Consider the following 215,439-nt stretch of genomic DNA (forward strand, 5'->3'; position numbering starts at 1 on the left):
TCTCTCTGGGGTGACTGGATAGCACTGAACACATGAGACACGATGACCATTTACACTTTTATATGTCCAGAAGAATGACCTGGAGGAAAGTTGTCTTCCCCATTGTAGTAGTTGTTTTTTGTATGTGTTTTATTGTTGTTGTTGTTATTGTTTGAAATGTCTATTCTCTCTGCTCTGATTAACTCATTCTTTAAAGTCCAACCCAAATGTCACCTGAGAAAATCTCTCTAATTCCAGCCTCCTTCCTTTGGCTTCTAGCACATTGTTCACAGTTATATTATTATCATGTATTGCATTCAAGGTAATTTTTTATAGATCTCCCCCAGGTTGTGAATTCCTTGAGAACTAGGAGCTTTGCATTTTAACTATGTATTCCAGCGATGGTGCCTGAAATTCAGGGGTTCATTCAGTAAACTTAATTGAACAACTTTTACACTAATCCTTATTAATCTCACTCTTCCTCAAGTTATTTCTACACTTGTCAGAGATCTACAATTTAGTATGAATTTATTCTGTGTTATTCCCTAATGTTAACTTTCTGTCTCAAAGTTTTTAAACTCCTGAGACTATGTTCAGTAAATGTTTATTGATAACCCATTCTGTTAAATATTAATCCATCTGACAATGTTAGACACTTAGTTGGCCTTCAAGAAATGATTGTTGATTGTATTTTTTTTAAAGATTTATTTATTTATTTATACAAGCACTTGGTACAGTCAGAAGTGCAGGAGGGTGAGAGAATTCACCAGAGCCAGAGCGGGGAGCAGAACAGGCAGACCAACGAAATACACTGCTGAGGGGAGCAGTGGGCACAGCAGGAGAGGTCTGTCTCGCCATGTGGGACCCTTGCAGCCCAGTGCTCAACTGCTGCGCCACCAAGGGAGGCCCGATTGTTGATTGTATTAGCAAATTACTGAAAGCCTGCTTTTTCTTGTTTCTCTAAGCACAAAAGCCACCAAAAATGAAAATTAGCAGAAAAATTAGCAAAATGTTAAAACTCTTCATTAGCTCTTCAGCTAATTTGAAAGACCCTCTTTATATCAGACGTTAAATAATTCCTGAGGCTAGGTCATCCTCTTGTCACACATTTTGTCATGAAATAAAAAAAAAAAAATGATGGCTATAAAAGCAGTGTAAGATGCTGCCAAAGCAGCGCTGTCAGAAACCATTCATCTTTAGCTATCTGCATAGACCAGAGTAAAGAAAACACTGGACAAGAAAGAATTGTGCTAGGACAGTCACTTAATCTACCTCACAAGGACAAACTGCATTACAAGGGAGATCAAAAATTATTCAGCAGTCTGTTCACAGAAGAAAATAGAATGTGTTGCCATTCATCTTTCTTTCATGTTGCTTTTGTTTTGAATATCTCCTTTCAACAAATGTATGTTGACTGCCAACCTACATAAAGCACTACCTGTTACCTTAAGGGTGGGAATGATATCCTTTCAACTCCATATTCCTGTAGCACATGATAAATACTCAGAAAATGTCTACTGAATGAAATTATCCAGAGCGCAAACATTGGCAGGAGCTACCTTCTCTAGGAAGCCTTCTGCAATATGCCTCCATAATATTGAAAAGTTTCTCCTTTGTGTATCTTTTGACCTTGTGTGAAAGAAAGATAAAAAGTAAAGTGGGTGCAATAAGTGCTATGAGAGAGGAGTATAAAAAAAACCAATGGGGATATAAATGAGGGGACAATTTATTCTGCCCTGGTGGGGGGATGGATCAGAGAAACCTACAGAGAAAAGACCTTTCAGCTGGGCTTTGTAGGGTGAAATGGGGAGATGGATCTTCCAAGCAGAGCAAACAAATCAAAGCACAAGATAATGAGTGAGAGTGACTTTTTTTTTTTAAGATTTTTATTTATTCATACAAGAACCCAGGTACAGGTTAGAGGCAAGGCACAGGAGGGTGAGAGAATTCACCAGAGACAGAGCGGAGAGCAGAACATGCAGACGGACTGAAGACACTGCTGAGGGGAGCAGTGGGTGAGACAGGAGAGGTCTGCCACGCCATGTGGGTATCTCCCTGGCCGGCCTGGGATCGAATCCGCTCTGCAGAGGCTGCGGACAGCTTCACAGGGCGGCGCTCAACCCTCTGCACCACTGGGGAGGCCCAAGAGTGACTTTTAATAAAGGGATCCACCATATGGCAATGCACTGAGTATTTGAGAATTGATTATTGTAAAGATAATTTTAGAAATCACATAATTAATGTAGAATCATTATAAAAGGACTGAATTTAATATGTAATAGCTGAGGTTCGGTAAGTTAGAGGGGAAACATTTCATTTGCCTCACTTACTGAGATCAAGATCCTGAAAGGGTCTAGCATGTAGTACATGGTCATATTTTTAAAACAAATTTGCATTTAACTGTACTTGGTAAAGTCTGTTCTTCCTCCACACTAACACCAGTTTGTCATATTTCCACTTATGTCAGTGTAGCCCCAGCAAAGCATGTATCAGTTTTTCTATGATCCGGGCAGTCAGGTAAAGGAGGCGTCCTGGAGCCCTCAGTGGCTTTTTCAGGTTTTAATCATCTTTCTACACAATTTGAAGTGAGGTATCCAGATGCAGGGCAGGCAGGAAGGCCTGAGGGGCCAGGAAATCTTTACTCTTTCTGGGCTCTCTGGTGTTCTCTCCTGGTCTCTCCAATGATCTCTACTACACGCTGCCTCCGGGCCTCTGCTGCCACCTGACCTCTGCTGCCCCCTGACCTCTGCTGCCCTTACATGCTCAGTCTCTGGGCTCAGGTGTGCCCACTTACGCACCCCCAAGCCATACTCCAGGCACACATGTAAGATCACAGGTGTCGATCATTGATGCTAATGGCAGGAGAGGGGAAAAAACCTGATCACTTCCATTTACCCTACAGGCAGGTAGCACCGCAGGGATGTGAGCACTTTGGGGATCTGCCCTAAGGAGCTGACCCACATGACACAGACCCGCTGCTCACCTCAGCAGTGTATTTCAGTCAATCTGCCTGTTCTGCTCCCTGCTCTGACTCTGGTGAATCCTCTCACCCTGCCCGCCCCCCCCCCCACATCTGGCCTATATCCCAGTTCTTGTATGCATAAACAAATCTTTTAAAAAAATCATTAAACAAATACAAACTCTTAGATTATGAAAACAAAATGGTAGTTACCAGAGGGGCAGAGGGCTGCAGGGTGGGCAAAAGAGTAAAGGGTGTCAATTGCATGGCGATGGATGGAAATGAAATTTTTGGTGGAGATGATAATGTAGCCACAGGGATGTCAAACAATAATGCTGTACATCTGAACCCTATATAATTGTATAAACCAATGTTATGAAGGAAAAAGAATTATCAAACCTTAGAAGTAAGCCAGGAAGATGACTGCTTGTCCTTTCAATGTCGTTATTTTAAAAATCTCTTCCAACAATTATAGTTGGCACACCTGTGTTTGACTTTAATTTTTGCTATTTGATTAGAGCCCAGACATTGAAGTTCAATGTTTACATGAAGATTTCTGTCCCAAGAAAAGATAATCACAAAGGCTATTTCCAGGACCGGGTAGCGTATAACCAGTCTTGCATCCTTTACCAAATTCATTTCAACATCCTTTGCCTGTGTAGGGGCAGTACAGGCCACAGTGCAGGTTTTCTAAAATCCAGCAGACCAGGAAAAGGAGGAGTCAGAGTCCTCAGTGGGTTTTTGCAGATCTTTTATTGGGGTTCACCAGGCATTTGGCAGACAGGGGTGCTGGGGGGCCGGGAGGCTGGCAGTCCTCCCAGCCCCCAGCAAATCCTCACTCTATCTGGGCTCTCCAGCCTTCTCTCTGCTTCTCTGCTCTTCCGTTTGTTCTGCTGCTTCTCAGCTTCTCTTTCAGTTTCTTCTGCTCTTCTCAGCTTCTTCTGGCGCCCCCGTGACGCTGCCCTTAAAAGCCCAGTCTCAGCCCAGGTGAATCCCATCTACCTATGCCCACACCCTACTCCAAGTGCCCGCCATCAGGCATGCATTCAGGACCGCAAGGATCCATCATCTATCCTGATGGCAGGAGGGCAGAAAAGCCTAACATTTTTCCTTACCCTACAGCCTGTGTGTCCCCCTTTTTCAAATTCCCCTTTGAATTGGCCTTACCATACTACTGGTTCCTTTGCTAACAACTTGAATAAAGTTTAAATAGATGTTCATTCTGTATTTATATGGACCATACTTCTAACTTTTTAAAAAGTATAAGCTTTAACAAAGATTGTGGCAAGTTTGCAATGGATTATCTAATCCTGAAGCACCAGAATTGAATTAAAAACCCAGCCACTGGGACTCCCTGGTGGCTCAAAGGGTTAAGCACCACGTTATGAAGCAGCCCACAGCCTCTGCAGCAGGAGTTTGATCCCCGGCCAACCAGAGAGAAACCCACATGGCGCAGCAGACCTCTCCTGTCTCGCCCGCTGCTCCCCTCAGCAGTGTGTTTCAGTCAGCCTGCCTGTTCTGTTCCCCACTCTGTCTCTGGTGAATCCTCTCACCATTCCCCCATCTCTGGCCTATACTCCAGCTCTTTTATGCATAAATAAATAAATCTTTAAAATAAAATAAAATAAAATAAAAACCCAGCCACGGGAAGCCCTGAACCACCGTTCATAATTTCCTGTAATGATGGAGGTTAAGAGTAGAAAATTCGGGAAGGAGGCCTCACAAGACCAGAAACTGAGGTGGGGGGTAGAAATGATTAACACAGTCATTAAACAAGCTACAAAAAATAAAGTAGGTGCAGATGGGAGGTGGAGATATGGAGACTGCAGGCCATTGTAAAAAAAAAAAAAAATCACCTGTCCTTTCAAATCTACCTAGTCAAACCAAATATAAAGAAAATCCTTAGGTACCAACCTTAGAAATAATTAATTTAACAGCAGTTAACGATTCCACAAAGGGTTAACCCCCCCCCCCCCCCCCCCCCGCCCCCAAGAGCAGAAGACTCTATCAGTGCAATTTCTGGCTGACAAGGAAGGGGCAGCTCTCCTGCCTGCCCATGACTCTGCAGGTGTGGCTCTTCACCAAACTTCTCCCTTTGCAAAGCAGCAGAGGCAGCTCCCCCCTCCCCCAAGACTGCCCGCCTGGGACTATGCAGGCGTCTCTTTTAACAAACTTGTCCCTTTCAGGGGCAGCTCTTTCCGCCTGCTTGTGTCTGCGCAAGCATCCTTTCCTTCCTTTTTCTTTTTATAATAAACCTGCCCTTTCGGATATAGCTAAACATCTCTGTCTCATGAGGAACTCACCTGGGGAAAACTCGCTGCGTTCCCACTGAAACTTTCCTCAGAGAAAACCCAAGGACCCTGCTCTCTGAACCCAACACCTCTCCAAACCGACATCATGTAAGACCAGGTTCAGGAAAACCATGGTCTCTCTTAACTATACATGCCCTGTGTCAAGCAGTTATTTACTTCTCCATTATGCAGCAGTTATTTACTTCTCCATTATGAACAGGAATAAGAAGTAGGGCGGGAGGGGAAAATGCCTCATTGTAGTAACATTTATTAAAAATATAAACTGAGATGTATTAAAAATGGTAATAATCAGTGTTGTTAGCCAGGGAAACTCATTAAAGACTCGCCAAACTACAAGTCTAAGGGCTCCATGGCAGGGCTAGAGACAAGTATTTTTTTTATACATTTTTTACGTAATTTTTCATTTTTGCACAATGTATGTATTTTCATCTTGGTTATAGTCCCCATACAATTCTCACCCCCCTTGTTTTGATCCTTCTCCCTCCTCCCCCTGTTAGGGGGAAAGGATGTCCTGAGCTAATCCCATACAGGCTTTGTGGACTCCACCCCCACTCCAGACCAAAGCCATCAGGACATTGGGAAAGACAAATCCCATCACCACCAAAGGGAAGGTGGCTGGGACCTGAGGGTGGAGTTAAGCAGCCAGGGTTGGTATAAAACCAGACACATGGGCCTTGGGGGGGGGGGGCCTTTTGGCTCTCCGCCAGCTCGCTGCTCTTGGCCAGCTCTCAGAGTGCCATTGGGTTCCCAGGTCAGCAAATCGAGTAGGACGTATTTAAGACTTTATTTCCCTATTTTCTCCCTGAGTTGTACATTCCCTCATTTCCCCTTCCCTTGTGAATAAACCTTTTATTAATCTTTTGTGTGTGCCTGCAGTGGAGTATTAAGTCCCTTTAAGCGCGCGGGTGGGGACCCACAGCAGGCAACCTGTTTTATATCGGGGCTGCCCTGTAACACCCCCACCTCAGTGTGTCTCTGGTTTATAGTTGTTTATTGATTTTGATTTTTACTCAAGCAATTTGCAGCATCATGGATGGAGCTGGAAGGGATCACGCTCAGCAAAATAAGCCAGAAAGAAAAAGAAAAATACCGATGGTCTCACTCATAGCAGGAATTTAGAAAACCTAAATAAGGGATCAGGAAAAAACCTAATTATAATAATGAGATGAGTCTTTTATAAAGAAGACCTGAAAGGAATACAAGGAAGTCACTTGATTGGCTAGAGCCTTATTAGGAACAGCTTAGTCGACTGAGGTAGCTGTCCTCAGGTATCCATTTCTTACCCTTGAGCTATTTACTAGCTATTTTAGGTTTTGATTTGCTTATATAGGCTGCCAAGGTATTAGAAGCACCTCAGTCTAATGATCTCTTTGCTTAATTAATTTAACAACTTCAATTTTACTGTCTGAAATTTTTGGAATCATGAGAAGCTTTTGTGCTTTCATAGTTTACAGCTCCTTTGGTTAAATAATGTGCATCATTCTCCTGGGGGTCAGGCAGAGAAGGTGCTCTCTGCTCCACTTTGTCCCATACCACCCTCTGTTTTCCTTGTCCTTGAATTTTTTTTTTTTGCATAAAGAACTGGGGTGTAGGCCAGAGGTGTAGGGGGTGACCAGAGACAGAGTGGGCAGAACAGGTGGATGTACTGAAATACACTGCTGAGAGAAGCAGAGGGCAAGACAGGAGAGGTCTGCGGCACTGTATGTGGATTGGCTCCCTGGGCAGGGATCGAACTCAGGCTGCAGTGGTGAGAGCGCTGAGACTTAACCCCTAGGCCACCAGGGAGGCCCATCCTTGGATGTTATTGTTGACTTAGGGTGAACGCCTTACTGTAAGGTACTCCACCAATCTTATCACCAAATCTCAGAGACCCCAGGTCTCTGAGACTCTAGGAGTGCAGGTGAGACTTAGGAACTCCCAAGAAAACAGAATTGTGGTTATCTGAAGGATACCCAAAGCACTTCTGAGATTGATGAGTAGGTAAGACTTCTCTGCACATATGAGCCATATGTTACTTTTTCTTTTTAAACAAACACTGGCATTTTATTCCCTCATGTCCTGGAAACCATCAGTAGACCCTGAGAGTAAGAGGGTGTTCCAAGGAGACAAAGAAAAATGTTGTTTTAGATAATATGTTAAGGGTTGGTCCCCAAGAGCACCCTCAGCTTGGGGTAATTCACTAAGAAGACTCCCAGACTCGGCAGAGTGCTTCTCATGGCTGTGATTTGTGTAGTGTAAGGGTAGGAAGCACAATCAACAAAGGGAAAAGACACAGAGGCAAAGTCCAAGGTAACCAGTCACACAGGGTGTGAATAAAGTCCTCTTATAAGGAGCAGTGACTACTTGCAGGAAGTGTTGTTAGCCAGGGAAACTCATTAAAGACTCCATTTTTTATTAGGGATTGATCATATGGGCACCCCCTACCTTTCATGTACCCAAATTTCAGACTCCCAGGAGGAAAGCCAGTGTTCATCATCAACTATATTGTTTGTACAAACAGATTTAACATAGTGATTACTGTATAATAAAGAACTTGTCTGGTCTTTGTCCCAGGTTCCTGGGAGGTAACCTCTAAATCCTTGGAATTTCCTGAGTGATAGAAATGTTTTTGTTATTCCTGGTCGACCCTGATAATATAAGCTAATGAGGTGACTCATGGTTGGCACTTGGATAGTTTATGCTCAGAGATGATTCATGATGGGGCAGGACACCCAGAAAGATCAACCATGTGATGAGAGATCGGGGCTTTGAGCCACGTGATTACAACTTGACCTCTGGGGAAAAGAGAGGGACTGGGGTTGAGTTCCAGAATATGTCAATGACTGAATCAATCATGCCCACTTAATAAAACCCATGAAGGACTCCAGACAATCAAAGCTTGAGGAAATTTCCCTGGGTAGCAATAGCCATGATGTGCTGGGAGGGTGACACAACCTGAGGACATAGAGGTTTTGCATTTGGGACCCTGCTAGACCTCACCCTGTCTCTTCATTTGGCTGGCCATGGTTTACATTTTTTATATTGAAACTCTAAGTATAGCACCATCCTAAGATCTGTGAGTCACAGTAACAAACTGTCAAGTCTGTAGGGCTAGTGGAACCCCCCAAATTTGACCAGAAGACCAGAAGAGTGGGTGGTTGCACAGCCTGGGAATTCAGGAGCTTACAACTGATGTCTGAGGCCTATCTCTTGGAGGATTTTGCCGTTAACCTGTGAAGTCAGAGTTAAGCCAGGGGCCATCTTTGCCTTTTCCAGGAAGGCAGTCTAAGCCTGCTATGTAAACTCCTTTCACAGGTAGGTTCTTCTAATTGCAGGAGCAGATTTATTATGAGGATTCACATCCCCAAAAAAGTCTTCTAGGAGGCGTGATTCATACAAATAGAGTAGTCCTCTGGAAAGAAGGGAAGGACCCAGGTCTTTTGGAGCCTAGAACATTAGAGGCCTAACCTCTGTGAGTCAGCTTCATTCTGAGTCAGTTATTCTGCATCTGCTCCTTTGGTTATTGTCTGTTTGGGCATCCTATCCTATCCTACATTTAGTCCTTTTTTTTTTTTAATTTCTTCCTTTTCTTACATTGTTAATTTCTGGACAGTCTTGGTTAAATGTTCTTTCTATACAACTGTGGTGGTTATGGGAACAGGGGAAGAGAGGGCTGCAAGGAGAGCAATTTAAACAATGCTGGTAAAGGCCTCCCAGGTGGCCTAGGGGTTAAGACTCAGCTTTATCACTAGGTCTGAGTTCCATCCCTGGCCAGGGAGCTGACCCACATGGCGCAGCAGACCTCTCCTGTTTTGCCTCCTTCTCCCCTCAGCAGTGCATTTCAGTCAATCCACCTGTTCTGCTCCCCCCTCTGTCTCTGGTGAATCCTCTCACCCCCCACACCTCTGGCCTACACCCCAGATCTTCTATGAGAAAAAACCAATTAAAAAAAAAAAAAAGCAGTGCTGGTATGTTAGCTGCCTCATCGCTAGATAAGCAGGTGGACCTAGCAAGGAATGCAATTAAACTTCAAGTAATTGAGTTTGTCCAAGAAATCTTGGCTAAGAACATGTACCCGATTTTACTATCCCCTCCCCACCACCCCGCTTCCAGTCATTAACAAATGGGTCTTCAATTGTTCTTGCTCATGTACCTCTCATATTTAAAAAAACATTTTTCTTTTATTTTTAAAGAATAATTTCCATTTTCATTTCTTCCAGAGGACAGGTTTTCTTCTGTCCTTAAGGTCTAAATTGGAATGGGGGTGTTTGGCCCTTCCAGATTTCCTGAGAATAATTCCTACTGTCTTGCTGTGGATGGCACAAATAAAATGTACGTATTTTCACACACAGCTATGGGAGCACAGAGCCACCCACTTCGGAAATGTCCCTGAAAGCTTTGGCCTCTGCGTGTTTCCAATGACGAACTTCTTAATGGTCCTTGTCTTTGGGCCCAGAGTGAGCACAGATGATGCAATGAACTGGCTGCATTTTCTTTTTCTTTTTCTTTTTTTTATATTTTATTCAATTTTAATACAAGAACTGGGGTAGAGGCCATACGCGTGGGAGGGTGAGCGGATTCGCCAGAGACAGAATGGGGAACAGAATAGGCAGACTGACCGAAGTACACTGCTGGAGGGAGCAGTGGGCGAGACAGGAGAGGTCTACTTCGCGGTGTGGGATTCTCACCAGCCAGCCGGGATCGAACCCACGTTGCAGAGGCTACGGACAGCTTCACAGTGCAGTGCTCAACCTCCTGCGCCACCGGAAGGCCCTGGCTGCATTTCCTAAGAGCACTTTTAGGTTCACAGAAAAATATGCAGAAACTACAGCGTGCCCCTCAAACTCCTGACCACCCCACATAACATTCCCCACTAATATCCCACACCAAGTAGTTTATTTGTTGTAATTGATAAACCTACATTATTAACATATCATGATCTCCCAACGTTCAGGGTTGACCCTTGGAACACTGGACATTCTAGTTTTTGACAAATGTATAATGACGTATATTCATGATTATAGTATCACACAGAATAATTTAACTGACCTAAAAATCTACTCTACTCCACCTATTCACCTGACTCTCCCTCCTAACTCCTGGCAAGGCTGTTCTTTTTATTGTCTCCACAGTTTTACATGCCTCCCCCATCCAGCAATGAATGAGACTTCCTGTTCCATACCCTTCCCAGCATCTGTTAGCATTCTGGATTTTGGTCATTCTAATAAGTATGTAGTAGGATCTCATTTTAATTTGTAATTCTCAAATAAATCTATGATGCTGAACATTTCTTATTTATATGTCTTATTTGCCACCTTATGTATCTTCTTTGGTGAGGTGTGTGTTAATGGGCTATTCATTTTCATGTTAAGTTTTGAGGGGGTTGTATATTTTGGATAACAGTCCTGTATCAGATTTTCTTTTACAAACATTTTCTCCTACCCTGTGGTTTGTATTCTCATTCTCTTGAGCTATCATACACTTTTTAATTGGCATATAATTTTTCACCAAAAATATAAGTGGTTATACTGGATATGGCCCTGCCTTGCTACGTTATGTTTTATAAATATTTACATTGAAAAATATTATTTATATCACTCTCTTAAAGGTAGTCAATGAAATTTAAGACTACAACCAACTGATACCATTACCCATTTCAAAGACACAAAAAAGCTCTAGTTGAAGTGAAAACTATATCATTCCTTTTTTTCTCCTTAATCTAGCATTTTTATTGCACTTCTCTCATAAAATTATACTCTAAGGGCAGGAGCAAGTCTATCACCCTCAAGGGTCGGGGGATACCCAGGGGTAGGTGTGCCAGGAGGCAGGACCTTGGGCCCACCTTAGTGAGCTGACTGCATTGCTCAGTATTGCTCAGAGGGGCCACACAAAGACGCCTTCCTAGAGAGGAAGCCTGAAGACTGATCATGTGCCTTGGTTGTGTGACCTGCTGACTTATCCGGGAGGAAGACTTACATCATAAATACTAAATATTAAATACCAACAGTACCGATACAGAAATTAATAATCAGGAAAGTGAATCTCCTAAAACTATCTGAATGTCTGCAAATTCGGGCCTTCCTCACAAAACCATATGTGTTCTATACTTAGGGATTATTTAAGGGAGTTTTAAAGGGTAATCAGTAGCTGCATTACTATGTTTGGACACATTTGGAAAAATAGACACATTTGGAAAAATTTTCCCACCTCCTAGGCCTTTGTTCGTTGTTACTCCTTCCTCAGAACCTTGTGTGAACCTGGGTAAATCTACATGACTTTCTCCCCACTCGGTCCACTCTTTTTGTTTTACTGCCTCTTGCTAAATGCTTGGTTCTACGTTCTCCATTCAAATTCCTATGAAGATCTGGAAGTCCCAGCTCATCTCGTACATGGGAAGCCATGCGACAAGTCACAACCAGCTGTGGCCAGAGTCAAGGTCACTTGGCATAAGTGATGGCCACAGAGGGTTGCCTGGTCAACAGCACTGTGAGTGGGACAATTTCACTTAGAAGGGCCAATGGGTATGTAAAAACCAAATAGAGAAAAGGCTGATAATGAGTTATTCCCCTGGTATGATTTTCAAAGATTTGATATACAACCTCTAAATATTCCTTATTTCTTACTAACAGTTTAAACAAATCTGGTATCAACAAATTTATGACCCATCTGTTGACTAGACCAATCCCATCTGTAACTCTGGCTATGCTACATACTAGCAGCCATATAAAAAATGTCTCCGGCAAAACATTGTATCAGAATTGATTTCTAATGGGAAGTAAGAAGTTAACTGTTAGAAATTTAGAGAGAAAATAAGATTGAAATAACATTTAAAAGGTAAATTTTAAATAAAAATTTTCATTCAGTTCTGACACTAACTACTCAGAGTTAGCACAGACTGCATAGGTTAAGAATTTGGTCCCTTAATACTGCACCAATCACAAATAGTGCTTCTGTCCTCCTTGGGTGCAAATCTGGGGTTCCCAAGAGATGGTCTTCAAGTTTAATGATTTGCTATCACAGGTCACAGGAGTCAGGGAAACATTACTTGCCATTATAAAGGACATTGTAAAGGATATTATTCTTTATTTTAATGGATGCATATAAAGAACCAATTGAGAGGTACATAGAGCAAGGTCCAGAAAGATCCCAAATTCAGGAACACGTATGCCTATAGAGTTTGGGGTGCACTACCCTATCTGCCTATGGATGTATTCATCAACCTGGAAGCTCGCTGTACACCATTACTTAATGGTTTTGTGGAGGTTCTATTACATTGATTAGGTCACAGGCCATAGAAGTCAGGGGTAAGGCTGAAAATCCCAACCCTGTAATCACAGGGTTTGTGTTCATCTAGCTACCAGCTCCCATCCAGGGTTCCACCTAGTGTTACCTCATTAGCAAAGTGACAGTGTGTCCCTATCTAGGGTTCCACCTAGTGACACCTCATACAAATTGACACTCTATGTCCAGAGATCTTAAGGGCCTTATAAACTCTTGTCTCTGGAACTGGGGACTAACACCAAATATTATACTAAAGGATCCTCCCATCACTCGGAACATTAACAAGGATTTTGGAGGCTCTGGTGCTACGAATTTGGGAGTAAAAACCAAGTGTGTGTGTGCGTGCGTGCGTATTATTATATCACAATTATTTATTGAGTAAACTAATGAATAAATTATTGCTCCTAGTTGTGTGAAGAGTAAGCCAGATTCAATCATCAATGAATGTGAGAAAAGTCCAGAAAGTCAGTTCGTGCCATGTCAGAGAAGGTATAATGGAAGGACCTGTCTCAAAGACGCAGTTTTATGCAAGGGTAGAACAATAATGACAATGTTGGGGTATTACAAATAAAGCTGCTATGACCATGTCCTAGTTTTGGTGTCAAAGGTATTGTGAGAAGAGGAAGGGTGTTTTTTTTTTAGAAATTTACTTAGTACCTACTATATCAATCACTGTGCCTAGTGCTCGGGAAGATTAGTTGAAAGGCATAGACCCTCCTTCCATTTCCTGAAGAAGCAAAATAAGCAATTACAGAAAAAAAACATGTCCACAAAAGCTAGGACATGCTCATAGCAGCTTTATTTGTAATAACTCAAAATTAAAATTCCAAATACCCTTCAATAGATATTTGGATATACAAATCATAATAAATCCCTACAATGGAATACTATTTAGTAATAATGAAAAAGACAACCTGGTTCATACAAGAAAAAAAAAAAAAGAATCTTAAAATTATGGTGAGTCAAAGTGAAGCAAAAAGAGAACAGTTTATGATTCCATTTATTTAAAGTTCAAGAAAATGCAAATTAATGTTTATTGACAGAAAGTGGTTGCCCAGGTATGGAGTTTGAAGGGAAAATGGGTTACAAAATGGCACAAGGGAACTTTTAGTGAGTGATGTGATGTATGATTGTTATCATGACTGTGGCGATGATTTCATGGGTGCTGTGGTCTGAAAGTACCCCCCAAAATTCATGTTACAATCCTCACCTCATTTTCCCTGGAAAGTAAGTTGATACAAACTAATGTAAAGAAAAACAAGATCTACTAGAAAGTAAAAATTACTTCTCTCAGCTTCAGTTCTCCAATAGAAATAGAATGATCATTTACATAATGTCCAATTCTAAAGATTAATAACTCGTTATTTATCACATATCTTTCTTTGCATCGCCATACTATCATCTCTAGTTTACCTCCTATCTCTCTGTTCCTCTTTCCCTTCCTGCTGGTTCACCTTCATCCAAAAGTAGAATTATCCCAAAGTTTGTCTCATCCTTTCCTCCCTTCACAATGCATAAGCCTCTGACGGTAAGATCTCCACCTAAAAACTCCTATACCAAGGTTCCAGGAAAGAGTAAATGATCTAAAGTGCGACCAAGAGAAACCAAATACCATGAAGAATGAAAAAAAGGTTACTGGATTTGGGCAAAAAGGATTGAGTAGGGGAGCAGTGCACTTTTTTAATCTGGCAATACTCTGTGAAGAATTGAGGCCAGAGGATAATAACATCTTAAAGTAGCCTTTGGGGTCATGGATGTAATTCTATAATCCTTGGATTTAAATGTCATTAAGTTCCTAATGCTTCATCTTGGCATACCAGTCACCTCACAATGGCCCAGTTCTCATCCAGTCATTACCCAAAAGCCTATTTCCTGGCTCCTATCAATTCAACTACTGACCCTCTAAACAAGCTTAAGCGTCCCAGCCTAAGTTTTAGGTCCCGCCCGGCATCACCTGTAGATACTTAAATGCCTTTTATAGCCTTCTCTTAACTCTCAAAACACCACGAACCTCTTGTAAGTTAACAGCTTTTGAGCGATGAGACCAATTCTGACTCATTTTTACACCTCCTCTTACATTTCACAGCTCCCAGTCCAATGTTTACCACTCAGAATGCCTCCGCAGAACGGAAGGACTGGAACAGGGAGAAAAGGCAAATACAAATCTCTGAGACATCCTATTAGGCGCCACAGGCACACTCGCTCTTTTCACGCTCACCAAGATGTTGCACCAGCCGGGCAGGATGTTATCCCGCTCTTAGAGCTGAATACATTTAAGCTCCAACAAGCCCTCAGATCGTTCACTACAGCTCCACGGAAAATACAATTATAATGCTATAAATATAAATACAAATACAATTATTGCACCGGAATCACAAGCAGTGAGGTCCTCACCACCACCACCACCCGATCCCGGTAAAGTTAAAAACTGAATTTAGGGGAACTCGGATACTAGCAGTCAGTCACGAACAGCCATGCGAACCCTTTCCTGCGGGGTTTTCGAGCTGAGAAATCCAGCCCCCCAACCCAAATTCTGAAGTACGAGCTGGGCCTGTAACCCCCTCCCCAGGCCCCCAAATTCCCAGTGGAAATCGCCCACGAGCCCAGCCCGGGCTCATGCGGCAGCTTCCGCATCGCGCACAGAAAGCGCGGAAGCAGGAAGAGGAATCGCCAACCCACCTGGGCGCTTCTGATTGGCCACCGGCCGAGCGTGGAACTCTGGGACGTGTGGCGTCACGTCCGCCGGGGCCGCCATCTTGTTCCCAGGGGCAGTTGGCGGAAGAGATCGCGCTCCTTGGCCGCTGGCTCCTCTTCGCCCGGGAGTTCTCGCGTCCCGCGTCTCGGCGCCTGCTCTCCGCCCGGGGCCCATTTGCCGGCGTCCCCGCGGCCCTTCCTCCCCCGGCCGGGGCACAGCGAGGCGGCCCCGCTTTCCGCCGGCGTTCCATGGAGTAGGGTCCCGGACCGTTGTCCCGAAGAGCGAGATCGAGCTGGGCCCCCTCCCCCCTCCCTTTCCCTTCTCCTTCCTTCCGCTGCAACATGGCTAACAACAGCCCCGCGCTGACAGGCAACTCGCAGCCGCAGCACCAGGCGGCCGCCGCTGCGGCCCAGCAGCAGCAGCAGTGCGGCGGCGGCGGCACCACCAAGCCGGCGGTCTCGGGCAAGCAGGGCAACGTGCTGCCGCTGTGGGGCAACGAGAAGACCATGAACCTGAACCCCATGATCTTGACCAATATCCTGTCGTCGCCTTACTTCAAAGTGCAGCTCTACGAGCTCAAGACCTACCACGAGGTGGTAGACGAGATCTACTTTAAGGTATGAAGCGTCTAGGCCTGGGGGATGGGGGCGAGCCTTGGAGGAAGGGGGTCTGCAGGAAACGGGCGCAGAACTCGTAGGTCGGGGGGGGGGCGGGGGGGGGAGGTGTGACGAAGGGGGAGCGGTGGCCGGTAGTCTTTATCTGGGAGGGGTCGAAATGGGGCCGCCCTCGCATTTCCTTTGCCGATTTTGTAGGGCCGCGGGAGAGCCCGCCACTCTTGCTCTCTCTCCTCCTCCAGCCTCCTGCCCACCGCTGGGGGGAGTCGGGCGAGAGGGGTGGAGGAGAGGAGGGAAGAGTCAATGAAGCCTCTCTAGTTTGCAGCTTTAAAATTCTTGCTTTTGACGTGGATCTCCTCGGCGCCAACTTGTTGGTGCGTCTCCCGCTCACCCTGAGACAGGGCGTGTATTGACTTCAGTGTTGGCCTCGTGTTGTTGGTATTCGCTATCCGATCCAGACAGGGAAATGGTTAGTGCGTGTGTCGGGGCGGGATTGGAGGGTTGAGGGTGGAGAGGTGCCAGTGCAAGAGGTGAGAAGTGTAGGCCTGGATGTTTTCCCCCAGCAGGAAGTCAGGAGTAAGTGGTCTCAGCTACCTGTGCATTGGGCTTTATTTAGAATTATCTGGGCCCTGGGCTTCTGCGGCAGGGTCGGTGCTGGCTTGGCTGTGCTGGGGAGCTCACCTGGCGCCTCCTCACTGCACTCTTGTCTCAGTTCTTGTTTCGTTAGCAGGATTGACTCAGTCTTGCAGCGAGGCTCGGAGCAGCCCAGGGTCGCAGGTAGAGGTATGCACTATTAATCATGCTCAATCGCCATAAATGCATTTCCCTGGTTAAATGAATGGCTAATTCGAATTTTTTTTTCTTTTTTTTTTTTTTTTTCCTTTTTTTTGGCCGTCGGTTTTGGTCTTTTCACCAACAAGATAGGCCTTCTCCAGTTCCCTGCAAATGATACAGTTTAAAAAATACCTTCCCGGCCTCCTAAGCTTAAATTGTATTGTAACGACTGAATAGCCTTAAAGATCTTTAAATAGCTTAGCTTAGAGCTTCTAATATGCAATTCATTTTGCTTATTTGCTATTCTTAAAACATCTGACAGACCACGGAAAGTATTTTCTATGGACTGAAAGTACCTGTCAAGGTGTTAACAAAAGGGAATTCTCTTTTATTTAAAGCAATTAGGTTATTTGGTCCTCTCCCCCCCTTTAAGTGATTAGGTTATTGAAGAAGTTTAAGATATTAGTTGCTTTTGATAGAAAATTGTATCTTGAGAATAACATTTCAACTTTGGGTGTATTGAGTACTCTGAAATTTCATTATTCTCTTGAAAGAGTATTGTAAAAAAAAATACAAGCTAGTTTTTTTTAGCTTTTAAAAGGTAAGGCCTTTTTCAAGTATGAATACAGTATGGTGAATAATATTTAATACTTAGTTTTATATAGAAAACTTTAAATAGCTGAAAATTTGAGTTCCTGCTTTTTCTGAGGCAGATTCTGTTTAATTCCTGGCAAATGTTAATGAGGTAGAGGAAAAGTTTGATTTCAAATACTGTGTCTATCAGAAATTTCTTAATAGTTTTTATATTGTATCTTATAACGGGCTTAATCGTCAGGACATCCAAATCAAATAATAATTGAAATATGCAGACTTCCAGTCAGTGGATTTTGTATTGCATCCATTCCTTTGGCCAGCTTTTAAGGAATTGCAACGTCTTTTATATTGCAAGCTGGGGGAAGGAACTGAAACAGTGCAGGGGTCGACTGAGCAAAATAGTTTAGTGCTTAAATTTAAATGCATGCTATTCTGTCAGCAGCCACTGGGAAAACAACTATGGGTGGGTAGAAATGTAGTTTTAGAAAAATACAGTGAAAAAAATCCCAGGATTATTGTTTAAGTTAAAGAAATACGGATCTCTCCAAAAGAAATTCTTGAGTTATATCTGTTGTAGAACTAATTATTCTTTCTTTGGTATTTAAAGTATGTTGTTTTTATAGGGTGCCCACCTCAGCAAAGATGATGCTGATTATAGTTAGTAAATGACTAGTCACGCTGTCTCAGTTTTTGACAGACTTTATATTCTGGGGAAAAAATTGAATTGGTTCAAATAATTAGGGCTGAAAATTACAGAGTGACTAACAAGAATAATATCTGTGTAGGTGTTGCCTTTGTAATTTCATCTTTAATCAGGAATGAACATTATGTCTGATCATGGTAAAAAAAATTATAAAATCCCATAATTTTGCATGAGAAGTAACTTGTTACTCTTTTAGCATACTTTTTTCAAGTCATTTTTCTTTATAATGAGGAATTTTAAATCACCCTAAAGTTGAACTATCAAAGATATTTTTAATAAGATTTTTTGAGATAAATACCTTAGTAATATGTTCAGCAATAATTTGGAGCCTTAAATCTTTTTAAAATGAAAATTTTATTTTTTAAGCAGCTCACAATAAGATTTAAAGTTACGTATTAGCAAATATTTTTACAAACATGAGACTAGAAATTTCCCGATGTTCATGTATTCTATAAAGCTACTTTAGTGGGGTTTCTTTGCTCTGTGAAGCTGTTGAGGTTTTATTAAACCCTAGTAGCTTTATGGGTGCTCTTTAAACACCCAAGCAGTTTTTCAAAGATGGTTTGCATACTTAATGTGACTAAAAAACTACATATGTGTATATATGTGTGTTATATGTATGTGTATATGTGAGTGTATATTATGTATATATACACACAAAATGTTGAAAAGCCCAATTTCCAAATTTTGGAAGATCTGTTATGGACTTGAGTTTACTTTAAACTTAAAGGTTTTTCAAAAAAAATTTTGAAGTATGAATGTTTGTTGTGTTTCTCTTTTCTACTTTCAGGTCACGCATGTTGAACCATGGGAGAAAGGAAGCAGGAAAACAGCAGGCCAAACAGGGATGTGCGGAGGGGTAAGTAGAAGTACGTGAATTTTTCAGTTTTTCTGTGTCTGATCATTAAGCTTATATATAGAAAACTTAAAAGTATTACCTGTCAGTTACATTATCAAATGAGACTTCGTTGGCAGTCTTAAATTTTCTTTAAATTTAAGCCTAGAGAATGGGGTAAGAAAAGTTACTGTTTTATTCTCTACTCTCAGTGCAACATATCATGTAATTAAAACCTAACAGGAAGAATTGATGTTAAATATTTCATTAATTTATTAACTTTTTACCCCTAAAGGTTCGAGGTGTTGGAACAGGAGGAATTGTTTCTACAGCTTTTTGCCTGTTGTACAAATTATTTACTCTGAAGTTAACTCGAAAGCAAGTGATGGGTCTTATAACTCACACAGACTCTCCATATATTCGAGCCCTGGGATTTATGTATATAAGGTGAGCGGGCATTTATCTGTATTTCTAATAAATTTTCATTGTAATTCACAAGTGCCCTAATAAGTGTTTTGTAATTCTAGGTATACACAACCCCCTACAGATCTATGGGACTGGTTTGAATCCTTCCTTGATGATGAAGAGGTATGTCAACAAGGGTAATAATTAGCTTTCTTCTGATTACACTCATGTTTTTAATGTTTCATTTATTGGAGTTTTAATATCTTCTAGGGTTTTCTAATTGAGATTTACTTCAAATACTTTTGAATTTAACGTCCTTTTACTAAGCTTGTTAGGTTTTATATATCTTAGGTTTTTTGTTTGTTTGTTTTGTTTTTAATTGTTTAAATGTGTTTTGGTAACTTAAATTTTTTCTATTCCTAATTATATTCTGGGCATTTCACTAACCTGGAAGAGTTGATTGTGACTTTTTAGTGGGTCATGCTCAAGGTTGAGGTGATAGAAGTCTTGTGCATAGAGCACTAATTATAGCTTTTTTCTTCTGAAATTTTTTACTTTACCATGTAACTTCCTCTAAATATTAGTATTCCTTGAATAGATGTGCGGGGTTGAAGAGCTGGGTGGAACCTAAATAGACTGAGGGTTTAATGACTGAAGGTGACAAAACATTTCAGTTCTAACTTTCTGACTGTTAGTCCTCTATACATCCTGTAAAACTACAAGAAAACATCAGCAGTTTAGTGGTTTTTTTTTTTTTTTTAATTATTTCATTTACCATTCAAGCTTTACAAAATTGAGCTTCTTACATGCATTTTGAAAAGAAGCTTACTTTGGGGGACATTATTATTAATGTCAGAGCAAAGTTATATTAAGTGTATTAATTTGCTTATATTGTGACTAAGATCTTAAAAGGTACTTCACAGCAAGCTATAATGCCCATACAGCCCCCATACTACTTAATATTTTAGGTTTATAAAGTAAACCTTGAGTGCCTGCTTCAGTAGCCTATTTTAAAAGTTCATCTGAAAATTTTATGGAATTAAAGTCTAGTTATACTAGAGATTTTTCGGTCTTGATTTTGATACTATGTGCGTGTGTGCACACCTGAATCACAGACAAGAGGACTTGTTCTCTGTATATTTTTGTCTTGTTTACAGAGATGCTTAATATTTTAGCAGAAGCGAGAAGTGTATTAAGTGATAAATTGCAGTCTTTAAAGTGTTTTTCTTTTTAGATGAGATTTTTCAGGCCGGAGCACTTTTCCTTCTATATTTAAAATGCATGACCCTCTTCATAATTGGTATCGTACTAGGTTTGTTTCTGAATGCTTCTGTTTAATGTTTTTTACTGTGTACAAAACCAAGGATCTCTGTTTGAGCTAACTTATGTTTTCTTCCTTAGATATCTGCAGCGATTATATTTGGAAATACTGTATATCTGAACACTTAAATGTGTGTGAGTGCAAGCAGTTTTACCTTTAGCTCTTGTTTTCCTGTTTAGATAACAAATCTCACTTTCCTTGTGTGCTTGCACTGTAGGTTTGGGACTGACAATAGCTGACTAACATGTCCTGAGCTGTGAGAGGGCATAGCGAGAAGGCCTTCATGCGGTAATGACCCTTTTCAGAGACAATGGTCACCATGGATTATGCGTTGCCAATTATTTGTTCATTTATTTACTTTCTACATAACTCTAAATTAGAAACCTCACTGCTTCATGGCAGTTGGTTTGCTATTGCTTCCAGTTTTATTAGGGCTTCATTTTATATTAGAGCTGTTAAGAAACTAGCCTTTAGTCAGGACTTGTCTGAAGTAGTTCGTATGTAGCCAGGTTACAGTGCCAGGATGTAACCATGTGTGCACCCATGTCCACAGAAATAAATACTTAGTAGGTATGTGGAATATAAGTTTGTCAGTTGCCCCACATAGTTCAGTAGCATAGTTTAGTTTCATATTCTGGTTAAGTGAGTTGAGGTCAGTTACCTTTATGCCCATGATTCTGCAGGATTTCTTCTTACCTTTATGCACACACTAAGCCCACCTATTTCTCTTTATCATTCATTACCAGATTAGAAGGATACACAAATTGAAATCTTCTGTTAGCATTTTTTTGTATTTGAGATTCCAAAGATGGTAATATTTTAATAGTATTCACATACATATTGAAACAATTTTTTTGACGGCTAGGGTATCTTTTGTGTTTCTGTAGGACCTAGATGTGAAGGCTGGTGGAGGCTGTGTAATGACCATTGGAGAAATGCTGCGGTCTTTTCTGACAAAACTGGAGTGGTTTTCTACCTTGTTTCCAAGAATTCCAGTTCCAGTTCAGAAGAATATCGATCAACAGATAAAAACCCGGCCTAGAAAAATCAAGAAAGATGGGAAAGAAGGTGCTGAGGAGATAGAAAGACATGTTGAACGCAGACGTTCAAGGTAATGCAATGCTTGAATTACTTTTGAGAAGCTTTATACAGGGGTCTTGAAAACCGGTAACAGGTTCTTTGGGATCTGTTTATACTAATTTTATTGGTCCTTTTTCTCCCAAGAGGTCGTTTTCTGCCTTGCAGGGCATTTTCAACAGAACTAGGCATCTGGAAATGAGACTAAGCAAATTTTGTGCCTTTTTTTTTTTCTTCTTTTTTTTTTAATATAATAGCGGGGGAGGGGTGGGGGCGGGTGACAGGATTCACCAGAGACAGAGTAGGGAACAGAACAGGCAGACAGACCGAAAGCACTGCTGAGGGGAGCAGCGGGTACAACAGGAGAGGTCTGCCGCGCCATGTGGGAATCTTCCTGGCCGGCAGGGAATTGAAGCCATGCTGCAGAGACTGCGGACAGCTTCATAGTGCTGTGCTCAACCCGCTGCGCCACTGGGGAGGCCCTGCCTTATTATTATTATTGACAAGTTTATGTAAGCTTGGGATCTAGATAAATAACACTGATGAAAGTTAGATTTTTACAATATGTATTCATTGAAAGTTTTTTCTTCCTTTCCCTGTTCTTAAATATTAGGTCTCCAAGGAGATCACTGAGTCCACGGAGATCCCCAAGAAGGTCAAGAAGTAGAAGCCATCATCGTGAGGGTCATGGGTCTTCTAGTTTTGACAGAGAATTAGAAAGAGAGAAAGAACGCCAGCGACTAGAGCGTGAAGCCAAAGAAAGGGAGAAAGAAAGGCGAAGATCCCGAAGTATTGATAGGGGGTTAGAACGCAGGCGTAGCAGAAGTAGAGAAAGGCATAGAAGTCGTAGTCGAAGTCGTGATAGGAAAGGGGATAGAAGGGACAGGGATCGGGAAAGAGAAAAAGAAAATGAGAGAGGCAGAAGACGAGATCGTGACTATGATAAAGACAGAGGGATTGACCGAGAAAAAGAGAGAGATCGATCGAGAGAAAGGTCAAAGGAACGGAGAAGTAGGGGTGAGGTAGAAGAGAAGAAACATAAAGAAGACAAAGATGATAGGCGGCATAGAGACGACAAAAAAGATTCCAAGAAAGAGAAAAAACACAGTAGAAGTCGAAGTAGAGAAAGGAAACATAGGAGTAGGAGTAGAAGTAGAAATGCAGGAAAACGAAGTAGAAGCAGGAGCAAAGAGAAATCAAGTAAACATAAAAATGAAAGTAAAGAAAAATCAAATAAACGAAGTAGAAGTGGCAGTCAAGGAAGAACTGACAGTGCTGAAAAATCAAGAAAACGGGAACATAGTCCCAGCAAAGAAAAACCTAGGAAGCGTAGCAGAAGCAAAGAACGTTCCTACAAAAGAGATCATGGCGATAGTAAGGACCAGTCTGACAAACATGATCGTCAAAGGAGCCAAAGTGTAGAACCGGAGAACCAAGAAAAACAACATAAAAACAAAGATGAGACTGTGTGAAAATTTTTTTGTAAAAGTGGATCACATTGAATCCTATAAATGTTTGATGAAATCTGCTTTCCCCCCCTCCCAAGTTGAGATTGTGCTGTAGTTACGCACTCTTCAAGCTCCCTGTAGGCTGCATTTTCATTTCCTCTTTTGTGTAGGGAAGTGCCTTTGTAATCCCATATATTGCATTGATGTTTTCACCCAGTTGTTGAGTTTGATACATGATGCACAGATTGTTCTTGGATTTTTATTGTTTAATTGTTTTTGAGATGTACAGTCTGTACATATGTCCTGAAAATGTTTTAATTCCTTTGGCATAGTTGCCATGTTGGTTAAATTTGTATAAGGCAATAAACTGCCACTAATTCTATTTTTGTTTTGTAGGTGTGGGATTATGGTTTGTGTACTGAAGTTAGCATGGCTGTGCTTTTCGTAATAGAATGCTAAAGACTTTGAGAATGAATCTTGGATGTCTATTATAGGAGAATTATGTGCATTCAATGTACACGAAGGCAGCAGTTGTAAGATTAACATTCTTGTCCACTGTATATTATCTTGGAAGGCTCTTGTTAATATGTTACACTTAATATTCTCCACAATTACCATTAGAGAGAATTTATGAGAAGTTACTTTCTGATACAGAGGTTTAAATTAGGCTGTGATTTGATCAAAAGTCCTTTTAGCATTCTACCTCAAAGGGACTCTGTTAGTATGCCTAAAATTTATTCACATAATTTTCCTTTTTTATTTGGAAAAAAAAAAAAAACATGACATGTAATCTTTTTTTTTTTTTAATTATTTCTTGGATTTTAAAGTACTATATTAAATGAAAAATTAATGTCTAAAGTCTAGCATTCTTGCAGCAACCCTATACTAACGTGAAATTGGGAGAGGGTGGGGCAGATGAATAGAGAAATAGAGTCAAGCCTCAAGCTTCCAAAGCATTTTTATAAATGGAAAATACGTAAATTATGAAACAGCTTGATAATAGTGTCCTTTTTTTAAAATTCAAAACTTTTTTTATTGATGATGAAGATTGCTGTTTGAGTTTTTAAACTTAATCTAGAACAGAGAAGTATTATGAGTAATGCTATGCTGCATTATCTAAGATTATCAGCAAATTATTTGATAGATTGTTCTTATGACTTGTATTCTGATTACAAAGAACCATCATGAGTGTGGAATAAATACTGGATTAAATCCTTTATCCTGGGTGTTGACTTTTCCCCCATTTGTAACTTTTTTTTTAAGTATATTTATTGTGGAAATTGTGTAGAGTGATACCTCAGTGCCCAGATGACAAGTGAACTTTAACAACAACAACAACAAAAGGTAGTCTATAATTGTAGTCAAGAATCCTTCCTGGAGTTCTTAATGATGGCATTTGTCAATGGGTGTTGCTTGTCACTAGGGTGTTTGGTTACTTTCACACCAAAGGTGCTTTCTGAGGTACTTTGTGCTTGGATTATATTTTGTAAGATAACTTCTTCAGTTCATTTGAAAACAGAAAGAGGCCCAAAGTGATTTGTTGAGTAACGGCCGGGACTATACTGATAGTGTATGCCATATTAATACTTGTTTCATTTTAGTTTATATCAGCCAACCTACAAAAGTGTTGAATGGAGCCAACAGCTACACTTGAAAGAGTCCTTCTACATGGACTTAACATTTGTATCTACCTAACTCTAGAAAAATCTCATTAAATGAAAAAAATTTCTCATAATGGTATGTTTTTTTTTTTTGTTTTTTTAAGAAAAGATGGAATTGTCACATTGAGCATCAAGTGAATGAACACTAGGTATATAGGAATTAGGAAACCATGAAAGCTAGTAGATTAATCTTAACCTTGAAAATATCTTTATCGTAGCTAAATTAATGGTGCTACTCCTTTGGATATAGTTCCACCTGTAATGTTAATTAAATGGTATATTTTAGCTAAAATATGGAAGAATTTATTTCAAATAGAAGTAAAAGTATTGTCATAAGCTGTATTTAATTTTCTGTGGTTTTTAATGTTTGCTTTTGAGGGATATTTTGTTACATTAGGAGTGCATGTAAATATTAGAAAATGCCAAGTATATGCATGATTTAACCTGGGCAGCAACTTCCAAAAGATTAGGAAAACAAGTGGCTATGAAAGACACCCAGGGTTGATTTAATTAGCAGCCTCAATCCAATTATTTTTTCCTGAAGTTGCTGAAATGATTTTACCTCTCTATGTATTAATGTGTTTTCTAGTTAAATTCTATACATGAGCTAGTATGTCAGCATTGAGATTTTAATATAAAGTGTCCATTTTAATTTGGCGTAATAGTTGAGTTTAGTTCCTCCAAGGTGGTGGTTCTTAACCTTTGGGTTATGGGCTACTATTTAGGAATACTGAAAAACCTAAAAGGATACAAGTTTGCATGCAAAAGTATCTTAGGGCTTGGGCTGTTTACTTACTGATTCTTTGAAAGCTGTTATTGGTGTACAGTATTTGGCTATGAAAAGCAAATTCACATAGCAAAGAGTATCCCAAGGGCAGTCACTTTTTTTTAAAGTTGAAATAGGGAGAAATGCTAATGGTGTTCACTTAATTGCCTTTCCCAAGAGTTAACCTTCATGAATGTAAGTTTATTTGAATGGCTACAGATTAAGTTTAGACAGTTTTTTCAACTGATTGCAACGTCCAGCTTTCATTGACACTGGCCACTTGACCAATTCCCACTGGTCATATTGACCAATAAGCTTTTTTTTTTTTTAAAGATTTATTTATTTTTACAAGCACTGGGTACAGTCAGAAGCGCGGGAGGGTGAGAGAATTCACCAGAGCCAGAGCAGGGAGCAGAGTAGGCAGAAGGACAGTACACTGCTGAGGGAAGCAGCGGGCGGCAGGTGAGGTCTGAGCGCCATGTGGGACCCTCCTCTGGTGGCCGGGGAGCAGCCGGGGATCGAACCGGCGCTACAGAGGCTGCGGGCAGCTTCACAACCCAGCGCTCAACCGCTGCACCACTGGGGAGGCCCTTGACCAATAAGCTTTTAAACTGGTTTTGCTAATCTGACCTCTTGTAAATGCTGGATTCAGACTTGAATGACTAACCTAATTATAGGACCTCTTTTTTTTTATTTTTTGAGCTGATAGTCATTCTGAAATTCCTCCATTATTCCATATATAAGATCTCATAGCACCTCGCAAATACCTCTGAAGAGACTCTTCATTTAGGATTACCAACTATCAACATTTATTCTGTAGGAAACATGGCAACATGAATATAATCAAAAGCGTTAGTATCACAGCTGAATTGCAATCTTTTATCCTATTCCTCTGAGCATTGCTAGTGAGAATTTCTGTTACATAATCATGATAATGTATTAGGTAAAACGTATTCAGGTATGGGGGCAGTATTTTTCCAATCTATTGCACAAATGAGATACGCTCATTCAAATTAAATAGTTGACTTCAAAGCATTTTGTATAGCATACAAGCCAGGAGGTTTAAATCCAAGAATCAGAAAAAAAAAAGACTGGCAACAACATCACAAACTCCCCTGATCTGCAAATATCTAAAGTCCACTAATTTAAAGCTAGTTTTCCTTGGTCAGTACTTGTTCTAACAGCTCTAAAACGAAATTTTTTCTTTATTGGGTCAGTGGATTTAGTCATCCCCCTCAAATTCCATTAGCTCTGATTCCCCAACATCCCTAATGAACATATAATCTAAGTGAATACAAAAAGGGTTGCTGAGCAAATGCAAGAGAAGCCTCCCCTCCTTAGGAAGTCACCAGTGTCCTTGATGTTCTACACCAATACAAGCAATTTCTTACATGTTTACATTGACTAAATGCTTGGGTCATCCAGTTCAGGTGATGGTTCAGTGACCAATTCTTCCTGAACAAAGTGTTCTGACTCATTTGGGAAACAGTTGTGCTGGGGCAACTGCAGGGACAACCTGATTTGTGGATGTGCCAGTTAATCGGCTCCCAAATCTATCCTTCATTGCCCTGCTTTGTGATCCTGGACCTGGGCCTTTTGAACGTTTCTCATTTGCTGGCATGTTCATTAAGGATGCAGGAGGTGATGCTGCGGAAGAAAGGAGCTTCTCTTCCTGCTTCTCAGATGTATTTCTTGCTTCTGCATTATGTGGGCCCAGTGGCATAGAAGACACCCAGTGGCGCATCATGGAAAATGTTCCCCGCAAATCCTCTAGTCCACCTGCCAGCTTTCTCAGCAAGTCTTACTGGTGCTCCAGGAGCAATTTCCTAGTAAGTCTTGTGGCACCGACTCAGACGGCTTCCTAACTGGCCTTTTGACACTCCCTCCTCTCCAGCCTGAGACTCAGTACCTGGGCAGCAGTACCTGGCTCACAGCCACACCCTCAGTCTTGTGAGGGGACCTCTTCCAAATGTGTTCTTTCCTTGGGTCCTGTGCCTCAGCCCTTGAGGTGGTGGTGCTTCTATAGCCATTATTTCTGTGTGTTTTAGGGTTCTCTCTACCTTTAGTAATCAATTCCATTAGTGGTTAACAATTCTTCTAATGAGACGTCTCTTTAAATTACATGTTTTCTGTCTCCTGGTGGGCCCAGACTGACAATAGATTAAGACAACTATCATAAGGGTGCCGCTGCTGTGGGTTAACTGATAGCCCCTCATGTAGTCTAATATAAGAGTCTTAGCACAAGTGTTTGAGGATTTGTGGAGAATCTGTTTCTTGAGAATTATGTAAGTAAATCAGATTGGCTCCTCCTAGAATTTTGACTAAGAGTTGTCAAGTCCTTAGAAAAATGGACAAGACTTGTATAATCCTAAGAGGACGCCCAGATGAAGGAGCTGCCACAGTAACTAGCTTCCCTGAAGCTACCCCACATCCTGCTGCCTTTCCAGTTGGCATGTTTTGTTTGTTGGTTTGTTTTTCTAGCCTGGTCAGTGGACATCCTAACAATCTCTGTTTTCCTTAAGATAGTCTGAGTTTGGGCCTCCCTGGTGGCACAAGGGGTTAAGATGCAAACTATGAAGCTATCAGCAGCCTCTGCAGCACGAGTTCCATCCCGGCCAGCCAGGGAGCAACCTACATGGCACAGCAGACCTCTCCTGACTCACCCACTGCTCTCCTCAGCAGTGTATTTCAGTCAGCCTGCCTGCTCTGTTCCCCACTCTGTCTCTGGTGATTCCTCTCACCACCCCCCCACACACACCTCTGGCCTGTACCCCAGTTCTTGTGTGCGTAAATAAATCTTAAAAAAAAAAAAATAGTCTGAGTTTCCCTTCCTTGGAACCCAAGGTTTATTTTATTGTAACCATCAGAGATCCCTGACCAGGGATCTTGCTAACATTTTCCTGACATTTAATTCTTCTCTGTTGATGCGCAGCACTATTGAAAAAGAAAAGTAGTCATCTACTTGATTTAATTTAGCAACAAAGTAAATGAAGTTCTGGTACAATTGCTTTTCCTTGGTAGAAATGATTGGCCCATGGGCAGAAGGAGGTATATGGGAAGCTGGAAGGATAGTGTGTGGATTAGGGCCACTATAAATTTTGTAGTGTTACATCATACTCCATTATTTCTTTGTTATCCCCAAACAGCTCTTTTTATATCCCTGCCATGTCTAGTTCAAAATCTTTATTCATTTCTATTTTTTCCTTTAAGATTTATTCTTATTTATGCATAGAAGAACTGGGGTATGGGCCAGAGGTGAGGGGAGAGTGGTGAGAGGATTCACCAGAGACTGAGTGGGGAGCAGAACAGGCGGCTCCACTGAAATACATTGCTGAGGGGTGCAGCAGACCAGACAGGAGAGATCTGCTGCCCCACATGGGTCAGCTCCCTGCCCGGGGTTCAAACTCAGGCCGCAGCTGAGATAGTGTGATAGCGCTGAGACTTAACCCCTATGCCACCAGGGAGGCCCTTTACTAGTTTCTTAAGCGTTCTACTTCACCTCCATACTCATTCTCACTTGGCAGGCAGGATGGGGCACAACTCAGCTCCTCTTCCTCTCTCCTCTCCTCCTCGCTCTCTTCCTCAGAAATGTCATAGCTTCTGGTAACAGCCTTCGCAGGGCAACTTGGGATGGGCCACAGGAGCGGCTATCTTCCAGGCGATCATGGTGCCAGACCACAGCTTCCACCACATTACACGTCTGTGGCCCCCTCATGGGCAGCGTATGCACAAAGTCAGCACTTTCTTCATCACTCTCTTCCTCTGCCTTGAATGTCAAAGAGCAGGAGTGGCTGGAGGGCTCACAGTCAAAGAAAAAACTGTTCATCATGACCAGAATCCCCAGGCCCCAAGCACTCTTGCCAGCACTCGCTCTCCTGATTGAAGAACTTGAAGCTAAACACACAGTCTGGTAGCTGCTTCCCCTCCCAGTTGTCTTAGCTCCATTCACCTCAGGACCTAAACTCACTTGGCAGCATCTCGTTCCTGATGGTCTTCAGACAGCTGATAAATTTAGTAATTCAAAGTTTTAAAGTGAATTTATATTACAAAAGCAACAGATTCATTTGCACTGATTCCCAATGAAACTGTTTACTAATACCCTCATAGCCTATTTTGAACCAAGATGTCGACATTAGCCAGAAAACAGTTGCTAACATAAAATCGATGTATTGGGTTGTTGGAAAAATCATGACATATTTTTTCTTTTGTGTGTTGACAACAGGAAAGATTTAGTCTTTTAGCAACTTGGAAGTTTATAATACAATACTGCTAACTATAATCACTGTGTTTGTACCTTTCAACATCTCCCCAATTCCTCCCTCCACCCACCTCTCATCTTAGACATACATGCTTTGCAGCAAATTGCTCCTGATAAACAGTGATCATTTTTGTACTGAAGCAAAAATAAGAACAACATATAAAGATGAAATATAATAAATTAACTTGATTAGAATCCCCAAGTTTATAATGAGCATTCCACTGGATCAAAATTGTCTATATAATGTTGTAAAAGTTTTATTAAGAAAAGAATTCCAAACTTTTTCTTCAAAAAGAAAAAAGCAGAGTATTCTATCTATTACCTGGAAACCCAGGTTACAGGAAATTTTTGGCTCACTGGGCATGGCTTTCTTCAACTCTTTTCTTTTTTTCCAGTCTTTGCAATACCTGTTGCTGCCAGTCTCCAAGTGCCCCTTGTCACAGGTCAGCCAAGGGGAGGAGCTACTTCTCCAGGTCTGTCCCCAGCATCACAACCTCACGTCCCATGGAACAAAGGTGGCTTGGGGACCAAAGGGGAATTGAGCCCTGTGTTCTGTGCCATGTGAGTGCTTGGTCTAACAGGATGGCTGGTGCAGCGGAAAAATGTTTGTCTTTGATTGGATTCAGCCTTTTCTATCTTAAAATGGTGAGTTCACCAGTCTGACCTACTGCAACTATTTAGCAGGGATAAAAAAAAAAATCTCATTCTTCCTCTTTCTCTCTCTCTCTCTCTCTCTCTCTCTCTCTAATGTTCTAGTGGGTAGAGAGATAGACATCCAAAGGCTTTTGGGACATACCAAGATTGTATATGTTTTTTTTTGTGCTTGAAATTTAATGTGATTTAGTGGAGAAAGAAAACAAGATTATCATTATGTTTTAAGAACAAAGATTTCTGAAAAATCTGTCAGCAGCTGCTGACTTAGTTCAATGGGCAGATTCAGGAGGAAAAATGAAATAGTAATAGGATCTGCCTCCAGTCTCTAACTTCTATTTAGGATTGCTTTATGGTTGATTTGAGTATTAGAAGATGGTTTGTGCAAACACTTCATATGGATGGAAAGATTGCTAATGCTGTGTTGTGATTAATTTATTACTGTTCGGATTCATGTTTTACATTTCCCCAAATGGTGTTTTTCTTTAGGTGGTTCTCATTTTCTAAACTTTTTTTTTTTTTTCAGGTTACTTCAGCAAAACCAGGTAAGGTTATCTGAAATATAACTTTTTCCTCCTCATTATATATTTTTAATCCCCCCCTTTTTGGGGGCCACCCTAAAATATAAAGGCTATGCCAGAAAAATTCTTCAACATTTTCTGAGTGCAACTAGTCAGACACATACATGAATCAAACTTAAAGATAAGTCCTTGTAAGAAGTCTTGAGTACTGACGTGTAGAGTCACATAGCCATGGATTTTCTCAAACACAGCTAGCCTTGAGTTAAATATCACAATGATCCTAATTTGAAGCAAAGAAACAGATTTTAATCATAAAGACAAAGTGTCTAGTTTATATAACTTCTCTTATTTGTCTTTTGGGGAATTAGGAAAATGAGAAATGATTTTTTTTAATTTCAAGATTCTCTAATAAAATGATTTTATGATTCTAATATTGCATCCTTAAAATGAGAACAATGATAACTATACCACAGAAAAGGGAGACTAAATAAGGCAGTTTTAAAATTGGATTTAATAGTCCCTCCTTATCCACAGATTTGCTTTCTGCAGCTTCAGTTACTCAAGGTCAAATGTGGCCAGGAATTTTTACATACAATAAAATATTTTGAGAGAGACCACATTCATTTAACTCTTATTGCATAATATTGTTCTTTGGTTATTATTGTTCATCTCTTACTGTGCCTAATTCAAAAGGTTCTATACTACCTGTGTTTCAGGGTATCCCCTGGGGGTCTGTGGATAAGGGGGAGCAACAGCAGGTGTATGATTGAGCCATAAAATCTACGCGTATACAATAGGGTTTTGGGGTGGTTCTTTTCTGCTTTATTCTTGTTCGCTTATTCATAGGAAACCTTCAACACTGGCCAGGAAGCAATGAGGAAAACTGACTTTTTTTTAAAAGTGGCCTTTAGTTAGGCAAAATCCAGCTCTGCTGTCCTTTGGAAGGTTCTGGCACATGCAGGAAATGCTGAGCCCTCAGAACAGGCCCTTTTCGATCCCATGGCATCCACGCTATTTGATAGAAAATGAAAGAGGGGAAGCAGACTTAGATGCTGGTATTAATGTTAATTGATTTGTCCTGACTTTTTAATGGATGGGGTGTGTTTAACTGATATTGTATAGGAGGTTTCATATTGTGGGTATGTGTTTTGATTCCCTTTGGACACAACTTAGCTGTCTGGCCTCTGGCGCTGCGTGGGCTGCTTTAGATCTCTCTGAGTTGGTAGAATGCACAGATGCTGAGCATCAAAGGGCTCCACTTTTGGCTGATTGGAGCAGTTGATTGCACATCTAGGGGGTAAAACTTTCTCTTTCATCAGTACAGTAAGTGGGCCAAGCATAGAACTGAGGAAGGGTGAAGAACTGCTGTAAATTCACGATGCCTTATACATCCCACTCAAGCCTCTCATCTCTTAAGCGAAACATAGCACAGAGATATAGCTCCCCTTTCATTGCTGCTACTAGTCAGATTCTTCCCTAGAACCAGATGTGAAACAGGTAGTCTGTCTCTACAGCCTGTGCTTACCCCAGTACCCCCTGAATGTCACCTTCTCTGGCACCTCTCCTACGGCAGTGCCTTGCAATCTGCCTTTTCCAAAGACAAACTTGCCTGTCCTGGTACACACACACACACCCTGCACAACTTTCAAAGTGTCCTAACATACACATATATTTGCAACAATCCAAAGATGTAGGAACTTTACATTTCAAAGTAAATCCTAGAATGTTGATAATTATTAATATTCCACATTCCCAAGGGAGAAAACTGGAGACTAGAAGAATATAAAGGACTTGTACACATTCATACACAAAATCCACTGCTAGAGCCAGGGTTTGAACCCAGAGTTCCTAAATCCAAATCTTTGCCTATTTTACCATTGGCAGCCCTGTTTCATCCTGCTGATATTTGCACCATGTATTATTACTCCTTTGAGCAAATGTGCCTTTCCCACTTGATTCAATGGGGCAAGTTTTGTGGAGTCCTCAGGCCCCTCAGTGGCCTAAGCCTTTGGGGAGCGCACCTGTGCCATGCTAGCTGTGTAGATGCCTTTTAAACCACACCATACACACATTAGCAGGCCTCTTAAGTCCATGACTTGCTGGTTGCCATTCTTCCAGGAAATGAGTCCATTCCAATGAGCAGGCCTGGCTAACATAGGAGATAAACAATGGGGGAAAAGAAATAGGAGTTGAGAGATGCCATAAAGACACAGGAAAGAAGATCTAGAAAAAAGGACACATAATTAGGGGAGCAGAAAAGTGATGTGTTATGGGCAGGATGAAAATGGGAGCAACAGGGAGCAGAGCCTTTGGCCCTTCCTGCAGAATCAGCTTCTACTGGCAAGATGAACAGGCTTGCAACTTCCCCCAGCGTATAAAACCATCATAATTTTCTTTTGATGGCAAGAGAGACAGTCCTGGGTGATGTTCAAGGAATGTCTGGCCAGTGCACAGTGGAGACTTTGTTCATTCTTGCAGCAACGTTCTATCTGAGATGCTGCTGAAGCCAGCTCTCTGAGCTCTTGATGCAGAGAGAGAAGGCTGCCTATATCATGCACATAGAGACCTGTCGGATGGGGATACTGGGGATGGAGTCGATCCTGGAAAGCCACACATTTAGTCTGTGTTTCTCTTTCTCCTCTTTGCCTGATGGTTTTGCTTTGCCCTTTTTGAATTTGGCAGATAGTGAGTTTACCAAGCAAATTCAGTACATTAAACATGAAGGCCAGCTGCCAGTTTCAAACCTGAAATCCAGCTATTTTTGTTTGACCTTTTCTTCCATTTGGCTCTCCTACACCCAAAGCATTTTTGTGTCTGGATTTTTTGCAAAGCAGTGAATCTGATTACCATGCTGTATCTCCTACTTCATATCCAGAGGATAGGAATGCCTTGTGTAAACTCATGGTATAAGCATTCATCTCCCTCTGGCAGACCATGACCAGGCCCATGAGAGGAAGGACTAGAGCACCTCATTTTTACTCTGGGGCTGATGTTTTGATAGAGAAAGGGAGGATAAACCTTTTTTATTTTATCTAGGAGAATCTGAAAAAGGTTTTGCCCTGATAATATGAAAGGAAGTATAATGATTTAATTATAAAATAAAAAACTCAATTCTCATTCTTCCTCTTCCTCTATTAGATTACATGCCACTTGGAAAAAGTGCAAAGCGCAGGCATGGAGGCCTCAGCCACATGGAGGTGGACTGACCTGGAGGTGGTGGGGCAGTCGTGGGCGGGGAGGGGAGATTAGGGATAAAGCAGGGTGGGGAAATTACAAAAGTCAAATTAGAATCCCCTGGAATGCAGCCCCTCAATTCTCTTCCTCTTCTCAGAGGTCTGTTTTGTTTTTTGTTTTTGTTTTCCATGATCTGGACAATAAGGCAAGGATTATGTCTGAAGGACAGCGTGAGGTGACTTAGTGTGAAAAGTAAAATGATGAAAGAAGTCATCCTTGTAGGAATCCCAGTTAATACACAACTTCAAAATCTTTTCAGCTCCTGAAATACCCACTATTGATCAGGCATATTCAAAAATCAGCAACAGCATCACAGTGGAATGGGCTACAGTGCCAGGAGCCACCAGTTACCTCCTCACAGCCGAAGACGGGGACACTGTCATTGAAACCATTGTGGCCAGTTCTCCAGGGACTCTGATGGGACTGAAGGCTGCAACCTTGTACCAAATCACTGTCAGTTCCATAAGTGCCTCTGGGAGAAGCCAGGCATCAGCTCCAAAGCAGGCAAAGACAGGTAGCTGGGTTCTCATGCTCTCTTGAGTAATTGCTTGTGGATCAGCCATGCTGCGAATGCATGACCTAATTTGGTGTTACATGAGGGTTTGTGATTCAGGGCCCAGAAACGAAAGCCACCAAGTGATGTTTTCTGGGAATTCAGACTTCTGTGGGGAAAGGTGATATTTAAATTCCAGATGCTTTGTTTGAGACAATAAACAAAGCATCTTTGTTTATTTCTGGGCATCTTTCAAAGCATCTGTACTTTAAAGTCTGTGAAAAAGAGTTTTCCATTTTTGTCTTCAGTTATCCATAAAGAACATGCTAAATGAAGAACACATAGAAGGGATTTTGCTGCAGTTGGACTGGAATTTGTCATCGGTATTACTTAAATGAATTGATTAAGTTGTACTTAAGGCATATTTCTGAACGGTTGTATGTATATTAAAATAGTAAAAACCATCATTTCCCCCATTGATTTATGTTTATATATATATTATGACTACAGGGATGTTTTATCTAATCTCTTACCAACCTCCATTTGAAAGTAATATCTAAAATTAGAATTTCCCTGTTCCCCATTGCTCTATTGAGTCATTTATGATTAATACACATTTAGAAAGCAATTGTGTGATGGAACTCTACTGTGTCTCTTTTGCAAAGCAAATAATTATTTCCTAATATAGATAATCAACCTCAAATTACTTATTCCTAAGTTTGAATTATCCTCAATTGGACTTTCATAAGGCAGATGCACGTGTTTTTGTCTTTACAGTGTTGGCTGCACCAATTCTAGAAGTTAGTTCTCCAAGCCCAGACTCTATTTTTGTGCAGTGGGAAGCTGTATATATGGCAACTGGATTCTCCGTGTCCATTATGCAAGCTAATGGTTTGGGTAAAATATGGAAAGAGAATACCACCAACACCTCCTTGACATTCACCAGTTTAGATGCTGGGACTCTCTATACTATAAAGGCCTATGCGTGGAATGCCAATGGAACTCCTGGGGATGACTCCACCTGCAATCAGAGAACAAGTAAGGACTTCTCAGCTCAGCCCCAAACAATCCCCTTTTTGCTTAATGAGAGGGGCTGTGTGTTGGAGCTGTCAAGAGCGGTGTTAAGTGATTAGTGCAGAGCAGCTGACAGCAGCTATTTACACTTATTACGAGTTTATTTATAGTGCCTGACTATTCCTCCTCAGTGGTTTAAATGCTTATTGCATGGGTAAAGAAAATTCTGCTGAGAATACACAGGCATGGTACCTCCCCTTTTAAAGCCAACTTAATTTCACCATATTCATTGAATATCACACAGCAGGAGAGGTTCTTGTTAGGCCTACTGCTCACCCCTATTCCTTTCAGGCCAATAGTTTAGACAAAAAGAATTGGGCCAAACAGGAATTCATTTATTCGGTAGACATTTAATGAGTGCATGCCATCTCTGGACTGTTGTTTTCTAGAGATAAAGCAGAAAACAAAACAAAGTCCCTGTTCTTATGGAACTTTATGCTGGATGCAAATTGGTCCTTCAGATATAAGGACTTCACTTAGGCCTGAGGCTGTCGTTGGGCTTCTCATCACCTCTCCTCCAGAATTAGGCTGAAAAACTGGAGCATGATAGGTTTCCTCTCACCATGCCATCTCAATCCTACTGCATCTTAGCCAGAAGCCCCAACTGAGCTGCTGGAATGAGCCAAAAGAATGAGAGGGGGAGAGAGATGTTTTGCTTCTATTGAAGCAGCCAGCCAGCCACGATCAATATCAGATGGCAGGCTCTCATCAGCCAGATTAGCTGTTTATCCCTGGGGGAAGACCAAGGAAAGCATGGAAAGAAACCATAAATGTCCTCTCCAGCACCTTCTAAGTTTGGAAGGGAGTTAAAGCCCCATTGCCTATGGATCCAGGCAGAAATGTAGAAGAGAGAGGTGTCCCTTTTATAATACTTCTCTAGGGAAAAATCATATCAAGGTGATTCATGAAGTGCCTGGTGAGGCAGGATGTCCTTTATAAACCAATCCCCCTGGACCTCTTCATTCATTCATTCATTTATTCATTCGTTCATTCTTCTTTGGGCAAATATTTATGGAGAGCCCACATGGTTTACATATTTTAGCTAATAGGGTTGCAAAATCAAAGCATGATGCTTCCACTCAAAGAATGGGCTGTATCTTAGAAGAGATGGGTGTGTAAGTCAATGGCTGCAGTGCTTTGTGACAAATATTTTGATAGGAGGATGCCCAGCAGGAGATGCCCAGTTCTACAACAGTCTAGGGAACTGGGAGAGTCACCTCTTGGAAGTCACCGCCTAGAGGTGACTAGTTTCTGAAAGCCTCCCTCCTCATTTGTTTCCCTGTGTTTTGAAAAGTTTTAGAGAATTTAGATTTAGCTGCTCTGTTAATATGCCAGAACTGCTGTAACGAAGTACGACAAACTGCATGGCTTAAACAACAGGAATTAATTGTCTCACAGTTCTGGAGGACGGAAGTCTGAGATCAAGGTATGGACATAGACCTCTGATGCCCATGAGAAAGGATCTATATGTTCCAGGACTTTCTCCTTGGCTTCATCTTCCCATAGCCTCTCGCTGTATGTGTATGTCTATGTCCAAATATTCTCCTTTTATAAGGATAATAACCATATTGAATTAGAGTTCACCCTCTAATGACCTCACATTAATTAACTACGTCTGTTATGAACTTATTTCCAAATAAGACCACATCCTGAGGTATTTGGGGTTACAGATTCTGAATTCAACACACAAAGTTTGAAGGGACTCAATTCAATCCATAACTGCCTCCCATTATTCTACTCATTTTTCTGGTGTTCCTTGTGGGAAAAGCAGGCTGTCCTAAAGCACAGCAGGTCACCCCTACCAGCCCCAGGCCCAGTGCTACCCAGAGCAGACCTGTCTCTACAGACAAGCCAACCATGCAGGGACAGGGGCCTGTGGAAATGACCCAGGGGATGAACTGTTTCCAGAACCCAGCCACCTCAGCGGTGGGCGCCAGTCATTCTTTCAACCTGCTGCTCCACCACAAGTCAGTTGTGGCAGTTACTATTCAGAGCTCAGCAACTGCCTTGTAATGGAGCAATCAGGTGCGAGCTATGAGCTGATTGGTGCTAAATGGTCCAATCAGACTTGTGGGTGGGGCACCCTGAAAGAGGATATAAGCCACTTACGGAGGGCTCTGGGGAGAGAAAATGCCAGTCCCCTAAGATGAGAAGACAGTTCCAGCCTCCAAGGGAAGAAGAAATAAGGGAAAGACTCCATCCTGGCCTCCAAAGAAAGAGAAAAAGCAGCATTCAGTAGCTGACTTCTGAGGAAGGAAGAGAGGCCAGAGGAGGCTGTCAGACGGGACCTGTCTCTGCCGTGGCCTGAAAGGAGCACCCAAGGCCCTGGGCCTGGTGTCTCAAAGAGCTGTTTGTTGTTGGTATAACCCAACAACTCACAAAGAGCTATTAGCACTGGGTGTCTCTGACACTGCCTCTGAGGGACCAGTAGTGACCAACACCACTGGCCAGTGCTGTCCAGCACTCCTGGTGACCAGTGGTGACCATCACTGATGCTATCTGGGTGAGGTAGCAGCCACTTGTGGAGACAGTAAGCTCGTTGTTTCCCCTGTTTGTAAAATAAACCCCATGGTGGTTGTTCTTGGAGTCTGAGATGTGTGCAATTGTGCGGTTCCTTGCAATTGTGCATGCAGGTGGGAACCCACAGACAGTGACCGGGCCTCTTATCAGGCACTGTCCTTTGTTAGGTGATAGCCCATAGGCCCCTATTGTGTGGATGTTGTATTGCTATAGACCCTGGTTCTGGTTTTTGGCCTTTTGGGACTTTTTTGGTGGCTCTCTGCTCTCAGAGCCCAGGCAGATAGGTGGCTGTTCCATCCTTCCAGCCAAGCTTCTGCCTTGTTGCCCTTTTGTAGCCTTGTCCACCCCTGTTTCAGAACATGTCAGGTACCTGCCCTGCAGAGAGTGAGTTGGGCCTTTCCTGTTTACTACCACTAGCATCCACAGGGTGCTGGACTCTGCTCAAAGGCTGACCAAGCAGGTCTCTAGGGTCTGCCAGGTGGGCCTTATGATGTCACAGACACTTGGGGCAATTTCTCTACCACTCAGGAGAACACCCATTCCAGCCTTTTCAAGAAGATAGCCCTGAAGAAAGGCAGGTCTCTTTTTTTTTTTAATAAGTTTTATTTTATTGATTTATTTATACAATAGCTGGGGTACAGGCCAGAGTCGTGAGACAGTGAGAGGATTCACCAGAGACAGAACGGGGAGCAGAACAGGCAGATGACTGAAATACACTGCTGAGGGGAGCAGCAGGAGTGACAAGAGAGGTCTGCCGCACCATGTGGGAATCTCCCCAGCTAGCCAGGAATCAAACCTGCACTGCGGAGGCTGTGGACAGCTTCGCAGTGCTGTGCTCAACCTGCTGCACCACCAGGGAGGCCAAAGGCAGGCCTATTTCTAAGAATATAGGGGGAAGTGTTTTAGAGACACTTAACATGGAATCATCACATTCAATATGTCTCTTCCTTCCCTTTGATTTAGAATGGAAAGAAAGTGTGCTTTTCTGGAAACAATTAGAACCTGAAAGCTTTTACAGAAGAAGTCTTAGCAAGTGTCAAAAGTAATAAAGGGCTATTGTGAAAGCTAAACTCTTTAACTTCATCTATCAATAATAGAAATATTTGACCTACCACACAATAATAACATACCCACACATCCCTTTTAGTTCTTCATAGTTACAGTTTAATTTAATTATTTCAACCACTTGTCAAATTGTGTATGCATTCATTACATTCATTCAAAATACGCTGAATGATTACTCTGTGCTAGAGACTGATTGTGGACTTATTAGATCCCATTGTACAGATGAGAAAAAAATTAAACGACAGAAAGATTAAATAACATGACCAAAGTCTTATAGCTAACTGTGAATTTGCATAGTTCATGGCAGATGTGTTACCAGTTCCCAGGTTCCCTAAATCCCAGTTTTCTGATCTGAACACTTGGAATTATCCTATCACTGATGTGACTCAGCCTCCAAACTCTGCAATTTTGTCAGCTCAATCTTAGCTTGGGGCTGAGACTACCATAAAACTGAATTGTTTCTCAAAAATATAGGTCCTATTGCTCCTGCCAACATTCAAGTCTCTTTTGATAGTGGGGCTCTGAAGGCATCTGTTTCGTGGGCACCGACAGAAGGAGCTTTCAACTATACCGTGATGGCCGAGAGTGACTCCTCAGAATTGAGCTGCACTACAACTTCCAGTTCCTGTACCATCTCCTCTCTGCAGTGTGGAACCGAGTACCGGATTTCAGTTTTAGCAAGTAATGATGCTGGATCTAGCAAGTCAACATCAGCAGCGACTCTGAAAACTGGTACGGAAACAAGAGGGACTCTCCTGTGGGGCTGATGAGGCAAAATGACTGCCTCTGAGAAACAAATGGTCACCCGACTGTGTTCCAAATACTTCTGAGAAGGAAAAACAGAAGCCTGCTCTAAATGGAGGCATTGAGTCGGGCATGCTGATGAGTCTGAATAATGTTGACACTGAAACCAAATATTGTGCACTGGCAAAAGCACTTCTTTGAAAACAAGGAGGCTGGTTTCTGTTCCAGATCTTTTACTAATTAGTTTTTTTTTTTCTTTTTCCTTTGTACAGTTGGAAAAATTCTAAGAAGCAATTGAAGTCAGACACAGTTTTAACTGTGCAGTATAGATAGCCCCCAGTACTTTACATCATGTTTTATAGCTCCAGTCTTGGTGGGAGCTATTTTTTAAGATAAAAAGGGGGATGTCTATAATTCTGAGCATATGTTTAGATATTCTCCCGTTTTCATTATCAGAGAGATAAAAATCTACATATGTAGAGGGTTTGCTCCTTCATCTAAAAACATCTATGTGTTTTGAGGATGGGAACTAACATTTAGTGAAGACTTAATGATGTCCCAGATGCTTAAATATATGATTTTACTTAATCCTCAAGGCAACTCAGCAAGGTAGGCTCAATGCTTTCCTTTTCTCAGATGAGAACATTGACGCCCAGGGAAGTAAAATCATTTTTCTGAGGGCATACCAATTTAGGCGGTAGAGCTGGAATTCCAGCCCAAGTTTTGCCTGATTCACTCCCTAAACCAAAGAAAGTGTAGATAAATACAATAATGTCTACTTTATCCAACAGTCAGAATTTGGTATTCTAAGCTTAAAAGACTTCTAAACACACAGGAAAAGAGTCATCACAAGCTGATATGCTGCTATTCCATTTCAAAGGGAAAAGTATAGCCAGCCCTTCAGATCCACAATTTCTTTTTTATTTTTATATTTTTAAAAGATTTATTTATTTATACAAGAACTGGGGTACAGTCAGAGGTGCAGGAGGGTGAGAGAATTCACCAGAGACAGAGTGGGGAGTAGAACAGGCAGACAGACCAAAAGCACTGCTGAGGGGAGCAGTAGGCGCAATAGGAGAGGTCTGCCACGCCATGTGGGTATCTCCCTGGCCGGCCAGGAATCAAACCCACACTGCAGAGTCTGCAGACAGCTTCACAGGGCTGCGCTCAACCCTCTGCACCACTGAGGAGGCCCCAATTTCTTTGTTTTTAAAATTTTTTCACTAGGGCCTCCCCTGGTGGCACAGGTGGTTGAGCGCAGCACTATGAAGCTGTCCTCAGCCTCTGCAGTGCCAGTTCGATCCCCACCAGCCTTGGAGCAACCCACATGGCGAGCAGACGTCTCCTGTCTCACCTGCTGCTCCCCTCAGCAGTGTATTTCATCAGTCTGCCTTTTCTGTTCCCTGCTTTGTCTCTGGTGAATCCTCTCACCCTCTAGCACATCTGGCCTATACCCCAGTTCTTGTGTAAATAAATAAATCTTTTAAAATAAATAAATAAATAAAATTTTTTGCTAGATAATGTTGGTTTGCATCATTGCTTGGATTTGGGAGGTCTAGGCTTAAACAACAAAAGCCCCTTCAGGTGCTAACATAGCACACCCACCATCCAAACACCCACAGTGTACCCCCATATCCATTGTGCTCCCTCCCCCACTTTGTTCTCACCTCTCTCCTCCTCTGGGTGCCTCAGGTCCACAGTCAGTTTTGAAGGGCTAGTTTTGAGTTTGACTTTATCTGACTCGTGGTTCAGTTTCTTTATATTCTGCATTTAAATGGCACCTTCCAGTATCTGTCTTACAGTTATGTTACGTTAAATAATGAACTTGGTGATTTGGCTTCCCTTTTGGCAACTGTAATGTGGACAGTACACCAGAAATAGGAGGGTGGGATAGCTCAGAGTGAGGAAGAGCTAAGAAACTTCGAGGGGAAGGAGTTTAGGGGAGTGAATGACATGGATAAAATGGTGGTAGAAGGAACCTACACTACCTCATGCCTCTGGGCTGTACCCTATTTCGTGTATGCATAAATAAACAAATCTTTAAAAAAAAAAAAGAATGTAGACTATTGGTGGTGATGTTGAACTATAATGAAATAAATATGTTAAAACATAATGCTGTACTCTGAAAACCTACATAAGGTTATAAAAACAATGTTATTTCAGTAAAAATTTATCTAAAAAAAGGAGAAAGAAGAGAAATATACCTTCAAAAGCACAGCAGTCATTTAATGCAGGCAAGTACTAGCCAGTGCTTTTTGATCTTAGATGCACGTTAAGAGCTTTTATAAAATCCTGATGTCCAGGCCCCACCTAAGTTCAATTAAATTGGAGTCTCTGGTAATGGAGTCTGAATTAAATCGTTTGTAGATGTTCCTCAGTTGACTCAGTCTTACACACTTTTCAGTCCAGGGGGGCGCAACTATAGTTTGTGTATAACACGGTGGTGATCATGTTAATGACCTTGACTTGTTAACAAAAGAACTGTCTTTAGAAAGCACTAAAAGTCCCACCCTCTCTGGCCCCCCAATATACAAAAATAGAAAGTCTGAGAATGTGTTCTGTTGTGCAGCACAGTGGGGGCTGCAGTTAGAACTTTCCATCTATGTAGGTTTGTATATAAGCCTTCAGAAAGATCCAGCCCCATCCCTTGCTAGCTGTGCGAACTTGGGAAATCACCTATCCTCTATGAACTTCAGTTTCTTCAATCGTAAAATGATGATAATTGTTAGAAGAATTTGAGAAAATGTAAATAGAAAGCACAAAGAATGGTGACTTTTTTAATCTCTAAAACAGATAACTTCTGGGATCTTCATTATTCCACTCAGGCTAGTCTGATTTCATCTCTGGTCAAGGCCAAGTCAACAAATGCTCTAACAGTGGAAATTCCCATATCTTAAAAAGACAACCAAACTCTGATGGCCCACTACTTTAAGTATATTTCATATAACAGGAGAACTTGGATAGGCTATCAGTTTGCTGTCATGGTCTGGACTTTTTGATTCCATAAGGAAAATCTTCTAATGCTTCTAGTGTGTAGTTTTGTGTGTTAGGCACCAAATTCAATCCATTACAAAGCTCAGAGGCTGTTTGGGTTGTCTTGAGATCCTGGACAACTGCAAAGTTGCAAAGGAAACCTCTGGAAAGACTCTCACAATTGTTTATTGTTTATCATTTTCTAGTTGCTTGTGCACCTGGAAGAGTGACAATTCAAGAAGATCCCCCCGGTCACCTGTCTGTGGCTTGGTCCACTGTAGATCTGGCTGATTACTACGTGGCCTTTGTGAAGAGTGATGACGGCTTGGAAGTACATTGCAATACATCCCTTACCCAGTGCAATTTCTTATCTGAGTGCGGCTTCACGTACTTTATTAGTGTCTTTGCCTATAACAAGGCCGGCCAGAGTCCTTTGGGTGATGTGTTCAATTACACCACAGGCAAGTCAACCTTGACTTTTGTAAAGTGTTCCAAATTCACTAATATCAGCAACAGAATGAACTCCAGATGGCATTCAGGGACTTCCAAGGCCACTTGGGAGTCATTTTCATGTCAGACATGAAAAGTCACTTTTATCTCTCACCTTTCTAGACTAGGAAATTTTGGCTTCATGGACCCAACCACTATAAGTATGCAAGGTTTTGGAGTGAAAAGAAGTTAAAGTTCTTCAATCCTGCTCTGAAAAATCAAACCCTCTACCAGGATCTACTCAGCGTTTGGCCCTGTGCTAAATGCCAAAGGGAACACAGTTCTATTTCTCAGCATTCATTCTCTCCCCTAGACCAGGAGACAAAGATGCAAAGGCAAAGATGCTATGTGGTATGGATGACCTTGGAGTAGGACTTCTGGGCTTAAGTACAAACTTGACCATGAATTCATTTGTAAAATAGAGATAATGATGTTTAACTTGGAGCTTCCTCAGTAGCCTCCAATGCAAAATGGGACAAATAATAATAAGAACATGAGTATGACAAGCTCTTTGTGTGCACTGAAGCCAAATGCAAAATATTTGTATTATCATGATTGTGACTATTGTTCTCCTCCACTAACCTGGATTTTCTAGGGCAGGGATGATGTTTTCTTTATCTCTTCATCCTCAGTGCCTATCATAGAGTAATGAACATATAGGAGAAGCTCAAGTTTTGGAGAATGAATTAAGTGAGTCATTTGAAATTAATTAATTATATTTGTAAGCATACTATCACATAGCATGTGATTAACAGTACTACTCAGATTACAATAAATTTGGCCGGATTAAGGAAATCATAATTTGTGCCTTTGGAATTTGGAGTAAGAAACTATCAATAAAGTGTCCAGAGCACAGGGAACTTTCCAGAGGGAATGGCTTTGAACATTGTCTTCAAGGATGGGTGCAAGAGCATCCCAGAGAAACAAGAAGCTGAGTTAGACATCTGTCAGAATTTGTCGATGAGGGTCTTTTATGTAGACCCTCTTTTAGGGTCTTCTATGTAGAGTCTTTTCTAAGAATTTCTACTACAGTGATTTTGCCCCATTTTTTATCTACTGGTAGGCTCTGGAAGTTAGACTAAGTATGCTTTTGTCAGATAGAAGAAGGGAAAGGCATTCCAGTAGGGAGTCAGACAGAAGAAGGGAAAGTCATTCCAGTAGGGAGTCAGCTGTCTTCAAGGTGTAAAGAAGTGAGAACATTTGTAGGGTGGGGAATCATGGAGTCTGGTGTGATGGGGATGGGTGTAGCTGAACATGTAAACTGGATATACTTTGCAATGACCTTGAATATCATGCATAAAGGCTCTATCCTCACGTAGTGTTAGGCCAAGATCAGAGCTGAGCAGGCCTATAGGAGTTTCTTGTAATAATTTAGGGGGCCAATGACAGGCTCTGGACACTGGGAGGTCAGGCAGGACTTGGTACCCATTCTGGATGACCTCTATTTTCTCTCTGCTCTGCTTTCAGCTCCCTGTTGTCCAAGCGACATTAACCCCATCTTGGTATCCAGTGACAGAGTAGAGATGGTCTGGTCTCCTGTGCGTGGTGCTGAACTGTACCAAACGAGGGCTGTAGATGGGTTCAGCATGTTTGAGTGCAAGGACACAGCTCCTGCCTGCACCCTTTCTGCTCTGGAGTGTGACACCAAGTACAACATCACGGTGTATTCCTTCAGCGAGATCCGGGGCAGCAACACGTCCTGTGCTTCCCAGGCCATAACCACAGGTACATGGCAACCATGATTTCTCTGAGTGATGCCTGATGGTTCACCCCAGTTCTGTCCCTCATGATGGACATTCAACAAGACCTACAAAAAGGTTAATTTCCCTTAGCCACTCTTTGCAGGGAATCATTAGAGCCCCTGCATTAGTAAGGAGAGGCAGAAGAGGAGGTGAAAAGAAAAGGAGAAAAAAATAAATGAGGAGATGATTGGAGAAGAGTAGAAGGTTTTCCCACTGGTTATCTCAGCCATTCATTCCTTCCTACCTTCTGGGGCCTACCATGAAGGCCGTGAAGATTAAGGTCACAATTGTGTGTCTTAAGTATTTTTGCTTTTGGAATTCAATACACTCCTTAACATTTTCCAAGAGTCTGATGCTTCAGGAACAAAATATCACTGGTCACTGGCAACAGGTTTTCACAAAACTTCTATGAACTTGGCCTCCATGCCTGGATCAGTTGAAAGTAATAGTCTCGCTCGGAGTGAGGTTGGGGGAGGGGGTCAGTTTCAGCACAAAAGGCACTTGTGATATTTGTGGCTGTTTCAAATAATCATGCAAAAACTCTGTTAGCTCCTTGCAGTCCTGAAATAAAAAATGTTTCCAAGGATGCCTTCTCCATAATTAACGTGCACTGGCGATCCACTAATGAGGAGGCCACTTATACCGTGACTGCTGAGGGGGAGAAGGGGCTCTTCCAATGCAGCAGCTCAGGGGAGTCCTGCACCATGGGGGACTTGCCCTGTGGCTCCATGTTCTCTGTCACCGCGGTGGCTGAAACTCCAGCAGGTCGGAGTCCGCCCAGCTACAGTGTCCCCCTCGAAACAGGTATGTAGCAGCCACCAGCCTCAATACTGACCTCAGTGGGATCTACCCTGAGTGTGATATAAAATACTTTCAACTCAGAGACTTGTCGAAGAGCCCTAGTCTTAAAAATGTTCAACATTTGGACACGTATTCTGTAAAAACATCAGAGGCCCCCAAAGCCTCATAAACTGGTCTCAAAGGAGGAATACACTGATGCAGCAAAAACATTTATGTGAATTCATGTTCCCCCCATGAGACACACTCTATGAAAACAACTAACAAGTGGCCAAATGGGCTTCTTATTGTTTATTCCTTTGGCTCAACTCTTTGAAATTTTTCTCTAAAACATGTTTCCTGAATTTCAGTTTCCTAATTGGTAAAAGGGGAATAATGTTCTCATCGGGTGGTTTGAATATTAAGTTAATTAATGCTGCAAGGCACTTAACATAGTGCCTGATGCACAGTAAGAGGTTTATAAAAGAAAGCTGTTGTTGCTTTGTAAGCACATGTGAAGGAAATTATTGAAAGTCTTTGGGCATTATTTTTTCTTCTATACACAATGATCGTGGCCTAGACTATAAAAGTTGAAACAAAAAGCAGTAATATAGAGATAATACTAAACGTACTAGAAGATTCTAAATATATTCTGTATAATGAACCCCTGAAAAATTGAGACTTTGTTGTGATATTCTTAGGTGGATAAAAATATTTCAAGTTTTTATATTAAATATGTACTATGAGATGTGTGAAAAAGGCAAAATATATTTAGTTGCCATTACTATGAAACATTATGTTGGTAGAAGCAGTGAATGCAAATATTGCTTTGAAATTTGCAATTTTTTGCAAATTTTGGAATTTTTTAAGTTGGAGGGCAACAAAGGAGTTGTTTATTTTTTTTGGCCTTGAAGAACTTGGGGGTAGGCCAGAGGTGAGGGGGCCGGGTAAGAGGATTCACCAGAGACAAGAGTGGGGAACAGAACAGACAGATTGACTAAAATTCACTGCTAAAGGGTAGCAGCGGGCAAGACGGGAGAGGTCTGCTGCACCATATGTGGGTTAGCTCCCAGATTGGGGATCGAACTCAGATAGTAGTGGTGTGATAGTGATGAGACTTAACCCCTAGGCCACCAGAGAGGCTCCAAAGGATTTCTTTCTTATTCTGGAAAAAAAAAAAAAAATAATGGTGAGCAGAGACTCACATTACCGACAGATAGTTAATGCCCCAAATTCTTGGGGAAAGCACCACTATACACAGTTGAGGTTAAAATGATGTGTCAGAGGGAATGAGATCTTGCTTAACAAGAGGAAATTTTGATTAACACTTGAGGATTTAAGAAACTTAGGGTCTTGAATGATACAGCAACATACCATTGTTGATCTTTTTTCACAAATAACCCTCAGTGAAATAAATCACTAATTCTTTCTCTCTCTCCCCATTGAAGTGCCGTGCTGTCCAGCTGGTCTGACAGTAACACAGGTCACCCAATCAGTAATCAACGTGAGCTGGACCATTGGTACAGGGTCTCAAACCTATGTGACAGACCTGGAGTCACGCACTGGACAGTCCAAGTGTCACACCCGTCAAAACCACTGCCTCCTGGGATGCATCACGTGTGGCATCAATTACACAGTGGCATTAAAAGCAATTAGTGCCACTGGCTTGACTGTGGGCTGCGCCTACCAGAGTTACTCCTCCAGTAGGTGAATTCTAAACTCATGCTCTAAAGTATCATAACTTTGACTCTTACAAATCCAGACATGAGTCCTTCCTTCTCACTTAAAAAAGATGCTGCATTTCCACCTGACTGGTGTTATATATATATTCAGATTGCTTTCTAAAATGTTTACTGTTTCCTCTTAAAACCTCAAAGCTTCAGAGGTCTCTGTTGGTGGTTGGTGAATTAACTCCCCTAGTAGCAAGGTCCTGGTATACTTTTTCTGAAAAGGGGAAAGGTTTTTATAAGATCCTGCTGCCGGCAACACAGAGTAACATAGTCTTGCAGAGTTTTCAGAAAGCACTGAGATTGCCCTAGATTTCTATCTGGATTGCATTATTATCTTTTTGTTGTTTTTATGCTACTCCCTCGGTCTTCTGAACCACTCCAGCTCTTTTTATGGATTTTTCTTTCAACAGGCTAAAAGAGCACTATCTTCTGACCGTATTGTGTGTCTCTTTCACAAAGAACAAACCATTAGGGAATAGCAGGGGAAGATAAAAATGACAAGGCTTAGCAAATAAGGTTACTCTTATAGATCCTAAGCCTCTGAAGTGGCTGCTTGGAGCACTGTTTTAAGAGGAGAAAAAAAAACAACAACAAAATTCCTGAGGATGCCCTCCTAGGCTTCATGGGAAAGAATCCAATGGCCTGCTAGCTAACGTCAGCCTTGGGTCATGGGGTGGGAGTGTTCAGATAGAATTTTTGAATTTTTGCCATCCCAGGGATAGTAGAGAGTCTTGGCTTCCTACGTGAAACAAACTTGAGTATTCCTTTGAATCTTGCTCCAAGCCTGTATTAGGTTCCTTACATTGTCTCCCCACGTAATAAAGGCCATGGCTGGTGGTCAGGTGTATTGAAGTGATTTTGTTTGTGTTTTTCACCTGTTAGGTGCCTGCTGTCCTTTGGGGGTAAAACTATATCGGTTGGGCCCTAATGGCATCAGGATCTACTGGCAAGCTTCCAGGGGCTCTGCCAATTACAGCACTGACCTCTATGGCTCCAAGGGCATTTTCACGTGCTCCCCAAGTGCTGGCCTCAGTTTCTGTGATGTCACTGGGATACCCTGTGGAGATGTATATACCGTGATGGTCTCACCAGTTGCTGAGTCTGGACTGAAGCTTACTTTCTGCCCCAAAAAAATATATTCAGGTAAAAGAAAACATGATTCCTTGTTATTGTTTTTTTAATGAGCTTTTATTTAACACTAGCCCAAACAGTGAATTAAGACTCAGGGCAATCATATTTATTTGCTATGTAGGTGGGTCAAAGAGGGTGTGACATTTCCATGTTCTGGAGGCAAGTTTCTTTGGGATTGTGGTTTTTCTTATTAATTGATTTGGAGAAACTCCTCTCTTCCTGCTTCCTTTGATTCTTCTTCAGAAAAAGGATCACATGTTGGCTGTATAAATAGTAAATTTTAAATGATTTTTTGCTTTGAGATTTTTTAATATAGTCTTAGAGATAATGATAGACACCCTGGAATGTTAGCCATTAAGAGACTTGAACCTTTATTTGCACTGATTCAGGCTTATGACTGAAGAAGAGCTGGAGGATAAGAAAAAAAGTGAATTTAGAAATCATAAGCTATGTTTGGAAATAAGGGTAGATAGACAATCTGGGATCACAAAACATGACTGTCAATAACTGCCATCTCACCAGAACTGACAGAAAAACATTAGGAATTCTCCTGCTCTATATTCCAGCGCCTTCTGTTACCTTGCCCAAGGCATCGTCATATATTTTTCATACATTTCTAAAATTTTTTAAAAAGAGAGAGCCCTGAACTTTGCAAATGAACACAGGAAGAGGAATAAATATTGACTCAGAAACTTTTTCTGATGACCCGAATCCAAAATTTCCAAATAGGTGATGAGAAGTTTCAAGAAGGCTCCTGGTGTGAACCAGGCCAGGTCTTTGTGAGCAGGTGCTCTCTCTGTCCTTGATGGTCATGCTCTCATTCCTTGCTTTTTCATTATCTTGTCCACAGGACAAGCTGGCCAAAGCATGGCCTATCAGAAGGGACAGGACTGGGGTGGGGGTGGGGATGAGCTCTTAGGAAGACAGTTTGATAACAATACTTCATGATAGTTGTATAATGTTTACAATGTGTTAAGTGTTTTCACATTCAATATCTCATTGAATGCTCAAATAACGCTTGATGTAGGTTCAGTGGATTTTATTACTCAGTTAAAAAATGAAAAACCCAAGGCTCAGAAGCTTCCAAATCTTTACAACAGTCTCTTCTTCTAACCTCTAAATCCATGTTCAAATGACACTTCTACCTGCAAGTGCCCCAGGCATTGCAACTCAAGGCCAAAAGGAACTCCTAATGTTCTTCTAATTACTGATCTTCCTCCATCTTTGTTTTCTGTTCAAGAGCTGAAAATCCTAGAGTCAGCTTCCTTCTACCTCCCTGTCCATATCTTAATAGTTCCCAAATCCTCTCCTGTTCACTACATGACAGTTTCTAAATCCAACTCCACATCTTCATCCCTGCAACTGCTCCTCTACCCAGGCTCTCTTCACCTCGCTTGTAAGTTACTGCACATCCTGCCTTCTGCCATCACCAGAGCCTCCTTACCAATTACCAGACTTGCCATTCCAGGAAGCTGACCTGATGGTGTTACTTTTATGCTTCATGAGCCTCAGTTTTCCATGCCCCACAGGATAAAATTCAATCCTCTTGAGCACTGCATTCAAGGTCCTGTTGGGGGATAAGGATGTCCTGAACAAACTCCACAAATAGGTTTTATGGATCCCACCCCCACCCCAGACCTAAGAGATCCTAGACACCAAGGACTACAAATCCCATAATGTCATCACCACTAATTAGAGCATTGCTGGGAACTGAGGGTGGAGTTAAGCAGCCAGGCTTAGTATATAACCAGACATGTGGGCCTTGGGGAGGTGTGGGGCTGTTTTTCTGCCAATTTTCAGTATGCTATTGGGGTCCCAGCTCAGCAGAACTGGTAGGACACATTCACCAATTTATCTCTCTCTCCCTAAGTTACTCATTTCTTCATTTCCCCATTTTTTTGGTTAATAAACCCTTTATTACCCTTTTTGTGTGTGCCTGCAGTTGAGTCTCATTATAAGTCCTTTTTAAGCATGTGGGTGAGGGCTCTTGGTCAAGCCAACCCATTTCACACTGGGGTTGCCCTGTAACAGTCCCTCACAAGGTCTGTCTTTCCACACCTGCACTGTCTAATAGAAATTTAACGCAAACCATGTGTGAAAAGTTTTAATTTTCCTTTGAAAATTAAATGATTGTGGGCCTCCCCTGGTGGCGCAGCGGTTGAGCGCTGGGCTGCAAAGCTGCCAGCAGCCTCTGCAGCACCAGTTTAATCCCCGGCCACCGGCAAGGGGCCCACATGGCACGCAGACCTCTCCTGCCACCCGCTGCTCCCCTCAGCAGTGTATTTCTTCAGTCTGCCGTTCTGTTCCCACTCCAGCTCTGGTGAATTCTCTCACCCTCCTGCACTTCTGACTGTACCCAGTGCTTGTATGAATAAATAAATAAATCTTTAAAAAAAAAAAAAAACTAAAAAAAAAGAAGAAGAAAATTAAATGATTGAAATAATTATTTATCAAAAAATTAAGAATCTGTTGAATATTTATTCCAATGGGTATCATATTGATAAAGGATTTTTGTATTCTTCAGCAAGTCAATGTACAGATATTTTTCACTTGCTTAGATCTTGTTATTCTGAAAATCTTTCCATAACTATTACAAAATAATTATATTTAGTTTTACTATCTCTTCATAGATTGCTTATTTAATTACTATTATCCTGAACTTAAGTCAATGTGTTTTCATTTTTTACAGAAACAAAGTCTTACATTTATAAAATTTAAAGATGAGAATTTTACCATTCCCTTGTTATGGCAACCTGAAAAAAATTTTAATCTCCTGGTAGCCACTTTTTAAAAAGCAAAAGCAAAAGATGAAATTAAACAATATATTTAGTTAAGTCTATAGCTTCAAAATATTATTTCAACATGGATCAATATAAAATTCTTGCATTTTTTTTTTCACACTAAGTCTTTGAAATCTGGTGTGTATTTTATACTTTATAGCACATCTCAGTTCAGGCTTGCCACATTTGGGTGGTTACTGTATTGGACAGTGCAATTCTAGGTGCACCCCACAACACCCCTCCTTCAAGGATTCTATTATGTAGTATAGTCACATGACATCATTCACCACACACACACACCTTCCTTACTGGACCTGGCAGTGTGGACAGGCACCAGGAGAACACAGCTGGGCCCTGCAGTTTGGAAGGGCCCCACTACACACACCAAGCCACATCACACTTCTGAGCTACTGTGGTTCTCTTCTCTTTGCCAGGAATTCACTCCACCTCCAAGGGAAACCCAAAGTTCCAAACTCATAGTTCCCCTCTGTGAAGTCTTCTCTAACCCCCATAGGCTGAGTGAGTCCCTCCCTCCCTTCTGACCCGGCATCACCCTTGTCTTTCCCACACCATATTATAAGAAGCCGGGTGTGTGTCTTTTCTTCTAGTGAATGGTAATATTTCAAGTTCTCAGTACTTAGGCATGACTATTGACTAACATAGTTTAAATTTAAAAAAAATAAATAAATACACGAGTTTATGTGTTTGCCTATGATCACACAGTCAGTAAGTGAGATGTTATTTCTCCTGCCCTATACCCACAATTCAACCCTTGGAGAGGGATTCATCTGGTGGACTGTTACCACCAGAGTCCTTGTCAGTGACCGCTCTAGCTCCCTTGGGTGGGGTACTATCTCATGCCTGCAGCAGTTCATCTTAGTAAGGATTGGGCATGTAGGCTCAGATCAAGAAACCCACCTTTGCTCAGTGTCCTCAGTAAAAACCATGCCCTTGGGGGAATTTTTTTGATGCTTTTTTTCCCCCAATATCAGTGATACCTAACTGGGTTAAGATGACACATTGTTAATGATAATAATAACTAATAGTTTTTTTGTGTGCCAGATATCTATTCTAAGGGCTTTACATGTGTTAACTCAACTGATCCTTCTAACAATCCTATGAAGTTGGCATTCTTATTCTTACAACTTTACAGATGAACTGAGGTGCAGAAAAGTGAAGTGACTTGCCCAAGGTCATACTGGTAGTAGATCTCTCTTTGGATATCACCTAAGCTGGTTATTATGCGTATTGGGTTTACTTTCCTGTTTTTCTTTCTTCAGTTATAGCTTTACCTTAAGTATGTCATTAAACATATATTAATTTTTTTACAGTAACCTGCTCTGGAAGTACACTTGGAATGGGTAAGTCATTTTTCTCATGGGTAACATAGAAGGGAATTTTTGTTGCATTTTATTTTATTATTATATTTTTGTGCAGAAGAACCGGGGTATAGGCAAGAGGTACAGGATTCATCAGGGACAGAGGGGGGAAGCAGAACATGCAGATTTACTGAAACACACTGCTGAGGGGAGCACTAGGGGAGACAGGAGAGGTCTGCTGTGCCATGTGGGTCAGCTCCCTGGCTGGGTTTGAACTCAGGCTGAGACTTAAGCCCTAGGCCACCAGGGAAGCCCTGTTGTTGAATTTTGGGCAACTTAACAAAGTCATGCCAAAGCTGACTCTTCAATTAGTAAGAAAGGCAAATTCTTTCTTTTTGTGATACAGGGGTTCTTGCTCTTTCCTGTAACTTCTCTCCTGTTAGGATGCCTCCGTTGTTGGAATGAACTCCCTTGGACTCTAGAGTCTTTCCACCTTCTAGGGTCCCACAGGAAAAATATGAAGATTCAGAGAGGCAGCTGTTTCATCCTCACTTCCGAGACTGGTTCCCAGTCCTGTTGGACATCAGGTCATCTTGAAAGCTTAAAAGTAACTGATGCCTGGACTCTTTATTCCCAGGAAGTCTGATTTAATTGGTTTCAGGAAAAATCTGGGCATCAGGCTTTTTGACCATTTTTTAGATGATTCTATAGCATAGCCAAGACCGAGAACAGCTGCTTTCCAGTAGTCAGTCCTTCTCAAGCTTTAAGTGCTCACAGCTCACCTTGGACCCTCTTAGCACCAGATTCAATTTGGTGAATTTGGGGCGAGCCTGAGACTTTGCACTTCTGACAGGGTCCAGGTGATTGGTGACATCACTCTGCCATCTGACCACACCTTTAGTGGACGGGCATTAGAGGGAAACTGCTAGCTGCCTGCAGGGAGCTAGGATGTCCTTTTCAGTTTGTATGGGTAGATGTGAAGTAGTAAAGGGACACTGAAAGGGGAAATTGGAGCAAAGATAACCCTCACTGCCTCCTCAGGCTTATCTTGCCTGAGGCTGATCTTGCCTAGGCTGTTCTGGGCGCCCTGTGGGTGGGCTACTGTTGGGGTGGGCTGAAGAGATGACCACACAGCTGTGTGATCAAGAAGCAGCACATGCTGCTATGGGAGGTATGCTCACCATACTTTTAAAAAAAGATTTTTTTTATCCAGGTAGCATTGGTTATATGCTTTAGAGGAACAGGTTCACACCTCTTCAGAGGGATGTTATCACATACCCACCACCAGCATAGCACCCAAAATCCTCCACCCTCAGCCATTGGTCCCATCCTGCTTTGTTCCCTACCCTCCTCCTCTTCTTGTTACCTCAATTCTACAGTCATGATTCTGGGCTTGTTTTGTCTGTTCCTTTGTTTTGTTTCTTTATATTCCATGTATGAGTGAAATCATCCAGTATTTATCTTTCTCCTGCTGACCTATTTCACTTAGCACCATCTCCTCCAGATCTGCCTATATTGTCACAAATTTGCCACACTCTTTTAAGGTTCTGCTTGATTTAGGGCCTTGAGAAAAACCCCAAGGGATATTATCAACCCCAAATTAAACTAGATGGACACACTACACACACACACACACACACACACACACAGTCAGACATGGCTGACCTGTAAACCCCCAGGTCAAGCTGGTCCATCTAACACTTCCTTCTGCTGGCATGGACTGGGTCCAGAGTCTCTCTTGACTGCCTGTTTTGTTCCTCTCCCAGCACATTGCTTCTCTGAGCACAGCAGGACACAGCCTTTCCAATTCTGCCCCACATGCAGGGCTGAAGTAAGCACAGTCCCTATGAATTTTTAATGGTTTTTGTTCCTATTAACTAAGGGAAAATAGGGCTGGCTTATTAACACTGTGAAGAAACGTCTCACTTATATTTAAAAAAAATTACTTAAAAACTCCCAAGTACTAGAGACCATAAGCTCTGGTCTCCAGTGAAATGTGCATGGACCTAAGTCTGCATTCTTAGAACCTATTTCCAGTATCATGATGACTTTTAATCCATGTTCCCCTGAGCCATGGAGGGGTGGTAGGAGAATCTTGGGAGGCCCCAGGAGGAAAGGAGTGGTATATTAATGTTCATTTTCTTTAAGAAAGAGTTTCAATGCGTAAGAAAAAAGTTTGCAAACCATTACTCTTAGACCTGGTTACTGTTAAAAGACAAACTAAGGCATATACAAAATTTAGTTTACTTGAGCAAAAATCTGCTCAAATTAGGCTACATCCCATCTAGCAGGGAGAATGCACTCCAAGAAGCTGTACAAAATAAACACTTTTACAGGCAAGAGGGAGCAGGGATAAGTTAGCTATACCAGGCTAGAAGTGGGTTGTTATTGCAAGGTTACTTTCCTTTAAGGGATGGTAGGGGTCTCTCAGGTAAATTACCTAACTGGTGCTGACCAAGCAATTCCTGATTGATGAGTTTAAGATTCCATTTCTGGGACAGCTGAAACTAATTAAGAGACATGGGGCTTAGCAGAAATGATTCCATTTGGATCTGTTGTCTGGTTTTTGTTTTTGCTTTTGTTTTTTTGTTTTTAAGATTTATTTATTTATAAAAGCACTGGGTACAGTCAGAAGCACAGGAGGGTGAGAGAATTCACCAGAGCCAGAGCGGGGAACAGAACAGGCAGACGAATGAAGTACACTGCTGAGGGGAGCAGTGGGCGGTAGGAGAGGTCTGCGTGCCATGTGGGACCCTCAACCGGCGGCCAGGGATCCAACCGGCACTACAGAGGCTGCGGGCAGCTTCGCAACCCAGCGCTCAACTGCTGAACCATTGGGGAGGCCCCTGTTGTCTGGTTTTTAAACTCTACTCCTCAGTGTCACCAGGAAGCTTGTACAAAGTGCCCACTCTCAGGCCCCACCCTTATTTACTAAATCCCCGGGTGGTTAGTGTGTGTGTGTGTGTGTGTGTGTGTGTGTGTATTCAAGTTTGGGAAACACTGCTTAAATAATAATTCTCAAACTTTGGTGTGTTCACAATCTACAGGAGCGCTAGGGTAGATCATATAGGTGCAGGCATATTGCAGTGCGTCAGGGCCAGGCCTCTCTGGTTCTGCCGGATTCCCAGGACCTGTTGGTCAGTTTCTTCTCACCCATTGAACAGTTCAGATTCCCTTAATTTCCTGCTTCCTTGCTGTGACATGTTGCAAAAATAGCATTTCACATCAAAATGCTAGTGGAAAGCTCAAAGACATTTGAGGGCTTTAAAAAACAAGTCTGCATCTTTAATGTATCCTGTGGTCACTTCCTTGCCCTTTCCAGTGATTTACAGAGGGAAGAGAAATGCTGAATGACACAGTGAGCCGTGGATAAAACCAGAGACTGAACTAGTGAGTAATTGAAACAAAGCAGTATGATTCAAAGGCAAAGTCTTTTGTTTTTATTTTAAAAAATATTCTTCCCATATCTCTTGCAGAGTTGTCTCAATTGTTAGTATGATTAGAGGTGGAAAAGATCTAATAGAATACAAAATGACTGCAGGATAGGACAAGCCAAGCCCTTTCAGCTTTTCAGTGAACAACTCTTGATGACAATGTCAGGTGTGCCCTCACCAGCAAGGACTTCAAGATCTTTGGTGGCAGGGACTCCATGGAGCAAGGGGTCCAGAAAGTCCTTTGGAAGGCTGCCAGAGTGAGCCAGAATACAGAGTCCTAGAAACATCAAAGATCTGCTTAGCAGACCTGAGATTCACATCCAGACACACCAGACTTTAACAAATCCACTTCCTGTGTGTTTCATCAACACCAGCACTTCCTGTGCAACCCTCTAACCATACATGGGCTGGAAACACTCCCTCACAGAGAAGTCTAAATCAAGTCATCCAAAGTATCACCCCAGGGCAGACCTCCACCAGGACTTTGGCAGAGGCTGGACGGTGTCAGCTGCCAGCGCAAATGTGGTGACAAACACCCTCATCTCAAGTCAGGAGGAACTTGAGCTGCTTGCAGGGTTCTCAGAGTCAATACATCAAGTGATGTGACCTCCGAATGAGCATCTTGGAAAAGCAAGCTGCTGGCCTGTTGCTAGAAGGACGGCAGTCATGATTTTGACTTAGCAAGATCATTGGATGCAGGACAGTGGGGCACAGCCTCAAACTGGCAGATTGACATACAGGTATTAATGGGGGATACCCATTCACACTGTAGCTTCTTTTGTCATCTTTGGAAAGGAAAGGCAATGATTTGTAATACAAAACTGTGTACCTAGAAAAGCGTTTGTCTTTTTGAATGTCAGTAATCTTATTGAAAAACAGTAAGTAGGATTTTTTTAACACACACACACACACACACACACACAGAGTGTCTACTCTCCAAAATACAGCTATGGAGCCAAGACTGTCTACAGATAAGAAAAACCATAAAACTCTGCCCAGAGGGAATAGGATATCAGCTTGAGGCAAACTGGGAGGGAGGGCAAACTTCCTCTTCTGTATAAGACAGATCAGAGATACAGAGGTGTCGTTGATGAGAGATGCTCTGGGTGTTGATGAGAGATACTCCCCAGAGCATCTACACTTGAAAAGGCGACAGGACAAAGACAGATTTATAAGCCTGTAATTGGTTGTATCAGCATCACAGACAGAGGAGGCCTGAGTTTAGTTCATTTTTGTTCCTAACCCCCAGTAAGTGAACTTTGGGCTACATGGACTTGGGGCACTCATTATCTATACAGATCCCCAGGCACCATCCCTAGAGATTCCAATTTAGTAAATTTGGGAGCAGGCCTGGGAATCTATATTTTCAACCAACTCACCCAGTGATTCTGACAAATGGCCAAATTTACCCACTCTAAATGGGTTCTGCCACCCACCTTATCAAGACAAAACATACTCTAGTGTATAAAACTTTCAATGGAAAGGAACTTTAATACAGTTAGTATACAATAAAGAGAAGACAAGAGAAAGAATAGATAAGATAGTTTCCACATGAAACACCCATAAGTTCCCCATCCCCTCATGGGTAAATGCCCAGCCAAACAGGGCTGGCCCAAAGCAGGACTGCTGAGGACATAAAGCTTGCCACATATCTAAGACACTTTCTGGTGGGGACCCACAGGAAAGGGGTAGAAGGAGCCAGGTGAGTCTGGAAGGAAAAGACCAAGATCAAAATCAAGATAAAGGCTGCCATTGTCAGCCCCATGATTCTCTCATTCATGTCTGTTTCAAGTGTCTCCTTTCATGTCCCATGAGCCCCTGGTACAAGTCCAAGGCCAAGAAGTAAGTGCAACTTCTTCACATGTCTCTCTGCTCCATGTACCTCCTCCAGTCTCCTTCCTGATCTCCCTTCTTCCTCCTCTCTAGCTTCTCCTCCCTGCTCAGTTCCACCCTTCCTTGGGTGGGGTGGGGAGCCTGGAAACTCTCCTTTGCCCTTTTACAGAGAGACTGGTGAGGAAGTTTGGAAGGTTCAGAGCAGGGATGAACCGAGAACTAATGCTATGCTCTGGGCTGTGGTCCAGAGATCATGTGAGACGGTGTGATGAGCCCGATTGCTGGCAGAGCTGTGTTCATGGTAGACTGGATGGCCAAAGAGTTGAGGTAAAGGCCAAAGAGAAGATTAGGATCCCTGGCCCTACAACACCAGGGAGTTGGGAAGAGTATACCCATGCCCTTCAAATAGAGGGGTACAGAAAATGAACCGACTGTCTATTTAGCTAGGCCTGGACTAGCATGCTTTAGTCAGTTCCACAAAGGACAATGGATGAATATAAAACCAAAATATGCAGATAACATATTAGACACTTCTAGGTGCTTTCCACATACTCTCACCCTACAAGCTAGATATTATATTTTTCCTTTTATACAAATAAAACCAAACCCAGAAAAGTAAAGTAACTCACCTATGATCACGCAGCTAAACAGGTCAAACATAAATTCTCAGAAGGCCAAGTAAATAACACCGATTTGACCTTCTAATCCATGATATCTTTATGGAAGTTTAAGTTATCAACTATTAGTGAGGAAGACCTGGGCATGAGATGGTGAGTAGGTGCGATCAGTCCTAACTCTTGAGCTTTTACATTAGCCCTAGTTAATTTAGGTGGTTTATCTGCACAGCAAATTATGCAACGCAGATTTTCACCTAACCTGTCTTGGTGGATTTCACCTTCCATTCTGCCATTCAAATTCATCTTTCAATTTGCTTAGGCAAACAGATTGGAGACCAGAGTGCTCAGGGAGGTCATACAACACTAAGGAAATGAAGGTAGATAACGTGGTATGAAGGAAAAGAGTGGTGTTGGAGCAACCCTGAGGACTTACATAGTTTGTTTAACTTTCTGGAACCTTAGCTTATGCTCACATTCAACACATAAAATGCAACAAAACTGAAGTGTTTGAGGTATCTGTGTCATTCCCTGGCACCTGGTCATCTCCTGAAGGTTAGGAGATGGAGGTGTACTTCGCTTGTCTCACTCTTGCCTGGTTAAGAACATCCACTTAGAAGGGTGAATTTGCACTGTCTTCATTTCTATGGCTTGGGGCTCCACCCTGTTGACACTAAGCCCTCACTTAGTGTCAGTAGGTTCTCAGAAAATGCAACTGTATGCCAAATGACCTATAAGGAAAGCAGATCCTCCAATAACATTTCATTCAGTGTGTTTTTTTTTCCCTCATCAACTTTTTTTAAAGATTATTTATGCATACAAGAACCGGAGTACAGGCCAGATGTGTGGGAGGGTGAGAGGATTCACCAGAGACAGAGTGGGGAACAGAACAGGCAGATCTACTGAAATACACTGCTGAGGGGAGCAGCAGGCAAGACAGGAGAGGTCTGCCGCGCCATGTAGGTATCTCCCCAGCCGGCATTGAACCTGCACAGCAGAGGCTGCGGACAGCCTCAAAACACTGTGCTCAGCCACCTGCACCACCAGGGAGGCTCTTCCCCTCATCAACTTTATAAGGAAATGACATTATTTGAGGACATGCTGTACTAAGCAGAACCTGATTTAAAATTAAGGGACAGGGAAATCATGTGTCCGTGTGTATAAGATTCTGAGCAGCTGAGTCTTTTTAAGGTAGGTTAAACAAGGTCAGGGCTTCAGCTTCCATTCTCTTATGAGCCTTGAATGGAAAAACCACTAATGCCATAGGTTGGGCTTGAAATCCAATTCATGGCTGTTTTTGTCTTCAGCCTCCTTTTCTCTTCTAAGGAGCAAAAATTGCAGGCTATTCCACAGACTGCTCCATTGCTTTCTGTATAACTCAAGCCTGATCCTTGCTCCCCCCCCCCACCACTAGCTGCACATCCTTGGCAAGTTACTTCACAAAGGATTAGTTTCCACGTCTGTAAGTCTTCTTTAGAGGATCAATGAGATGATCCATTTTGCATGGTGCCTGGCATATAGTATGCAACCAGTAAATATTACCTATTATTATTGCTAGTAGTAACTGTTTCCACTTTCCTAATGTAACCAACAAGAATTAAACCATGGGTTCCTTGCAAATCCTTGTGAAAGTCTTGAGTTATACAAAAAGCAATAGAGCAGTCTGTGGAATAGCCTGCAATTATTCCTCCTTAGGAGAGTAAAGGAGAATGAAGACAAAAAACTGTGACTGGTTATGTCACAGTTGGTACTTTCTGCAACTAAAGTGATATAATTCATTACTACTTTGATTTCAATCCCCAAAGGAACCATTTCAGGAAAGAGATCTCTACATAAACTTTTTAAGTCTGGGCTAAGTCTGTGAATTAGCTTTCAACAAAAATCCCCTTCTGTTGGATCCTAAAGTATTGATAAACCCTTCCCATGAAATTTTGCACATGACTTTATTGAATAAAAATTGTTTTATTGGTTCATTTATGTCTATAGTCCTACTTAATGTATTCAATTTTTAAACAAACTTTTGATTACTTTCAACGTGCCAGGAATTATGCGCTCAATTTAGATTATAAATTCTTCTCAAGTGCATCTCTGAATTCTTGAGTTTCAGGAAAGTCTTGCACGATTCTGGGTACATTGCTGGGAACCTCATAGTCTATACAACTATGTCCTCGAAAAATGAATAAAATAACGTTTGTGGGGAGTAAAGTTTCCATTCCATAGTTAAGCTGGTTATGACTTGCTTCCTAAAGTGCAGAATTCTTCTGGAAAGCGAAAGATTCCTCCCTCCTTCGCGTGTGTAGGCGTGAACGCGGAGCCCCTTCAGTGGGGTTAGCGCATAACCCAACACTACGCCGCTTTCTGACGTCACAGGACTGCGAACGCCTGGTAACACCGTCTCCCGCTAGGGGGCGCGCGACCGCCCGCTGAAATTCCACCCCGCACTGCGCAGCCTCCTTCCGGGGGTGGGCAGCAATCCGCGCGCCGACGCGCGGGATGACGTCATCGGAGGGCGCGGGCCGGGTCTGGGGGCGGGGCCTTCCCAGAGCGAGGGGCGGGGCTCCTGGCGTGCCCGTCTCCCGGCCGAAGTAGGTTGCCTGTGGGAGGCGGTGGCTGCAGCTCCGCGGTGTTGGGAAGATGGCGCCGCCGGTGATGGAACGGGGGCTGAAGAGCGTCGTGTGGCAGAGTGAGTGCGGTGGGGCGGGGGCCGGCCCAGGGAAGGCCGGGAGGTCCCGCGCCGGGCCTTGCTCTCCTGTCCCAGCCCTGCAGTCTCTTGGGGACGCCCTGCGGCCACTTGTTGCTGGGGACCCGCGTCCCTGTTGGGACGTCTTCCTGCTTCCCTCCAGCTCTGCCCTGGCCAGCGCCAGGATGGGCGGGGTGCGGGAGGACCGGTTCTTGCTTTGGGCTCCCGGCCGCCTGCCCGGGGTGAGCCGCCCCGGCCCGGCTCCTCCCGCGGCCCCTCTGCCGAGCTCCCTGCGCTCCTCGGCTGCAGCGCGGGCCTCGCCAGCCGGGGATGTCTCCCCACCCGAGACAGTCTGGGCACTGTGTTCCTCTGTCCTCTGTGTTTCTCTGTCCTGTCCCCACCCCACCCCCGCCTCTCTCCCCACGCTGGAGTTTCTGGAGAGTGTTTATTGTCTCTTATGTTAGGGTTTATGTTAGGATCAGGGAGGGTTTACAGCCATACTTTGCAATAGCTGCCCTAAGAACAAAACACTGTTAAAAAGATCCTTCTTCTCCTATTCCTAGAAGATCCCACTTTCTAAAGAGTTCTTGAGAAGAGACCCGTGGAATGATTAAATCTCTGTGACAGCTATCTGCATAGTTGGGCAAAACTGCACCTCCCTTTACACTCCCAGGGACACTTCTTGCTGTTTGGACGGTAATGCCTATTTGGTGACTGATGTTCTGCTGTTTCATGGACGACTTTCACAAAAACGGCCCCAAGTCGAAGTCTAAAGTTAAGAGAAGGAATGAAAAGACCAAACAGGAAGAACCATCGTTGTTTGGCATTGCTGAGTTCAAAGTAATTATGGTTTATAGTGGAAAGGGAATAACATCTGAGTAGTACTTAAGACTCTGACGTGCTGAGCAAAGAACAGAAATGACTGAGTTAACAAAATTCTGGGAGTTAGAGAGTACCTTTGTAAAATTAAAACTTCAAGTCATTAACTGGTATAGTGCTTAACATACCACACGCTAAAGACAAGTATGTAACTTGGGAGGAAAAAAGTTATGGAAACATCCTCTTAAAAACTGAAGAATTAGTAGATAGGCATTTTGTTTTTCAAGATTTACAAGGGCAACTTGAGATTTGCTAATGTTTTAAAATGACAGTGACATTTAAATATATTCATATAAAAATGGGCAACAAATTGTGTTTGTATACACAATTTCCAAGATATATTTGGTTTTTAATCTCAGCATTTATCATAAAAAATTAATGATAGTTATGTCAGTCTTGAAATCATGGAGACTAGGCAAGAGAGAGTTTAAAGATAAAATTTCTAACTTATGCTGTTAACTTGAGGTGGCATTGGGATGTGTAGATGAGTATAAGATAAAGGTGAGAGACTGAAAGGCATATAGTGAAGAGATAATAAGGGTTAAAAATTGTTCTTCAAACCTTTGTATAAACAGAAACAACAAAAGAAAAGATTCATTGAACATCAAGGAGGTAAGAGAGAAGTGTGGGAGCTTCTGAGTTTTGATGATAGATTCTGAAACAAATGGTGGAATATCATAAAGGGTAGGAGAGTTGTCCTTTTGACTTGGAAAAGGTTTTGCTACATGGAAAGTAACTCAGGTAAATTCTGTGCCAGGCCCTATTTTTTATCTACTTAAAACAATATGAGCAGTAATATCTCTATTCACCGATGTTAAAATTCATACAGCTACTCTCAGAGCTGTGCTGTTCACAATAGCAAAAAAGTCTAAACTACCCCAATGTGCATGGATTGATGAATGGATAAATGGATAAATGACAGTTGGTATGTCCATAGAATGAGATATTGGGCAATAAAAAGAAAGGAAGTTCATGCTATAACATGGATGAACCTTGAAACCATTATGCCAAATAAAAGAAGCCACTCACAAAGAAGTACATATTGTATGACTTCATTTAAATTAAATGTCCAGCACAGGCAAGCTATAGCGTCAGAAAGTACATCAGTGGTTGCCTCCATCTGGGGGTGGATATGGAGATTATGGGGTGAGGTAAGTCAAGGAAGATCTGTGCTGTTATGCTTGTGCTATTCTCCTGCTGATGACATGCAGAGACTGCCAGTTGCCTAAAGATCATTTCACACACTTAGTCTGCATTTGAAAATTTATAACCTGCACCCCAGCTTACCTTATTATCTACTTTTTCCTTGTATAATCTTGATGTTCAGCTTGTTTATACTATTTATTGCTCTTAGTCTCCTGCCTGCACATCTTAATGTCAGTTCCTCTGTCTAGAGTGCTCTCTCTATTCCTGTTCCTCATCTGTCTATATTTTAGCCCGAATGAGCCTACTGCCACCACAGTGGCTTCTTAGTTCAACCCAGCCTCATATAGTTCTGTAGCATTTAGTTTACCTTTCTTGAATGGCACTTCTTACTATTGCCTGATGTGAGTCTCTTGATCAGCTTACTGAAGATAGGTCTGTTGTCTCTTACAAAGTTTTAAATTACAAACAGTGCAATAGATAACAATGCCAAATGTTAAAAGTAAATAGTAGGTCAGTTTTATAATTTTTCCCAATTTTTGCTTTACAAAGTCCCCCATTTTTCTAGTAAATATTACTGAATTCCTATGGAAACGTAGCATAGAAAACAGATAAGTTCCTAGCATTCTCAAAGTTTGTATTCAAGTGGGAATAATAAAAAAGATAAAAACAAAGACTAAACACGCTCATTTCAGTTTGTGTTATTTATGTGGAGAAAGAGGCTGCTTTAGGTAAGTGGATCAGGAGAGGTTTCTCTGAGTAGGTGACATTAGAGCTGAGATCTAAAACATGAGCAGTCAGCCTTTAGGGACTACCTTAACCCTTTGAAAAAGACATCAGTATGTGAGTGCTAAAGGCTACATTCATTTGTACTTCTACAACTAATTCCCATACTTAAAAAAGTTTCTAGTACTTGGTGTTTCTTACTTTTTGCTTACAAGGAAGGAGTAGCAAAAGTATTACTGACAAAAGGTTCTAAATAAGGCTAGCAGAGTGGCACAGTGGAAAAGTGCTGGGCTCATAAAAGGTTTTCAATAAAAATTATATGTTTATTTAAAAAATAAATATACAGCAAAATAGCAATAATTAAATCAATAACAAAGTTCAAACCATGTGTGTCTTCCCCCCTCCCCTTCTTTGGCTACTGAGTATAGCCTATTTCTTTCTTGTCTAAACAGTAGTCTCATCTAATAGCTGTAATTCACGTAGAATATTTTAGAGGAAACATTAGAGAAAATGAACCTAGGGAAATTTCAAATGCTTTAAATAAAAATAATAAGTATGTATTTCTTTGAGCCAGCTTACATATTGTTATAAACTTTTTCCCTTTTCACATTTTCCATCTATTCTTTATATAGATACAGATATTTTTTCCTACCATTTGTTTTTCTGGGACTTCCTTTATTAAACACGCAGTATTCACTTAGCATTCACTTATACCTTTTTCAGTTTGGTCACTTCTTTAGGTTTATTTTGTTGAGCAAAATATTCTTTTAGTTTTTGGATATTTGCGTAGGCATACATTCATTTAAATTAATACTTATTATCTGCCTTGTGCTACAAACTATTCTAGGTTTGTATCCTCAACCACCTAGAATGCACAGTTCAATGAGAGAAGACAGGTACACAGTACTAAGTGCTGAGCTAGCAGTATGAAAAAGTTTCATGGCAGAAGAGAAGAAAAAAGAATTATTTAATCCCTGGAAGAGGATCAAGAAAACTCCAAAGAGGAGGTGATATTGAAAAGTAGTAGGATTTTGCAGAGGGAAATCTGAACCAAGGCCCAAAGGTAACAAAGTATTTGGTAGTTTATGGAAGAGAAGTGTTAAGACAAAGACTAAATGGTGGGTTTTAGCTAAACAGTTAATACATTCTCTAGGCAGTGGGAGCCATTACAGAGAAAAGATTTTCCCCACTCCTTCTCAAATAACAGTCAACAGCATTTTGGAGACACAGTTTAAAATAATGCCAAGAGGAAGTGATTTTCTTGTTCCTATTTGGAAGGAAATAGGCTCTAAGATTTCATTAAGTATAATGGCAGTGTAAAGTGTAAAATGCTAAGTGTTTAGCTGGATGGGTATTTTATCCATCTAAGTACCACCCAGATTAGATAGAGAATGTTTCCAAACACCTCATAACCCTTTCCAGTCCAAGTCCCACCTTCTCCCCCATTGTAACTACTGTTGTGATTTAATGTCACCATCAAATAATTTTAATGATGGTCTTTTAACTTTCACATTCTATATTTGAAAAACCCTCCGGATGCTGTTGTAAAGTATTTTCCTTAAGAATAAATACAGAATTTACTAAACTTCTATCTATGAATAACTCTTTAATGTTTACCTTTGTATATGTTTAGTTGATCTTAACAGTAGTCCTCTGTTTTCATGTTATACTTTCATACTATTTTTGAACAGTGTGTCCTGGCAGCCCTAGTGCACTTTCCCATGTTCAGTTCAAGTTTTGTTTCTATTTAACTGCCTTAATAATGAGTGTGGCTTTTGCTGCTGCCTGAAGCCCATGCGTTTGCCTTTCTGAAGATTCTTATTTGTTCACCAAGTAATTTAGGCCAAAGCTAGGCAGATTCTGTTGCATTCATTTCTGACATTTTACTCTTATGCCATAGTTTTCTTTTATGTTGTTTTGCTTATGTCGGAAGTATTTACTATATTAAGTTTTCATTGCTTAGTGAGATTGATGAAGGTAGTACTTTCTCAGGACTTTTTGCTCTCACATCTGCTTATCATAAGTCTTTATTCCTCTTTTATTTTCTTAGGCATGATCCTAGTCCATCTTTAGCAAATTAAAAATTGATTCAATATGTATTAAAGATCCAAAATGTGAAAAGTGAAATGATGTGGAGAAAATAGGGGATAATGTGAGTTAGACTTCAAGAAAAAATTGGTAACCACATGCCATAAAAGATTTTATTATATAAAAATTGTCAGTTACTATGTGGTGGAAGACACCAGGAACAAAATCAAGAGTTAACTGCAGACTTGAGGGGCCTCCCTGGTGGTGCAGGGGTTAAAGTCTCAGTGCTGTTAAACAATTGCTAGCCACTGAGGAATGAATTCAATCCCCCCAGCCAGGGACCTGACCCACATGGCACAACAGACATCTCCTGTCCTGCCCCGCTGCTCTGTTGGCCTCCCCTGCTGCTCCCCTCCCCTGCTGCTCCCCTGTATTTCAGTGGATCTGCCTCTTCTGCTCCCCACTCTATCTTTGGTGAATCCTTACCTCCCACCACCTCACGTCTGGCCTAGACCTCAGTTCTTATGTGCATAAATAAATAAATCTTTAAAAAAAACAAAACAAAACTGCAGACTTGAAAATAATGATTACAGTCGTAGAGAAGAATTAATATGTAGAGAATACCTATAAATTGATAAGAAAAAATATAAAACTCAATAGAAAAATGAGCAAAAGATATAAATAGGCAGTTGGTATTAAGACTCAGAGGGTTGAATTAGGGCATCTGGATTTAAGGTAGAGCATTTAGGTAGTCATGGAAGCCATGATTTATTTTTTTTTCCCCCAAGATGTTACTGGATTTTTATTTTTTTGCTTTGGTCTTTTCTGAGGCCCACAATGCATTCAGACACACCAAATGCCTTCTCTAAGCCATGGACTTAGATGAGACAGAGCAAATAGATGAGAAAGACGGTATGTTTTCTAGGTCTATATTGATATTATCTTTTACTACTGGTACTCTCTCCCCCCCCCCATTATTATTTCCATATTGCTAGGCCTTTTCTAATGTTGTTTCCTCAAGAACTCTGTTACTTATACATTATTTTCTGTTTTCCAGGCAAATAAGTTTCTATTGCTTTGTTATTATCAGGTTTATTAATATTTTTTCTGTGATTTGAGATGATTGTGCAAGTATACCTTCAGCATTGCTGATGGTGCAGTCTACTTTGTTCTATTCTAATTTTTCCCTTCCAAGTTTTCACTTCCTCTTTGGCATTACAGTTTTAAATACATTTCCTTTCGCGCTTAGAAACAGAATGAACAAAGATAGGTAGTTGTTTTTAATAGGTCATTATTTAGGTAACATTTTGACTGGTGGAAGATCACTTTAGAGATTAGGTAGAGGCGGTTGGTAGAGCATGTTGAATAGTAGAGTCTAGATTTTTTTTCTATAGGAAAGACTTCTGACCATTTGGGGAATTTTTAGGTGGGTCTTGATGTAAACAAGGAATGTGCTTCAGGAAATTAACAGTGGATTTAAAAATGGATTGAAGGGCCTCCCCGGTGGCGCAGCGGTTGAGCGCTGGGTTGCGAAGCTGCCCACAGCCTCTGAGGCGCCGGTTCGATCCCCGGCTGCTCCCCGGCCACCAGAGGAGGGTCCCACATGGCGCGCAGACCTCTCCTGCCGCCCGCTGCTCCCCTCAGCAGTGTACTTCGGTCCTTCTGCCTGCTCTGCTCCCCACTCTGGCTCTGGTGAATTCTCTCACCCTCCCGCGCTTCTGACTGTACCCAGTGCATGTATAAACAAAAACAAACAAACAAACAAATAAATAAATAAACAAACAAACATGCCTCTATAAAAAAAAAAAATGGATTGAAAAGGCAAAGGAGTTGGAGATGGAAAGCAGGAAATTCAGATGGTAGACTGTTACAGAAGTTTAGTGAGAGATGTTGAGAATCAAGGCGGAGTTGGGAAACAGTGGCAATCAACAAAAAGAACAATCAGTACTGCCTAGTGATTGGATATGGGGAAAGGAGGAAATTACCAAAGATTATGACTATAAAATGATAATAAAACTCACAGAAATGGAGAAATCTAGAGCAGTTTTAAGAATCTATAATATCACTTTAAGACATGTACGTGCATAAACCTATAAATGTATAATTGAGTGAAGTCCAAAGAGATGGGATATAAGATTTGTAAAAAATTGAAGGACTACTGGAGGGTTGGGGAAATGGTGGGTCCAGGAGTGTAGATTTCCAGTTAGACAGCGAATAAATTCTGGGGCACTAATGCATAGCATTGTGATTATAAGATGATAATACTGTACTGTTTACACTTTAAAGTTGCTAGGAGAGTAAATCTTAATTGTTCTCATGTCAAAAAAAGAAATAATTATGTGATAAGATGTTAGCTAGCTGGCAGGATTAATAGTGAAGTATCTAAGTGAATCATATCAACATGTTGTATAGCAATGTTAATGTGTTGGTTATAGCTTAGTAAAGTTGGGGAAATTGAAGGACTGATCTGATAGATGAAGCTTTGATGATGAATATGGTCTCTGAGGAAAGTATAGAGTAAGCACAGCAAACGAAAGGAAATTGAATCTCCAGATATATCCATGGTTTAGGGTGGCAGAAGAATGGATATAAGGGCAAATAATGTTCATTAGTATTTAGAGAAAATTCTTTTTTTAGTCCTGTAATATTAGTTGTTGTAATTTCCTTTGATTCATTTCCAAACAACTTACCTGTGACCTTATTTCATATATGCTGATAATCTCCGTCTATTTTTTTAAAAATGCTAATATGACTGTCTTGGTATCTTCAGATTATAAGCTGCACTTTCCAGTAGAAATATAATACACAGGGTCTCCCTGGTGGCGTGGTGGTTGGAGTGCTGGGTTGCGAAGCTGCCCGCAGCCTTTGCAGCACTGGTTCGGTCTCCGGCCGGGTGAGGGTCCCACATGGCGCACAGACCTCTCCTGCCGCCCGCTGCTCCACTCGGCAGTGTACTTCGGTCCTTCTGCCTGTTCTGCTCCCCGCTCTGGCTCTGGTTAATTCTCTCACCCTCCCGCGCTTCTGACTGTACCCAATGCTTGTATAAATAAAATAAATAAATAAATAAATAAATAAAATAATAAAAAAGGAAAAAAAATATAATACATAAATAATTTAAAATTCCTAGTAACTGCATTAAAGAAAGAGAATTAGAGGCAGAGATTAGATTTTTATTTGAAGCTTAACAAATATATATGCTCTTTACATATCTTAATACCTTTTCAACTTATGTAGTTCTCCAGCCATCTTGCATCTTTTAATTATTCCACATCATTTTCTATTAAGATTTCTAAATAATTTTCTTTTCCTTTTTTTTTTTGCAGAGATAAAAACAACAGTGTTTGATGACTGCAAGAAAGAAGGTGAATGGAAGGTAAGATTTGCATATTTTGCCCTCATAATGAGGGCTTTAACATACACCTTTATTGTATCTCTGGAACTGTACTGTTAACATTCATACCCTAGTTTCACCAAAAAATAGCTGGGTTTCTTGGACAAATTGCTTGACCCCTCTGTGCCTTTGTGGGATCATCTCTAAAATGGGAATGGTGCTGCTTGATAGAATACGTGTGTTAAATGAATTAATCTATGTGAAGTGCTTAGGAAAAGTTTCTGAAATAATTATTATTCTACAAATTTAAAATTTTATGAAAAATTGATGTTAAATGTAAGAAACATTTAAAATGAACAACTTGTCTGCTTCAAAATAGAAATATTTCCATTTGCTTACTTATGTATAAAACTATATGTACATTAAGAAAATAGTTCTGTAAGTCATGCAAGTTACAAGATGAATTTGTGAGTTAAGATAATTTTGCCTACTACAAAGGGCTAATAATAGTTTGAGTAGGTTTAATGAATAGAATTGTGTCTTTTGTGATCCTTGGCAATCAGGAGCTTATACTATTTCTTAATTTTTGTTCATTTTAAGATAATGATTTTAGATGAATTTACCACAAAGCTTTTGGCATCATGTTGCAAAATGACAGATCTTCTAACTGAAGGCATAACTGGTAAGTGTTACTAGTACTTACCTTGAAAACTTTTTTTTAAATTGTGATTGGGAAGGTTTGAAGTATTAAGAAATTTTATTTAGTAATTTTGTTTCTAGGAGGGTTATGTTATATATATATTTTTATAACGCTAGTCATAATGTTATAGGACAGGGAGAGGGGCAGCCCAAAACCCCGCAAACCTGCCTATTCTAAATGGGTTCTGCCATCCGCCGCATCAACACAAAACATAGGAGACTTTAATGAAAAGGAACTTTAATAAAACTAGGAAACAATACAGGTAAGGCAAAGAATCTAGTTTCTAAATCAAGCACCCAAAGTTACCCATCCCCTCGTGGGTAAAAGTCCATCCAAATGGGATTGGCCCAGAGCAAGGCCCCAAGGCCTGCCACAAGTCTAAAGCATCTTTCAGTGGGGACCCACAGAAAAGGGTCACAAACAACCGGACAAGCCCGGAAGGAAAAGAGCAAAATCAACATCAAGATAAAAGCTGCCATTGTCACCTCCCCATGGGTCTCACCCACATCTGTGTCACCCAGTCTACGACCAAAAGACAAGCGCAGTTTCTTCACCTGTCTCTAGGCTCCATGTGCCTCCTCCAGGTCTCCTGGCTCCATCCTGCTTCCTACCTCAGTCTCTTCTGCAGCTTCTCTTCTTCCTGCTCAGCTCCACCCTCCCTTGGGTGGGGCAGGGAACCTCCCCCTTTCCTGGGGACCACCCTGTTACAATAATAATAATAATAATGAACTTTCTGTTCAGGTTTGATTTTTTTCTCTCAGCTCAGATGTATAATTAAGTGCCCCTTAACCTAGACTAACCAAGACTAAGTCAATTAATTGCCTTGTTGAGTGTGTTCTTTAAATGTTTTATTCTTACGTGATTGTTATGGTTTTATATATTGATGCACAAGGTTTATGTCTGTTTTGATTAATATCTGTGATTTTCACATATGCTTTTAAACAGATAATAAGATTTATGTTATAAAATCTACTTTTGTGTATATTTATAAATATTTAATACTGACTTTGTAAGTTTCTATTTATTTATTACCTAGAAATGAAGCAATTATTCTAATTACTTAGTATGAATCTACTTTAGTATGGATTATTTAAAAAACTCCTGGGCAGGAGTGTATTAATGAGATTTTTTTTTTCTGTTCCCTTTGGGAGCAATACCGATTTTTCCCTTTGGGGAAAATACCGATGTCTTAAATGTCATAACCAGACATTTCAGATGAACATGGTACATCCTTAGCTCATCATCCTTTCATTCATTATTTAAATTTGATCTTCAACATCGAACATGTTATATCTATTTAAAAGAAATAGATATATATCTATTTAAAAGAAAAACCACAACCCTATATAAAGAGAGATATTAAATACCCCTGTTTATAGTGAGTCAAATATAACTCCTTTATATTTTAGATCCTAATATAGTGTATTTGCCCTCTCTCCTTCTTAACTTGTGAGGTTCTAAAGTACACCAGGTACTTTCCAAAAAGCCTCAGCAATATAAACACTGGGAGGATTACTTGTGAGGCTACAGAACCATTATGTACTGAAAGGAAGTTTTACTGTGTTTTTATAGACCACAGTTTTATACTGTATATTCAATATTGATAGATTTTTTCAAGGAAAGGATTCTGTGGCCAAGTAAGTTTGGGAAATAGCATTAAACAAAGTTTAGGACTTTTCAGAGCCTTTTATGTGTCATATATATTGGATTTCCTGGGTACATGTACAATATTGTTTTCTAAACTTACTTGACTATTAGAAAGCTTTTATTGAAAAGCATTTTAGGAGACTGTAACCATAGAGCACATTTTTTTAATATATCATGAGTATATTTTACAGACTATATAATGGAGCACATTGTTCTCAATATCCTGTAGAGTTACTTCTGTTTGCTCTGGTTTAATCATAGTCTTATCTAGGGACTTGAACTTGTCACACTCCTTCTGAGTTAGGAGTTCTTCTGAAGAAAACTTTATTACATTTAGTATTGGTCAGATTTTCTGTCACTCGGGTTGTTTGTGAAAATACTCAATAATGTCTAAGAACTTTTTTAAAATATGTGAGGGGAGGGGCCTACCCTGGTGGCGCAGGCAGTTGAGCACAGTGCTGTGTGGCTGTCTGCAGCCTCTGCAGTGCGGGCTTGAACCTGGCTGGCCAGGGAGCTACCCACATGGCGCGGCAGACCTCTCCAGCCTTACCTGCTGCTACCAGCAGCAGTGTTTTTGGTCATTCTGCCTGTTCTGTTCCCCACTGTCTTTGGTGAATCCTCTTACCTTCCCGCGCATCTGGCCTGCACCCCAGTTCTTGTATGCATGAATAAATAAATCTTAAAAAAAAATGTGAGGGGAAAAATGCACCTATGATGCAACTTCAGTGGAGAACAAATACAAATAAAAACCTTTAAAAAATAGACTAAGAATTATATTATTCTTTTGTCACTATTACAGAAATAATCATAAGCTCCTTTTTAAAAAAATCATCTAATTTATATACCCACTTTGAATTGAAGGCACTTTTTTTTGCTCTTGATAACCAGATATTTCGCGTGTGTTCTAAATCATATCACAATTTTACACAATTTTTAGCTTGTATATTATTTACTAAACATAATAGTATGCGTAACACAAGATGGCTGTAAGATATTTCATTTTGAATATTAAGCAATAAAAGTAAACAGACTCGGGCCTCCCCTGGTGGCGCAGCGGTTGAGTGCTGGGCTGCAAGGCTGCCCGCAGCCTCTGCAGCACCTGTTCATTCCCCGGCCACCTGCAAGGGTCCCACAAAAAAATAAATAAATAAAAGTAAACAGACTTAATAAGTCTTTGAAAGGTGAAATTACAATTGTTGGGAATGGAGATAAAAATAAAATTCATTTCCTTGGAAATCTTATTTGATACCCTATCTAATAGCAGCTATGATAAAATTGTATATTACTAATATAATTTTAGCAATGAGAAATGAGTAAATATTAAAAAAGAAGTTCAACAGTAACTTCCCTTGCATGTCAGATCAATAGTAATTCTTTCTGGGCCCTTTGCCACCCGAGTCTTAAAAGATGGTCTCTTGATTTGTAGAATGACACTTTAAATTAATTTTTTTTTAAATGTAGCTTTAATAGTTAATTTGATAATTTAGGGTATACTAGTTTTAAATTCACTTTGTTTTATATTAGGTAATTTTGTAGACTTTTTAATTTTAATAATAAAAATATAATTGTGTAAATTATGGTGACATTTCACAGTTAAGGAAATATTATAAATTTTTTTTTTTTAAAGATTATTTATGCATACAAGAGCTGAGGTACAGGCCAGAGGTGGGGGCAGGTGAGAGGATTCATCAGAGACAGAGTGAGGAACATAACAGGCAGACTGAAACCCACTGCTGAGGGGAGCAGCGGGAGAGAGGAGAGGTCTGCTTTGCCATGTGGGTTGCTCCCTGGCCGGCCGGGGATCAAACTCGTGCTGCAGAGGTTGCTTTGCAGATTGCTTCATAATGCAGTACTTAACCCCTTGTGCCACCAGGGAGGCCCCTATAAATGGTTTTAAAAGAATAAGAATTAACTGGTGATCTATTTAAATAATGTTATAGTAGTAAAATACTTGGACTTTGGGGTCCCAGAGATCTAGGTTGGAATCCTGCCTTTCCTACTATCTAGCTGTGTAATTTGGACAAATTACTTAATTGTTCAAACCTCCGTTTCTTCAATTGTAAAATAACATAGAGGGTTATGATTAACTTTAACAGATAATTTATACAGTCATATTTGCTATCATTATAGTGGTATGTTTTTAAAAAGATTTTAGTTTTTAATGCATTTTCTTCATTTCTCAATGGAATATTATAGTATTTATAGTGGTAGACCTAACTATGAAATAACTGCTTTATCTTTTTTTCTCAAGATGAAAAGTCATCTTAACCTAATGTTTAAACTTAGGGAAGATCTATTTTCAAGATTTCAAAATTATCAAATGAAGAGAAAGAAAATGTTAAACCTATGCTATGTAATTTTTTCCCTATTACTATAAGAACAGTAAAGTTTATTTAAAATTTTTTAAATGTATAAATATTTGATTATATAAAATGACTTCTTTGTTGTAGTTGTGGAGAATATTTATAAGAATCGAGAGCCTGTCAGACAAATGAAAGCTCTTTATTTTATCTCTCCAACATCAAAGGTGAGTATTTTGAGTCTTTAAAAAGTGCGTTCTGGCCAAGTGGTTAGTGGTGGATGATGACTGGACATTTGGTGATGGATGTGATGAGATAAATGCAGTTTCTGGGGAGAGAAAATGTACTCCTGGAACCTACCTATACAATGTTGCAAACCAGTATTACTTCAATGAAAATAAAAATACATTCTACAGTATTTTTACCATTGACATGACTTTCTCATAGAAAAGTCAAAGTAATAAAATATCTTTTATTGGAAAGTAGTGATATAAACTAGTTTGCTTAGTAAAAATTTTCTGTTAGAATATTGTTTCACTTGCACTCTTCTCAGTGAGACTATGTAAGTGAATTCCTTTCTCCCACATATATGAAAGCAGAATTTCATTGTGTATGGTAGTTTCTTTCAGTAACTTGTTACTTATTAAATTATAATTGGGAGAAGATGGAAATTTATGTAAAAGAAGGAGCCTTGGGTTAATCCTTTATCTTAATGATTGCCCTATAGCACACATATATGTGTGTGTATGCACATATATGCATGTATGTGTGTATACATATGTAGTAAAATACAGTTTATAATCTGTGATTAATTCATACATAAAGCCAACCTTTTAGAACCAGTAAGATGTATCAGCTTCCTTTATTCTGTAAAATACCTGAAAATACATTTTCCAACACCTCCTTTGGCATATTTCCACCTAGAATAGAATGTTATTTTGACAATACTAGTTACATTTCACTTTTAACTACAGTAGACAATAGGAAAAAAGACAAGTATTCATTATTTAGACTACTGTCCACTGGTGGGTTTTAGTGACATTTTGTATCGTACCTATAATATAATTATATAGCATAAAATTTATGATTAAAAAAATACAAGTTAAATGTATTACTTTTCATTAAGTAAATGACAGAGGTATTTTTTTAAGTGTGTAGGTGTGTGTGTGTGTGTGTATTTCAGCTCACAGAAACCACTATAAACTGCTGGTGGAAAAAAAGATGATACAAAAATAATTTGACATTCTTTATCATAAACCTAAAAAATGTCCTATATCTTGAAATTTATTGTAAAGAAATAATCAAATGGTCAAATTCAATTCCTAACAATAGTACTTACCTTTAACAAATAATGATATGAAAGAGCATGTGGCCATTGAAAATGAGGTTTGTAGGAAATTTTAATGATCTAATTATTAATTTTTCATATTAAGTGAGAAAAACAGTATATAAAATTTCTATTCAATAAAGGAGCAAAAGATTCAGAGAAGTTATTACCTAAATGTGACTCCTTAATCTACCACAACCAACTCCAGTTTTTCTTCCTGCCCTGAATAAACTGCCCGCTGAGTTCTCTAGGCCTCTGTATGCAATTGAAGCCTTATTTTCTGTGGGGAGCACTGATAGAGTGACCTTGTGTGAGATTTCCTTCCTCAGAGTCTGTGCAGACACCTGGAGATCAACCTTAGAGAGTTCCCAGGCAGGGATCATAAAGTGACAGGTTTCAGTGGGGCCTGGTGGCAGAGGGGTTAGTCTCAGCACTATCACCTCAACACTAGGCCTGAGTTCGAGCCTGGGCTAGGGAGCTAACCCACACATGGCGCAGCAGACCTCTTCTATCTTGTCCGCTGCTCCCCTTAGCAGTGTATTTCAGTAAGTCTGCCTGTTCTGCTCCCCACTTTGTCTCTAGTGAGTCCTCTCACACATACACACACATACCCCTGCACTTCTGGCCTACGCCCCAGTTCTTCTGTGCATAAATATGTTATTAAATCTTTTTTTTAAGTGGCAGGTTTCAGCAAGAGTATTTGGCCATAAGAGATCTGTGAACCCTAGGAGAAAAGTCAATTAGGTATCTCAGAAAAAGCCTGGTGGTTTGTTTGTGTTTACACCTATAGCCCTTGGGGGGAGAAACCTTGTTGTTCTCCCACTTTCGATAAATTAATATCTCTCCCTTTTTGTTTAAGTCTGTAGACTGTTTTTTACGTGATTTTGCAAGTAAATCAGAGAACAAATACAAAGCAGCATATCTATACTTCACTGACTGTAAGTACCTTTTTAAAAATTTCATTTTTAAAATTCTATTAATTATGAAATATCTTTTTAATGATATCTTTCCAATACTGTGACTTTCTATTTGTTTGTTTTAATTGGGTCAGACAGAATCTAGATATATAAGATTATATCTCCTGAGTCATGTTAAGGTGATAGAAAATTAAATTATTTCTAACTAAATAGTTTCCAAAGACAATTTCTTTTCACTATTAGTATACAACTGTTGGGAGTAGGTGGGAAGAGCTAACCCTCAAATTCTGTGCTGATGGCAGGAAGAATTCTTTTTTAAATTAAAGTTTGATTTGGGGATTTGATTATATAATAAAAAACAATGCCATTTGGGAGGGCACTGAAGAAACTGCCATCTGTTTGGCAAATATTGCAGGAGAAAAATCTATCAAATTTATCTACTAATTTATATAGTTAGGTAGAAAACAGTTAAACTAAAGAATCACAGGGGAATCCAGAGACATAAATTCTGTTTGATGTTGTAATATATGTTATACTTTGAAATAAAAATGATATTTATCTAAGTCTAGGTCTCTTCTATTAGTATTTCTCAGTTTAAATGATATGTAGTTTTTTTCTGTAACTTATAATTTACCTCACACCTAGTAGTAGTTTGTAGTTTAATATGTCATACCGTAAGTCAAATACCACAACTTGTCAATTAAATAAACTTATCCCACACTCATGTTTACAGAATTGATAAAGCTTATTGAATGTGAAGCCTTTTTAAAGTAATCGAAAAACTAAATAAAGAACATCAAATTCAAAAACTCTAGGAGCCAGTGATATTCCAACCTCATTAATAGAACTATAAGCAGTTAATAGAACTATAAGCACTTACAGTTAATAGAACTATAAGGAAAAAATGGACTCTACGGTCTATAGCTTATTAGCATAGTGTTTTAGAATAGTCTGACTTTAGAGAAGTTTTTGTAATTCAAGGAAAAATCAATTTGTGTGATATGGTTGTAATATCGATCACTTAATGGTAGATTTGGAAAACTTCCTAAAAAGTTTTAAAAGTCCTATAAAAGTTTATTAAGTCATGAGTTTGGACGTGATTATTCCTTCCTAACAATTTTGGTTTGCTTTATTAGCAACTCTTTAATGATATCTACCTTAGGTTATGTGACTGTGAATGAGGAAAATGGTATTCTGTTATAGTCCTCTCGACTAGAATGCTTTTGTTCTGTAAAGTGAACATTATTTACATTTTACCTCTGTCCTCTTAGTGGAGTACTTTTTGAAAGTCAGCAGTTATAGATAAAAAATAACTATTCTTGGATGTTAGAATGATTTATTTGGAAGAGTAAAAATTTATACGAAGTTACATGCTTTGATTTTTTTTTTCCCTCTCAGTTTGCCCTGATAGTCTCTTTAACAAAATTAAGGCTTCTTGCTCCAAGTCAATAAGAAGATGTAAAGAAATAAATATCTCCTTCATTCCACATGAATCTCAGGTACTCTATGTATTTTTAATTTTAATTCATAATGTATTTTAAAATTTTATTTTTATGAGCTTATTTGGTAATAAAGTATATTCTGAAGATATATTTGGTGAATTTTGAACAGTCAACAAATGAACATTTCTGATGATGAAGGAAGAATATGAGCACTAAATTGGAATATAACATTAATAATGAAAAGTGGAGCTTAAATTTCCTATTTTCTACCAAGTCCCAGTATGTCAAATTTTTTAGCACTATTATGAAATCGAAAGGTTTTGAGTACTATCTTTCTCAGATAATGCAAAAGAAATAAATCTCATTTTTTTCTGTTGTGATATTAAAGCAGGTGTTTCTTTAATAAACATTGTATATAACATGTTATTTCAATTTTAAAAATGAAGGCTTTTTGGTGATTTGTTTTTACCTTAAGAGTGAGCCTTCAGTTAATAATAATGATAATAGCAAACACGTAATACACTCTGTGTGTCAGACACTCCTAAATGTTTTACATGAATTCATTCATTTAATTTTCATAAAGTCTTGTAAGCAATGGTAATTCTTTATTTTAAAGATGGGAAAATCTGAAAGGTTGCCCCAAATCATACAGCTAGTACATTGTTCAGCTTTGTTGTCCTCTGTTCTCTGTGTTTGGATTATAGCATTTCATAGAATTTAAATAGTTTATTGCTGCTTGGAACTGTAAGGACAATATTTTAAGAGATAGAAAAATCCTAGATAGGGGCTTTCTATTCAAACTGCAGCTGTTTTTGACAAAGATTATAATCCAGATTGCAAAGTGTTAAGATATTTGCTGAATATTAAACTGTTTTCCACGTTACTTTTATAACTATTCCTTTTAATATGGTTTGTAAGTTTAGTGTAATGTTAAAATGGGCTCCCTAAAATGATATGGAATATATGCAGTAGTGTAATAAACACTACAGACGTTTCCAGAGCATCTTTCCATAGAGGTGATACAGTTTTAATTTAAAAAATTCATTAAAATTCTTACTTGCTGTATTTGAAGGGGAGGTCCGCATAAGTATCTGACCAATTTGATGGCTGATTAGAGTTTAGGGAAATCTCATAATGAGCTTTTTTTTGCCATCTTGCATTATGTTTAATTATTTAAGTTCATATCTGTCTGTTATGTTTTTCCCCTAAGAAGTTTTTTCTTCCAATTTACTTCCTTATAAATATCTTAAGGAGGTTTACTTAAAAAAATTAATTGTTATGGAAAAATTACACTGGAAATATTTTGAATTTTTGTTTACAAGTGAAAATATAAATGAAATATTGCTCAGTACTTTGAGCTATCATCAGAAACCTGTATGAAAACTTAATCAAGGTCACACTCAGTGGGCTTTGTCTGCTAGATGCAAAGCAGCCTGCTATGAAAAGATATAGTCAGATAGATAGATAGACAGACAGACAGATAGATCTATATGCCTTTCCCTCCTCTGAATAGTGTAAAAGAGATATGAAGTATTACACATCTTCAAAACAGTATTAAGTAAGATTATGTTCAACTGTACATAACAGAAAAATCCAAGCTTTCAGTGGTTTAAACAGGATGAAAATTTATTTCTTGGTAATATAAAAGTAGTCAGGAAATGGACCGTAAAGCAGGTTTTACAAAATTTTCAGGCACCTAATCACTTAGACATAGGCCTCATGATCCAAGATGACAGAATTATTACATCCTCTGTTGAGGATGCAGGATGGAGAAAAAGAAAATTTCATTTATAACCATTTAGCTAGAACAGCTGGGCATTAGACTGCTTCCCCTAAAGAATTGGTATGGTTACTAAAAGTAGGGCAGAATGGTTGTTGGGGAGGCAGTTTTCAGGCTGCCACAAGAGAAAGTTTAATTCTGACTTGTTGATTAGGAAAACATTTAAAAGAATGGATAGAATTTCATAAGGTAGTAATGAAGAGTGAAAGAATATTCTAGGAGATGAGATGCAGAGATACAGAAGCAGAAAAGTGCAGGGGGACAGCAAGAATATGGATTATAAAGACTGGTTGTGTGATAGGTAAGGTTTTCTTTATAGGTGTGCTAGTGCTACGTTGTTGGAGATTCCAGATCTCCCCAAAATGATGTTGGGCTGGTGCCGAAAACTGTGGGTCCAGTTCTAAAGTCTTTAAGGAAGTAGAAGTCAGGGATCACTGGGGAGAGATTGGTTAAAGTTGGGTTATTTACAAGGTATTAAATTTTTATTTTATTTTGACTACCTTGGATTCCTTCATCTGTTGCACAGGTAATGAAGACAATACAATATGTATATGAAACTATGTATATGAAACAAGGATTGAAGGAGAGAGGTAGACTAAGCAGGAAAGGAGAGTAAGAAAAGAAATAGAAGATGAGATCAAGATAAAAGAGAAATGATTTGATTAAGGTAAAGACACAGTTGTTTCAGGAAACAGCATGGTTAGTGCAAGGTTTTGTTACATTTTTTAATGTCCCAAATAAATAGCTGCATTTTTCTTGAAGTTTTTTTTTTTTTTTAATCAAATCTCCTAATTGATAATGTGACTTTTTTTTTTTTTTGGCCTAACTTAGGTGTATACTCTTGATGTACCAGATGCATTCTATTACTGTTACAGTCCAGACGCTAGTAACGCAAATGGAAAAGATGCCATTATGGAAGCAATGGCTGAACAGATAGTTACAGTATGTGCTACGCTGGACGAAAACCCTGGAGTTAGATACAAGAGGTAAGACACTCAGTAGTTTTGTGTGTGTATATAGTTCTACTTGCTCTCCAGTGTAAAGGTAAGTAACATCTCTGTGCTTCTGCACTTTAGCTTGCAGAATTTATTTTTCTTGTCAAATTATGTCTACACATAGGGTATTTAAGACTTAAATTTCAAATTAACAATTTCCATTATGGAGTTACAGAGCTTACAATTGGGGTGATTTACAGACATTTTTTTCATGACTTTAAGGAATGCCTAGAGAAAATGTCTTTTTTTGTCATATAGGGAATATAGCCTTAAGTTTTAGTATTACTGAATTTCCACCAAATTTAAGTGGTTATACTCTGAATACCTGGTTACAGTGTCCAAGAGTCCCAATAGATTTTTTTAAGGTGAGTTTGACTTTAATATTGCATGCCTTTGTCTATTTGCCTCTTTTTAAAAAGTTTACCATAAAGTACATAAATTTATATGTATGTCTTGATAAGTCATTTCAAAGTGAACATACCCATCTAATCCCACCAAGGTCAAGAAATAGGACTTTAATAGCATCTCAGAGGCCCCCTTCATGATCCCTTCCAGTCATTACCCTCTCTCTCCTCCCCAAAGGTAACTAACAGTCAACTTCTAACACATATTTTAGATTTGCCTGATATTTTTTAATTTGGTAAAAATGAAGTATTGATATTTTCTGTTTCCGGCTTCAGTGTGGATGAATGCTGAAATTCATCCAGGTTGCTGTGTGTGCCAGGTAGCTTGGATTCTAATCTCTGCTACTTACTAGTTGCATAACCCTTCTGCCTTCAGTCTCCTTGTCTAGGAAACAACAATAATAATAGTACCTGCCTCAAAAGATTATTAGAGTTAAATAGCTAATTACTATAAAGCACTCAGAACAGTGCATGACATTAATAAAATGATAATACCAAATATACCACCACTACTACTAAGATTATTACTCCTTTCCCTTTTAAAAGGTTTTTTAACTTGAACATCGGCATTTTTTAAGCTAGTTAACTAAATTGGTTAATATAAAATTCAAATAGCACTTCATATTTAAGTTGTATTACTCTTAGCCACTTAAATATCTATCAATTAGAAAAAATATGGTAAGTTTCCTAGTATGTTACCAAATAAGCTTATACCTCGGGTATTAGAAACATTGTTTTACTTATAAGAGATCTGCTAATTACATTCTGGACTCACTGGAGCTGAGCTACGTGCTATATATTCTTCTAGAGTTCAGTATCTATTATCCATTCAAGCCTTTGCTCTGAGTGATTGAATGTATTCCAGGAAATGAGTAAACATAACCAATTTATAATTTAATAGCTTACCTTTGGACTTGTTTTCAATTACTGTAATGATTAAATAATAATCGAGGCTTTCAAAAGTCTACCTGCTCTGCCAGAGTATTCCTTTATATAAGCCTTATGGATTTTTAAGGTGTAATTCTAACATGAATTTTTTTAAACTATTTAAAAGTATAAGTTTTTTTTTAAAGATTTATTTATTTATTTATACAAGCACTGGGTACAGTCAGAAGCGCGGGGAGTGTGAGAGAATTCGCCAGAGCAGGGAGCAGAGCAGGCAGACGGACCAAAGTACCAAAGTACACTGCTGAGGGGAGCAGCGGGCGGCAGGAGAGGTCTGCGCACTATGTGGGACCCTTGCCAGTGGCCAGGGAGCAGCTGGGGATCAAACCGACACTGCAGAGGCTGCGGGCAGCTTCGCAACCCAGCGCTCAACCGCTGCGCCACCGGGGAGGCCCATAAGAAGTTATTCTTTATAGTTGCTACTTTATTTCTAAAATATGAAATCTAAAGATTCTTTAATACTTTGAAGCCCTCAGAATGAGACCTTCCATTTTTTAAAGCATGCTAGTTGAAGAGCCTTTTTCAATATTTTTCTTGCAGACTCAAGTTACACTAATGCCATTGGTCATTAAGTTACAATTTAGGTAGATTCTAGCATTTTAGAAGACAATGTAAGATTTTATGCAAAAGTTTTTATTGGAAAGTTAACCAAATATTAGAGAACATGGGGAAATCACACACTGCTAGTAGGAGGGATAATTAACAACAGAATATTATCTCAAAAATTTGGAAATGTACCTAATCCATGACCCAGAAATCATACTTTTATTTTAATTTTTTTTTTTTTTTATTTTTATACAAGAACCGGAGTACAGGCCAGATGTGCAGGAGGGTGAGAGGATTCACTGGAAACAGAGCAGGGAACAGAACAGACTGACGAAATACACTCTGAGGGGAACAGCGGGCAAGACAGGAGAGGTCTGCTTCGCCATGTGGGATTCTCGCCAGCCAGCCGGGATCAAACCCGCGCTGCAGAGGCTGCGGACAGCTACACAGTGCTGCACTCAACCACCTGCTCCACCAGGGAGGCCCCAGAAATCATACTTTTAGATGTAATAGACCTAGAGAAACATACACAAAAATAAATGTACAGAGATACATGTTTTCAGCATAGTTTGTAAGAACATGAAATTTAGAATGACTTAAATGTCTATATTTAGAGGGATGAATACGTAGAATCCAATAAAATTACATGGTGAGATAGTGTATAGGAACTAAAATAAATTTAGATCTCAGGTATGTGTATAAATAAATGTGCGTGTGTGTGTGTGTGAGAGAGAGAGAGAGAATAACAGACATATTAGAAGAATGCACATCAAATTCAAATTCGTGTTAGGGTTGTCTTGGTGGTGGGGGAGGTGTTGGGAGGGGAATAAAGAGAACTGCCATCTTTTTTGTAATATTTTCTTTTTGTTGTTGTTCTTGAATAACATGTTTCAAGTGTATAGTTCCTTAATATTAAAAGAAACTGAAACACATATTTTTTATATTTATAAAATCCATATATATTGTTACAACATTATTTTTGATAAATTTTATCTGAACTTTTCCATTTTATAAAATCTTTAAAATTAATAAATTGCGTGGCTTAGCTTTAGAATTCTACTTTATGATATTGTGATGTATCTTGAAGGAACCAATTTTTCAAACATTTTTCTTTCTAGTAAACCTCTAGATAACGCCAGTAAACTTGCCCAGCTAGTTGATAAAAAGCTTGAAAACTTCTACAAGATTGATGAAAGGAACCTAATAAAGGTAATGTATAAATGGCAAAAAGTGATTATGCATAAAGCTTGCTTATATTTTTATAGACCAAAGAAACTGTTGTTTATTCATTTTCCAGTATTGATTTGGGAATCATTAGCATAGGACCCCAATATTGATTAAGAATTGTTAATATAGATGGTAGTGGAAACAGTAATAGATTGTTTTAGTGGAGAAGATATGGATTTTGAAGTATGCACTGTGTTCAACTCCTGATTCTGCCATTAATTCATAGTTATGTCAGTTTGGGCAAATCATGTAATTTTTCTACGTGTAAGTCTTCTTATCTATAAAATGGGGATAATAAGAGATTACCTATTTCATAAAGTAAGTGAGAGGATAAATTAAGACATGTAAAGTTCTTAGAATAATGTTTGCTATTAAATGAACATTTAATAAATATAATTATTCCTGTTATTCCTAGCACTGTGACCTTGGGCAGATCTATAAAATAGATGAGATCATAAATACCTAGCTTGGTTGGTATGAAGAGTAAGCCAGTCAGTTAACATATGTTTGGCACACACAAGAGTTTAATAAATGGCCCCTCTTGTTATCTTAAGGTAGTATAAGTAGTCATAAGCTAAGTTTGGAACCTGGGGGATACCAGCATTTAGGCTTGGGTTGGAGAATGTAGAGCCTGAGGAGACTGACAAGAAATAAAGTGAGATAAAGTGTCACCTCCTTTTTGAAGCTTTTCTTGTGTCTTCAGGCCAAGTGATACTTCCTCCCACACACTGTCATAATCCCAAGATCTGATAAAATAACTTTTGAAGATTTAAACTTATTGAGGGCTTATATAAGTGCCAAGCACTATACTAAGTATCTATGGTATTATTATATTTAATTTGTCATAATCTTTAAGTTAGAAATTCTGATTATCTTTTTTTTTTTTTTAACAGTTTTTTTTTTTTTTTTTTTTTTTTTTTTTTTTTATAGAGGCATGCTTTATTTATTTGTTTGCTGGTTTGTTTGTTTATACATGCACTGGGTACAGTCAGAAGCGCGGGAGGGTAAGAGAATTCACCAGAGCCAGAGCGGGGAGCAGAGCAGGCAGAAGGACCGAAGTACACTGCTGAGGGGAGCAGCGGGCGGCAGGAGAAGTCTGCACGCCATGTGGGACCCTCCTCCGGTAGCAGCCGGGGATCGAACCGGCGCCGCAGAGGCAGCTTCGCAACCCAGCGCTCAACCGCTGCGCCACCGGGGAGGCCCGTCTGATTATCTTTTGTTTTACAAATGAGAATACTGAGATATTAACAAGTTAAGATATAGCAAAAAAGTCATATGCAAGAAAGTAGTCAAAGCTAAACTCAAACCCAGATCTATTTGATTCTAGAGATTTTCCTCTTAACCACTATACCATGCTTTTTCACAATTTATTTAAATGACTAAGTGGTTACTTTGAAATTTTTTTTTAAATCTAGCCTATGTAATTTACCTCTGTTCTGTATAAATAAATGGAAAATGTTTGTCTCGTGAGTTGTAGTTGTCTCTTACTACTTTGAATAATAATTTAAAATAATTATCCAAAGAATTTGTACTTTAAATAAAGTATGAAATATACTGATATTAACTAATTTTTTTCAGCTCTGTTATCCACTATTTATTCATTAGTACTATTTGTGCATTAATGATAATAAGACTTTCATTGTGATTTATCATCTTAGCTGGCATTAATGTAATTTTTAAAATAGCATAATGGTTGAGAGTATAGGCCAGGATTAAAGCAACTTGGGTTTGAATCTCCATTCTCTCACTATGTGATTTAGACAAGTTACTTACTTTCAAACCATAATGCTCTCATTGTCAAAAGGAGATAAAAATACCTGTCTCAAGGTTGCTGTATTTATGTATAGTTGTTGCTTAGCACAATGTGTAGCGCAAAGATCTCAAGTAGTAGCTGCTGTTCTGATTTATATCAGTTTTAGTGTGGATGGAAGTGAATTCCTAAGATAATAGTGCAAGCTAAATGTTATTTTTTTTAAAGGAATTTTCAGAATATTTTAGGATTGAGTATAGTCTATTAATGTAGTTATGACAGCTTGGAGTTTTGTAGTCATCTTGCTCCACTCACCTCAGATTTTTAACATAGGATTTATCTTCGTATTCTTAAGTTCATTAAACATTTGAGAGACAGAGAGTATGTGTGCACGTGTGTGTATGTTTTGGTTGGAAAAAGGATATAGCTTAGGAAAAGTCTGCTTTTGTTTCTCTAAATATTAAAAACATGTTCACACAAAAGACACTGGAGTTTCTTAAAATAATTTTATCTTGTTTTTATAGGGTAAAACTCATTCTCAGCTCATAATAATTGATCGTGGTTTTGATCCTGTGTCCACTGTCCTGCATGAACTGACCTTTCAGGCAATGGCATATGATCTACTGCCGATTGAGAATGATACCTACAAGCAAGTATAATTTAAAGGGCATATACAAATAATATAGGATATGAGCATTTATTGATTTATGTAGACAACAGAAATCTGAAGACAATGTAGGCCTTTTTTATTAGGATTTCTTCCTTCTCTTACTCCTGTAATCATGATCTATCTCAACCATGTATTTCAGTGGGTAATTGATTGCTCTAAAGTTTTTCTGGTGTATTTGCTTCCTTAACTATGTCTACAACAAAGCTACATGTGAACAAGTGGAATTTGGACTTTTCACTTCTGTTAAGCATATTTTATTGAAGGTCCACTACTATATTTATTGAAGTGGAAACCAGGTTCACATTGGTACTGAATCACAGATACAAAAGTATGCGAGTGTCTTGACAATATAGTGTATTTTAAAAGATTAGAAGACTGGAAAACTAATTAGGATGGCTATTAAGAATAGACAGTGTTTCCATTTTGGCACCTGTTCATTACTTTACCTTAATACAAGCATATTTACTTTAATAGCAATCATATATCTTAAAGTTACACAGTAATGTATGTCAGGTATATCTCAGTAAGACTGGGATGTGGGGAAGTAATGTCAAATAGAAAAATAAATGAAAAATGAAATAGTTTTTCTATAATATTATGGAACAATTATACTGTATCTTTGTGTATGTACATGTGCATAGATATATATTACACCTATATTACATGTTTTTTGATATCTCTAAATCCAAATACGTACTTTCAACTAAGACATACTGCTGAGATATAGTAGTAAAAATGAAGTCAATTTTCTGAAATTTTATGTTTTAATTAATTTACTTAAAAGGTTTCTTCCTTAGTGCAGTCATGTGATAAAGCACAGTCATAGTACCTTTGAGCGTCTGTAATTAAGACCACACAGCTACATGGTTTTATACATGGAACCTGTAGTGTCTTAGGAACTGTGGAAATAATTGTGATCATACAATAGGTATCATTGATTGTCTGCAGTGCAGAGCTGGGAAGTCTCATTGTTGTACTGTTAATTTTGGTTTAGGAAATTGGCAGTCCCAGAGATGATTGAATCTCTCTACCCCCACAAATGGAAGGAGGCTATCTGCATAAAAAGAGTAGGAGAAATTACTTGGAGAAGCAGTCAGGTAGCCGATTTGGAGTAGTTTCAAGAACCTCTTTAATTGCTGTTCATTTGAGTAGAACTCATTAAAGCCATCATAATATTTTGGGGGACTATTTACCTTTTTTCTGATTTCCTTTCCCACTTTTTAAAGATGTGTGCATAGGTTTGGGGAAGAATATAGAAACAGATAATATATGCTAGTTTCATACCAACTCTGAAATACCTTCAATATTTTAATAGCCTTTTTTGGGGGGTTGACATATTTGTTCTTTATGGATGTTTGATAGCTGTGCTGATTGTTATAAGTCTGTCAAACTGTTTTAAGCAATTAGAACAAATTGTCAGTACATTCAATTTTATTCTAAATGTTGACCCCTTTTTTTCATAAAATATCATTTTGTTGCACTTATACTCTGTTATAATGACAACTAAGCCTAATGTTTAAAAGTCAAAATGTTTTGGTAAGTATATCAGTAGGGTTTTTAGTATAAGGATATTAATATTCCTTAGATTTGAGTAAGTATTCATTATCCCCCGAAAATAATGTAATGACTGCATGTACTCTTCAGTTTCTTGAACTGCATCCTAAAATTATTGTTTGTAATTATTATTTCTTTGACTTTTTTGATGAAAAAAATCCAAAACTTTTATACTCGTGTCTACTTATAGATATAAAGCAGATGGAAAAGAAAAGGAAGCAGTCCTTGAAGAAGATGATGACCTCTGGGTCAGAATTCGACATATGCATATTGCAGTTGTGTTAGAGTATGTGAGCCCATTTTAATTTTTACTCCTTATTTTTAAGGCACTAAATATGTTACAGTATATTTTGTAATCTCAAAAATATTTCTGTTATAAAATTACCCTTTAAAATTTAAAGAATACTCTCCCCATTTCACAGGGAAATTCCCAAGCTTATGAAGGAAATTTCATCAACAAAGAAAGCAACAGAAGGAAAGGTAAGAGTCTTACTTAAGTTTCAAAATGATGAATTTTGTTTAAAGTTTGTTTAAAATTTTTATTTTGTTTGACTTTAGATGTTGGAAAATCTCTGACATACACAAAAGTAGAGAAAATGAAATCCACGTACCCATTACCTAGCTAAGCAACATTTGTCTGCTTCATTGATAGTTATTTTTAAAAGGGCCATTTAGGGCCTCCCCGGTGGCACAGCGGTTGATCGCTGGGTTGCGAAGCTGCCCGCAGCCTCTGCAGCGCTGGTTCGATCCCCGGCTGCTCCCCGGCCACCAGAGGAGGCTCCCACCTGGTGAACAGACCTCTCCTGCTACTCGCTGCTCCCCTCAGCAGTGTACTTTGGTCCTTCTGCCTGCTCTGCTCCCTGCTGTGGCTCTGGTGAATTCTCTCACCCTCCCGCGCTTCTGACTGTACCCAGTGCTTGTATAAATAAATAAATCTTTAAAAATATAAAAATAAAAAAATAAAAGGGCCATTTAGCTGCCTCAATACTCTTTTCCATAGGGACTGGACCAGTCTACATTCCCACCAGTAGTGTAGGGGGGATCCTTTTTTCTACACACCTTGCCAGCACTTCTTGTTTCTGGTTTTTTTAAATATGGCCATTCTCCTGGGTATGAGGTGGTACCTCGTAGTGGTTTTGATTTGCATTTCCTTGATGATTGGTGCCTGTTGGCCATTTGGAGAAGTGTCTTCTTTGGAGAAGTGTGTCAGCTCTTCAGTCCATTTTTTAATTGGATTGTTTGCTTTTTGTTGAACTGTTATGTATAAGTTCTTTGTAGATCTTGGATATTAACCTCATGTCAGATGATTGATGTGCAGATATTTTATTTGGTAGGATGCCTTTTCATTTTAATGATGATTTCTTTTACCATGTAGAAGCTTTTTAATTTGACTTCATCAATGCTTTGTTGTTAGGTTTTTTTACATTGAGGTATAATTTACCCAAGTAAAGTATACACATGATATATTTGCTGGGTGACTTTTTGCTTACATATATACCTGTGGAATTACCACCTCAATCAATGTATAGAATATTTTCATCATTCTGGAAGATAATATCTGTAAATAAAGAAAACTCAGTCTGATCCTTTCCAGTCTTTATGCATTTTAAATTACTTTTCTTGAGGTGGGGGTATGAGCAAAGAATGTTAGTGGTCCAGTGGACTGTGGTAGAGGATTATTTGTACTTTGGTGATGAGAGTGGTAAGATAACGTACACTTTAAGAGTTGTGAACCTGAATTCCTATAAATCATATACCGTAGTACAAAAGTTATGTCAGCGGTAAAAATAAAATAAAAATAAATATACTATTCTTCGTAGTTACTTACCTCCTAGCTCTCTTGCTAATGCTTACTCTAGTATATCGTAGAATAGTGATAGAGGATATCCTTGTCTCATTCCCAACCTTTGCTTCCTTTAAAAAATTCACCAAATATTTAGTAAATTAATAAATATGCAGGATTTTCATTGTTATATAGAATAACTGAATCATAAGTTTGCTTTAAAAATGCTTGCTTGGGCCTCCCCTGGTGGCGCAGCAGTTGAGCGCTGGGCTGCGAAGCTGCCCACGGCCTCTGCAGCGCCAGTTTGATCCCCGGCCACCGGCGAGGGTCCCACATGGCACACAGACCTCTCCTGCCACACCCGCTGCTCCCCTCAGCAGTGTATTTCCTCAGTCTGTTTGTTCTGTTCCCTGCTCTGGCTCTGGTGAATTCTCTCACCCTCCTGCACTTCTGACTGTACCCAGTGCTTGTATAAATAAATAAATCTTTAAAAAATAAAAAATAAAATAAATAAAATAAAAATGCTTGCTTTTTCCTAGACATCACTTAGTGCTCTTACCCAACTGATGAAAAAGATGCCCCATTTTCGTAAACAGATAACTAAGGTAAGCAGTATTGTATATGAGATGCCTTGTTATGTCCCTCCAGTTCTGTAGTCAGATTTAGCAATTGGTGTCCTATACATGTGCACATTGTTGGTGTTAATTATCCTCTAAAACATTACTGTAGCTCTGAATTATATGCCAGGTATTTAAGTTTCCCAATAATTTTCTCTGTATATAATCTAGGTTTATCCAAATCCAGCATACACTTTTTATATCTTTGTCTTGAATAGCTAGAGAGAGAAATTTTAGTATTTATCAACCTAGTAAGAATCAGCATTGCACTGATTGTTATTCTCTTCTTGGTTCTTTAAATTGAGTAAAATACTAGATTTAAGTACAGTTAAAACATGTGGGCAAGTAGGGGCCTCCCTGGTGGCGCAGGGGTTAAAGAAAGCACTATCAAACTGTCAGCAGCCACTGCAGCATGAGTTCTATCTCCACCCAGGGAGCAGACCCACATGGCACAGCAGACCTCTCCTGTCTTGCCCTCTGCTCCCTTCAGCAGTGTATTTCAGTGGATCTGCTTGTTCTGCTCCCCACTCTGGTAAATCTTCTAACCCTCTGCACCTGTAGCTTACACCCCAGTTCTTGTATGCATACATAAATAAATCTTTTAAAAAAACAAACATGTAGGCAGGTAAACTATTGTCTTGCTGTTCCAGTTGTTCTTGTGAGTCATTATCAAAATAATCTTCACAGTTTTTTGTTATATTGCACCCTAGTCAAAAGCCAGTAATGTAAATGTAAACTTTTTCTGCTGGTCTTTAAGGATTTAACTATTTTTTCCCTCACTTTATTTTTTATTACCTGCAAACTCATCAAAGTGAGCCCTTCCATTCTAATTTTGCTGTTTGTTGATTTCCCCTGGAGCCATGATAATTCTCATGTTTTTCCTTTTTTTTAAATTTTTTTTTTTTGAGCTGTTTCCCTTTTTTCACATGTTACCTCCTTTAGACTTAAGCCCATTCTTTCCTTCCATCCCATAGTTTGCGGCCCAAAGTTTGATGTTATCAGTTGCACAGAAATTAAAATGCTTTGGGCCTCCCCTGGTGGCGCAGGTGGTTGAGCGCCACACTGTGAAGCTGTCTGCAGCCTCTGCAGCGCCGGTTCCATCCCAGCCAGCCGGCAAGGGTCCCACATGGCACGGCAGACCTCTCCTGTCGTGCCCGCTGCTCCCCTCAGCAGTGTATTTCTGTCATCTGCTTGTTCTGCTCCCTGGTCTGTCTCTGGTGAATCCTCTAGCCCTCCCACAGTACCCCGGTTCTTGTATGAATAAATAAATCTTAAAAAAAAAAAAAAGAAATTGAAATGCTTTAAGAGACTGACTTCTCTTTTTCAGCAAGTTGTCCATCTTAACTTAGCAGAAGACTGCATGAGTAAGTTCAAGTCTAACATAGAAAAGCTCTGCAAAACTGAACAGGTATGTGCAGAATCAGAAATACTTTTGTTCGTGATCTAATAAAACTTTTCAAGGCAGCACCTAACTTTATGCTCAATGCAGTGCTCTGAATCACTGAATCCCTCATAGAGAGGCCTCACTGAGGCAGCATTTAACACGTCACTCCCCACCATCATCAATAAGTAGCTATACAGTGTAATAGTAAACATCTCTCCTAATCTGTGATTATGACTTTTTGGTTGAGCGGGATGATTAAGTGTTCGGAGCATTACTTTCAGGGTCACATCACTGGTAGGACTTTCTCAGTGTTTGCAGCTTTTAATGTAGTATCCTGGAGAGTACTGCACAGGCACATTTAACGTACAAGATTTCTTATATAATGTCAAAACTGTTTAGATCAGTCTGTCTAATAGAAATAAAATAAATTACTATATAATTTATTCTAGTAGTCATGTTAAAAAGAGCAAAAATAAACAAGTGTAGTTAATTTTAATAATATATTTGACTTAAACCAATACATCAGAAACTTCATTTCCACATAAAATCAATATAAACAATTGCTAGTGAAATATTTTACTTTTTTTTTTTTCACATCAAGTATTCATAATCCGGTATTTTAACTATAGCACGTTTTCATTCAGGCAAGTCACATTTCAAGCACTCAGTAACTACCATATTAGATAGTACAGGTTAAGATCAGTGATTCTCAGGGCCTCCCTGGTCGTGCAGGCAATATTGTCAGCCACCGCAGAATGAATTCGATCCCAGGCCAGGGAGCTGACCCACATGGGCTCAACAGACATCTGCTGCCTCACCCTCTGCTCCATCCACCTGGTCTGCTCCCTACTCTGTCTCTGGTGAATACAAACACACCCTGCACCTCTGACCCACACCCCAGCTCTTGTATGCATAAATAATTTTAAAAAATTTTTAAAAAGATCAGTGATTCTCTTCTTTGAATTATTTTTTACATTTTATACAATCAGTAGTTTTCAAGTGATCACATTTTCTTATGAAATGTCATCAGTGTTCCATTAGAATTTGGGAAGATTTAATAATAGATTTTTTAAACTGAAAAATGAATTTGGATTATAGACCACTGACAATATTTTATTTTCACTAAGGACCTGGCACTTGGAACTGATGCAGAAGGACAGAAGGTGAAAGATTCTATGCGAGTACTCCTTCCAGTTCTGCTCAGCAAAAATCATGATAATTATGATAAAATAAGAGCAATCCTACTTTATATCTTCAATATTAATGGTAATGGAGATTTTGTTTTATTTTCAAGCATATATTAAAATATCCAGTTCTAAAATCACTTTATAATTATTGGCTTACTATTAATATAATTGTAGAAAAATAAAATGTAGCTGAGTTGATTATGGCATATAAAAGGAGAAATGTGAAATTGGAAAAAGACTGAAAGGCATATAATTTAAATGTTTGCTTTTTACTTACTTGAAAACCTTTATTCATGGGTACTGTCTAAACCTAGAAATGATTATGGTAGCAATAATATGACTGTGCACTCCTACCTTTACTTCTTAAAGGAACTACTGAAGAAAATTTGGAAAAGTTAATCCAGAATATAAAGATAGAAAATGAGAGTGACATGATACGGAACTGGAGTTACCTTGGTGTCCCCATAGTCCCCCCAGTAAGCAATACTACATTCTGTATGAAGTTACCTATATGCATATGTGGTATGTTTTCTAACATGGGAATTCATTTAGAAATAGTCTTCTTAATTTTATTCTATAGATATAAAAAGTGAGTATGTAATTTGATCAAATACATTCTTCTAGTAAATTAATATCTCATAGCTTCTCTTGTAATTTGACATTTATCCTCTTCACATTCATTTCTTTACAAAGCAGACTTTGGAAGAACTCTATTTAGACTCTCACTCTTTCCCATAAAATTATAGCACTTTTGAGTTAATATATTCTATGATACTATTATACATTTTATCATTAAAGCACAAAATAGTATTCAGCAAAATTACGTGACCACACCCATTCAGATTTTATGAGTGGACATTTTCACTCTTAGTTTTAAGTCAAATACAACATAGTATTTGCTGTAAGTTGTCTTTGTTTGAAAACTTAAGATAATATCTTAAGTAAAATTATTGGTTTTAAATTTTTTTCCCACAATTTTATTAGTCTCAACAAAGCAAACCATTAAGAAAAGATCGGTCTGCAGAAGAAACTTTCCAACTCTCTCGATGGACACCTTTTATCAAAGATATTTTGGAGGTAAAATTCATAAATTCTGTTTACCCCCCTAAATCCCTTTCTGTAGAGTACTCATTATTTACTCTTTATATATTTATCTATCAGTCTGAGTGACTACTGATCTGTTAGTCAGGAATTTTCTATAGTACTGGGAAGGTGCAAGAAAAAAAGGTCGTATCTGGCAAGAGTCAAAGAAGGGGAGGAAACGCTTGAAAATTCTTTCCTTAAAGATCTCAAGCAAACTTACACCACCGACACTGCCTCAAAATAAATAAATACAAATAAGCATATTTTATTCCCATATTCTTTGGGAAAAAACTGCTATTACTTTAAATAACCACGTAGCAGAAACACAAGAAATTTACTTGAATAAAGTTAAACGAAATTGCATTTGTATAAGGTCACTATTCGAAAGTGTTGTACTCCAATATTCTTGAATTGTATCTGTGATTAAAACAGAAACTTTATTAAAGTTTGCTATTAGAGCCAACTATTAGATGCCTTTAGTACTGTTTGCTCTTAGAAAATAATTTTCCATTATAGGAAATTAGAAAATGAGGTAATAAAAATTGTGTTAGGAGCTCAATAAAATAACTGATTCCTCATGAATATGAATCTGCAATATGTTTACTTATAAACTGTAGTATGTACTAATAAAGTATCATCTCTGTATACAGTCTATCTGTACATATGTCTGTCATCAAATGTACCACTAAAGAGAAGGAAAATTTTTTTAATGAAATGAAAAGGAAAACTTCCCTCATCCCAGTAGATTGTCTTGAGTATGCCTAAGTCAGGAGTGCACATTCTATTTTTTTTAGAGCCATGCTATAAAGGGCAAGTGCATGTGCTGTCGTAACCTAACAGGTATGTCAGAACTAGGACAGTATTTAGAAGCTCCTTAATACTCCAGAGATAAAGGTCCTGATAAGGTGCCTGAAATTCTCAAATCCATATGGCAATCCTCCAAAGGAAGAAATGTAGGCATACAATAAATATTGTTTTTATAAGAAAATGACTAAATTAATTTTGAAGCAAATAAGTTTTGTGAGTTTCCAAGAAAGGCCTTATTTTATTAAATGTATATCTTAATTATAAATTAAACTTTGAGTTCTATGAAAAACAAACCCCCAAAAATTATATTAACTCTTTTCTTTCCCAGGATGCTATTGAGAATAGATTAGATTTGAAAGAATGGCCTTATTGTTCCCAGTGTCCAGCAGTGTGGAATGGCTCAGGAGCTGTAAGGTAAAACCTATAAATGAATGAAATTTTCAGAGTGATATTGCAGGCTAGAAATTTAAATGATACACTGGTTCTCTTATATTGGCAACTCTCTTTGAAACATATAGTTACTTAAGAGGCAATTTATATGTAACCTGTTTTGAATGATTCCAAGTAAGCAATGTGAAATGTACCTTATTATAAAAAATACTTTTATGAAACTATAAAAGGATTTTTCCCCAAAAATCTTTTTTCTTCACACAGCAGAAGATATAATCATTTTTGGTTTTTTTTTTTTTTTTTTTTTTTTGTGGTGAAATAAATGAAACATTCAGCAAGCTAGAGAGAATATTTTCATGCAATATCCTTATACCCAGTGTCCAGCTTATCAAAGAAATCATTATAAATAAATCCAAACCTCCTGTATAGTACTCCAGTTTTATTGTTCTCCCTTTCTTCCCTATCATTAATTTGGTATTTGTCATTTACCATTCATGTCTTTATACATTTTCTACATATATTTGTATTCCAAAAAACATGGAATGTATCTTGCAGGATTTTCTCTTGGTCTTTGGCTTTCATTGGTTTACTTTGATGTGCATGAGTGTGATTCTCTTTGTATTTATTTTACTAGGGTCTGCAGAATTTCTTGAATCTACAAGTTAATACTTTCATCAAATTTGGGATTATTTCTTTGCATTTTTTTCCTGCCTCTTTCTCCCTCCCTCCTCTCCTGCTATACCTCCTGTTACATACGTTGGCAAGCTTGACATAGCATGTATCATGGAGGTTTTGTTTGCTTTTCTCTCATCTTTTTTCTCTTTGTTCTTGAGATATCATATCTGTTGATTCATCTTCAGATTTTCTGATTCTTTACTTTGACAGCTTAGATCTGCTGTTGAGCCTTTCTAGTGAAGTTTTCATTTCAATTATTGTGCTTTTCACATTTAGAATTTCCATTTGGTTTTTAGTTTCCATTTTTCTTTTGAGATTCCTTGTTGATTAACAAGGTTGGCATGTTTTTCTTCGATTGTTTTTGTAAAAGATGCTTTGAAGATGACTAAATTCAACATCTGTGTCCACTCAGGATCAGTTTCTATTGACTGTGTGTCATTGTTGGGATTTTTAATATTAATTTTTTAACTTGGCCCTCACTGATTGTGTCAGTGTAGTTTAGAGAGGTTGTGTTTAGATACCTCAATTCTATAAAGCTTTCATCTTCTGCTGATCAAGCTGAGGTTACAAATACATTCCAAAAGAAAGTTCTTGAGTCTCCCTTTTTTTTAACTCCCTAATATTTTCCTTGGGCTTTCTTGGGCTTTCCCTGTTTGTGTTTGGCAGTCATCAAAGGATGTGTGGAGAGCTTGTCCTTGCCTTCTTTGATATTCTAATATTTCCTCATTAAATTTCTGGCTGATTTGCCACCCTCCCCAAACTGGAAACAAGACTTTGGACTACCACAGCTACAGGTCTTCTTGCTCCAAACTAGTTCTGCCACTTTTAACCAGTAAAGCTATTTTGCAGTGCAGGATTTTGCACTCCCTGTAAAGCCCCACCTCAAATCAGTCCCACCCCTGGCAGTAAAGCTGCTGGTTTTCACAATCAGTGTTAAGTCAATAAAGCTATAATTTTTGCTGACTGCACTGAGGGAAGAGTGGGGTTTATATGCAGCCCTAGTTATAAGGTCACACAGTCACCACCACCTTTCTTACCTGATGTGGTAGTATATATTTCAGAGAAAATGCTTCTCAGCTTGTTGTCTGCCTGTAGTTGATTTCCAGTTGGCCAGAAATGCTTTTTCCCCCACAATTTCATACATGTTTATACTCATTTTCTTAGAGGGCATTCTCCTGACTTACCTCATTCCACCATGACAAGTCCTCCCTAGAGTTGTGTTTTCACATTTAATGTGAATGGTATGATATTGCAAATGTATCTTTCTACAACTCGCCTTTTTCCTCCTCAGCATTATGTTTGTGACATTCATACCAGAATGATAAATAAATTTTCACTGCTGGCTGGTTTATTGTTATATGACTATCACAGTTTAATTCATTTATTTTATTTTCCACATGATGGGAATTTTAGGCTGTGTCAAAACTGGAATCATCAGAAACAATAAGCAATAAGCAGTTCTTGTACATTTACCTGTGCTTGAGTGTTTCTCTGTGATGCTTTTCCTGGACTGAAGACTTTTTAGGGTTTTGTTGTTTTTTTTTTTTCTTTTCTACTGGTTGGGAAATTATGTAACCTGTTTGTATTTTTATAGCAGTTATCCTTAGAATTTTAGTATGTTTCTTCAACTCAACAAAGTCTGAGGTTAATTAGTATCTTTTTCCCTCCTCCTGATCAGACCACATACCCTTAAATATTATCTTAATATTTTATTTTTGCTCACCTTATGTCATTCTTATTGCTCAAATTAATAATCAGCATTGTTCTTTTTTGAGTTGCATGTATATGTTAACCAAGTACACTGCTTATCACTCCTTGCATCTCCTTTTGGGGGCTCAGTTGCCTTCTTTTTTGATGTATATCTTTTAAAAGTTCCTTCAGTGTGAGCCGATTGGTGGTGGACTATGAATTTTGTCTGTCTAGAAGTATCTTCATTTTGTTCTTGTTCTCACCTGATAACTATGACTTTCAAAGTTCACAGTTATTTTCGCTCAACACTTGGAGATGTTATTTGCTGTTTCTTCATTTCTGTTTTAGCTCTTGGAAAGGTGTGGATGAGAGAGTGTGTCTTCTCTTGTCAGTTTTACCATACCTACCTTTGTAGGTGATTTGCCTTTTCTCTCTGGTTGCTTTTTGTCATTGGAATTCTATTCATACCCTATGTTATATCTTCCTGAGCATTTATTTTTATTTCTTTCCTTGGGATTCATTGTGCTTTTGAATCTGAGGTTTAATTAAGCTTTATTAATATATACTAGTGCATATATATAATTTATAATAGCTAGATATACATTAATGTTTATTTTGAAACATTTACTTTTCAAATCAAAGCTTAAAATTTTTACCAGTGGTTATAGAAACAAAACAAAAAAAAGTGATTTCAGGCCTCCCCTGGTGGCGCAGCAGTTGAGCACTGGGCTGCAAAGCTGCCCGCAGCCTCTGCAGGCCGGTTCAATCCCCGGCCGCCGGGGAGGGTCCCACATGGCTTGACAGACTTTTCCTGCCGCGCCTGCTGCTCCCCTCAGCAGTGTGTTTCGTCAGTCTACCTGTTATGTTCCCTGCTCTGGCTCTAGTGAATTCTCTCACCCTCCCGTGCTTCTGACTGTACCCAGTGCTTGTATAAATAAATAAACAAATCTTAAAAAAAAAAAAATGTGATTTCTATGATCTTAAGCAGTGCTATATGATAGAACTTTCTTGCAGAGATAGAAATGTCCTGTATTGGCCCTGTCCAGAATGATAGCCACTAGCCACGTGTTATGAGCTCTTGCTAGGTAGATAGTGTGACTAGGAAATGAAATTTTAAATTTAATTTAAATTGATTTAAGTGTAAATAGCCTCATATGGCTAATGACAGCTGTTGAATGGTACATACAGATCTAGAGTTAACTGGGAGAGTAAGTGGTAAAAATAATGCTTTTCTGGCCCAGATTCCATTCCTGGTGCATGTTCTGTATATTATTTTGTTTATTCCTGAAAACACCTCTTGAGGTTTAGAAAGAGGTTCAGTAACTTGCTGAAAGTCATATTGAATTAGCAAAATTAGAAGCAAAATTGAAAACCAGGTTCAACTATTTTCATAAAACACCTTTATTGAAGTGTAGTTTACTTACACTGTGTATATTTAAAGTTTTGTATAAATGTATTGTATATTTAATGTTTTGACACATGCATTGTGAAATGCAGAACCTTCAGTATCTCCTGCCACCATACTTTACTGAGTTCCAGCCAGGGACATTCTAATATCAAATCATTACCTATGTGCCCTCCCCATCCTGCCTCCATGTCTTTATAATCTTGTTGTTTGAGCACCTCACCCCATCTTTTTTTTTTTTTTTAACTTCAAGAAGTTCAAAATTTTATTTCTTCATGTGAAAAAAATGAGTGTTTATAGGTAAAAATGCTGAGCCAATTATGAGTGATTTTTTTCCATACTCTCTATTAAATCAAAACTGAATTGGGATTGTCCCACCTCACTCTTGGTGCTGCAGTCATACCCCAGTTAAATCATTTCCTTAGAATCAGTGTAATTAGTGTCAAATTTGAGTTTGTTTGAGTTACGTTATTTTAAAAGTCCACATGCATTTGGCTATGGAAATGTACTTACTTAGTGTGTTGGTGATTTTTTTATTTTGCAGTGCTCGCCAGAAACCCAGAGCTAATTACTTAGAGGACCGAAAAAATGGATCCAAGCTGATTATTTTTGTAATCGGAGGAATTACATACTCTGAAATGCGTTCTGCTTACGAAGTTTCTCAGGCCCATAAATCCTGTGAAGTTATTATTGGTAAGACTTTTGTTTTCCTTTTTAAAACAAACTCTAAATGGAAAAATATATAAAACTTTATATTGTAGTTTACATTTAGTAGTAAATTTTTGAATGCAGAACACTTTTAATCATGGTGTCTTTTATCTGATATACAGGAGATTTTTCATGGTTAACCTTATTGATAATTTTATTTTTAAATATTCTGATTTTAAAGGGATGAGCTTCAAATTATTATGTTTTCTAAATATTATTGAATATTCTCTATGCTTTTCTTGCTCTCATCATTAATTTTTGAGACAAATATATTTCTACTGCAAAATATTTTTAATTTCTTGTGATTGAGGACCTAACATTGGCACGACATCTGTGGAATTTAGTTTTAAGAATTTTAGCCAAAACCAGTGACAAACTCACCTGATCCATGGGGATGCAGCATTTGTATATCAAGCATTGATGTACAGCACTGCTTCATGCTTCCCTGTGACTCAATGGTGACTTGTTCTGTCATGAAGACAGAGTAACCTCCAGTATTGCTCTCAGTATGTCAATATATATCACAGAGTAGATGAAGCACTAGGAGTGGGCAGTGTTTCTGAAGGGTTAAGGAGTATGAGCCGCAAAGAGGAAGAATTGAGGTACTGTAACACAGGCAGATTTCAGGAAGTTGCCCTATAGAAATTTTACTAAATTACCCCAAGCTTTACATATTTGAAGAGTAGAACAATGTATTAGCCAAAGAAAATCTATTTAACTACTAGCCTCTGAAAATTTCTTTTTCTCCCTTACCAGGTTCTACACATATTTTAACACCCAAAAAGCTGTTGGATGATATAAAGATGCTGAATAAACCCAAGGATAAAGTGTCTTTTATTAAGGATGAATAGTATTTTTTTATTAATACTTTCAACTCAAATAGATCAAGTCAGTGTTGCTATCATGTAATATAAATGATGTAAATATTTTATAGAATGACTTTTTCAAATATACTTCTTAATGGGCTGCTTTATGATTGCATATCATTTCATTTGCCATGTTTAATAATTTAAATATTGCTGCTTTGTAGTTGATAAGAAATGTTAAAATGCTTTATAAAAGAAAATTTTTTCATCTTTGAACAGAATATATTAGAGACATGGGTAATTTTTTATTGTCACCTATGTACATACTAATTACTTGTTAGATACTATCTAACAAAACCTATCCATCTTTTGCTGAAGTATGGTTTTCTTTCTCTGGTGGGGGGGGGAGAGTGACTTTAAATGAAAAGATTATAAAAGTAAAAACTGTAAATGTCTATGTATGATAGAATGATTTCCTATAAGTACAATTTTTTTAACTGAAATTGATTTTGTATAAAATAACTCAGTCATTTATAGAAATAGAATGATTTCACAGTGCTTGATAGAAGTGCCTTACCTAAATACTTCTAAAGAATACAGTTTTATATAGTTTTAAAATCATGTAAGTTTATATTAGAAAACCAAACGTAATTGTGAACATTCTAAGATAAAACATATAGTTAAAAAATTATCTTTATATTTTGGTGAAACAGTGGGATGTTTAAAAGTGCTGAATCAGTGAGTTACAAAGAAGAAAAAAGATGTGCCAGTAATATCATCACATTCTGCCCGATTGACTTTAAAAAATAATATTTGTAGAAGGTTGGCTAAGGATAGGTCTACCTATGTGTCTGTTATACAAAGGGAACATCTTCATTTCTAATTTCTCCTTTTACTTGGCCTCATGGGGTCTGTCATGTGTCAGATAATTTTATATATCACTCATCTTTGGAGCTTTGCTTTTACAAATAATTCTGCATTGTTTGGCTGTATGTCTGCAAACTTAAACAAATATTTCTATAATTTGAATAAACTAATATGCAAATGTTCAGCAGTGACAAAGCTGATCAAAGTTTTTGTGCATTTAAAATACTGGTAGATATTGCCATTTTAAATTTCTATGTAAATAAATCCATTACTTTTCCTTTATTGCTTCTGACTTTCATATTGTACTTAGAAATTCTTTTTTGCACCTAAGTTTATAAATTCAGCCACTCTTTCTTCCCAAACATTTTCATAAGTTCATTTAATTTTTTGCAGGTAATTCTTTCATCCATCTGAAATTGGTTTTAGTATGAAAATATATGCTAGATATGTTTCTTAGTTCTTAGTATTATTTCCTATGCCTTTCTACCCCATACCATAGAAGTTGAAAGACTAAAAGTGAGGTTTTTCAGATTCAAAGGTAAGTAGAATTCTAAACAGTTTGCACTCTGCTAGCGATTTCCATCTAGTCAAGATTTGGAAGGTAGAAAGGAGGCCGTTGTCATCTGTGGTGTCTGTGCTGGTGGACAAGCAGACGTCTGCCCTCAAAAATTACTTGTAACAACCAGACTCCACACTTAGTGTCTGTCACCTGCTTCCTGGGTCTGAGGCAGTGTTGGATGGTGAGCACAGTGATGGGTCACAGATGATGATGATGACCTTCAGTCTAAGAGCACAGTGGCTCCCCAACTCTGCCTTTTCCATGATTTTTAAGGATCTAAATCTCTATATTAAATCCTTTTCTGCTTGAAATTTCTAGAGGATTTAACACTTTATTTTGTAAGATAATATCGCTGCATAACTCAGTTCTGCCATAGGTTTTATACCCTTTGTGAATCCCATCAGGATTCAGACATAGTTCTTTTAAAATCAAAGGCACTAGAGGGCCTCCCTGGTGGCGCAGGGGTTAAGGTCAGTGCTATCAAGCAGCCACATAAGTTTGATCCCCAGCCAGGGAGCTGCCCTCTTTTTTCTTGCCCTCTGCTAGTGTATTTCAGTAGATCCACCTGTTCTGCTCCCCACTCTGTCTCTGGTGAATCCTCTCACACACACCCCACCCCCCGCACCTCTGGCCTACACCCCAGTTCTTGTATGCATAAGTAAAAATAAATCTTGAAGGGGACCTCCCTGGTGGCGGAAGGGGTTAAATCGCAGCACTATGAAGCAGCCACTGCAGCATGGCCAGGAAACTAACCCACATGGCACAGCAGATCTCTCCTGTCTTGCCCTGCTGCTCCCTTCAGCAGGTGTATTTCAGTCAATCCACCTTCTCTGTTTCCCACTCTGTCCCTGGTGAATCCTCTCATCCCCACCGTGTACCCCTGGCCTGTACCCCAGCTCTTATATGCATAAATAAATAAATCTTTAAAAAAAAAAAAAAAACCTTTAGAAAAAAATAGACAAATAAAATCAAAGGAACTAGAAATGTCTTCCTCCCACAGTAAAATTTCTACTACCAGAACATTCTGGATATTAAATGTAAATAAATATGTTTGTGTTTAATATGAGTTAGGTCTATTTTAAATTATTAACAAGATTACCAATAGAAAATGACAAAAATTGAGTTTTATTTGCTATAATCTAATGGCTAACAAAAGTAGATAGCTAGAACTTTCTCTTAAAGAGGTAAAAGTGCTCTCCAAACAGTCCCACCTCATCCTGCTGTTATGCTTCTGGCAACCTCAGGCAGCCAGAGCTTAGCCACTCATTGAAAGTAAATACAAAGAGGCCCCTGTGCTGTGGAAACTGCCCAGGGTTTATTTACAGCACCACTACCCTCAGCGAAAGCAACCCCTTGACTCAGCACTAGGGATACAATTACTTTTACTTAACAAACTTGTTTTTCTGGTTTATTATTGCAGCAGAAATAGAAGAGAAGTATATCAGAATTGACATGAAGTTGCATGAGAGGAGACAGCTAAATACTACAAAATCAGTAGGTAGAAAATTTTCCTTATGAACCAGAGCCTAGTACTTTTCCAGAATTCCTTGAGGACATTACCCTATTTTTTTTTTTTCTTGGATTAGGTATGTTGCAGTGATTCTTCATAATGATCCTCAGTCATCACGGAAATGTAAAATTACATTTAGGAGATGGTTTACTAAAGCAGAGATAGGCCATATTTTTTAATTATAATCGTAAGTCTCTATAAAGGTTAATTTGAACAATCAGAAGCATTCATTTGCAGTAGATGCCTTTAACCTGGATTCCATGGATTTGCTCAGATTTCCATGAAATTTTAAAAGTTGTGTGAAAATCATGTGTGTTTGTATATCCCTTTTCCATGGGAGAGTGGAACATGGGGGAAGGAGTCGCCATTACTTTGATCAGATTTCCAGATGGTTGCACTCAAGAAAGATTAAGAATTAATGGTTCATATATCTTTGTTGAAGAACACGTCAAGTCAGAGAAGTGTGTAATTTTAAACTTGGGGACAGGATAGTGATTCTTGGCATACAAATCAGGTTGTGATTAAATTTAGATATGGGATGACTCTATAGCCTCTTTGCACATACAGTTAAGGCTTTTTTTTTCCCCCTTAACATTACTACCTCAGGGCTTCACTATATTACGTATAGTACCTCAGAATAAAGTAGCCACAGAGTCTAGGATATCTTCAAAGCTGGTCTCTGTTTAATCTCTCCCAAAGTACCCTAAACCTATTTCTGAGACCCAAAGTTAAAAACAGCCCATTCTCCAGTTAGCTAGACAAACAGTAGTATTCATTGTTGTTGTGGACATCAGGAAATTTTCAAAGTTAAAATGGGTTTCCCTCCCTTCTTGACAATTAGCAACGCTGGAGGGTGGGGGAAGGTAGGAGGGAACTATCTCGTCATTTGTTGAAAGGCACTAGGAGACCGCAGTGAGGAGGGCAAGAAGCAGTAACCCACTGCTTTGTCATTAGGAGCTTATAAATCAGTCTTAAGCAACTCAGAATTTTGTTCTGGCATTCTACATGAAATCTACCAATTTATTTAATCCCTGATAGGCAGTTGTAATCAATGTCTTCACTTTTGTCCCAAATTTCATTAATCTGGCACTATATTTCTTTTTTTTTTTAAAGGTTTATTTATTTATGCATAGAAGAACTGGGCGATAGGTGTGGGGGGTGGGAGGATTCACCAGAGACAGAGTGGGGAGCAAAACAGGCAGATTGACTGAGATACACTGCTGAGGGGAGCAGTGGGCGAGATAGGAGAGGTCCGCTGTGCCATGTGTGTAGCTCTCTGGCCCGGGATCAAACTCGTGCTGCAGTGGCTGCAGATAGCTTCATAGGTTGCATCTTAACCCTTGCGCCACCAGGGAGGCCCCTCTAGCACTATATTTCTAACTTCACATTCTTTAAAGAAATAATTTAAAAGAGAAACATATCATAAAGTTTTCATACAGTACAGAGAATAAATGAAAGAGATAATCCTCCCTTCTTCCCCAAACTCCCAGTTCCATTCCTAGAGGTTCACTTAATATTTTAGTTTATCTTTCCAGAAAATACATATACCCTTTGAAAAACACAAATGAGGTTATGTTGTATACAGTTAAGCATCTTGTTTTTAGTCACTGTGTTGCAGATAAACCACCCCATTCTTTTCAGTGGCTGCAGAGTATTGTCTGTTGTTATTTCTGAATCATCACATCGGGCCCTTATATTAGTTCCACTTAGGGGCTCTTCCCATCAGTGCCCCTGTGGTCATCTCCTGCACTGTACTGATTTCCTTAGTGTGTGAGTTAAAAGTAAGTCCCTAGTAGTGGAATTGCTGGTCAGAGGGTCAGTCTTTCTAGAATTTGGAGAACTGGATAGATACCAACAAGGTCGCATCAATTTCTCCTTCCTCTAACAGTACATAAAAGTGCCTGCCCCACCACCATCAACACAGGGCCTTCAGGCTTTAGTTTTTACCACACGAGTTAGTATATTGTTTTGATTTCTTTTATTAAGAGTTGTAAACACCATCGATTTATTTCAAATTAAACACTTAGGTTGATTTTGATTTTAAGAATTAGAGGCCCACTTGTTTTACATTTAAGCAGTTTGTCCCCTATTTCTTACAGTTTTGGTGTTTTCCCTAGGAAGTTGTCTTTCTAAATAGTATAATAAGTAAAATACCTTTGGGGTAAGATTAAGTTGTTTTTCTTTTTTTTATTCTTGGTTGCCTTATGTCAATCTGGTATTTAGTCGATTCCTCCATCTCTTCACTTTGGCAAGATCTTCTGCAATAGTTTTAATCATTTGATCAGTAGTTTCTTTCAAAGTGGTTGCAGTCCTGAGGGCATGATCCAAAGATGTGTTTAAAATCTACAGAGGAAAAGTCCACACATTTTAGCTACATGAATTTACTATTGTTTCTGTTAATTCAGTTTGTTCATTGTCAAACACTGCCAGGTGGAATTTTTGGAGTATTCTGTTTTCCATTCAGTCTATTTCTGTTTGTGAGGGTTGGTTTCCTAGGAGACCAGTCTAGTTGGAATATATTTTTTAGAGAAAGGAACAGAAAAAAAGACAAACACGTGACTGATGAGCATGAATCAGAGGGTGAGGTCAGCAGCTTGCTGGGCCGTTCCCTGTTGCAGAGAGAAAGAGCTGTGAGAAAGAATAGCTCATGAGGGGAATGAGGGGGTGGTTACTGAAGGGAATTGAGAGCCATAGCCATGGAAAGGGCACACAGAGATTTAAAAAAGAAAAAAAAAGATAAAATTTTAAAATAGCCCGGAATTAGAGTAACTGGTTTGAAAATAAACATTGGTAGCTCTAACACCAGTGTCACTGGGTTAGACCAGGGAGCATATGGAAACAGTCTCCAGTGCCTTCAAACCTGGCCCAGGAATCCTGTAACCGAGGCACCACCCACCAAACACTTTCTGCAGGAAATTCCCTTGGAACCAATTTAGAAATAATAAACATGTGCTCAGGCTGTGTGAGCTGACATCAGCTTTCTATGGTCAAGACTAAACATGAGCTACAAGGATTCAAGAGTGTTCTAAGTCCTCACCTCAGATTCCATTTCTTCAGTACTGCTAACGCTGCATAAGGATTTGCCTCCAGAAATCCTGCCAGAATGGAAATGGGGTGAAGATGCAGCAAGATCTGAACTGTAGGCCATGAAAGCCTTAAGATTTTTTCTGGAAGGCAAAAGCACATTGATATTTATGTAAAGCACCATCCTCAGCTCTGTGGTTCAGTAACGGCTGTGGGGAGTGGGGCGGGGGGATTGGGGGAGATGCTTGCACGTTCTGTCTTTTGTATGTTCTGTCTTTTATAGCTCTCATTGTCCTATTGTTGCCATGACCACAGAGGGCGGGCTTTTTCCTCCTTTCCCATTGACACAGAAAGAGATAAGACTCCAAAGAGGTTTTTATTTAGTTTTCACTCTTTTGGGGGCAAACCACCTATTCTGCTTATTTATGAAACAAATACACACAAATCTGCACACTGCAGGCACCTTGAGTTCATGTGAACACCAGCGAGCTTACACAGCAAGGAGGCAGCAACAGAAAAACAAGTGCAGTACCTCTTCAAGCAGAAAGGCCCCCCCTAGACTACCAGACCGTAACTGTCACTCCATCACACTTTACGAAGCTACCATCATCTCACTTGGTTTATGGCTCTAACCTCATATTTGGCATCTGTACTCCAACTTTTGACTCCATTCCCCCTCCCTTACTAGCTAGAGTGATATTTTAAAACACTGAACACTAAAAAAAATTTCAATGCCTTGATTTAAAACTGTTGGCTTCCAAATGTTTCTAAAAGTCTAAACACCTTCCTGCACACCCCAGGAAACTCTCGGACTGGAATGGTCTTCACTCTTAGCCCACATCTCCTTGCTAGAGTGTCTTCATACTTACCCTTTGGAGCTCAGTTTCCCTGAACTCTCAGGTTAGGAAATAGTACTCTATATACCCTCTTCTTGGCACTGACAAGGACTGACTGGCTTCTCTACCAAAACAATGACAACCATGAAGCCCAGAACTGTATTTAACATTGTCACCATGTCCTCAGCACCTAGTATAACACCACGCCTTGACACTCAAATATTTGTTAAATGAAGTGTTAACCAGACTTAAGTTTGAATTTTGGCTCTGCTACTAATCATCTAGGTGATCTTGGGCAAATCATTAAATGCACAAAGCACACTGCAGGCCTCCAGCCAATGGGTAGCCATTTTTGTTAACCACTAATAATAATAATAAAATAATACTTACTTTCCTGGTATGGGATACTCATCTTGAGAGGATTTTGAATTGACTCTCCAGGAACAGATGCACTTTGGTTTTGAATAAGCTGAAAAAGGTTAGCTATGATTAATATTAATAAGAAAATTAGGGGCCTCCCTGGTGGTGCAAGGGGTTAAGCACCGCACTATGAAGCAATTCGGAGTCTCTGCAGCACGAGTTCGATCCCCGGCCTGCCAGAGAGCAACCCACATGGCGCAGCAGACCTCTCATGGCTTGCCTGCTGCTCCTCTCAGCAGTGTACTTCGGTCAATCTGCCTGTTCTGTTCCCCACTCTGTCTCTGGTGAATCCTCTCACCCCCGTATCTCTGCCCTATACCCCAGCTCTTGTGTGTATAAATAAATAAATCTTTTTAAAAAATCAAATAAACCAACTTTTTTTAAAAAATAAGAAAATTAGGCCTCTAATATAGAAAACAACTTCCTGTCAAGTATTCTAAATTCAGGGGGGAAAAATTCAATTTTTTAAAGGAGCTTTATTAGCAGTCAAGAGACCTGGTGCTTGCTGTGTAACCTGGCCTGCTTGTCTTGTCCAGGCTTCGCTACTTCATCTGCAAATGGAAGGGTAATATCTTCCAAGATATTACATGGACCCCAGGTGGATTCCTAAAGTCCTCTCCAGCTGTAGGAGCAAGGATCCTAAGGCGTTAGAAACTAAGTGATGTTAATAAGACAATCCAGAAAATAGAAACTAGACAGAGAAGACCATGTAGCAAAGTCACCATGGAAGACAAAGAGAAAGGCCTGGAAGGGAGGAAACAGAAGTCAGTGGCCAACAAATCCGCCTTCTCTGTGGCTGAGGCTCCCTTCCCCTCTTATCTCCTTTCCCCTCTTTCTCCTGTCTTTTCCTCTGCCTTCCCCTTTGTCTCCTTCCAGGTCTCCTGTCTTATTCACAGGGTTTTAATAGCCAGACTTCACTCCCATTTCATGAGAGGAATGGACGGGCTGTCCCTCAGACATGGAAGAGCAGCCGCCAGATAGTTGGAATTTGGTCCTGCTGAGCACACAGGCCTGAGCTGTGAACAGAGGCGCGGGTGAGTGCTGTCTCAGTCCTTTGCTAGACTCCAAATGCAAGTTTGGATTTAATTTGAACCACAGAAACTCAGAGTTGGAAAGGACTCTTAAGGCCCTTGAGTCTAGTTCTCGCGCAGTCTACACCCTGGCAAAGCAGTCCCTCCCAGCCTGCAGGTGGGGCTCCTGGCCACCCGCCACAGAGCTCTTCCCTTTCTGTCCTAGTTGCTGGTAATTTTTTTTTTAACATTGAGCAAAAGATGCCTCCCTGTCACTTCTACCCTCGTGGCCACTATATGTTTACTAATGAAGTTCAGAATCACATTGCAGATGAACATTGCAGATGACTCAGTCGCATTCCTCATTCATTCATTGGAATAACAGGTGTCACAGCTATCGACCCAAAGACCAAGGAGACAGTAAATAAATCTGCCTGGTTGCTTCTGCATTGTCCTAGCCATTCTTTATTCTTGGATATTGGCAACTGTGAATGAAACATTTCTCCTGGTGCCCTGTCCCCAAAGAGGGAGAGAATGAACTCTGAAGGTATGAATTCTCCCACAGAGAACCAGGTATGACTGTTGTTCAGAGGCAAAAACAATGGACATTTCCTTCCTTCTGCTCACCCCTTAGTACACTCTCACTTTGCTTTCAGCATTTATCACATTTTGCCATAACTGATTTGGGGATGAGTTCCTTTCTCTCAATAGACCGTAAATTCCTTGGGAGGGAGGAGTCATGTCTTATTCATCTTTATAGATGTTTGTGGGATTTATAGCTTTTCCAGACAGCAAAATTTTGCATTGAAGAGACTGCTATGATGATTAAATAGTATAAAAACAGTCTATTTCTTTACATGCCGATATTTAGGAGGGATATAGTTAAAGCCATAATAGTGGCAATTGTTCAACCCATCATTTGTTCAGCAAATAATTATGAATTGTTACCAGATTGCACTATATAGCACTTCATAACCTTCAGGGTGCTTTATTTATTTTTTAAAATCACTTTGGTTGTTTTTAAGATTTTACTTTTATGTAGAAGAATTGGGGTATAGGGCCTCCCCTGGTGGCGCAGGCAGTTGACTGCCACTCTGTGAAGCTGTCCACAGCCTCTGCAGCACGGGTTCGATCCTGGCTGGTCAGCAAGGATTCCACATGGCGCGGCAGACCTCTCCTGTCGCACCCGCTGCTCCCCTCAGCAGTGTATTTCGTCAGTCTGCCTGTTCTGTTCCCCGCTCTGTCTCTGGTGAGTCCTCTCACCCTCGCACACATCTGGCCTGTACCCTGACTCTTGTATAAATAAATAAATAAATCTTAAAAAAAAAAAAAGAATTGAGGTGTAGGCCAGAGGTGCAGGGGTTGAAAGGATTCACCAGAGACATAGTGGGGAGCAGAACAGCAGATCTACTGAAATACACTGCTGAGGGGAGCGGCGGGCGAGACAGGAGAGGTCTGCTGTACCATGTGAGGTCCCTGGCCAGGGTTTGGACTCTAGCTGCTGCAGGCAGAGGGCCTTAACGGTGGTCATGCTGAGGCTTAACCCCTACATCACCAGGGAGGTCCACCTTCAGAGTGCTTCGTTGTTGGGATTTTATATGCACCAGCTCGGCCTCACCTGTCCACATAGAGGTCTGGCTGCAGAAGCATCAGGTGGGTGCTGGGCGCCTGGGGAGCACACTGGATAGGTCGGGGGCTCCCCAAAAGGAAGCAGTGGCCATTGTGTGTGGGTCTCCCACACCTGAAAGACTACATTGTTTACAAAAGTGGAAGCATGCCGGAGAGGTACTTACACCGTGAAGAGTTTTTATTTTCATTTAAAAAGCAGAGCTGGACAAAGGCACATCTTTCACTGTGATTTGAATAATTGTGTTCTGGGGTGTTGTATCTATAAACAAATTCTAACAAGAAAAGAGTAAAATCACAACTCATTGCCTGGGAGCAACAGCTGTCCCCTCTTTCCCAGCTCTCCCAGTGACTCTCACCATGAGATGGTTCTCTGTCGCAGACTTTCCCGGCACAAGGAACCTTCATGCCACAGTCCTCATGTGTGTTGCTCTGCAGTCCAGGGCCAGAAGCAGAATGGCAGCTGTGTCCCATATCAGAACCTGGAAAAGCCCAAGTTATGAAAAAGAAGTATGATCATTATAGTCACGCGATGTAGTGTGAACAAGAGAGCCTGAACTGGACAAGGTTTGCATTAGCCACCTAAATGCTCAGCTTGCCCAGCTGTGCCATCAAGCTGAGTAACAAGGCGGGGTTGCTAGCATACGGGTGACATTTGGGACTTCCTCCTGACAAGTAAGAGATGTGATAAGTAACAGTTCTGATAAAGTCTCAAGAATTTTCTGGCATACCTCTAGCATAGAGGTGCTTAGCACAAGGCTGCTGAATGAATTGATCTGTAAGGATTAGCCCATGAATTATCAGACAAGCTTGCATCTGTAGTTATCTTTTTCCAGGTTTGTTCTGATACATTCATGTTATTTTCTCAGACACTGTTGTGGCCAGGAGCTTGTCTTATGTTGACAAAGCAATTGGAAATTTTTTTTCTCTATATCAAATTCATAAGCCCACTTGAGAATCTGAATATAGCTGTGTCCTCATCAGCCACGAAGAGGCTGACAATTGAGAGCACCCGGGCCTGGTGTGGACCCAGAGCTTGGTAGCAGGCTGTGGGTAGCGGCGCTCTCAGGTAAGGCCAGCGCATGGGGGCCCAGCCTGCTCGGGGAGTGCATCAGGTGTGGGTGTGGGTGTCCAATATTTTGGTTTCAGGTGAGATGAGACTAGGGGACAAAGCTGCTGCCAGTGCTACCGGCTCATAATCACACTCATTTTTAACATTTTTCAAGATGCAAATCACAAATGGAAAAAACTCTAGGAAGGTTTTCCTTCTTTCCCAAACCTCACTGTGTTGATGATCATTGAATGCCTTTTCGATCCTGAATCTGGGCACATTACAGAGGATATCTCCTGGGAAGGTTGTGCTGTACGATGGAAAGGGCATGTTCCATTGTACATGGGATGTGATAATTGGAAGTATATTTACAAATTCTTTGACCTATTCTTCCAAAGGTAAAGTTTAATTCCTCTTTCCCTGAGGAAGAATGGGCTAGATTTGGTGACTTCTAACAAACAATTAAGTGACGGTCGTGGTGTACACCTTCTAAAGCTAGGTTCCAAAGGACATTGAAGCTTCCTTCTTGGATCACTTGCTCTGGGGAAGCTGGCTTATTGGACAGATCCACTTGTCAAGGAACAGAAACTTAACAGTGCTCATGTGAGGGAACCACCTTGGAAGGAGATTGTCCAGTCCAGTCGGGCTTTCACATGATTGATCTTGATTGCAGCCTTACCACCAGAGGCCTCCATTTCCTTAGCTATAAAATAAAGATAATTCCCATCTTACATATATACGCTATTTTAACAGCTCTCAAATTTTTTATTTCAGACCACTTTTACAATCCTAAAATCGGAGGCCCTAAAGAGCTTGTGTTTACAGTTTATACCTACCATATGTTGTAAAATGTGCCATATTATATACCTCAGGTGAAAAACCTCCCCCTGCATTATAGAAGAGCTATGGTTCACCTTCCAGGCAGCTGAAGATGGATTGGCGGGTAGGTACATTTCAAGTTATATTTGCCTGTTTGGAATCATTTGGATTTTCCTAAAACTGAACAAGCAGTCCTGCGACTTGTTTTGTAGAATTTTAAACTGAGGCAATAAAAACAAATAAGTCATTTAAAAACAACAAAAATAAATCCATCTTATATTATTAATACATAGGGTATTTTATATTTTGGCATGCATCTTGAATATCTGGCTAATTTAATTAGGCAGAAGCTGGATTTCATAACTGCTTCTCCATTCATTCAATTGCAGTATTGGCCTTGCAAAGATATATTACTGGAAAACAGGATATCATGACCCCAGGAAAGGGTCTCAGACCCCCTATGGGGCCCTCTTGAGTCTACTTTGCAAACCTTGGATCTGTTACTGCAACAGTAACAGAGGAACACTCACTATGGTAAGTGTTCAATCAATAAGTCTGATTATGATTATTGGGAAAGTGTCATCTATGGAGAAGAAATAGAACTAAATGTGACATAGCATAGCCAGTTGAAGGGAAAGCTCTTGGCTAACCAGCTGGGTGACATGAGCCTTGTTACCTCTCTGGCCCCAGTTTCCCCTGTGTGAACTTAGGCTCAGTCACCCAAGTGGCCCAACCACTGGTGAATTTCATGCTCAGGAGCTGCCTGAGCAGTCAGGCCTCAGCCCCACCTCTTCCTCATCCAGGGCAGTTCTGCCAGGGGATTTTTTTTCTGTTTATCTTCAGACAAAGGCTGCTATAACCAAAAGTCACTGCATTCCATACATGGTGCTCTCTAAGTCTCCTCCCAGCTCTTTCTTTGCTTCTATGAAATGTGTGTAGACAAGTCCATACAACTTACCCGTGGCCGATAAGTTTAGCAGGTGCAGGTTGTGGGTCATGTGGGAAGCTGATGACATAGAAATGAGACCACCCAATGACCCGGCCCATGGAGCCCTGTGATCCAGCCAGAAATATGCCAGCACTTTCCCCCTACTTGACCACATCTTGTTTAAATCTAGTCATTCATTAATTTCTTTATATTTTGCACACACGCAAAAACATAACATGCAACAGCCTAGTCGAGGCAGTGTTGTTGGGAGTGGCAGATGGCAAGCTGGCCTCTGTGAGCAGACCCTGTGGAGAGGGACACAGAAGAGTGGGCACTGAGACCCTCGGGCCCCTCCACTTACTGAGAACGGAAGCCGGGTGCAGTGCCCTCTCTTGCATGGCAATGAGAGACCTTCCACAGTTGCTGCTTCTGTGGCCTTTTTCCTCCATGCTTTGCTGCCTAAAAAGAGGCACATAAGACCCCATAAACTTTTAGTGTGCTTATTCTAACAGAGCTCTTGAAAGTCAGTAAAGCTGAAATTTAATGTCTTTTACAGCCCCTGGAGCAAGGCAGCCGCATATCAGCCTCAACATAGGGATCCTCCACCTGCCTGGCTGAGAGCTTCCCTGAGGGAACTGCACCAGCATCATTTGACCTGGTAAGAATTTTTATACTCTAAGAGTAAATCTGTTTTGTTACCAGGGGTACTATCTAATTATCATGCACACATACATAATATAGACATTTGAAGTATGGAATTATGAAACTTGGGAGTTTTTTCATGTCTCAAAATCAGTTCTTATTACGGAAAGAATCTCTCTCTCTCTCTCTCTCCCCCCTCCCTGTCCCCCTCCCCCACCTGCCAACTGGGTCATATGTGGCTATGGCTCTGTAAGTACAAAGCAAAAGTATCCAAAAAGCCCAGAGTGGATTATGTCCTGTCTTATGTATGTCTTTGGAAGCATGGAGGGTTCATTTTAGCTGTGTAAGGCCACCAGGGGGCATCAGAAAGAAACTACTAGAATTGTCATTTACCAAGATGCTTCCATTTACCAGTCTGTAATTTCAGCCTTACTCCTTTACAGAAATTCTAACGCTGCCAAAGAAATTATAATCAATAACAGTTTTTAGCAAAGCTCTCACACAGACCCTTGGAGGCCATCGCAGCCCTAGGGAAAGTTGCTCATTCTCAGTGTGGAAGGCGCTGTGCCCGTGTCATCCTGGACTGAGTCTGCAGGAACAAAATGATTCCTCCCATGGGGATGAGCCTGAGCGTGTGCCTGGCACATTGCAGGCACATCCCACTGTGCCCAGCCAGCTGCCAGCAGGGTTTGTGGGGTCGGGGTTTGAGAAGTGAGGCGCTTTCCCTCCTCTGGAAAAACACGCTCTCCGCCTGAGTCACATATTTTCCCACACCTCATTTTCCGTCTCCACCCTCCTCCTCCAGGGCATTTGAACATCTGCTCTCCAAAGTGGAAAACTTGGATCTGTCTCAAGTGATTTCAGTCCAACACATAACTTTCTTTTTCTGCCTCTTTTAAACTTCTTGGAGTGCCAAAGTCTTCTTGCCAAACATAATGGCTATCTGCTATATTTTAACAAGACAATGGAGCTAAAGTATATTCTTCAGTCCAAAGTTTTCCATCAGAAATAACACAAAGGGGTAAGTATTTTATATGCGGGATACATATTATCTGCATGTATATAATACTTTGCCAATATCCTGGAACAGTATGTACTTAAGCAAGCTTCATAAAGAACACACCCTGAGAGATACCTAATCTAACAGTAGAGAGTATATAGCCCTCCATTCAATTAGTTCCTTAGGGGTTATGTATTTTACTAAGATTTTAATTTATAACTCGTGGAAAGTTCCTCATCACTCCTCAGTAGTAGATTTACTGTTAGATCTCATTTTATGCTTGGTTCTTCCATCTTCTTCATCATAAAAGAGTATATTTAGACTGAAACATCACAGTCCTCATCTTGGTACTTAAGTGGTTCTATAAGGTCTAGACTAGGAATCTGGAAGAGAACCATTTAAACCTTTAATGTTTAAATCAAAATTTTCTTTGTCAAATTTTTAAATTATACTTAATAAAACCTTAAATATTCAAAATCTAGATTTTTAATTCACCAAGTAAACATACTAGGTCTGGGGCGACTTGGGAAGGAGGCATCATTAGTGTCCCTTATGTTTAAAGGAGCTGATCGACGGGCATGTTGTGTAAAGCCATGTTCCACCCCAGATGACACAGTCATTTTTAGCACAAACACCTGTTTCTTTGTGAAGAGACGGAAATGCAATAGAACACGATGACAAGCGCCCATTCCTGCAGGAAATTTCAGTCTTAAAGGCCGTGTCATCTGCTTCCATTAGCGTTCATTACGTGCATGTAATAGTGGCTGCTAAACAGAAACTCCTTCCTTGACTCTTGACCTTTCAAAAGTAAATTAGCCAAACCTTGGCCCCAATCCACATGCCTCCCGAGCTTGGAGGCGCTTCAAATAAAAGATTCTGAATTCAGGGCTTCCCTGGTGGCTCAGGGGTTAAAGTCTCAGCCCTATCAAGCTATCGCCAGCCACTGTGACATGAGTTTAATTCCCAGCCAGGGAGCTGATCCACATAGTACAGCCGACTTCTCCTCTCACCCACTGCTCCCCTCAGCAGTGTATTTTAGTACATCTGCCTGTTCTGCTCCCCACTCTGTCTCTGGTGAATCCTCTCACCCCCCACACCTCTGGCCTGTACCCCAGAGGTGCAGGGGTATTTATTTATTTATGTATAAATAAATAAAAATAAATCTTTAAAAAAAAGATTCTGAATTCACACGAGCTAACAGTTGATCCAGTGAGAATTTCGAAAATATTAATTTCTCCTTAGGATCTACAACTTTGACATAATTTGCCAATTGTTACTTCAGGAAGATTTATTGGTAGGAATGGGGAGAAATAAACCCTGAGACATGGGATTAGGCCTAATTCAGCGGGACTGCAAAGGAGGATGGGGGGGGGGGCAACCCAATAGGTGATTTTCTCTCTTCCTGCGAGGAAGGTGGCATATAATGGCATATAGTAATTTCCCTTCAAACAAAACCTACAGAAGAAACCACCCTTTGAGTGCTGTCACCTGATTCTTAACTGTCAGGGCTGATCAGAATCACCTGGGAGATTTTAACAGGCCTGGCCCTACCGGGGCGCCACCCCTGGCGGGGCTGAGGCATGTGGTTTATTAAAATACTTCCTCAGTGGAGAGTGACTGCTGGAAGGATTTGTAAGTTGGGAGGGAGGCCAGGCTAGTTGCCCAGCCTGGAGACCTGTGATTCTGTTACAATTTGGTCAGTAACTTCTGATGCCCCCACCCCCATTCACTTAGTGGACGCCCACTCTCACTGCAGTCCTCACCCCAGGCCTGGCTCCCTCCCAACCTGGAACTTGTACAAGACCTCACCATTCAAGTACCCAATGGCAGAAGGCATAGCGAGGACTGGTTGTCTCTGCACGGTCCTGCCTTTGGGGGGCGTTGGGGTCCTCCTGCACCACAAACACAGGCAGATGTGGATGTGACAGGAAGTGACTCACACCAGAGCTGCTCACACACAGCCCAGCCTGCAGCTGAGCTCCCCGCTGCCTGCTGGAGCCTCCTCCTGAGCTCTCTCAGGGCCTGTACTCCTGCAATGGCCTTGGGCTCAGAAAAAGATTCCACACTGGCTTCAGGTCTTTCCTTCTCCAAACAGATCATAAAATCTGGCTTACAGATGAAAGACTACTCCCCACTACAAACTTTTTTCCCCTTTAGTTTCAAATTACTGCAAGCTCCGCCAAAGGAGGGAAAGATTTATGATGATTTTTAGGGCCTCCAAGGTAGTATAGGGGTTAAAGAATGCTGTCAAGCTGTCACCAGCAACTGAAGCACAAGTTAGTTTCCCCAGCCAGCCTGGGAGCTGACCCACATGACACAGCAGACCTTTCCTGTCTGGCCTGCTGCTCCCCTCAGCAGTGTATTTCAGTCAATCTGCCTCTTCTGCACTCCACTCAGTCTCTGGTGAGTCCTCTCACCCTATGCTCCTCTGCCCTACACCCCAGCTCTTGTATGCATAAATAAATTTTTAAAAAAAGATGATTTTTTAAATCTATCAGTCTGATTGGAGGTAGAGCCCTAAGCTTTTCCAAAGAAATGTATTCTACTGCTAATTAAAATAAGGTTGAGGGACTCTCTAGAGACCTGAGTTATTGCATATATGTCCTTCCTTAACACAAAAATCTTTCACTACTGAACAGAGGGCCGATCCCGCCCTCTGTGTATTATTTACTATGGTTTTCCTCTTTATGTCAATAGAAAGTAAACGTGTTTCCCACCATTAAAACACCACGCTGGCATCAGCATCCTTGTACAGATAGTTTTTTCCATAATTTGAATTACTTCCTTAGGAAATGTCTGGGTCCCAAATCGCCAGCATGTTTGTGTGATGACAGGAATGCTAAATTGCTTTTCACAAAAGTTGTATGAATTACACAGCCACCAACAATGTGGGCGGCTGCTTGACCACACCTTCCTCTGCATCAGGAATTACCACCTGAAAATGTTTTCTTAATTTAAGAAGGGGAGTGGGTGGCACCTTGTGTTCATTTGCATTTCCTCTTATTAAAATGTCCCTTTGCTAAAAAAAATGAGCATAAACATTTTCCCATATGCTTATTTATTGGTTGTATTTCCTACTTGTGGTTTTTAAGTTCATAGCCTTTGTCCATGAATATTTTGGAGGGTTTCAGTGTTCACTTATTAGCAAAAGCAGCTATTGGTTTGTTGCTCATTGTGCAGGTGCTTCTTACATACCCTCCTTTATTCCTTCCCTCCACCACGTGCTCCCATTTTAACCATGAAAAATATGAAGTCAGAGAAGGTAAACAACTTGTTGAGGTCGACTCAGAATAGGTGATGGAGCCAGTACCTCAATTTTTACCCTAATAGTTGTGTTTTTAATCACAATTCTCCTTTGTGCAATTGTGTGAGAACTTTGATGAAACCTCACTGCCAAACTTTACTTCTATTATTTTCTCAGTTGTCTGCCTTTTTAAAAAGGCAGTTTTTTAAGTTTTCAGTTTTGCTAACATAAAATGTTGATGTCAAAGAGGCGGTGCAAATGGCCAAGAAACATGCACATGGTTAAATTTCACATATAGGCAAAGTAATATCGATTAAAGCAATGATTAAAAGTAATACAGATTAGGGCCTCCCTGGTGACACAGTGGTTGAGTGCTGGGTTGCGAAGCTGCCCGCAGCCTCTGCAGCGCCGGTTCGATCCCTGGCCACCGGGTGAGGGTCCCACATGGCACGCAGACCTCTCCTGCCCCCCACTGCTCCCCTCAGCAGTGTACTTCGGTCCTTCTGCCTGCTCTGCTCCCCACTCTGGCTCTGGTGAACTCTTTCACCCTCCCGTGCTTCTGACTGTACCCAGTGCTTGTATATATAAATAAATCTTTTTTTTTTAAAGTAATACAGATTAAAACACATCGCTTTAGTAAAGATTGAAAAGGAAAAGAAAAAAAATACCCAGTATGGTTTCATATTGGAGACACTGGCATTTCCACACCCTGCTGTGGGGTATGAACTGGCATTACCTGGCTAAAGGTCCATTTATCCAAATTTTCAATGTGTACCCTTTGAACCCTGAACTGCACTCCTAGGATTTTATTCTAAGTTGATTATTTTGATCAACTATGGTCAAAAGTTTGCTGTAGGGTAAGGAAAAATGTCAGGCTTTTCTGCCCTCCCGTCATCAGGATACATGATGGATCCTTGCGGTCCTGAATACATGCATGCCTAATGGTGAACACCTGGAATAGGGTGTGGGCAGATGTAGATAGGATTCACCTGGGCTAAGACTGGGCTTTTAAGGGCAGCGCCATGGGGACGCCAGAAGAAGCCGAGCAGAAGCCGAGCGAGAAGCAAGAGAAGCAGAAGCCGAGAGAAGGCCAGAGAGCCCACAGAGTGAAGACCTGCTGGGGCCTGGGAGGCCTGCCAGCCTCCCGGCCCCCCAGCATCCCTGCCTGCCATATGCCTGGTGAATCCCAATAAAAGACCTGCAAAAAACCACTGAGGACTCTGACTCCTCCTTTACCCGGTCTGCTGGATCTTAGAAAACCTGCTCAGTGTCCTTCCTGACCTTACATTTGCATGTAAAATGATGTTACTTACAGCGGTGTTTATAATTATAGGGTAAGGTAAAAGGTATCAGGCTTTTCTGCCCTCCCACCATTCGGATTGCATGCCTGATGGTGGGCACCTGGAGTAGGGTGTGGGCATATGTAGATTAGATTCACCTGGGCTCATACTGCACTTTTAAGGGCGGCATCACGGGGACACCAGAGAGAAGCAGAGCCATGGGAAGAGCAGAGAGAACATGAGAGAAGGCCTTAGAGCCTAGGGTGAAGACTTGCTGGGGGCTGGGAGGCCTGCCAGCCTCTTGGCTTCCCAGCACCCCTGCCTGCTGTATACCTGGTAAATCCCAATAAAAGCCTACAAAAGCCACCGAGGGCTCCAGGACTCTGACTCCTCCCTTACCCCGTCTGCTGGGATCATAGAAAACCTGCCCTGTGCCCATTCCTGCCCCTTACAATAATATCAAAGAAATGAAAAAAACACTCTATTCACAAGGAATAGCTTAAATAAATCAGGGTACATCTATATAATGAAATACAGAGCAGTCCTTAAGTATGAAAGAGTAGTTGAGTCTAAATGATGAGATGCCCACAGTATAATGTTAAATGAAAAGAGCAGATCGTAAAACAATACATATAGCAGGATCCCATTTTTACAAAAATGAATGTGAATGCACAGAAAAGTTGGGATGTACACTAAAATATTAGGAATGATTTTATGCCCTGAAATTTCTTTATATTTTTCTGTGCTTGCTGGTTATTTTTGCAATAAGCATAGTTTGCTTTTATAATTAAAAAAATAATGGTTTTTCCCTCCACTTCCTCTTGTGTTTCCTTTTATCACTTCTAGGGCTGCAGGTGACCCTTGTCATGCACTCTGAAGATAGATTTCATTAGCAGAACCTAGGAGATGCCCTCACCTCAGCTGGGAGGCCTGGGGTTCAATGTCTGTCACTTGCCCTTAGCAAATCTCATCTTTCTAAGCTTCCACCTCTTCTGCAAAAAGTTTTGCAAACTGTTAAACTCTGAAGGAACACAATTAACTTTTTTCCTTACGGTTTTGTCACCATTTTAGACGCTCAGGTTTTTTAATCCCAGTATTTCCAAATCATTCGAAATGAAATCGTCTCCATTGTGGTCCCTAGACCAACACTGGCATCACCTGGGGCCTTGTTGGAAACGCAGAGACACAGGCTCACCCAGACCTGCTGGATTAAAGGTCCACAGATGCAGCCGGAGAAGCCCTGGCAGACCAGGTGACCGAGGTAGGTTTCTCCTGTGTGCTGAAAGGGTAGGAAATGTTAGCATCGTTAGCTGCTCTCCCCAGCACCAGTACCCAGGTACCAATGCATGAGGGCCAGGTGAGCACAATCCTGCAAATTTCAGAGTCTCATTCAGCATTGCTGGTTACAGGAGCTGTGAAATGAGCTGAACACAGCGAGGACCAGGCTGCTGGGCTTTTCCCTGGAATTGCCAGACAACCTCATGGCCACTTATCAGGTTGGTCCTGGGCAGTTACATCCCCCTGGTTGTGTGTTGCAGTGTGTTGTTTTGGTTTTTAAAGGAAGTTTGAATTTATAATGATTTTGTTTAGCTTTCTGGGAGTCCCAATTTCAGGGATTATTTTTACTTTAATTACTGGGAATTTAATTCAACACCCGGGGGCAGTGGAAGGAGTAATCTGAAGTAGAATGTGGCGGAGACACCATGTATCACCTCGCCTTTTCTCCTCTTTTCCCGGCCCTCCCTTGTGCAGCAACAGGGCTGAAGAAGTCAGGCTGACCCCCTTCCCCCGGTTTCCCAGGCACCCCAAGGGTGCAGGTTGGGAGAGGAAGGACAGTCTCCCCAGTTATGTAGTCCTCAGTCTGCCCTTGTGCCGCTTAGACCCTTGGGAGGGACTGTGTAAAAGGGGCTGCCCACTTTGTGTGTGTAGGGGGGGGTATCCCTGTCCTTTTTATGCCCACATGAGCCCCGGGACCACCAAGGGCATCTGGTGCTCTTTGGGAGTCTGAGCAGCTGCACTGAGGACTTGCCGTTAGGATTGCTGCCCCTCAGCTTTCAATTCCACATCCCCACCCCAACCTACCATCACTTCCTGCCTGGAGTCCTTTTTTCAAGACTCCGCACCTAGCTGCCTCCTTCTCATCAACTAGGACTCAGTTCAAATTCATCTCTTCTGAAGAACTTACCCTCCCACTGAGTTACTTTTGGTCATAGCCCACTGCTTAGTAGTCACGCTGGCTGACGCCCGAGTAATGTGCTTATTATAAGCCAGGCCCTGTCGTAAGCACTTCCCATATTTAAATGCCTTCAACAATTCTGTGAGGCAGATATTATTATCCCCCATTTTACAGAGGGGAAAATGCAGGCACAGAGAGCTTGTGGAATTTTCCTAGGGCCACAAAGCTGATAAATGACAAAGTTAGTATTTGGACACAGAGGGTCTAACTTCAGTCACAAGGAAGGTATTATTACTTCCTGCACAGCACTTTTAATATTCTGTAATTATGTGCTCATTTTATTTGTTCAATGTATGTGTCTCTCACAGAAATGTAAGCATCTTGAAGGCAGATGATGTCAGTCGTGTTTATGTTGTATCCACATTACCTAAAAAAGTGCCTAGCATTTAGCAAATAGAACATTCAGCAAATCTTTGCTGATAAAAAAAAGATAGTTTCTTTTTTCAGGGCTGTTTACCACAAAGTTATAAATTCTCATCATTTTCCAATAGTTGCAATAAACTCAGGTAGGACCAAGTAAAGAACAAAGCCAGGCCTGAGGGCCAGAAAGCCAGGGTGACTCACAAGTCTCCCTCACAGCACCTTGAAGCTAATTCAGGTTCAGGACCAGAGGTATAATGGGCTGTTAACCTTGGAGGCTGCTTGTGAAGCATCAAAATCATTAAAGTCCAGGTGGGTCCACTCACTCTCATCCTGCATTCAGTCAGATGTTTGGGATACAAAGATGGGTACAAAAGCACCAGGTTTAGTGAGACACAGTGCTGTAGGGACACAGAGGCCTGAGCAAAGGTTTTGGCTGAGGTGGGGGAGCTGGTGGCTAAGCTTACATAGTTGGCTGCACTCTGAAGCTGGGCCTTGAATGAATGAGATTTTGCAAGGTGTTTTTGAGGAGACAAACACTGCTTTTGAAGGTCTAAAGTTTATATAATCATCATCTTGTATTTAGCTCTAACAAAAACTTATCAAGTTTTTAATACCAGCCATAGACAGTGTCTTCAAACACTGTGCAAAACAAGAGTCCCTTTAAGACAATTACCCAGATGATTCAGTTCCCAGAATTGTAATTTAGTCTGAAATGTTCTAATAGTTGAGGCTACAAGAACAAAACGTGTGGAAAGACAGTGGTGATTGATTTAAATTCCTAATCATGACTATGTAGACAACCCAGAAGAGCTTAACTGAGACAAAGAAAATGCAGCAGTGGATTCATGGGGAAGAGTTCTTTCACTGTGTGTGTCATTCTTTATTCAAAAGAAGGAGAACAAAACCAGCAAGAAGAAAAATTATTTCTGCCAGGCAAGAGCCACACAAAAACACTGTTCATCCAGAAGAAATAGTTCTGTATCAGCTCATCAGTTTAACTGCAAGATTTCATCCTAAATTAATACAATATTTCAAAATCCAACACTTGAAATAGTTTCTAATTTTTTTAAGCTGGTTCCATTTGAAATATGACTTACGGAAAAGTTAAGTGTTCGTGAAATACTGAAACAGAACTGGTGATTCAGTGAAATGCATAAAAACCATTTTCCTGGCATGAAGTTGGGTTGTAGGTTGCTGCATTACCTCATTTGAGGGTGGAGAGGATGCCAAGTCATCCGGGTTGTTGGGAGAACTCATGGGAAGGGAGAGAGCTGATGTATATTTGCCTCTCTCCATTTTCTCCTTAACATCTCCAAGTAGCATCTCCAACTTGAAGATTTCACCTTCCACTTGTCTAAGTAAACATAAACAAATAAGCTTCTTATTGGGCATGCAGTCAACATTCTAATTAGTAACCAGAGTTCTTGAGTGTAGCATTGATCTGTATTAATAACGTGACTGTCCTCCGGCAGGAAGGATGGTGTACACCAGTGATGACGGGCACTTCCTGTTTCGAGTCTCACTGCAGGCCTCGACTCTAGTCCTTATTTTGTTATTCATTAGCCTTGTACCCTTGGGTAAATTACTTCATCTTTCTATGCCACCAACGTCTAAGCTATAACATGGGAAAATAGTACTTTGCTCATCTGGATCTCATTATTTTGAAGTCCCTGACAATTCTAAGAGCTATGATTCTGTGGAAATAAGCTGGAAAGGAGAAAGGACCTGAAATAACTAAATAATTTAACTAACAAGCTTTATCTATATGTATATGTATATATGTATATTGTCTTTAAATTCATTACATTTACCTTGTATTAATCCACAAAAAAAAAAAAACTTAAAGAAAAGTCAACAAATTCTAAAATGTTAAAAAGTATACCCTTGCTTTCCCACTAAGATCAGGGAAAAGACTTGCATTTCCTTTTCAACTTTGCACTGAATGTTCTAGTTAATACAGTAAGACACAGGTACAAGAAAGGAAAGGAAAGGTATGCAGATTGGAAGGGAAGAAATCAAAACTGTCTTTGTTCACAGATAAAATGATCATCTGTGTAGAAAATCTGAAAGAATTGACCAAAAAAACCCAAATCCTGGAAATAATAAACAATTGTAGCAAGGCTGTAAGCTACAATGTTATAAAGATAGAAGGTTACAAGGTTTTTGTGTAAAAGTCTACCTCTTTTCTATACAGAACATTACCCAGTACACATGTACATATCAAAATGAACATGTGGAATTTGAAATTAAAAACACCATACCGTTTACATTAGGATCCCAATATGAAATGCTTAGGTACAAATCAAGCAAAATATGTACAAGATCTGAATGAGGAAAACTGCAAAACTGATAAATGACGTAAAAAACAACTAAACAAATGGAGACATTCTACATCCATGATTAGATCACTCAGTATTGTCAAGATGTCAGTTCTTCCCAACTTGATCTTTTGGCACAGTGTAATCCCAGTCAAAATCTCAGCAAATTATTTTGTGAATATTGTAAAATTGTAAAGTTTATATGGAAAGACAAAACACTGAGGGTGGTCAAACAGCATAGGAAGACGACAGTACCCAACATCAATGTTTATCATAGAGTGATGGTAGTCAAGGTAACGTGGGCTTGGTAAAGGCATAAACAAATAGATAGGAATCAATCAAGTATCCAGAACAAGAAGGCAATAAAAGGATAATTTTAAAACCCAGGAATAAGGAGATATTCATAAAAATAAGCAAATGAACTTTGAAAGAATTTGATCAGTAAAATATTTTCCTTGGAAATATCTGTAAAATACAGAACATTCCCCAGTACACATATACACCCATTACATATTTGTTAAATAAACTGGGTAATGGGTAATTTTTTTTAAATATGTAAAATAAACCACTGGGAAGTCTGACTTGAAACAACAAAAATGAGGAAGATATAGGGAAATATGAGGAAGAAAAAACAAAAGTTTAAATCAAATGCGATTGAACAACTTCGTATCGATACAATTTAAAATCTAGATGAAATGGACATGTGTCTAGGGAAAATATAATTATCAAAACCTACTTAAAAGGAGGTAGGAAATCTAATATTGTTAAAATTGTATCCCCATAAGGGCACAGTCCAAGTAGGCATACTGATAAGTTCTGTAAAGACTAACTTTTGAGGAACAGAAAAAGAAAAGGGAAAAATCTCTAAATTTCCCAATTCTATAGTTAAATATTAGAGTATTAATATATTTCACTACATTAATGGGTTAAATTAGATAAATGACATATGAATATATCATTCAATATTGTTATAAAAACTTAGCACATGAAATAAAGCAATAAATCGAAATGTGATAAAAATTGGAGGGAAGAAAAAAATTATACAAATTAGAGAGCCTCCAGGGAGGCCTAGGGTTTAAGTCTCAGTACTACCACTGTGAAGGCCTGAGTTTGAGCCCTAGCCAGGGAGCTAACCCACATGGCTCAGCAGACATCTTCTGTTTCACCGGCTGTTCCTCTCGGCAGTGTATTTCAGTAGATCCACCTATTCTGCTCCCCACTCTGTCTCTGGTAAATCCTCTTACCCCCCGCACCTCTGGCCTGCACCCCAGCTCTTGTATACACAAATAAATAAAATAAATCTTTTTAAAAAGTCAAATGCAATGGCGTTTGGACTCAACCCTCGGAAGGCTCTCGGGGTACCCAGACCTCTAGGAGTCCTGCTTATCACCACCCACTACCCAAGGGAGAATGGGAGGACCAGGCTCCAGATGATTGTCTCTTGTGCTTTACACACAATATGCCCTTCATTGTGGAGAGTCTTTTATATAAGTAAAATTTGTGGCCAACATTTTATGTAACAAACAAATTTATAAATTATCAGAAAAGGACCAAGGATAAAGGAAAATAATATATTTCATATAAAGAGGACAGTTGCAATGAAAATCTATTACTTTCCTCTCAAACTCAGTTTACAAAATAGTCCAAAATGCATCAACAGCTGTAACCTTTTCAAAAGATAGTGATCAAAGACAGTGTAATCCTTTCACATATTGTCCTTAGTTCTTTTTTTAAAGATCTATTTATGCATACAAGAACTGGGGTGCAAGCCAGAGGTGCGGGGGGAGGGGTGGTAAGAGGATTCACCAGAGAAAGTGGGGAGCAGAACAGGCAGATCTACTGAAATACACTGCTGAGGGGAGTAGCAGGCGAGGCAGGAGAGGTCTGCTGTGCCATGTGGGCAGCTCCCTGGTCAGCTGGGGGATTGAACTCATGCTGTAGTGGCTGGCAATAGTTTGATAGCTCTGTCTTTAACATCTTTAACAATATGGGAGGCCCATATCGTTCTTAGTTCTTAACTGGAGTTGAACTTCCTTTCATAGCCTTCTGTATGTGGTGGTAGTTTGGCAAGATTTTCAGGTCAACTTTTGCTTACTCTTAAGGAGTATGAACTGAATTATGGGAGAGACTGAGTCTTTCCCTAACCCTAGTGTTGAAAGTTTCTCCTGTATATGGATATGACTCTTATTTACCCGGGTGACCCACACACGGTGGGTATAAGTAGGCTATAAATAAGGCATTGAATAACTTTGCTCTTAACGTGCACAGAGGCTGTCTTAAAAGAAGTCAAAACAAGTGGGATTCCTTGGAAAAGAAATACACTTACTCATTTTCACAAGCAGTAAAAGCAAGTGAAAATCTTTTTTCCCAGAAAAATATAAGACTTTGGGAAAAAATCAGTATTAAAAGCCCATCCTTGCTGTCTAATTGCTCAGCATTGAAATAACAGAAGTCAGTGGTTTTATTCATTTTTGAAAAAGAAAAATTATGCTTTGGGACTAGTACCTCAATGCACTACTGCCAGAATATAAACCATTGAAATATTTTGGCATCAAAAATGATTCCATGTTAAAATGCTATGAATAGAAAGTTAGAAAAATATCAGGCCTACTAAATGGATCCTTTTAATTCATACCAGGAAATTATATGGAAACAATCCTAGCCTTGAGTCCTGGAATGAGTCATCAAACTATTTAGAGAGAGAGGAACATGGCGCCATGAAAATGGCCAGTTGAAAGTGTGTGTATCCAAGTCTCGTGATGTAGCTTGGGAATCATTTGATTTGAGTTTAAGTTTAAACTTCCCACTTTGTCAGAATGTGTGGGTCTCTCAGCTCAACATTAACCAATTAACCATGATCCTCTCCTGCCTGTTGCCCCTTAAATCTTATCTGTGATGAGAGAGGAAGGGGGAAGAAAAGGGGCCAGAGAAAACCTAGCAGAGTAGGGAGAGGACAGGAGAGAGTGAAGAGGAGCAGGTCCTTTGGGGCTAGCCTTTCTAGGGTTTTCTTGTGCTCTTCTGAGTCTCAGAACCAGTTATAATGACACCCAACAAAATGCAAGATGGTGACCAGTATGTGACCTCCAGGCTTTCATCTGGGTCCTGAAGCACAGGACCTTATACGGAGCATGAATTTCATGCTACTTGCTGTAGAGGGTAACACTAGTTCCTTTGTGAGACAGTTTTTGTTGACCCTCGCCCTGTGGTGCTCCAGCATTAAGCCAGCAGCTACATCTGAATCCCACCCGATGGAGGTCACCTCTGACCCCTGCACTTGACACAGTTTAAGCCCAACCTTTCTGGATCAAAGTCACTGAAAGCTGGGGCGTCATGCTTGTAGACTTGCTGTTGTGAAGTCAGGTGCTTCTCCTTTGTGGCCAGAAACTCCTGTTCCAGAAATTCCAGATGTCCCTGAAGTTTCTCCAGGACCTGCAGCAGTGAAATTGCTGGAATCATTCACACATATGCCTGTAGGTGCAGTAGTTTTTCCCAGGAACACAATTGGGTGCACCTTATAGTAAGGTCAGGAGGAGCTACCACCATTGTTTTGTTCTAGTCTGACAACCACAATACAGACAACACAAGACTCACAACATTCACAACACTCCCAGAGCACAAAGCTGGGAGGCACAGTTATTTCTGACTTCCCCACCAGCTCCCGCTCAGAGGCCTCTGAACTTCCTGGATGGGAACAGTAATAATCCCATATTTTGGGATGCAAATTTATATGGCGCAGTCCTGGCTGTAGATATTTTTATTGCAGTCGGGAAAAGAGACCATGGATTGCAGTCCTTTGCCATGGCTCAGCAGAAGTGAGACTGATGCCAGGAATAAAGAATGCCTAGGAGGGCCAGTACCAGCCAGTATCCACAAAAATGCAGAAGAAACAAAGAATTGGCGAGTGAGTGGCAAAAGCAGGAAGATAACATAGTAGGGTTATAGGATCAGACACACCAGGGTTCAAGTTCAGACTCCATCACCTACTAATTATAAGATTTCAGTTAACTTGAGCTTGAAACTTCAGTATTCTCATCAGAGATAATAACCTCCAACTCATATTTGCAAATAACTGAGATAATGTATAGTGCCAGAAGCACGATCATATTAAATAGATGGAAATTCTTATTTAAAAAAAATAAAATTTCTATACCGGATGGTCTCACTCATAGCAGGAATCTAGAAAACTTAAATAAGGGACCAGGAAAATGAATATAAGAAAGTGAAAATCAAAATCAACAAAAAACTATGAACCAGAGACACTTTTTGGGGGGTGGGGGGCAGGAGGGGAAGGATTGGGGTCAGAATGGGGCGTTTGCAATTGTATGGGGGAATATAAAAATAAAATTTATTTAAAAAATAAAAAAAAAATTAAAAAAATTAAAAAATAAAATTTCTAGATACATATTCGTTAGAGGGTATATAAAAAAGGTAGCTTTGATTTTGTTTTCCTCCCAGACCCATCCTCTGTCTTTGTGCCCCAGGCAGGAGACAGACCTTCAGTGGACTGCACCAACAGACTCCCTTGTCCCCTGGCTTTGGTTGGGTACAGTCAATGGAAGAAAACAGCAGGGGAGAGGAATCAGAGAAGAATGAGGTAGGAATCTTTAATTCCCTGATTCTACTTTTGTTGTCATGGACTGGCTGTGAGTCAAAAGCCAATTTGTCAGCCACTCCTATAGCCATGGCTAATCTCCTTGGCTCCAGGATCTGCTTTCTCTGCCATTCTGACACAGTATCCTTCCATGAGATGCTTGCTGTCCCTTGTTGGTTCCCTTTGACCTTGTCCACCTGTTGTAAAATAATGGCTTTATTGAACTCGCCTTAATTACCCCAGTTGATTAGCTTATCTAGTTCCTGCCAGGACCCTGGTTGATTCTGTAAATCTGGCAAGAAACAATCAGTTTTTGAGGTTGGAAGGTGGGAATATTGTGAAATAGCTGATTAAAATGAGAAAATTGGAAGTTTAAGTGAAAATGTCAAAGGTAGACGAAGTGGCCCGGCAGGTGGAGTCACACAAATACTTGTTATGATCGATGAGTTAGGGCTAGTGATTTAGGAACTAGTAGCATGAACATGGTCATGAGCAGGAATTGTGTGTTCAAGGAGAGGATGAAGAAAGAGAAGGAAGTCAATTATGAGTTATAATTTAGGATCTTGGAATTTAAGTTGGATTCTATCTCAGAAGAGAGAAGTCAGTTTTCTAGCCATAAATGTACCTTAATTTATTCTCATAACAACTTTGAGATGAAAAGTCACACTACATGTCTCAGACTCTATGGCCATTAAGTAGAGCTGGGATGTCTGCCCCAAAATCCAGACGCTTCCTATTATGTTGTGTTGCTCAAGCTGAGATTAGTTTTGGCTTGTATGACCCTCCAGCACACACCGAGTAGATCTGGAAGTCTCAGCCCAAAGCTGGCAATGCCAGGAGCCTAAATGCCCTCTGACATCACGTAGAAACTTCCTGAACCAAGGTCTCATAAGGCTGGTGCCTTGAATCTTTTCTCTCTGCTCTGTCCTGACACAGTCTGTGCTCCCAGTTCCAGAGCACAGAGGTCACCTTCATCTACTTCATCCTTAATCTCCGCACTCTAGCTTCCAAAGATCCACCACTTCATTGCAATCAGGCTTGCAGGAGTCCCTGATAACCTCTCAGTTAGCACATCTTGTGTTCCTTCCTTAATGGAACACTTGCTGGTGTGACCCATTTCCCCCTCTTCAAATCTTGTTTTTTCTTAACTTCTAAAACTCAATCGCTTCCAGGTCTACCTTGACTTTTTGGGTTTTCTTTATGGACTCCTCATTCACCTGCCTCTTGGATGTCTCTTCACTGCTTATTCTGCATGTTTTACCTGGACAATCTCATCCACCTCATAGCTTCAAATACAACCATAGCCAAATCTCCATTTCTGCCCCAAACAACTCCCCTGAGGTGCAGAGTCACTGCTCTTGTCTAGTGGGCCTCTCCAAATGGGTGTCTGTAGGGATCTCAAAATGTCCCGAATTGAACTTGACACCTTGCCTCCTGCCTACCTGCCACACCCAATCTGAACTGGATCTTCCTTGGTTGCCCAAACTAGAAATTTGGAAATCAGCCAAGCTTCCTCCTTTGCTTTACTTCTTTCAATCTACTGGCACTTCCTTAAACCCTTGGGTGTGTCCTTCTCCATCTATTTAGTTGGCCTTGGTTCAGGCCCTTCGTAACTTGTTACATGGACAATGCTTTCCTAGCCAATCTCTGTCTCTATAGTCTGGCCCCTGGCACTCACTGTTTCTCAGCTTGAAATCCTTTCATGTTGCTCTACCGCTCAACATCAGGATGAAATCTAAGTTCCTTACCATTTCATGATATGGTCCTCATCTGCTCCTCTAAACTCCCCCCTTCCACAAGTACCAAGCGCCATCTGGTCAATTACAGTGCCTTACAGTTCATTATACTGTAATGAACTTTGTTGCTGTGGGTAATTGCACCTGCCAATTGCTTTTCCTAGAACACCTTTGGCCCCTACTTCAGCAAGCTCACTTTTATTCTTCCTACAATGCCCAACTTAGAAATCACATCCAGGAAGCCTTCCAGGGTGCCTTACTCTATCTGGCAAGGATGAGCCACTACTAGAATGCCAGAATGAACGAGTTATTTACTTAATGTGAGGAAGGAATGAAATGGTGACCCTGACTCAGCATTTGGGTCTCCCTAGTTTTGGCTATGCTGTCTAGTTTTAGAAGCACAGCCTGCCCTGGAGCTTGTGTCCTTTAGAGCAGGACATCTTACCACCTTCCTGTCACTGACCAGTGGCCTCAACTATGTCTTAAACTTCCCACATTTCTGGGGCTACCATCTCAGCTTTTTTTTTTTTTAAGTTCTGTGTTTATTTATTTTTATTTATTTATTTACACAAGCACTGGGTACAGTCAGAAGCGCAGGAGGGTGAGAGAATTCACCAGAGCCAGAGCGGGGAGCAGAGCAGGCAGAAGGACCGAAGTACACTGCTGAGGGGAGCAGAGGGCGGCAGGAGAGGTCTGCGCGCCATGTGGGACCCTCCTCTGGTGGCCGAGGAGCAGCGGGGGATCAAACCGGCGCCACAGAGGCTGCGGGCAGCTTCTCAACCCAGCGCTCAACCGCTGCGCCACCAGGGAGGCCCTCAGGTTTTTTTTTTTTTAACCCCATCACCAGGCTCTACTCCCACTTCCCACAACCCTGACACTGATGAATAAGGCTGTGAGGGTAGCAACATAAATTGCAATTTGATTAAATGCAACAACTAGAAAGGATAAGAAAGTTAAAAGCATAGCTTCAAGATCATGTTAAAAGAGTTTTCAAAGTTTTATAGGTTGAGTTGCCAGATATGGGTAGGACTGACATGTTCTTCTCTTGAGCCTCCTGTGATCTGAAATTTATCATGGGGAATCTTAATATCCATTAAGCAATAGATCTGAGAAAGAAAAAGGGTTAAATACATAGAGAAATAGAATTCCAAATGCTTTTAATCCCTATCATCCAAAAAATAGTTACATCTCCAGCAGAACATTTCTACCAGATCATTTTCTCTGCCACCAATGTAGAGAAACATGGTGCTATAAGTAATCGGTATTTAACCACATCACATTCCCCAATAAAGATTTTTAAAAATGGGGGGGTCTTCATGGTGGCGCAGGGGTTAAAGTCTCAGTGCTATCAAGCTATCACCAGCCACTACGGTATGAGTTCCATCCCCTGCCAGGGAGGTGACCCACATGGCACAGCAGACCTCTCCTGTCTCGCCTGCTGCTCCCCTCAGCAGTGTGTTTCAGAAGATCTGCCTTTTCTGCTCCCCACTTTGTCTCTAGTGACTCCTCTCACCCCTCCACACCTCTGGCCTATACCCCAATTCTTGTATGCATAAATAAATAAAAATAAATCTTAAAAAAATGTAAAAATTGGATAAAATTTATTACCAGCCTCCTGTCTTGCAAATGATAAGGAGATTCCTGTCCTATGCTTTTGGCAAATTCTTGTACCTGCAGTGAAAAAAATGCAATATTTTCATTAATGGCATGGTGTCTCGTGTTTGAATTGCTTGCTTCTATTGTTGATAAAAGGTTTTCAAAGTATTACTTTATTCTTCAGTTGATCCGTCTGTTCTCTTAACATCTGACACATTTGGTTCCCTCGGGATAGCTTTTGTAAGATGTAAGACGAACTTAGGGAAGGGTTTTTCTGAGAGGTAGAGGACAACTTAAAGACACTTGTTTCCACTTCTATTCCTACATAAGAAAGAAAAAGTTTTAACTGCTGCTCTTCTCAACCTCACTGCAGTTTTATTAACTTCTGAATACAGGAGTCTGGGGTAACCACTGCCATTTGCTTTTTTTTCAAAATGTTGTCAAGGTATATCCACATCAAAGAAGTTTAGAAACACTAGTACCTGCATTATGTTCTTGATGGATGTGTGTCATCGGCCCCATCTGCATAATTAGAGGATAAGAAATCATCACTGTCAATACTGGTGAACAAGGCTGTGAGGGTAGCAATGTCATAAATCAGACAGTGTCAATTCAGACAGCCCGTTGTGTTTTGGTCTCCCAGGGGGTGCCCAGCTTGGTCAGGAGCTGGGGCACTGGTGCTGAGTATGAATTCCACTCTGACACTTACCTGCCAGGTGAGCCATGGCAATTACCTTTATTACTGTAAACCTCAAATCCCTCAGCTGTAAAACAGGGATAGTAACAAAACCTACCTCCCAGAGCTGTTATGAGGACTAAATGGTCATAATAGCTACAGTACCTGGCACGTGGCAGGCTTTCAGTACCTCTTAGCAGTCACTGCTGTCATGTTTGATGCTACTGTGTGGAATGTTCAAATATTTCTCCAAAAACGAGACCATAAGCTCCATGAGGGTTGGCCTTGCTGACATCTCTGCTGCTGGTGCCCTGTCACCAGTACACGGTGGCCACACTGTAGAGAATCAACTTAAATTGTGTGTGCTAACTTCCAAAAGATGTCACAATAGTCCTTGTTTACACAGGACATGCCCATTTCTATTCACTACCCGCTAACTGGACAGGAGCTTAAATTCCAAAGTGATTCCCCTGGAGGGTCTTCCCGTTGTTCCCATTATCAGAGGGGTGAGCCTGGTGTCTGTTCTGTTTTTTTTTTAAGCACAGACATAGAGCTGTGTGCACCTGGGGGAGGTGCTCCTACAAGGAGAATGAGGAACCCTACAACTTCCCAGTGTCACAGAGATGCACAGTTCTCCAAACTTATACGTCCCAGTCAAGGTCGAGTGGGCTGTGATGGGCTGTGGTGGTGCTGGTTGAGGGAGGTCCCAGGGCATTCATTTGGAAGAGGAGAGAGTTGAAGCATGAAGGGGTATATAGACAGGCATAGGAAAGTGCCAATGACCTAAAATGTTTGCTTTGCTCATGAATGTGAGTTGATCTAACTACTGAACCTCAAATAATCTGTGTGATCCTGAGCCTCAGCATGTTGAGAAGTTAGATGGCAAAAGGGGAAATGCATACATTTAAACATCAAAATTCTATACTAAATAGTTGCCAATATGACAAGCTTATTTGTTATATATTATTAAATGTCTTAATTCAGGGGCCTGCCTGCAGCCGATGCAGCAGGAGTTCGTTCCCCGGCCAGGGAACTAACCCACATGGTGCAGCAGACCTCTCCTGTCTCTCCCGCTGCTCCCCTCAGCCGGGTATTTCAGTCGAACTGCCTGTTCTGTTCCCCACTCTGTCTCTGATGAATCCTCTCACCCCCCACGCCTATCGCCTGTACCCCAGCTCTTGTATGCATAAATAAATAAATCTTTGGGAAAAAAATCTAAATTTAATTCAATTTAGCATTAGCTGCTCAGAGTATAATACATGTCAGATATGAGGCCAGGCCCCTGGGAGGAAGTCAGTCAGTGGGGTGAGGGAGATAAGCTTGTTGCCCACAGACTCTTCAAATCTAGTGGAATAAGCAGATTTTTTCCAAATCATTATGACCCAAAGCAGGCTGAGAAAATCTTTGACAATAGTATAAGCAAACGAGGAGGGGAAAGATTGTGACTCTGGAATGTTCCTTGGGGAACCAAAGGAGGCCATAAAAATGTGCAGGTGTCTGGGAAGCAGAGAATGATGTTCCCGTCAAGATAAGGAGGTCAGAGAGTTCAAGGCCTGAGGAGAAGTAGGGGACCAGCCAGGTAACTGAGGATGACTGAAAACAGCTCTAAGTCTGGAAGGGTAGAAGAAGAGAAGGGGAAAAAAGACAAAGGGGTGGGGAATTCAAATTCCAGGTTGAAGAATTTGGATTTCATTCCCTTCTGTGGTGGTGTTAGTCCAGGACCTAATTCTCCTCACTTTGCTTTGGAGAGAGAGGTCAAGGTGCTGAGCCAGAACTGGAACCCAGAACCTCAGAACAGGAACGCAGCCCTGACCTGATGCTTATTTCCAGGAGACTACTTTTACCTACCTGTGTCTGTTGTAACAGTTGAGTAGTTTTCCTTTTCTGCTCTTGTTTTTCAACAAAATTTGACCTAGACAGAGCTTCTAACATATCTTGCAGAATAGCCGGCTTATCTCTCAGTTTAGGGGACGAGCTGGTTTGTTTATCTAGTGTAAGTGGTCTCTCACTTACATCATGTTTAGGGAAATTCATTTTGGGGGCAACCTTGGAGAAACCAGAAAACTGGCAGTGAACTTGGCCTTGGCCATGTTTGAACCCACTGTCCAAAGTTGCATTCTCTGTATACTGTTTCTGGGGTGACTGTTCTTGACACCCTTTTTGTTTGTCACTTGAACTTTTGATTTTAGTTAGAAAATTTGGATTTTCTTGATGACTGCTATCACCAATAGCCACTGGCTCTTCTAACTTACAAATATTTTCTTCTGTCATGGTTGCGTGACAAGTTTTATTAATGCTTTCTTCACCCTTTTTGGGATTGAGTTGATCAGTGAGTCCTGGAGTTTGTTCTTTGGGCCAAGCATTCCTGACGTAATGCAAAGTAATGTTTTTAATAAAAGCATCATCAAAACTGTCAGTGTTAGAGATCTCTGGGAGGGTTTCACCACTAATGCCTTTGCCCTTCGTGAATTCCTCTTTGGAAAGATGATGGAGTGAAATATCAGAAATGTTTGACTTTGAAGGATTTCCTTTGTTAATTGGAATATGAAGATTTATGATGAGCTGTTTCTCTTTACCAAGTTTTTGGTCGATACAATTTTCAGTTCTTTTATCCACAGTCATGGTCATATCGTCATTGCGGCAAATCTCTCTATGTGTAGCCTTTTCTTGAGGGTCCTCTACTGTTAAAATCACTTGATTTGAAATACCAAGAACATCAGTTTTTAAGGTAAAACCATAATTGCAGCATCTCTTCATTTGGGAGAAGTCTCCATCATAAAGTAGATCGTCCTGCTGCTTAGAAGTTGTGTCTTCTGAGAAGTCAGTTTCGTACATGTGTGAGCAGCCTGACCACCGTTGTCTCAATGTTCTTAACTGGAACAATCGATCTTCTGGTTTTCAATGGTTGTCGGTATAGTGTGTTCTGTTCTGTGAAAAATGAGAAGAGCCACATTGTTAAATATATTGGAATAATATGCAAAGCCTGCTTATCCCAGTGTGTATGCCTGAACAAAATGGATGCTCTTCTTTTAGAAAAATTCAGTTATAAACATGAAAGCAGAAAGCTCAGCTGAGAGCTGACCCATCACTGAACACTGGGTTAACATAAGCCATGGTGTATGAACAAGGAATATAAAAAACAGAGGGACAGGATTTAAATATTTCATTCACTGTATTTTGAAGGAGACATTAGTCTCTAATTAATAACCAAATATGTATCACCCTCTCAGGAAATTTGGGGAAAAAAATTGGCATTCACCCAAAATAGGAGCTTAGAATGCAAGTAAAGGGTTGATTTTTTTTTTTAAGTACGTGACTCTCACTTACGCACACGGCACTGATGGGCCTCTGGGTTACCTGTGGAGCACTGAAAGCTGGCCCAGCTCAAGCGTCACAGCCAAACTTCCCTGTTGTGTTTATCATCTCTCCCTCCAGACATCCTGAACTCCTTTCCCTCATTCTCTCTTGCCTTTTGGAGAAAGGCAGAGAAGGATCGATAGGGATATAACCTAGGGATAAAGTGTCTACTAAGCCACTGGAGGCTAGCCTGCCGCTAGGCCTCTCTCTTGGCACGGGCGGCTGGCAGGGGCTGTCCCCCCTTTCCGAGCAGGCCTGATGAAGGTGTCTCTGTAGCAGCATGTCCTGGGGATACTCTTGGAAATGATCAGAGCCAACTCAGCCATTTGGTCTTTAAAAAAGAATTAAGAATACCCATTTAGATTGCTTGATTTCTGGGTTTTCCAGAATTTTACTACTTCCAAAAGTAGTAAAACTACCACCTGTTTTAGCAAGAGTAACTCAGGGTCTCCCTCCCCTGGGTGACCCCGGAAACCACCGGCCTCCCTAACCACGCAGTGAAAGGGCTGGGCCAGCCTCTCTCTGAGGTCTTCGCCCCATCTAAATTTTTATGAATTTGTGAACTTGTGATTTCTTAGATAAAAATATTACTATAGGGCCTCTCTGGTGGCAGCGGGGTTAAGTCTCATGCTATCAATCTATCACCAGCCACTGCAGCCTGAGTTCGATCCCCGGGCAGGGAGCTACCCACATGGTGCAGCAGACCTCTCCTGTCTCGCCTACTGCTCCCCACTCTGTCTCTGGTGAATCCTCTTGTCCCCACACCTCTGGCCTACACACCAGTTCTTCTACTCAATAATAAATAAAAATTAAAGAAAAAAAAAAAGAGACCACCAAGATAAATTAGAAGCTAGAAACTCTCCCATTACATCCAGGAAAACAGGTTTTTTTTTTTTTTTCTGTGCATGCAAAACACCAAAAGGAATTTTTTTCCTCTTATTTAAAGGACACTCTCCAACCTTAGCATTATAATAGAGTCCTTACAGGTAGCCAGAAGGAACTGGAACATCTTCCCAGATCAATAACCAGCTCAGTCTTGGTATCCAAAGAGATTCTGGTTAGAACTCAACAGAACGTTTCTACAGACTCCAATTCAAGTTACTGGGTCCAGGCGAACACATTTGGGGCCCCGACTGCTGATGCAGCTACATGGACCATTATGTGCTCAGCAACAGCTCACAAATCACCTGAGTGTGAACACTTTGAACAGAAGAACCCTGGGCCTGTGACCACTGGAGTCGGTCCCAGTGGGGATGAGCATTCTGGCTCTCTGGCTGGTCCCTGTATAGCTACTTTACTGTGAAGCTTCCTTTGGTGCTGCAGTGCTGACTTAAGCACCCTAATTTTCCTAGTTGAAGAGAAGATGATAACCATGGTTGGGGTGACTGGGAATCTGATGGAATAAGGAATTAAAGACATGAAGAATGTCTATAGCTGGAAAAACCAAAGCTCCTTAGTGATTAGAGGTCAAAGATGGTGAGAGAACCATTGTTTCTGGCTGGTAGGGGATGTTTCTTCTGTGCACTTAGAGTAGCTAATGGTAACATAAATGTTATACATCATGTTGTGTATGGGATCAGCTGGGGCCATGTGCCCTGACAGTCTCCTGTCGTCCCCAATACCCTCTGTTCTGGGTTTGGACCTCTGCTAGATGGCAGACAGGATGTGTGTGACCCAGAGGCAGAGGAGAAAGCAGGCATTTTTCTATCCACCCTCATCTGCTCTCCTCCATTAATGTACCAGTGGGTGCAGACACTTAACATTCTCAGATCTTAAACCCCACCTTCTAAGGCTAACCCTACTGACTATAATGAAAGTGAGTGCTGACTGTTGGAAGCAGTGATTCAACCATCCAAATTCTTCTTACTCCTTTTTACATATGTATGTGTGCATCACTTAGAATGTGACTAGGTTACAGATGGGAAATAAGTACACGACCCAGCAGTATTCTGTGCTGGATAAAAGAGCATCTACCCTAAGTCTTCATGCACACCTGCCATAGTCAACACAAAAAGATAAAACAGGAGCAACAGAAACTGACCTTGGGGTCATGGAGTGAACCAGTGGAAGGATCTTGCAATGCAATACCGATGAGCAGTCCTTATATTCTAAATCGCCTTTCGCCTTTCTTTTTTTCAGTAGTAGGAAGCTAGCTGCAATTGAACAGTAGAACAAAAACTGAGTTTCAAAATCATGGCGTACTTGATTCTTCTGGGTTTCTCCAACTGTAAGAAATCAGCTTTGAAGACTACAGAGGGAACTTCTGATGTGACCGAGCTCGCGCTCTCTCTCTCTCTCTCTCTCTCTCTCTCTCTCTCTCTCTCTCTCTCTCTCTCTCTCTCTCACACACACACACACACACACACACACACACATCTTTTCAGAGCATTCAAAAATACTTACCTTGACCCCTTTAATTATCAGATTTCCCCCTCTATTCCTAGCTCAGAATTTTTTATCCCAGGAAGCAAATAGGCGATGCCTCAGAATACTCTGTCCTAAGCCATGCCCAGAGGTCAGATATTCATGGATTTTGTATCCATGGATGATGTTTCTGGATTAAAATATTTTCAAAGGTAATGTGATACAGGCTCCTTCTGAAATGACTGCATTTGATCACGCTTTGGTAATCCTATCAGCTAACTTATCTTAGAAATGTGGGGTGCCCACAAATACAGAGTCTAGAGCTGTAACCATACACCACCCAGTCTGACTCCAGCCTGTCATCACTGAGTGGCAGAAGGGAGACGCGGCAATGGAGCAACAAGTGAACCCAATCCCCCCTCGAGGGCCAGATGGATATATTATTTACCATCGGGCTTAGCGAGGCAGCCTTTCATGAGCGTGAGTGGCATGGATGACCAGCTGTTACAAATTATTCTGAAACTATTTTGAAAGTCAGAACAAAAAATCTTTTGAAAATGTCAGCAAGCCAGTATTTGGAGAAATTTGTTCTCAGTAAGTCAGCAGCTCTCACTTGTTTATCTTGCCCATTGGATATGAAAACTGCCTTTTTATCCAATTTTCCTCTTGCCATAGCTGTGACATGATCAGGCATTGTCTATTTGGCCTATAAAACACAGGCCTTTGTTATACTTTGGGAACAATTGGTTTTATAAAACTAATGATAAAATTCAAGACCTACTGAGTTAAAGATGTATAATTTAAAAAAAAAACCTTATAGTTTCCCTAAACTTTCTTGCATAAGTTTGGCAGCCTCAGCCTGGAGACAAAGACCAAAAATATTTTAGGAAATCTTGTTGTCTTTTATCTAAAAACTTCTTCTTCTGTCCCTGCCCTCCAATTTGCTTAAGGGAAAAACATTGACTTGAGATTATAGACCTTTTTTAAAATACAAATAAAATGTCAAACATATTATGCATTGATACTTAATCTGTGCTCCTCAGAATGATTTCTAAAAGTTATGACTTCAATAAAAAGTCTATGCTTGCATTAGGAAAATAGCTAGAGGATAAATTTCCTAAGTCTCTGTTGGTAGGATTAGAGGTCATTTTCTTTTCCTTGTTAGAATTAGTTCTTCATTTGCTGAATAAATATTTATTGAACATAATTATTCAGTGCAAGGCACCATGCTAGGTCCGAGAATGAAAAGGAAGTATAGAAAATGATTCGGAGTAGGGACTTTGGTGGCAGAATGTTCAATTCCCCGCCAGGGAGCTAACCCAAATGGAGCAACAAACCTCTCCTGACTCCGCTGCTCCCCTCAGCAGTGTATTTCAGTACATCTGCCTGTTCTGCCCCTCACTCTGTCTCTGGTGAATCCTCTCACCTCCTGCATCTCTGGCCTACACCCCAGCTCTTATATGCATAAATAAATAAATCTTAAAAAAAAAACTTACCAAGTCCTTTCAACAGTAATCGGTTAGACCCCCACAATGTGACTACGAAATACTACCTAATCCAATGCTGAAATAGCAAATGAAAATGTACAGTTTTAGCTGCCATATTAAAATACTGGAAGTGACACCCTTATGAAAGGTAAATAATACTCAGCATCTAGCCTTTTATGAGAGGACTATGTAGGCTTAATAAGCATTAATTAATTAAGACTCACCTTAGAGATGGAATTTTGGTACAGCGCTAGGTAACTAGGAAAGAAAATAATTACCTGCTCAAAAGATAATAGCACTTTGCGTCTAAATAACACTTTTAAACCAAGAGTATCCAGCCACATCACAAACTTTAATTAAATATTTCCAGAGACCTAATAAGTATCTGCCTTTACCCTTATGGAACAGATTGATGGAGAGGAAGCAATTTAGCCAAAATTATTAGGTGAGAGGTGAAGAAAGGAAAGCTTTATTGGGGGCCCACTATGTGCTGGGCCCTTCATTTCCTCAATCTCCACCATCCCCAAGGCAAGTAATATATCATCCCTCCTTGAAGAGGAAGAAAGTTGCTCAAGGGAACAGAGGTAGGAAGGTCAATCTGATTCCAAAATCAACTTGCTTCCACTTCTATTAGACTACAAAGTAGGAAAAGAAATAGAAGTGGTGAGACTCACTGTCCTTATTTTTATACAGGATTGGTAGTGGTATTAGTTTCCTGTTGCTGCTGTAACAAATGATCACAAGCTAAGTGGCTTAAACAACACAAATGTATTGTCTTTCAGTTCTGGAGTCACAAGCCTGAAATGGGTTTCCTTGGTCTGTATTCCTTCTGGAGGCTCTAGGGGAGAGTCATTCCCTTGCTTTTTCCAGTTTCTACAGACTGCCTGTGCTCCTTGGCCTGCGGCCCCTTCCTTCATCTTCAAAGTCATTCATCCCAGCATCTCCAGATCTCCTTTTGACCCAGGGCATCCTGCCCCCCATTTTCATGTGTAAGGATCCTTGCGGTTACAATATTGGGTTTACCCAGATAACCCAGCATAATCTCCCCACCTCAAGAGCCTTAATCTTCAAAGTCTTTTTTGACATGGATAGCAACATATTCATAGGTTCCGGGGGTTAGGGTGTATACATGTTTGGGAACTTTGTTTGCTTGTTGGAGAATTCTTTCAAAACTAGGACCTGTGCCCCATCATTTCACCCCTCAGCGGTATGTCTTGTAGCTTCATGGGAGACCATTATCTTCAAAGGTAGTGGTGACCTCTTGGAGCTTGTTACCCCATGGAACAAATTTGTTAAGATACAGAAAGTACTGGTGAAGGGCATACCTCAAAAGAGAAAAGTTATTAAGGAAATTAAAATTTGATGTGGGCAGCCGCATGGATGGATCTCAAAATAAGCATGCTATGGAAGGAAGTCAGACCAAAAAGAAAAAAAATACATGCCGTATGATTTCATTGATATAAAATTCTACAAAATGCAAATTAAGGTACAGTGACAGAAATCAGTTCAGTGTTTGCCTGGTGTTGGAATGGAGGTTGGGGGAGAGATTACCATGGTGCATGAGGGAATTTTTAAGAGTGATGGCTACGTTGATGGTGGTTGTCAGTTTCATGGGTATATACAAGTTATTTAAGTACCAGAACTTGCTTTAAATATATGCCCTCAGTTATAGCTCAATAAAGCTGTTGAAAGTAATAATACATGGGGAAAAATGTTAAAACCCTCCATGGCACACACTAGGGAGTTTATTTTGCATATTATCTATGTTCCTTGGTGTGACATTAGAGGTCCTTTGTGGTCTGTGCCTTCCTCTCCAAGCTGACTTTTACCACACCTTGACTTGAAATTCATACTTCATGAATCCCAGGCTATTTATAGCTGCCCAAGCTCACCTGGCATTTTATGACTCCATGCCTTTGAAGGTGCTGCTGTCCTCTCCACCTGGAATGCCCTCCTTCCCTCCTCTGACCCCCTTGGTTAGAAGAGGTCATCACTTTGTTCTTCACCACTACATCCTCTGCATGAGCTTCCTCAGTTGGCCCTTTCCTGCCATATTGTAGTGAACTGTTGGGCCTCTGCCTGTGTCACTAGCCTGTCTGTTCACCCAACCTTAGCAGATAGCAGAGACTCTGCAGTTACTGCATGAAATTAGGAATGTTCTAGTATATCACAAAAATAAGCATGAGACTCATTAGAGTGCCTTCTAGGGAAGGCCACCCAAGAGGAGACTGGTTGTTTATGAGGAGACACAGCATGGTCAAGCCCTAGTGGCAGCCCCAGCCCAGAGCACAGCCCTGGCTCTCAATAGGAAGGCAGGATCACTCCAGGGGGCTTCAGTGCCTGAAGGAAGGCTAATGGGGTAGGAGCAGAAGGTTTTGCTGCTGAGGCCAGGGTGAAAGTTGGGTACACAGCAGTCCTGTGCAAATAAGAAAAGTCACCTCCTCTGTGCCAATAGGACCTCCATTAAGAAGGTCCTTTTTGTAAAGACAAAAATATTCTTCTTATGGGGGCTTCAGGTGAGTGTGAAGTATATTCCATGAATGACCAAAATCCCTCCCAGCTACAAGTGTCAGTCTTTTTAGCCATCACCTGCCTTGCCAGTTAAGTTTCACTTTGCCCTCTTTACTCTCTGCCCTTTCATTTCCTCTGTTCTTCCAATACCCCATCTCCTTCCCACCTTCAGATCTGCCTTCCGGTGTGGGGGTTCCAGACACCCACAGTGTCTGCCCCACTGTCCTCCATGCTACCTGGTTATTTCTTACTTAGCTCTTGGCCTATCAATTCCCCCAGAACCTACCCTCCTCTCCTGTCCTAGGTCTGGTTCCCCCGACACACCTTTATTAGCTACATCTTTAATAGTATTTATCACAGTGAAAAAATATTGGTGGAAGGATGGAGGGGAGAGGGAAAAAGGAGGATCTAGGAAGAAGGGAGGGAGATCCACTGGAATGTTTGAGAGGCAAGAGTGCACCTTTAAAAAAAAAAACAACCAGACTCTTAGCTTTGCTCCATGTTAATTGAGTACCTTGGGTAAGTTATCCAAGGAATCTGAACCTCAGTTTACTCATTGACAAAATGGGGATGAAGGTCTTTGTGGGAATAAATGAGATAATTATATAGATAAATTCAGAGGATTTTGTTCAGTGTCTGACACAACAGAGGTGCTCAAAAATGTCAAATCTCTCCCCCCTCCCCCATGTCTTCTTCCTCTTCCCCTAGTGGAAGAACATGTTCAGGAAGAAATTTGATTAAGAGCACTGGACTGAAAAGCCTTTATTCCTTGCTTGATTGAGAGAAGAATGGGTTTAAGGGGCCTCTGAAAACTCACAAAGGTCTAAAAGAAACTGTCTGGGGTTGGTGGTTGTAATGGGCTGTGAATGTAAGCAATGATGGGAACTCAGACACTGATAAGGTGGGATGGTTCCGTTATAAGACATACCAAACTGATTTCAAAAATTCTGTACAGTACAGGCATATATTCTTACCAGTATTGTGGGAGTGATATATTCTTAGAAGATTCGTATTTTTCTGTACAACACTCCTGAATACTACCATGTCTGGTAAGATGACTTCTCCTGGTTTCTTGAGAGGAATTTGAGCTACCTGGGAAGTGAGACCTCTCTTAAAGGTTTCCTAGTCCTTTATATGTCTGAACTCAGAGCCCTACCAAGATCCTATTGATGCTCAAAATAATAGTCTAGGAAGTGACACCTGTCTGAGATGGAGCATAGCTAGGAAGGCAGAAACAGTTCCAAATGACTACAATTTAGATTTGAGTGATTTGCCTGTCAGAGGGAACCTCTGGGCACATTTGCAATCCCATAATTAAGGCTGACAATAGCATCATAAAACAGCGGGTATTATCTTCAGAGGAGAACATGTGAATATGTATACTATACTAAAGGCAAATGCTCTTAGATGTCAGATGCTTGGAAGATATCTAGGGCAGTCAGAAGAGTCTGGCTTCCTTGAGAGGCCATCCACACTAAAAGGTGTCCTTAAAGGACATATGTTTCTTTGCCAAATTCTTTTGCATATGACATCATGTGAACAATGAGCACTTGATTGTTAACAGGCAGCCTCCAGATCTACTGTGAAGCAGAGATTGCCCCCACCTCAAGTTTGGAGAACCGAGAAATTAACCCTACAAAGAACATAGGACTGCTTCAAGGTTAAAGTCCTGAACTACTTACTTGCTTCTCTTTCTCGGGCAGGTTTCTTTAACTTACTGTTGTTCCACAAGCCCTAAAGAGTTGCCACACTCACTTGCCTTTACCAACTCTTCTCCTGGATTTAAAATACAAAATTTTGCACCCTGAGGCCCCCTCAGTCCAGGAAAGTCAGTCACCCCTAGATTGCACAGGTTCCTCTATCCCTACCAAACTGCTAACCTTTCTGATACCTCTCACCCTTAAGCACTTAATTATATTAAGCCAATAATCCTTTCTTATATATAAGTATTTTTTATAGAAACCACCAGAAGAAAATAACAGAAAAATATACTGTTGTATGCAACGTACAAATCCACAGTATTTTTTTTTTTTTAGTGTTTAACCTTGTTTTATGTTTTCTTGCTTATTCTAACACTTGCAAAAAGTCAGAATGCTTTGGCATGATTCTAGTGTTTATGAAACATGGTTGGGGTCATAATATAAGCAGTTTTGCAACAAACTTTTATACTAAACATCAAGAACATTTCCCAATATTATTAAAACTTTGAAATAAACACTTGTTTTTAATAGTTATACCCATCATGTAACTATGCTACAACCAATCATTTCCCTAATAGACATTTAGATTGTATGCAGTTTTTCAATATTTCTCCGAAGAAATGTTCTTTTCCATTTTTTCAGTATTTTAAAATAGCATAACAGTAAATACCATTCCTTGTATTTTAACTATTTCTTTGGGATAGATTCCGAGATGGGAAAATATGAGGAGAGAGTAAAAGTAAGTTAACGTTCATAAGACATACCAAATTGATTTCCAAAAGTATGTACAGTACAAGCATGTATTCTTACCAGTATCATGGGAGTGATATATTAGTACTCAGACACAATGAACTACAGTATCATGTTAAAGATCTTTTGTCAATTAAAAAAAAGGTATTTCAATGCTGTTTTAATTTATAACTGGCGTGGCTGGACTTTTTTCATGTTCATTTGGTGGGTTTTTTTCTGCTAATACTTATACATGATGCCTTTTATTTTTTCATTTGTTAATTATCTTGGTCCTTAGCATATTTATCTATTATCCACAATGTCATTATGTCCTTCATATTTCTAGTGAATTGTTGCATTAAAAAAATTTTTGTTTTGTAAAAGAGAACTGGGGAGTAGATCAGAGGTGGGGGTGGTGAGAGGATTTAGAGACAGAGTGGGGAGCAGAACAGGCAGATTTACTGAAATATACCACTGAGGGGACAGGTCTGCTATGCCATATGTGGGTTAGTTCCCTGTCCCGGGATTGAACTCAGGCCGTCTGCTTAGACTTAACCCCTAGGCAACCAGGCAAGCTCCTCCTTTGCATTTCTATTGAATTATTGCGCTTTTTTCCACTTTGGGCTATTTCATTGGTAGAGTTCTTTAAATGCTAAATATTGAATATTATTAACCATTTGTCAGTTACCTATGTCTGCAATTGCCATTTTCCTTTTGAGTTTTAAGAGCTTTTCCTTGGGGAAAGGTTAAAAGCAAAGAAAGCCCCTGAGGGGCCTCCCTGGTAGCACAGAGGGCTGAGCGCCCCACTGTGAAGCTGGCCGCAGCCTCTGCAGCGCGGGTTTGACTCCTGGCCAGCCACTTTCCTGTCTCGTCCACTGCTCCCTCAGCAGTGTCCATCTGCCTGTTCACCTCCCAGCTGTCTCTGGTGAATTCTCTCACCCTCCCGTGCCTCTGGCCTGTACCCCAGTTCTTGTATAAATAAATAAATCTTAAAAATAAATATATAAATAAGACAAAGAAAGCCCCTGAAACAGACTGGCTCGGCTCTTTCCCAGCTGTGGGAAATGCTGTTGAGGTGCAATGCTCAGGTGCCCTTTACAGGCCTGAACACTCATCTGAGATCGGCTGCTAAGGATGACAACTTTTATTTCGCTCTCCCTCTTTGGAGAGTTTACACTACCTGAGGAAATTATACTCCACTGCGTCCTGATGCAGGGGTATAAAATGCTAGGGCTCTTCTGTAAAGTGGGACTAATTCTATGGTGTGGATTATGCTCTCCCTCTGTGAATCAGAGCAAGATGATGCTTTCCTAAGAGTCATTCTTGCTCTGATCTTTTCTGTTCCCTATCCTGTTTCACTTCCTTCCTTACAGGTTCCTCCTGAAGATCCCACCCTCTGTAAATCATGTGGATCTAAATCTGCTTCTAAGGAAACCAACCTAAGATTCTATAAAATTGGGATCTTTGTACCTACTTCATAGGGATGTTATAAAGATTAATAATTAAAATAACAGGAAGAGCAAACATCTACTATTTATTACATAGGTTTGTCCTAGCCACTTTACATGTATTAATTCATTTTGTCTTTATATCAGTCAGGGTCCAAGTTTAATTTTCAAACATGCGAAGTTCTTATAACAATATCAACTATACATTTAGTACCAATAAACCTTAGCTATCATTATTTAATGATTTGTTCTACATTTTGAGTGAAAGAATAAGTCTGATAGTAGGATATTTCCTCTCATTTTGAGGTCTCCTTTCCATGCTCATATTTCAGGCATTCCTTGGGAAAGCAATTTCTCTTTAATTTTTTCCCCTTTTATTTTAAAACATAGAGCTGCCAAATCCACATTCTTGCTGAACAATCTTCACACCCAGTCTTTCTACTTTTTTTTATTCAAGGAAGCATTATTATTCTCTGACAGACTTTATTGTAAAGGGAAGCAGTGTATGTTATTTACTTGATTATTCAAATTTGCCTTATTCAATGGGGAAATGTATGTCAGAGAAAAGCCCAGCCAACCTAGTATAAAGTATTGTTCATTTCCCTTCTCATCTTAGAATTTTGATTGGACATATGTTAGCTCTTCTTTCTCCATCCTCCATGTTTCATCTTCTACTAAATCTGCCCATTGAATTTTTTTTTTAAAGATTTATTTATTTTTATTTTATACAAGCATTGGGTACAGTCAGAAGCGTGGGAGGGCGAGAGAATTCACCAGAGTCAGAGCGGAGAGTAGAGCAGGCAGACTGATGAAGTACACTGCTGAGGGGAGCAGCGGGTGGCGGGAGAGGTCTGCGCACCATGTGGGACCCTCCTTCGGTGGCCGGGAAGCAGCCGGGTATCAAACCAGCGCTGTAGAGGCTGTGGGCAGCTTCGCAACCCAGCACTCAACCGCTCCGCCACTGGGGAGGCCCTGCCCATTGAATTTTAAATTCCAGTTTTGTATTTTTTAAGTCTAGAAACTTTATTGTATTCTTTGATATACCTGTCTGTTCATTTTTGCATGACTTCATTCATTATTTATACTTTCAATCTTGTATTTCTTTAAATATATTGAACACATAATCTGAACCTGAAAACTCCTGTTTCAAAATCTTAAAGTTTGATCCTATTATCTGACTTTTCCTGCTAATTCTTATGCAAGATGACTTGTTCTTTGTACAGTTGTGATTTGATTGAAAGCTCACATTACTTGGAACTATTTCTGTGGAAATTTTGGAGTCTGGACTAAGTTGTAACTTAGTTAACTTAGTTATTCTGTCAACTTGGGCTGACAAAATACCATAAATGGGATGGTTTAAGCAAAAGTTTTATTTCTCATAGTTCTGGAGTCTGGGAAGATCAAGGTGCGAGTTCATTCAGTATCTGGTGAAGTTCCATTTTTGCAGCCTTATAGAAGGGCTGTCTTCTCGTTCTCTCCTCCATGGTGGAAGGGGTGAGGTTGGTGTCTAAGTTCCTTTTATGAGGGCATTAATCCCATGTGTGAGGGCTGCACACTCATGACCTAATCATCTCCCAAAGTCCCTTTCCCCAAATACCATCATATTGAGGATTAGGTTTAAATTGAATTTTGGAGGGGCACATTCATCCCATAGCAGCTGGGTTCTTCTAGAAGTGAATTAATTTATCTCTGCCAATTGCCTAGGGGTACAACTGATCTGAAGTTACTTTAAATTATGTGCTTGTGTTTTTCAGAATACCAAGGGTATTGGGTTAAAAAAAGCTTTGGGTTAAGAAAAAAAAATCTAAGGGTGTCCCAGGTGGCACAGCAGGTTGAACACAGCGCTGTGAAGCTGTCTGCAGCCTCTGCAGCATGGGTTCGATTCCCGGCCAGCTAGGGAGATTCCCACATGGTGCTCCCCTCAGCAGTGCTTTTGATCTGTCTGCCTGTTCTGCTCCCCAGTCTGTCTCTGGTGAATCCTCTCACCCTCCCGCGCCTCTGGCCTGTACCCCAGCTCTTGTATAAATACAAAATAAATCTTTTAAAAAAAAATCTAAGAGGATATATTCCCCCTTCCATTCTGTAGAAAGTTGACAAAAGCAATTTTCTTTTTTAGTCTTCTAGGGAAAGACAGGAGGCTGTTGGGGGATACTGGCTTTATGTATAGACGATCTTATTAGATTCCTCATCTTGGTAGGACCTGGCCTTTGTCTCTTTCTTTGTCTTATAAGAGTATGACAATTAAAACTCAGGTTCATCTGGTTAGGGCAAGACAAAGCTTGGCTTCAATGCTCTGTTAATTTATTTTATTAATCCTTCTGAGTAATCCTTACTTTTATATTAGTGCATTGATCCACTTTTTTTTTTAAGATTTATTTATTTATTTATATAAGCACTGGGTACAGTCAGGAGCGCAGGAGGGTGAGAGAATTCACCAGAGCCAGAGCGGGGAGCAGAGCAGGCAGAAGGACCAAAGTACACTGCTGAGGGGAGCAGCGGGCGGCAGGTGAGGTCTGCTCCATGTGGGACCCTACCCTGGTGGCCGGGGAGCAGCCGGGGATCGAACCGGTGCTGCAGAAGCTGCGGGGCAGCTTCGCAACCCAGTGCTCAACCGCTGCGCCACCGGGGAGGCCCTGATCCACTTTTTAATTGTCATTTGAAGTTGTTTTCAGTGGGAGAGTTGATAGGCTCTCTAGTTCATTACTGTCAGAAATGGAATCTACAGAATGGTTTTTTTCCTTACTTTTGATTCTGAAAAATTCCAAATTTCCTGAAAAGGTAAAAGAATAATATAAGAATAGTATTGTACAAGAATAGTATGTAGATATATATCTCCATTAAAGCCAACTCTTTTTTTTTTTTTTTTTTTTTTTTTAATATTAAATTTTATTTTATATTCCCCATACAATTGCAAACGCCCCATTCTGACCCCAATCCTTCCCCTCCCGCCCCCCCACCCCCAAAAAGTGTCTCTGGTTCATAGTTTTTTTGTTGATTTTGATTTTCACTTTCTTATATTCATTTTCCTGGTCCCTTATTTAAGTTTTCTAGATTCCTGCTATGAGTGAGACCATCCGGTATTTTTCTTTTTCTTTTTGGCTTATTTCGCTGAGCATGATCCCTTCCAGTGCCATCCATGTTGCTGCAAATTGCATGTGTTTATCTTTTTTGAATGCTGAGTAATATTCCATGGTATATATGTACCACATCTTCTTGATCCAGTCATCTATTTTTGGGCATTTGGGTTGTTTCCAAAGCTTAGCTATTGTAAACAGTGCTGCTATAAACATAGGAGTGCAGGTGCTCTTTGGAATTGATGTTTCTGTGTCCTTTGGGTAAATACCTAGGAGTGGAATTGCTGGATCATATGGAAGCTCTATGTTTAGTAGGTCCAGAAATCTCCACACAGCTCTCCATAGTGGTTGGACCAGTTTGCACTCCCACCAACAGTGCACAAGAGTTCCTTTTTCTCCACATCCTCGCCAACATTTGTTGTTGCTAGTTTTTTTAATATGTGCCATTCTCACTGGTGTGAGATGGTATCTCATGGTAGTTTTGATTTGCATTTCCCTGATTACAAGTGATGTTGAACATTTTTTCATATGTCTGTTGGCCATTTGCATTTCCTCTTCAGAGAAGTTTCTTTTTAGCTCTTCTGCCCATTTTTTGACTGGATTATTTTCTTTGTTGTTGCTGAGTCTCATCAGCTCTTTGCAGATTTTTGTGATCAGTCCTTTATCATTAGTGTTGGGTGCAAAAATGTTCTCCCAGTTGGTGGGGTTTCTCTTTGTTTTTGTTATTGTCTCTTTTGCTGTGCAGAAGCTCTTTAATTTGATGTAGTCCCAGCTGTTTATCTTTCTCTTCACTATCACTGCTTTGGGTGATGTGTCTGTAAAGATGTCTTTGATGTGCAAATCCCGTAGTGTTTCGCCTATATTTCCTTCTATGTATTTTATGGTTTCAGGTCTTATGTCTAGTTCTTTAATCCATTTTGAGTTGATTTTTGTGTATGGTGTGAGGTAGTGGTCAAGCTTCATTCTTTTGCATGTAGCGACCCAGTTTTCCCAGCACCATTTATTGAACAAACTTTCTTTGCTCCAATGCATAGTCTTTGCTCCTTTGTCAAAGATTAGTTGACCATAAATCTGTGGGTTTATTTCTGGATTTTCTATTCGATTCCATTGGTCTGTATGTCTGTTCTTGTTCCAATACCATGCAGTTTTGATGATTATGGTAAAGCCAACTCTTAATGTTTGGTTTGTATTTCCTTCTGTCTTGCTGAGCCATTTTACTATGAGGTGCAAAAATCATATTTTTTTACCTTAAATATTTCAGCCTGCCTTCTCTAAAAATAAATTCTCCTATATAACCATAATTCCATGTCACATCTAAGAAAATTATCAGCAAGTCCATAATCATCTAATATCTAGTCTATATTCAAATTTCCCCACTTTGTTCTTAAATGTCTTATAGTCACACGCGTTATCTCTCTCTCTCTCTCTCTCTCTCTCACACACACACACACACACACACACACACACACACACACACACCCTTGATTCAGAACTCCATCAAGATTCACATACCTTTTTTGATTTGTTCTTTGTAACAATGATGTTTATGAAGAGTCTGGGCTACTCATAGGATATCTCAAATTCTGGATTTCAGAGTACTTTTCACAAAATTCAGGTAAAGTTATAGTGTTTAAAACCTTCCAGTAACTATTATAATGTTTAGAAATTAAAGTCTAAACTCGCTACCCTAGTTTAAAAAGGCCTACATGATCTGGTGTGATTTTATCTTGTATGGTCTTCTCTCCCTCACTTCACTGAAGGCACAGTGGCCTTCTTCCAGTTTCTCAAACCCACAAAGCATGTCCTCACAAGACTTTGCATTAGCGATTCCCTTTGCTTAATGTGCTCCTCTCTGAGCTTTGCTTGAAGGCTAGCTCCTTCTTATAATTTAAAATCTCAGTTGGAATACCACCTTTGGAAGTGGCCTTTCTTATCTTGACCCTCAATCTAATCATTCGCTCACTCTCATATCACCCTACTTCAAATTTTTTGTATGATACCTATTTCAACCTGCTATTTTTCTTGTTACTTGTTTGTATTGAACTCAATAAGAGCAGGGACTGTGTTCTGTATTGCTTAATATTATATCCCCAGCACCTAAAACTGTTCCAGACACATAGAAACTTAATAAATATTTGCTGAATATTATAATGAATAGGCTGAAAGTTGAAGGATGGCAAGTTACTTAAAGGGGGTGGTGACAGACAGAATTTAAGCAAGGAAACTGTGAGGCCCCTGAGAGGAACTTGAAGGTTGGTCTACTTGAAGGCCAGAGGAATGTCCTGTGTTCTTGGAGGGAAGGGAACCAGGAGAAGGAAATACTGGAGTGTAGAGGTGGCCAGAGCAAGATGCCTTAGGGCTTTGAGAGCCCTAGTAGGAAATTTAGATTTTAAATCAAATGAGCCATCACTAAAGACTTTCAAATAGAAGATTTGCAGGAGAAAAATAATAATTTATTTTGAACATTTGGAATTTGATATATTGTACTTCCTTTGTAGCTTTTGTATGAATACACCAAAAAAGAATGTATGAGTAAGAAGGAATTATAATGCCTACCTCTGAAATAGCACAGTCAGCTAATTTATTAAAGGTAGTTGTTGATAATAATGACCGGTATACCATTTATTGGTCAGACACTGTGTTAACCACTTAACAAAACTTACTGAAATATCACAACCACCCTTAGAAGAGAATTTTTTATCTGTGTTTTGCAGTTGAGGAAACTAAGGCTAAAGAGAACAAATAACTTGTTCAGTGTCAGCCATTAAATGGCAGAGGGAAACTCAAATTCAGGTCTAATTTGATGCAAAAGCTATTATTTAAACCAATTTGCCACAAGAGGTTACCATGAGAAATACTGCTTATGGTTGTGGTCAGTACTCAAGAGATTCTGAAGCTGGGGTTTCTTTAACACCTCCTTAAGCCTGCAGAAGCTATTTAAGTATCATTTTAGTGAAGACTATCAGAAATAATGTAATTATATTCATCAGATCAGTTAGCCTAGAGACACTATAGTCTTGGTATTTTTTGTGAAGAACATTAGGCAGATCAATTCTTTTGCTTAACTTGCCTGGGAAAGTGGAAGGTAAAGAAAACTTACACTTCCTGTGTATTTGACATGTATCAGCGCAACATTCAGTAAAACTGCCCCCCAATTTCCCTGGGGGGCCAGTAATTCCTCAGTCAACACCAGTGTGTGTTTTTTTAACAGCTGGAAACGCCAGAATTGTGACAGCCTCAAGAACTGAGGCTGCCTTGTTCAGACTTTCACACGGGTCTCTGTTCCCTTCTCAGTTCTTTTTTTTCCTTAAACCTCCCGCAGAAGCCCCTGGGGATGCTCTTTCTGCAGGGCGGGCCCGAGTCTTAAAGCAGGAGCCAACTCAATTTGGACTCCCATTTTTTAAGGGGTTTGGGCCAGACCCTCTTTGAAGGACTGTTTCTGGGCATGCCACCCTTCGGTGCCAGAAGAAGAAATAAGGACTGGCAAGGAACTTCCATTTGGGGGTTAAGGACTGGTCCCGGAGCAGCCTGAGGGCCGAATAAGGACCCAACCGGCCCCCTCCGCCTGGCAATAACCCCCACCCGGCCCGGCCCCGCCCCGCCCCCGAGAGGGCCCCGCCCCCGAGAGGGCCCCGCCCCCGGAAGGCCCCGCCCCCAAGGAGGCCCCGCCCCGCGCGCCGGCCATTGGCGCGTCCAAAAGACGCGGGGCGTTGTCTGTTTGAATGGGCCGCCTGGAGCTGGGGCGCAGGCGCAGAGCGAGGCGCTGAGGGTGGGGCGGCGGCGCGACCCCTGTGCGGCGCGGGACGCAGGGGCCGGCGAGCGAGCGGCCGCTCTGGCCCACGTGACCGCCGGGGGCGGGGCGCGCGTCGGCCTGCGCGGGGCCGAGTCTGGCCGGGCGCCCGCGGCGCGCAGACCCGCCGGGGGAGGGGCCGCGCGCAGCCTGTTGCCCGAGGCGGCGCCGCTGCTCTGGGCCGGCCCGGCCGGGCTCTCCGCCGTCGCGGCCCGCGAGGTGAGTCCTCGGGGCGTTTGGGGGCGTCCGGCGGGCAGGGGCGGGGGGCGCGTCGGGGGCCGCGGCCCGCGTCTGGGGCGCCCGCTTTGTTCGGGGGGAGGGAGGCGGGGGGCGTCGAGGTCGCGGGGGCTCTCCGGGCCGAGGTGTACCCGAGGCCGGGGCGCGGGGGGTCCTTCTTCAGCTTTATTTAATATATGAAGGAAAGCCCGGCAGGCCCGCGACTCGCGCTGCCCCGCGGGGTGAGGGCCGAGGCCGACCCCCCGCCTGCGCGAGGGGTGACCCCGCAGGCACCTGCGAGCGCGCCTCGGAACGGGCGCCCCTCGCGCCCCCACCTGCCAACCCCGCCCCCCTACCTGCCGCCCCGACCCCCTCGACGGGCGCTCCGAAGGGTGCACGAGCCCCTTCCCGGGGACCCCGGCGCGCCCCCGAATGGAGACAGTGGGAAACCCGCGCTGGCCGCTCGGGCTGCTGCCCCGGACCCTGCTGGAGAGAGCGAGTGACGGGTGGAATTTTTTTTTATTATTTAAATGTTTGTCTATTCATGCATGCAAGAGCTGGGGTACAGGCCAGAGATGCGCGGGTGAGAGGAGTCACCAGAGACAGCGGGGAGCAGAACAGGCGGATCTGCTGAAACACGGCTGAGGGGAGCAGCGGGGAGACAGGAGAGGTCTGCCGCGCCATGTGGGTAGCCCCCTGGCCGGTCCGGGGATCGAACTCGAGCTGCAGGGGCTGCGGACTCCCCCATCGTGCGGTGCCCAACCCCCTGCGCCACCGGGGAGGCCCAGGGTGGAAATTTTATTCGCCTTCACGCATCGCTGAGCCCGGGCGGCGCGGTGAGCGGGGCAGTCCTGGGCTGTGGCTCCTGCGGGCCGCGGCCCCGTGGGTGGGGGGGCGGACGCGCCCCCGAACTGCTCCCAAGCTGCCCACCACCCCACCCCGCGCCGCCCAGAAGCGCCCACCGCGGGGTGCCGGCCTGCGGGTGCCGAGACTCTGCACCGTGGTCGAGAAGCAGCTTTGGTTTTGGTTTGGAAACTTTGGGGCCAGGAGTGAGGCAGATCAAAGAAGGGGAGGCCGTCGTTGGTTGACCTGGCGTGTGGGAGCGGAGTGGGGGTTCAGGGGTGAGGACGCTCTCGGGCGTGCTCGCCTTTGCACCCCGCGGGCTGTTGTTGGTAATGCAAACCCGGAGCAGGTACACAGTAGTGAGTGCGGTGGAGGTGCCGTGGGGGCTAGATGCGCTGTTTCCTTCTGTTGTCTTCTGTGACTGTGTCAGACATGCAGTATTACTAATATACTTTGCTATAAATCCGAGGCTTGGTACTAGACTGATAACAACAAAAAGGATAAAGTTGTTTTAAGCATGAAATATTTCTAAGATTTGCCTATAAGAGACAAGGTTTTGTAATTCTCTGGAATTTTAAAACTGAAAACGCAGATTTGAGCTACCCTAGGTCTATTCTGAGAATGTTCTTAATAATATAATGGCTACTGTCATTATTACTCCTCTACTTTGAGTACTTCTGGTAAGTACTGGAGCTGGGCACAGGGTTAGATGCTTTAGAAATCATCTCTGTAATCATCACAGCACCTGTCGGGTAAGTAGCATTGTGCCCGAACCAGTGCTGAGAGTGCAGCTAGCTCGAGACCCTAACCCCTAACGGGTCACAGCTGGGCTCACACCATGGCTTGATCTCATCAAAGCACAATGCTGTGAACTTGTGCTGCTGTGGTTTTGTTTTTGTTTTAATCTCCATGTCTTTGGATTTCATTTGTGGGGACATAATCCTGTTTTTAAGATAACTGTAGGTACTGTGAACTATGTGGAAATATTTCTGTCCTTTTAGGACTTCTGCCTTTCAATACCTTATAAATCACGTAATATTCATTTTTATAAAAACACTTATAAATTGAGATTAAGACTTTCTGAGTCATTTACATGAATATAAATATTCTCATTCCTGTGCAGCAGAACTGTACTAAAGTTAGGAGTTCTCACTATGATTGGAGTCTTTGTTGCTTCATAGTTCTCAGCAAGAAATAAAAAAATCTCTTTGGACATTGGTTATATGTAAAGCAATTTCTTTGGTGTTGAGTTATGACAAGGCTTACTGTTTAATGGTTGCGTCTGGAGGTTTTGCAGTGTATGTCTGTCTGTCTTCCTGGCCTGCCAGAGATGTTGCTGCCAGTTTATCTTCCTAATACACAGCTAACTTTACTCTGCCATTGTTGAAAGAGCATGTAAATCCAAGGCTGAACATGCACTTTAGTCAGGTAACTATTCAGAGTCCCTTAGACTTGTCCTTCTTAGACTTCTTAGATGATAAAACAAGTTTTAATGATTAGTTTAGCTGCTGGCATAATTCAGATTGATTCCATGTATAACTTAAATTTCTAGTTTATCCCAGAAAAATCTATTTAACGGCAGCACAGAAATGAAGCTTGAAATACTGCATTGCTTTTGTTTTAGTATTTATCTAATTTGAAATTTTTTGCCTGGCTTTAATTAGTATTTTGATTATCCAGGAAGCATAATTCATTGGGGTTCTTATCAGTTTTATACGATGGATGGATGGATCAAACATTATTTAGAATGGTGAACTTTTTAGGTGTAAATATTTAAAAGCATTAAAGGAATTCTTATATTACTAAAATTGCTTTTGATTTATACTACTCTGAAGTAGTTGTATTTATTTTATCTCTTTTAGGATGTAATTGATGTGTAGCACATTAATTTTAGGTGTATATTTGTATATGTCATGAAATGATCACAATAAGTCAGTTAAAATCTTTCACTGTGCATCATTACAAGTTTTTTCCTTGTGATGAGCACTTTTAAGATCTCTTGACAACTTTCCAATGGGCAATATAGTGGTATTAACTATAGACACCCGCTGTATATTACATCCCTCTGACTTAGTTTGCACCTGTTGACGCCCTTCGCACATTCTCCACCTGTTTTACATTTGTAATCAGGTCCACAGTTCTGGACCTGAATATTTTGAATCTACCAAGAATTAAAATGAGAGTTGAAAATTAATAGTACCTTTATTTTGCATGTATGTATGTTTCATATGGCCCATGAGATTTAATTTCAAATACATTTGGTAATCTTCTGACTGGAGGTATGTCTTTTAAGATGTAGATTTGGAATCCCTAATACTTTAATTCTAATCTATCTTTTGAACCTATTCTGTTTATTTTGCTGATTCATAATAACAGTTTATTAGAAAGTTTTTTATAATACAATGTATATTTAGATAGCAGTTACATTGTTACACTGCTTTTTAAACTAACTTGGCCTGATACCTCACAGACTAATATTGATTGTTGCAATCTTAAAGATTAGCAACATATTCAATTTAACCTTAATTGGAGTATATTAAGATTATATATTTGCTTAATATAGTAAAAGCCAATAATAATTTTGAGGTATAATTGACATGTAACACATTTTCCACACTTACAGAAAATAGAATGATCTACTTAACTAGTCACTATGATTGTTTATTAATTTGGGATTTGTAAAGTAATCTACATTTGATAAATAGGACAGTTATCAGTTAACACTAAAACTAGTTCAACACTACAGGCAGATGTAGATAGACACACACACACACAGTCTTGAGTTACCTGTAGTTCACAGTACTGTGAACAGTTTAATTATGTTACTGGTGTATGGAAATTGAGTTTGTTGAATAAAAAGAATGAAAACTTTTACATATTGATTTGTTTCTCCTATTAGACTTCCTCATTTAATTTTTTCACTGACTTACTGTAGTGTTAACATTTAGATCTTTATTACTTTAAAATTTTTTCAGTTTAAAAAATGTGCAAAAATTTGGAATTATCACTCATTCAGGTCTGCTTCCCCCCCATACACACACACTTACCAAATTTTATTTTGTTATTATAAAAAAGATTCATTATGCATACAAGAACTGGAGTGTAGGCTAGAGTGGGGGCGGAGGTAAGAGGATTCACCAGAGTGGGGAATCCTGAAATACACTGCTGAGGGGAGCAGCAGGCGAGACAGGAGAGGTCTGCTGCACCATGTGGGTAACTCCCTGGCTGGGGATTGAACTCATGCTGCAGTGGCTGGTGATAGCTTGATAGTGCTGAGACTTAACCCCTTGTGCCATTAGGGAAGCCCAATCAAATTTTATTTCAGTGATCTCAGGCTTGCTATCTTTTTCTTTTAGCTATTAGATTTGTGAATATGGCACTTTCCCAAGTACAAGTTTGACATAAGTGCTCCTTTTTTCCTCCCTCTCCAACATATCAGTGTTGCAGTCTAATTTGTCAACCACTATGGGTGTTGCTACTTTCCACCTATTCTCAAATTGAAAATCTTGGAAGTTCTCTGCTTAACCCTTGCCTCTCCTATGTATTTATTCATTGGGCATTTTCATTTTTCTCTACGTGCTCTTAGGCCAGGTTACTTAATCAAGGACCCAGCCACCCTTGATTTCCTTTGCTTAGGCACCAATTTCCCAAATCAGCCTCTCTCTCTCTCTCTCTCTCTCTCTCTCTATATATATATATATATATATATATATATATATATCTCCTGATATCAGAATAACTTGTTGTAATTGATACATCAACATCAGCCACATTAACATCCCACAAGCTCAGCTTTTGATTGAACTTTGTTTACTAGACCCTTTGCCTTTTTTTTATACTCCTGGCATAATCCTCTATGTACACTTACTGCCTCTCTCATTCTTGATATTGTAGGTGTTATTTCTTACCTGCCATCTTGTTTCCACTATATCATTCAGATAAAATGTAATTAAAAATGGAAATTCGAATTGAGTGACAAATCTTATTTAGTTTATTTAAATTAATGTCTACATACAGATACATAATTTGACAGAAAATAAGCAGTTTACCTGGGATTGTTACTTGAGTTTTACTTTGGCAGCCTGCTTTATTACCCCTGTTATTAACATGGGGTAATGTTTATTATATAAAACAACTTTATTTTAAAATCAATTCTTAATATTTATCCAGCTCTTAATGATAAAGAGCTGCTGTCTGACCTGACACATTACTATTAAAAGCAATTGGAGAATTTGAGTATTGTGGCTTAGAGGAAATAATGAAAATAAGAGAAGTTTAAGAATTTAGATTAATATGGAAACAAAAAAGTGAGTTACATTTATTGTCTGTTGGGTGTTACCAGCTTTAGAGATACCTGAATAAAAGAAACAGACCAGAAGTTACTAAGACTTAACTTACAGTCAGGAGTAGATAGATAGACTGAAAAAGGACAAAAGATATAAACGTGTGTATTACACATTTTTCCTTATCACCTGTTTGCAAATACTTTAGCAAAGCAGTGCCATGATTTCTTCTTTACCCTGATTGCATACCTTGGCATGTCCCTAGAAGTCCACCTACCTATGTAACAGGAGCCTGTCTATTCTGACTTCCTAATCAGGTAATTAAATGTGAGGCAATCAGAGTTATGTACCTATCTTTCTGTATGCTGTCAGTTTCTAGGATATGGAAAAAAATATTGCTTTCTCTTTTATTTCTTCCTATGGTCAAACCAAAAGATGCTGTGAGTTAACAGTTTTGTTAGCAGTGAGGTTTTAGGGAATACTGTTAAAATGGGTGATGCCATTAAGGACCTAAGTGTTCCTTGCAAATTACTAGTCTTATGGAGATTTGAGGTTAAACTTGATAACTTCTGAGTAGGCTTTCAAAACTCTAATCCTATTCCATTTCCCAACACTAAGAAAATTAAATTTTCTTACCCTAATGAGTAATTCACAATTTAATATTTGTTGCAAATTTTATTAGTGCTCCACTGGTAATATATAAACTATTAAGTATGCAGTGAGTTTGTTAACTACATGTAATGTGGAACATGAGTGAACACACTGTTACTAAATTAGAGTTCTTGCAGTGTTGAGCATTGAATCAAGAATTGCTTGTTTGAGCAACCATAGACCAGAGACACACTACAGTGGGGGTTGGGGGGAGAAGAGGGATTAGGGTCTGAAAAAGGGGGTGGGAATTGTATGGGGAATATAACCAAAATGAGAATACACACATTATGCAAAAATGAAAAATGATGTAAGAATTATATAAAATAAAATATTTTAAAAAAAGAAAATTAAAATTTATTTGTCAATTAAAAAAAAAAGAATTGCTTGTTTGTTCAGTGAATACTTTTAAGAAGTAATACTTACTTGTTACAGAGATGGTGTGTAGGGCCTCCCTGGTGGTGCAAGGGGTTAAGTTACACAGCACTGTGAAGCTATCCGCAGCCACTGCAGCCTGGCCTGTACCCCAGCTCTTGTATGCATAAATAAATAAATCTTTAAAAAAAAAAGTTGCGGGGGGGGGGGGGTTCTGCTTTTGGGAATGTTAAAGCCGTATTGTAAATTATCCCTGTGATAATGATGAATAGCATTCTCTCTGTCTTGTCTGCTTTAATTATTTTTAAAATGGTTCTCTACAGTCTTAAGGGATTTTGCAACTTTCCTGATATACATTTAATTTGACTCCATATTTATATTCAATAAGTATGAAGTCAGCATATTTTCAAATGTTTGGTTAAAAATAGAATTTCCATATCATCTCATGGATGAGAAATATTTCATTTAAATTATAATATAAGTGTAAGTTAAGTTAATTCTAATACCATACCTTCTGGACTATTGTATACCTAATAGCTTAAGCCTCAAATGTGTAGTGAAAGACAAATTGGTTGACAGTTTAGCTGTTAGATAATCTAGATGCACTTTGGAGTTAGTGCTATGAATAACCACATCATTTCCTTTAAAATGTTTTTTTACTAAGGAAAAGAGAGACTCGGTGGAGTTCTGATCAAAAGGAAGAGAGATTTGTTGGCTTAATAGCTGCTACCTGCCTCCTCATCTTTTCTAAAAATACTCCTTCCTTTGTTAACCAAGGAGGAGATAAGAGGAATAATATTTTGCATTTCTTAGGTCTAAGCTGGTTAGTAATATGAAAATCTTTTTTCCTGTGGGTAACTTATCATTGTTCCCAAGACTGATCCTTTATACCTTCACCCGTCTTAGTGGGTCCTGACCTGTTCCCTGACTTAGATCTGTCTCTGCTTAACTAAGCAGTGGAAGTGTGTTTAGTGTAGTTACAGCTGAAATATCTAAAAGCATGTAATATGGGAAAGGAATTAGTGTTTATTGGATGGCATCAGAAGGAAGAAATAGGACAAATTAGGTAGAAATGGAAAGTATGAAACAACTTTCTATTAGGACTAGCTTCCTTCATGACCATTCTGGGGATGCTCCCGTGGAATGTTGGATTAAGATTCCAGGACTTTATAATTGTATCTATTAATTTACACAGAACACATATTAAACTAAAGTGCAGTTCTCTACTTCATATTCAGATGCTCACTTAGAAGCTTCCTGGTGACAGTTAAGCCTCTGCCTTTCTCCCATGATTGACATGACAGTCTGGGGAGTTAGCTGTGGGATTATGTACAATTTGGGATTACTTTAGGTAATTCTTTGAAAATAGGTCTTCAAGCAAAGCATCTTGTATTCCTTTTGCAGAAATGTTGCTGAAGTGCTGCTGAAAGGGCCACAGATGCAAGGATTTGAGACACATTTTGAACCTTTAAGCTGTCTGACATTGACCTCCTTTCATTATTAATAAAGAAGAAGCAGGAGCTTAGGATGTATTAACACCAGCTTATTAATATACTAACTGGACAATGTTCTGCAAACAATTCTACATTGTAAAGAACTGGATTGGTACAAAATAAAATAATTTCATATTTTACTCAACTTTATAATATGACTCCATGGAGGAAAATTTGATAAGCATGAGGGAAGACCATTCTTTTCATGTTCGTTACAGGTAAGACTGCTGTTTTCTTAGTGGTTGATTCTTATTCCTTATTTAAAAATATTTAACTCTGATCATTTCAAATTTTAATTTAAAAATATTCAGAATATGTCAGGTATAGTTAGTATTTCCTATAAAAATGTTTGTGTTGTGGTTGTTCTTAGCTTTTGTATCTTTTCTATAGGAAATGGTAGTAGAGACAATGTAGATAATATATATATACTATATTGTAGAGACATCAGATACTATATAGAGTATTCATGACCTGTGGAAGAATTTATGACGTTACTTTACATTATCTAACCTTTGATATAATGCAAATATAAAATTAAATATTTGATGTTAAAGATGGAGCTTTTAATGTGGACAGTGTGAATGACCTAAATTCTTTGTTACAGTTTTTAAATGATCTTTTTTTATAAATGAGCTTTTAAAAAAAATGGGTATTAATATTGAAATGAATGGGTTCTTTATAAATACATTAGACTAATAGCCAGTTTTATATTTAGTGATAAAATATAGCTATTTCTGTACTTTTAGGAACAAGGCAAAGTATCCGCATCTTCGTTACTTTATATTCTTGAGAGTCTGGGTCATTGCACTAGAATTACAAAATAAGCACAAACACGTTAGAATGGAAGATATGTAGGGTCTCCCCTGTGGCGCAGCGGTTGAGCGCTGGGTTGCGAAGCTGCCCGCGGCCTCTGCGGCGCCGGTTCAATCCCCGGCTGCTCCCCGGCCACCGAAGGAGGGTCCCACATGGCGCGCAGACCTCTCCTGCCGCCCGCTGCTCCCCTCAGCAGTGTACTTCGGTCCTTCTGCCTGCTCTGCTCCCCGCTCTGGCTCTGGTGAATTCTCTCACCCTCCAGCGCTTCTGACTGTACCCAGTGCTTGTATAAGTAAATTAAAAAAAAAAAAAGAAAAAAGTATAGGGCCTCCCCTGGTGGCGCAGCGGTTGAGCGCTGGGCTGTGAAGCTGCCTGTAGCCTCTACAGCGCCGGTTTGATCCCCAGGCCGCGAGGGTCCCACATGGCGCTACAGACCTCTCCTGCCGTGCCCGCTGCTCCCCTCAGCAGTGTACTTCGGTCCTTCTGCGGTCCTTCTGCCTGCTCTGCTCCCCGCTCTGGCTCTGGTGAATTCTCTCACCCTCCCGTGCTTCTGACTGTACCCAGTGCTTGTATAAACAAACAAGCAAACAAACAAATAAATAAATAAATAAAACATGTCTCTATAAAAAAAATAAAATAAAAAGAATGGAAGATAAGTAATTATTAATAAGGTTAGTAGGTACTAATAGATTTGTTATCAAAACTACTATAAACTAATATTAAATAAACATCAGAACTTGAAGCAATGAGTAGTAGTCAAATCTAGAGTAAAGGGGCTTGCTACCAAATCTTAGGTGTCTTAACACATATTTAGGCAATAGTGAAGAGATTAACTGTTCTTTGGAGTAGATAGTTCATATTAAGTGGTGCCAAGGAAGTTTATATAGGTAAGGTGAGAGCATTTCTATTAAAAAACATTTCAAGTGAAAGAAATTGGAAGCTATTTGGAATAAGAAAAATGAGCTCTTAACATATGAAATACCCTCCTCTACCCCTTTGAGCATATTTTCAGAAATCTGGGAGTACTCTTACATACTTTATTCTCACTCTCTATCCACTGTAAAGTCTTAACCAGTCTTGCCTCCTAAATACTGTGGAGTCACATCCACCTATCAGGATTCTGTCCATCATTGCTATAGTTCAGACCCAATCATCTTCTTGCCAGACTCACTCCATTTTCTATACTTTTCTTCTTGGAATAAATACATCTTTATAATTTGCCACTGGAGGGTTCAGTCTAAAAACACAGAACTAATCATGCAACTTCTGCATAGTCCCTGCAATGACTCCTTCTCATCTACAGGGCATGGCCAAACCTAACCTAAAACAGACCATCTTCCATTATCTGGCCACTACCTACTCTCTACCTTACTTCCTTCTAATCCTCACCTTGCATTTTGAGCTCTGATTTCCTGTACATGTCATGCTGTTTCATGTTCAGTATGTTTGCTTCTGCTACACCCTGTGATTGGAATGTCCTTTGTACTTTTTCTGTTTAGCTAATTCTACTCAATGGAAGAGTAGAATTAGTGTTTATTTCCTCCTTAAAACCATTTCTATGCTCCGTAGTCTGGCACTGTGCCCTGCTTGGGCTCAAGTAACATCCTATGCATATCTTTTTCTTAGCACCCACAATATTAAAATTGATTGTATCTGTTCATGTCTGTCTCCTCCATTGCCACTCTTCTTAACCATTAACTTCCTTTGGCCAAGCATGATGTTGTTTGGCTCATAGTCCACACTTGATGGAAAGTCCATTGAATGTCATTGGACATAACCATCTGATGGACCTTGTGAGATGTTTGTCTTGCTAAACATTTTTTAAGTGTGGTAGACTTCTTAATACTCTTAAGAGCCGTAGATTAGGCAAAGTGGATTGTATCTCTTACTCTACAAAGGTTTTAGATTTGTCCTTTATCCAGATCAAACAAGGTTTGATATTGCTATATGATTTTCCCCAAAATAAACTTGAAAATCTGTAACAGTTTTTAGTAAAGACATACCAAAAACAAATCTCTGACTTATCAGTGCTCTAGAATCAACATTCTATATATTGATTGGATTGTTGTATAATTGTGGGTAGTAGTTTGTATCTCTTAGGTTAGGAGTCATCCAGTTTAAGTTACCTCTCCTCAAACACCTGGCAAGTAATGTTTTATCCATCTGCTTCTGTCAGTGTGGAGTTCCTCATTTATCTCTAGAGAAATTTCCGTGGTATAATACGTTTATAATTTTGAAATTGTTCTTAAGACACCAAGGAACCTCCTGAAAAAATATTAGAATGATTAATGAAATATTTTGTGACCTATCTGAAAATAGAATTGGAGGCTTAGAATAAAGTGAAATTAGTTTCTAAACTTTTAAAAATAATATGATTAAGTATCATTAATTTTTTTAGGTGTAAAAGTATTGTGATTACATTTTTAAAAAGCACTCCTTTAGAAATACATTCTGAAATATTTAGAAATGAAAGTATATGTTGTCTGGGACATAGTTCAAAAGAACCTGGAGTTGAAGAGTGAAGGTAGGAGTAGAGATGAAATATATCTTGATATTACATCACATCAGTAATTGTAGATGTTGAAAGACGGATATAACAGGTTCATTATACTTGCTTCTCTGGTTTCGTATTTCTTTGGGAAATGCCCTTTTTCATACTTGTTACTATGAATAATAAACATTTCAATATTTTAATATGGTAAAAATCAGACTATTGCATGTAATTTGTAAAGGAGTACAGTTTTGGGGTTGATTTCTTTTTGCTAGGTAAATTATAGTTATTAATAGTATTCCCTGAAAAGAACAATTGAGGAAATGTATAGTGGTGGAAAGAGCACTGGATTTGGAGACAGTTTCATTTCCTGGCTCTGCCACTGTATGCTCTTAAGAGGTCACTTCTCTGAGTCACTTTCCCCTGTTGTAATAATACCTATCTCAGAGTGTTATTTTGAGAAGAATTATATATATATAGTTGTTAAAGATTTATTTATTTATTTATTTATTTAACAAGCACTGGGTATAGTCAAAAGCGCAGGAGGGTGAGAGAATTCGCCAGAGCCAGAGCCAGGAGCAGAACAGGCACTGACGAAGTACACTGCTGAGGGGAGCAGCGGGTGGCAGGGGAGGTCTGCGCGCCATGTGGGACCCTTGACAGTGGCCGGGGATCGAACTGGCGCTGCAGAGGCTGTGGGCAGCTTCGCAGCCCAGTGCTCAACCACTGCGCCACCAGGGGAGGCCCTGAGAATTATATTTGATATAGCACATAATAAAATCACTTCAAAAACTAATAAGTCACCATTCAAAATTTAGTCAAGATAATTTTGCACTACTTTCCCCTTTTACAGAATAAACTAGAACAACTAGATATGATATATGTGGTAAGTTGAGTGGGTAAAAATTATTTACAGAGGCTAGGATTGGAAATGAAAAAGAAACTTTACAGGACATATTTTAATGGAATTATTTTTCTGGTTTGTGTTCTCTTCTCTGTGTGTTCTTTGTTTTCAACCAAACTGGTAAACAAATGAAGTAATTCCATTCTCTCATAGTGACAGAGAGGATATGAAATTACTTTCTGTGTTACTATTTAATGATTGGCTAAAAAATTTATAAACCAACCTGCCTTGACTATTTTGTAATTAGATATATTTGATTGAGGTGTTGAAGATTTTCCCAGACTGTTGACTATTTTTCTAGTAAAATATACCAGAGCCATAAAATTATACTTAGTCAAAAACTAGAGAGTTTTGGCTCTTATTGTGGATATTATTGAGATAACTCCTCTAAGGTAGTTTTTCCTATAAGGCAGTTTCCAGGGACTTCAATGACGGCTCTGCAGCCGGCTGGTTTCTGGTTTGCTGTCACTGTTTCTGATGAGAATTATATAAAAATTTTTTAACTGTAATTGTTACAACACCATAAATTTTGTTGAATACAACATCATTTGGACTGATGGTTCTTGTTTAATGATAGAAGTTTAAATCCAGAAGGTCAAATATTTGTGATGAAGATGTTTATTTGAAGAATACATTTTTCTGCTTTATATGGAACCTGTTATAAATTTCCAGTCCTTTTACAGTCTTACATGTGGGTACCCAATTCTGCCTAATTCCAAACTTTCTGGCCAGCAGCACAATCACCTGAATTGATATGCTGTTATGTGTGACTGTCTGTCTTCCTCTCCCTCAGTGAAACTGAGTGCCATCATTAGTAGCCCCTTCTGCCGTGACATGTAATTTTTTTATCTGATACCAGATTGATGGATATTTAAGTTGTTTGTGTTTTTAAGCTGCTGTGAATATCATGGTACATACAACTTTTTAAATTTGTGTACTTGTAGCCTTAAGATCAATTCCTAGCTGTGAAATTGCTCATTGTTGCATTTTTTAAAAAATATATTTGGAATCATGCTAGTTTTTTACAGTATTTCCTCTATGGTAACTCTTAGAAGTTCAGTGATTTCAGTATTTAGACAAGGATAGTTAAGGTATCTCATCTAGCAAAAGAACCCCTAAGTAATGTCACATTTCTACATATTAATCTTTTGCTGACTCATTTTTGGGTACACATAGAATACACCAGCGACCTCCTAAACCATAAACAAAAATACTTTTTTTTCCTTCCATGAAACCTCATTTTCTTGTCTGAAATCTCAGTTAAAATAATTTATTGGACTTTGAAAAGACAGACTTCTAAAGGGTACTTTTTACTTGTAAAAGACAAAAACACACTTCATCGTGAAAGGACAAAGAATTATACACACACACCCCAATTTAAAGTTTCTGATTTATTTTCCCATGTGCTTTATATCTTCCTTTCTCTAATTATGTTGGTCTAATGTTGAAGTCAAATGTTACAGGTTTACTTGGATTATTTTTACATGGGTACAAATGAATGTAAAATTCACTAGTCGAATGGTAAGCAAACAGCAGTCTTTGGCTAAATCACTTTAATTATAAAAAAGAATACCTGGATGTAAACCTTGAAAATTACCTGTCAGAGATGATTTCCTAAATCAGCTCATTCTAAATCAGAAGTGTGTTTTGAGCTTTTATAATTGGCTCTGTTAATCTTAGTCTAGACTTTTCTTTTAGCTTCATTGTATTTATTTTCCACTCTTACAATTCCTTTTTAATTTATGGCTCTAAGGAAACTTGAAGTCTTAAAGACTAAAAGACAGCACTTGAAGAAATGTGCTGATTGACCTGTTATTAAGATACAGAAATATAATCATATTTAAATGAATTTAGGGCGAATGGTGTTAAAGTGGTGATTCTCAGCCTTGGTTTGTATGTTGGAATTATGTAGGGACTGTTAAAAATCAGTGCAGGCCAGCCCTCATCGGAGAGTGGGATGCAATTTCAAGAGTTTTTTGATGAACTCTGTTATTGTGACACAGGATTAAGAACCACTGCTCTGCTAGAGTTGCTCAAAGCTCATTCTACTAAAGGGCAATTTAATGCTGCTCCAAAAATTAAAATGCTTGATGTGTTAAATCAAAGTTTCTAAAGGGTGATATATGTCTACCACTAGTGGTATATAAGGCAATTTTACTTGTGCTTTTAATAGTTACGTATTTGTTTTAATGGTATTAATAAACTTAAGTATCACCAGCCTAAGGCTTTCATGGATCTGCATTGGGTGAAGCTAATTTTTTTTAAAGTCATGTGCAAATTTAAAGGAAAATTGCCAAATTGTAGAAACACATGAAATGAATAATTAGGTAGTACATATGTATACATGGTAGAAATCATGAAAATGTTGAAGAAACACAGGGCGACTTTGATGAAGGGCACCTACTAAAGTTAAAGATTAGAATCCTAGGCAGGAGTGGGTGCTGCTTCTCCTAATGCATATTTGCAGTAATTCTTCTGCCTTTTAAAATTCAGTGAAAGACGTGAAAATTTCTGCAAACCTTCAAGTGATTGCTTTCTGCAGTGCAGTTTCTTAACAGTTCTCTTGTGGAAGTATGCCTTGTAGGTTGAGAGGTTTTGTTCCTCTTTTTCTAAATGGCAGGTGATTCAGGTGGTGGGCAGTAGGGAGGGAGAGAGGACATGGAGGGTGGAGAAAACGAACAAGAGACCACATGCGCTATTGCGAGTGCCTGTGAATCAGAGAAAGATGGTTAGCAGGTGGGGTTGATGGGCAGGTGAGTGGATTGCTCGAATAGAGAAAAATGTAGGACATTGTCTTCTCTAGGGATTCCTGTTATCCCCAAACTCTCGAGAAATCCATGTCTGCCACAACTCAGTGCTTCAAGTTCTCCCATTGGTACTGGATGGGTTAAATGAATTTCATATTGAGATAGTCAGCTACCCTATATAAAAGGTCTCTGAGGCTCAGATACATTTGAACAGGACAATTAGTTCTTGCTATCAATATTTACTCGTACCAATAATGTATACATGCTTCAGTTTTAGTGTAGCCACAGCCCACAATTAAGTTATATTACTTAATTATTTCTGGGGCCTCCCTGGTAGCACAGGGGTTAGTCTCAGTGTTATCAAGCTGCGGCCAGCCACTGTGGCATTTGTTCAATCCCCGGCCAGGGAGCTACCCACCTGGTGCAGCAGACCTCTCCTGGCTCGCCCACTGCTCCCCTCAGCAGTGGATTTCAGTAGATCTGCCTGTTCTGTTCCCCACGCTGTCTGTGGTGAATCCTCTTACCACCCTCCCCTCCAGCTCTTGTGTGCACAAATAAGTAAAAATAAGTAATTACCGGGAGTTAAAAACAATGGTGCAGTTGTAATGTAATGTTGGTAAATGCTCTGTGTGATTTTACAGAATGGAAGCTTCTTGCCTAGAATTGGCCTTGGAAGGGGAGCGTCTGTGTAAATCCGGAGACTGTCGTGCTGGCGTGTCCTTCTTTGAAGCTGCAGTTCAAGTTGGAACAGAAGACCTGAAAACACTTAGTGCTATTTACAGTCAGTTGGGCAATGCTTATTTCTATTTGCATGATTATGCCAAAGCATTAGAATACCATCATCATGACTTAACTCTTGCAAGGTAATTAATTTGAGCTATTTAATACACTTTCCCCCTAAATTAACTAACTTCAAAAATGTTTTCAATTAAAAAAATTTTAAAAAACCAACTTAATAAACTTAGTGATTTTTTTTTAGTTCAGTGACATTGCATTTTAAAACTAATTTTAAAGTGAAAATGGAGTTTAAGTAGATGAATGAATAGTAGTGAAATGACCCTAGAGTTTAATTGAGTGAATGAAAATTAACTAAATTTAATTACAGAAATGTAAGCTTGATATTTTTATTTAAAGTAGGTTCAAAACTAATCGGTCTTTCTTGGTTTAGTGTGTCAGTTCTCCAGGGGAAACTCTACTCTGACTTCTCTATATTTTAACGTAATTTACTTTTTTAATTCTAGGACTATTGGAGACCAGTTGGGGGAAGCCAAAGCTAGTGGGAATCTGGGAAACACCTTGAAAGTTCTTGGGAATTTTGAAGAAGCTGTGGTTTGTTGTCAGCGACACCTAGATATTTCCAGAGAGCTTAATGACAAGGTAATAAGGAAACATTAGATGGTAGACTAAATGTTTTCATTCAGTTGCTCTGTTTTAATTCTTCTTAATTGTTCTGTAGTTTATTTAAAGTTAGTACCAAAAATAGAAAATACAGGAAAAAAACAATTTTTTTTAATTGAGGGAAAAAACTAGTCACCTGTTTGGTTCTGTATGGCTGGCTGGCACGTTCTTTCTCCGGACTATAGACACCATCAAGGATATTGCAATTAAGTACATCATAATACCTGGTGCCTCTTTCAAAATGTAAATTCTGCTGATATATTCATTAGGTAGGAGAAGCAAGAGCACTGTACAATCTTGGAAATGTGTATCACGCCAAAGGGAAAAGTTTCGCCTGCCCCGGTCCTCAAGATGCAGGAGAATTTCCAGAGGAAGTGAGAAGTGCTCTGCAGGCAGCTGTGGAGTATTACGAGTGAGTAACACAGATGCAGTCATGTTGACCCACCGAGCTATGGATGTCATCTTTGTCCTGTAGTAGGTTTTTCAGTTTGGACAAGGTTTGTAATTTATGGGCTAGCAAGTAAAAACAACCCATTAAATTTAGAGTTGAATTAGCCATATCCTCTCCCCAGAAAAATCTTTCATTTGAACTGCACACCAGTGCCACCTAGTGGCAAAAAGAAGAATAGCATCGGTTATTCTATGTATTAGGAGTAAACATCTTCCCAAGAATGTTATAGAACTTCTTAGCTTATAGGGGTTCTGAGATTTACTCTGTCCTTGATTCTGAGCAGAATGTTCAGTAAAGTGTTTCCAGTTATTTTCTATAAATACCCTGTATTATGGTTTATCTTTAAAATTTGCACATTGTGGCTGTAAGCTTAAATTTTTCTGAAAAAAGAACTAAATTTATAAATCATATTATTGAGATGTTCCCCTCTCTCAAGCAAATTTTTCACTTTTTGTTATCACTTAGGGAAAACCTGTCATTAGTGACTGTGTTGGGGGACCGAGCAGCCCAAGGACGTGCCTTTGGAAATCTAGGGAACACACACTACCTCCTTGGCAACTTCAGGGATGCGGTTATAGCGCACGAGCAGGTATGCTGCATGGCTTTGGAGCCAGGTCATTTACTCCATCAGTGTTTTTGAATAGTGATTAGAGTATTCTTCACTTGGTATTATAGCAATATCTAAATTTTCTGTTTCAGCGTCTCCTTATTGCAAAAGAATTTGGAGATAAAGCTGCTGAAAGAAGAGCGTATAGCAACCTCGGAAATGCATATATATTTCTTGGTGAATTTGAGACTGCCTCTGAATACTACAAGTTAGTCTAATTCTGTAGATGACTATAAAATGAGTAGTTGTGCAATCCTACTAAATTATGGTTTTGTGCTTTTTGCCCCATACTAGTAGCAGGACCTTGAGTTGCTAAGCCTAAGTTGCCTCATCTGTAACAGAAGACAATCAATACCTTGTTTGCTTTGAGATTGTTGTAAGGATTGAAAGAATGTACTTAGCCCTTCCTTAGCACAGTTCCTGGCCCACAGTGCTCACTAAGCGTTGTTGTACCTAATGGCAGTAGCATGACCCCTTTATATTTCTATTAGTTTTTAATCCTTAAAGTTAATTGTTTTTATTTTATTTTTTTAATAATACTTTTATTATTTATTTATACAAGCACTGGGTACAGTCAGAAGCACGGGAGGGTGAGAGAATTCACCACAGTCAGAGAGGGGAGCAGAACAGGCAGAAGGACCGAGGTACACTGCTGAGGGGAGCCGCATGCACAGCAGGAGAGGTCTGCATGCCATGTGGGACCCTTGCCTGGGGGCCAGGGATTGAACCAGCAAGGTGCTGCAGAGGCTGCGGGCAGCTTCACAGCCCAGTGCTCAACCGCTGTGCCACAGGGAGGCCCAAAACTAATTGTTTTTAAATGAGATTCTAAAATTTTAAAGTCTTTACGACCTGTTTAGCATGCACAGTATGTATATTTATGTCTTTTCACCCAATTATGGATTTGAAGAGAATCCACAAGAAAACCTGCCAACAAAAATAGGCCCTAATCTCCATCAAGTATCACTGAATTTCCCTCTACCATTTCACCCTCATGCTATGCGTTTCTCCCCCTTCTCTCTCTCTGCCCCTCTGACTTTCCTGTAAGCTGAGGCCCCACTCAACTCCTTTGAGGAGCTGGTAATACCAGCTTCTTGTGTGGCAATGTCTTTGTAATCCATCAGTAGACTGAAACAGAGATAGCAGAGTTTAAATTGCTTCAGTGTTTTCTAGACCGTTTGGTGCTTTTGCTAATTAGTGGGAACTGAATGCCCATACAGGCCTCAGGCAGAAACCAGTTTGACTGAATCAGACACAGTGATTGGTACTTTATTTTTTAATCCAATGTGAGACTCCAATGTGAGCGTGTTCTGGATAGTGGTCTAAAAAAGGAGATAAAATTGCTTTAAGTCTACCTAAAAAATAGAATGGTATCCTACCCTCCTTTTAAACATCAACTAAGTGTTATTATTTGTTGATAAGTTAGATGTGAAGCATCTTCCCAAATAAACTATATCACTATACAAGGATCATATGTTTTGATTTTAAATACAAGTTTCTTATTTTTTTAAATCAAAAGATAGGACATAGAAAGCTCTTAATTAGTAAATGACATACTTGTAGAATTTGTCAGGTTTTAATACAGTAAAATGGATGGTAGCTATTTGACTAAAAAAGCATGAGTATAAAGTAATGAAACATTGGGCCTCCCCAGTGGCGCAGCGGTTGAGCGCTGGGTTGAGAGGCTGCCCGCAGTCTCTGCAGCGCTGGTTCGATTCCTGGCTGCTCCCCGGCCACCGGAGGAGGGTCCCACATGGTGCGCAGACCTCTCCTGCGCCCGCTGCTCCCCTCAGCAGTGTACTTCGGTCCTTCTCCTGCTCTGCTCCCCGCTCTGGCTCTGGTGAATTCTCTCACCCTCCCGCGCTTCTGACTGTACCCAGTGCTTATATAAATAAATAAATAAATAAATAAATCTTTAAAAAAAAAAAAGTAATGAAATATTTACTACTTTCCTCCCTCATCCACTTCCACAGTTCCAAAGCTAAACTCAGAGCTTTACACATATTTCAAAAATACTGGCTAAAAATATTTTTGCAACTCTCCTTTAGAAATGTTTTGAGAGCCTCATACAAAGAATATATTATAGATCTATAGATCCATATCCTTCAGGATAGAAAGCGTAGTTTGGTAAACCTACTTTAGTACTTGAATTTGTTTCGAGAAGGACTTCTGATCATTTACAAATTAACTGTACTGTCAAAGAATAAGGAATGCCAGGTTGTGCCAAATAGCTTCAGTTGTGCCGTGAAGGCAATGCCTAAGTCTTCCCAAACTTCGGCAAACAGGCAACATTAGAATGTATGTAGCCTCCCAAGGTGACAGCTCTGAAGGTATCGCTAAATATGTAATTTCAGGTTTATTTGCTTAAAAAAAAAACTGGGGATCATTTTTTTAAAAGATTTATTTATGCATACAAGAACTGGGGTATAAGCCAGAGGTGTGGGATGGGGGTGAGAGGATTCACCAAAGACAATGGGGAGCAAAACAGGTAGATCTACTGAAATACACTGCTGAGGGGAGCAGCGGGCGAGACAGGAGAGGTCTGCTGCGCCATGTGGGTCAGCTCCCTGGCTAGCCGGGGATCGAACTCATGCTGCAGTGGCTAGCGTATAGCTTGATAGCGCTGTCTTTAACACCCTGTGCCACCAGAGAGGCCCCGGGATCATTTTTTATAGTGTTAGAAATGATATGAAGTATTTATACGATTTGGTAGAAGGAGTCATTCAAATTATTGGACCTAAAAGCAACTATAGGTTTAAACACTGATAACAACAAAAGTGTTAATATTTATTAGCATCTACCGTGAGCAAGGTGCTGGTCTGTGCATTAGATAGATACTAATTATGTAGTCCTCACAAGACCCTGCCAGGTATTTCCCCAGTTTTTTATATGAGGAAACAAGTAATAGAGCGGTTGAGTGACATGCCCTATAATAGAGCTTGTAATTGGCTGGGATTTGAACCAAGAGAGTAGCTCTAGGGTCCATGCTCTTAACTGCTACTCTAAGCTTCTCACTGAAAATACCAAATGTGTTAGGCAGAATTTGGTTAATGTTTAAATGTGGTACTTAATATTTTCAGGAATCAGTGAGTAATGGCCTGCACATAAGAATTTTAACTAAGTAGTTGAATCTTGTCAAAACATAAAGGTATGCTTGGAAAGAGATCGTTTACGGACAAGTCTAAGTTATGATATTGCTGCAGGGAAAGCTTTTTTAAATGTTGAAATCCTTTGTTAATCTTTGGAGGCGCTTGATCTGTGACAATATTCCTTGTCTCTGGAGAATTGGTAGGATTCTCAAATTTACTGTAGAAGTGTGGGCTTTGTTTTTGTGTTTCGAAAAATCATTTCATTTTGCCTAAAAGTAATGGAGGAAGTATGAGATATATTAAGCTCCAACGCAGATTTACTTTAAAGGAAGGAGAAAGCAGCGAGGAAAAGTGAGAATTTACAGATTACTGCAGGTCAAAATAAAAATGATCATCACATAAGAATTAATTTCTTCTTTTAGGAAGACACTCCTGTTGGCTAGACAGCTTAAAGACAGAGCCGTAGAAGCTCAGTCTTGTTACAGTCTTGGAAACACATATACTTTACTTCAAGACTATGAAAAGGCCATTGATTATCATCTGAAGCACTTAGCAATTGCTCAAGAGCTAAATGATAGGTAAGTTAAAAACCTTTTTACTTAGTTATGGTAAAATATTAATGTGTTGTTGAATCCCTAGAGTTTTTCCTTTGTTTTTAAGTTTCTTTTTAATTCCTTGTTAAAAGTTCTGTTTCAATCACATCCTCTGTATAATGTTTGTCGGCTAGCATGTGCTAGAGGATTAAACTAGTCCCTGATAGCCTTGACTGGCTATAAATAAATGGGTCAAAAATTCAGTCTCCTACAAAGGTCCTGCTAACTTTGAGGTAAGTCCCAGTGTAAAGAGGACAGGTGCTAATCACCTCTAGCTAGTGGCTGCCAGGCAGGAACAAGCAGCCATTATGTCCAGATCCTCCTGTTTCTTTGAAAGAAGCTGGAAGTCCTGGGATTTATTTATTTATGCATAGAAGAACTGGGGTTGTAGGCCAGAGGTGGGGGCGGGGGTGGGTACAGAGGATGCACCAGAGAGAGAGTGAGGAGCAGAACAGGCAGACTGACTGAAATACACTGCTGAGGGGAGCAGCAGGCGAGGAAGGAGAGGTCTGCTGCGCCATGTGGGTAGCTCCCTGGCTGGAATCGAACTTGGGCAATAGTGGGGACAGGGTTGAGACTTAACCCCTAGGCTACCGGGGTGGGGGGGGCACAGTCTTGAGTTTTATATGAAATCTTTTGATATTTAAATGTTGGTGTCTAATGCCCCTCCGCCTCTCTTATTTTTCTAACTGTGCAGGTCTTTATTTAGACTGTGATGTTTGCTTTAGGATGATTGTTTTTGTTTTTTACCTCAATATGAGGAAGAACTTGTCTATAATTGTTCAAAATTACTTATGTTACCTGAAGAGGTAGTGAATTCTTTCTCTTGGCGGTGTTCACAGACTGAATGATTAATGATTACCTGGTAATGCTGTCATAGAAAGAAAACGGGATAGTTGGACAAGATCTATCCCAAAGGTTTTATTTTATAATATACTGGATGTTTAAAGAAGCTGTTATCCATTTTATTTTAACAGAATATTCTAATACTCTAGCATTCTCACAGTATGTTTTTTAGCTGAAAGAGCAAATAAATTGAGAGCATTGTTTATGCCTTTAATTGCTGCTAGGTAGCTTGTATTCTACACAGACCTCCTTTCGGATAACTGCATGTTGCCTTTATATATGTCATAGAATTGGTGAAGGAAGAGCATGTTGGAGCTTGGGAAATGCGTACACAGCTCTAGGAAATCATGATCAAGCAATGCATTTCGCTGAAAAGCATTTGGAAATTTCAAGAGAGGTATGAAATTCTAAAAGGTTGCTCTCTGTTTTTTTAATTCATAAATCAGCTAGGGGGGAGTCCTATTATTTCTCTAAATTGCTCCTGTATAACTGATAATAAGTTCACGTAGTATTTTCCTGACCTAAGAATTGCACAAAGTATTTTGAGTTGTGGGTCTGAGGTATGTTTGCACAGGTCTCGATGTAGGAAGACAGGAAGGTAAGGCTGGCGAGCCATGAGATTACTAAGATCCACCCCCCTCTAACCCCTTACCTCCATGGGGTACAGGCGTAGAAGGAAAAACATGACACATGGACTCAAGGACTAGTTCCCCTTACAGCTCTGTCTCTTGTGGGCTTTTTGCACTTGGAAAGCTATTCTGACCCTTACTTCTCTCATGTGTAAAGTAGGAGCGATAGCAATGATTGTATCTACCTGGCAAATTGTTACAAAGATTGTAGAGAATGTATGTAAAAGCACTCAGCATAACATCAAGGGCTGACTTAATACATGTTAATCATGTGATTCCAAGTTAATATGTCACAGAATAATTGATTATCTAACGTGATCCTGGAGAATAAGAGCAATCTAAGATTTAGAGAAATCAAGAATTGATAGAATATCATTGACTATCACATTTTTGAAATTTCCTTTACTTTATTCCTTAAACTATTAATGAAAGAACTCATTTTACATAGTCTCGTACTTCTAATATACTATGTTCATTTCTGTTTTCTTCCAGTTTTAAGTTCACAACAGTCTAAACAAATCTTTCACTGACTGTCTTTCAATGCTAAAGTATAAATGCTTGTGGTTGTAGGTTGGGGATAGAAGTGGTGAGCTAACGGCACGACTGAATCTCTCAGATCTGCAAATGGTTCTTGGTCTGAGCTACAGCACGAATAATTCAATAATGTCAGAAAATATTGAAATTGATAACAGTTTACATGGTAAGTAATAGGTCTTCTAACACCCCATCCTAAAAATTTACATTTATTTATTATGTTTATCAGATCCTGAGAGAACGTTACATAGAAAACTTTTTATACCTTTTTTGCTTTACCATAGTCCTGTTAATTTAACAATACAGAAAATAGTATTTTATAGCTTTTGTCATGAATTTCAGAGAGGATTTCTTAAGATACACAGATAAAACCATCAAGGAAAAGACGGACACTGAAATTAAGAACTTCATCTCATTTGGAGTAACCATAAAGAGATAAAACACAAATTGCAAGGACATATTTGCAGCATATGATTAAAAAAAAGGATTTGCATTCAAATGTGTAGGGAAAACTATGAATTAAAAACAAGTCAAGTTACCTAAATAAAAAATAGGCAAGAGTGGTGAAGAGAAGATACACAAATAGCTCATAAATATGTGAAAAGATAGGTGACTTTAATCAGGGACAATCACAGTGAAGTAATAGTGAAAACTATGAGGCGGCATGAAAATTTAAAAGTCTGACAGCGCCACTGTTAAAAAATGATGTAGACGAATGGAGGCCCTTAGTGTTGATGGGAATAGAAACTTTACCAAAAAAAGAAGTTTGTGGATTCTAGTCCTTTTGCAGCCATTGCTGAAGCCCCTGTGGCCAGAATGAGGTTCGATCCCTTTGCGACTTCCGACTGGAGCAAGAGCCATAAAAAGCACGTCGGCGCACCGCCCCACATTCGGAGGAAGATGGTGTCTTCCCCTCTTTCCATAATGCTGAGACGGTGTCTGCTCCGTGCCCATCCATAAGGCGTGATGGAGTTCAGGTGGTAAAGGACACTCTCAAGGGCAGCAGCTCTGCCAAGCGGTCCAGGCTGACAGGCAGAAAGGCGCCAGCTTAGCTGAAGGAGTGCAGCGGGAGGAGGCTGGCACAGCCATTCCCGGCATTCACCCTGGGAGGGTGGTTCTCCCTAGGCTAACACTGGACAAAGTCTGCAAAAAGATCCTAGAACGTGAAGCCAGATCGCATCAAGTGGGAAAGGAAAAGGGCCAACACAAGGAAGAAGCAATGGAGAATATTCAAGAATAACGTCATCTAATATATAACTTCCATAAACACTGCTAAAATAAAAAAAAAAAATGAGCAAATGCTAAAAAAAAAAAAAAAATCTGGCAACACTCTGGAAAAGTTCAAGATGAACCAACAGTTCTTCTCCCAATCATGTAACTTTGATGTCCAAACCAGAGGGAACACGAGCTTGCACATACTAAGAGGCATTTCCAAGGTTTCCGGAGTACATAATGTCAAAGAATTTGGAAGCAGCCTAAATATTTGTCACCAACTGGGTAAAGTATGTGCTAGCCCTAAAATGATAAAACTACATTAATAACTTGGATGAAGCTCACAAACATAAGCTTGCTCAAAGGAAGCAAGTTACAGAACATAACAGATGAAACCATTTCTATCATGTTACGTAGTCCGTGTTGCTTACAGATACAGACACGTAGAGAAAATATAAAAAACTGCAGGGAAGGGGAAAATGAATGGAGGGAGTTTTATTAAGGGGTATCTAATGTGTCAGTAATGATTCATTTCTTAAGCTGGGTATTAGGTGTCATGTTTTTCCATAGATTATGCCTTTTTAAAATTATGACTTTTTAAAATCTTAAAAAAGATTGGATATGAAAATTCAGTTTTTAATAACTCTTGAAAAAACCCCCCGAGGATGTATTTTTCTTTCTGACTGGCAGAAGCCAGATCTTAAATGGAAAAGGATAATTTAGAAAGGAGTAACGGTGTAGTGCTGGGGATTCTCAAAGGCCTCAAAGCCTGTTCCTTAATCTGCTCTACAGCTTGTTTGGGTTTTTGTTTTTGTTTTTTTTTTTTTAAGAGACTGTGGCTCATACTAAACCAGTTATTTCAAAACTCCTTTCCTAAATTAAGGGGTAATGTTAGTAACCAAAGTTAGTTTCCAACCAAAATGTAGCTTCCTTTCATCAAAGCATTTTAGGGGGTGTGGAGGTTCTATTTTTATGTAGTTGGTAAGGGAAATTACTATTCTTAAAGGAACACATGCTGCATTACATGTCTCCTCCTCTCACGCGGGTTTGTAGAAGAGACTTTAACACTGCGTGACAGCCATGCAGCAGTTGTAACCTGGAGGGCTCCCTAGTTTATTTTACTGTTTTCTTGTTTTTGTTTTAAACAAAGGCACACGGCCTAAGTTTGGACGACGGCACAGTATGGAAAACATGGAGCTTATGAAGTTGACACCAGAAAAGGTTGGCAATTTTCATGTCTTAAATTTCTTGAACTTTTAGTAACTTAAATTTCTTGAATTTTTAGTAACTTTTACTTTAAGTGAAAATGTTTAAATAAGTCTTGTCCTATATATCATTTTAAAATTTTCATTTAAAAATCAAAAAAGCACAGTATACACATGCATTCAGTATGCTGCGGGCGGTTTAAGGCATATATAGCCTTTGCAGATGTGTGAAACATTTCTGGAAGAGCCTATAAGATACTTGTTAATGGTTGCCTCTGAGAAAAGGACAAAAAATCGTATATATAATACAGAGAGAAATATATAACCAGTAACAGCTTGAACTGCTTAAATACCTTATTACTGTGTAGATGTATTATGTTTGTTTTTTTAAATTAAAATATTAGGAAAATCAAACAAGGGCCAGGAAGTGTACGTTTTCCCGAGTTTACATTTTGGCTAAGATGATGGATAATTATTATCAAGAGACTATTTCCAACTACATTTTTGAAAACTTTAACAAATTACTTTTTACTCAAGATGTGCCCTCTCTAGCCTTTTTTTTTTTTAAGAGGAGGAACTTAATTGGAAAAAGGTTTCTGAAGAATGAATCTTCAGCTACTTTCTTCCAGCTGTTTCACTGTTACAGCAGGTTTATTCTTTTACAGTGTTTTTAAAATACTTCTAATATGTTCGTTATAACATTAGAAAATTCCAACAAAGAAATTAAAATGATCATTAATCCCACCTCCTAATGGTAGCCATTTTATTTATTCACCTTAAATTTTCATATTAATATTAGCTGCTATTAGAACATCTTTTCATGTTAAATACCAACCATGTACATGTATTACCTTATTGTTATAACAGGCATATGACTTTAATATTTTGACTTTCGAGCATTCTGACTTAGTGCGTGTAGCACTCATGAGCCCAGCATCTGATCTGGACTTGACATCCACAAGTTTGAAAGCTCCAAACAATTCCAGTTGTTTCAAAACTTTGGTTAACTTCCAAAGGACTTTGATTTTCTCACATACCCATCTCTTGTGAGTTGCTCCCAAATCTTTTAAATCTACAAAGTATTTTTGAAAACAAATAATTTAGGTCTACTTTCCTCCTTGTAGGAACCTGCTGCTCAGTAGCCAAACGAGTCTGCCCCCTTGGGCTCCCACTGACGGGCACTAACAGTAGCCCACGGAAAGGCTGACGGACTCCACTCTGTAATTTTCCAAGCGACAAATGACAATCAAGTTTCTCTGATTTAAAATCTGTTTGAGTGGAATTAGTTCTTGGTGTAGGCTTTTTTTTTTTTTTTTTTGGATGTTATCAACGAATTCATTATTTCAGTACCCTCAAATAAGGAAGTATATACAGGAAAAATGGAGACTTGCAGATTAAGATACTTCTTGGGAAGGAGTGCAGTTGGATGTCTAAAAAATGTCTTTTTCCTCCTGTGATACTGGAATTTATAGGAAAAGCGTAATTTGGTTATCCAGATACCATTTCATACATACTTGGTCTTCATTCAGTTCCCGACTCAGAGCTCCCAAAATGCTTGTAATTTTCAATGTTGAGTAATAAAGATGTTTCAGGTCGTTTTAATGAGGTGACTTTTGGAAGCATCTGTGGATGGGGGCTGGTTGCCAGCCTCATGATTAGAGGGCTCACCCCTAGATCTCCAGGGAGGAGAGAGGGACTGGATAGTGATTTCATCAGCCATCCCTATGGGGATAGAGCCTCCATAAAAACCCTAAAGGAAAAACCCTAAAGGAAGGGCCTGGGAGAGCTGCCGGGCTGATGAACAGGTAGAGATGGTAGGAATTTGGTGCCCCTGAAGAGACCATGGCAGCTCAGTGCCCGTTCCCCATACTGCTTCCCGTGTGTCTCTTAGCAGCCTGATACTCAGTGTCCTCTGTAGTGAGCAGGTCATCTGGTGATCCAGCAACTCAGTGCTCTGAGTTCTGTGAGCTGCGCCAGCAAATGGGTTGAACCCGAGCAAGGGCTCTTGCTCTATAGTCAGTTGGCCAGAAGCACAGTGAACAGCAGGGGTTGGTGACTGGCATCTGCAGCTCTGTGGGGACTCAGCCCTTGGCCTGTGGAAACTGCTGCTTTCTCCTGGAGGTGTCCCTTTTAAAGTGGAAAATGTCACAGAGCTACTCCCCATATCTGCACTCCAATATTTGTTATTTGGTGTCTGTTAGAAGTTGTTTTATTTAAAAACAGAACTAGGGCCTCCCCGGTGGCGCAGTGGTTGAGCGCTGGGTTGCGAAGCTCCTCGTGGCCTCTGTGGCGCCGGATCGATCCCCGGCTGCTCCCCAGCCACAGGAGGAGGGTCCCACATGGTGCGCAGACCTCTCCTGCCACCCGCTGCTCCCCTCAGCAGTGTACTTTGGTCCTTCTGCCTGCTCTGCTCCCTGCTCTGGCTCTGGTGAATTCTCTCACCCTCCCACGCTTCTGACTGTACCCAGTGCTTGTATAAACAAACAAATAAATAAACAAATAAATAAAAATAAATAAAAACAGAACTAGAACTAGATAAATTGCTCATAAATGTCTTGCCTATTAAAATTTTAAAATATGGTTAGCTGAAAATAATTTTATCAAAAGAAAAATTAACAGTGCTATATATGTGTTTTGGGTGTTCGTTTGTACAGTTCAAAATTCTACATACATCCACAATGTCCACTGTTACTCTTGGTAATAGATTTTTAAGTAATTCACATCCAGAATAAAAAATTCCTCACCATTCACATTTCATTTATTTGGGATTTTGGCCAATTTTGTTTTCTTATTCTCTCGTTCTTCAACTACCATTTTAACGTTCTGATGAGAAATCCATAATATACGTTTGGTATGAGTTACTAAAAATAATGATATATGACAGTAGGAATTTAAGATATTTCAGCCTTTCAGTACTAAATGAGTGAAGATGGCAGGTTAATATAGGAAATGAGAAATAGCTTTACTGTTCTTTTTCCTATCTTGCTTACCATTTGTGTTTGTAATTCTGTAGGTACAGAACTGGAACAGTGAAATTCTTGTTAAACAAAAACCACTTATTGCCAAACCTTCTGCAAAGCTACTCTTTGTGAACAGATTGAAGGGGAAAAAATACAAAACTAATTCCTCCACTAAAGTTCTCCAAGATGCCAGTAATTCCATTGATCACCGAATTTCAAATTCTCAGAGGGTATGTTTAAAACAAGTTTTTAAGTATCGTTTTTCTTGTGTTCACACTGAATTTTTTAGTAACTCTACATAAGACACCTAATACAAAATATCTGTTTTTCAAAGAAGTCTTCTACATTTCCCTTTCCTGTCTTCTTCAAAGCTAAAAACAGAAATTACTTCATTCATAGCTAAGTCTATGACAGTACTTGTTTGGACAGTATTTGTTTCCAGTTACTATTGTTTGCAAAAATACTACCTTTTATTTCATTGCAGTACTCCCAGTAAATCATCCTCCGTTCAGCTCAGAAATCAGAATAAATTAAATTCAGATGTTCATGATTGCTACATACAGATTTAAAATGAAGAATTTTGCTTGCTAACATCAACTTCTATTTTATATTATTGAAATTATAGTGAACTATTTTGATGAAAAATGAACGTAGGAATTACATTATTAAATATAACTTAATTAGAAATAAAAATACCACGAGTTTACTGGTAAGTTCAGGGGTGCCTCTAATCTAGCTAAGCATCATAATAAATGACAAAGGTGATCAAATCCATTTTTCAAGCAATAAGGGCCTTTTAAGAGATTTAGTCTTATTTTTTAAACAGACCCTTATTGGTTCTCTTGTCAGCCTTCCATCTATCTGCATCCTCGTACCTTTGCCTTAACTGACATAATAAGCACAACTGCAATTCAAGAAAAACCTTTGTCCCAAGTTTGAAGTCAAAACAGCCTATTGAGCGTAACTGAAAATGTTTATAGTTCTGGAACCATTGTGTATTTTGATGTTCAGAACATGAATTAGTATTTTTGCAGTGACTAATGCATTTGACCACAGCTTGTGTGCATGCCATTCTCAGACTGCAAAATCAGCTGCTGACGGTTGTACTCTGAACCCTTCCTGTCTTTCTTCCAGTTACAGGAATGCCATGTACTTTGTCAACCAAGTTAGCAACTCAGGTGTCTATAAACTTCCCGTTCCTTCACTAACCATATTCAGAGATCTAGTCATTCCCGTATCCTCACATTCTTCCCCTGCCCCTTTAAAAAAAAATAGCGATCTTGTACCCATACTTTTGGAATAGGCACCTGTACTGATCTCGAATTATTAAGCCCTCCAGTCCATTAGAGGGGCCAGTTCTGTAAAAAACCACTTACCACTGACTATTAACAGTGTTCTTATTTCGCACACACAGAAGGCTAATCATCCAGAGAGTACTGTAAACCTTTGAAATATTCAGTATGAAACTGTGCCTGCAAATGCCTGCTCATCATCAGGTGCCAACTCAAAAATCTTATTTCCAGAGTAGTAGTTAGACCGTAATAATTTATATATATGTATTTCTATTATACTATGTATATCAGTAAAACAGTTTAGTTTTCTAAGCCTTCTAAGTAAAGTATGGCAGGTTTCCTCTTCCCCAAATAATTTATTTTTCTGGTATCTTCAAATATAAGACCTTGGAAATCACTATGCTGGGATAATGCACGTGCTTTCTTAATCAGTTCTTAGATCACTTAAATGCTGTTGTAAGAGTCTTAATGAGCCTGGGGTATGATATTTGCCTAATTTATGAAGCATCTGTACCAGTTTATGGACTCTGAGGCACACTGCGTTAGCCTTAGGGATACAGAGAATGAAAACTAAAATAGAAATGCTCTTAGATTGAAATAAGTTTTTACAAGGGTGTCAAAGAAGTTGTCATCAAGTGGTTATTTTTATAAAGAACATGTCAATTTTTATTTTTAATCTTCACATTACCTTTTGTATCAATTTGTTCCACTGATAAGCCTACTCATCATCCTGGAATATTTAAATTTTCTCTCAATATTTTAGAAAATCAGTGCAGATACCATTGGAGACGAAGGCTTCTTTGACCTGTTAAGTCGATTTCAAAGCAATCGGATGGATGATCAGAGGTGCTGCTTGCAGGGACGGAATCACGGAGCAGCTTCAACAGCGACTTCCTCCACGCCCCACAAAGTGCTAAAAAGTAAGTTATCTATGCTTCTCCCCCAATCTTCATAGCTCCCTTTATTATTGTGGTCTATTTCTGGGAATTCAGTTATCTTCACAGGAGATAAATACATCTAGGGATATATGAAATGCTAGTATTTGTACAGTTCAAATAGGAATATTTCACTTCTGAGCCGATGATGTTTCTGGTCCAGCACACCTTCTGTTAACCATCTGTAATACTGCCTCCTTAGTTGTTTTGGGGTTGGGAAAAATTTTATAACTTCTAAAACTATAGTTATATATGTACCTTATATTTGTATAAAAAGTACAAATGCTTCATATCTGAATTAAAGAAAAACACGCAGACTAGAGTAACCCATAGCTTCAGCTACAACTGAAGTTTCTTAATGCCTGTTTGAGTCTTAACAAAAGTCTAAAATAGGTTAAACTCTTCTATTTCAGCCACCAAAAAGACTTCTTTGCTAGTAGGATTTACACTTAAGGTCAGTTAGCTAATCTAAGAGTTGTTTGTACCATTCAAAACAGGAATAAAAACACTTTCCCATTCATCGTGATCTGAGAAATTACGTAAGAAAGGTGATTTACTGACCTAGATTTAGTGGCTATCTTTCCAGTTTTATAAGGCAGCTCTGTATCTTGTAAAGGAAACATGGTCCAAGCTGAGAAACCTCCAACTGGTCACTTGAAGTACTTGGGTTCCTCTGTCCCTCTCCATCCAGCCGGTCAGGCCCAGCCTCTCAGTGAAGAGGTAAAGCAGGAGGACAGGGCAGCTGTGGGGGCTGAACAAGGCAGAAAGGCTCTATCTGCAAGTACCAAATGTTTACATATATTTTGGGTTTTTTTCCCTACTCGTAGCACCATCAGTTTCGGTGGTGTCCCCCAACACAGATGAGTTTTTAGATCTTCTTGCCAGCTCACAGAGCCGCCGTCTTGATGACCAGAGAGCCAGCGTCAATAACTTGCCAGGGCTTCGTCTGACACAGAACAACACGCAGTCGGTACTTGGCCACCTGATGACTGGCGACACCAGAGAGCCTGGTGAAGACTTCTTTGACATCCTTGTAAAGTGTCAAGTAAGTCGATGTGGTGCCGCACATAGCCCGGAGGTCGAGAGCCTCGGCCGTACCGGAGGTCTAATTTGGAAGGGTTTGCTGTGTAGTAGATGATCAGTTGTTTTCCGGAGTCCATCAGACATAAAACGCTGTCAAAAGCGATTTGTGATACTTTGTATTCCTGTCAGCTGGTGAGGTGAGAGGTGCTAATGACCCCTTCACAACAGCTCAAAGGGGTAGGAAAAGAGCCCCTCTTGGCTAACTTGTATGAGACAGCACCAGGAGCAACCAGTGATTACTTTGAGGAGGGTCAGGAATAGCTCAAGGGCTTACACAGGACCGTAAGAAAAACTGCTTGAGAGAGAACTTCCTTTGACTAGTTCTGTGTGTCTGCTTCCTCAGTCATGAAAGGGTAACAGCTAATCCTCTCTCCTAGCCACCAAGTGATGAGTGAGTGCGTATGGCTACACTTGCTTTTTAAAGGAGCCTGCTTTGTTGGTGCGAGGCAGTAATTGTGTGTGTGAATGGACAGAAATTAAAGCATGATAAAGGGGTAGTAGGTGTACAGGTGGTGGCTGGAGGAGTGTCTTAAAGCTGGTGGACAGGAAAGACCTTTCTGGATTGACATTAGAACAGACCTGAATGAGATGTCATCCATGTGACTATTTAGACAAAGAACATTCCACATAGAGACAGCAAGTCCCCTTTTGGGTATTAAAGTTTTAGCAGGTTCAAGCAATGGCAAGGCGGCTGCTGTGACTGGGTGGAAGTATGGGCTGGGGGAGAGTGATACAAGACACTGGAGAATTGGGACCTAGATCATAGAGGCTTTGTGTAGGCCATGATGGGGTCTTATATTACAGTAAGAAGACAGGGGGACCATCCTGGCTACTGTTGAAAGAGTGGCAGAGATAACAAGTAAACCAGCTGGGAAACTTAATGTGATAATTCAGGCAAAAGATAGTGGTGTGAGAAAGAATCAAGTGGTGTCATTTACTGAGATGGAGACGACCAAAGGACAAACAGGTTTGGGGAGAAAAAGAAGTCCTGCTTGGATATGAACATCTGGAGTCCATGAGAAGAGTGAGTAATTAGCGTACAGCTGTTAGGAAACTAGAGTCCCAGGCGCTCCAGAATCTAGAGATTGGGCAGCAGAAGACAACCAGCTGGCATGTGTGGAAGCCAAGTAAGATGATGGCTGAGCTACCAGATCTGACAGCATGGAGAGTCATCATTTTGATCAACACTGTTTTAGTGACATGATGGGGACAAAGGATTGAGGGGAAGCGTGAAAGGGGAGATAGTACATACAAAAGAATCATTCACTGGCAGGGGCTAGGGATAAAGGTGAGCCTTGCGTAGGTGAGAAGGAATTCTCTCTGGCTGCTTTTCTCAGCCAAGGGGCTGTCAGCTGAGATTGGGGCCAGAGCATATAATGACGAGCAAGGACAAGTTAGGGTTGCTGAGTTGTGCTGACAGGAGGATTCACGGTCACGGAAGAAAGGCCAGCCAGGACAGCTGATGTGTCCTCCAGTTACAACCAGCTGCGGTGTGGGTGAGCTATGTCAGGGAGTGATTGGTTCTATCTAAGGGAAGGAAATTAAAGGTGGGCGGTGGTTCCAGTGGATTCAAGAATGTTGGAGACACATATCTAGCAACAGGCACAAACCATCAATAAATATGAAGCTTTTCTCTAAGATGAGGAATAAGGAGGCCCGCTTGAATTCAACATAGTACTGAAAGTTCAGATCATACATGTAGGGAAACCTAAAGATTTCACACACACACAAAAACACCTGTCAGGATTAAAACAAATTAAGTAGAGCAGCAGAATTTAAAATCAACATGCAGAACTGAAACAGGTTGAATAAAAAGAGCATCATGGTGGGCCTCCCCCGGTGGCGCAGCTGTTAAGCGCTGGGCTGCGAGGCTGCCCACAGCCTCTGCAGCGCCGGTTCGTTCCCAGGCCGCCGGGGAGGGTCCCACCAAAAAAAAAAAAAAAAAAGGCATCATGGTAAATGAAACTTTACAAAGCTAAGCGGTGGGTGACAATACTAACTTCTCACCTAAAGGACATGCTCACGCTCCTCTCCTGCATCTTTAGGGGTCCCGACTCGACGATCAAAGATGCGCCCCACCGCCTGCTGCCTCGAAGGGACCAACGGTACCAGATGAGGACTTTTTCAGCCTTATTTTACGGTCTCAGGCAAAAAGAATGGATGAACAGAGAGTTCTTTTACAACGAGATCAAAACAGAGACACTGAATTTGGGCTAAAGGACCGTTTGCAATGTAGTGCTTTGGTGGACCTTAAAAATTCAGGAAAAAATTAAGCAACCACTAGTTACCATGGATGTATTTTTAAAAGTGACCTTATTTCCTCTCAGAACACTGCAGGGAAATTCAGTCTATCATTTTCCTTAAAAGGAGAAATCATGGCACTGTAATATAGGCTAAAATGTTTTCAGAATAGTGTAAATACTTAGCCTTTGCTAGTGTAATATCAACATTCCTCTGGACACTTCAGGGTGGCGGTGTCTATAAAGGTGCTTCAACTTTTGTGAGTACTGCATGGGAGTGTATTCCTTTAGCTAGTGTTTGTAAAGTAAGAGTATTAAATTCTAGTCTAGGATTTAATTTCCTAAGTTTTAAAAAATAGGCATTTTTTATACTTAACCATGGGTTATGAGAAATTATGTTGTTCAGTAAAAATAATGTACCTAACAAACATGTAAAAATGTTGAGTAGTCCCCAAAACTAAAGTTTTTCTCCTTTAAGAAAATCTACCTTCAGTAGCTACCCCTATGTTTACAGCAGCACTATTTACAATAGGAAAGCTATGGAAACCACCCAAAAATAGATGACTGATCAAGAAGATGTGGTACATACATTGAAATATTAGTCAGCAATCAAAAAAAGATAAACTCATGCCATTTGCAGCAACATGGATGGAGCTGGAAGGGATCATGCTCAGTGAAATAAGCCAGAAAGAAAAAAACTGGATGGTTTCACTTATAGGAGGAATGTAGGGGCTCTACATAAGGGATCAGGGAGAAGAAAAAAAGTTATAATAGGGCCTCCCTGGTGGCACAAGGGGTTAATAAGCCCTTCACGGCACTGTGAAGCAATCCGTAGCCTCTGCAGCACGAGCTCGATCCCTGGCCTGCCAGGGAGCTACCCATATGGCGTAGCAGACCTCTCCTGTCTCGCCCGCTGCTCCCCTCAGCAGTGCATTTCAGTCAGTCTGCCTGTTCTGTTCCCCACTCTATCTCTGGTGAATCCTCTCACGCCCCACATCTCTGGCCTGTATCCCAGCTCTTGTATGCATAAATAATCTTTTTCAAAAAAAGTTATAATAAAGTGAAAATCAAAATCAAGAAGCAGCTATAAACCAGAGACATTCTGCCGGATCATGACAGGTGGGAAGAGCATGGGTGAACGGGTGGTGGGAGCGTCACAGGGACCAGCACTGAGATGAGAAAGCATACATTGTATATTAAAAAACAAAACAAAAAAAAAACCTTCAGGCCACAGTCATTATAAAAAATTTCTTCTAGCATGCTTTTTAATAAAATGATTTAAAATTGTATCTCCCATTGCGAAACTTTTATGGGACCTAATAACAAGAACAAACACTAATGTAGTAGTATGAAATAGAAAACTCAAAAATCAAGCGTGATTTTAAGCCTCAGCCTCCTCCCAGAAACTGAAGGGATTTACTAGGACCTCACTAAGTTTCGCAAAACTCAACAAGACAGAAAAGACCCTGGACCGTAAAGCATAATGCAAATACCCACACCTGAAGCAAGCTGGCATTTCCGTCACCGTCGGCTGCTTCCGTACAGCTGTGATGGAATCTGGGCCTCTGTTCTTTCTAAAAATCCTTCAGGTAGTTTTGATGGGCAAACATTGAGAACTGCTTCTCCAAATGGCCAATGTTTAAAAAAATAAAAGAAATACAGTTAACCTAGAATCACATTCAGAGCTAAGAGGGGGTGGGGATTATTCTTGACTCTAAGATCAGTTAACACCTGGATTAGCATGTTTTATATAGTATATGTAGGATATTAAAATACTCGCTACCATACTTTTAAAAACTACAGAAATGTCACGGGGTTTTTATGAGCATGTTCAAGGAGCAACGATAAGCATACCAAACCGCAATGTAAAAATGTTTATTTAATGTGGCAGTTCTTATGCCCTGTAAACATTTAACCTCTTTTCATTAAAAAACCCTTAAAAGCTGTCTACCCCATTCTGATTTCCCTAGGAACTTACACGACAGTCCATGATTTTAACTAAGTACTAACTAGACCATAAACAAGCCTCTCTAACCGGCCTTGACTGCCATCATTCAACAGCAGTAGCCATGATGCCTTGCTGGATGTCAAAGGCTTCGTCCCCAAATGGTTATCTGTAATGCAAATACACAGATAAAATTTTAAATATTTTGTTGACGATTGTTTTTGAGAGAAAGCAGTCGGGAGTGTAAGCAACATTCACTCTCCTGACTTATCACCAGCATTTTCTTCGCTTTGGAATCAGATCACAGCTCAGAGGCCAGCCCTCACCTTGCAGCAGTCACAGTCACAGCCAGTGCGAACAGGCCTAGTGCCTGGAGCGAACTACATTACAGGCGGTGATCTGCAAAATCTATCCCAGACTGCAGGCATTGCATTGGTGAGATGCTGCTACTGCATTAGCTAGTTGCTATATTCCATATTACCTGCAAACACACACTGGGGAAAAGATTAACTTCCTGATGAAATACTAAGGATGTTTGTTACAATATACTAGAAAATACTGACACATAAGATTATGATGCTTCTGAGAGCCAAAAAGGGGTATTCTGATTTCATGTTAAAAAAAAAAAAAATGATTTGAATATTTTTTTTAAACAAACACCTGCACAAAAATTAAGACTAATCCTGTCTAGTATTTTTAGTAAACAGCTAAACATACTTGTAGTGTGAAGGTTAAAACAAAGGATACCTGAATATAAGTGAAATTTGCTTTCTAGCTAGGTCCTTGTATAAAATACATAAACTGCTTTTTAAAAAAGTTTAAAACAAGAAGAGTTTTAAAAATCAAAATAAGTTAAATGTTGACTGTGTATCACCTGCCTGTTAAGAACATTCCACTGTTTTCCTGATCAGTTGTCCTTTCTAAGCAGCGATGTCTTAGAATTGGAACTGCACATGGTTCGCTGTAACACATGGTACAGGGATATCTAGCTGCTGGGCTTCTGAGTAGCAAGGAAAATCAGTCTCAGAAACCGTGTACCTCACTGCACAGGAAGGAGATAAAGCCATTCTCAGTCTACTGACTGTGTAAAGCTGAGATGACAGGTCTACTGTGCCATCCAGCAACCTCAGCCATCTTAGCAGAGAATAAAGCCGGCTAGTAACCGCTGCAGGCGTTTAGAGGAAGGCGGGACGGGACAGTGCAGGCCCACTGACCTGTGCACAGCCTCCAGAGACAACTGACGGGGGACGCAGGCTCTGTGCTGCGCTATGAAGCTGATGTACCTGAAGAGCTAGGTGAATTGGCTACATTGGATGCTGCTCATAAACCTACCACTTGGAAAACATCTGAATCCAAATCAGGGCTACCAACTGTCCGGTAGCAAGTCAGCATAGTAGGACTTCCACTTGGCAGCATATGGTGGTTAACTGGCTGCTACATGTACCTGTCAACAAGCTGTTTCTAGGTCCCCTAGTTCACTCCAGCCACACGTTCACCATGACAGCCTGTTCCAAAATTACCACATCTAAGTTTTGTGCTATGTCTCTTAATATCAAAGAATGACATTTTAAAAATCTACATACAGATATTTGTTAATTCTGATTTTCAACAAAAATACTGTTTCAGTTGGCACAGTGTCGTAAGTATGAGCTATTGAGAGACTAAAGTAAACAGCCGTGACGACAATACTTTCCAAAACCCAGAGAACCTCGGCGCCGTGTCCATGCCTCGTCTGCTGTCCACTAGCCGCTAGCACACGGGCTGCCATCCAGATGCTCTGCGCACAGTCCTGCTGCGGTGCCCCCTGTGCTGCATGGGCCGCATTCTTCGGGGCTGCCTTTGGCATCAGTCCTGAGAGGGGCCTTTTCCGCTGCGGGTAACCCTTCCCCGGGCTCTGGTCTTCCTTGGTCACAGACAGTCTGGGCCACCTGGCCACCCTGGGTGCTGCTTTCCATCAGGGCGTGCGCTGCTGGGATCACGCCGGGCTCCTGGGGCTTTGTAGCCACAGTAGGTGATTTATGCTGTAAGCAGAGAAGTTTAACTGTTTAATGTAATGTGAAGGTTTGCAATCATACACATTTAAACAAGTTCCTATGCAAACCTGTCGTAGCAAACAAATCGCAGATCCTGGTTTTAGTGGATGGTAATTAGATGTCACGAAGCCTCACAGAACGGTGCTCGGAGGAGTGGGACTCGGGGTCTGCCAAGTGGTCTAGGAACCCAGCTTAGGGAGGGCCAAGAGGACTGGTGACTAGTGCTGCTCATGCTGCCTGCTGAGAACAGCTCCGGCAATATGTACTGCGCAGAGACACATTATGTTCTCAGTGCTGACGCTACAGCAGAAACAGAACAGACAAAATCCCTTGCCTCCACGGACACGAACTTTAGGTTGGGGGGAAATCAAGTAGTACTACGCTGGAAGTGGGGTAGGGCAGGGGTAGAGGCCAACTGCTCTTTAAAAAGGTGGTATGAAAGGCTTGACGAGCCCTGTGACTCCAAGGGGAGCAGCATTCTACAGAGTGCAGAGCGAGGCTGGAGGACACACGCTCGGACAGCAGGGGAGTCACAGGTGGGGGCAGGGCCAGATCAAGGAAGCCCCAGGACACCTCTAGGCCCCCCCCTCAGTGTCTTTGGGTTCTCTTCAAATGAGATGGGAAGCCACATAAAGATTTCTGAGGAGTGACAACCAGTAACTATTAAAGCTCCAAGGAACATCTTAAAAGTTTCAAAAAGAATTCTATTATTTCCAAGATTCTACTGTGCTCAAAACCACTTCCCCAAGGTTTATGGCTGCAACTTCAACATCGCAGATGACAAAACAGATTTCTTGAACACAGCAGGAATGTCTCTTCAGCTGGTCACCAACGGAGGGTAAGCCGTCTCTGCTTCACCACTCTTGGGGTAAAAAGTACAGTCCAGCCAGCCGGCGGCGGAAGAGACTTGGGAAAGTGAGGTTTTTGATAACCTCCCCAGCCCACTCTTCCACCCAGCTAAGCCTTTAGGGGCTTCCTGTGGGTTCTCTAAAATGCCAGGCCTCCATAAAAATGTCCTTCTGATGTCTTCAAAGGTAGAAATTTCAGAAATGTTAATCCTACTCAGCTGTTTCCTATAAAGTTAATCACAAATCACCAACAGTTCTAACAAACTACTGCTAAATAGTATTTAACATAAAAAATTTCATTTTATTCCTGCTGAGGAGGCTGGACTACCTTTTGACATCACTAATGATATAGTTAACAGTAAAGGGGAGAGAGTAAAAACCAACCAAAAGCTCTACAGGAAGCACTCCCGCCCGCTATGAGGTGACAGCAAAACAAACGGTTGCTAACTTACACTGGGCACCACCGGGGGATGCTCTTTCGCCTCTGAGTCTGGCAAGTCGGATGCCCGGAGAACTTCAGGGCTCTTGTTGCCCATCTGAAACCTCAGGTCAGCAGTTCTCTGACTCCAAGCATCTGTTCTGCCCTCACACGGGTTTTCATAAGGACCCTGCTCACTGGGGCCAATCTGGCTCTTGTAATAGAAATCTGCATCACCTGCTCCAGCATGGGGTCTATAGCCAATTTCCCGCTGCTGTCTTCTGTCACCCGGCTGAAGTGCCCTGGGTGGCTCTCTCTCAGGACCTCCAGAAAACCTCACCCTATGAATAGATGTCCCAAAACCATAGCAGCAGCTCTAGAAGGAAAAGAAATACACATTACTGAGTACTTAACGGCTGACTTACAACTTGTGGCATATATAGACCGAAGTCAATCTCACTGTTTTCTTCATTAGAGACCTTTTAGATGAATACTGGGCCAGAAGAGCCAATAAAATCTGAGAAATCATGGCATAGACATTTCAGTCAGTTGGACACACTTCAACTGAATTACAAAGTTATGCTAAAATGTAGAAATTTATATTGGCAGATACTAATCTGACAATTGTTCGTATGTTGTTTGTACTCACACCCACCATGCGAAGTTTTGAAAATTATTTGAAGTTGTACAGTATTATGCAAACATTCTCCTGTGGGTTTGTTTATTTTACAAACTTGGCTTCGACTACAGCAAAATTCTGCAGGTACCGAGGAACATCTCTCCTGGGGATAACTAGGCAGCAGTTCTCAGGGTCTGGCTCAGGGACGCACAGGAAGATCCCTGTGACTCTTTCAAGGGATCTGTAAAGTCGAACTTTAATTACACAGACATTACGCGCTGTCTTCCTTGTCCCCTCGTGAGCGTACAACAGTTTTCCTCCTGTGGCTAAAGTGATTTTCTCCACTGACGGCTCACAGCTGCATGCTTCTATTTTAAATACGACTTAGTTTTAATTTCTAATATAGAAAATATCAATAATTAAAGTACCCATAAACAAGAACCCTGTGGTCTTCAGTTCTTAAAAATGCAAAAGGGTCCTGCCTGAGAACAGTGTGAAAACCACCAAATCAACTACAGAGCTGCTGACGTCCTGGTGCATAACTACCATTGTTGTCATTCAAGTAAAGTGTGTCCAGTTGATTGACAGGTCTTTGTAATGATTTTTCAAATTTTATTGGCTATCCTGGCCCTGTATTAACTTAGCCTGACCTACAACATCAAAGCAGCCTGATAAATAATTTTAGAATTGGCTTTTTTCTGTAAATCCCGGAAATTGTCCCCAGTGCTCTGTACTAACCAGGACAGCTAAGGCCATGATCAGCAGCACTGGAATGTGAAGCAGCACCGGGATCTCCTTCATGAGTGCTCGGATAAACTCCCCGATGCCTTTGCCGACGTGCTTCAGTGGGTCCGTGACAAAGCTGGTAAGCGTAAGCGTCACTACCTAAAATGAGAGCAACCTAAGTTTTTTTTCTCAAAGCACTTTTAGGCACATAGAATGAGCCAAAAATCACTGTACTGAGGCTAACTTCTTGTTACAAATTACAATGCTGTCTTATGCTTGACATGGAAAATCACTGTAATGGAAGTATTTTTTCTAGAACAAAGGTTTTATTACCAAAAGGATTCTAAAAACACTAATAATTTTTAATAAATACAAGAGACTGACTTACTTTGTATAAGTAATTTTACAAAATTATTCTATACCTTTGCTGGTGGGACCAACCAAATAGGGTTGACTACTAAGAGCTCATAGTATTTTTGGCATGGGTCATCCTTATAGGTCCAAGTACTTGTTAACCATTCTATTTAGAGAAACAGACAAAACACTGAGTCATTAAAAAAGATCACATTTCCTTTCCAAATAAGACAATATTTTGGCTTCATCCTTCCGCCTCCCTGCCCCCCTCAAAAATCTTAAATTGTTTTAAAAGACTTCTGTAATGTTGATTTTTAAATTTTTCATTTTAAGTCCAAAATCATATTTATTTTTAAAATCCATTCAAGGGCCTCCCTGGTGGTGCAAGGGGTTAGGACGCAACCTATGAAGCTATCCACAGCCACTGCAGCATGAGTTCGATCCCTGGCCAGGGAGCTACCCATATGGCGCGGCAGACCTCTCCTGTCTCGCCCGCTGCTCCCCTCAGCAGTGTGTTTCAGTCAGTCTGCCTGTTCTGTTCTCCACTGTTTCTGGTGAATCCTCTCACCTCCCCAACTCTGGCCTGTACCCCAGTTCTTGTATGCATAAATAAATCTTTAAAAAATAATAAAATAAAATCCATTCAAAAATACAAGTCATATGCTGATAAAATATTTTATGAAAATTTCTAAAATAACGGTTAAAAGTTCCTTACTCATAATAAATGAATCCAGGTAAAACTGGGGTGGCCTGTGTTACAGTTGATAACCAGTATCAACTATGACACAGAACTACTGCAGCTGTGCAAGATGTCTCCTCCTCGGGGGATGGGTAAACAATAAACAGGATCTCTTGATATTATTTCTTCCCAGCTACCTGTGAATCTACACTCACTCAATTTTAATTACAAAAGTCAGTTTTTTACTCATTTTATAAAATAAAGTAGAACATCAGTCCTCCCAATTTTTCTAAATCAGGTTTATGTACAATTATATACTAGCCTGGGCTGGCGGGGGGCGGGGGGGGGCATTTATTTGTCCCCAGAAGTCAGCAAGCAAGGCCAATTTTGTTTAGTTCCCATGAACTTTTTATGAAACATTAATCTGGACACCCTGATTTGTAGAATCTGCTGAGATTTTATCCTGGGTCTGTCACTATGGGCTTACATTTACAAAGGGCCTCTCAACATTAAACCATTGCCAGATACACATCACGAAAGGCCGTCAACATCAGTGAGAATGTTTATAAAATATAGAAGAAAAAGTACAGAAGACAAAAGTAATTTCCCCTTAGTAAAAACCAAAAATAAGTAAAGCTATGAGATTTCATAAGTTAACGCGATTACGTCTACGAGAGGTATCAAGTCACATACACAGTGACACTGCTTGAATAAGCATCTGTGAAGATACAGAACACACCAGACACTGTGCTAAGGACTAGGAGAGCTCGCGAGCAGGCCCCTTCGGCCTCGTGAAGGGTGACACAACATCTGAGCCGGCAGTTTCCGTCCTTCCCAGTGCAATGCATGCACACAAGGGCCAATGAACGGTCTTAAACCCAAGGCTCTCGAAAGTTCTTCTGATCTTAAAGATTCAGTCATTAAAAAACCTCCTTCTGGCATTCTGGCATTTCTTTGCAATCACTAGTATGTTTTCACATTCTCAGACAGTGTTTTAAATCAGGCGAAGTGAGAACACTATACCCCAGAGACTTCCAGCCCAGTCCATCTTCTCAGCACACACGTTGTTCAGTGGCTCCATCTTGGCGACTTCGGCCTGATGCTGAGCGAAAGCCAGCTGGCGAGAGCAAAGGGAAAATGCAAGGTGGCTAACAATGAAAGCTGCACCTGCGCATCCAAAAAACCTCAAAGCCTGTCTTCACTATTCATCCAGACCAGAGTGTTTAAAAAATTTTTAATATAAGAAATATATGTAATATTTAAACTACAACTGCCTTTAAAGTAATCATGTAGTAATAAAAGGAAACTATTTTACTAAGATTGTTAAAAAAAAAGTTCATTAATTCAAATATAGTACACACTGTGCCCGCAATAGTTAGATATAATGACACCTCTCACTTTCTTTTACAACTCATGATAAAATGGTATCTTGCTTCAGATAGTTTTCAGCACAAATGACCAAAGGAAAGATATCTTTTATAAATCAAAGCTCCAGGGGGAAGAAATCATTGAAAGAACAATATTCAACCAAACCACCTTTCTTCTTTTAATTTGTAAATAATTAGATCTAAAAGTTATAGAACTTAGAGCAAAAGGTTTAAGGAAATATAACTGATTTAGTGCGATGAATTCACTGAAATAATTGGCTAACCTGGCTCATCCTGCTAGAAAGACTTAAAATTTCCTTTAAGGACTACGTTATTTTGACAGGAACAATGGTGCTTCTTTTAAATTTCTATGATCCCAATTTTCAAAGAATTGAAATTCAGGAAAAGACTGGAAATGACTCAAAATATTGGGAGTAGTTATCTTTAGGTGATATAATTGTTATCTTTAAAAAATTAAAATTTGTTTCTCTAAATTTTCTACCAGAACATACCATTTTTAAATTCAGAAAATAACCTTTTAAAAACTGGTGTTTTGGTATCATTTTTCTAGAAAAGAATAGGACATGTGCCAAATTATCTACCTAAGAATTTTTAAAATGTGTCTCCCAACCTTTGCTCTGATTTAGCCGTCCAAATGCCACCCATCAGAAACTGGGTCATGAAAATTAGAATTGCAGCTTTTCCCCCACTAACCGGTCAAGAAGGCAAAATATAGCCGACCAGCCACCAATCTCCTCCCCCGGCCCCACCTCCAATCCCTGCCTTCTGACCCTCATGAGAGGCAAGACATTAGTTCTAAATCATCTATAGTCTACTTTTCATTGTGAAATAATATTTTCGAATTTTAAAATCTCCCACCCATTCAGTACCTTATATAAATAGATCCAATTCCATCCCAAACTGAAGACAAAACTGATGAAAAGGACAAATGCCAGCAGTGTGTACCAACGAACATTCATGCACAGCTTTGCAGCTGCCATTATCAGCATCACAACACACAGCAGGCATAAAAGCACCTCGAGAACAAAAAGGAGCAGAAAGAAGAGTCAGTGCCCGGTCATCTGCCCCCCTAAAAACAGATCGTCGTCAACACAGACAAAAGAATTGGACTCAAATATGTAAAATCATTTGTACCATTTTGCGGCATGTTTGTCAACTTAGTGACTTGGTACAGGTTCTTACCAGAATTATTGGGGGGGGGGGGTTGGGTTTCCAAAGTATCTAAAAACAGAAACTGCTAATCGAGTCTCCCTTCTCCCATCTTACCATGAACACATCATACGGATCCACTCCAAAGTAATCTTCAAATCGCCACTTCCATCTTTCAAAATTATGAACCTTAAAATTAATTAAGATATCACTCAGGGCATCATCCAAGGCTCCTGGTTTCCACTCCTCTCCATTGAGAAACTTCTGTATTTCTAATAGGGTTTGTCGTGTAAGGATAATTTCAGCGTCATAATGCAAGTCGCCTTTGTCTTCATCGGACTGAATTAAATTTTAAATTAAAAAAAACAGAAAAGGAAAATTCTATCATATTCTATCATGAAACATTTTAAGGCAAAAACCAAGTTAGACCTAAATATATAATAACTTCATAATATTTACATATATGTAAGAGTAATGGTATCTGTCTCACCGCAATTAAGAAAACCAAAGATAAAACATGAAAAATTGGGCCTCCCTGGTGGTGCAAGGGGTTGAGACGCAACCAGTGAAGCTATCCACAGCTACTGCAGCACGAGTTCGACCCCAGCCAGGAAGCTACCCATATGGTGCAGCAGACCTCTCCTGACTCGACCGCTGCTCCCCTCAGTAGTGTATTTCAGTCAGGCTGCCTGTTCTGTTCCCCGCTCTGTCTCTGGTGACTCCTCTCACCGCCCCCCCCACACCTCTGGCCTCTACCCCAGTTCTTATATGCATAAATAAATCTTTAAAAACCATGAAAAATAAAACTTGTACAAGATACTGCACATTTTAATAGACTGAGGCTGATTCTGGTGATCTGCAGTAGTTAGGTTCTATAAAGTCACCTGGACACTAGTTAGCAAATGCTGAACCGTGATCCTACAGGAAACAGGCTTGGATGTCTGAGCATACATTTTATCAATCAACACATAACCTTTTTATGTGTTTGTTTAAAAAACACCTTATTTAACATATATGTTAATATATATTACATAACACAGAGTGGATATGTAGCTAGAGTGTATAGCTGTGTGTGTGTACACACACTCTCTCTCTTTCTCTCTCTCTCTCTCTCTCTCCCTAACTTTGTAACACATGCCTGAACTAAGATTATCTAATTTGGGAATGTTAGATAATTTCTGGTAAGACAGATTATAGCCACCCTATGCTGAGAAACAGTAAGGTAGCACTACACCTGTGAGCTTCTGAAAAAAGCAAAACTACCATCAATCACAACAAAGTTTGGAAAATGCAGCACTAAATAGACCATTAAAAATAACTTGTTCAGGGCCTCCCTGGTGGCACAGCGGTTGAGCGCTGGGTTGTGAAGCTGCCCGCAGCCTCTGCAGCGCCGGTTTGATCCCCAGCTGCTCCCCGGCCAGATGCTCCCCGGCCACCGGAGGAGGGTCCCACGTGGCGTGCAGACCTCTCCTGCCGCCCGCTGCTCCCCTCAGCAGTGTACTTCATCAGTCTGCCTGCTCTGCTCCCCGCTCTGGCTCTGATGAACTCTCTCACCCTCCCGCGCTTCTGACTGTACCCAGTGCTTGTATGTATAAATAAATAAATAAATCTCTTTAAAAATAAATAAATAAATGTTACAACTTAAAAAAAAAATTTACTTGTTCATAGTAGGACAAGAAAGGCAGAACATGGCCGCGCTTGATGCCGGCTAAGGCCGTCTTGCTCTGAATATGACCAACAGTGACAGTCACGAGCCATGAGTGGAGTTACAACTAGTTTAGTGAGCAGGCAAATTCACCAGGACAGAATCCACACATAATGACTGACCGCACATCTTTATTATGATTCAATTTTGACCTTGTTCCAGTTTTGAAAGCCTAAATTTGTAGTAGCACAAATAAGGGACCTCAAAAAGCAGCAAAATGTGGATTCCCATGAACATACATGATATAACTACCTTTATTAGTGTGAGTTCAGGCTAGCAAAATCACTATAAACGGTTTGCATGCATTAACTAGTTAATTCAAGATTCTTTTCTTTCTATAAAGAGAAAATACATAAATATTAAAAAGTCATTGTAAAATGACAAAAACCAAAATGTCACAAATCACCAGTAAGCATAAAAAGAGCAGTCACTGGTCATATTTTTAACAAACCAGAAACTAAGCATTTCCGAGCTTCTCCATTTCAGGTATTTCTCGGCCTCTTCTAGCACAGGACCTCGCAGTTGGAACACACCGGCGGGCCCTATACGCATGTCTGCCTGGGCACTTCCAGCACAAGGCGAGATCACACGGCTCATCTAGCACTCCTCTCCTTCCCTTTGTTTTCTCAATGTTTTGACTTCTCACCATGAAAACAATGTCTCTAAAAGATGGATGTTAACATGAACTACAAACATGTAAACAGTGACGACTCTGCAAAGCAGCACTTGCCAAGGGAAACAGCTAGGGCAAAAGCCGCTTAACACAACACTCTTTTCTTCCACATAAATTCATCTTACATCGGTCATATAGATACAAAAAAGGGTGGAAGTGGTAGAATGCGAAAGGACCAAGACAGAATTTTCTTACCAAGACATGAGTTCACTAAGTTCCTGTTTAGCACAATTCAAACAGCAAATTTACCACCATCTCCTCGGCCCAAGCTCACTGAGGCGGTATAGCCGCTCAGAGCTGAAAAAGGCGAGGGCGGCACCATCTGCCTCCCACCAGCCCCACTGCAAGCAGGCTGGGGCCTTTCCTCCTGCATGAATAGGTTTGGGTAAAAGGGTGAGCCAGGTATTCTCTGCTAAAGCATAATGACCCTGTATCACAGCATCAATTTTAAATTAATAAAAATATTAATTAGTATTTGCACCACCGAATACTCACAAGTCCAAGCTTTCTGGTTTCAATTAAAATCTTATTTAAGTATCTCCTAAAAACAGGATTGCTTTGACTTTCATAATCGTCCCTCTTTTTCTTCTCACACTCATCAATCTGTAACCACAAAATAAATTCAACATTAGTTAGCTTCGAAGCTCAATGTAAGGGTCAAATTTCCAGCCCAGTGGCCCCATCAAGAACAAGTGAAAGAGGGGCCTCCCCTGGTGGCGCAGGCGGTTGAGTGCAGTGCTGTGAAGTTGTCCACAGCCTCAGCGGCACCGGTTCAATCCCACATGGCGCGGCAGACCTCTCTTGTCTCAGCCGCTGCTCCCCTCAGCAGTGTATTTCGTCGGTCTCCCTGTTCTGTTCCCCGCTGTCTCTGGTGAGTCCTCTCACCCTCCCGCGCATCTGGCCTGTACCCCAGTTCTTGCATAAATAAATAAATATTTAAAAAAAGAAAGAAAAAATCACGTGAAAGAGCCCTGATTATTGTCACCAAGTTTGCATGTATCAGCAACATTTCACTAGAAAAGGCAAGCGAGCCAAAAAAGCCTCCCCTGGTGGCGCAGCAGTTGAGCGCTGGGCTGCAGGGCTGCCCGCGGTCTCTGCAGCGCCAGTTCAATCCCCGGCCACTGGGCGAGGGTCCCACCTGGCACGCAGACCTCTCCTGCCGCTCACTGCTCCCCTCAGCAGTGTACTTCTTCGTCAGTCTGCCTGTTCTGTTCCCTGCTCTGGTGAATTCTCTCCCCCTCCTGCGCTTCTGAGTGTACTACCCAGTGCTTGTATAAATAAATAAATCTTAAAAAAAAAAAAAGGGGGGGGGGCGACCCACCCATGTTTAGCATTCTCTGTTAGCACTTGGTCCTGGCCTGGCACTCTTCTGATCACAATTTTAAACCTAAAGATCATGAAGGAAGCGGAGACGTGGATAAGCAGGACATCTGGACCAGTCCACCTCTTCCTTATTCCAAAGTAACGAGTCAACAAATAAGGAAAGGAAGATAGAAAAATACAGACAAAGAGAGGAAGAGACAGGATGAAGTTGGAAGATGCAGCACATGGAGAAGAATTCCTGAACGTACTTTAGGCCTTTTATTTATTTTTCCAGTGAACAACTATCACCTCCTTACACAGGGAGGCTGCCGGGGGGCAGGAGCCACGGCTTCTCCAGTCTCCTGCGGTGTCATGGGCACTGACACCACAGCGGCCCCAGCTGATGAAGACGGGGACAGCTGAGATAGAGCAACTTCAAGTTATCAATTAAAAAAACCAAACCACCACTTATTTACAAAGATACTGACGAGCAGTCATGGGAAAGGCAAGGACAGATAAAACCAGGCTGTGCCCAGAGGCCCTGCCTCAATTAGAATTAACAGATGGTCCCGAGATAGCCCTCCAAAAAGTGACAGAGGCACTGAATTTAAGCCAACCTGGGCAGCTTGTGGGGAGGGTCCTATAGCTCTCCCCAGGGTTTGGTAGGCGTGCGGGGGACTTGTATTCTGGAAGTGGCCTTCCCCTCTGTGCAGCTCAGCTACCAGGAACCCTCGGCCATCTCTGCCCACTCTGTGCTGCCAGAATTGTATGCATGTTGTGGTTCTATGCATCTGAGTCACTAGTGAAACCTTTCCCCTCCCATGGAAGTGAGCGCTTGTGTGATCCAGACCGAATGTGACAGCGAGGCAGCATGGAATTCCGCTGTCTTCCCCTGGATGCTGTGAACGCCACAGCAGGGCCGTCGTGAGTGAGGGCAGCGCCAACTTACAGACACAACTTGGGACAAGCAGCTTGTATTTTCAACTGAGTTTGGACCGTGAGTTGAATGGAGCCCTGAAATGGGGCAACTGAGCGTCCCACACAGACTCAGAAACTGTGTCAGCTTCCTCTACTTTTAGGCACGCTTTACCAACCTGTTTACATTTTCAAATTTCTCTAACTATTTTTTAACGAAACTCCAGATCCCCTTTTACCAATCATGCATTTATAGCTGAACCAAAATCACAAACAACGGAATGAAAAATGTCTGTAAAAAGGCATTTCTGCATTCTCCTACCTTGCAGTCAAACTTGCTCACTACACCACAAACACGCAGATGACCCGAGGCAAATGTATCCAAGCACAGTCTTTGCGAGCACTCAGGTGAGACAACATCCACCTTTGATGGAGCCCCCAGCAGGTAGAGAGCTCTCCGCCTGAATCCAGCTGCTTGGCAATGAACAAGCTCTGCCAGTCTTTTCAGCTGGAATCTCACTCATTGACACCAACTCTCCCGTCCCCTTTCCCTCGGCTACCGACACTTACTCTTCTCTCTCAGAAAAGTCTAAAACTCTCTTCAGCCCCTGCCACTCTCTCACCTTGGGCCTCCTACCCCCGCTGGCCCCCCGGATGTCTGTCGCCCTCCAATCTGCCCCAGGCCCAGCCACACCACCCGCACGCCGCCTGCAGCCAGCAGAGCAGGCCCCATGGCACATCCACCCCTTTAGCAATCTTGCCTTCACCTCCTTTCTCATGAACTACTTCAGCCACACGGAGTAAATGAAGGACTAGCTGCCAGCACGAATCAGCATCACCTCTTACACCTGTAAGAACTGAACTCTTCTGAGTCAATTCATAGGCCCATTTCATTTGCTGCCTCTGTCCGTGCGGACACTGCCCCAAATGTCCATCTACTTATGACATGAGAATCAAGAATGGACAAAATACAGTCCTCGTCCCAAAAGTATATCAGGAGGTAAAAAAAATAATTACAACATAGTGAGAGAAATGCTACTACAGGAAAACAAAAGTACTATTTAAAAAACCAAGGCCAGAGTAAAGAAAAAATTATGTATACACAAATGAATTCTGTAGTACATAAACGCAATAATGTTAGCACAGACAGGAAAATAGCAATTTATCATATTAGAAGTATAAAATTTATGAATGAAAAGACACTAACCTGATGAGTTAATGACTCAAGTTTGCTGTAACACGCTGACAATTCATTGGCACAGGGCACGTCAGAGCTGCCCTCTTCCCTCCCTGATGTATCATATTTCACCTGAAACAAAGATTTTATTTCTTTATAGTTCAGTTGTGGAAAATCGCCTGCAGTTAATGAAGACTACAATTATGACTCTTTACTATAACGTTTTGTCTTATATATTTATTTAGAATATTACATTTATATGTGTATTGTCTGTTACGTAACATTTTATATTTATAGTTTGAAGCGTTTGTCACCTATGTTTGAACAGCTTCCCCCCCCCCCAAAATAAAAAGCTTCAAATGTACATACTACCTAAGAATTAAAATCTAGTTGCTGCTTGATGAGCTTTACATTCAAAATCAAAACAGAAGTTCCCAGGTAGTTGAAATGTCAGAGTCAGGGCGATAACCTGCAGGACTGCTAAGCCCCTGAATGCAAACAAGTGCTGAAAGAGGCGATTTCCCAGGGCAGGGCAGTACCTGAGACTTCCTCATGGTCCCCGAGGCCGCGTCGTAGTTGAGCATGTCCGTGGGGTCTATCCAGTCATCGTGGTGCTCGTCACCAGCCACCAGCCACAGACACCCACACAGGAGCAGAGCGCGCAGCATCCTGCATGAAGGCCACAAACATGTTCAATGGATCTTACTAGATGTGATGAAATAAAATGATTTTTAGAAGAAATTGTTTTGTAATAAAAACCATGTAGGGCCTCCCTAGTGGTGCAAGGGGTTAGGATGCAACATGAAGCTGTCCGCAGTCTCTGCAGCACGAGTTCGATCCCCGGGCAGGGAGCTACTCTCATGGCACAGCAGACCTCGCCTGTCTCGCCTGCTGCTCCCCTCAGCAGTGTATTTCAGTTGATCTGTCTGTTCTCCACTCTGTCTCTAGCAAATCCTCTCACCCCCAACTCTGGCCTGTACCCCAGTTCTTGTATGCATAAATAAATTAAAAAAAAAAAACTATCTAGTTCCTTCTAGTACTAAGATAATGCTATGAGTAGCAACCAAGATAAAAATACTCCATGCTCCCCCCACAACATGGTAGAGGAGAGAGGACAGAAGCACCGCCTCCTGGCATTATGCTATGTCAAAGCCAGTCACCAAAGATCAGAGCACAGGTTCCATCTATATGAGCTGTCAGAACAGGCATATCTAGAGACAGGAAGTAGTTCAGCAAGTGCTTAAGGCTGGAAAGCCAAGGATAGAGCGGTGGGAGCTAAACAGTGGAGGGTAACTTTCTCAGATAAAAAATGATCTAAAATTGCGGTGATGGCAATACAGTGAATACCATAAAAACCACTCGGCGGTACACTTCGGTGGGTGAACTGTGAAGTGAATCACATCAAGAAAACAGAAGCCTCCTCGCCACATAAGCCTCCACATAAACTGTCAAACCATTTCAGCACTGTCTAGTGCAGCAGCCTCTGGCCACACGTGGTCTTTGAGCTTTTTTAAAATTAAATTAAACATTCAGTTCCCCATTCACACTAGCTGCTTCCCAGGTGCGCCAAAGCCACCTGTGGCTGGAGGTCATCATCCTGGCCAGCAGACACAGAGCATGAAACATCTCTGCCAGCTGCACTGACGGCCTGTCTTTTCCCCACTAAGTGAAGATCAGGTAAGGGAATTCCAAAATGAGAAAGTCCTGGGTCCTGCTCATAAATGACTTACAGACTAGTTCTATACATGAAAGTAACTCCCGGCTAAATCACACACTCCTTTGTGCCCCAGCGTGCTGTTTATTCTCCTAGCGTGACACATATGAGACCAGCCACTTAGTGGTCTGTCTCTTCCGTCAGCGTGGTGGCTCTCAGCACTGACAGTGTATTAGAATCCCCTAAGGAACTTCTAAAATTCTTGATGTCTGGCCACCGGACCAATTAAATCAGAATCTCTAGCGATGCCATCCAGGCACTGGGATTTTTAAAGCATCCCAGGAAGTTCCAATAGGCAGCAAAGATAGAAACCCCTGCACGCAGTCCTCCCTGGGGGAGGGTGTAACAGCTTACTCAAATCTGCACTCACCTTCCCAATGTCTTCTCCAGGCTGGCCCCCGCCACAGCTCCCAGCCCACACCTAGCCCAGAGCCTGGCCTAGTAAAGACTTTGGTTAATTATTTTTAAGTGCCAATGATCACAGCCACAGCAGGGGTTAAAGGGCAGATGTTCAAAGGAAAAAGAAAGCAGAGCTGATTGGGAGAAACAGGAACTATTTCATGAGAAATATTTGGATTTTGAGAAATAAATGGATTTTGAACTACGGGTAACATTCTAAGAGCGTGAGATCAGGGCGGCAGAGACAGAAAACCAAACGGCGCAGCTTCAGAAAGCGCCAGAGCAAGGATGGACATGGTGGGGGACGTGGTGGGACCCGTGGTGGCCCCGGTGAAGTAAAAGGCTTCCGACTAACTCCATCTGCCAAAGAGAGCTTTCAAAGGTGACAGGAGCTACATTTTGGGAAGAACAAACTAGCACTATGTGTACAGAATGAGGAACAACTGGATTCTGAGAGTCCATGAAAAAGGCTGAAGAGGTTGGTCTGACAGCGTGGGGGCAAAGTGAGCAGAAAGCACACACAGGACACATGTGAGGTGAATTCAGACTCAGCAACTGCCCTGGATGCACACAGTAGGCAAGAGAGGGCAAACACAGGCCCAAGGTTTTAAAGTTGACCAACAGGGCCTCCCCTGGTGACGCAGGCGGTAGAGTGCAGTGCTGTGAAGCTGTCCACAGCCTCTGCAGCGCTGGTTCGATCCCAGCAGGCCAGCGAGGGTCCCACATGGCACGGCAGACCTCTCCTGTCTCGCCCGCTGCTCCCCTCAGCAGCGTATTTCGTCAGTCTGCCTGTTCTGTTCCCTGCTCTGGCTCTGGTGAATCCTCTCACCCTCCCACGCATCTGGCCTATACCCTGGTTCTTGTATAAATAAATAAAAAAATCTTTTTTTTTTTTTTAAAGTTATTTATTTATTTATTTGTTTGTTTGTTTGTTTGTTTGTTTATACATGCACTGGGTACAGTCAGAAGCGCGGGAGGGTGAGAGAATTCACCAGAGCCAGAGCGGGGAGCAGAGCAGGCAGAAGGACCGAAGTACACTGCTGAGGGGAGCAGCGGGCGGCAGGAGAGGTCTGCGCGCCATGTGGGACCCTCCTCCGGTGGCCGGGGAGCAGCCGGGGATCGAACCGGCGCTGCAGAGGCCGCGGGCAGCTTCGCAACCCAGTGCTCAACCGCTGCGCCACCGGGGAGGCCCTAAATAAAAAATCTTTAATAAAAAATAAAAAAATAAAGTTGACCAACAACAAAAATGGTGACAGTATCAACTATAAAGAAGTTCAAAATTAGAAAATGGTTTTGGAGGGAAGCTCAACATTCATTTGTTCAACATTTACTATATACCTACTGAATACTGGGCACTGTTTGAATTGATAAGGATATAACAGGAAACTAGACTTATCAGTTCTTTAAGAAGCTTACATTTTAGGGGGAGGGGATAATATTTTGACAATATAATTTCAGAGTGGTGAGTCTCATGAACTGGAAAGGGGGGGCAGGACAATAGGTAGGCAATGCTGAGTACTTTTTTTTTTTATTTTTAAAGATTTATTTATGCTTACAAGAGCTGGGGGGGAAAGAGGATTCACCAGAGACAGAGTGGAGAGGAGAACAAGCAGATGTACTGAAATACGCTGCTGAGGAGAGTAGTGGGCGAGAGACAGAAGAGATACCTGGCCGGGGATCGAACTTGTGCTGCAGTGGCTACGCTAGCTTGATAGTGCTGAGTCTTAACCCCTTGCCAGCAGGGACGCCCCATGCTGAGTATTTTAGAGAAAGCCTCTAAGCCGATTAAAGGTGGCAACAAATTCTTTTTCATTTCCCCACTGAAAGAAGAAATTTATTTCACCTCCTCCTGAACTTGGGCTGGCCCTGTGATAATTTAACCAAAATACTGTGGCAGGGCAATGCTGAGTTGGGCCTGTCCCATAGGAGGGCTGACTGCTTCTACTTTATCACTCTGGGACTTCTGCCCCTCCCACCCACACCCACTTTGAACTCAGGCACCAGGCTGTGAGAACACCAGGCCATGTGGAGAGGCCCTGTGCATGAGAGACATGCTGCGCTACCTTAGCAGTCAAGCATGTGAGAGCTGCCTTTTTCTGGTTCCAGGGCAAACCCCTGGTAACTGACATGGCAGCCCAGCCAACAGCCAGGGATCACAAGACTACCCAGCTGAGCCCAGTCAAGCCCCATAGGCTATAGAGTCAGGAGCGGCAACATTTTTTTTTTAAAGGGAAATTTTTTTTTTTAAGATTTATTTATTTATTTATTTATTTATACAAGCACTGGGTACAGTCAGAAGCGCAGGAGGGTGAGAGAATTCACCAGAGTCAGAGCGGGGAACAGAACAGACCGACGAAGTACACTGCTGAGGGGAGCAGCGGGCGGCAGGAGAGGTCTGCACGCCATGTGGGACCCTCACCCAGCAGCAGGGGATCCAACCGGCGCTGCGGAGGCTGTGGGCAGCTTCGCAACCCAGGGCTCAACCGCTGCGCCACCGGGGAGGCCCTCGGCAACATTTTTTTTTTTTTAAAGATTTATTTATCTATGCATACAAGAACTGGGGTACAGGCCAGAAGTGCAGGGGGTGAGAGGATTTACCAGAGACAGAGTGGGGAACAGAACAGGCAGATTGACTGAAATACACTGCTGAGGGGAGCAGCCGGCGAGTCAGGAGAGGTCTGCTGCGCCATCTGGGTAGCTCCCTGGCCTGGGATGGAACTCGTGCTGCAGTGGCTGCGGATTGCTTCATAGGTTGCGTCTTAAGCCCTTGTGCCAGGAGCGATAACATTTTAAAGCCACTAATCTTCGTTGCACAGAGTACATAATCCCAACCTGTAAGCAGAATAATGTGAAGACGCCAACCTTAGGAAGAGCCAGGAAAGAACACCCAGAGAGAAAACACCGTGAGTGTGGCAGCGAAGCAGGGAGGAAGGGGTAAAGTCGGAAGCAGAGAACAGCAAGAAGGCAGAATGGCTGAATCTTAGGATTGAGTTGGGGGAGCACATTACTGTGGTTTTTACTCTCTAAGGGTAACAGGAAGGCAGTAGAAGGTTTTAAGCAGGGAGGTGACAGAACCTGGGTGCATTCTGAAATAAATCCCCGGGGCTGCCATGTGGAGAATGGAATGGCATAAGGCAGTGGTGCTGGGCTACAGAAGATGTGGACAGCCAGCAGGATGTAGGTGGGGTATAAATGTCAGGGGGAAAGGATGTCCTGAGCTAATCCCATACAGGCTTTATGGACCCCACCCCCACTCCAGACCAAAGCCATCAAGACACTGGGAAAGACAAATCCCATCATCACCAAAGGGAAGGTGGCTGGAACCTGAGGGTGGGGTTAAGCTGCTAGGTTTGGTATAAAACCAGACATGTGGGCCTTGGGAGGTCTCTGGGTTTCAGGGCTCTTGGCTTGCTGCCAGCTCTCAGAGTGCCATTGGGATTGCAGGTCTGCAAAACAGGTAGGACGCATTTAAGACTTTATCTCCCTCTTTTCTCCCTGAGTTGTACATTTCCTCATTTCCCCTTCCCTTGTAAATAAACCTTTTATTAACCTTTCGTGTGTGCCTGCAGTGGAGTATTCATAAGTCCCTTTTAAGTGTGCAGGTGAGGACCCACATCCAGGCAACCCGTTTTCTATCGGGGCTGCCCTGTAACATAAAGTCGGGCTGGAGAAGATCACCAGACGACCTATTCTGAGGACGAAAGAGCCCTGGGCCATGCCAACATTCGGAACTCAGAGGGGGAGCTGGCAAGAGATACTGCCAGTGAGTGGTAGCGAGGCCGAGGAGGTAGGTACTCGGAAGCAAGAGGGAAAGGAGGGAGCAGATCACTTCGATGACTGCGGCTGAGAGGTCAAGTGATCAGAGTGTTAGGGGGAAATGATGTCCTGAGTTAATCCCATACAGGCTTTGTGGACCCCACCCCCACTCCAGACTAAAGCCATCAAGACATGGTTTCCTACAACAAGAGGACAGCACTCGAGTGGAGTAGTGCGGACAGCAGCCTGACAGGAATAAAGGAAAACTCAGGTAGATGGTACAGTAATTCCAACAGTCCAGCCAACATGGAGTAACAGGGGCCAGATTCACCCTCTGCATGGAATAACTGTTTCTTACCCGGGTAAGAAAGAACAATAGTCTGAAAGATGGAAACAGGGGCCTCCCTGGTGGCGCAGGTGGTTGAACACTGTAGGTCTGCTACTCCTAAGTGGCCTGTTCAGCCACCATTTTGTCACCTATAGTTCTAAATCCTAAGCAAGGTCAAAATGGCTTGGTCAGGTAGGCACAGGAGCCCAAGCCTGCAAGGTGTCCTACAAGAGCACAAAGCTGGATCACACTGGGAAGGCTATGCATCACGAAGTATTGGGGGGGGGGGGAGCACGAGAGGAGAGCTGGGGAGAGATGTACAAGGGACCACTGAAAGCTGAGGAGTGGAAAGCCTTGTAGATAAGATTAAAACCAGGGTGGGGGGATTAGGGCTTGGTCACAATGACAATACCAGTCATCAAGCAGGTGAGAAGTGCCTGGAGGGCAGACTCACAATCCCTGATCTTCTACATTCTTCCCCTTTCTTTAATCTCCTTCTCCTTAATCTCCTTCCCCTTTCCTTTTGCTCCTCTCCATTACAACCGATGCTGTGAATCAATAAAAAAGCCAGGATCTTGCTCTTCAGCAGCACCCTGCATTATGTAGCCTGCTCCACGACTCCTGTTTCTTTATCAGTGTGGTATTGCCCAGCGCAACAGAGCGCAGCACTGTGAAGCTGTCGGCAGCCTCTGCAGTGCCAGTTCGATCCCGGCCTGCCAGCGAGGGTCCCACATGGCGCGGCAGACCTCTCCTGTCTTGCCCGCTGCTCCCCTCAGCAGTGTATTTCAGTCAGTCTGCCTGTTCTGTTCCCCACTCTGTCTCTGGTGACTCCTCTCACTCCCCAGCTCTTATATAAATAAAATAAATCTTAGGAAGATGGAAACAATCATGGACAGTCCTTCCATGCCCTGTCCTACCTCCTGGAGACAGCTTCCAAGCCATGGGAACAAGCAGGGGAAAGCCAGGCAGAGCCGGGAAGGCCTGCACAGAACAGAGTACCAAAGTAGAAGAAAAATGCACAGGGCAGAATTCCAGACATCTGTAGAGGGTTCCTGCAACATTATAAAGGGTAAGGTCCTGGTCTTTGTGAAAGATCCATGCAGGGGCCAGGAATGAGGAAGTCCACATAGAAAAAGACAAGATGGCCCTGACACCAGTACCACTGATACTATTACAGAGCAGCCCCGATACAAAACGGGGTGCCTGACTGTGGGTCCTCACCCGCGCGCTTAAAAGGACTTATCAATGCTCCACTGCAGGCGCACGCGAAAGGTTCATAAAAGGTTTATTTACAAGGGAAGGGGAAATGAGGAAATGTACAGCTCTGGGAGAAAAGTGGGAGACAAAGTTTTAAATGAGTCCTACCTGATCCGCCGATCTGGAGTCCCAAATGGCGCTCTGAGAGCTGGCTGCAAGCCAGGAGTCGTGAAGCCTGGAGGCGAGCGACAGCGAGCCCCCCAAGGCCCACATGTTTGGTTTTTATACCCAACCTGGCTGCTTAACTCCACCCTCAGGTCCCAGCCACCTTCCCTTTGGTGGTGAAGGGATTTGTCTTTCCCAGTGTCTTGATGGCTTTAGTCTGGAGTGGGGGTGGAGTCCACAAAGCCTGCGTGGGATTAGCTCAGGACATCCTTTCCCCCTAACAATACCATCACATCGAAACTGAAGCCATAAACAGGAGAAAAACAACTCGGCTCCATGAAAAACAACTTTTTTCCGCCTAATCCTGTCCGCCCCCCCCAACCCAGTTTTCCTGCCTAAACTCTCCTCACCCTATAAAAGGGACATCTCCCCACAACGGGCGCAGCTTCACTGACCCCCACCTTGGGGCCGTGAGGTCCACCCGGGGCGCAATAAATTTTCCCATCCTTTGAGAAATTTAGCCTGGCTCTCCTTTTCTTTACTGCGCCGAACTTTTCACTTTGTTTCCAGTTGGAATTTCTTGAATAGCGCTCCTGCACTCAGTTCCAGAATAAGCGTGTGTAGACTTCCCAAGAGCAATCGCGCCAGCACCAGCAGGGGGTCAGGATTCAGCTGAATTGGGACACCACCCAGAGAGCACCAGATTCCAGAGGGGAAGGGCTCAGTCTACTAAGACCGTCCTTCACATCAGACAGCAGCTGTAAACCACGGCATCCTCTCCTCAGGTTCAATTAATTTGCTAAAACAGCTCACAGAACCACCAAATCCTTTTACTGGCCAGGTCACCAATTTATTACAAAGGATGTTATTCAGCAACAGCCAGTTGGTAGAGATGCGCAGGGCAAGGCATACAGAAAGGGCATGGAGCTTCCATGCCTCTGTTGGTACATCATTCTCCCCAAATCTCCAGCATTCACCAACCCAAAAGCTCCCCGAAGTCCCTCCTTTTGGGTTTTTATAGAGGCTTCACTACACAGGCATGACTGAGTAAATCCCTTGGCCAGCGGCAACTGAACTCAACCTCGGGCTGCACTCCCTACCTAGGAAATCAGGTGATGGGACTGGAAGTGCCAATCTCCAGCCACATGGCTGGTTCTCCTGGTAACACAGGGACACAGATCCTCCCCCAGAGTTAGCCCAGTAACATAACAAGAGCCACCTTTATCACTTTCAACAGTTAAGAAATTCCAAGGTTTGGGAAAATGAGGCCGGAACTGGATGAAGACCAATATATTAAACATACACATTTTTCATAAACCACAATACTGCACCGAGTTTTGACTGAGACGCTCAGAAAGTCATGCCACAGTGTTGTGACAAGCCAGCAAGCAGGGAGGCTGGGAGGTAGGCAGAGGTTGGCAGGGGCTGGGCAGTGGCAGGAGCTGGGAGGGAGCAGGCAACCAAGCCTCCCGGCCCCCCACGAATCTTTACTCATTCTTTGGGTTCACATCTACTCCCCTCCATTATCCCCTCCCCCCATGAGATGCTGCCTCACAGCCCTGACCTCTAGACTCAGGTGTGCGCACTTCCGCATGCCCGCACCCATGCACCAGGTGCCCACAATCAGGCAGGCCTGCCCACCCCCACACTCCCAAGCCGCTCCCTGCATTAACTTCAGGTGACTGCCACAGAGGGTAGTGGCACACAAAGCCTCACCAATTCACTTACCAGACACACAGACAACAGTTACTTTCTTCAACACTGACCTAGAGCTTTCCTCGTGGCTAGTGCTTAGCAACACAGGAGTGATGGAAGACCAGGAGGCAAGGTAGAATAGTGGAATCAGCTACAAATTCAAATCCTCTTTCTAAATCCCCATGGTCACTGATTAAAGACTGGTACTTTAGAAACCTCACCACTGATCTCACTTCAGAGAGCTACACACCTACACCTGTTGGGGATCTTGTTGAAAAACAGGTCAAGTTTGAGGTGGGCTTGAGATTCTGCATTTCTAACAAGCGCCTTGTGAGGATACAGGTGTTAAGCCACAGAGGACACTCCAGGAGCAAGTGTTAAGGAGTTGATTAGTTTAATAAATGGCACCTGGATTCTACTACGTCTAAAAGTCTCCCCCAGTTTCTACTTGTAAAATCTTTTTTTTAGGCTTTGACTCTAGTATCAAAATTACTATATAGATAGTAATATATATATAAAAATAGTACCTAGTATTTGATTATAGCCGGGCTTCCCTTCAGTTAATCCCTGGGAATAGTACTACTGTTACCTTTTTACAGACAAGGAAAACAGATTAACTTACCTGAGGGCACTTGGCTAGTAAGAGGGAGAAGCCAGCTGGCTCTTCCTAACTACCTCTGCCTGGCCAGGTGCTAGTGTCCCTACAGGGCTATTCAGAGGAAAGGGTGACCAGGAGAAACTACTCCTCTCTACACAGGAGAAACAAGGAGAGCAGGTGTCGGGGGAGCTACTAGAAGAGGGGAGCTCCCTGGAAAGATTGGGATGTCCAAGGACATTGCTAGCTACTGAATGGAAATGGGCACAAAAGAAAACTACCCGGTTTCAATGAATTCACATGTGTAATGAGAAAGACAAGACTAAGTCGGGGGCCTCCCTGGTGGCGCAAGGGGTTAAGACCAACCTATGAAGCAGCCACTGCAGCATGAGTTTGATCCCCGGAGGGCCAGGGAGTAACCCACATGGTGCAGCAGACCTCTCCTGTCCTGCCAGCTACACCCCTCAGCAGTGTATTTCACTCTGTCTGTTCTGCTCCCCACTCTGTCTCTGGTGAACCCTGTCACCCCCACACCTATGGCCTGCACCGCAGCTCTTGTATGCATAAATAAATCTTTAAAAAAAAAAAAAAAGACTAAGTCGGATGTAGGTCAAACACTCATTCACCTAGAACTTCGCATGACAATGAAGCCAGGGGTGTGTCCGCGAGTCGCCCGCGCAGGGGCGGTTTTCCGAGGCTCCGTCTCTCAAACTTGACGGGGCGCATTTCCACCAGGGGCCCAGACCACGACGACAATGAAGATAACGAAGCCAACTTGGGGGAGCCACTGACCGCCGCTGCCTGCGAGACATCGGAATTGTTTTCCCCACCCGCTCGTACATGCACAGGCTTTTCTGGCATCTCTTAACTCTCATGCACTCAAACCTGATCTGGAGTATTAAAACACCGGCTACCCAATACGAGCTGCTCTGCTGACGACACTTGCTCAAATCAAGCTCACGGCGTCCAGAGGCCACCGAAGTCAGCAGGGCCAGCTCGCTCGGGGCTGGCTCTGCACCGGCTTGTCCCTTCGCCCAGGACGCTCGGAACCGCGGGGCGCCCCAGTAGCCCCAAGGAGCAGCCGCGCGCGGGGCGGGGGGCAGCCGGCTCGCCCACCTCGTTTCCAAGTCCCCCAAGTGCCCCGCAGGCCGCGGCTACCGGCGGGGGCGCGGATAAGCCCGGCCCCGCAGGGCCCGCGAGACCGGCGGGGCCGAACCGCAGCCCTGCCGCCTCACAAACACACCCGACGCGCGGACTCACCTTCCCCGCAGCGCACCTGTGGGTCCCGGAAGCCGCTCACCGGCCACCGCCGACGCGGGAAGATGGCGAGGTCCTTCCAGGGCGACGCAGCGGGCGCCGGGATGCGGGCGTCAGGCTATCGACTCGCTCGGCCAGCGGCTGGGCGGCCTTCCCTGGAGCGCAGGTGATTGGCCCCGCTGAGGAGGGCGCCGGGACGCGCGCTTCTGGCTATCGACTTGCTCGGCCAGCGGCAGGGCGGCCTTCCCAGGCGCGCAGCTGATTGGTCCCGCCGAGGGGGCGGAGCCTGACTCTGTGGGCGGGTTTCAGGTTGGGGCTTTTGGGGTTTTTAACTTTGTCCGCAGGGCGCTTCTGCAGGGGAGGCTTGCGTGTAAGTCAGGTGTATGAAGCGGATACAAAGCGTTTTGTCTTAATATTGATGACTTTATAAATTTGAACATGTAACATTGGTAATCAAAGCTGGAAATCTGCTTTGAGCATGATTTTTTTTAGATGGGGCATGATAAATGCCCACAGCCCTAATGGGGTGTGGAGAGGGTAGAGGAATTCAAACACCATGAAGTGTTGTTTTGTCTTCAGACTCTCAGGGAACTCCAAAGAATTGAAATGACGAGTTTTACACGCTAGGAGGAAGTGAGAAATGTGTACACCATAAATTATTGACAACAAATTTAAACGTGTGTTAAAATTTGGTTAGGACATGGTACACTTGAGTGTGTATGTTATTACAATTTAAAAAAATTAAAATACACATTGCATAAAATTTTCCATCTTTAACCATGTTTGAGTTGCAGTTCTGTATCATTAAGTACATGGACGTAGTCATCACCAATGTCCATCTCCATGACTTTGTTCATCCAGCAAAACTGAAATTTGATTTATCTCATGTTCCCTCCTGTCTCCAGCTCCTGGCAGCCACTATTCTACTTAATTTCTCTATGAATTGGTCTACCTAACTCACATAAGTGGAATCATACAGTGGTTGTCTTTTTCTGATAATTTCACTTAACATAACTTCATATTGTAATGTCAGATTTTCTTTTCAAGGCTGAATAAATAGTCCACTGTATTATGTGCTAAAGTTTATCCATTCATCTCTTGCTGGACTCTTGGGCAGAATCCACTTTTTGGCTGTGAGTAATGCAATAAACATTAGTGTACAAATATGAGACCCTGCTTTCATTTACTTTGGGTATGTACCCAAAAGTCGGATTGATGAGTCATATAACACTTCTATTTTTAAAATTTTGAGGAACCACTATACTGTTTGCCACCATGGCCACACCATTTTACATTGCCACCATCAGTGTGTGAGTTCCACTGTCACCACACACTTGCCAACACATGTTATTTTGTTCTGATAGTAGCATCCTAAAAAGTGGTATCTCATTGTGGTTTTGGTTTGCAGTTGCCTGA

At 40.9% G+C, this 215,439-nt stretch overlaps 6 protein-coding genes and 2 long non-coding RNA genes across 18 annotated transcripts; 6 read left to right on the forward strand and 2 right to left on the reverse strand.

Moving 5' to 3' along the window:
• The first annotated feature begins 15,263 nt into the window (after positions 1-15,263).
• PRPF38B (pre-mRNA processing factor 38B) lies at positions 15,264-25,448 on the forward strand. 2 transcript variants are annotated; one of them, XM_054691195.1, is made up of 7 exons: positions 15,808-15,822; positions 16,138-16,288; positions 18,681-18,749; positions 19,021-19,172; positions 19,253-19,313; positions 21,339-21,562; positions 22,142-25,445. In XM_054691195.1, the coding sequence occupies exons 2-7, from the start codon at positions 16,286-16,288 to the stop codon at positions 22,998-23,000; spliced, it is 1,368 nt and encodes a 455-aa protein (XP_054547170.1). In that variant the 5' UTR covers positions 15,808-15,822; positions 16,138-16,285; the 3' UTR covers positions 23,001-25,445. The 2 variants fall into 2 exon arrangements, with proteins under 2 accessions (XP_037355156.1, XP_054547170.1); XM_037499259.2 differs by lacking the exon at positions 16,138-16,288 and having other exon boundaries at positions 15,264-15,822; positions 22,142-25,448.
• Positions 25,449-38,639: 13,191 nt separating this feature from the next.
• On the forward strand, positions 38,640-57,164 carry FNDC7 (fibronectin type III domain containing 7). Of its 2 annotated transcripts, none has more exons than XM_037500403.1 (10): positions 38,640-38,728; positions 39,694-39,951; positions 43,143-43,397; positions 44,893-45,150; positions 45,717-45,971; positions 47,393-47,647; positions 48,557-48,817; positions 52,917-52,946; positions 56,227-56,294; positions 56,381-57,164. In XM_037500403.1, exons 2-9 carry the CDS (start codon positions 39,795-39,797, stop codon positions 56,256-56,258), a joined length of 1,503 nt encoding a protein of 500 aa, XP_037356300.1. In that variant the 5' UTR covers positions 38,640-38,728; positions 39,694-39,794; the 3' UTR covers positions 56,259-56,294; positions 56,381-57,164. The 2 variants fall into 2 exon arrangements, with proteins under 2 accessions (XP_037356300.1, XP_037356301.1); XM_037500404.2 differs by having other exon boundaries at positions 38,696-38,728; positions 39,734-39,951.
• Positions 57,165-61,341: 4,177 nt separating this feature from the next.
• Positions 61,342-100,989, forward strand: STXBP3 (syntaxin binding protein 3). Of its 2 annotated transcripts, none has more exons than XM_037498673.2 (19): positions 61,342-61,468; positions 69,565-69,614; positions 70,173-70,254; positions 74,370-74,446; positions 76,406-76,484; positions 77,862-77,962; positions 80,517-80,671; positions 83,694-83,784; positions 86,077-86,201; positions 87,967-88,062; positions 88,199-88,256; positions 90,099-90,164; positions 91,504-91,584; positions 92,688-92,826; positions 93,117-93,223; positions 93,732-93,824; positions 94,966-95,051; positions 99,341-99,489; positions 100,261-100,989. In XM_037498673.2, the coding sequence occupies exons 1-19, from the start codon at positions 61,420-61,422 to the stop codon at positions 100,353-100,355; spliced, it is 1,779 nt and encodes a 592-aa protein (XP_037354570.1). In that variant the 5' UTR covers positions 61,342-61,419; the 3' UTR covers positions 100,356-100,989. The 2 variants fall into 2 exon arrangements, with proteins under 2 accessions (XP_037354570.1, XP_037354571.1); XM_037498674.2 differs by lacking the exon at positions 61,342-61,468 and adding an exon at positions 62,139-62,305.
• A 4,228-nt stretch (positions 100,990-105,217) lies between these two features.
• Positions 105,218-137,119, reverse strand: AKNAD1 (AKNA domain containing 1). Of its 5 annotated transcripts, none has more exons than XM_037500233.2 (13): positions 136,984-137,119; positions 134,491-135,565; positions 132,449-132,488; positions 132,139-132,287; positions 131,979-132,041; positions 127,339-127,472; positions 113,322-113,419; positions 111,830-111,916; positions 110,522-110,644; positions 110,330-110,437; positions 107,497-107,575; positions 106,284-106,413; positions 105,218-105,589 (listed from the first exon to the last, which is right to left on the reverse strand). In XM_037500233.2, the coding sequence occupies exons 2-13, from the start codon at positions 135,475-135,477 to the stop codon at positions 105,449-105,451; spliced, it is 2,139 nt and encodes a 712-aa protein (XP_037356130.1). In that variant the 5' UTR covers positions 135,478-135,565; positions 136,984-137,119; the 3' UTR covers positions 105,218-105,448. The 5 variants fall into 5 exon arrangements, with proteins under 5 accessions (XP_037356130.1, XP_037356129.1, XP_037356132.1 ...); XM_037500232.2 differs by having other exon boundaries at positions 134,491-135,570; XM_037500236.2 differs by having other exon boundaries at positions 105,492-105,557; positions 134,491-135,570.
• On the forward strand, positions 108,352-112,012 carry LOC119236410 (uncharacterized). Its single transcript, XR_005123053.2, has 3 exons — positions 108,352-108,560; positions 108,922-109,109; positions 111,988-112,012. It is a non-coding gene; the product is annotated as an uncharacterized LOC119236410 (long non-coding RNA).
• On the forward strand, positions 114,405-128,631 carry LOC129145143 (uncharacterized). Its single transcript, XR_008550267.1, has 3 exons — positions 114,405-114,623; positions 120,198-120,387; positions 128,525-128,631. It is a non-coding gene; the product is annotated as an uncharacterized LOC129145143 (long non-coding RNA).
• A 16,155-nt stretch (positions 137,120-153,274) lies between the features above and the next one.
• GPSM2 (G protein signaling modulator 2) lies at positions 153,275-189,528 on the forward strand. 2 transcript variants are annotated; one of them, XM_037498184.2, is made up of 15 exons: positions 153,275-153,321; positions 160,872-161,178; positions 168,557-168,778; positions 169,157-169,292; positions 169,583-169,725; positions 170,230-170,353; positions 170,464-170,579; positions 173,880-174,035; positions 175,185-175,293; positions 176,096-176,225; positions 178,422-178,492; positions 181,490-181,666; positions 183,492-183,648; positions 184,491-184,708; positions 186,792-189,528. In XM_037498184.2, the coding sequence occupies exons 2-15, from the start codon at positions 161,123-161,125 to the stop codon at positions 187,017-187,019; spliced, it is 2,043 nt and encodes a 680-aa protein (XP_037354081.1). In that variant the 5' UTR covers positions 153,275-153,321; positions 160,872-161,122; the 3' UTR covers positions 187,020-189,528. The 2 variants fall into 2 exon arrangements, with proteins under 2 accessions (XP_037354081.1, XP_037354083.1); XM_037498186.2 differs by lacking the exon at positions 160,872-161,178.
• On the reverse strand, positions 175,979-214,126 carry CLCC1 (chloride channel CLIC like 1). Of its 3 annotated transcripts, XR_008550426.1 has the most exons (12): positions 214,027-214,126; positions 203,457-203,586; positions 202,948-203,049; positions 200,019-200,126; positions 197,263-197,484; positions 196,866-197,012; positions 195,632-195,725; positions 193,998-194,095; positions 193,588-193,734; positions 192,265-192,606; positions 186,754-190,952; positions 175,979-184,836 (listed from the first exon to the last, which is right to left on the reverse strand). XR_008550426.1 is itself a non-coding variant. In XM_054691747.1 (11 exons), the coding sequence occupies exons 2-11, from the start codon at positions 203,583-203,585 to the stop codon at positions 190,674-190,676; spliced, it is 1,668 nt and encodes a 555-aa protein (XP_054547722.1). In that variant the 5' UTR covers position 203,586; positions 214,043-214,126; the 3' UTR covers positions 186,698-190,673. The 3 variants fall into 3 exon arrangements, 2 of the variants coding, with proteins under 2 accessions (XP_054547722.1, XP_037354801.1); XM_054691747.1 differs by lacking the exon at positions 175,979-184,836 and having other exon boundaries at positions 186,698-190,952; positions 214,043-214,126; XM_037498904.2 differs by lacking the exon at positions 175,979-184,836 and having other exon boundaries at positions 186,698-190,952.
• Between the last annotated feature and the right edge of the window lie 1,313 nt (positions 214,127-215,439).

The sequence above is a fragment of the Talpa occidentalis genome, unplaced genomic scaffold, assembly GCF_014898055.3.
Source record: "Talpa occidentalis isolate TD23 unplaced genomic scaffold, MPIMG_talOcc4v2.1 talOcc4.9, whole genome shotgun sequence".
Classification (NCBI taxonomy): domain Eukaryota; kingdom Metazoa; phylum Chordata; class Mammalia; order Eulipotyphla; family Talpidae; genus Talpa; species Talpa occidentalis.

What these genes read in the sequence shown, in the direction of transcription:
- PRPF38B (XM_037499259.2), top strand. Translation starts at nt 15,547, where the DNA reads ATGGCTAACAACAGCCCCGCGCTGACAGGCAACTCGCAGCCGCAGCAC. An exon ending in AAACAGGGATGTGCGGAGGG is followed by an intron (nt 18,750 to 19,020) that starts GTAAGTAGAAGT and finishes TTACCCCTAAAG; the next exon opens with GTTCGAGGTGTTGGAACAGG. An exon ending in CCTTCCTTGATGATGAAGAG is followed by an intron (nt 19,314 to 21,338) that starts GTATGTCAACAA and finishes GTGTTTCTGTAG; the next exon opens with GACCTAGATGTGAAGGCTGG.
- FNDC7 (XM_037500403.1), top strand. Translation starts at nt 39,795, where the DNA reads ATGGCCGAGAGTGACTCCTCAGAATTGAGCTGCACTACAACTTCCAGT. An exon ending in AGCAGCGACTCTGAAAACTG is followed by an intron (nt 39,952 to 43,142) that starts GTACGGAAACAA and finishes ATCATTTTCTAG; the next exon opens with TTGCTTGTGCACCTGGAAGA. An exon ending in CAGTGTCCCCCTCGAAACAG is followed by an intron (nt 45,972 to 47,392) that starts GTATGTAGCAGC and finishes TCCCCATTGAAG; the next exon opens with TGCCGTGCTGTCCAGCTGGT.
- STXBP3 (XM_037498673.2), top strand. Translation starts at nt 61,420, where the DNA reads ATGGCGCCGCCGGTGATGGAACGGGGGCTGAAGAGCGTCGTGTGGCAG. An exon ending in TTATCTCTCCAACATCAAAG is followed by an intron (nt 74,447 to 76,405) that starts GTGAGTATTTTG and finishes TTTTTGTTTAAG; the next exon opens with TCTGTAGACTGTTTTTTACG. An exon ending in ATCCTGTGAAGTTATTATTG is followed by an intron (nt 99,490 to 100,260) that starts GTAAGACTTTTG and finishes CTCCCTTACCAG; the next exon opens with GTTCTACACATATTTTAACA.
- AKNAD1 (XM_037500233.2), bottom strand. Translation starts at nt 135,477, where the DNA reads ATGTACGAAACTGACTTCTCAGAAGACACAACTTCTAAGCAGCAGGAC. An exon ending in GCACCCGGCTTCCGTTCTCA is followed by an intron (nt 111,917 to 113,321) that starts GTAAGTGGAGGG and finishes TTTATTTTATAG; the next exon opens with CTAAGGAAATGGAGGCCTCT. An exon ending in CTGAAGAAATGGAATCTGAG is followed by an intron (nt 105,590 to 106,283) that starts GTGAGGACTTAG and finishes TTTCCTCTGTAG; the next exon opens with ATTTTAAACACATCTTTGGA.
- GPSM2 (XM_037498184.2), top strand. Translation starts at nt 161,123, where the DNA reads ATGGAGGAAAATTTGATAAGCATGAGGGAAGACCATTCTTTTCATGTT. An exon ending in TGAAGTTGACACCAGAAAAG is followed by an intron (nt 178,493 to 181,489) that starts GTTGGCAATTTT and finishes GTAATTCTGTAG; the next exon opens with GTACAGAACTGGAACAGTGA. An exon ending in GAATTTCAAATTCTCAGAGG is followed by an intron (nt 181,667 to 183,491) that starts GTATGTTTAAAA and finishes TCAATATTTTAG; the next exon opens with AAAATCAGTGCAGATACCAT.
- CLCC1 (XM_054691747.1), bottom strand. Translation starts at nt 203,585, where the DNA reads ATGCTGCGCGCTCTGCTCCTGTGTGGGTGTCTGTGGCTGGTGGCTGGT. An exon ending in AAACCAGAAAGCTTGGACTT is followed by an intron (nt 197,485 to 200,018) that starts GTGAGTATTCGG and finishes AATTTAATTCAG; the next exon opens with TCCGATGAAGACAAAGGCGA. An exon ending in CTGGGCTGGAAGTCTCTGGG is followed by an intron (nt 194,096 to 195,631) that starts GTATAGTGTTCT and finishes TTCTCTAAATAG; the next exon opens with AATGGTTAACAAGTACTTGG.